The sequence below is a fragment of the Oxyura jamaicensis genome, chromosome 4 (genome assembly GCF_011077185.1).
Source record: "Oxyura jamaicensis isolate SHBP4307 breed ruddy duck chromosome 4, BPBGC_Ojam_1.0, whole genome shotgun sequence".
Lineage (NCBI taxonomy): Eukaryota > Metazoa > Chordata > Aves > Anseriformes > Anatidae > Oxyura > Oxyura jamaicensis.
The window spans coordinates 46817060-47037004 of record NC_048896.1 but is presented as its reverse complement, the minus strand read 5'-3'; the positions used below and the strand labels follow the sequence as shown (position 1 = coordinate 47037004).

Genomic DNA, 219945 nt, shown 5'->3' with positions numbered 1-219945 from the left:
TCTTTTCTTTTCTTTTCTTTTCTTTTCTTTTTTCTTTTTTTCTTTTTCTTTTTTTTTTCTGTCACATCAATATATTTCCAACCAAAATAAAATTTCCAACAGAATAAAAATAGTATTTGTAAACACAGGCAAGACTCCTGCCCTACCCTGTTTCATGCAAGATAAAGGGATGCATCTAATGCTTATGCCACTTTTCCAGGTCAATCATAACTTGTGTAACATTAAATAACCTCAATACTCCTTTAGATATGGGAACAGTAGCAGTATGTGTTTCTCAGGGCTTAGAAAAGTCAAAGATTGTGTGGGGCTCACGTGTTAGACAGGTGTGCACCATCTCGTTTTACAGCAGGGCAGTAATTATAGAAGTGTCAGTGGCCAAGGAATTCTTCATGCAGAGCATCTGAGTGCATTGGTCTTTCTGATGGGCTGTAGGCATCAAAGAGTCACATTGCATTAGGGAGAAGGGGGACTGCTAATTTTAGCACTTAAATTATTATAACAAAAGGAACAAGATTTCTGCACGATCTCTATATAGGTTTCTATACCTATTTCAAGAGAGACCGTAAAATACTGCTTCAAAGAACTCCACAACCCAGAGCTGCCTGACCACTTCTAGAGGCAGCAAATTTGCCACCACACCATAGGAAGGTGTCCATGAAGAGTTTCTTTGTCTTTAGGCCATTATAATCTCTCAGTATCAGAAGAGGGTCCAAAAGCGTGGGGAGGGAGGGCAGGGCCACCAGGCAGGGCAGGGCAGGGCATGGCAGCACAGCCTGCTCTTTGAACCCAGTGCAGCCAAAGGCCAGTAACACCAGTTGAGCTCGGAGTATTTGGTCGAATCTTAAGAGATACTGAGGGTGGACTTTGCCTACATTGCCCTCTCCAACTTGTGATTAACTGATTTCCTTGTTTCTTGGAAGACGGACGAGTATTAGAAGTAATCACATAATAACAGTGTCATATCAAGCCTTGAGCCCTTTCTTTTCCCTGCCTTTTAAACAGTGTTAAACACTTTGGGACAATCCTGTGGGCCATTTCAAACTCTAAGGATGTGAATTCCATGATCAGTTGAGATAAAAGATAGGGTAAGAAATGTCACGATTATGTACTTTCTCAACAAGTAATTTCATAGTAAACTAACATGATTTATTTTTATGTTCTTTTGACTATTAGTACATTACATAAGTGTAACAGCATCACTAATGACATTGGTATGCCTCACCAGTGTTCCAGAGTGTGCTGCAATTCCTCTGCTACTGCTTCAAGCCACTCAAGAACTTGATGCAAACATCCCGTTGAAAAAATAATTCATAAATCAAAGGCTGACCTCACAAGAGCCGCGCTTTGGTTCTGCTGATCCAGCTTAGAACGGTACGTTTTCAGTCAGACATAACCAAAACATGACTACTAAAAGTATTTTATTTGGGTTTCTAATATTACGTGCATAGATGCTTGGTTGTGGATAGGAAGAGCTCAGGGGAGAGCTCCAGGGACCAGAGCCCTGCTGTATTTTTTCACGATGACTTTGGCAGCTAAACACTGTGGAGAACCTGAGTATGTACCATGGAAAAGAAGCACGAGTGAGTGAGAGCGATGAGAGAAAAGACACTGGAAATTGTATCCCAAGGTTTCAGCTAATGAATTGCTTTATTCTGCCTGTGCTTCCTGCTCAATCAATACATCGTGTCGTCAGGCTGGGGCTTGGAAAGGACTTGGGTATGGTATTGATCCATCTTCGGCTGCTGCTTCGCGTTGCTGTAATCCAGCTGGTAACTAAGGGAGTGACTGTTCAGTCAAATCTGTGTTGAATCTGGTCCCGCGCCAGAGGAAATCGAGCTAAACTTTCAAATAGCCAGTGGAGTTAATTATGAGGAAAAATAATTGTGCCAGGGAAATCAAAATGAAGTCCTTTTGACTTTGTGCACAGTATTGTAAGCACTGGAATGAGAAATGCTGTGCATGTGTTGCATGGCCATTCACTGCCTTCTCTTCTGCCAGGGGCAAGTGTATTTCCTTGGGTTTTTGAAACTTGTAAAGTACTTTATGGGTTCTGGGGATGCAAGACACAGTATGGAAGTGAAATACCGGCAGCTTAATTGTCTAGCAAGTTACAGGCTTTGGCTAATCACACCAGGAACAGGTTGTACCCATGTAAACACTGGGACATGCTACTGTATGATCGGACCACCTACAATTTTCTGTATACTTTCAATGTGCTGTTTTACAACTGCATTCCCATATATTTTACTTGAAATTAAACTGTTTCACTCTTTCATATGGTAGACCTAAACTCTGTAACTAGACTCTTCTAGTGTGCGTGGAAGAGGTACATCGGGCCCAATTTATACTGAAAATGTGTGTTTCCAGTGAGTGTTAATGAAGAAGAAATCATGTATGGTTTGGGCAGCAAAGCAGAAAAATTGTGGCTATTCCAGGGATATTACAACATAAATAGGCAATATACAATAGCAGTATAAGTGAGGTTATTTATAGATGCATATTATGCCATGAAGATCTGCTGTGAGGAGACAGTAATAAAACAATTCCCCAGTTCTATGTGTTGGACCAGTTGCTCATGTTCTATATTTTCAAAGGAAAGCTTTCCTCTCCCTTTTTGAGCATGTACTTACTGGATTTCCTTTTGGATTAATATATACAGATCCACATCTTTTAATTTCACTAAAAATAAATACATGTATTAGGCTAGACAGCAATTTTTTCTGAGTAGAGTGCCTTCTGTTTCTACACCTGTTCTTCCTGGAGGATAGAGATTCTGAAACAAATCTGTAGAAGAAAAGAAAGCCCCTTCCAGATCCCAGGGCTGGTACAACACTAGTTTATGTTTCTGCATTCTTTTTATTTTATTTTATTTTATTTTATTTTATTTTATTTTATTTTATTTAACATTTATTCATAGAGCTTCTACTCTGATAACCTCTAATTTCACTGAGTGCAGTGCCACTAAATATGAACATTCAAAACATGAGAAAAAAGGTGCCTGCCAGCACAATGTTCGCTTAAAAATATGAGTTCTTAAAGTATGTTGGGTTTTTCTTTTCATATTCTTAGACTCACAGCCTTTTGGATTTATATTCTTAAGATGTCTCAAGCAACCATAATGAGCAGAAACATTTTGTTTTTCTCAATGAAAAAAAAAAAAAAGAGACTTCCAGCTAATTATACAGGTACAGGAATCCAGGAGACTTGTGGTAGAAATGCAAGTTTTGGGGAAAACAAAACAAAACAAAAAAGGTGCATGTTACAATGACTGGTTTGTTTCTGAGAACTGCAAAGCAGGGGACAAGGAACAAATAACTTGAAATACACATACACGTAATAGGGCATAGAAGACTGATGATGAGAAATGCATAAAATATATCTTTTAATATTCAGAATTGTTGATTCATGTCAGTGATGACAGAGTTATTGATGGAATCTCCAGATTTTTGGCACTGCAAGCAGTGAGAAGTGTTTTCATAAGTTTTTGTCCTATTTTGCTAGATATTCTTCTTGTTATTCAAGGGAGCACGTCCAGCCTCTTTTCAATGCAAGCTGGATAAAGTATCCTCTTGTTTTTTAGTGTGAATCTCTGTGAGAAGCAGCTGTACTTAGCTACCCAGAGATATTTTCATATCCTACAGGCAAGATGGCACATTAGTTCTGGTAGTGTTAGATGATCCTTGCTAAGAAAAGTTTCCTACGACAAATACAAATGAAAGCATGAACTTTTTTTAAAGACATGACACAATTCTTCATGTTGTAGAAATACTTCTCTTCTGGATGAGTTTTTTGTTTTGTTGTTTTGGGTTTTTCTTCTGTGTGTTTGTTTAGTCCCAGACTATTTTTGTGCGAAGAAACCACAGAAGGCTATGTAAAATCTGTTGCATTCATGGTGTCTGGTCTAAAAACATTTATCTAAAAATATCAGAGGATTATGGGTTACAGTAGGCAAGTTTCAGAGCTGCTTAAAGTTAAATAAACATTTCGCATTTGTTTTCTAAAATAACATAACAAACCAAACCGTATCAACTTTCCCGAAGTTATAGCCAATTCAAACCAACCTTTATATACATCTGGAACTGTTCGCGCTGTAATTGTGAGGGGGTATATTTTGTGCGGGGCTGGGATCTGATTGCATTTAATTCCACATAATTTTTAGACCCAGACACAGGGCTTTGGGTTGGAAAGTACTGGAGAACACCCGTGGGGATGGCCCAAGCAGCGGGGATGGAGGCAGCAGGTTGGCCATCAGAGCCCCTCCCGGCTGGCCATGAGGCGCCTGCACGAGCAGTGCACAGGGGTTTTATGCACATGGGCAGCTTTCGCAGATTATTTTACTTCAAAGACCATCTTTGCAACATTCAAGAGAAAACTGATTATTAAAATCTACTTCTTGGCCATGGTGAGAATGTCGTCATAGGGAAAACAGAAACCCAAGTGCTTAAGGGGTGACCAAGAACTGAAAGGATGAAAGGAAATTCTGAAATCCATAAGCCTGTAAGAAAAAACAATCTACTTGGGAGCTTTCAGGTTATTTACAATGACACTTTCCCAGACGTTTTGCCAATTTCTCTGGTAAAGGCCAAAGGATGATTTTCGTATCTTTTCTTTTCTAAATGGCTTTATTCTAGCAATTCTCTTGCCAGTTTCACCCATCCCCTCTCTCTCAGAAAGAGAAACAGAAACTTCAAAATTGCTTATACAGCCACAACCCTCCTGAATTATGAGCGGTATCTCTTTTTCTTTTTAATTAATCAAACCTTATCAGTTTGTTTGAATTAATTTCAGCTCCTGAGCACTTCCCTCTTAGGAGACTGGCCCTGTCCTCTGGTTTTTGTTCCAGCCTTATTCCCCAGACTGGGCATTATTTACGTTCACTGCAGGGATGACACATCCTCTTGTGTCCCCACTGGTTTCCTAACTCTTCTTCTTAGACTGTCACCTCACCCCAGTCTAACTGCAGAGGAGTACTGGACCTCCTATTTACCTTTTAAATATGTCAGACAATTTTCGTGGCTTCTTCCCAAGTATCACAAGTTAACATTTTCCAAATATTGCTAAAGCAAGCGTGCTTTTACAGAAAACGATAGAAGGGAAGTTAAAAGTAAGATGCCGGAACTGGTTTGAAACCACACACACACACGGAGGCACATATATTTATATCCCTTGTTACGTACGCATGTATGTATGCTACAAAATGAGTATTTTGCTGTGTTATCTTTATATATTTTTATGTTTGTGAAGATACTGCACTGTAGGAGGCATAAAATAGTAACTATGGCAAAAGGGATGGAGAAAAAAGGGTGAACCAACTAACAGACAAAAATAAACCAGCCAATGGAACAAAAAAATCTACTTTATTCCATCTTTTGTTGTTTCCCACTGCCTCCTTTCAAGGCACAGGTATGGGTCCGTTATCCTCATTAATAAATGTGTGAGGTTTACCTGCTCTCAGACGCAGACTTTTCATCAGCACTACTATGCACTTTAGGACTTGGTTTGACTCACACGCTCCTTCAGCTGGGGCTGAAGCCAGTGGTGTGCCCCATGGCAAGCTCCCTGCACAGCAGGTGGGATGGAAGCTGGGGTCTGGCATGCCTGCCCCGTGCCACCTGGTGTGGTGGGATCAAGCAGGGTGGCCCCAGCATTTTTTCGTCCCTCTCCACTTTCAAGCTCTATCTCTCGCATCAGCACAACGCATCATTTGCTGTGATGCTGCGGTCTCAAAGCTCCAGCGGGTGCTTGGGTGCCCAGATGCATGTTTGTCGTCAAGCTTTTTGTTGGGAGGAGGAAAAGATGACCTGCCAGCCCCTAGATAACTCTTCTGTAAAGCATGCCAGAGTTAGGTCCTTCTGTGTGTGCATTGCTTCCATTTGCCAAAGTCTACGGCTCACTGCCTCGTTTTACGAGCAAAGGGCATGGTGCTAAGGAACAGAGGCTCAGATGTTGAGAGCTTTCAGTTTACATGGAAGAGGGATATCTTCCAGCCAGAAACACAAAGCTTTGTAACTCTAACCTTGCTCTGTTAAAAAACACCAGCATTAATGGATACATAATGAGGAGAACCTGGTGGGAGCAGAAGGTTTGCATAACCCCTTCATTTGGCATTCCTGCTAGTGCTACGGGATGCTTATCTCCAGTTCTGGTATTGACAGCTCCAGGAGAAGAGTGAAAATGATGCAAGGCACATAGAGAAGAGCCATGAGAATGCTTAAAGGGTTGTGAAAAGTCCTGCATCAGTCCAAAACTAAAAGTTTAGCCCATTTAGCTTATAGTGGAAGAGAATAAATTTATCCTCTCTCTGTGAGTATTTCCATAAGGAGCAAAAGGTCCCTGGTATTCATGGACTGAGTGTGACTGTCTAAAAGGTGCAGATGGGCCGGTCTAGATGGGGAGCAAAGTGCTTTTTCTGTAAGCGAGGATGGCCAGGCACTGGGACAACTTGCCAAGAGCTGTGCTGAATTCTCCATGGTTGGCAGTTCTTGAAAAAGGAGCTGAGGCTTTCATAAAATCATGTTCTGTGCTAACAGCAATTATTCTGGGGAAGTTCTAAGACTTTGTTTTATAGAGGGAAGACAAACTGGAGTCTCAGTGACCACTTCTGATGTTGTCGTCATTGGATCTTGGCATTTACTTTGAGGAAACAACCAGATCTTTGCATGACTGCTTGTTTAGGTGCCTTCTGTGGATCAGGTCCTGCCTACTCACAGGTTTCCTATCTTTGGATGGCACCTCAACATTTAAAGAGAGAAGCGTTGCTGTAGAGTTGTCTGGAGGTTTTTCATGGTAGCTATTTGGGTCAACATAGAGAATACGCCCGGGGTTTTGATTATTGGTCCCATTTTTGCTGAAGAATTTTGCAAAGGCTAAAAATGCACATAGCATTGGTACATATAAGTCAATCTAGCTTACTAGTTAAATAAAATGTTACATTTTACAAAATGCTCCTGCAAGCATCTGTATTTCAGTATATACAGATAAGACACAATGATTGCAGTGTCTTACCCTGTAAGATTACAAAGGCTGAAAAAACAGTGCAGAAGGATAGCAGACACACAGTGTCAAAAAGCACCCCTCTTTTAGGCTTTCAGATTTCACTTTTCCTAAGGAAGAAATTTAAAAATTTTCTGCACTGTTATGTAGAATGACCAGCCTAGCAGTGGTAAGCTTTTTGTTATGTGATCACCTCCTAGAAGTGCTTAATGACTGATAAAATTACTTTTTGTAGCTTTTTAGGTTGGTGATTTCTATAGCAAACCATTTGCAGATAGCAAACTCTCCAACTGAGTCCCTCCCATTTAGTAAAGCTGTATCTGAATATATATTTGAATCAAAGCATACAGGCCACGTTTTAGTTTGTGCCATTAACCCATTTTCTATGAGCGTTTGACATTTGAAGATTCAAGAATAGCTTCTTGTGGTCAGAAATGTTGGCGTAAAAAGCCAAACTGAGTGGGAGGAGGGCTTCTTTCACCAGCCCCTCCTTTCTCCATAAGCCTAAGGGAGGACCCAGCAGAGTCCCCTGCAAACTCTTTCATGGGCGTACAACACCGAAAGCATCGCCTTGGAGTAGCCTTTGAATGCATGGGCCGTTGTTGTCCTCATTATGACACCAAGACACCGAGCATTTGAAGTCTCTTCCTTGCTGAAAGCTTTCTGAATTTTTTATGTGCGCTGCTATAACCGTCTTTTTAATGAAAAGAAACCTCTTGATAAAAGGCAGGAAAGCCAAAAAGAAAGCAGCAGCAAGCACGGGCTTCATTCAGTCACAGGAAACAGCTGGTAGCCAGCTTTTGTGAGAGCTGCCAGGAAAAGGTTGATTGCTGTACCTGGCAGCCAGGATCCCGTGCCTGACCTTGCCAAGCAGAGAGCAACGGGGCACAGGGGTTTCCAACAGGATGGGGCTGAAACTCAGCTGTAAAGCAATGATCCAAACGTACAAAGAGGCTCAGATTTGAGTGCTTCGGTTTGAGTTCGGAGGCAGATTAGAGCCCTGCCGGAGTCCAGTCTGAACTTCCAAAAAGTTGAAAGGCATTTGGGTATGGTGTTCATTTTCTTTTCAACAGAGATCTAGCTATTCATCTTCCCCGTTATCTTACAAACTGTGTAGACTTCCACTCAAAAGGAAATGGTGGAGGATCGCGTTACCCCTTATGGCTGGCGGGTACAAAAGAATGCACTGGACACCTGCAGGTATTAGAAAGGTCTTACTTACTGGAAAGCAAGCTGCAATTAACTCTTCTATGCTGGTCAGCAACTATTTAGTTTGCAGAGGGGTGACTTAAATGCTTTAAGCCTTTTCTCCTGGACACATTTGAATTTTCATGCCATTTTCAACCTAATACCTAATACCACTTGGTGTTTCCTCATATTTCACTAACCAAAAAAAGCTTGACACACTTGGTTCAGCTGAATTGAGACTATTGTTAAAATCCACCCAAGCTGCCTCTGGAGTTCAAGACTGATTAGTTGTTCAGCTTGGCAAGTCAGATCCAACCCTTTCCATGGCCAGCCAGAAATTGTCCCAAAGAACAAAAGAGACTGAACCACTGTCGTTCTGGTCGACCTGCTGCAATACCTGGTAGAGTAGGATCTTGCCAATGAAGTGGGCAGCAGAGATGTTGCCAAGAAATCTTTGCAGAGGAAATGTAAGTTAATTTTACATTACCCCAACCTTTTGCTGGGGACACAGAACATAACAGAATCCTACCGGTACAGAACAAGTTACATTCCTTAAAAAGGGCAAATAACTCAGTACCAAATTATCCCTTGGTCTTTACTTGCTCTCTTGTTAACCAAATTTTGCACAGATGCTTCTGTCCATCTGTATATATATCTCAGGACAAATGACCTTTGCAACAGGCTCAGATCATGTACATGTGCACATGAATCATCTCAGAGACGTGTCAGCCGCTATCGCTCGGGCCATGTCAGGAAGCATTGTACAACTTACACCCCTTGTATTGAATATCATCCTTAACGCAATTTTGTCCAAGGCTGAGGCACATGCAAGAAAGCATTCATTTGTGTCACCATGTCAGGCCACACAGGCTCTTCTCTTCAGGCAGAACTAATCCCACATAATATATATTTATACTAAAATGCAGAGATCCCACCAACTACGCAGGATAAGTTGTATATACAGTCACGGGCAGGAATTTCATAAAATCGCAGCATGTACTACCATCTGTTAAGATTTACCCATGGTTTCCACTGGCAGTCAACCTTGATTTTCAGAAATATAACTTTCTAGGCAGAAATTGCAGTTTCTAAGGTCAGGACTGAGTAAATTTGAACTTGATGAAATTAAAATTCCTTTGCTAAAGAAATACTCAATCAGATGCTAAGTAAAAAAAAAAAAAAAAGAAAAAAAGAAAAAAGAAAAAAAAAGCTTTAAAAGTAACTAAAGTAGGTTACTTTGATTTAAAGAATAAATCATTCTGTTTATATGAACAGATAAATGTCAAGTTTTCACTTCTCTAGTTATCTTGTTTCTGCATTCAAATCAGTAGCAACTGCAATTACTAAAAGCTTCATGTCCAAAGTCTGACACTCTTCTCATCTCTAAACAGGACTTCTCAGTGTTGGTGCAATTCTGAACCAGACGCTGATGCAAAAAATTACCAACATACTTGCTTAACATTGAGGGAAATTTAAATTCTTGAAAGGAAAAAGAAAACCACAGATCCGTATCACAGAAAATCTTATGTTACCAGGACTATATACATAAATAATTAAATGAGGAAGATCATTTCCCCTCATGCTGTATAAACATAACTTCATTCCCAACATCATATATAACATACACATACTGTCCAGAGTCTTGGAATCAAGACAGAGAAAACAAACAAAAAACCCCAAGCCAAGCCAACCCAGCAGAGCTTATTAAAACAACCTCTGGCTTTTGAATGAGGACTTTTTTGTTTGTTTGTTTATTTCAATAATTATCTTGCTTCTGGAATTCAGCTTCATAGCCCCTCTTTGAAGCCATTTTCTTTCTCCAGCTGAAAAGAAATAATGCTTTTCTTTAGCAAATTATTTGTGGTAAGAAGTGAGTGAAATGTGTCCTTCCCCAAAAGAGGAAAAATAAATACTTTAATATTTTCTTCATCCAGAATCCATAGATTTATATAGGAGAGCCACTTCTGACTCATTAGCAGTCAAAACTATAATAGAATGAAGAGAAATACTAACTTAGCTGTTAGAGATTAATTTCTAATGCTATCAACAAACTTTTCAAAGGAAGGTTAATTGAATTATTGCTTATGATCCTCAGAGCAGTTGTATCTGGAACAACTGATTTGGCTACAGAGATTGATCTAACAAGGAAGACAAATTCCTCTAATCCAATTACTGAGGGGTGAAAGAAGAAAACACTGGCAAATGTTTTGATATTCTTTCTACTGTAGTCTTTTTTTGTCAAGGACCAAAGGGTAGTATAAATTATCCTAGTCACGTGCTTCCTGTTAGAATTTTGTGTAGGACTCAGGAAAATAATGTGATTGTGAGAATTTTTAGAAGAATGAACTCCTAGAAGTTTCCTATCATTTGCTTCCTTGTGACACATATTTGGGCTGCTTTATCTAAGTGTCCAGTTTTTGGTGCCCGGGGTCAGTACCACAAAACACAAGGAATACCCAAAACAAGTAAGTCACAAACTTGCACTGAAAATTATTCACTTAGGCTGCTTGCATAGCACGGACAAATACTTCAGAATAATCAGGATCAATTTGCAAACAATTTGCCTCCCTAAATGGTGTTTTTGCTTTGTTTTGCTTTTTTACAATGTACATAGATCAACTAGTGTTGTCAACTACGCATGCTTTTCAGAGGCCTTAAAAAAAACCTGCAAAACTGACTTTTCCAAAAGGGAATCATAAGCTAGTGTGTGTACAGTCTAAGATCACATATTTTAATAAAGGCTAAAAATAAGATTGCAAAAAACAATGAAAATGAATTAGAATACACAGCCTCCCTGCTTTTATATTTTTCCTGCTGTGTGCAAGATCAACGTTTGCAGTGAAATTGGAATCCTTGCAATTTAGTTGAAAACCAACTTTATGATTTCACAGGAAACAGTACTTCCAAAAATAATGAAAGCCGATGAAGGTGAAGATCCTTGACAATTTTTTGTCTCGTAAATAAGGTAAAATGGTACCTGAGGTGTTGTTGGACTCATTCCAAGGACTAAAAAGTGGAAGGCTTTCTGTTGACCACAGTAAGCTAAGCGCATCTGCGACTTCATGGAGTATTTATGAATTGCGATGCTTAAAAAACTCGTACCAGTCCTTCTTGCAAAAGAAGGAAAGGTTTGAAGGACAGACAAGGGAATATAAAAAAAACAAAACAAAACAAAACAAAAAAACAAAACAAAACAAAAACAAACAAACAAACAAACAAACAAACAAAAAGCTTTGTACTTATAGTATGGTCCACAGAGTTGCATCTGATGGCATGGAGACAGTATTTGCTGCAGAGTCTTTGCTTGAATCTCTGCTAGAACTGTTCCTGGACCAGAAAGAAACAAATCAAATTGGGACAGGCTTCTGATACTGAGTTGGAAAGTATGAGTGTGAACTGCATTGACTAAAGATGCTTCTGCATGGGAAATCCCAGATGAGAAGAGCAGTGGGCCTTCTGTACACATGTTCTTATACAAACACACTGATGAAAACATTAACACAGACTCTAAGGTAGAGGAACAGAGAATTATTCAGGGTTTGTTCAGTATAGGTCAGGCTGAGAAGGACAATTACTCAGAAAGTAATGGTAGGGCTCCAACAATGGTATGAACACTGAGATGCCAGTTAAAGCAATTATAAATTTCAAGTATATTTTCAGAAGTTGGGTTCCTCTCTTTTTGCTGTCAATCTATTCATATTGTATCTGTGCTATCAGGCTTTATTATATTTGTCTACCTACTCCTACAAAGTTTATACAGGTTTCTTGGGTAAAACAGGATGGAAAATGAGCTCCAAAGTGTATGACCCTGTGTTTTTTGTTTGTTTGTTTGTTTGTTTGTTGTTTTGTTTTGTTTTCTGTTCCTAGTGGATAGAAAACCAGGGTATGAATTGGCAATACTGAAGAGTTGTCCCAGTTGTTTTACTGATGGGAATATTGCTTGTTTCTGAAAGAATGTGCTTTTTATTGCAGAAAATATGGGACAAAGTAAAAGAGGAGAGGAACCATTAAGCTGAGTACTAGTTCTAGACTACAGTAGCTTGATACAGAGATTCTAAAGCTCAAACTTTGTATTATAAGCACATATACATGTATATACCACAGTGTTCTTTCATTTGATGACTTGCTTTGCTGTATCTGAAATAGCATATGAAAATTACAAGTCACAGACTTTCTTCCATGGAGTATGCAGGCAGAAGCTTATAAAATAAGGAAGCAGCAGCTGGGGTAGTAGAGAAGAAGGCCACGGCACTGTGATTTTTGTGTAAGAGTCCAGGGAGTTGTTGACTTGGGAAATGACTGTACCATCTCACTTAGCACTGCTTAAGGACCATTTTCAGGGGAAGCTCGAACAAATCCGCACTCCCAAGAAGCTTTCCAACTTTGAGGTACTTGCTAATGCTTAAGAGGATGTCACTGCTCTGCTCATGTATAATCCAGGGTGGATGCGAGTAGGTTTGTACTGTGGCCTTCCCTTACTGAGAGTCACTTCTTCCCACAGAACAGCTGCTATTATAACCCTTGATGGCTATCAGGATGGCATAACTAGGCTTCAGAAATTTGAAAGCTCTTCGTTAATGCTTCTGTCTAGCCATGGAAATACACTCTTTAAAGCAGGGTGGGGAAATACTTTCTTTTACGAGAACCAAACAGGATTTTCAAGTACCTTTCTACAGACCAACAGTAGGGCTACCTCTCAGCTGTATTTCCCCATTCCTTGCAGTCCACCCTCCCAGTGGTCTTGCATGGCCCACAGCCCTGCTCTGCCCCCTCGCTCCAGCCTCCTGTCCTCACAGCTGTGCAGAGATAAGCAGCAAAGCTGCTGAATGGATCAGGAAACAAGAGTTATTAGGTGTGGCTGAGGGAACCGGGGTTGTTTAGTCTGGACAAGAGGAGGCTGAGGGGAGACCTCATTGCCCCCTACAACTACCTGAGAGGAGGTTGCAGCAAGGAGGTTGTCTGTCTCTTTTCTCAGGTGACAAGTGAGAGGACGTGAGGCAGCAACCTCAAGTTGCACCGGCAGAGGTTTAGACTGGATAGCAGGAAGGACTTCTTCATGGAGAGGGTGGTCAAGCCTTGGAACGGGCTGCCCAGGGAAGAGGTGGAGTCCTCAACCCTGGAGGTACTTAAAAGAGATGTGGGTGTGGCTCTGAGGGACATGGTTCAGGGATGGGACACAGTAGGTCAGGCTGATGGTTGGACTTTATGAACTGGAAGGTCTTTTCCAACCCAAGTGATTCTGTAAATTCAGCTAGCACACAGCACTGGCTCATACTCCCCACCAGGATGCTGCCTGGGTGTTACCATTGCACCAGGATCCTTCCACATCTCACAACAACAAGCAGACCCATCCCACCACCACACCACCACTGTTGATAGTACTGTTATATTCTCCATGCTCTGTGCAGTACTCCAGCCTTTTTTTTTTTTCTTTTTTCTTTTTTTTGCCATTTGCTATCTGAGTTTCACAACAGAATAGAGAATCAGGCCGGGCATAACTGACGCATGAAACTTGTATGTCTTCCAACATGGCTGATCAAACCAAGTCCACCACAATTCCAAACAGCAGAAGGTACCATTAAACTATCTATTAGATGTTTATAGTACGTACAGATGTGAGCAACATCTGGAATTATGTACCCTTAATTGTGAGATAATTCCTGTTAAACAAATACTGAATACAGTCGTGATATATTGTCCCTCTAAGCCTACGTGTAAGGAAAGTATGGACATCTGTTTGAATAAATCTCACTTTCCTCCTGACCTTTTCTCTACTGCAAGAGAAGTCAAGCCTGTTGGATGTTAATGTCTCTCAAACATGAACTCAGTTTATCAGAGGCAGAAGTAAATTTGGTGTTACAGAGATTATGTTTAGCTTTTCGATTCTGGTATTAATTCATTCTTACATCTAATCACAGGGTGACAGTTTTATTTTCTGATGAGGCTTGATCTCTTTTAAGCATACACAGTTACTTTATGAGTTGTTGCCTGAAGCTAAACTGTTGCCTTGGTAGCAAAAGATGAAGTACAGATGCCCTCTAGGCCAGAAAAACTAAAACTCTTAATAGTGCAGCATCCTGTGCACTTAAGTTTTGCTGATAAATGTTAACACATACAGTTCAAAGAAGAGAATAACAATCACTGACCTCCCCATTCAAGCGTTCAGTTTTAACATCTACGCCTCCAAAAGATTCAAGCTGCTAGCAGAAAGCTTAATGTGAAAAACAAGAGTATATGAAATCAACATGAAAGACGAGATCAAATACAAACCAAATAAAAGTGCAACACACATCATGGTGCTGTTTCTGAGTATTTATAGTTCAAAGGAGACTAAAAAACACAGCTTCTGTACCTGTGGCAAAGGATGTTTTCAGTTAGTGACCTCTGCTGTGAACACTGATACGCGCTGTGCCGTATACCCACATGGTGATGGAGAGCCCCATCCTTGGTGGTCTTGATTAATGCACAGTATTCAGAGGCTGTGTTTGCTGTTACACTAAAGCACACAGCAAAGCAACTGGAGGCAATCGTAAGCCATAACTAACGGCTGCGGTATGTATCAGCCTGCTCTCCATATAGCCACACTCTTGTGGACAGAAAACAAAACAAGTGAAGTTACTGTGGTCAAGCTTTATTGCACCACTTCTATATTTGGGGAGCTCACTGAGGTATATTGAGAGGTATTACACCGCTTACCATCAGGCACAGAACGCTTTCAGCCTCTGATATTTCTCTCCCTTTCTATGTCTCTCCCAAGACTCTGTCTACAGTCAGTGGAGAGAGGTGATCCTCCACAAGGTGAATCTGAACCTAAATTAAAAAAATGCAAACAGGACTCATCCCAAGCTGGCTTTGCGAAGCACTAGTTAAGGGATATACTTGACAGCCTCCAGGCAGAACATGTCATGTATCTATCTTGACTCTGATCCTGGATGCAGAAATCTTTTCAAAGTTTTCTTCTGTGGGCTAACAAGGTCAAAATCTTTGGCTGGAGAGATGGGGATATTTCTGGGACGCCATTTGCCTTTCACTTTACCAACATGTAATGCATCACATACACCGGCCCTTGGCATCAGTGTGATATCCAAATCAGCACATGGCAGAGGACATGGCCCTTTTCAATTTTTGGACACTAGTCCTGGATATTTCTTTGCACCATGTCACCGAAGAGCAAAACTCCACGGTATAGTAAGAGAGAGCATTTCCTAGTGTGTGGCCTGTATGTATGGCATCAGAGGTGTTACTGAACTGCAAACAACAAAAGCAATGCATTTATACGCAGACTATCACAGCCTTCCTGTTTGTACCAGTGGTGCCTCAGCTATTTTGCTCTTATTTTTGGATCTCAGCAAATTAAATAGTTGTCCTCATGTATGTATAGAGAAGTGCATTCATTTATGCTCAGTTCATCTTTGCATCTTAGACCAAATACACAGTGACCCAAATACACAAATTTACACCAGCTTTTGTAGAGATCACAGTATGATACACAACCCTAGGAAGCATTCACTCAATATATAAGAAAGATTTTCATTTAATCTACATTTGGAGGGAAAGAAGGGAGAGACACAGCGTGTCTCTTCCATACACTAAATTAAATTGCTGTTCATTGACTCAGGTTACCCTGCGCACGGCTCATTCTAATGAAGCCTTATTAAATTCAGAGAAGGCTGCTACAGTGAAGTCAGGGGTAAATGAAGCAGAGTTCAGATGCTACGCTGCACATACGTATTTCAGGTGCTGTCTTTGATGAATGACATGTAATGGAAACAATGCTTAGCTTGCTCTGAGACAGCATCTTAAAAAACTCTTCTGCTGTCTAATTACAGTAGCTCAAAGATATTTAAGCTAGAAAGGTCATTAACATTTTAAGCATACTTTACACCACAACTATTGCATATTTCCTGACATTCCTAACAACCGACTGCTCTTGGGAAAGTGATGGCTCAGGGGTTTGCTAATGAGTGAGAGACCCTTCGCTGCTTGATCACTGGTCTGAATTCTGTTTAATCCAGAAAAAGTGAAGAACTGTCAGTGGCTGGTGGTGTTTATGAATGAATTTGACAACTAGTCTTGGTTCAGACTGCAGCAGTCCCAATTTAAAAACCTTTTCTTACCTTTTTTGCTCCCTTATTCATAACAATCTCTAATGTGCCTGGACCAGGAGGACACAGAAAACTACAGACTCCTCTAAGAGACTGCACAGACAAAACACCAGTGGTCATATAGCTACATCACGGTTTTGTGAGGTGCCCATGTAGCTCACAGGGTATTCAAGGGATGCAGTACAGACCTACAGACTCTAGGTCCGATTACAAACTCTTCTTTCTTCCCAGGGATACTACTGTGTGCAGGGAAGAGAAGTTCTCCTGTACGAATTTGAGTAAGAATATGGGATTTGCTGTAAGGACTGCACTGGTTGTTTCAGGAAAACATGATGGCATTTCCCCCTCATTACCTCATTTACTTGTAATGAAGGTTTTTCCCAGCCTCCTCTATAACAAGTTTTTCGTAGAGTGGATTATAAAATCTGTTTTCTCATAATGAGGGTGTGCTGTGATGACCCAGACTAGAGACAAGCCCAGATTTCCATCCATTCCACATGCCAGGGTTCCCACCTAGTTCAAATGAAGGTGCCAAGTCGTGGAGAGATGAATGCATTATCCCCAATAGGGAGATGAATGTGGAGAGATGAATGAATTATCCTGATAGGCAGCTGGGTTGTGGCTATGTGGGATACACCACCTATATATATATGGTCTCCAAAAATGTAGTGCACGTGGGGTTTTTTGAGTTACTTTCTGATAACCAGGTAGAATTTTAAGTATAGAAGGAAATCCTGACTCCACTGGAGACTATGTTGAATGTCTCATTGACTTAAACAAGGATAGTACGTTAATTTGGTAACAGCACAGTTTAGCATCTCACTTTTCTATAAGTTCTTCTGATTCGTCTCTGATCTACAAGGAGGCCACAGTTTACACCACCCACAGCTCTGCAGTCCCCAGATCAAAATATTTTGCTTCTGTTTTCTGACATTATCTTACTGTAGTTAAGTCTAGCAGCTGCCTGCTCAGAGAGACAGAATGGGAATAAGTGTGATAGAATGCAAAACATTGCTAAGTCTATATGACAACTTCGGTGATATTTACTGCTTCTCACCTTTTCTTAATTACAGGATCAGTTGAGAGAATCATTCCTCACCTAATTTTCCTGGCCTTTCATTTGCCATATGCAATTGGTTACAAAAATCAACTCAGTATTATCTGTAGCCCAACATCAAGAGTAATTCCAGAGGGATCAGTTCCGAGGTTGGTATTAATGAGTAGTTTTAATTAATTTGGTACAGGATGGAGACTGTATTGAACAAACTTAAGCTGCTATAAGCTGCAAACAGATAACACATGATTTAAGGAGCAGATTAAAGTCTATCACAGAGGGAACCAGACACAATCAGTAGGACAAGTAATGGGTAGTAGCTGACATCACAACAGAGGATGGAGATGCCTGCTCAGCGGCACCAATTCCTTGGGTATAGTTCATGAGAAAACAGAGAAAGTCAGGTGTGTTTATAGTCTTCCTGGTGTCTAAAAATGTCTAAACTGTCTAATTAGCTAGATGCTGGTATTATGTCTGTAAAAGAGTAAAGAATGTCTAAACATGGCATGGACTTCAGCACTAGATCATGACCACATACACACAGTTCAATAGCTAGCATGCTGCCTTGCACAATCTGGTCCACACCAATTAGTGCTCCCCTAGACTATGACACTGTAGGGAGGAGCAGTAGCACAAGATCCATTTTCTGTAAGTAGCAAGGACAGATTATACCAGAAGGAGACCTTAGTCACACAATTATGAGCTCTCATATGCCTCTGCCAGAGAACAGCCCCTGGCATTAAAATGTTTATCAGCATAAAGAGATTCAGGCCATACGTTTGCATTGTGACATGCCTTTGTACAAAAACCACACAGGACAATAATCTTCCATTGCCCATCTTTTTTAAAATAAAGGGGTGCTGTGTCTTGGAAGGAGGGCCAGATATTGTACAGAAATAATGACAAACAAGTTGATTTTTGTTAGTTCAGACTATATAGACAATAGCCTCACTATACCATACTATATAGAAAGTAATTTCGCTATGTGTTTTGTGAGAACAGTAGAAACCAGGTCTGCAAAAACTAACTAGTGTATGAAGCAGTGTGGATGTTTCCCCAGCCAGGAAACATTATCCCAGACATAGATTTCTTTTCATATTTAATGATTCCTTACGAGCAATTATTTGTAGCTTCAACAGTAATGACAGAGCTGTCCCTGCTAGATATTCAAACAATGCATTGCTGAAGTCTTAACCAGAAAGACCAAGTCCCTCAGGTATGTATGCCAGCCCCAGTCATCCCTAGGCAGATGTGAAGCACCACAGTGAAAAGTGTGGGCAGCCCCAGGTTTAACTACAAGGTGGCCAGAATCTGGCACTCAGTGTGTTATCCCCAGCTGGGGATCAAGCCTCCTACCTGCCTGCCTCGTGTCCACAAAGCTGGGCTGCCGACCTTCCTGTCCAAGCTGGTGTCTTTCAGGTCTCTCTGGAGGCTGAGCTGTTTTGCTTGCTCTCTGAAGGAGAAGATATGAAATTTATTTTGAGATTTCGAGTTTTGGGAGAGATTCTGGTTGTAAGACATGCATTATAGGGGGGACAGAGCTACTTTTATAGTGCATGATATGTCTAGAATATGCAACGGGCAGGGTTTTTACGTTTCTTTTTATGCTAGTATGTTGAAAAGGTTGTATTTTTCCTGTCAAATTTAGCTATGCTTTCAAAAGCGCAAACACTTCTTGATAGGACAGCAGACATACTTGTAAGAAACTCCAAATTGTTTCCTTCGCCCACTCCCCATTTTAGATCATCTTTCACATGGGAACAGCTTCCCTCCTCCTCACTCACTTCCTCCTCCAAAAGATTTCTGACATCTGTTCCCCTACCTCTCTTGAAGCCACCCTCCCCTCATCATTTGCCTTTTATTTTATGATGCCCACTTGTGCACTTCAACTCCATGCTCTTTGGGGTACGAGCTGTTATGTTCCGTGCACTCCTAACCCTTTGTAAAGCATCTTAAATGTTACAGACATTTACAGCACAATATAAATGATAATGCAGTTAGTCTGGAAAGGCAATTCCCTCGTTAACACCTCCCACATGTGGTGATTAAGTACTAGGCTCATAAGCATACAGCAAACCCAGTGAAGACACATTTCTAGAAAGAGACTGCAAAGTCCTGTCTCCAGATGGACTGCAGTTGGTGAATAATTACTTAGATTGTTTGGTGCTTCACTAATCAGTCATGACAGCAACAAGGAGAAAAGGCATGTCTGGGTAAAGGAAAATGTCCTTTGGATAAACCCCAAGTTATCATCTTGTGCATTTGATCTATTCATCAAACATCAAACACCATCTTTTTTTTTTTTTTTTTTTCCTCCCCTCTTTTCTGGTCTTATGCTCAATTTAACTGCTTAAGAATAAATCCAGGAAAAAAAAAAGGGGGGGGGGGGGGGGGGTTTGTTTTTTTTTTTTTTTTTTTTTCTAGAAAAACAGGAGGGTAGGCTGAAAACATCAGCATGACTAAAAAGCTGCACTGTATTTCACGGACTGCAAAAATTATAAATGGCCAGAGAATTAATCTCCAGCATTAGGTCCTGGAAACCATGAAGCCTCTCCAACTATTTCTGTCATATCAGCACAAAGCCTGCTACTTAAAATGTACCAAATGAAGTCTGGGAGGGAGGATGCCAATCTCCAACTCCTTTCCTTGCAGCATGAAAACCTAGTTTGTATTAAAGAAAAATAACAATAATGATCTAAACCATACCTCAGGCAATGCATATGGAGTCAGCATTACCTGAAACATATAAAAGAAGGTCCAACACTACCTTGATTCCATGCGGAGTAGTTTAATTCGATCTCTCTGTGCATCAAAAGGAGTGAAACAGTATAATCAAATACATGCAAGAGAGAATGGGTGGGTGGAGAGACTGCAGCGGTCAGAAACTAGACAGGTGGTTTGGGGGTTTTATTTTTGAACAACAACAACAAAACAGGGCTAGAAGTCCAGATATCCTACAGAATCGCTTGTTCTGAGTTCAGAGATCTTTGTGGCTACTTGCACTTATGTAGAGCATTTTGGAAGTTCATATTTGCAAGTGGCACATTAGATAATCTACGTTTTCTTCTGAAATAATAAGTCTTGAAGGAAAAGAACTGGATGGCAGTAGATATAATAAAATGTAATGGGCATGATAAACTGCATGGCTGTTGTTCAAAGTTTGGACCTAAGAGCAGAGGCACAATGTGCTGTATTTCAAGCTGCCTAGTTTTTCCACCAAATAAGTGAAGCTAGTTTTCAATTACTGTAGGTATGACTCAGAAAAATACAAGTGAGCAATATAGAAAGGCTGTGAAAGCAGTGAGGTAAAAAACACAGCACAACTGGATTCCAAAGATCTAAAATCACAGGATTTTTCCACATTAAGGCTAACTACTGTTTGTCTCCCAGTACTACATTAATCATGTAGTACAGAACTGAACTTAGGCATGACACTTGCCAAAAGGTGGATACTGCACGCTGCTGACATTAATACCTCCTTCCAGTATCAGCCTAGGTAATTTGGAATGAGATCTACAGAGATGATGTGCAGATGCTGCTGGTGGCAATGCTTTTGCTGATGTTCCAGAAGATATGCCTGGAACACAGGCTAAACTAACAAAGTATTTATCCTTGTGCAAAGGGAAGAAAATTAGGTGAAGAACAAACTTGTATTTGTGTTCTTTTCTTCATTAACTTGGACTTAAAATGTGTATATGTATTCACTGGTTTACAGACCACTATATGGTCCATATTACCAAATTTCTTCCTCAGAGTCATCAGTAAAAAGCAGTTTTTAAGGTAGTATTTAAAGTAAGCCACTGAGGGGCCTTACAAGGAATACGTGAGAATTCAGGATGGGTCAAAAAAAAAAAAAAAAAAAAAAAAAAGGATTTGGCTGGAAACATTTCTGACAGACTTTTTCAGAAGCCTTCTTTAGAGACTGCAGTGCAGAGTAGTGCACAGTACTCCCCATCTTTCTGTATCACCCTAGTTGTTCATCTGGTACAAAGCACAGCCATTCCCTCCTTTGTACATCTCTCATTCTCTCTTCTTGTGTCTTAAGCACCAACAAACCTTAGTTGCTCCCACTGATTTCTTACAAAAGATGACTTTTAACTTTCAGTATTTCTAACAAGCTTTTCAATTATTCTCTATCTATAATACGCCTGAAGACTAGTTCTCGCATCTCACCATTCTTCCTGTGACCAGGCTTAGTTTGTTTCTACAAGCCAGTATGTAAAAAAAAATAAGCTTTTCACGGGTTGAACGTTTTTTACATTTCTAAATGTTTCTAGGGTTTCTTGTGCTTTTCTCTGCAAGAAGGTACAGCTGAATTCTGCCTTCACTTCCCTCACAGTACCTCTGCGGTTGGATATAAAGGTTTCCAGATAACTGAATTTATCTATCGCTTCTGCAGTTGATCACTAGGTGATGTTCGCTTGCATCCTATCTGTGGTAACTGAGTCAGTGTACAGGCATTTCATTCCCTCCCACATGAAGGTCCTTACTGTCGTTTTCACTCACTCCAGCATTTGCTGCCTATTATCTGTGCCTGCAGCTCTCCTTGTTATCTCAGCTCCCCACCTGACTTGTTTCCCAGGCAGGGGGGCAGGGTGTCTAGGGACCTTCCATTCCTTTTTGGTTCAAAAACCAAAGAATTTACCAGAGTAAATTCTCTCTAACCACTGAAAAATTCTGGGCAGCCCACGTTACTGTTTCACACACTGTTTAATGAAAAAAGGATATATATATCAAAAAAAAAAAAAGTCAGGGTTGCCTGTTGAGAGATGCTGGGAGCCCAGTACTGCGTTACCAGGATGTGTTCATTGGTACCTTGCACTTGGCAGTTTTATTCCGTAAGCCCATTTGGGCTCACTGTCTGTCTCTCCATACCAATACCACAAACCTCTTTTGGATAGACATCCCATAGATTTTTCTGCTTCTGGTCAAGAAGTGGTAGACTGCTGAATATCTGTCTTGAAGTTCTAAAAGCCAACAATTGATCTTTTGACTCAATATGTTCATCCTTCAGTATCGCTTGGCTCTGAGTCATCATGTCAAACCCATTTGTATAAATATCTTGGACATTCAATTTTGAACTTAAATGAAGAACGGAAGAACACAAAAGCAGCAAAGTTCAACCAACTGCCTCTTTCATTCAGTAAACCCAGATGAGTAGTCATTTCCCATTACTTCTTTTGGAGAGCTTATGTATCCGACAGTCAAACTTCCACAGTTAGGCCCCTAGTTGCAGGGGTGATAGCTTTGCCTCATTTTTAATGAATGTCTCTTCAAGCTGTTGATAGAACTCATCAACTGCATCTTTGTCATCTGCTATCGTAGGAGTGTTAATCTGTTTGATCGACATATTGACTGGATTTGCTTGAAAAAGAACTGTAATGATTTTATTGCTCGCTGGATTACATCCAAGCATATACTTTGATCTCTGCTTGGATATGACAAACACAATGCAAGCTTCTTTTAATTTTTCTGATCTTAAGCAGCACCCTGAGTAGCTATTCATCATCCCAGATTGACACCTATTATTCCACCACAGCACTGAGGCTATATTTATCTACTTCAGATTTTTCCAATTCTTTTGTCATAACAATGAGCTTTTTTTTTTCCATGCATTTCTTGTTCCTACATTAATGCTTGGTCTGCAAAGGATTGGTGGTATTATCAACAGGGAGAATATTCCTGGATGCTTGGTAGAGCCACAAATACTCCGTGTGACCAGAATTTCTTCTGAAATATAGCGTCTTCCATTCCATCATGTGAGAAAGACGAGAGGACAGATCGGCTGGTCATTCCTCTGCCACCTTATTTTCCTAATCCAGCACCCTCTCCAGTCATCACCTACCCACTCATGTGCACATCTGGAAGTTTTTCAGTTACCTGAGCCATGGTCAGCATTTGGAGTTTGCATATGCTACCGATCCTACCAGTAATGAACTCCTCGTCTGTCAAAAGCCAGATGACTTGGTGACTTTGATCCACAAAAAAAAAGCAATGAAAAGTACAAAAGAGATGAAAATATGGGTTTGGGAACTGATGGAATGGGTCACAGCATTTGGAGGAACTACAGAGCATTTGAAAACTAAAGGGAGAGTTTGAATTTTGAACAAGTTACTCAAAGGAACACATGTAGTAAATGTTGCTTAGCTGTAAGGAGTGGGTAAGCACTGCGAAACCTCCAAAATGTGCAGATCTGCTCGAGGTATCTAAGGTTAATCTTCTTTTGCATCTCAAATTTTTAGATTTAATCTGGAAACACAGCAAATGTCAAATTATTTTAAATCAGAACCCTAGTAAAGCTGGAGCTATGACTCAAGTTCACTTTAAAACTGATGCCATGCTTGTTGGAGCATGTTCCTCTTTTGAAGGTATTCCTTTGCTACAGAGCACAAAATGGCAACTTAAGGGAAAAAAAAATCTTCCTATTCTTTCTTGAATGCTTACATAGTATTTCAAATGTGTTTCCTCTGTGTTGAAATAAATTTTAGTTCTAAGGACAAACCTGCCACTCACGTTTCCACTAAATCAATTTTTGGGATACAAATCAAAGCAGAACTGGGGATATTTCTGTGTTCTCTTCTTACTTTTGCACTGTATTTCTCATTATAATAGCTTCATCTTCAGCACTTCTCTCATATTCATCTTTTTAACTCAATTTCTTCTTCATTTAGATACCTGTCCATATGACCTTGCAGAAAAACCATGCTGTCAATACTTTCAGTCCATTTTGTATTTTTTTTCTTCACTGTGGAAAAACAAACAAATAAACAGACAAATGAATGGCAGGGTCAAAAGCTGCATTTTATTGATCATTATGAGATGTCATTAGGACAGATGGTCCTGTTTGTTCTGTTTACCTGAACACATTAGATTTTCTCTCTTAAAGACTTGTGAACTCCACAGTGTGACGCAGGTACTTTAGGAAAATACGTATCACCAGGAAAAGACTCTGCTGACTGAGCCCACCCACTGGTGTCTCTGTCACACATCTCAGGTTCAGCAGCTGCCTAGAGGCTCTCCATGTGATCGCAGACACCTTTAGATGATGACAAAACTATTACAACATGAAGTTGGACCTGGTGTCGGCACTCAAAGTAATATTTGTTTAGTCTATGTTCCTCGGGTTCTTCAGGAACCTCTCTCCAGGGCAATCCAGTACTTCAGGAAGTCCCATTTTTTTACACAGATTCTTTTACTTGGAAGGAGTGCACATTAGATTTGAAAAGTAAAACATTTTTACAACTAATCTTCTCTCAGAAGAATTTAATGGCTTTATACAGCCACATGTTTAAACTGCTTAGAATGATATCCTGGTACTCTGGAGAAATGTTTTCAATATGTACAACATAAATCCATAATCTTTACTTATGACTTACAAAATGTAGAGAAGGAACTATTTTTTCCCTTCTGTTTTTTGCATTTTAGAAGGCAATTATGATCTTCTACAGACAGATATTCACCCACAGTTACAATAAATCATTATAATTTTAATACCAACAATTAAAATTTAAAAAAAAAAAAATGAATTTAATTTCAAATGCACTTTATTCTTCTCAGGGTCTGCATGCTTGCACTTGCAGTACTATAAAAATCAATATTAAGTAAATAGAAATGCAAAAATATGAATGAGGATCAGTGAAAAACTCATATCAACCCCCTGGCTGGATCCTATCTTCGGAAAGTTTGAGTGTAGCTGCAGCACAGTCAAATCTCACAGAACTAAGTTTGTACAGACACATTATTATGTGCTTTGAGAAGAGTCCACTAGCAAAAAGTCAGGATAACCATTTTATTAAAAATCTAAAGTGGTGGTTTTCTTGATGTTGTTTTTTGTTGTTGTTTTGTTTTGTTTTGTTTTGTTTTTTAGTTTTAGGATGATTTAGCTGTAAACGTAGCAGCATTTGGTGCAGAAAGTGCAGTTCCCTGCTTTGCCACACAGCTCCGGTGTGACTTGGAGCAGTGATGGAATTACAGAGCTTACTTAGGCCTAGGAAAGAGCCCATGAGGTCATGAAGTCCATCTACCTGCCCAGAGGCAGGATCAGCTGTATCTCTGCCAAGGTTTGTCTAACTGCTCTCAAAAAACTTTCAATGACTCGGGCTCTAAAACCTCTAGGCAGTCTATTTCTGTGATTAATTCATCCTTATCATCAGGAAGGGTTGTGGGTTTTTTTCTTCTGCTGCCCAGTTTAAACCTCTTCTACAGTTTGAGCCTGTTACTTTTGTCTTATCCACTGTGGGCATGGAAATATTTTCTTTTTGCATAAAGTTATTAAGCATTTGAAAAATGCAAGTGAGTCTCCACTCATCTCAAGTGTAAGCAGTATGTAAACAGGTTAGGTGTGTAAACGCACGCTTCAGACATGACTGCTGGGTGGTATACTGCACACATCCCTGGGCCAAAGGGAGTGTTCAGACCTACAAAGCCATTGTTAATAACAGACATTGTACCTCTAGGAACAGGACTGTTGCAATTGCCAGCTTCCACCAACAGTCTTTCGGCAGGCTTTTCATTAACAGCTCAAGCTAGAACACAACGTTTTTGCATGCAAAAGTCAGCCAGCTCAGCTGCTTACCACTGATATGCAACAGGGACACATGGCCATGTGCCAAAAGGACCATTTAAATGGGAGATTATCGCTATAAGATTTACCTAAGCAACAAAATTGCAGGGAAAAAAAATCATATCCAGAAACTCCTAAATATTGGTTTGTGGAAGCCCTTCAGCAAATCTGCGTGCTGAAGTATTTTAAGAAACACGAAGAGCTTGTGGGGGAGCAAGTCCAGAACAAGGCTTCTCTATATTCAAGTGGGCTGGAGAGTAAGAAAATTGAAACATGCCTACTGCTTTCTAAATACTGACAAATGAGATTTATTCTAATGGATTTACCAATGAACAATCTCAGAGCTTTTACCCAGAATTTTCCTAGCACCCAGTTTCCAAATTTCAAAGAGATCCCCACAGAAGGGATAAGAATTGCCATGTGCAACACACACTTGTGCACATAAAACACACCCTATGTCAGGAGGATACAACGAGTTAACAGGCCCAATGCAATGCACAAATAGAGGCACTGATAACCTGAAGGCTGCCTGTTAAGTCAGTGGAGTTGCGCTCCTCCGTGCTTTCTGTGAGTAAGGATCCTTCCCCTCTCGATCTCCGGGGACAGCCAAGTGTTCGTCCAAGAAGTTAATTCTGAATAATAAAAAATGTATGCTATTAGAAGTGATGGGAGGAGCACAAGAGGGAAATGATTCATTACCACAACTGAAGTGGAAGAATAACCCATTCATAATATGCAAGGTCATCTGTTGTTCTGTGTCATTGTGCTAATGATTCACCGCCTGTTTATACACGGGGAGTAGCACCTTACCAGCACAGAGAGGAAACAGAGACTATTTGCAGCAGGGATTATGCCAGTAATTTTAGTGAAACCTTCTAATCCCAAAACACCTGGCAGAAGAAAGGGCTGTATTCATACCTAAACCTGGAGAGGCTTCCCCACTTCTCTGGCCTGTGTGAGACTTGAACATATTTTTCTTGGTGCCAGATCTGTGGCCATCTGATCTGAAGCAGAATCTGACAGCGCAGACACTGATATATTGCAAACTGCCAAAAGCACGAACAAGGGAGCACAATGTTTGTGCTCCTTCTGTAGCTGGACTGTTCATTAGTGGTTTAGAGGAGAAGAGAAACGGAAAGGCTCTGCTCAGTGACAAGGAGTAACTTCACCAGCAAGGCGACTAATTTATGCTTTAATTTTCCATCTAAAGGTCTTAAGAAATAAGTTACCTCAGCTATGAGCCATCTATTCCAATAACTCTTAATTTGGGCATTTGGGCATTTTTAGTATATTAAAATATTGCCATAAGAATCTGAACAGAGAAAGTCGCTTAGGTTAAATTCCTGAGGGGCTCCCTCTTGGTTTGACTACGCTATTTCAAGGGGCTGCTCTGAAGAGGATTGGTTGAAGTTGTTTTGTGGATAAAAAAATCTAAAGGCCACACAAAACCCTACAATTTGACAAGTGCTGAATTCCCGTTAAAGCCTAGGTGACCAAGGAAAAATCAATAAAGTTTATGAATATTTTTCTGATAAGAACTATTTCTCTTCATCAACATTTCACAAGTTTTATTCATGCCTCCTCCCGCCCTTGATTCACATGAGTTAAGAATTGCTCTGGGCCAAGTTGCAAGGTTGGGATGCCATTTTCTGAGCTGAGCACATTCTTGAGAATCACTGTGGGATCAGGATGCAACCTGTCTTGGATGAGCTGGTTGCCATGTTGAATCATAACCATCAAAGGCCAGATTTCGTCACCCTTCCTCAGCTCGGCACTCTTGCATAAGTACCCAGTGGGGTTGGGACTATATGCATAAATGTGGCAGGACTTCAACTTTTGCTTCAGGAACCCATTTGTAATCGTTGTGAAATGTATTTGGGAACCCCTTGTCTAAAATGATACAATGGCATCCTTTACGGTCTTGACATTTCTGACATTCTCAGTTTCTTGGAGCATTTAAAGACAACAACAAATGTATGATTTAAAAACTTTTTTTTTCTTTTTTCTTTTTCTTTTTTTTTTGAGATTTGGAATGAAAAGCCTTCTTTACTAATTTGATAGAACAACCCCATCTCCATATATAAGTTACAGAAACTCCAGATGTTGGAAAGATTAATAATTACACATTTAAAGGAGATCTGCAATTGATGGCATTGCAAAATGCCTTTTCTTCCCACTCTGTCTCAGGTGCCCACTACATGGATGCTTATCCTAAACATCTGTCAGACAGATCTGGCAATAATAGGAGGCTGGAATCGATCAGAAACTTTCATGTACGTCCTCTAATGACTGTTTAAATACCATGAGATGGATGAGGAGTATGTACACAGTATTTTTAACAATTGTTCTGAAACCTGCGTGGGGTCATTTACATGCCTCATGCAGCACATAGCTGTGCTGCATGTATTTCACTTCCTCACACACAGAAATAATGTGAGGTTCAACTGTTCATTCCTTCAGAACTCTGCTGGTTTTCAGAGACAGAAAAGGGCCAGGAAACAACAACTGTACAGATTCTCACAGCCTTGTGAAAACCAGATAACACAGGTGGTACTGAAATACCTCAGCTTTCAATGCCAGATCTATGAGCAAAGGGCAAATACATGTACTGAAAGGAACAGAGTAGAGATGGCAGAGACAGATACTTCATTTGCTTCTCTACAGAACCATGTATTTCTGAAAAAGCCTGGCACTGTCCATCTGTCTGTACCTGAAGAATGTACAGTATCCCTTCAGACCTGCTAGTTATACAAGGGAGCAAGCTTATGTTCCTGCCCTGTGAGCTGTAAGCCCTAGATTTGCTTCATTATTCCTTCCTATAAATCTCTGAGAAATGAGAAAAGAGAGAACTCCGAGGCTACTGGTGATTAAGTCAAGCATCCCATTATAGGAAAAAGCATGGAAGACACTGTACCCAATTAAAGATACGAAACATCCAAGCAACAAAAAATAACGGCATCCAGAATTGATACCTAGCACAAGTTTTAGACATATCGGTACATCCATAAAACTACAGTTCTTGTTATGAGGGAAAAATATATATATATATATGGTTTAGGGTATGCTAGAAACAGAGATAATGAGGAAGCTGGAACAGATGAAAAACATTTTAATGTTAACTTCCTGGGCAAAACTGAACAGAATTTATAATATTTCCACAGTAGGCAAATGGTCAAATTATTACTATTAGACCCTTTTTCTTGTAAATTTATCCAAAGAGAATAACATTTGTGTTTACTTTTTTCCCTAAAATTTTAGGGAAAGTTACTTGGTATGCACTTTGCAAACAAATAAAAGACTTGTAGCTGTGTTTGTTGCCTAAGGAATTAATGGTTAAATATAATAACTACTTCATATTTTTATAAACTTACTTACAGAGTTTCACCTAATTTTAAACAACTGCTTTACTTTTTTATAGCTGTGGACTAATAAATTTTACAAATAGCTCAAAGAAGATTGCACTCTTTTTTTTTTTTTTTATTTGCTTGTTTCTCTGTTAGACTGTCTATCCTATAAGACTGCAAAAATCAATTCAGAATGTGAAGGAGGAAACCCACTATCTTTATCTTCTGACTGATGGAAAGAAGGGGAAGGAAATAGAAAAGACAGCATAACACAAATGACCTTACCTGGATAAAAAAATATTGAGTTATTGATAAAGATTTGGAACAACTTGGCTAAGTGTAGTTGCACCTTAACTTTTCAGATTAACTAGCTGTTATACTGCATATGCTGTACACACTAAAACAGTTCATCAAGTCAGCCCAACAGGTTAATCAAAAAAGACAAAGAAGAATGAGAATGAGTTGGGGATGCATCTTCCCCCGACTCTCTGAGGCATCCCATAAACTGGTTTCTTTGGGGGAACAATTCCATAATCTTCCTGTCAGGCCAGTGAGCAAGTTACCAAATTAGGTCTATGATAATGAACTAAGCAGTGCTTAGTATGAGTATGTTATCAAGCTTGGCACTCTCTTGTCTCTATGTTTGAGTTACTAAAACTGCCCCTGGCGTGGATTTGGCCTGCACAAGCTTACATTATTCTAAGCATATCCAGGGATGTTTAAGGTGCTAACACAGCCCCAGAGCCATTTCCAGTGAGAATTTAGATGGAATGCCAAATAAAAATATGGCCTGTAATGGGCATATACACCACTATCCCCTTGATGGTCATCTTCACACTACAGGCACATGCAGCTAGCAAACCATGTATTGCCACAAACACGAAATGACCCATCCTATATCCCATCATATATCAGGCCACAGATAGCTAAGCAGTAATTACTGACATTAATTTCTCTTGGCCATTCTTGCAGAACTCCATGGGTGTATGTAATATCCATTTCCATAAAGATGTTCCACTTTTCCTTGACGTGTGTGATGCGAGACAGTTATTAGGACATGTATGCAAGTTTTATAAAGGAATAACAGTTCACTGAACAAAAATCTACCATTAAGTGTCCTAGAGTAACATACATCTGAAAGTCACTGAACTGCAAGATAATAATGCTTACTAGGGCAGCGAAGCATAAACACATGCAGTGTTAAAATTAGTTTCTTTTAAATGGGACAAATAAATATGCAGTTCTTATAAAGAACTCGCCTACTGATTTGCAGAAAAAGATCTGTTCAAATGTAACTTGATTGAAAGGGGTTATCTTGAATTTCAGTGTATTACAGAGAAATTCTATTAAAGAGTTGAATTCCTCATTTTTTCCCTCACTAGGGATGTTAATCAGTTCCTTCATGTGATATTAGTTGCATTTAACCTGAAAGGAGATGGATTCAGTCATGCATACATGACTAACTCTGTTAAAACATCAACAACAGAACAGAAAACCTATCATCTAGGTTGTAACTGGACTACACAACTAACAAGGGCTAGTCTTGTAGATTCAGAGCCACAAAAGGTCAATAATTGTGCTAAGGCTGTAACGAACAAAAAACAGTAAATACAAAGAATGACACTCTCAGTGTATGCATAATCAAAAGGGAAAGAAAATAATAGCTACACCCTTCATAGAATTACGCTTTAGCCTGTACTGCAAAGGTTTTCAGAGACACAGCTGTCTGTTCTATGCAAATCAAGTGGCATTTAAACAACTTTATATAATCAGAGCCCTGAACATTTCACAAATTAACAGACGTTAATTTTACCAAGCAGTTTACTCCTTACTACAGAATTACACTTTGGAATTAGACCTGTCTTAGAAAAGGCCTTGACATAAGGGAGAATGAGAAGGGGTTATCTGTACACCAATGTATTGGAGATTCCAAGGACAACTCTGATTTCTCTGACTTACAGACATGAGTTTATAGCTCTGAGGGCTATAGCAAAGTCAGTCCCACCATTCCTTTCCACCCTGCTGTCTTCTTGATTGAACCGAGCACAAAATGTTTTCCAAAGGAAGCAGAGCAGAGCACATTTCTCAGGGAGGTCCAGTATTTCCCATGTACTTCTGACTTATATTCCCCAACTGGAAAGAGTTTCAGAAATTAGCATCTGCAGAGTGTGACACTATCTTTGAGAATTTTGCCACTCCTCATTCTAACAAATAGTCAAGGAGTGGAAAGGCCATTAGCACTTCCAAAGAACCAGTTTTTCCCGGAAGCTCTGGAAATACAATTTGTTAATGCTAACTCTAAATAAATAAATACATACATACATACATATTGGGAAGTGGGAGGGCACTGGAAAAACATATTACACAAAATAAGTAACAAACAATTCTATGCTCATGAATTCAGTTGATTTAGTCAAACTTCCGAATCAATAGAGTGAGATTTAAGGATCTGTATAAAGATAGCTTTTACAGTAGACACTGTAGGATATCCATTCCCCCTAGGATCTGGCTGTCATTTTAGAAAGGCCCAGAGCCCTTGTAGGGATTGCAACAGAATGGTCACCTACCCAGATGTATAAAATGGCAGTGGCTGCCTTGGTCTGAGCATCTGCACATACAGGGGTTAAACTTGGAGGTATTTGAAGTGCTTTCCTGTGGTGGAGAACTGGATTTGTTAGAATCAGATCAAATTAGGTGTACCACCCTGGGACTCTTCCCTTTTTCAGTGATGAATAGGTAGCTGAACCAGAACATTTTCCACAAGAGTTCTTCCTTTTCCTCTGTCTTCAGTACAGCTCATGGTCACAAGAAGGTTTTTACAGAGGCCAAGCCTTGGCCCTGGAGGCAGTACAGAAGGCTATGACGTCCTTTGCAGAAACCACCGCGATACACACACATCCCTGTTTCACTCCATCGGTTAGTTTTGTGCTTCCTTATGTCATGGCTACAGGAAGCTTAGGGCAGCCTGGGCACAGACAATTTAAATAAGTAACATCAATAGTGAGATTTTAGATTTCGTTGTCTGCCACTATGCTGGGAACCAGAACTCCAGATTAGCAGGCCTGGCAAACTGCTTGGTGATAAATAATCAATCTGCTGCCTGTCACATGCATTACTGAGGTTTGATAGTTTTGCTGGTATGATAGTACAGTCATATGACTAGAAAACAGTGCTCTCGCCTAGGAATTAAAGATGCATTGATCAGACTGTGTTTGGAAGAACTACCTTAACAGATTGAAGATGCTTTTATTTGCTGTTACCAATAGGTCCTTACCAACTCTGTGCATCCAAGGTCACAAACTCTGAAAAAGCAGCTCCTCACCTGACTAGTTGAGCAGCATGACATACCTGCAATCTGTTTACAGTAGCCTGCCCTTAGTCAATTTACAATGACAGAGCATGTAGTTTCTTTCATTCTCATTTAACACTTTAATCTGGAAATATACCCGGTCTGTAAATTCAGACAATTCTGCCTGGGCTGCTAACTCAGTAGCCTAAATCAATACACTAACAGAGGGGAAATCTCTCTATTATTTCTATAATCCTCAATTCTCTCTCTCTCTCTCTATCTGGCTTAGCAGATATTCAGTGTTTCAGTGTACAGTCACGTTTACCCCAAATACTTAACTCAAAATGTAAATGCTTTAGGGTTTCTATCTCCTAGATTGTATCACGGTGCTACTGTTTGAGAGCTTCCCCAGTTAAAGCAAGCCACTAAGGCTGACTCACAGTGCTATAGAAGAAAACACTTCATCAGGGCCTCATCTTGAACTCTGACCATGGTGCTTGGTGAACTGGGCCCTTTGGAGCATCAAGAGCTGTGCTCCCTCTCTGAGGCCTGAAGGAGATGGACAATCTGTCCTTCCTGGCTCATGCTCTTTGGTTCAGGCAGTCGGCTTGCACAACCTGAGCTGAGCTGGAATGAATGCTTCCAACAGGACTTTTGGGTTTGCCTCCTGAATTCACACAGCTGCTCACACCAACAGGACGCCCGCTGGAGAGCACTAGGAAGCTTTCCTACCCATTATATCATTTGGTTGTATACAGTGAAATACACAAGCATGGGAACAATCCAAAACCTTTCACGGAGGCACAGTTGCTGGGGAAACCATCTTTTCGCTGTACTCAGTACTTCAATATCCCTTTAGCTCCAGTAAAATAAACAAATAAACCATGGTCGATTTGCCGAGGAGTGTGCACAGTGTTGATGCCAGCTTTTTATCTTTATCCGCCAAGGAAACCGCCTTTCCTTCAAAGGTTGTACATGCTGATATATCTATTTTCTACCTGTCATCGCATCCCCACGCTTACCTTTGGCCACAGACATAAAACAAACATATACAGCCCAATGCCACCTGTCCGTGAGCTCAGGACAGGTAAGCTGTGGGGTTTTCTAAGCCGTGCCAACAGAACAGGCCTGGGTGAAGTGAGGGAGGGAGTAGAAGGACAAGCAGGAGTAAGAAATGGAAATGGCTTCCCTGGGAAACCTTTTGCAGCCTGACTGCCACTGGCTTGTAGGTCTGCTTTTTACTCTTGGTCTCAGCATCTCTGGAGATGCTCTCATTTAAGAAACACTAACCTTTCCTCTAGCCTCAGCCAGCCTCGACTGCTTTAAATTGCAGAGATTGAAGCATTCAAGCCTGCAAGAAACTCTCACATTTTTGACAATTCTTAAGAGGTCCCCATGCTTACTTCTCTAAGGCTGTTTGGCCTGGCTGAATCCTTGGCAACATCATGGCTCTGCTTTGTATCTCCTTGCTTCATGAGCTTAATTGTAGCTTTGGACATGTCTAAATTTTATCTGCACATTATAATAGAATTGGAATATCTATCTGAAATGATCTCTCACTCTTTAATATTGCATAAGCAATACTATGTCTATTTACAGCTGCTATTGTTATTAGCTTCTTGAAAGCCCCAGAACATAAAAAGAAAAATATCTTCCTAATATTACAGATTTTGAGTAACCTCTGTCAGCAAACATCCTGACCTCAGAGCAGGATGTATCTGTAAAGTCATGGATGTATCTATAAAGTCTTAAGAATTCCTGTCCTTGTTTTGCAAACTGCAATCACTGCTCAGCTTAAATGCACGTGAATTTCTCCTTTAGGTTTAGCAACAATACTTTGTAACTGTAAGCAGTTGGGGTTCTTGTTTCGTGTCCTCCCCTGATCTGACCTTTTGGAAATCACTTTGGAAAAAAAAAAAACGAAAACATCTTCCGCCCATCAAGAACAAAAGGTGTGCAAGCTGAAATAATTTGATTTACAGTACTAACAGAGTGCAGCTACCTGCTACTTGTTTTAACTACAAATCATTATACAGAACAACCATTAGTTATGCAACTTGATATGAAACCCATTTTTCCTTATCTATAAAACAGACATAAATGACCAAAATGTATGATGAGTTTGTTAATTAAAACAGTGGCAGAATTCCAGTAGGATTACTTTATGAAGTTTATTATAATAAAAGTTGTTCTGCAGCCTAATAATGAGTGGTAAATTACCACATCATTTTACCAGTTTGCAGAAAGAATGCTTTTTAATTTTTCCTTTTTAATAACTGAACATGAAAAAGTTCTCCCCAGTTCAATTTAGTCTTCATTTCTTTCCTCTCTTTTTGTGAGCCATTAACCAAGATATTTAAAACTATATATAAGGAACTGTTCTCCGTTTCTTTACAGGATGAAACCGTGCATCGCATGCTAATCTATCTAAAATGATGCAAGAGTGTGTGGTAGGATCCTGCAGTGCATGGGCGAGTACAGAGACAGAGCCCCATGGGCTGCTTCTATACATTTTGTGTGTGCTGCTGTGAAGGCTCAGTGCCTGCAGCCAGCCAGGATCTGCCCAAGTGCACAAAAAGCAAAGGACATTTACCTTGTTTGGAACTAATTAGTATCGCTAATCTCTTGTGCCAAAGAAAGCTGGAAGATATGGGAACCTAGACCTAGCTAGGCTAGTTTTAATTACCTTCCCAAACCTGGAAATACAACCACTAATTCTGACCAAAGAACTGTCCTGAGTGAATAACTATAATGAATGGGATTATTCTTTCATCACCTGCACCCTTCATAATGTTTCTGCCTACCCCACAGGCTGCTCTTTGTACAAATGCTTGGGAAATGGTAGGAATGCCTCCGTGCCATCCAGCAGGGTGCGAACTCCCACTCTCCGTATCCTTAAAGCCAGGGGAGGACCTGTCCCATGCTCCATCTAACAGGGGAAGGGCATCTCTCCACAACCCTCTGCACCATGCACCTTCCAGCTTGCAGCGTTACCTCCTTAATGTAGCTTGAACCAAAACTCTTCACTAGAGTCTGGGTTACAGTTAAAAAAAAACAAAAAACAAAAAACAACAACAACAACAACAAAAAACCACTGGAGCCTTCCAAAGACTTGAGCTAACACAAGTATTTCATTCTCTGCTCTAAAGCATTTCCAGCACGAGCCCAAGGAGAAGTCTCCATAGCTAATCCTGCCCCAGCCAAACAAGAGGTAAGAGAAGGCTGTCATTGGGAAGCAACACTTAGACACCCAGGCTTACAAACCTGCAGCAGGCAGCAGCAATTCTCCTCCTTACTGCTTCCAGATTCATGAGGGGGTTGGGCACACCCAGGAAGGCATCCTTTCCACAGAAAGGCTTCTTTTTCTTGCTAGCTCATGCTCTTGCATATGTTGCGAGCAGTCTCACAAATTTATGCATCAGCCTGAGGTGTTGTCAGATCTCTGGGTTTATTTCTTCATAAGAAAACTATTCTATACCACTTCAGAAACCCTGTTTTGTCCTTACCTCCTCATTCCTCTGGAGGAAAGTCTGCTCCCTGTGGGATTATTCCTTTGATGCAACTTATTTGGCCTCCAAAGCGAGCATATTCCATATGGTACACCTTGCAGACTAAGACACCTTTAGTACTTTGCCTAAAAGCCACATAAAGGCACCATTTCACCTTGTTTTCCTCCTAATCCAAGGCTCCTCTAAGGGTTTTCTTAATCCTTTTAAATACTCTTGCTAAATTGCTTGTGCTAATCAAGTGATCTAATTGCTGACAGAGAACGAAGTGGTCTCCAGGCTAGCTTACCGATGCTGATCTTGCACATATACTACAACTTCTAACTGGGAGCCAAGATGTCTGCTGACAGGTGGTAACTCTCCTTGAGGGATCTGCTCTCCTGTGACCTCTTGACTTGTTTTCTCAGCTTATTCATTTATTTCCTAAAGAGAGAAACTGGATCCTTCATAACTTTTGCATGTTAAGCCTGGCTCACGCGTTCTCTGTGGCTTTGGCCAGGAACCATGTGGTTGGAGGATTTATATAAAGTGAAAAGGTTGTGATTCTAGTAAGAAATCCACATGATCCGTGAGCTGTGATTTACGGGTCCCTGCAACGACCTAAGAATATGTTGAATGGTTGTATTATTTCAGCCAGTGCTTGGCATTTGAAAACAGCAGTTTTTCAGCTGATGCAGAAATGTCTTCACATCAGGGCAGTGGGATAAAGATCTTCAATGATTATTAATTTCTGTACGAAGTGCACTGTAAGGCTATTATGATGCGTCTTGAAAAAGTACCATCTGCCTGATGCTTCTGCTCAAATTTCCAGGCTTTTATTGACATTAATTCAAGTCCATTGCCTTAAACTCCCAGGACACGTCATTCAAAAAATTAAACTACCTACTGTGGGCATAGAGATGCCAGAATCAGAAAGCTTCTATGTTAACATTCCTTCGTGACTACCTGGCTAGTTACTGTCCCTGCTGCCATGCCTGTGTGTTTTCCAGGGAGTAAGCAAGCAATGTCTCTTTCAGCATGGAAGGAGAGGGTAGACATTGCAGGAAACCAAAGGAGAGAAAGTGTTGTATACCAAATGAAAGAGATTTAGTTGCGTAAGGTGCCTATAAACAGAATTTAGGAGCATATAGCTAAAGCCACAGGCCTGAAACCTAGCTGTCTGTCAACAAGCTCCAGAGCCTTTGACCTTTCAGTGCTGTCAGTGCCAAAAGCTCTCCTTCATGAAAATGCCAAAGCCCATCATCACTGAATGGTACACACCTCTTCAGCTTTCTCTCCCACCTTTGTGTGCGTGGGAAATTTAGCGATTGTCTTCTACATTATTTTGACACAAGTGCTGCTGAATGTGCCTGAAATGTTTGTCAGATGTCCCCATCTCCTAAGAGTGCCCTGACTATCATGCTACTGTCAGCTCCTGGCACTTGTGCTGTCAACTGCTTTCTGCGTGGTGCCACATCTCCAAAATACAGAAAGGGAACATAGACCAAATGCAATCCCACAGCAGTTCCAGGCCCACTCCATGCTGAAAAGACCATTTTTTGCAGTTTTCTATACAACAGCTATTAGATAATACAGAATTCTGGGCAGAGGGACAAGAGCCCTGGTCCCTCCTTTCCCTATAATAAAGGGGACCAATAATAAAGGAGCCTCCCTTCCCTGTAATAAACATTGCCCTGCCTCATAGGTGACACCTCTTCCTTCCTGTCATACAATGTTCATTCAGGGAAGGATGAAGTCCTGGCTATAGGAAAAAGCAGAGCAAACAAGCAGTATATCACCCCGAGAGCAATTATTTTTGGTAAACAATGTATGTCTGGAGTTTCCATACATCAGCTCAGTACCTCCACAGAAATACTCTCAACCAAAAGCTGCTCAACCAAGTGTTCTGCACCAGTGCAGAGACTGTGCAGCACCCAGAGGTGCTTCTCCACATGCCACTAACAGCCGGCTGATGCTCTTATGGTACACTGACTGAGAAAATACTACTGGGCCAGTACAGCATAGCATTTATATCCCTTTCTCATCCCTGCTCTTATATTCCCAAACAGCCCATATTCCTAACCGATCACAAAAGTAGTCAGAAAAATCATCTTTCATGACACCGCCTAAAATGCAATATCGAATGTTCTAATGTTCTAATAAAAATATATTAAAATCTACTTTCTCTTGCTCTTCTGTTAATAAAGTCTGCACACCAAAAAAAAAAAAAAAAGGAATGTTCATCTATTTCACCTCCAGTACAGCAGCTGAATTCATGAAGCAATGTGAGTGTTCTGTCTTCCAGATTCACAGTGCATAACATGGACTTTTCAAAAGATCAAAGCAATTAAAAAAGAAATGAGTGTACAAAACTAGCTTCAAAAACTGCCTCAGTTCTCCTGCTGTTCCTGATGCTTTTGATGTGACTTCCCCTGCTTTCTTCTTCCTACATCTCTGCTCGCAGAGCGAACAACTATGGCCACACACAGGGTTTCCTTAAGAAAGGTTTTTATATAGTCTAGATAAGAAGAGAGATATCCTTCTGTATAAATTGTGTATAGGTTTTCTAATCTCCACTGAGAACTACGTTTATATTAGATTATCAGAGAAGACATTCCCACTCTACCTGGACTCTGATTTGAATTTGATGTGCGTTGCAAGAGAGATAAGTTACCGCACCTCGCTGAGCTGGAACTGATAGCATTCACTCTCATAAACAGTACGAATTAGACAAAATCCTTCACTGTGATCTCTTTTTCCTGTCAGCATGTGGAAGAGACTTTCAAGTTTACTGGGTATGTTCACTTCTGACTTGGTTAAGATCTGTGAACCATATTCAAATTCCAATAGTTTGGCTTTGGCAAACAGCTCGTTTTCCTATGAGATGAAATTTTGTGGACCTAGGAGCTACAAACAGAATACAGGTGGTCCTTAGCTCAATAGTTTTCCAGAGTTCATAGCCTGTTTCTTTGAACCTTTTGCAAATTAAGTAAATATATTAGATTATACTTTTCCCGATAGACTATTGAAAGCCTGGGGATCTGTCACTGTGAAAATGTAAATCCCATTGAGGAAATTGAGGATCTATCCGAAAGCTGCTGAAATAATTGGAAGAAGTCACCTGAATGATTTAGACATGTGGATCAGACTTCCCATGGGTATAGGAACATGTTAATGAATGTCAAAGATGGTCCTTTGCCACAAAGAGTAGTTGCCTCCTTTGTTTTAAGGGAAGTTTTTCATTCATTCTCGACATGGCTGGACACAATGGAGCCTGAATGGCTTCATAGAGTCTTCTCTTCTCAAAGTAGTCAGGGAACTGACCTTTTAACATGCTCGGAAACAACAAAAAAATCCCAGTCAACATATGCTAAGATCTTTAGCAATGTTATTGCATCCTTGTAAACCAAAAAATTATTTCCCATGCTGAAGTAAGAATCAGAATTTTAAGAACAATATAGTTCTAGGTCTGCCTGCTTAATTCTCCCTGCTTAATTCAAAAGGAGTCTGAGAGCTAAGCAGAATTTTCATAAGGAATATCTAGACACATTGCAGAAACAGTACAGCATGTACATACTCAAAGAAAATGTCAGACATATTCTGTCAATTATTTTTTTCCTGGGATTTCTTTTCAAGAATACTTCAGAAAACCTCAGAATTGCTCAGTCTGGCTTATGATCAGTTCTTAGCTCAGTTTGATTAACCACAGTCAGAATTTTGGCATCATTTCACCAATGAACTTGGTGAAGTATCAGTGTACACCAAGGCAAAATGTGCTTTCAGATCACTTGTGTAATGCAATGTAAGAAATTAAGGATTTTATGCCCTATACTAGATAATTGCAAAGAGGCAATTGGCACTTTTTTTTTTGTCTTTCACTTTTCTAGATGACGGGTGTAGTGTCTCCCTCAATCCTATCTCTTGCTGAAGGGGCACAGTGACCAAAACCAGTGGGATTATGTGTACAGTCAGCTGAATTTGCCTTCCCAAACAGTGTGCACTGTTCCCTGAAGTTGAAAGGCCAACTTTTCTTCTGGTGGTAGGGCCAAGTTGTGTCAAATCCACAGAGAGGTACTTCAGATGTTCTTGTCTGCCAATTATATTCCTGAGAAGGGGATGCAGCACGGAAGAAATCTTTCTACCTTCATGCATCCAAGTCCTAAGTCCCTGACCATCTAAATAAACAATGACCTAGTTCCTGAGTTGTTGCAGTGATTCTCCCTGCTTGACCCCAGCTGTCTCCCAGCGTGCAGAGAGGACACACAAGACCCCTTATTTCCTTCTCAGGAAGGCTTCACAAGGTGGCGGGTGGCTCTGACTGTTCTTCAGCTGCCTCAGAATGAAGTGTGGTATTGCAGCCCTGCTCAGCTCTGCATTAGCCAATGACAGGTATACACCAGCAAAATAATGGCAAATGGCTAGAGCTTGTGTGTCCTATTTGGCAGTACATGCTTGCAGCTGTGGCCACAGTGGTTTTGATCGAACGGCCTGCTTCTGAAGATGCTGCAACATGGTTTGCAACACCCAGTAGACAGGGAGAGTAGGGTGAAGAGCACGGCTCTTGGCTTGAAACTGGGATATTTTGTAAAGAGCATCTAGCTGGGTTTCTTCTGCCATCCAGTCCCTACAGACTTGTTTCCATGGCTGAGCCATGAGTGGTGTTATTCCACTGAGGACCCATCAAACACATCTTTTCTGTGCGAAGGTTTGTTTTGAGGTGCACTCAGCCAACTCAGGCCATGAAGGGAGGTGATTTTTTATCTTTTATGTTCTGAATGCAAGTAAATTAAGAGCAAGATTTACCTCTGATGAAGTCCATGGCTTTCACTGATTTTAGTTGGCACTGGATTAGCCTAAAAAAATAACCAAAGACATGCTTCACAGTTCACATTCTGTCTTTGAACTGTGCCGTTAAAACTTAGAGAACACAAGATAAAAATAACAAAATATTGAAAGATGCCTTAGAGAAATAAAAGCATTCAAGATGTGCCTTATTATTATTATTATTATTATTAAACAAAGCCTGATATCTTTATCAGGAAAATGGGCAACACAGCTATGCTTGGCTTTATGTTGTGAGTCTTATATGTACTGCAAACTGCCCCTCCAAGAAGGGAAGAGAAAAAAGGTTTGCATGTGATCCACATAGCTGCAATATCGAGGGAGTGCCAAAAGCTCAAACCTGCTGATATGAAGGCTAAATGACCAAACTCTCTAAATATTCCAGCCTTGGAGGACTAAATCACAAATGGAAAAGAAGTGAGAACAGTATCTGGAAAGATGGAAATATGAAACGGGGGCAAGATGATCGTTTCTTATTCAGCCCTGATATCATTGCCTGGTGATAAATTCTGCTAAAAGGAACTTTCCTTATCTTGCAGTCTTTGAAAGGAAGAAACAGTGCTTGGTTTGCACGTTAGCAACTAAGATACCAAAATATTTGTAAACGAAATAGTAGTCTTTACTTAGAAGACTATCATGGCAAATTTAGTTTCATACTTCTATGTTTATGTGTACTTATTACTTAATCCAACTATATTTCTGTGTTTATATTAATGTACACAGTTAATGATAATCCACATAAATAAAGAGCAAAATGTAAGAATTAATCTCCCTATTAAACTCCTACAATCTACCTCCCCGTTACTGAAAATATTTCTAAGCTTCCAGTGGCAGTTGACCACCAGAGGGAGCCTGCACAGCTTCAAAAATCGCAGAAAGCCTGTAAGATTGACAAAGGAAAAAATGGCTATGCTATTTATACAGGGACTAAAGGGGATAAGTGAAGTCTTTATAAGATCTCACTGAAACATTTCACATAGAAACCAGGCTTAATGTGACATTAGTTTGATGCTTTCCTGTTGAAAAGATGGGAAGATATTAAAAGTGAATGAAGACATTGAAAAAGGTTGCAGTAATAATATGGGAAAGGGGACAGTAAATACCTAACTAGTTGTTAAGATTTATATAAAACGAGTAAAATAGGAAAACAATAATTTATAATATTTCTTCCATTATATTCCTGTTTCTGTTCTGTCTGTGTGGGACCTAATCTGCTTACAGCAGAAGTCATTTCAGAAAAGGAATTCTCTCACTTTGTGTTTGCACAAATATAGACAATGCGGCCATAATTAATATGAAATAAAGCAACAGACCTTCTGTACTCGTGCTTCTCCAAATATTTGATATTGCTTCAACAAATGTCTTTATGAACGACAACAAATACTTCTGATTATTCTAACGGTAAGAGAACTGAACATGCCCTGAGAACAAATTTGTAACTTTCAGCAGCCACTGCTTGGATTTGTTCCTCTGAAGATTGCTGTCCTTTCTGATACCTTGTGTTTGTAGTGGTAGCATTCGAAATGTATTCAGTGATCTCTTAAACAAGACTGTAAAAGGCCAAGTTGAAGTTCATGAAAGTGGCGAGATGTGTGGAACACCCCTTCAGCACAAATTAGAAGTTTTCTGCATTGACTTTATTGGAAAAAAGATCAAAGACACATCTCTCTAATAATATTGATGTTGTTATGGTGGTAACTGTGTATTTTCCTGCAAGACCTGCAAATTAAAAAAGATCAAAAGGGAAGTGGGGAAGATGGGCAAGAGATGAAGGATGGAAGGGAAAGAGAAGCAAATGGCAGGGGGTCAGGAACAGACTCCAGGTAATCAGACTGATCAGAAACTAAGTGCAGTGGTGAAAAAAAAAAAACAGTGTGGATAATGTGTATGTGAGATGTCTGCATCTTGAATTCAACAGTTGCACAGCTTCTGCTGGTGAAATTATTGGTGGGTTCTGACACCTCACCAGAGAGGCCTGCTGGCTTCTCGAACTACAGCTTCGGTGCCAATAGGGTTATGCTTCCTGACTGCAACAGATGCAATATGAACATAGGGCCATGTGCTGTCTCCCTGCTTTCCAGAGAGGACAATTAAGCTGTAATGAGCCCTACAGCCAGGCTATGGTCTCTGCTCAGTCCGACAGCCGTTGTACATGTGGCAGGAGTCAAAAGATGTTGATCTTGGGCCTGACAATTAGTGGGGATGAAAGTACTGGGGCATTTTAAAGTCAAGTGTCTTCACTTACACCTTTGACTCCAGCTACTGGTAGGCTGCCATAAAACTGTGCTTGCTTGCACTATTTTGATAAGTGCTCATGTCCTTTTTGTATCTTTCCCAATGTCATCCTGCACTATTACTGTCTCACATAATTGGAAAAATTGCCACAGGTCATAAAAAATTGAAAGGTTTGGTTTCTCATTCCTACACTTTTGAAGAAATAGCTGCTGTGAATGGGCAAGTTTGCCAGTTATGAGTTTCTATCTGTTAGGAAATGGTAATTTCAAGCATAATTCTTCCTTTTCTCACCACCTACAACAGCACAGATTGTTATAAAGAGTAGTGCAGAGAGCTAAGATTCTTCTATTACAAAATAAATAAATAAATAAAAATAAAAACAAAAAAGCCCTATATTACCTCATATTAGCTATAGGACATCCCTTGTGCAGTGCCTAGGACAGCCTCTCTTTATCTGCAACTTAGCCAATTCACTGTGTTATTGGAAAATCTCATAGTATTTGATATTTTTTCTTGTGGTTCAGGCACTGCAGTCAGTACATTCAGTGAGAATCTCAGTTCTCATTTCTAAAGAAACAGAAGTTCCTGACTTTTCTGATGGACATTTCAAGTGTCCCAGTCACAAATGGAGGAAAAGCACTCAAAAACTTCACAGAAAACAAAAGAATGCAGGTAGGGGGCTTTGCACTGAGCATTTCCCTTGCTCCATCAGAAGACCTTTTATTGTTCAGTCAGACAAAAGACTTGATTCAGAGAAGTCTGTGGTAACTTCAGCTCTTAACTGTCCTAATCCTTGTAATGAAAGTACTCAGAAAAACGTGATGATGAAAGGAGGTATTTTAAGGGCCCTAAATCACCTGAGTACAAGCCCACGCCTTTTGGAGCAGGCATCATGGCTACTTTGCAGTGAGGCGTCTTCACCCAGACGCTGCTTTACAAGTTTACCATGTGTTACAAGGTCTTTTTGTCCTCTGCCCTGCACTAAATAAGGCACTGAAATGTCATCTCACATTGTCCAACCTACCCTATAACATAGGTCAGGATCTGTACCCATCTGCCTTGCTGGGGCCGTGCAACTCATTTAAATAAAAAGCAATGCTGCTCAAATAGGAAAAAAAAAAAAAAAAAAAAAAAAAACAGCAAGAAGTTAATTGAAAAATGTATTAACTTGGAGCTTTGATTTCATATTCTTTGGTACCTGCTCCGTCTGAATAATCAGATCATCTCCCGAGGCCTGCAGTAGGTTCACGTTACAAATTGTGTCGGTGGCTCAGGACTCAGGCTGGAGTTTCTGTAGGAGTTTCTGACTCCTCTGACAAGATAAAACCTTTGCACCACCTGCAGACTAAATAGTTCAATGTGTTATGTTTTCATCTCAAATGGTAGTATGCGTATGTATCGAATGTATTTTTGGTGTTCATACAAGAATGTCCAAGTGAGCTGCTATGTTCTGTTGGCAGAACATCTGCTGGGCTCCATCGCAGCATCCTGATAATGGGAACAGGCCTGCTCTATTTAAAAAATACAGGAGTTTTTCCCTGCAGTTTAATCAGCATGGACGGTTGCGAGACTACTGTCTTCACTGAACAAGGAGGTAACTCAGCAAAGGAAACGCATGCGTGTGCTGCATAAAGGTATCACTTTTCTTTCCAAATATAAAGTGGCAGCTTTGGATGTGGGAAGGAGTGCTATGTCTGTTCACTTCAAAATATGGCCAATATTTATAGCTTTCCTGCAATCTCATTTTTAGATCTCTGCTTAAACACAATCGTCTACCATATACATAATTCTAACCGCTTAACCCAAAACCACTTTCCTCTTCAATTTTTCGGGAATAAACAGGAGAGAGACATACAACCAGTATGCGTAATAAAATCCTGTGTGTAGTATCCACAGACACATACATACATCTACGTACATGGTGTCAACTTTCTACACCAACAGTGGACTAACTAAATATATAAACTTCCTTAGATTGAGTCGATTAAAGTAAAATGAACAAAGAAAAAGCCACCACCACCAACAAAAACAACCTCTAATGAATTTCAAATCTGAGCTGCCCAGATTTTAGTTAATCAAAGGCACAGGAGGAAAACACCTTGTTAGAAGGCTCTACAATACACTCAAGGTATACCCACCTGAATATCTGTGACCTGGATACGAAATAGGTAGCTTATGTGGTGTGACACGGGGTTAGTTGCCAAGAAAGGTACCAAATTACTCACAAACAGCACTGCAATAAAAGCATAATAAACGTCTGCCATGAAATCCACTGTCCTGCAATAAGCATTCACTCTACACGATTCTTTCAGAAATATTTTAAGGAAGTTTATATGCATATATGTATGTATATGTATATATTGCTTGGCTTTTGAAGCTAAACCTTCCGTTTCTAGTTGCTTTCATTAAATACTAGGAAACAGACATTGCACCATGGCTTTCACCTAGGCTGTCTGCCTTGACACTATTCTTCCTCTTAAAGCAGCCCTCACCACAACCAGAGATAAAAATACACGACTAAACGGTTGCTCCGTGTGCACCATAATTCTCATTTTGGTGACAACAACCTGGCTATACCTTTAAGGATTTCAAACATACATTATTGTACACAGTTGCTGGGCACCACTGCTCATCTTCCCTGTTCTGTACAATGTGACGGGTGACAAGGCTCGGAGGAACAAGTGTTGGTTTTCTGCACCGTGGAAGTCAGAGAGTATCTGCCTTTACTTTGCAGCTTTTATTGCATTGCTTGCTTGGTGCTTGATAAGCCCTGCGAGCCATGGTGCCGGAGTTCCACATCTGAGCCACTTTCACACAGCCCACACACCACTCAGCATCCTGCTGCCACAATAGCTATTTCCAAAAACCTGCTTTGAAGCAGTATATTCTAAAGGCAAGCCCCACAGAACTGCAGTGTGCTAACAAAAACCACAACAATTTATTCTGAGGCGTGGGAACATGATGGGAATGTCAGCAATGCCTGAATCCTTTCATTTCATATCTGTACATGCATCATAAAACTCTGCACATGAGACTTGTGAGAAAAATCTCAAATAATTTTCTTCAGACAGGATCTTCTGTGAAGCTATTTTATTCGTGATTGCAATGGCGGGCGTCCTGTCAATCAGGAGCGCATTTTAGTAAACAACTCATAACCTTTTATTCCCTATTACCCGATGCCTGATCACCTCCCATTCCCTCATTGGCTGAGTACTACAGGTTCACAAGCTACTCGATGCTCCTCTATACCATATATGTACATTTTTTCTTTTTTCCAACCCTTTAATTTCTCCTTTCTTGTGTTTTGAGAACTGGTGAACATTGTTTTACTGTTCTCACACTGCTCATCCTCTTTTTCTCAAGCTTCTCCCTTATTTGGGAGCAGTGAGGCCTTCTACTGTCCACTTCTCTACTTAGCATTTCTCCTTATGATGACTACACAGCTACCTTGGAATAAAGAAAAATAATTCTCTACTGCAAAAACACAACTTTGTTTCTCACTGACTGAAAATAGAATAATCTGTTTGCTTATAAGATACTAAAGTAGGTGGGTGAGAGCTATGTATCCAGTGCTCTCACACGCAGGAGTACTCGTGTGCATTCCTGCATATATGAAGTGATGGAAGAAGGTATGATTTGTGACTGACTGGTAGAGGAGGAAAGCTAACTTCTGTTCTCCCCTGGAGCACAGGGAAGCAGGAAAGAAAGGCACTGTAATTTTGAATTTGATTTTTTCAACATCCAGGCCAGAATAGTGTCCCTGACGGCATCAGAGGTTCAAAATAAAGGTGAAAGGTACCTTCCATCCTCTGTATCTGAGGTCTTGTCCTAAACTCAATGTCCCAGATTCAATCTCATTTCCAAACTTCTTGCTTCTAAGTACTGGAACTTCAGATATGTTTCCATTAATCTTTGGATCAGCATAATTTTTGACCTTGCTGCCATCCTGCTTAGCTAGAAAATGCACGAGAAGTATTTCGTGAAAGTCACTTTCGATGAACTATGACTCAGTGCTGTGGCTCTGAATCACTGTGCCCCTGAGGGTTCCTCACAGGGTACGAGAACAGCTTCTGGTGGTGTGGGCTTCCCAGAGCGTGGAAACAGAAAAAGGGTCAGTACCTTTCGATCCCCTACAATGCCACATCCTTTTTCACCTTGGCACAGCCCACCCCTTGCCCTCTTCCCTGTGGCTGGTATGGGAGGCGGGGAAGGAGGCTGCAGCGAAGGAGGTGATGCAGAAGGGAGAAGAGCCTCGAGGGATGGAGGCAGCCACTGTGCTTGGGCTGTGTGGTGAGACAGGCCTCAGAAACCTGCTTTTTTGACCCTTCTGTTCCAACAGCTGCCAACTGGCCAAATGCATGGATGCAGTGTTAGGCAACCTACAAGTCCCAGCAGCCGTCCCCCCGCAGGCTGACAGAGCATCATGCCCCAAATCCCTCCTTCTGCTTTCATTCATCTCTGCAAGGGATGCAGAGGATTATTCAGCAGGAAAAAAAAAGAAAAACTCATTCATATATTCACTTGAGGGCTGTTTGCCACCTGGACTCCAGTTCAAAACAAGATGCTTGCATATAAGGAGGAGCTCAGGAAGGCAGCTGCTTCCAAGAAAGACAATGGGGGAAATGTTCTTTGACTGGGTCACTAGCACATGGCACTTACCTGCTCATCTCTAAAAGGAAACAAGTGGATGGTACTCTCACTGCCCCAGACCAGTTCCCTAGGTGAAATCCTTAAAGACATCAAGGTGCACTGAGGATGCAGGCTTACATTTATAAGCTGTACTGCAAGATTACTGATGATTTTTATTTTGCTAATGCATAACTTTCCCTTTTCTTTTTTAGATTGACTTTTGAAAACCTTTATCACGAAGTTCAGTTGTCAGAAACACTGCAGAAAGATCTTTTCCCTCTGTTCTGTAAGTTGATTGAAAAACTCTGTCATTGTCCTTAAATTAAATTCGGGTATTTCTACAGTGCTGTGAAATCCCTTAAAGAAAATCCTTTAATTAACGTAAACTTTTCATACACAAGAAATAATGATTGAACCTGCCAGCCCTCACACTGAATCTTCTTCCAATTTTTATTTTAATTTAACATGTGTGCACTTGAGGGAGTTACGCCTGGCTGTGATAATTCCCCTGGAGTCTTTGGAAATTTTGCTTAAGGAGGCTGTGACAAGATCTGGTTCGTGAGACAATAAGCACCTCAGATCTGTACAGGTTATGAAGGAGGTCCACTCCTCAGGGAATTTCTGTTTCCACTGCAAGAGCTACAGGTTGCGTGAAGCTCTCATTCTAGGCTGTGTTTTGTAGCTTGCATTTATCTTTATTTGTGTTCTGTTCCTTTTGTATGAGATTCGTGCCTCTTCTATGTAATGGTCCCAGCATGAACAATTCTGCCAGCAAAAGTGAAAAACCACAAAAACATACATTACTGTAGAATTTATCACTGCTTCATACAACGTAAACAAACATACAACTGTCTGTAGGTCTCCATGCAAAACAAGTTAAAAAAATGTTTTCAAGTATCATGCAGACTTGGGCAGACATTCTGATAGCTGTTAAATTTGAGACTGTAGACATGCTGGATAACAGCTTTTATTGTATTTTGCCTTACATGATGAATTTGAAACTATTTGTCAATTATAGCACATCCTCTTCGGGTTACAAGAAACCCCCCAAGCACTGAACATTCCCTAAGCACATTCTTTACTATGAATCTGTAATCACTAGCCAACATTTTAGTCATCTAAGACAGGCTGTTTGTGTTCTAACGTAAAAGGAGTCGCCACATACTGTGGCTTGCTGGGATTACGTGATTTCTTATCTCTTTGATTTTACTTCAGAGGCTCAGCTATTAGGAATATCAGACAATTTTGATTGTCTTCACCATTTACTCTGTAAGCCTCCAAGTGAGAAAAAATCTAACAGCACCCATCAAGTAACATTAAAATCTATCGTAAAGAGGGGGTGGGAAGAGAGAGAGGGAGGGAAAGGGAGAGAGAAAGAGATCTCCTGGAGCACACCGTGCCTTGTGGGAAATTATATAATCTAGGCATGATATAAATATTTCTTTCTTTATTACTATTTTAAAGAAAATATAACATCAGTTCATTCTTGTTCATGCCTCCTCTTCATAAAGCAAAAGCTCTGCTGGCCACTCCAGTAGGAAAAGGTTCTGGGCAATTTGTGTACTGAACCACTTCCCATAAATGACAAAAAGGCAGCATTTTATTGCATTCTGCCTGGGCTACATAGTTGGCAACACTGCAATACATTCTCCAGTGGCCTAAATATCAGGGTGTAACTTGGGTGTAGATGAAGATCTTTAGTTTTTAATTAATAATACATAGTGCGGAATCTGAAAGGCTATCTATAATTTATGTATCAGTGTCTCAAAAGCAGTCATTCATACATTATATATTCAGACAGAAAATTCTCTCCCTTTTATTTTCCAACAGAAAGTATATTAAGATGTTATTACGTACCCTACAAAATGGATCAGTGCTACCCAGAGCTTCACAGCTCTCGAAAACGTCAGGTTCCGCGGGGTTCCACCTGCCAGAAGAGGCTGAATGTGCAAAAGCATTCCTGACTGAGCATCTCTCTCTAGTTCTCCCTCCCTCCTGAAGGGCTTTTAAAAATGACGGGACCATTTCTTGGCTATGTGTGAATTTACCCACAGAGAGGCAGGAGATGTGAGAAAAAGAAGTCTATAAAAAGGGAAGGAAATGATTTAACAATAAGGGGTTTCCAAACTGTACTTAACTGAAACCAATCATGGTAATATATCACAAGACTCTTGCAAAATAAAGGAAGAAAAAAAAAAAAAAAAAAGTAATTTTTCAAATTCAACTTTATGCAAAGCTATTACCTAATACGTTTAATATTAACAGTCATTCTCATCACGCTGTCCTATTTTCAAAGCATCCGCCTACATATGGGCGCTTAAAAAACTAAAACTAAAAATACAAAATGTATGCTGAACAAGCAACTCTTTAAAGTTGCCTTCAGTGCTGTATTTTCTTCGCCTTTCTCCCCAGTCACATCGCCGCCCGCACCCCTGTAGCTCTGCCCCAGCAGATGCAGCACTAACCCAGGTACCAGCTGTGGCTTCTTCTGACCTGCCCCTCTTCCACGTTCTGTGCACCTAAATCAGCTTTATTTATTTATTTTCCCCCAGAATACTGAGATAATCCAGCTGCTGCAACAGAGATAAAGAATGTTTTCCAACTCCAGATGGGCATCACCTAATTAATACCTGGGATGCAGCAGGAGGTGCGATGATTTGTGTGTAGGGAGGCACCGAGGTCGGAGATTGGCAAGCCAACCTTCAGGAAAGTTGCCATTTGAGTTTTATTTTTTGGAGAAAACAAAGCAAAACAGTTCCACGCGACCTATAGGCAAACAATCAAGAAGAGAAGCAATATTCCTTCAGATTCCAATTCTTCCCTTTATGAGCATAGCCAAGCATTAAGCTGCTCCCACAGGTTTGTTGGGGGGTGGAAATATAGACTGGTCACAAATATTTCTGGGCTGAACCTACCTCTCCTATTCCACAAAATACCTATTATTACCTCTCAGCACTGCAATTTGAGGATGGAAGGGCTTTTGAGGGACATTATTAGCAGCAGACTGAGGTGTTATCAGACAGAACATTTGGCATGGCCAGTCTCAAATCATGGCATATCTTCCCTTCACAATTTGTAGTTCAATAACTAGGAACTGACTCGTGGCAGTTATTTTGAGGATTACAGTAATTACACCTCAATGAATTTCTGCATAATCATCTGTGTCTCGGTTTGATGAAATTTTAGCATATTACAGTATATGTCTAGCAGGGACAGAACTTTGAAATGCAGCAACCCAAATTCACCTCTCCTTGAGTTTTGAAATATTATTCCTTAATTGTGCAAACCATCCACTTGTAGGAGTTAATAGGTTTTGATTATTTCTATCACTGCTACCAACCTTTTGTTTCTGTTCTGTAAATTTGCACCGCTAACTAGTTTAAATAATCTCATATGTTTTCCTTCACGGGACTCTAATGTCAGTTCTTTGCTGGGTGGCTGATGCTACGAACTTGTTTTTCTCTGATATGAAATCAGTGAGAGTAAAAAGAGACGGGGGAGGACAGGACACAACAATAACAACAACAATTACTCAACAACAGCCATTCTAAAAAAAGCTCGAGAAAAGCCCTGCAAATATCTCAGGCAGAGGCAAATATGAAATCTCTCTTTGTAAGTAGTTACCTGCAGGTAAATGGCAATGTGATGTATGCCTAAACTGCTTCTGCAACAGGAACTGCTAGATTTTCTCATTAGTTGAAAAGTAAAATATTGGCAAATTAGACTATAATTTTAGCAAAAAAAACTCTTAGGTCGCATGGTCTATTTCTTCTGTTCTGACAGGACTGAGCTGTTCATTTTGAAGTGTTTTGTACAACCTGGTTTTGAGTAGCTCCAATTAAAAAGTGAATAAGATCATTCCGGTGAAAGGTGCTTTATAATTCCTTTGCCACCTGACAAGTTGTCTTTGAAAAGTGTACCACGAAGTGCTTAAACTTCATGTTATTAGAAAAGACTCCTTAATAGGCACATTATTGGTTTCCTCTGCTTGAGTTGTATCTGAAAAGGATTCTTTTTACTTGAAGAATACCGACCATAATCTGGACTAGATAAACTCTGTGCTTATTACTAAATTAACAGCAGGAGGCTGCAAACCATCACTGTTTTAAGAAGCCATTACAGTACAGTAAGTGTGCTTTGAATGACTACATATAGTCCCCAACTAATCAAATGCCAGGACTGCATCATGTTACATGGCTACTGAGATGAAAACGATGCCACCCCATTCTCCCAGGCACATTCAGTCAAAGAGAAGTGGCTGCTGGCTGTTGGTTAGGGACATACATCACTTTCATGCTCGTTTCATTACAAACTTGGATATCTCCTGGTGCAACCCCAAACATTGAGGTAAATAGATTCATTAGTTCTAAATCACCAGATGCTGCCACAATCCTACAAAGTTGTCTTAAATTTGTTGTTCCCTGTTCCCTGCAACACGTACATTCACTGTTTTTCAAGAACACGGCTCAAGTATCCCCTTCCTTTATCTTCCAGACCATTCTTAATAAATGTTTTTTTATAAAGGACCCAATCATGACTTCAATGTGCTTCAAGCAGTCACTACTTTGCTAGACATACTGACAGACATTCTGACACTTTGAAAAGAACATATTATATCATACAAAGGAAAAAAGAGTAATATATTTATATATATATATATATCAAGGTATGTCCACAGACTTTGAGGAGAGTGAAGAAGGGATAAACTTGACTTTCATCAGCCAAGAATACAGCCCAAAGACAGTGAGTAACCTAGGTGTACCAAAACCAGCACATCTGCATCCAGTGAGGCTTTCGGTGAAGGGAATCAAAGGCAGTATTCTGCTCTTGGGGGTCTGAACTGGCTCAAACAACTTTTTGTCTTTCTGGTCATCACTTTGCTTGTGGGTTGCAGATGAGGAATACAAACCAGCAGTTCATTTATGACCAAGCTTTTCTTATAATCCATCAGCCACTGCTTTGTCTATTTAATGGGATTTGAGTTGAAATCAATTCAATCTAATTTTTTCTAAGAACATCCTGTTGGGCATTGCATCAAATGATTTATTAGCAGTGTACTTCTTCAAGACAGATTTTCAAATAAAGGCATAAAACAACCATGATGGCAGCATTAAAAATTCATATTTACCAGCAATTACCGTAAGACGCAAACAAGACACATCAGGTATTACCTTTACAAGTATGTAAAAGTAGCCTGCTGCATGGCATTACATTGTGGTGTTGACTTTCTTATGCTATAAACTGCATTTGCACTTGTTTCTAATCACACCATGATAAATTCAGTTTGTTGCTACAAGACTTAAATGTCAAGCAACTTGTAGAATTTTAAGCAAAATGTTCAGGTTTAATGTTTCCTGCACGTGCATGCTAAAAGCTAAATCACAATAATAAAAACAGTATTGCATAGATGAGGAAAAAAGAAAAAAAAAATCATTCTTGCTCAGTTATATCCATTCAGTGACTTTTTTTTTTTTTTTTTTTAAATCTACATGGGTGTTATAGTGTAGCTGAAGTTTCTTCAAAACTATATAAAACTCTTCTGTGACCACCAAGAACACTCTGGGAGGAAACAGACTTTTTTAATATAACAATGAAATGAAAGATTGTTACAAATCATTCTTGTGACATACTGGCAGTGCTTTTATGTTTCAGGCCACCTATATTTATATTCACTTATATTTCATCTCTGTCATTAACCAATTTAATCATAATGGTACTAGAGGAAGAAGCTATTAGATTTGCCTCACATGACCTGTTTTTCTCCTTAACTGACAGACATTGTGTACACCAACTTTTTCCTTTGGACTCACATGTTTCCTCCTACATTTGCTTTAATATTTTAGTAAGTATGAACTTAAGTAACAAACGGATGTTCCCCAGAACTATTTTCTTGCTTCCTTGAAAGCTATCATACAAACTGATTAACACTTTCCTAATTCTTTGATATCTCTTCATAAGATTTAACCAATATTTAGAAATAAATTATGCACTTAGTTTCTCCTTTTCTCCACTAAACAAGAAGAATGGACACTCATCTAAATCCATTTTAATTCCTAAGTAATATCTGATATCAAAATGAAATATTAATGTGAACAGTTAGAAACACTAACATAACTACAATAGGAATCTAAAAAACACTTAAATACAAGCTCCTAAGATGCATAAACAAACTGCATCAGATGAAATGCAATACTCCCAACTGCTTACACCAGCTACTAGAGCAATACTGTCCATACTGTAGGACACCCAAACAGCATTATCAGTGAAATTTACAGTGAAAGCTGTGAGTAAATGAAGTGTTAATAATGAACTGTGAATAAATCTTTCAAGAGCACTTCAAGCTCTTTAACAGCTGAAAAGTTGTTCAAACCTTAACAGACCTGTAGGAAACAAACACAGAATATATGCAGCAAGATACACAGGCAATGGACTGAACATCAATTATATCCAAACAAGAAGCCACTATTCCAACAATAGCAGTATATTCACAAAGGGAAAAACAAAAACTGTATTAGGAAGAAATTAGCTGTAAGAAGATTACTGAGTAAGTAAAGCTAAAAAGCATTACAGAAACATAAAATTATCCCCAAATGAGTGTTATAAATCTAGGATGTTTTGAGGGAAGCTTACACTTGAAGTAAATTTAATGAAATTGAAGTTCAAAATTCATATTGAGGGCACCCAGGCAACCTGAACACAACACTTGACATCATGCCAGTGGAATGCTTTTCATGTTTCAGCATGGATTTTTTTTTTTTTTTTTTTGGGGGGGGGGGGGTTGTTTTCCCTCTAAGATAGCTCTGCTTCATGAAAAGTGCTAAACTTACTTAATAATTTAACTAGGTTTTCCTTGCTTAGAAATAGTGACTATTCATACATCTCCAGCATGAATGATAAATTCCTTCACGTTATGATATATACAAAGCATGGCCATTACCAAGTCAAAGAACTGGGGAAATCCAATTCATCTTCTAGACTTGTAGAGAGGTCCACAGGCTTCATAGCAAACTTCACTTGCCAGCAGGAGTCTCAGCTAGAACTGGCATTGGCAGGAATATCCAGTTATATGCACACAGTACCTCTCACCAGAGATAATCTTCATGACTGGGCTGTCTAGAGTTGCAATGAGTCAGAGGCCAGCACCACGCTCCATGTTATCCCCGTTGAGTACATAGTTGTCCTAGGCAGGCCAGAACCATGGTCTCAAAAACTGTGATGGCAGCAACATGGCTCAGAAAAACTCAGCATTCAGACAACACCAACTCGGCACAGTGGCAAAGGCTCAAGCAGGTTTTAAAAGCATAGCCCCAACGTACTCTGTCTATCACCAAGCAGGGGTTAAGGCACCCATTCCCTGCCAAATGGTCTGAATTACACCAAGCAGCCCCTCTGAGAGCTGTACAGTTCTCACAGAAGGCAACTTCTGCATTATGTTCCCTCTCTAACTTCATTTTCTCAGCAACCTTTCCTGGTTGGACTGCTTCCAGCCTTACCCTGATCACCCTACACTTAGCACCATCCTTCTTGTTTCACCCCAGTTGAAACCCCACCTTCCACCCATACCATCACCAGTCTTCACACGTGCAGCCTGCATTGAGTCCAGCGAGGCCTCCACGTGGAGCAGAGCTTCTTGCTTTGGGACTCAGTTGAGGTACTAGTTCTACCTTTCTACAACTAGGTACTAGCTGTACCTTTCTACAACTAGTAAAAGCCTGCCTGTTTTTTGGGTTAAACTCTGAGTACAGCAACTCCTTCCTTTTAGGACTAATTTCCACTGTGCAGGCTTATTTTTTCCTCTCAAAATGGAAATAACTGTACTATTGTAATTCCCTCAGCATTATGTACCCAGTTTTTTAGACTCCCATTGTAGTCATGTTAGTGTATCTACCTATGCACACAAATACTTCATTTCGATATCAGGTATTACTGTAGGAATTAAAACGGGTTTAATCAAGTGTCCATTTTTAATTTTGTTGTTGTTGTTGTTTCATTTTTTATGGTAATGACAGAGTGCCAAGTTCTTCAGTTATTTTTATATTTAAATATACTCACACTTTTTTTTTTTTTTTTTTTAAGAAGTTTTCTTTCTACTGTGATGATCATGGTCACGGCTCAGACTGCTAATATATCCCAACCACATCCACCCTCATCGTCTAACCCACATTTTAGGAGCAGCAAGCAGTGCTGCCTTGGCAAAACACTCAGATACGACATTTCTAAAGGTTTGATCTTTGACATATCTCTTCCTCCATTATCAGATATCTCCTTCCTATTCTTTCTTTTCCCAACTCAAGAGCACTGACACTCTAGTGTTGTATGTCCATAAATACAGTGCTGGAATGCAGTATTACCTAGACACCTGTCACTTAAATTAAACCTGAAGTGAAAAATGAGCAGAAAAGTACAACGGGAAGTATTCCAGGCTCATCCTGATGTACATCTAGCCTGACAGGCCTGAAGTCTGGATTTTTGTTTTGTAAATGTAGCTAGAGGTTTCCTCTATGTGGTAGGCCAGGACAGGCCAGAAGTTCACTGGAAGCATCCACTTGTTATCAAAAGCACACAATGGGAAACAAACAAAATCCGCCAACCAATAATAATAATAAAAAAATCCTACCTGTGTGATGACAGAAACAGCTCACGATGATTCAGTTTTTCAGGTATTTCAGGTAGACCTGGGGACTGCAGCATGCAAAGGCTTTAAAGAAATAGTTCTTAAAGTCCAGCCTCCTGCAGATTTGTGGTTTGTGGTTGATTGCAAACTGTGAAGGTTTTGCTGTGCTGAGGCATCTATAAAGACTGTTCATGGATGTGAATTTTTCTTTCTCTAACTGCTTGAATTCACTCTGCTGTATTTCCTTCAGTTTGGGCTGTGCTGAGCATTTATCTCCTATACTTTGGCCACCCGCATTCCTGAAACCAATACCAAGTAACTTCACCTTTGAAGATCTTTAAAACCTTTGATGAATTTCTCTGAGATCAGCCACTAGGTGTTACAGTTCTGGTGGGGCAGGGGAACGCAGAGGTTCAGATGGGTGAGAAGGACATACCCATGGGTGAAGCGCAGTCGAAGCTTTGCTTTCTTGGAAAAACAATTTTTGTTTGTTTGTTTGTTTTCCTTCCTTTCAGCTTTCCTGTAATCTCATTTTAGAAGCAACTCCTGGTGGGTCTAGCCTTCATTTTAAACTTGAAAGATGCCGTGTTGATCAGTGGTTCCTGACTGAGTCTGAAGGACAGCTCTCTCACAAACTGTTTGTCTCACTTTAGTAATTTTTGATTTTCAAACATCAAAAAGTTAATGTCGTTAATTCAAAGGAGGCGTTCAACCACCCTGGGCCAGAACATCTTCCTAGGGATGGAAAATCTCCATCCTCAGGGCAGTTTCCACGCAAGGTGCTGTCTCCCTAGGGTGACAGAGAGCAGGGGAAGGAGGGAGGTTTCAGCGAGGGTTCCCCTCACGCTCCGGCCGCCGGGGCGGGCTGCGGAGCCCCGCGGTCGGGTGGAGCCTGGGGCGGCCCCACGCTTCCGGGCCGCCGCCGGCGACCTCGGCGGTGGGGGCAGCGCTTTGTGCCCTGAGGGAAAGCGACGGAGCCAGCTAGCCAGCCAGGGAGGGAGCAGAGGCGGCGACGGCGCCATGCGGCCCGCAGGTCGGGGCAGAGACGGCTGGGGTCAGCGCCTGGCGACGGGAGGGCTCGGGGGGCACGAGGCTGCCCCACTGCAGCCGCCATCTTGTGGCCGGGGGGCAAGGGGGGCAGCGTGGGGCTGCCGGGTGAAGCCGCGGGCGTGGGGGGAGAGGGAAGTTGTTTCTTTTTCTGTTCTTTTTCTGTTCTTTTTCTTTTTCTTTTTTCTTTTATTTCACCCGTGCAAAGGAGGGTTTAGCTGTGGGTTTCTCCCAGCATCGTCTGTGAGGGTGTGGGCAGCTGTTGGCAGGGTGTGAAGGTGGCGGCTGTGGTGAGGTTTCTGTGGTACAAGGTGCCGCTCTCCTGGAGGTGCTTGGTGTCTTCGTTTTCCATGTTGTGTTGGCAAGTGGAGAGTCATCCCTGATCTTTCTTGATAAAAGTGGGTGCATAATTGGTACATACCCTGTTAATATGGCTAGTCCCCACCATTTATTTCCCCCTTTGAATATTTCTAGTTATTGATGCTAATTCTATGCACTTTTCCTGACAATTTATTTATTTATTTATTTATTTATTTTGAGGAGGCTGCTCTTAGCACCTCAAGATGATTTTAGATAACTTTTCCTTGAAAATAGTCCTCAGCGCGCCCATTATTGTCTTGCAGTACGTAATGTAGCTTCTCTGAAGAGCGGGAAGTCTAGCACCAAGAAGTTAGGAGATGACAGAATAAATGTTGTATGGGCAACCCTTATTCTGTCCTACATGTATGGCCATGCTGGGATAGAGTCTTAATTAGCTAACAGCATGCTACGTTATTAATTAAAAATTGATTACCCTTTTTCAATCTCTCAGCAGTCACTATAGTACCTAACCTTATAAAGCTGTATGGCAAATACCTGGTATGCCTTACACAGAAATATTAATTTCCTTATTTATGTTTTCAGTGGTTTGTCACATTATCTTTGTGCCTCAAAACTGCTAGCATATATTTTGTCACTCCCTTGGTAGATGGCAGTGTGTTATCATTCCATTTACAAGTGGAAAAAGCTGATAAAAAGATCAAATGATTTACAAATGCCACATGTAAACCAGTGGCAGGCCTGAACAGGAATTAGGAGCCCCTGGCTCCCAGTTCCTGTGTTTGTTCTTCCCAGTCATGTTTCCTTATTCACAGAAATGCTGTGTGCTTACTGCTCCCACTTTCTTCAGATAAATTTGCGAGGCTCAGCAACACTTAAATCAAACCAGCGACAGCAAAGCTGGGCTCTCAGAGGGGAAATGAAAGATGTGTAGCCAGATGCCAGAAGTTTGGCTCAGTTGACTTGCTTGTGGCAGGGAGTTCGGCTTCATCTTTGACTATATTTTATCCTAATTTTATGAATGAGGAATCAAGAAAGAGATCTGAAGGCCTGACTCTGCAAAAGTGACTCAATACTTTGGTTTACCATTCTGGCTCACCTTTTTAAATGAGTGCTTTAAATGTCAAGACAGTTTTTTCAGAGTACCTTATATTTTGTATCATAATATCAAAGTAACCCTATTATTTATCAAGTGCAACGTACAAGTGATATTAGCAGTGCAAGCTGTTGCTACCTAATATGCTTATTATACAGATGAAAACACTAGGGAAGAAAAGTGAAGTGACTTTCCAACCTGTTGTATAATAAGTCAGTTGTAGATAAAAATCAAAATTCAGGACTGCTTTGATTCATACTCAAAGCTGGCTGTAAAATGGATATAGTTGTTTTACTAGGATCTGGCCTTTGATAAATAGGATTTTCTATCTAGACTCTACTTGCAGCATTGCAAGCTTATTTTAAAGAAAAAAGTAGCATGCATGAGCAAAAATACATCTTTAATAGCATTTCTAAATACGCATTTTACTGTCCTAGTTATTAGGCAGTTATTTCCGGGTGGTAATGATCAGTTATATTCTGATAATCACACACACTTTCTTAGTGGTCGCTCTATATAAATGACACTGTAGAATTGTGCATGACCTGGGGATATACAGTTTAAGGTTTGGCTTTTGATGAATAAAGGCAGTCAGATCCTAGGTATGCATGTGAAATTGCTGCAATAATTGCTGAGCAAATACATCAGAACACCACAGAGGCATGGCAGGTTTCCCAGCTGCTTGTAGCCAGTTCCACACATCGACATTGGCCGGGAAACAAGTAGCTGTAGGCTCAGCCAGCAGTGGATATGGTGGACTTCTACTCTGCTGTCATTTGTCTCTTGTTTTTTCATGTATTGCCCTGCACAAGCCTTATTCTCCACCTGGGACCGCCATACATAGACCTCTCTGTTGCAGCTTTATGACAGCACCAAAGCTTTCTTACCACACTGAAAAGACATCTTTTGTTTTTTTCCTGATGGACTTACTGGCTGTGAGGTACAAGTTGCTTTGAGTGGATTGCCCGGGGCTTAGTCCCACTTGAATCTGAAAACTCTTTGGAGTGCACTGTGGATGAGACAGTCTTGTTGCTTGTCAATATTTTGTAGGAAACCCTAGTCTAGATGAACTTCTTCATACAAATTCAGTTGAACATGCTGTACCTACTAGGTACAGGTAAAACATCCGTAATGCCTGATCCTTGATGACACCTGTCTTCACTTGAGATGAGAGGTACTGACAGGATAACTTGCTAGTGGCTGTGTCATGTTTGAGTTACCACTCCCTCCATACTCATGAAAGTGAGTTTCACCACTGAGATCTGCCATTGTGCACTCTTTTTGTACCCTGTATGCATTTCTGTGCCTCCAGCTGTTTCTGGGACAATATTTACATGACAGGTGTTCTGCAAGGGAATCTGGATGGTGAATAAATGCAAATAATATTTGATTTTTGTTTTTCTCAAGAATTAGGAATGGCCTCATTTGTAGTAGCCTTAAAGTTTAAAGGACCTGAACTTTTAGGAACAAAATAGTCCTCAGGCTATGACTTCATTCAAAAATAAAAGGGGTCTAGTGGCAGAGTTTTGAAGGAGATTTAGCAATAATAATGTGAATTATTAACACTAATAATGTCTACATACCCTGTTATTGGCTTGTAGGCAGTAAAGAACATTTTACTTCCTCTAGAAAGCAATAATCACGAGTGCCACAATGCAAACAGCAGCCATAGTTTGTGATGTATATTCCTGGGAGGTCCAGTCATTTCTGGCTATCATGAAGAAAATTAAGTTTCCCTGACCTCTTGTGTAAATTAAAATCAGGCAATTAAAATATGATCTGTAATAAACAGCTAGGTTTTACTAAATGTAAACAGAAGTTGTAGTAGGTTCAAAATAATATTTTAAATATCTGGGTGTGCTGAAACTGCCTTGAAAGCAAGACAGCAATCACAAATATAATCTGAACTTTAAACTGGGGTCTATGGCATGCAATAATTATTGATTATTATTTACTGTCCATTGGCTCCCTGCATAGTAAGAAAGCAAGGCTTTGTGTTAACTCCACAGAGTATAATTAATCTATCACAGGGCTGACACTTAAGTAAACAGGTCTTAAGTACTCCCATTATTACGCTGTTTTTCAGTGTTTCTGTGTGTACAATTAAATTAAGATTTATGTGTTTGATATAGTTCAAGCAGAGGTATAGCTGAGTTTGAGAAGCATGCTTTTGCTTTCACATCAGATGCTTAACAGATGTAAATAACGCGAAACTTTATCCAGATAAAGTAGCTACAGTTTGTGGTTGTGGTTCTCTGCTTCTTGTCTTTGCTCAGCACCCCAAGCTTACATTTTATACAACCCATTGCCAACTGATAACTATTTGTTGTTGCCAAATATTAATTACAACAAATCTACAATAGTATGTACAACTTACTTTAGCAGCATCTTGAAATCACATTTAGAGGTCTTTTGTGAGTTTTCATTTATCATAAGAACTACTCAGAGTTTTTGCCTAACTAGAGCCTGTTTTGCCTGACACCCTTGAGTGATACCCAGCTAGATACTTTCATCAGAGACCAGTCACCCAGGTGTGCTGACTGAGCATTGAGAGAGCATTCAAAACCTGAAGAACACAGTAATGTGTGCTGTGAATAGAACAGGAAAGCAAACTTCATTTTCCTTTCTTCTTGCTCATGAAGACAGTATCAGCATATATGGGAACCATGAGTAAATGGCAAGTATTAAACAAAATGCTATGTTTTTTCAAAAGCTCACAGTGCCAGGTAGTTGCCATTACTTTGGGGAGGTAGGCTTTGTTTGAAAATCTGGGATGGACTGTTCACAGATTTTTTTTAAAATGTCTATGTTTTTAAAGATCCTATTTGTTTGCCTTGCTTGAAATCCTTGATTTCTTTCAAAATGCTTAGGAATTGCTGTCATGCTTTAACTTGGGTGGATTTGTGAGTACTCAGTCTTCTTGAAGTCAGGTGTTGGATGGGTGATGTGGTTACTGAAAATGTGCAGGTCTGCAGTCATCCTAAATGTTAATCGATCATCAGCATGGGAGCTTTTAGGGCAGTATCTATCAACTTGGAGGGAAACAAAGCATTAAACCATAATATATTAATTTCTGTATTGCTATGAGTTGCTTCTGCTGCCTGTTTATGAAATTGACGTGAACTTGGTCCTTAGTGGTATCTTATTTATAAGAGAAATGCTGGAAAATTATTGTTAATGTTCAGGGAGATGCAGAAAATGCATCTGACTTCTGTCGAATCAGACAAAAATTTGTACAAATAAACCTAAGTACAGGTCTCAAACTGTGTCAAGCAAATATAATGCAATTCCGAGAAGGGCAGAAAAAGTCAAGTATTCAGGGTGCTGTAATAATGTGAAAAAAAAGCAGAGGGTATGTCTTTATAGACTGATTCTTTGCTGTGCAGATAGACCCAACCTAAATCTAGAGAAAGAACATGGTAGTTCTAGCAACAGGAGTTCCCTTGGGTGGGATGCTGCACAGGCTTGTGTTTTTTTTTTCTGTGGTTATGGTAGCTCACTCAAACTTACTGTGGGATCTTGATGTTGAATGACTCATTTTAAGACTATGATAATATAAAAATAAAGGGAGTACGATGTCCTAAAATAAATAGCTTGTCTGAGATCACACAGAAGACTAGGAAGGATGTCCAGAATATGAGTGCCTTAATGTTACAAACTCCAAACTCTCACCTCTAAATAAGAAAAAATAGGATAAAGGTGTTGTAATAGCAGTAATAGATTGCTTTTAACTGCAAAATCATTTCAAAGCCTATCCAAGTTTCTGCAGTCTTTTTGAGCATCTGTGCAGAACTGGGCATGGGGCTGGCGTGTAGCATGTGATGCAGGGCTTAGCTTTCCTCTCCAGAGATGCTCTGTGAGGATGCTGAGGTCAGTGGAGATGGCTCCACGAGCACACATTCTAACTTCCCTGGGGCTGACGCAGCAGCATCTTTCTCAAAACAGATCTTAAGAGCAGTGTTTTTTTCTTGGAAAGTGTCTTGAGCGTATCCAGCTCTGTTGCTGTGCTACCCCATGATTTTATTTCTACAGTTCAGATCCGTGTTTATATCGAGTACTGATTCATACAGCAATGTTTCAATGTGGTTATTGATAAGTACAATGTTATTGTTGGGAGGCAAAAACAGAACAAAAAAGTGAGTGAAATAAAATGGGTAAATTGGTAAATTTTCACTGGTTATGTGAATTTTAAATACTCCTTTTGCATTTTAAATACTCCTTTGCATCTGGAAAGTGTGATGTGCATGTATTTGTGCAAAAGTGTGCTTATACTTAAGTGCATCCTTCAGAAAAATGGAATAGGGATTTTTAAGCGTGTATTTAAGGTCTAGGGACAATTTGTGTAAGGCTATGAAGTTGAAATGCAATACCTTTGTCAAATTCCTTATTTTATACCCTTTTCTCTACTGGGAAACTACTGGGAACTGCTTCCAGTGAGTTCCTGAATTTTGTGGATTTTCCAAGCTGAAAAAAGAATCGTAAGTATTTTCTGCTTTTCCATTTGAATGTCTTAGTAGAAGTTGATATTTCTTAATTCCTATAGTTCATAAGAAAACTTCTGCTGCCTTTGAAGTCCATAGCTCCTGGATACGTCTTGCTTTTTTCTTTGCTGTTGTGAAACATGCTCTAGCAGTCTCCAGGTTTTGCACATGACTTCAGGGTAAGGAATTTGGAAGGAGACTATTTTTAGGTCTAAGGTTCTCCATCTTAGTCTATTTAGCAAAAATTCTTAAAATCACTAGGAAAGCATGCATGTCATCAGCTAAGAGACTTTTATGGCTGTCTTGTCTTTCTGCTGAAGTCCTACTGCAGCTTCTGTTCAGTTCACATTCTTGGTGGTTTTGGTTTGGTTTTGGTTTGTTTTCGTTGCTTGGTTGGTTTTTGTTTTCCTTCCCTGGACAATATCAGAGGTGGAAAGGGAAAGAGATGTTCATGGCTGCCCAAGTGTTGCCTTGGTACCAAGTTAAGATGCCACTAGATGATAGTGTAGTCAGACCTAGGAGTGAAGACCTCATCCTAAATCCCGTTTTAGACATATTATATTCACCAGATAAGAGTCTTCTTATAAGAAATAAACATAGCATCCCACTAAAAGATAACACCACCTCCTTTTGCCCCCCAGCCTGACTGAGATGCTGTCAAGGCTCCAACGCATTCAAGTCTCTGTGAGAATACACACAGAGCACTTGGTGCCTTCCTGTACTTCAAGTTTCTCAGTGTGGAAATGTGCCTGTGTTCAGTCTCTTGAACAAAGCAAGCTATTTTCCTGTCAAAATGTAATGAAGTAATGATATTTTCACTTGCCATTGATCATTATACTTTCTTCCAAATAATAAAAACACTGAACAGTACTTTTTTTAAGTTGTTGTCCACAGCACAGGGGGAATGTTAACACATGAGGAATGAATAACTGGAGGTTTTTTTTGTTTGTTTGTTTGTTTGTTTTTTACTGTATTCACTGAAAAGGGTTTTTGTGTGTGTGTGTTTTCTTTCTTTTCTTTAATATAAGATGAGAGGTATGATTGAAATAATGTTATTTATTTTCTAATGGCAGCCTTTGGAAAAACACAGAAAGATGTATTGAATGGTGTTTACAAATTGAACTTCTAAGAAATAGAACAATATATATGTTAAACATATTTTCATATGGTACACCCTCTTATTATTCATCCTTTTCATTTATTCATGAAACATTTACAATTTAAATAACTGAAGTGAAAAACTAATCGTCTGCCTGGAGTGAATCAAACAAGAACAATTTAGAGCAATTTGAGGACGGAAAATAAGAGCCCCCCTCTTAAGTAAAGCTAGTGTATTGGTGAGGGGCTGGGGGGAAGGCTAAATACAGCACAGGCTTCAAAGCAGTTTAATGCTGGAGTGATAGCAGGCAGTAAAAGAAAGCAAGCAGTACTTTTGTCAGAAGCCACATCTGTGCTTCTGGTCCTTGGATTTTAAGATTTGTAATTCAGAAGTCATTGTAGTCGCTTGCTCCTTGATAAGCTGTAAGTTGTGTGAGTGACAGAAATCTGTTTTAATTAACAAACAATATGAACAGCAGAACAGGTATCTTCTGGTTTTGATTAGCTTCCTTTTAACATATGATATATAATGAGAAACTGGTAGATATGCTGTATAAAATCCTTTGTGTAAGTGTCTTATCTAAGGTTTTGTTACTAAGAATTTTTCAAAGTGTGTGCAATAGCATCCAAATCAGCTCTGACTGCTAAGCCTGTAACAGCAGCCAGGAGTATGTGCTTGAGCTACATGTATGGAAAATCCTCAGCGGGTGGCCAATGCAGCTAGCAGCCAAACCCCCCTAGAGCAGTTTGTCCCTTTACAAACTCAGTTTTGCTGAACAATTAAACAAACAACAACAAAAAAAAGGAAAAAAAAAATAAAGGTCCTCTGAGAAATAGCTGATTGATCATCATCATTTTTAAAATACTGTTTCCTTGTTCAAGGGAACTGAAATAAACAACACATGTGATTTGAACCGAGACCTGCATTTACTTCAAAGCGAGTCGCTTAGGCCTTTAAGGAAACCAAATAGACCACACGAGTTTTTTATGAGTTCCTAAATGGTTTTAGCTATGTCCAGAACATCATTTCTAGCAACTTAATCTTAATTTTTAATGCCTGAAGATAATTTACATTTCAAATTTATCTGACTCTTAAATAGTGATTTTAAAAGGTAGAGCTACATGAACAAAACTTAATAAAGATCAAATCAAATAACAAAAAAAGTCTTGATTGGAAAAGATGTTTAATAGTATCTACAAAATCTAATAAAATGCATGAAATTCAATACCCGCCCCCCCCCCCCTTTTTTTTTTTACCTTCTAGTCTGCTACTAGAGCATTTCAGGGACTCTCCAGTTTCTGTAGACCTCTTCCGTGTAAGAATGTAAGGCCAATGCCCAGCTAGTGCATGGCACAGTAGCTCCATTTAATCAGTGAAGCCTTTTTGATACACCCCACAGGAGGGAATTTTTCCAATGATTTTTGATCACAACTGGTTTTAAGGTTATCATACTTGCATTCTGTTTTTGTAACTTTGTAATCTTATCATCAAAACTTCCAGATTTGTTTCCCTCCTTTGCCTTTGTTAATTTTGTTCCCTGTTCAAGATTAACCATTTTAGAGGAGGCCAAATCTAATTTGGGCTTGAATGCATGAAACAGATTCTGCAGTAACTGAATCAGGGGAAAAATGCTGTACGTGAAAGTTTAAGGCAGATCCTACATTTTTCATTTTGGAAAGAAGTGTCGTCTGCTTACAGGGTACATTCAGGACAGATGCATTTTAATTTTCTTGTAGCACTCTTGCCAAATTAGTGTCAGGTGGTTTTCTACAAAAGCTTAAAAACAGCTGTTTCATCGGCAAACTAGCAGCCTATATTTCAATACTGAAGAAGTTTAGAGAATTCATTAAAAAGGCAATCCACATTCCTGGATTTTAGCTTGCAAACAGATCACGTGTACCATAAATTTTGTACTCCCACATGCTACTAAGTCCATACTGTTCATTGTGGATGACGTGTAATCATCATTATTAAATTTGTACACAGTCTCTTCTTTAAATCATGCCTTAACAACAACCTAAAAAGGCAGAACAGTACTCTAAAGCTGTGACAGCAAACTCATTGGATTTAATGTTTCAGAGCCTTAAATGAAAAGCTGATCCTTTTTTATTGGAAATAAAGGGTTGAACGCTAACCATATTTAAGATATTGTAGAAGTAAATTGTACTATTTTATCTCTCATCACAATTGCATCACATATGGCCATTGCAAAATTTAAATTGTATGAAAAAATACACAAACTCTCTTCCAAACAGTTGGTTTTGCTTAGTTATACTGACAAGAGCAAAATTTTAACACCCTAGTAGTTAATATAGTGGTACCGATGATAGTTATGAATCTAAGTCTTTATTAAAGAAGTAGGATTCTTTAGATGAGTGTTTATAAACTTGAATTCCTCTCTTTTAAAAGCCCTATGTTTCCTCAGATTAATATCAAGTTAATGAAAAGTTTCACAAGAGATTTAAAGGATGGTCCTTGTTTTGAAAATTACTCTTGGACACGTTTTCTTCCTGGATAATTCCATTCTTAGTGTACTTTGAAAGCCCTATTCGCTGAATTTTCATGTCATAATAAGCATTTTGTTCTGTCTTTCGTTTGTTTGTAGTCCTAGATAGGCAACTTGGATACCTGCAAGTGAGTCAGATACTGCCCCAGCCAGCTGTCTGTACCAGCTACGACTTCAGTGGAAGTGGCTGTGTTCACAAGCATTGCTTGAGTCGCCTGCTTTGGTACAAGTGTGGGAGTGAGAGCTCAGATGCATGCTCTGCAGCTGCAGGTTTAGCGCTGAGTGGCAGCAACCAAACCAGTGGGCACTCTCAGGCTGTACTGTTGCAGATATCCGTGGTGGTAAGTAGTGCTCCTGACAGAAAGGGAGTTGTAGAGGCCAGTGGTGGGTATTAGGAACCCGAGAGCCACACAGCTTACATTGACAGCAGACTTATTTTGGACTCACTCTAGCCTAGTCCTGTGGCATTAGCAGATAGAGCACATTGGGTGTGATCCTGAAGCATGTGTTCTGCTTTAGGTTAATCTGAGAGGTTTTTGTGCTCCTAGGCCAGTTGGTGAGATGAAGCAAAGCATGGTACGTGATGATAAATCCTAACATAAACTCACTCTAAGCCATAGCTGTTGCTGCAAGTAGCAGTCATCCCTTCACCTTAACTTCAGAGGCTTGGGTTTATCCCATGCTTCATTCTCCTTTGTGTCAACAGACGTGTTTAGGCAACTGTAAGGCAAAGCAGGCTGGGGAATTGATCAGAGTGGTGAATAAGTTGCTGCAATGTGTATAAATAGCTGTGTGGTAGAGATGTGAAGGGCTGCTGCTTTTGGTAGCTGTAAAATTTTGGTGTTCCTTTCTGCAGTTACAGAAGTTATCTGCAGTAAGTGGGAGGTGAAGGATGGTCAGTATAAAATTCAGAGGAGGGAATGTAAGACTGCATGCTTTTTCACATCTGTATTAAGCGTGCAGCCAGGTATTGCTGAACAGCTGGCATGGGAGGTGTGTTAAACTGTTATATTGAGTATTAGATTAGATGATAATGCAGTATCTGTACAAAGAGTGATAGATCTATAACAGCATCAAACTGTTTTAAGATTTTTTTCTAGATATTGAAGAGAAATGTAAAAAATTGGTTATATAGGTAGGTTTTGTATATATAGATTTTACAAAACCATAAGAGGCTCGGTCTTCATAATTGCTTGGTCCTGTCCTGTCCTATCCCTCTCAGCCTTCTGAGTTTTATTATATTTGAACAACACAGACTCTCTGACTGTAATGAGTTATGGTTTAATTTGATCTCAGAAATGGTTCAAGAAGGATTTGTTTTCTCTTCTGTACCTTCTAACTAGGCATGAAAGATAGTGGGCTTGAAAAGCTAAAACTACCAGTGAGGTACTTTTCTACTTTTCTTCCAATTTATGTAATGATGTAGGCAGTTTGCTTGTTTCTATCCAACACTGAGCATGCATGTCAGTGACAGTGAAGTAAGGTGTGCATGTAAGGTATGCAAAATCCACTTACAAGAACCTGAACATGCAGAACTTCCAACTGGTTCGCTTCCAGGAGGCAGCCCACTTGGTCAAAGGCAGCAGTAGATGTGTTAAGTATTGCTGTGAAGGTTGTCCTTTTTTGGGGAGGACCCAAAATCAAGAACTTCCCAACTGGGTCTTATTTTATGACCAGTAAAAATTGAGAACTTGTATTTTGCAAGGGGAAAACACAATTGCATGTGTTAAACATACACTGAGAAGATAAGCTTGCTGGAAAATGTCTTTAGAATCACAAGTAAGCTTTACCAGTACTTGGCATTGCAGTTAATTTTGCTGTACTGTGGAGGAATTGTGCAAAGGCAGGCTTGCACTCATGTGACTGATTCAATTTCATTCTGTCTGATGGGCAGAAATAAAAGTGCTTTGTTATATATCTGGTGTCTAGAATTTTTGTCTTAAGGCAATAGAGGGGAAGCTGAGGGAGGTTTAATATAGAGAAGTCTGCTTTCTATTGAGGTTGTTGCTGAACATATCAGAAGTTGTTTAATTTATCTTGGTCTAACTCACTGTTAGTTTTGTCGGTGCTCATTCTATGAAGCTACTCATTTATGGAATTAATTTCAATTTCACTTCCTTCTGTGTGCATCATTACTATGAATGCTGTTTAAAAGGCCAATAGAAAAGTGTAAAGTGTTTGTCCAACATCAATCAGACATTTGTCTTGGCTTGTGGGTGGTTTGGGGTTGTTTATTAGTTTGTTTGCTTTGTTGCTTGGTGACTGTCCCATTTGTCAGAAAGGGACAAAAGAAATGAGCTGAACCCAGGGGACATTCTCAACTACGGCTCGAAAGCTTAAACATGTTATACATTTAATAGAAACTGCTTCTCACAGCTTATCTAATTTCTGGATGAACACTTACCTAAATGAGATGTGTAAAAATAGATTTAAAACCTGTCTGCAAAAACAGAAGATCAAGCTGTTTGATTTATGGGGTCTTAGGACCCCTCCCTGGATTCTCTGCTGACTTGTGGCAAAGGAAACATGAAGTCTTAGAAACCTAAAGCAATGTGGGCTTTGAGTGCTCTGAGAGAGGTTTTTACCAAGCAGATTTCCTGTGGCAGTGTTAATCTGTGACTTAGGAACTGTTGGGCTAATCTTTGGCTAATTCAATGAATTAGAAAATTCCCCTTTTCTTATTTGGAACTAATTAGAGACAAGGATTTGAAAGAAACAATGGAATCAAGGTGGCAGAGGGAAAAAAAGCAACAGAGGGCAGAAGAAAAAGCAAAGAAATTTAATTTGAATGAGGAGAGTTTAAATGTGACCATTAATCCAAAAATCAGTTGGCGAAGCCAAGGTAGGAACATCTAGAGAGATAAAAGCAATACTGGCAATGGTCAAGAATTAAAATGAATGAAAGGACAACTCTTGGTAGTGGTGGTTGTTTCTGGTAGCAATAGCATCAGTTAAAGCAAACCTGATGCAGCTTGTCCAGCTTTTCATCTAGCCTTAAAGACTTGCTTCACAGCCCCAGAAAAAAGTAGTGCATTAGTTCAGCTCTTTGTACTGCATTATGGTGTATTTTTCTCTTCGTGATTTGTTACTGTCTAAAGCAGTTCTGAGTTACCTGATTACGTTCTGCTAAAACCTACAAATGGTGTGATTTGCTCTCAATGAAGTGCCTATAATGACACAAAATTTTGCCTCAGTGGGACGGTAACAGCGGAGAAGATGTACATTGAAGCAGAGGATTGAGCTCTGCCTTCTACAGCCCACATTCCTGTTAAGTCTCATTCCCTAGAAATGAGAGCACCTGTCCCTCAGGAGATATTCAGCTGTGGATGGACAAGGCTCCCACAGGGGAGGATAAAGCGATAGCCGTTATCCTCACATTCATATTCCCAAGGCATCAGGAGCCTGCCTGGCTCCATGTTCCCACTGCCACTGCAGGGAAGGTCAGAGGAATTTCTTTAGAGAGAAAGCCTGCAAGATCAAGCCAAAGTTTATCCCTTTCAATTTGTAGGAACCATGTTTGCTGTCTTGAGTTTCATTTTACCTACTCCAGGACTCACTGAGCTTAATGAGGAGAGTGATGAAGACAAGAGGCCTGATGTTGTACTGATAGAGCAAGTAGTTGTTCTCACAAACAACTTAGCAATTAGCAGTGGAAGGTGCATAAATGATGGAAACGTTCTTATTGCGCTCTAGTTAAATGGGCATTTGAGAATAGACATGCAGCCACTCTGCTGGCTGATGCAGTGACAGCAGGAGTGTCCCATGCTTTAAGATAATTGCTTTAATTGAAGCAGGTGTGCCACAATACTGCAGCAATTTAGCTATTTTGTGATCTCACTCTAAAGTTTACAAGCAGGCTTTTATAATTTTCATTTCCATTAGTGGAAAGTCTCTGAGAAGCAACATGACTTACTTGAAAACATTTTCCATTATCTGCAAGTATTTCTAAAGTGCTCTGCGCTGTCCTTCCCACGATGGATCCATTTTGGCTTGCTGCAGGGGATTTGCCCTGCAGAATTCCAGCAACCCAGAGCTCAAGGTGCATTCTGAGATGCATTTACTGGATTTGTGTCAGGTGTGCTGACTGGGAAAATCAATGTGTTCAGGATGGGTGAGGGGCAGCTCATTATGCCAAGGCTGCCGATTAGCACTGAATTAAATGGTCTTAGTCTGCTTCCAAACGTTGAATTGCAGGAGTCATTTAGAGTGCTAGGCAAAGTGTTCTTCTGTATTTCCTTATATCGTTTTAAGTGATCAGAGCAAGAGGCATGAAGAGATGAATGGATGCATCTTGGTGAAAAGATTGCATGGAAGCCAAGAGACTAAAGATCTTTTGCTTCTGGAGTCTCATTTGAGCTAGAGCTACTTAGTAGGTATGCTCCTCGTTCCCACCCTATGTGCAGCCCAAATGGAAGTGAGTATTCCTGGGATTCCAAGAAATGTTTTATAAATCACTCTGCAAATCTGGGAGTCTGGACCTCTTATGCTCTTGCTTGTCGTGCTGTATTTTTGTCATTGTGTATGACCCTTGACTATACCCATAGTTTTAGCCTGCATTTTGAAAGGAATGGAGTGGGGAGAGGAGGGGAATCAGAGGAGATGCCTTGGAAGGGGGAAACAAAACTCCTAGGGTTTGAAAAGTGTCTGAAAACCATGGGCTTTAGGCTCTGCAGATGACAAGGGCAAGGTTCCCTGGAATGGGACCTCATGGGAGAGTGTTATGCATTTGCTGTGGGCAACACTCAATTTTGACAGGGAAACTAAAAGCTTGAGAAGCATACAAATCTAGTCAGATAAGTGTGATTGGTATCGAGGCTCTTAAATTTCCCTACCTGGGCCCTTCCTGCCTTTTAAAAAAATGGTCCTTTTTGTGGAAGTTTTTAGTATGGGAAGGGACTCACGGTAATCCTGGGGTGTATAGTGTGCAATTCACAAAGGAATTAAGGATGTCACAGGTGTATTGTTTATGTTGCCCTAATTCTTAATCAATGAAGAAAAGTCAGAATTTTCTCTCTGTGCTATTCTGCTTCCCTTTTGAGGTACAGAGCTCTTCTACATATTTTAACGAGTTTTTACTAATGGACTCATTACGTACTGACAGAAATCATGCACTTCTTTCTCAAATTTCTGTAAGACTGCCATTTAGAAAAAACAGCAACAAACTAAAAAAAGGAACAAAAAACACCTCCCTGTCCCCAGGTGAGGACATCTACTCCAGGAAGAGATAAAAAGGATGAATTTTATTCTTTCTCTAGCAATGGATCCCCTCTTTTCTCAAAATAGTGGTTGAGAATGGGTTCACTTAGATATCAAAAGCTGATGTGGTTGAGGCAAGCGTTGCAGACAGACTTGAATTACTCTTTTGATCAGGTTGACTGTGGTGAACTGCTTGTGTGGTTTTGTGAATTCCTGGCAAGCTGTCTGAACAACCGGGTATGGCTTTCACCAGTACTGCAACTGGAGAGTGTTGTGCTTGGTCTGAGAGCTGTGGGGATGCAACTTTCAGTCAAAGCTTGGGTACGAGTCAATGATCGAGTGACAGTTCCTCTTACCAAAGTATCCTGAGGCAGTAGAGCCAATCTGGGGCTCTAGTGGCTTGTAGAGACAATTTTTAAACCCCAGACTTACTTTTCTGAATCTTGCTCAGTTCTAAGCAAACAGAATCTCTTTCACAAGATTGCAAGACTTTCTTTAGGTTCATACACTGAGGTAGATGTGTAAAAGTAGCCATGAGCTCCAAATCTTTGCTTCCTTTCCTTTGCCTTCCTAACATGTTTAATTCATGGCAAAATTCCATAGGTTTCCTTTCACTTTCCAACTATACTTGCCTTTTTTTTTCCTCACAGAATCTTCCAGGTTGGAAGAAACCTCCAAGATCACCTAGTCCAACCTCTGACCTAACACAAACAAGTCCTCCACTAAACCATATCCCTAAGCTCTACATCTAAACATCTTTTAAAGACCTCCAGGGATGGTGACTCAACCACTTCCCTGGGCAGCCTGTTCCAGTGACTAACAACCCGCTCAGTAAAGAAGTTCTTCCTAATATCCAACCTAAACCTCCCCTGGCGCAACTTTAGCCCATTCCCCCTCGTTCTGTCACCAGGCATGTGGGAGAATAGCCCTCCCCCCTCCCCCCCTCCATGATGTATCTTTCAATTGTTGTTATGAAAAAGCCCTTTTTCTTCCTTGCATGTGTGCAAGTTCTGGATGCCTTTGGTTGCACTAGTCTGCAAAGACACTCTCATCTCTTTTGGTTCTCCTAAAATTCAGCAGGTCTTTTCCAAGAAAGCTGCAGATAGCATGTTTCATGAGATGTGAGGTTTTTGGTCAGCCACACATCAGTAACTAGAGAACAGTTTTGCTTGTCAGAAGAACCTTTTCATGTTATGGATGACTGCATAAAGTCTCTTACTGTTTCTCATTGCTGAACTAATAATACACTTTATTTCTACCTTTGAGTCAGTTTCCAAGTAGGAGTAGTTGAAGCATGGCTTAATTTTGTCAGGATATGATAGTTTCCATTACATTAAGTTGCAAGGGAACAAAATTCATCTCAACTTGCATTATATTCCAAGTGCAGTAGCTTCAAAGAAATATTCAGTGAGAGATGAAAATAATGAAGGGGAAAAACTCTGGTTGAAAAGTTAAGCAGTGTTACTGCGTATTCAGTACAGGGTAGTGCTGCATTAAGGCTAGATTTCAGCTTTTGTTGTTGCACATAAAAATGATAGTGCTTTGAGGATGGAGTTTTGGGTGGGCTGTGATTTTCAGGTAAGTAATATTCAAGCATTTACATTTTAGGAACATTTCTAAAGGCAAAACACTGTGTAATGGGAAAGTTTAAGGCATGTGGAGTAGATTTTAGGTAGGGAACTTTGTAACCATTCTTAGGGTAAGCTCTGACTACATTTAAAATCATGGTAGCATTTTAAAATAGTGATATTTTGCTTTTTTAATACGATTTTGGGGGAGTAGCCTGTAGTTCTTGCATTCCTTAGTATCAAAGGTTGCTCTCAATCTCAAAAGATACCTTGGATAATAACAGGTCAGTGGCCAGAAAAATATTCATGCATATAATTCAAAACAAGCCCTCATTCGGTTTGCTAGGGGAAATTTAATAGCACTAGTTGCAGTTCTCAGACCAATAAGCTTTGTGCCAAACTGCAGGAAAAAATGCCTTGTATGAAGCTTTCCTCAGCAGTATGACTCTTCCCTTTATATAGGTAGAAAAGACAAATGAAATATGGCAGCTGTATTAAAGTTTTATGAGATGTTGTAGAGCCTTTCTTCCATCAAGTGTGGTATTAGATATATTTCACTCTCTTTTATACAAATAAAGCATTCTTTCTCATTTCTCATATAAAAATCAATATTGGTTAAAAGAAGTGCAATTGAGCCTTCAGTAAACATCTTAAAAATCCTTTCTCATTCACACTTAGCTAAGATCAAAGCTGCGGGCTCAGGTGCAGATACAGAATATGGAAAAAGAATTACTTCATCCACTTTTATCATTTCGATGCAACTTCCTCACTTTTATCTTTAGAGTTTCTTGCGTACTCTAGCCCTGTACCATCCATTTGCACAAGGGTGAACTTGATACCTTGGGTGTACTTTCATTATGATTACTATATAATGCCAGCTCTTTACAAATATTTCTGCCCGAGGAGCTGCTCCTCTGCACCCAGCACACAGGGAGCTCTGCAGCTGGGCCTGAAAGCTTGGCTCCAGGAATTCTCTCCTGATCCAGGATCTGGCAGTGCCATTTGGGTGCTCCCAGTCTGCGTGGGGATGTGGTGCAGTCGGGCACCATTCCTCTCATAGGAATACACGGAGAGGACGCAGCCTCTGGGCCCAGGCGGTGCTGTGGCAGATGCCAACAGATGCCACTTCTGCGCAAGCAGGACACTGCGATTCTGGAAGCAATAAAAAAGTTTTTTTTTTTACCCTTTAGCTGGCACATGCTTTCAGCACCCAAGCTTTCTTTTCCCTCCCTGCAATTCCACTTAGCTTTGTCCTTACCCAAGCCCATTATAATAGGAAAATGTAGCTGAGCATGAACTTAAAATGAGACCTTTTAATTTAAAGACTGATCTGCATAACCAAGGTAGTCTCAAGTGAGATTAATGTTTTATTCTCCCCATGTACTATATGAAAGAACTCCAAGCCTGTAATGCAGTTTTGGGTTCCTCAAAAAGCGTTTTGAAAAGCCAGAAGAGTTCACAAAAGTGCAGAAAGAGAGGTCGGAGTTCTACAACGTCCCCTTTTGTAGGGGGAAGTATAATAAGCCCAGTTTGACCTGTAACTAAGGCAAGGCTAAGAGTCTGAAAACCTTAGGGAGAGATTTCTGAGGGCAGATAGCTCTTCAAACTTGCAAGGGGAAAAAAAAAAAAAAAAAAAGATATTCTGTGTTTGTAAGATGCAACTAAGCAAATTTAAATGCAGCATAAGTAGCAAATTCATAAGTCTTCTTCATGGATTAAGCATCCTCCTTAAAGGACCACTACAGTTCTCTTAGAAATTAAGGTCTGAAAATAGAAGTTGGTTGGTGGTTCTACTTCCTGTGGTATCACAGAGTCTGGCCAGACTGAAAGAGCTTTGACTCTGTGAATGTTGTTTCTTCTTCTCAAGCTGGGTAGCAAGCTCCAGAGCTCTTGGCTTTTGCTGCAAGAGTTGAAGAAAACCAAATGAGATTCTGATAACAAATACATTTGCAGCTAAGTGCGGTAAAATCACAAGTCAGTTTCTTATCCTGGTGTCATAAAACACACAATTTTGCTCCAAGTTAGTTGAAGAATACACTAATAGTTATTTCTACCATTAAGTTTTAGCATTTAAGCAGAAAGGGGCATTTTTACCATTGAAAATATAACAGTCACCTTTCTAAATATATTTTGACAAATTTTACACTCAAGTTCAGTCATCCTGGAATGTCATCTGTCCCCATACTGAGCACAGCCGTCTGATTTCCTGGGACAGAAAACTTTTGAAAGGATGAGTATTGACAGGTCTTTAGCAGAGGGTAGCTGCCCTCCAAGCAGTTTCAAGACATAGTGAATGCAGGATGCTTGCTGTGGCATCCCTGGTGTACAAGATCACTGTGAAAGATCACTAACAACTGTCCTAATACTGTGCTGCTAAAATATCCTAAATGGCCCTGTTTCTACTGAAGTCAGATCGATTCTTTACTGCTGCCCATTAAAAGCTAGCCGTTGCATTTTGAATAGCATCACCTGTTCATCAAAAATCCGAGCGAGCTGAGTATGTGAATGCATTCTGCTTTCTACACTCAAATTTCAGTATTTATTCTGAAATACTAGTTGAATCTATTCTAAATGTAAAATATTCTGAGCAGTTTTACTAGCATTTCTGTGGCCAATCTTTCTGCTGTGGTTTAGAAATAAGCAGAGGGTTGTCATTTCAAGCTGATGACCTGTCCTGTTTCTTGAGCATCACAAGTCCTTGGGGGTGGGATAGGAGGGAAATTAACATTCTGGCTTCGGATATTTATAATGGATTTGAAATGATTTTTTTTTTTTAATATTTTCTTCTCTAGAACATATGAAGGATATTCTTGTGATATACGAACAAGAAGCAGAAGAGTGGGCCGTGTATTTAAAATCTCTGTTTGGACACATACTGAATGAAGAAGGAGTCTTGCTCTACAATCTGGAGACTTTGTCTTTCAAGCACCTGGAGTCATTCTCTTTACCCTGCTATAAATGTAAACTGCTGATACTCTCATGTGGACTTCTTAAATGCCTAAATCAAGAGAGATGCTACTTCCTGGAGTATGTTCTTCAGCCTCCAGATAATGTGGTGATTCTCCTCTGTGGGGTGGAGAATTCAGAGGTTCTTTATGAGGTACTGACCTTAGGTGGAAGGAGCAGAGAGATCTCCACTGATCAGGAACCTGAGGAATATCTCTCGATTGTTACTGGAATTATTCAATCAGGTAATTTTAAAATTCAAACATTGTATGATTATTAAGAGTTTTCTATCTGCATCAATACCATTTGAAAGAGAGAAGAGCGAGCATTTGTGTTTTCTCTAGAAATGACGTATTGCAAAAATGTTTTGATGCATTGGTTGTTGAAGTCTTAGTGACTTAAATATTATTCCGTACTGATTTACAGGAGTACTGGCATACATTCAATACAGCTTCAGTTTCACAAGAAAGCAGCTTTGGAAGGCCCAAAATCTGCCAGTGGCACTTGTGAGCATCACTGCTTCATGGTTGAAGAGCTGGCATACACTTGCTTCACTGTTTCCTGGGTTTACAAATCTCAGAAATAGTACAAAACTATGGGCTTCTTTAATCTCTTTCAAAATGCTTTAACCTGATAATGTATGTATATCTCTTCAGGTAAACCTGACAGTGAAAAATGATTACAGGCTAAGACCCATTTACACGGATGGCACAATTTCCAGTGTGGCACACACAAGCTGTAAAAGCAGAAGTTCTCTTCCCCTTTTACAAACTCAAGTAACAAGTCTGTGCTGAAAGGTCTAAAATTGCTGAGTCCGTGTGTGTTTGCACATCCATAGAAGCAACGAAGACAATGTTAAAATTAGCACTTCTGGAATGTAAGAACAATTCTCTGGAGGGTTAGAGGTACTGAAATGGCAAAGTCTGTGTACATTAAGTTTAACCTCTTTGCGCCAGGCTGCACAAATGTTACCAAGCAATAGCTTTAGAAAGATGCATTGCTCACTTTGGAAGGACGATGTAGGCTGCGCATCAGTTTCAGGTACATGTCTGGGTGTTCTCTGTAGTCTATAGGTCTCCTGCCTTCTTTCAGTTCCTGCTGTTTGGGAGTTTTACGTTGAAATGAACCTGTCTCCAGCAGTATTTGTTCATGCAAATGAACAAATGACAATATTATTTTGAATACTGGGGTCGTGACCTATCTGGATGTCCCTGCTGTCTTGTGCTTGAGCAGATACATTTCAGGATGCTGTACAGCTTTCAAACCTGCCCTGAATGTCTCTGCACACACGTGCTGTGATGATATGGTCTGGCTAAACTAAATCTTAGGCTCCTCCTCCCCAACAATCTCTCATTCTAATATTTATTGCTGTTATTTTTTAACCTTGTCCTTGGTATATCTTCTGAGCATCTCTCAAACTTCAGGTTTTGGAGCTACTTACAGCTGCTTGCTATGGTCTCAGGAGGTAATGGTTGAAATTTTTGACTGTGCCTAATATTTAGCTTCAGAGAAGTTCCTTGGCATCTTCTCTGTGAAATGAAAACTGAATCTATACTATCTATGTGTGTGTATAGGAAGCAACTGTGCCCAGGGACAGCCAGTTGACTCATGCACAGGAAATTGCAAACTTTTTCTGAAAAGATAAACAGTTCACTAGAAGACAGATGACAGATCTTTACTTAGGTCTGTGTGTTCACAGAAATATTTATTGCATCTGCCCTCAGGATTTTACTTACTTTTACTTTTTACTTTGCTTACTGCAATGTCAGATGCCCAACAGGTGTTCAAATCACCATTCCTTTGGCAGTTGCCCAGTATCAGAAGCTTCAGATGCCAGTACAAAGAAGAAGTAGTGAGTAGTTGTCCAAGAGCTCTGCCGCAGTGTGTACGTCTCTAGCAGGGTTGCCCTGACAGACTGGGATCAGACAAGATCCGTTGCCTGAACTAGATCCAGGACTGGGAGCAGTGTTGCTGCCTGGTGCTTTGGGGTGTAAGCCCTCCTTCGTGCACACAGCTGAGAACTGCTCTGGCCCTGTTTTTTCTATCCTGGTGTGCCTCGGCCATCAGGCAGGCCAGCTCAGGTCACTGCTTGCTAGGAGAGCTAGGCACTGCTCTCTGGTGCACCGTGCAAGAGTTGTGAGTGTGAGATGCTGTCACCTGGGCTCCGAGGAATAAGGGTGTGCCTTGCTTATAATTTACCTTTGCTTAAAGATAATGGTGACTGCAATGTCCATATTTATGACATTCTTTTGTAGAACTGTATTAGCTCTTAGACTTCGATATCTCTGGCAGAGATTTTGAGAGGTTACACATTTGGGAAAGACATTTTTCCTTTGGGTTTAAAATGGCTTGCTAGGGGGTTATTAAGCATACTTGAATTGCTTCTCCTTTGAAGCTTTTTTTTTTTTTTTTTTAATGTTTTCTTCAGGATTGTGCAATCAGAAGATGACCCATATGGAGAGAGAAGGAAAGTCCTATCTCTTTTAATTGTTTTCAGTCCTTATCTCTTGTCCCTTATATTTCTGCTTTTAGAGATAGCAATGAAAACACGGTGTATGTTCTCCACGGTTTTCCCTTCCTTTTCCTTCTCAAACATCCATTAGTGTTAATTTGTTCGTCCATACACTTGTCGTCTTGTCTCCTCAGTATTAATAAAGAGCCATCGCTCTACCAAAATCTAAAAAATTTAGCGGTGTGCTCTGATGACAAGGATTGCATGGCACCACACCGTTGTTGACCACCACAGCTCAATTCTGTTCATCCCTAAGGACACTGGGCTGTTGAGGTGTTAGGTCTGACTGATTCTACGTTTCAGGGGTGGCTGGTAGTAGTTATAACCGCTGAATATGGATGCCAAATCAGGTTGTCACAGTTCTGAAGAGAATTAATAATGGTGTAGGTTAAGTGCTAGCCACCACCATCCTACTGCAGCTTTCTCCATGCTCTATCAACTTCCTAGGCAAGGTAAGTTCTCAGCTGTCCTTCCTGTCTTAGATGTCATCTCTTTGCACTGTTTGAACAGTGTGATATAGAAAGAGTACAAAATAAAGGTAATTTTGTATTCCCCTACCAATTATTTTGAAACATTCACCTACCAGACAGTGCCAATTTCATCCTGTTGGTGCAGGTAGTGTTAATCTTTTCCTGCCTCTCTACTAGTACGTGTACCAGAAATTGCAGGCAAACAACAACTAAAATGCTTGGTAAAACTAACTAAAATTCCAGGGGGTGGGTTGTTTTTTTTTTTTTTTTTTTTTTTTTTTTTTTTGTATCCAGTAGGGAGCTTGTTCCCCCTGCAGTGTAACTCAAAGGCAAAATCTGAAGGGTTTGTCATCCCTGTTGGAATGGAGCAAATGGAGAACATCTTGGGAGAGCTAATGGAGAACTGAGATATATGGAAACTGACCTTTCTGACATGCTTCCTGGCTGGTGAAAGATTTTATTCTATTCACCTTAGGCAGGAAGAAGAATGCTAATATTTTTGCTGCTGTCAAAAGATCCCTTTAACAGACTTGTTCACAAAATACTTCACAGCGATGCTATCTGACTCTCGTAGGTTCAGATTTAGTTGTTTTTGAATTTTCTGTGACTGTTGTCATTAAAAGATAAATCTCTGAGATCAGAACATTCAGAAATGTTGTTATTCTATGTTCTGTTATTCTAAGATGGCTCAGTGTGATCTAGTATTCGCACTTCTCTTTTCAACAGCTCTCTGTAATATTGCTGAAAGCAGGGTCAGCAGACACTTTCTTTGCATTTATCCTTTCCTTTCCCTTTTTCTATCATTTCCCCTTGGTCTGCTGAACAGTGTACCCCTTTTATATTAAATTGTTGTACTTTCAATGTATTAATCCAATACCCTGGTGTTTTTTTTAGCCTAGATATAGTTGTGGGTTGTTGTTTTGTTTTTTTTGTGTAGATCTGAAATACATGTATTTCAAGTTCAGGCTATTCATATGCTTGAGCAAATGATTTATAAATGGATAGTTGCAGCTAGAAGTAGTTAATTAGATCTCTAGATGTCCCAAATTCCTCCTGCAGTTATTTGTGCAGTTATTGATGATGCAGAAAGGAAGACAGGTCTTGTCTAATACAGATACCTTTCTGTGTCACCATTTCTAAAGTATGCTGACAATTTTATGAGATTTTTTTTTTTTTTTTGGTGGGACCTCTTCGTATAGCTCAGGAGTGTAAGGATCTACTATTCTGCTTGCATTTTTTAAATTTGATTTGATTGTTTACAGCTCAAAGAAAACTTAATGGCTCCTGTTATATCTAGCCTTCCCCCTAGCAAGTGGTTGGCTCTTTTCTGCCACATGAAGAGAATCTGCCACTATAAAAATGAGTAGTTGAGAACTGCTCAACAAACCTACATGTAGACATTCGTATCTGCTATTGTCTCAAAAAGTGGGAAGAGGTCATTAATTAGCACAACCCAAAAAAGCTGAGTTCAGAGTCTCTGACGGCCTGGGAAGGATTCTCAGGAGGAATACTTTCACCTGAGGCAGCAGCATGCCATTAATTTCTGGCTGTTAACAAATAAGTATTCAGTGCACCACCACACAGTTTTAATCACCAAGAAGAGTAACGTTAAGAAAATTGATTTTGCAACTAGAAGTAAAGTATAACTCTGGAGTAATGAGATACTAGCATTTCGTATTTGTCTCTAATTAGTTCATGCCTGACAAACAGGCTGGGAGCTTTAAAAAAGGTCTTAACATAGACAAATTTCTAGGCCACTTCAAATATGGGGGTAGTTTTCATTGTGTGGGTCATAGAAGAGAAACGAGCTTTTATGGCATCTGTCTCCTGTTTCATTTTATTGGAATTGTACCATGAGTTTGGGTATAATGTTTGAATACTGGAGTAATACTTCATATTTTGAGTCCAGTGCTTGGTGTTTCTCCCGTAAAATCCTATTCACATTAGTACTCGAATGTACTCGAATAGAAGTAACTAATGACAATGTGAATTTTCTTAGGCTGCCAGCAGAACTTGTGCTGATGGAGTAAACCCCTCATTTAAGTGGGAAGTTCTCCCCTTTGAAACAAATAGTATTTCACCTAGATTTCGACACTGACTTGGAGTCTACAAAAAAGCTAAACTAAGCATTAGCACGAAGCAGAGTTCAAGAGGAACCAAAATCCCTGATCTTTGGGTTTGTTTGTTTGTGAATAGTGAGTACAGTGTGATTTTGTACATGCAGGAGCTAAAGCCAGGGTTGTAAAGCTTCTTGCGTGGACACCCAAGATTGAGTAAATGGAGGTAAGAGGTGGTTCTGGCTTTGCATACTGCCAGAGGAGGCTGCAGGTGATGAGACCACACAGTTGTCCCTCTTTCCGCCTTCTCCAACATCTTCTTGAGGTGTGTTTCTCCACCGCCTTGCAGAATGACTGCTGGAGTGGCAGTGCAGTGATAGGGGCTTGGGAGCAGGACTGCTACAAAAAAAAAAAAAAAAAAAAAAAAAAAAAAAAAAAAAAAAAAAAAAACAGGTTTAATGTCACTAGCTCGTTTCATAAGGCACCTGGTCCTGGCTATCTCAAACCAGAAGAGGAACCTAAGTAACAGCCTGCTGTTGGCAGCCATGGATCTGCTCTGGAGGCTGCTACTTAAACTTCTTGATTTCTGTTTTCCTTCGTGTCTTACTCCTGCAAAATCCAAAGCAGGCTTTATTCATCATATCAGATTTCTCAGCAGCTCATTTTTTGATCTGTCTGGCTAATCGAGGTGACCCGTATGCTTGGATACTGAAGTGTGCATCGTGTACGTGATATTTTTCCTCTGTATTTTAATGCTAATTGGATGAAAACTGCTTACACCTGGGAAAGTGAATGTACAGATACCTTAAATAACATTAAAAGAAATTCACAGTAGGACAAATTCATGAAGCTTGTTTTTATTAATAAAGTCATATTAATAGAAAATAAGCATTGCTGCCACAGCATGTACTACTTTAAATTAATGTACTGTGATTTTACTGTTTATTTAGGTTATGCATTTTTTATTTTAAAAAGGAATTAATGGCTTTATCATCATTAGTCTGCTCTTTCAAGGTTGTTAGTGGACACCATCCACATTTTTGTTGTTTATTGCACGAGAATCTGTAGTCTTATATCCTTAAAATAACATATTATTGACTCCCCTCTAGTTTTTATACTATGGTTACCAGTCACTATTGTGGAAAAGTTATTATTGGAAGGCATCTAGGGAAGTCCTCTCGAAGTGCATTCTTTGTGTATTTTCTGGCATGCAGAGATTATTATAACAGAAGTGCTCTTTGTAGTTTCACCACAATGCATTTCTGTTATGTCGGTGTCAATTTCTTGAAAATAAGACAAAATAAGGGTTATGTTTTCCTCATTAAAAAATATATATAAAAAAATCACTGACAAAGTAGTATAGCACCTATATAAGTTTATGCTGAATAAAATTAATATTAGGATAGAAAAAAAAAAAAAAAAAAAACTTCTTGATATAAAATCAGGTTTCTGTCTTGGTAGGATTTCCCTGTAGTGACTCAAATGGCTTTGAGGACAGAGCTTGGGCCAAAAAATGTTGTTACAGTTACAATCTTAAGTATTCACAAGTCAGAATGCTGCAGATACAAAGTAGCCTATTAGATTTTAATTAGGCCCCTTGTTCATATGCACTGATTGCCTTTAATTACATAAGTGCATTCTTTTTTTCCCCCTCTCAAGAAGCTGGCCTCATTAGCACGCAGGATAAGTAGTACTCAGTTAATTAGCAGTTATTTGATACTTTGTTTTGTGTTTGAGTTTGTGGTTGCATTACTTATGCCATTTGAATGGCATTTGTACGCCATTTAAGTCCTGTTGAGGAAACAGAATTATCAATTTGCTAATGTGCTGTTCTGTAGAGCTCATTTCTGTATGATGAGTGCTATCCCAACAGTGGGTTTGGTCACCAGTTTACGTACCAGTATTTAGTAAGATTAAGGTGAAACATTTCTTCTGGTTCTGCTCAGACATCTGCAGGTCGTCTGTAAAGCCTTTCAAAGAAAAGAGGAATACAAAACTAATGAGAACTTCTCAAAAGCCTGTTTTAATAGGCTTGCTACCTTTTTTGACTTGAAACTCCAGGACTGGAACCGGAAATTATTTAAATTCTCTGGAGCAGGAGTCAGCAGATATCACTAGCCTTTTCCTCTCACTGGAGTCCCCTCCACAGTCACTGGACTCCTGTTATTAAAAGAATAACTGAATCAGAGTAAAGTAAACAGCACCATCTTTTAGTACAAAACCACCAGTCAGTGCCAGAGTAGGTCTGTCTTGTGCACTGCTCCCAGGACAGATAGGTTTAAAAGAAATAGAAGTATACCACAACGGAGAGAGACTGCTTTTGAGTGTTAGGTTTCATGCAATGTAAATAAAGTGAAAAGATCAGTCATGGGGTGGTTTGTGGAAAACACGTAAATACAATTTCATCCAGATCTATCTCCAGGCTTGTTCTTTCCACTCACTTCTGGATTTTTTTCTCCCTACTTGAAAAACTGTATCTTTAAGATAGCTTTATTATCCATTTAGAATAACACCCAAAATTTTATCTTACAAAAAAAAAAAATAATTCAAATAAATGTATTGACATTTCTTTTTTTTCTGAGGCTCTAAGTTGCTTGTCCATTTGTTAATTGTTTTCTTTTGCCAATGTTTTGATTGTTTTCTAATGCTAAGGTCTTCCTTAGGGCAAAATAAAGATTCAGTGAAACAATAAATTTGACAACAGTGTTGATTACTATCCTAAGTTGATGACAATTTAAAGATGTTTTGAAAGAGATACCCATTAAAGATTTATTCTCTTTCTTAGGTAAGCCACAGAATGAAAGTCCTGGAGCCTCTTTTTCTTACATATATGAAGCCGTTCTTGCAGATGGTGAGTTTGAATTCCCCTTGCATTTTCTGAAGAGTAGTGGCTCCATTCAAGTAAATGAAATTTGTTTCCTTGCATCTTGTCAGACATGAAAGGCAATAAACTGATCTTACCATAGCATACAGCTGTGTAGGGGAACATGCCTTGTTCTCAGACATCCACCCACACATCTATACCATGTGTTTTAGTGAGGAATGTAAAAAGAGGAAGAGATTCAACAGGGCCATTTCCCTTTTCCTTGAATCTCAGAGTAGAGAAAAAAGGAAGACCCTGAAAAGATTTTTTTTTTCTGTTCCCAAAATATGGAGTTTTGCTTGTGGAGAAAAGAGAGCTGATCTGAAATTTTGGATAGAGCAGTCCTACTCACGTTATACTTGCAGCATCAGTCACTGTCAGCCAACGGCTGGGAGAAGCCCTGCATCCAGACTTCAGCTCCTGTTGGCATCTGCCATTCTGGTTTATTTACATTTGTAAAAGCACATATAAAGTCTTACTGGGGAAAACAGAATGGTAAAATCTCCACTTAATCTTAGTAAAGAGCCGCATAATGTATTTCCTGTCCCCACATCTTACTTAAACAGCTTTATTTCTGGGTTGACGCTTTTGTGAAGTAATCGGCTCTACACCACCAGCATGCTGCCTGAAAAAGGCTTGTGAGGCCGAGAGTTATCGCAGAATTCCCGGTACAGGAGATCAGTGCTGCTGGACTCTGAGGTTCCTGTCCCAGTAGGTCTGTCTCCCTGGCAAGGTGTCAGGGCTGAAGGATGCTGCCAGCTCACTGGTTCTTCTTTACTGCCGTGAATTATATTTATATACGTCAGTGACCTATGGAGTTTAGCATTTTAGCTTCTTACGGTAATTTCAAAACATTCACGTTAACTTACGTGCTTTTAAATGCTTACCATGCTGTAGTTCACAATGCGGAACAGTCTTGGGGCACGTGTACTGGATACTTCTGAGATAAAACTAAAATGACAAGTGCACTCAATAAGCTCATTGGGCACACTTCAGACACTAACAGGTATGCATTTTACAGGTCCAGACTAGAGCTCGCTGGAAATAAGCCTCTTTGAAATGTGTGCAGTATGGAAGTGAGTCTTTAGCACCAAGCATTTCTTCCTCCTAAACCTCCTATTAGTCCCACCTCCCTTCCAACAAGGATTGTCTTGGCATTGCAGGTGTAGTGGTGTGATCTCAAGCAGCAAAGTGCTGTAAAGTGACACTGTCTATCCCTACAGCCCTATTGTCAAGGTGTCTAAGGATGTCTCTTTTGGTCCTGTGCTGAATGGACCATGGTGCACTGAAGTAGTTTGCTGGTATAAAGATGGCTTGTTGTCGTTACTGGCTCATCAGCAAGTTGCTCAATAAGCTGGCATCACTGTTCATTTGATTCACGTTTGTGATGCCCAAAAAGGGACAGTAAAAGAAGGAATGGTTAGGGAAAACAGAATTCTAAGAAAAGACAAGACTGAGGAGATGTTCCTCTAAGCTCTAAGTCCTCTTTTAAACCCTGACCCTTTTTTTCATGTGAATCCTTCTCTACTTTTATATGGAGCAGCTTTGAGTCCAAGTTTCCCATCAGCTGAGTGGTTGATGTTGTAATAAAATGAATTGAAGATTTTCCAGCTAAGGAAGGCTTGCATCAAAAGCAAAAAAATTTGCTTGAAATCTTTGCTGGAACAGTCTGGACTGCAGTTTTCAGTCAGCTTTTGGCAGCTACCTTGATAGCACTGATTGTATTGAAGCACTTAGGAAGGAGAGATCTGAAAACTTGTCATCTTCCATGGCAAACTTGCCTTCCTTCTCACCGCTTGGGAGATTCGTGTACCATGCCGTTAAAATCAGCATTACATTATTCTTCCCTTCTCACTGCACCCTCCTTCCTGCTCATGGCTGAGAAGTTCTGCAGGATCCCAAGTGGATGCCATGTAATCTCAGCTGTAGTATCTACTGGTTAATGATGTCTGGGTATTGCTAAGAGGACCAGATTGATTCTCTGCTGATGTGACGAGTGAAAGAGCTGACTAGAAAAAAGGGATTCCCAGTAATAGTATCATGTATATGTGGTTAAGACTGACTCCTGAATGACTACAAGGAGATGCCAGGTCAAGATTTCTTCTTGGTGGTGCAATGGGGAGCAGTTATGTGATGCTGCTGCAAAACTTCAAAGGGAAAAGTACCCCCAGAAGAGAAGTGATTGCAGTTTCCACGATTCAGCATGTCAGTCTTCTCAAAGCCAAGGAACTAAGGTGGCAGCTGCAAATGAAGCAGTGTTAGTGCCCTGCAGAAAGTATGTGAACCTTCAGGTGGCTGGGCAGAATTTGACTTTGGATGAGTTGTGAAAAACGCTTCTCTCTGGTAAGAAGTGAATGTATGCAGTTCCAAATTGTATGTATGGCACAAAACAAAAGCAGCAGTTTGTGGTGGTTTCACTCTGCTGGGCAGCTAAACCCCCCAACAACCATTCTCTTTCTATTCCTTCCACAAAGGAAGAGGGGTGAAAATACAGTGAGAAAGGGCCCAAGGGCTGAGAATAGGACAGGAGGATTGCTCAACCCATGGGCTGCAGGGGGACAGCCTGCTCCACCAGGGGCCTCTCCACAGGCCGCAGGGGAACTGCTGCTGCCTGCCTGGAGCACATCCTGCTGTACTCACCTTGGGGGTTGCAGGGCTGTTTTTCCTCTACATTTTCCTCGCTCCTGTCTCCCAGCTGCTGTTGTGCAATTTCTTCCTTTCTCCAATCTGCTGTCATAGAGGCCCAACCAACGTCACTCGCTGGCTCAGGTCCGGCCAGCAGCAGGGTCCCTTTTGGAGCCAGGTGGAGCTGGTTTGGATGGAACATGGGGCAGCTGCTGGGCTCTGCACACAGAAGCCACCCCTGCAGTCCTCCACAACTAAAACCTTGCTGCCTAAATTCAATACACAGGATCACGAGATAAATTATAAATCAAGAAATAATTTTTCCTGCAACACTTCATGTAGGGTGGGACTGGCATGCTCAAAGCTGAAATGTGTTTTTAGTGTACAGGCATTGCACAAAAGTAGGGACGGGCTGAGGGAAGCTGGAATTTAGACTTGAACTGGAATGAAAGTTGAACAGATCAGAAGTGTGACACCAAAAAAAGAAATCTTAAGCAACAAGGGTGGAAAGAGCAGTGAGTGGATGACAAGACACACACAAAAAAAAAGAAAACGAACAATATATCCAATAAAGCAAAGATAGATGGGGAATGAGCAAGCACTAACAATCAATAAGAAGTGATTGACTAAAGTGAATTGTGCAAGGCCTTGAGGAAAAAGGTCAGAGAGTACATTGGGAGATGGAAAAACAATATGATCACTGCGATCCTTTGGGGAAATATGAGCTACAAGCAGATGTGAAAACAATTGATTTGGTGGTACCTGCCAGTGATGGAAAAGATCCAGTTGTGGAATGCTAATCAGCATGTTACAAATTTATGAGGACTCATTCCTGTAGGTAATAGCTGAACAAGTCAGTTCCTTAGCCACTCACAAATGTTATGTATTTACTTTATTTCTGGTTTCTGTATAAGAAAAGTAGTCTTGTATTTATTACTAGAAAGCTGCATTTTGAGAGATTCCCTTGTGGTTCCTCGGGAAATTTTCTGCTCTCCAAAGACTCATTATTTATAATTTGTACTGAGGTTGGAGAAGTGAAGCAATCTTACTAGGATCAGGGTATGCAGTCTTGTAACCATATAGCTAAAAAATTTGAATGCCTTATTGTTGAGTTGCATTCATTAATTTATCTGCAAAGTACGACTAGCCTAAAATTTAAATACCCATTAGCTGATATTCACCTTCAGAAAGGCTGTTCCCTTCTGTGAAACAGCTTTGTCTTTCTTAACGTTTGCCTTTAAGTTTATATCCTGTACTATTTAACTGAATTAATTAGGGGTGGGCAGTCCGAGCACAGAAATATGATGTGAATATGTAATAGCTGTCTACCCACTAAGTTCATTAGCAGACATCCTTTGGTACTGCCCAGAGTTTTTTTCAAACTACCGTATGTGCATACTGTTAGCTATATCCTTAACCATACTGAACCGAAGAAAGGCCGGCACTTGGTAACAAAATAGATGGCATCCCTTCCAGAGGTAAAGGAGCTATCAGAGCACTTCTGCTCTGCTGTTAGTTCTTATGATGCTATCTGAAATCCTGTTTTAGTAGAATCTGTGTATTCTGGCACCTGGGTGTTGGATTCAAGGATGGTACCTTAAAAGGTAAAAGGCCTCAGTTTTACTTTCATATTCATAAACCTAACAAAAGGAAAATAATCAAGAGTTAGAAACCAAGCACACGTGTCTACAATACTGCTCTTTAGGGTGTTCCTGAGAAATCAGTGTGCTGTTTAGTCTACCTTAAGGGTCAATAGATTTTAGCTATTTCAAACCAGAGGTGGGAATAAATTGCAAAGCAGCCTGTCCCCTGGTGAGTTGGTCTAGCTGACAACTCACTTTTTTTTTCTTCTTCTTCTTCTTCTTTATTACCAAATGTGTCTGGTAGGAATCTTTCTGCTGACTGAAACTGTGGCAGCACGGCATTGGGAGACACATGGTCTCTTAGTCAGGCATATTCCCTATAACTTAGAGCTGTACAGGTCAAGAAAAGCATCATAAATTTCATTCAGGGATTGGTAAGAGCCCTGTAGAGGTATTGGAGCTCTGCTGTCAAACTCAGAGCAAGTTATGCTATTTGATAAATGAGTTGCTGCAGTCCAGGCTAGCTTTTGTTACCTGATTGATTTAAGGGATGCTGTGATGTGGAGCACATTGTCTTGTGTCAGTGTTATACACATCTTGTACTTTGAGTAGGTTGGAGGCTGAGGATGCCAGCTACCAGTGTCTCTCCCCACTACCTCTCCTAATGCAGTTGTTAAAGGACTATTCAGTTACGTCAGACTTAATGGCCTTTCTACCTTGTCATTGAATTTTGATGACTGTAAAGGATATTCTTCGTCAAAATAATAGCTTCTGACATGGTCAAAAGGGGAAAGTTTGGCTGCTCACTAGTAGTTCCTCGAGGATGGTGTTTGCAAAATCTTTAAGATTCAGCCTGAAATCTGAGCTTTTGGCCTGCCTGCCAGGTGTGCTTCCCTGAAGTATGAGTTAATTTGAAAATGCTCTCCTCTAGCTGTGTTCTTTTATATCTGTGTCATTCAGAACGTAACCACGTGCCACTTCTGTGTCCAAACACAGCATGCAGTTTGGACCAGGCCAAAAGTATAGGAGGCTTAGATTGTAATTTAGAAATAATAGGGCCACTAGGCAGCTGAAGGTAACCCCTTAAGAATAATAGCAAAGTTGCAGGTCCATCTTATGAGACAAACAGGTTTTGGAGGTCTACTCCCAACCCTGGAGGCCTCTGCTATCAGTCCTCTTGTCTCCAGTGCCAATTTGAGGCAGCAGCTGGAGAGTAACACATCTCTGTCGTTGTTGTAACTGTCTCAGATTTAGGGCTGTATCATCCTTTACTGAAGAAAAAAAAAAAATGTGTGTGCTGATACCACAGAGAAATGGAGCAAAAAGCCCATGTTCTTACTGTGGTAGAACTCGAGTAACCCTGAAGTAGCTAGATGGGTTCTTTAATAACATTAAAGAACTATTAATTAATTTAGTAACATTAGGCTTTAGTATCTGAGAACTGCTGGTGCTCACAGAGGGCCAGGCTTCAGTTTGCCTGTCCCAGGAGAAGACTCAGGAAGGAAGTACCTGCAATGTAGAAACTGGAAATAACAGGCTTGGGCTCCATCAGCAGTTCTGCTCCACACCTGAATGACCTCAGACAAGTAGTTATTATTTTGAAACTAATCGGCGTGCCTAATAGCTTAGGAACTTTGGGAAGTCTTTCTGTGTGTCTAAAGCTAAGCAGAGTGGTCATATTCTTAGTGCTACTGCTACAACTGATATCATGGATTTGATTGCAGTAAAAAGAAACACAAAATGTGATATACAGGGAGAAGGAGACTTACTCCCCAAAAACCTCTAATCTAAATGTATATGTTGGAACCAAAACACGGATTAATGAGTTCATCTAATCTTTTTTTTTTTCCAGGCCACAGACAAGCTGGGAGCTAGTTAGTTGTTGTAGCTTTGGACTGCCTCTGAATATACAGTTAAAGTCATATGAAAGTATGTGTAGGAACAAACACCTGCAATTTCATGCAAATTATTTCTTAAGTAAGAAGTATTGAGAAATTCACAGTAAATTGCTTTTTGCTGTTCTAGGTTTTTTTGAAGGCAAGATTTTTTTGTTTGTACCCCTCTTCCAATTTGGATACACATACAATGACTTTTACGTTGTTTAGATGCTTCTATGCTGGCTCCATTAGGCTACAACTATATCAGAGTGGTAGATTATGTACACAACCATACCTGATTAATACAAAAAAGGTGGGTACGCACCTTTACAGTCAAACCAGTCTTTGCCTGCATGTACATAGTGAAGCAGAAAACAAGAGATGTGGGGGGATTCCTATGCTGTGGGTGAGAAACAGGCGTGAATGAAAATTGCAGCACCATCCATTGCTAACATGAACATCAAGTCTGAATTCTCAGAAAAGCAAATGCTGTTCCTCATAGCTTTTAAGGAAGCTGTCAGTTTGATACTTATTTGCAAGAAAAAATGTTCGCTATAAATAAAGTAACAACCATTTTGGAGACATGGGCAAAATAGGCCAACTCACAGAAAGCTACTGTTTTTGACAGAAGAACTCAACCATGGAAGCAGAAATTGGGACTGAGAATGATTTTGAGAAAAACAAAGATAACTGCCAAAGTATTTTACAAAAGATAGATGATACAGCATAGAGAGAAATGTTATTTAGCACTTGTCCAGTAACGACTGCATTTACCTTGGTCTGGAATTTATACGTGGCAGAAAACAAATGGAAGAAATTAAGTCAGATGTTTGTATGTTTGAGCATGTTTAATCATTTTCTGTGATTTTAGAAACCTTTCAGTTCCCAAGGCCTCTCTCACCATCAGTAAAAGAAGACTTTTCAACAAAGTAGAAAATGAGATTTGCTTTGAAATTATATCTTAGCAAAGATTTATGGTAAAGATGAATAAATCCCAAGTTCATGCTGAGTAAGATGAATTCACTGAATGGCAAACCCAACATTGTGGATGTTTGCGGTGCCATGTTTCTTACAGCCTTTTTCAGGTCTTCTCTAGAGCAATCTTTGTGGTTAGAAGCTGGCTTTGATTGCCACTCTGCTGCAACTCTCTGCTGAGGTCATAGAGCATTTAGAAACAGCCACACTTTAAGAGGATTAACTTTCATGATCATCTATGCTAAACATATGGTGAGGTGCAGGAAGAATGTGATGTGCCTAAGTCTTTTTCCTGATTTTTCTACACTTAGGAGGTTGCCTTTTTGTGTGTGTGTTTGGCTCTACTTTCAGTCCTCATCTCTGATGATGCTCATGTGTGTTTGACTTCAAGCTAGTGAACTGAAAGGAAGCCAGTTTTACATGAGCCTCTCTCTTTACCTCACAGAACAAAGTGGGACGACCACTGCCCATACTTCACATCATGCTAGGGAGCCATCCCACTGTGATCATGCCTCAACAATTTGCTGAATCTGACCAAAATGCTCTTCCGTCATCTTCTTCGCTTTAATCTTTTGACACTGCAACACCCCATCTTTTCTTTTGCGTGGCAGGTTGGCCGTTTGTGCTTAATCACCTTTCCATTCCTTGTCATGTCTGAGCTGATATGCCCCTTATTTTCCCTCCTCTTACTTGTTTTCCCTCCTCTTATTTGTTGTGTGATTTAGGGATACGTGAGGACTTTTTTCAAGGCAGTTTATTTTCTTCAGCTGGCATTGCTTTAGCAAGACCTAAAGAAGGACTGAAAATCATACAGCTAGCAGGATTTTTGCTTTTGTAAAGCCAACTAAATTTTGGCTGTGAAACTCAATCCATGAGTAACCTTAGAAAACATATAAATCTTTTATAAGTTTGTTTTCTGCTATTTTTATTACCCCAAATCTGTCGCATACATTGTTGACTCAAAACATGTAGCAAGTAATCAAAGACAGACAATTTATAACCCACATGTAGACTGCAATAGGAAAAGCTAAAGAGGATATTTACAATTCTTTTTTTGGAGGAGGTCGGATGTGATGTGGAAGTTGTTCAGAAGCCTCGGCTAGGCATTAGTTGTTGAATGTACAAGAGACTAGAAGGGCTTCATGAAAATTGCAGTTCATGCAAAGGAAAGCAATTTCAAAGTCATTTAGTGAATTCAGATAAAAACGTGGAATTGAAAGCAATAATGCTATCCAAAACTTTTTTGTGTAAAATATACCAAATTGATGTTTTGAAGTTATGCGACTTAAGAGAAAAGATTGATGTAAAACTGAAAACATCAGCACCCTGCCCAATTAATTGAATAACTGTTGCAGTAATACGAGGTAAAATATTTGATTATTTAACTCCGATCTTCAAATTAAGATCAGTCTTTTCTGTGTGGAGATCAGTGATACTCGTCAAAAGCAAGCCAACAAAAACAGCCCGAAGGAGATGGAGCATTGCCCTCTATAAAAGATGCTAATTCCCAGCAGGAGTACCCCGAATAGTCAGTGAAGACTTTTGTAGGTTTTGCTTTCTTTTTAGCTTCTAGCTCATAGTGCTGTCTAAGCATCATTAGTTATTGTTAATAACTTCTTATATTTCGACCCTGCAAGAAAGGATCTGTTTTTAGTCGTCCATTATTTTAATCATTACTGCTACATTTTAAGAACCTCACAGATAGGTCACTAATGTAAAACGTTAAAAGAACACATTCACCCAGCTACACCTACCCTTTAATATATCCACTCTTTTAGATATTTCAGGATTATAATGACGTTCCTTTTATGTTTCTTTTAAGATAATCTTAGCCTCCAGTTCTAAATTCTTGTTAAATGATTTTTTTTCTTAAAGCCTTAACAATTGATGAGGCTCCCTAGCCATCACTTTCTGGTTAAATGCAAGACCATGAAGAGGATTAACATTGAAGGTGTCCAAAATTCAAATGTGCAAAAGACCTGTATAGCAAATAACACCTTCTACCCACAGTAAACACAAAAGATGTCTATACATATGCTCCATCTGTTTTAACAGAACATTATTACTGTGATACTAAACCCTTATGAACCATATTGCTTTAGCTACTGCCACCAGCCCATGGTTTGCTTAATTCATGGTGTATTGCTTGTTCAGCTTCTATAACTAACACTTTGCTTGGTTGTTCCGTGTTCCACGCCATTTTAGGATACGTAGTATGCAACTGCTGGTTGGAGTCTGAGTGCTGGAAATGGTGATTCTAGAGTTTGCTCACTAAATGCAGGGTAGTGATGATATAAATCCCTCTTATTCTTAGACTGCTGTGGATCACTTTCGTTGATACATATATAATACAGACCTGACATTTACTGGAAGAGGTCTTGCTTGATTGTTTTTAGCTAATAAATTGCTAACCACTTTTCACAGTCAACAGGGGAATCCGTCATTCTATGAAATATCAAAGTCTGTGATGTAAGAGCCACGTCTCTTAATAATTTGTGTAAACTCTAGAGCAATGCAGTCCTAATTCTGGCTGGGCTGGAGTCCTGATAATGTATGTCACTACGCATAATAAAAATATGAAGAGCAGTTAATGTAGGAGGAAAACATTATCCTAATTTGAATCAAATTGATAGCACTAGTATTGACCTCGCTAGATGAATTATGGCAGACGTTAAAAGGTGGAAGCGACGGCTATCACCTTTGATAAGTAGAGCTCAGGCTGTAGAAATACAGTTATCATGAACTTCACAAAGATTAGAATGTGTCCACACAATCCTTGAAGAATGATAAATGACAGGAAGCTGGCACCTATGAATCCAGTGCCTACCAGATTTATTATTCAGTCCTTTCATTCTGTCTGGCTGATAATGAAATGTTTCTTGTCTTTGCAAGGCTCCTTTGCATAAAGTGGCAGAAGATTTTTCAGAAGAAGCATGCACCTCATGAATTGCCTTCTGAAGCAAATTCTGTGTACTTAAGCATAAGATTTATGAGTGACTTAAAATCTGAACGTAGAATATTCCTGAAGTACATGTTGTGGGTATACAGTATCCTAGGCACAACAAAGTGAAAACTCTTCTCCCCTGCAAGGGTTCAGGCCTTTCCTTTCCTGAAAGGCACTGCTGAATAAAGTCTAGTCTTTACCATGATAATCAGAGAAATTAACTTACTTTTTCAGCTGGATTAGTTAAACTGCATGGATTCTCTTTCAGTATGGTCTTTACTCAGTTTAGTTTATTTGACTTTCAAAATAAACCAAAGCAAAGGGAATGAGAACTACTTCAATTCAGGAAAGAACGTCTACACATAGGCTCCGTGTAATTTTACCAATCTGCACTGAATTCATCACTTACATTGTGAATTAGTTTGCATTAAAGGCATGATGATATAAGCAGGAGTAGGCTGGGGAAATTTTAATAGCTGGTGATGAACACTGAACCGCCCACCATAGATGTTCGCAGAACCTTTAGCTTCCTCAACAAAATGTGGACAAATGATACTTTTTTTTTTTTTTTTTTTTTCTTCTGAGACCTCTTTAGAAATCAAAACACATCTCCAAAACACATTCTCCATCAATCAGGCACTGCATACCAAAGTTTCTGTACTACGTTCGCCAGTATAACTTTGCTTAGCGGTTGAATTTTTTATAGAAGAAATTTATTAAAATCCGTGCCTTCAGAAGCAAAGCAAGGTTGGTAAGGAGAGGGAACATTCTGTATCAGAGAGACTGATATATCTGGGGAAATAAAGGCAGGCAAGAACTGGGAAAACTAATTGTAAATTACCAGTACTGATGCTGAATGGAAAGAGTTCTGTGCTGCTCAGGAGTGCTGTGTGGTTTGTGTACCTCAGTGACTTGAGCACTTCTGGAAAGAAGTAAAAATGCCTTTGGTATTTGTTTGAGCAGAGGCAAATTGCTACTGTTCTGTATGCTGCCCATCACAAATTCATATTAATTCTACATCCATTTAAAAGGCAAAGATGTGCCTGAAAAGTTATTTGTGTCCCAGAATGTAATTGGCTGTGGATGTTCCATAATTTAGAGTAATACAAGATGCTGTTGATATCTCTCAGGATATTGTCTCACCAGCCAGTCAGGATTTTTAACTCTGAGCTGCTTGGGTTGTTGTCATTAATCTGACCAGGTGTCTGCAGTATGCCGGGTAATCTTGCGTGATGAAGAGCTGCTGCAGTCCTTTGAGGTGGGTGGCAAGAGTGTTTTGTACAGGGTAACAGAGTGTCTGGAGCCGAGCAGTAATGATACAGCTGAGAAGCAGCAGGTATGAGGAACAGCCTTGCTAAAACACAGGCTTAGTCAGAGCTCTGCAGATGCAGTTGTCAATTATTTTATATTTCCTCATTAAAACTCTGATTTGGTGAAGGATTCACTGTGGCTCTTGGGCCTTTCCTGGTATGGTGGAAACAGAAAAGAAATTGGTTACAAGCTGCCTGTATGATGGGTGTAGCACATCCAAACCCAGGCTATCCTACAGAAAAATGTAAGCCTTCGGGGCCATCTTTTTGTTCGTGAAGGAGGGCAAAGGCTATGGAGTCTCAGTGTCAAGGAAATGTGTGTCTGCTGTTGTGGTTACATGGTCCGTGCATCCCTGTCCTCACCAGTCCTTCCTGCAGACAGGTGGGCTGAGGTTCTAAGCATGTCCTTCTTTAAATACAAACAAAGCAGCAGTGGTAAAAATCACAGTTTCTCCCAGTGAATGCTAACAGCAAGAGAGTTTCTTTTACCGAGACAGCAAAATGGGCTCTTCTCTGCAACCTCAGGGGTCGCTGTGACTTTGGTCTGAAGGCCATGTCTGCTTTGACCCTAGTGAGATGAAGCATATGAGTGGAGCCTGTTCATGTAAATACAGGTTGCAGGACCAGAACTACAGAGGCAAGCTCTTTATCAGAGGGGAAAATCTCACCTTATTTAAATTAAAGGGAATTTTGCCAGGCTTTCAGGCAGTGCCTTTAATGTGACTCCAAATGCTGTGCAAGTTCTCTAGTATGTTTTAAACCGAATCATTGCCATGTTTATTGATCTGGAGTGATTAACAATGTCCTCATTTTGCCTTATTTATTTCAGATGACCAGACCAACTCTGATTTTAACTTACCAGATACCAGGAGAGCTCCAGAAAAAACAGATCTCAGTTTTGAACCAGAAGTACTGTCTGAGACATTAGAAGCTAATGAGCAGTCGGTATTGGTGCTTCCAGAAAGAGTATCATGTGAGGTAAGGTTTTTGGATGCTAAAATCTTCAGCATAACAGTCAATGTTCTTTTTTTCCTGCTGCAGTCTCATTCATACTGTATCAGTTTTGAAAACAAATCTCAGATAAGGGGCCAAAATGAGAGTGTATGAAGACTGCAATCGGATTTATTTTGTCTTTGTGTCACATCCATACTGCAGCCAGAAGATTTGCAAGTAAAATAGTTTTGAGACAGCCTCTGAGGGATTTTATTTCTATGAGAATTATTTGTCAGCTTGGGTAGAGATGTTACTGTCACAAGGACCTTGTAGTTCAGAGGGAGCATATAGTCAGCGACTTCTGGAGATACAGAGAGTCTCTTGGGAACAATCCATGATGGGCACATACGCATGTACCCATACCGCATGAGTTACACAATGAGCGATTGTGTGAGCATATGCCTTGCCTAATTTTAAATTGAAATCAGAAATATTTTTGTATACATATCTGCATACACGTCCAATGGACACAAATGTTCATGTGTGTTTGGTTTTGATCAGGGTTGCTGTGAGAAAATATGTGAAAATGTAAACGGAGGAAATACATTATCCAGTGCTGCATTCCTTCATGTAATTGGGTGGCTGTGGTCAGATATGGAGGTTGCAGTTGAAATGTCACATACTTTGCTGGCTGTGTTTCAGAGGGCTGGCCCACATAACATGCCCCTTGGGGGCAGATTACCAGCTGAATATCAAGTAATAAGAGATATGTTTTATTTTGATATGTACCATTTATGCCATATCCTATACATACGGTAACAACACTTCAGTGCAAGTCACTTCAGTTCAGGAGGCAGTAGAGGGCTGTTGTCTTGGGTTACTTGCTGCTTCTGTCTTACTTTACTGTCAGCTCATTGTAAGAGTTTAAATGAGTCTTAAGTATTGTAGGTTCTTGTTACATGGTTGAACGTTGTTTTTCTAGACTGTAGAGTAGAATAGCTGTAGAAGAAGTAGCACTACACCTACATATGCATTTAAAATACTGCTTTAGAATATTGGTAGGTAAGCTGAATTTTAAATACTACGTTAATTTTGTCATTTATTGTCTGTAAAATACTGAAGGATAACATTGAGATGGCATCATGTTTTGGTGTTGTGATGTTTTTTGTATGAACGTATTGGGAAAGGAACTTTCCTTCCAACTTATGTTTTAATTTGCATTTTATGCTTTCAGTATAATTTTATGAAAGACTGACTAATGGGAACATATTTTAATTTTATAGAACCCTGGTGAAATATTCATTTTGTTCAAAGATGAAATAGATGATGAAACTTTTGAAATTGAATTCATAGCAGATAATCAACGAATTAGGACACAGCCAGCCTCTTGGAATAAGAAGGTCAAGTATATGAAAGCCTTAGGTAAGAAAAAAAAATCTTTACCTTTAAGTAAAGAGAAAATTTTGGATTCCCTTCACTTTTTCTGATAAGTAGTTTCACTTCCCACTGCTTTGTAGGTGTTTCCTGTACATGGGTTTTGCATACAGAACATTTATTAATAATGCAGAGAAGCAAGGCCTTGTGATTTATGGGAAACTAGGCTCTATTAGATTGTTTTTGTGCGGTTAAATGGCATGTGGCAGTCTTAAAATGTCATTGATTAGTCACAGATTAACATTCTTCAAAAACACTGCCATAAAATGGAAAGGTAATATTCTTTTCTTATTACCCTATTACTAAAATGTTTCATTTTATATCTAATGCAGTAACTTTGGTTATACTCCTCTCTATAATTCTTACTGATATAGGAAGTATTTTTTCTTTGCTCTTTTTTTTAATATTCATGCCATTTCTCTGTGTCACTCAGATCTGCTGGTTTAACTGCTCCATACGTAATTTTACTTGCCATATTTTCCTGTTTTTAAAACATTTCTCTATAATCTTTGTTACAAAAACTGGAGAAGTTGAAGTTTGGGAATACCTTTTTATAATAAGGATCTAGCTGATCTAACATTATAAGAAAAACAGGGAAAACAGTTTGGGCAGCTTTCCATTTAAGTTAATGTTCTGTTCATTTAGTTTCTTTGGCCCTATTACTCTTCTCCATTTGCAGGGTTGCCCATTTTTATCGTTCTGTAGTGGGCAGAGTTAGAATTGTAAGAAAACTGTGCTAGTGCTGGTATGGTACAGCAGGATGCCTGGCACAATGAATACTAATGAATTATAAAATGAGCTCATAGAGAGGGCTCATGCTGCATACACAGAGCAAGTCATACTTAAGTAACAGACTGTACAAATGCCTCTTTCCTTTGCTTTTACTAGGTAAACAACTGGAATGGAAGTAATTATACTGCAATTTCTGCAGTCTAGTTCAAGTCCAATTTTGAGAACCTTGCCTGCAATTAAGAAAATGTTTCAAATGATGAACAGCAATTTGTAATAAATGAACTTTTCCTTAATTTGTAGACATAAGAGAGCTGATTATAGGTCATCAGTCCATCAAAGGAAGTTGGAAATTGGAAGTATAGTTTTCATCTCCTTTCTAACATGAAGCAATACAGTAGCTTTGTTTCATATGGATTTACAGATATGTATTTTCTTTTGTCAGCTTTTTAATGTTAGATTGAAAGACCTGCATACAGAACTGCCTACACTAAATCATCTGTGAAATGCAAATCCAATCAATTAATCATATCTTATGCATTTTCTGTGGTATTTTCCTCTGCTCTTTTACTCATTCCCTGAGATGTCTGGTTTGGGATTGCAAAATATTTTCAGCTACTGTTCCGATTTGTGTTTTTTAAGATTTTCCTGCTGGCCCTGTATATATAAATGTCTACTGTGGGGGAGTCATTAAGACCACAGCACAGATCGAGTATTATACGGCACTAGAAGAGATTGAGCGTGTGTTTCAGAAAGTGGCTGACCCAATAGCTTTTGCTTGTCAGGTAAGTTGACTTCTGCATTAAGTTAATGAAAAAAATAGAATGTAAGTGCCAATATGAGCTAAGAAAACATATGCCATGCTGTAAAGACTTTATTTTGATTGCGTAGTAATGAATAGTGGCTCAATAATAGGCTCAGGATTAAAGAGGCCCAGCTTCGAGATACCTAGTTGTGAGCAAGTCAGGCAAGTGAAAACAGTTTTTCTCTCCTTTTTTTTTTTTTTTTTGTTTTCATTTAGAGTGATACAAACATCCTTGGTGCTGTATATGCCCAGTGAACAACATTCTACATTACAGAGGATGAAAATAATAACAAATAGTAGCGATGTCTCTCTCTTTAAAGCCTTCCTTTGAGTATGTTCTAAAGCCGATAGAAACAAGTAATCTTAAGTCACATTGTATTTGGATGATTGTTATTCATTTACCAGTAAATGGGATTTTTTTTCTGGCATAGCCAGTACAGAAAAAGGCAGGTTGATATTCATGCAGAGTCCATTTACAGCTGCTGAATATCATTCATGTGGTTTGCTGGTTGCCATGTACATTCTTTGCATATATTTAGAAGAATTCAGATTTTGAGCTGGATTTCAAATCAGCACAGCAGACTGCAGTACTCTGCAACATCCTTTGCCGACGGCACATACAAAATAATAAGAAAAGAAAACATTTATTAAGGAAGGACAGAACCTCAAGTATCATTTGTTGAATGGTGGGTAGCCAGAGTAGACTTGTCATGATGTCTATATTGTAATTGCAAAGCCAGAACAAAAATAATAGTCTCTGTTTCCAGCGCAGACAGTCTCATTTTCCTGTGACAAATCTACCTTATCTACCACCTAAGGCATTATAAACATAAAAAAAAAAAAAGGATTAATAAAAAATGATGTATTGTGTTATTTGTATTCAGTTCAGGATGGGGGTAGATTGTTTCCAAATACATTTCACTTTTGTTCTAAGCAAACAAGCCATTGCACAAGAAAAAATAGTGTAACTTTAAATACAAGCGCATTCTTAAAATTTCTGTAATATCCATCATTAGAAGGACTTGGAAGTAAGTTTCTAACAGGTTTTATTTAAAATGTTATGGATAGGAAATGTATTATGATTAAAAAATACAACTAATGTCGTAACCTAGATAGCTATGATACACCTGCTATTTCTAATGGAGATCTCTTTGTGTTCTTCAGGAGTCTGACCTTTCATTTAACCAGCGTGCTTAATATTTAGTAAGATACATGCAATTCAAATTATATACAAATGCAAAAATATTTCTGTGCAGAGCAGTAGCACCAGGAAATACAGCTGCAGTGTTATGACTATCAGCTGTGTTTAACAGTTTGCTTGCCTTTACTCATCTGGGTAATAAGCAAGCTTTTAAATGAGTAGACACTCTATGCCGTGAACTTAATGTTACTGTGTTGGCAACTGGAAAACCAGTCACGAGAAAATTTTCATAATCAAGCAAGCTTTACAACCCATGCAATATGATGACTGCTGTATAAGAAAGCATACTGACGGTAACTCTTCTGTAAGTGTGCATGTGTTGGAAGATTTGTCGTTGCATTTAATGGTACCCACTGGGCCACGGAGTGAGGTATGTTAACTGGCTAGGTAGCTGAGCCATTTCCACAAATTTTTAAAATACTTTAAGCTTTCATGTGAACCTGATTTAATGGCAGTAAGACATATTGGAAAAATACAATTTACAGAATATTATTTAACTTAATCTAAAATGTGTTCACACGAAGAAAAAAAGAACAGCCTTGGTGCTAATTAGAATTCCCATCAAGTAGCAGGAGTAGTAGTAACTTTTATTTAACCAGGATAATTAAAACCTTTGAGACTATCAGCTTATTTGCAAAAGTATCCTGGGGCAACAGTGGTTTATCTATGCAAAGTAACAATCAAACACAATGGAAAACAAAATTAAAGTAAAATAGAAAAGCTTACAGCAATTATTGATCAAAGCAATATCATTCTGTGGTTCAAAGAAAAGTTCAAGATTTTCACAAATGCTTGCAGTCCTTATTAAAATTCTCTGATGAAAGGAAATGGCTACAGTAATGCATACCAAAGATCCAATGCTTTGGTAAAATGCTTTCATTATATTGTATATTGTGTTGATGGCCTTTGTGGCAACTTGGAGATGATATCAACACGAAGACTATTGTCCCCTTCTCTACTTTGTCCCCCAGCAAACCCAAACAGATAAACCAAACCCAACAAATAAATAGGCTTACAGCTATCCATTCCTTTCACTGATGGTCAGGTCAATTCATTTGCAATAATGGGAGGCCAGCAAAGTATTGGACTTCTGCACCTATAAATTCCTCTTTTTATTTTTAGAGAGGAATTAAAGATTAACACTAGCTAAATTTTAGATTAAATGCATTCTAATATTTTCACAAATCATGGTTTTGGATGAAATTCTTTGCTGCATCTCTTAGATCATTTTCTGTTCTGTATTTGTCTGCATTTCTAAAAGCATTTAGCCACATTAGCAAGACATTTTAAGAAACCAAGCAAATATTTACAGTGTAAGAAAATAGAGTAAAAACTAATTGAGTTTCTTTCCAAAAGTTTTGAAGGAATACAAATTTAAAAGTTTTTATAACGCACAAGTAAACTTTTTCATATATATATATATATATGTATATATATATATATTTTCACTTTTCATCAACTTTCCATTTCAACATTCCCCTGGATTTACATGCTGTATTGATTTTTCTCTCAGACTTTCTACCAAATGCAACTATTGATTCAATTTTTCGGTGTTGGGGTTTCTTGGTACACATTTCTTAGGATTTCAGAAAAATGGAAAGTAGGGTCATATCCTTATTACTGAAATCGATAGGTTCCTGTTAGTTTGAGTGACTTAGAGTATCCAGAGTCAAAAAGTTTTTGTGACAAACTTGGGTTGAATAATATGATTCTGAGGATTTTTGAGATGTTTTTGTATCATAGTCATCAAACAGAATTTCAGTTACAGAGTATATTGGAAAAAAAAAAAAAAAAGAATGAAAATAAACTGCAGCCTTTTCTGTGAAAACTTGTGAGAAATAGCTATATGCCTTATGGGGAGATATTATGTATGTGCCTTCACCTGATCTCCTAAGATACTTCCTTTGAAACTGTTTTTAATATTTCAATTTTCTAAGCCACATCAGCAACTCTTATTTTAGAAGTTTCCTTCTTTTCCCCTAAATGTGAAATCTCCATATTCCACCAGTGGCTAAAGTTGTAAGAAATGCCTACGTGATTTTTTTTTTTAACCCTCGCCCATACTGTGTGGCAGAAGTAATCTAGCAGTGGAAGTGCATATAAAGTAGCATCTGATACATAAAAACTACTGAAGTAGTTCATCTTTATGTAAATGTAACCTTGTTAGTACTGCTAAAGCCAGTGAGGAGTATGTTAATTTAGTGTCTGTATGCTGCTTCAGTGGCACACATTTTCAGGGCTTTGTTAGCAGTTATGAAAGAATGTAGGTCATCTCATTCACAAAAGGAGCAAAATATGTGCTTGGGCTTTTCCTTTTTATGAGTGTTATTGTTGTGATGCCCAGGTGTGATGGATAGCCTGCACTTGGGGCTTCTCTGTTGCTCACGTCTTTGTCCTGCTGCTCTGAAAAGGAGGCAGGGAGGGGAGATGGTGCCTATACCTGGGGAGGAGGTAGGGAACAAGGGCTTGCTTCTGGGGATGAGCTCTGGGGTAGTTTGTAAGGACTAAGACTGAAGGGGAGAGCAGAGTGGATGGAAAAGGATTGCCTGGTAGCTTACTGGCTTAATTCTGAATGGCTTCTGGAAAGAAGAACTTGCCTCCAGGGACACAGGCAGGAAGTCATGCTTTTACTTATTTTCTGTCAGGTTTTAGATCTTTTTTTCTCAGATAAAATGTGGGCTCTCACAAACTTCTCACTGGTTCAGCGTTTCCTTGAAGCGTGCTTAACTTTAAATACTGTCCTATTCCTGTTGGCTTTTCAGCATGAATTTGAGGTGTGTGGTGGTGGTGAGGTTTCTCAGGAAGTTCCCACAGGCCTATAGAGAGCTGTACAGGGGATGTCAGAATGCATACATGCAGTGTGCTTGTCTGAGAGCATTCTGCAACTGAAAGGTGAAGTAAAGTAAAGTAAAAGTCTCTAAAGTGAATTCCTTCCAGGAGGAGATCACCTTTGTGTTAGTATGGAGCTCTTTCCTGCTAGCTGGAGAGTGCAGACTGATCCTATTGCTGGTTCTGTGTCATTCTTATTTCGGCTTATATCTTCACGTAACTAGTGGAACAGGCTTTCCTGTGTATGAGCTGAAAGGCATTAACGTAGGTATTTTTTAATAGTTAAACTAGATTTTCGTAGCATGCCTTTGTTGTAGAGTAGTAGAGCAAAGCTAGTCATTAAGGTTTCATTTACAGGATCACTTGTTAAATTACGTGCTTGAGCCTTCAGGTTTCAGATACATGTAGAAAGAGGAGAAAAAATGAGGCAGAAAACTTGAAGCAAATCTCACTGTGATAACTGTATCAAAAGCACATTGTGCCTGCCTTCAAATTCCTAGGAATGGATGGGCTGGTCTTTGGAAGGCAGGCCTGTTAAATCATGACAAATCTAACTCTAATTCAATTTGCTCCCTTTGGGAGGTCAGACACTGAGACAGAAATTGGCCTGTCTTGTAAAAACTGACCTTTTGTTTTTACCTCTTGTAAAAACTAACCAGCTTGATGTGGTTAAGCATGCAACTGTTTGCGACCTTGAAAATTTTGCTGCAAGTTCACGGAATTGTGTGCCCTTCTCATTTCAAGAATTTGCTCCATCTCAGACTGAGAAATATTGCTATATCTCATGTCACTTTGGTTGTTTAAGTGCAAAGTAAGAGCTATACGTTCCCGAGGTACTCCTCCCCCAGATTTCTGCCTAAATGAAAAGGGGAAGGAAAGGTTCCTGCCTCTGTTCTTGTTTTTTCCAGAAGACCTTGGAAGGCCAGATTACCTCGAGTGCTTGCTGAAAGGAGCCTGTGGGGTATTTATTTGGCTTTTGTAGTACAAGACAGTCTGAACTGGTCTCTGTGAAACTGTTCCTCAGGTATTTCTCGACAGATAGTAAAAGACAGGTGTTGCTATGTTTTTTTTTTTGTTTTAATTTGTTTTTTCATTTTTATTTTGAACAGTGAGGGCTAGATAGGAAGCAAAGTGTGTATGGGATGTCCTTGCCACTGTAGAGGAAATTAAAATATAAAATATTAGTTCAGATCTAGTTCATTTAGCAGCCAGCCTACACATTTACTCTGTAGAGGGGAATTCCTGCTATACGGTTGTTTCAGTGAATACCAGTGGGTTTGAGCCTCTTTCATCGTGGCACAGCTTCTGCGTATGCACTCATTTGAGCTTGTTCCTAAGTCATTACTTATCACAGAATGGTCTGGGCTGGAAGATCATCTGTCACAGACCTCAGTGCCATGGGCAGGGACACCTCCCACTAGATCGGGTTCCCCAAAGCCCTATCCAACCTGGCTTTGAACACTTGCAGGATTATTTTTGTGTCAAGTGTAAACCAACTCCTGAGTGTTCTGCTGCTGTTGCTGAGTTTCGTTTGGTGCTCAGAGCAACACAGACTATCTTTATAGCGCTTAGTTAAAACATCCTTACCCATTCAAATCCCTGTAGTCATACCTCTCATCACACCAAGGAAAAAAGTACTTAATTATGGCTACCTTGAGAGTCGTTAGGAATGAATCTTGGCCTTTTGTCCACGCAGAATTAGGCAATCAAAAAATGATCTCGTAGAAGTCAATGAGGATTTCCCTTGTCTAAAGACTAAGTACTCGGTAGGAAGCTCATCTAACTGGTTGCTTGCTATCAGTTTCTTAATCTGGCAGCAGTGTCAGGCCAATGGCTGATGGAATTGATGCTGTTCCCTACCTAGCAAAGTGCACGATCTTAATGTAAAGCTTTCCAGTAGCAGTGCTACTGTATTCTTTAAACTCATCCTGAATTACTGCTCTAATGAGACCTTGGATTGGTTTGGTACCTGGCATCTGTTAGAACAGCTCCTGGTTATTAGATAACATTGTCATATCTAGATCAAGAATAGATAAATACAAATCTTCCTGTCCTTACCTGTCTTTCAGGAATTTTTAGTCACAGCTGAACTTTGTAAATTATAATATCTGTTTCTTTTCAATTGCATCATTTTATCCTGCTCCTTGTATATCATAATACCTCTTCTGTAACTTTCAGAAACTATGCTGGTCTTGCTGAGTTTGTAATAATGCTGCCTGAATAATTTGATTCACTAGCAACCTGAGGATAAAGTTAAAAATACATATGCAACACATGAGCTGACTTTATTTATTTGTCTTTTGAACAGGCTTTTAGATTTTCTTCTGTGGAGAAGCTGGACAGTGTTTTGACTTTGCTATTGGAAAGCAAAATAATTACTTCTGAATTCAACATATCCCAGAGTGAGGAGCAGCACCATCAACAAGCTAGTGAGTCCCTTCTTCTATGCATTCATTTTGTTGCTGCTGCTTTGGTCATTACTTATAAATGTTATTATGAAAATCTTTAAATATTTAAGACCACTGGTGAAATGCAGGAGTCCATGATAAGGACAGCATAACCAACAACAACGACAAGAAAAATCTGGAGGGAAAAAAAATCTGTAAAACATTACTTCTTGAGTCAGTATTTAGAGTTGTCTATCTGAATGTTCATAATCAGCTTTGGATTAAATTAACAACTTTTCAGCTCAGCAGATTTATACCTATGGAGAAAACACAATAAGAGACATATATGATGCCTGTACATTATCTGTGTATATTTGCATATACTTTTACTAATCGATCTTTTTGCAATACTCTCAAACTTCATGCTCTCCAAGTTTGAAATAACAAGAAAAAGGATCTACATTCATTTTAGTAACTCTGCTTAATGTTTTTCATTACTTTCTTCGTGTGTGTGTGTATATATATTTAACAGTATAATTACAGTGAGTTAAAATAGGATTTGTCTATGAAGTAGGGGCACTGTATGCGCAATCCAGTAGAGTACCAACAGAAGCCACCATTTAGTGGAAGGTCTTGTTTGAATTAGCCCCTCATTAAGGGTTCAGATTGTATTGCAGTAAATCAAGTTTGATTATTTGGTTTGTGTTTTGAAAATGTCATTATGATGTTATTCCAGATGTGTGTTGGACCTCAGCTTTACCAAGAAACTCTATGTTTCCCTTCTGAATTAGTTAAGAAAGAAGTGTTCAAGTTGTTGGCTGACTCGGGTTTTGTGTAACTGGACTGTGGTTTTGAGAGAAAATAAACTCACTGTGTTCAAGTGTAATGTAACACTTCTCATAACCAAAAAGAACAAATTTTCAAGGTAACCTCTACTGTGACCACTATCGTGCTTCCTTTCATTTTGAGTAAGGTTTCTTTTATGATGAAATTCATCCCTCTGTAGCAGATAAACATGATTTCTCTTCTTGTGCATTCTAAAAGTGAGCTTAAATGTGAGTCTGGACTGGTGGAAGCAACGAAGTAGGGTGTTAACTGAGCCACCTGTCCTTGACATGGTCCTGTGGAGGGCTGCGGGGGAAGGGATGTATAGGACATATTAGAGCATCATTCCCAATGTTAAGTGTTTCTTCTGAGGAACAAAAGATTTTTCTGCTTCTCCGGGAACTCATTAGATCTAGGCACATCTTTGAATATTGAGAATAATGCTTACCAACCTCTAATTGCTTGCCAAAAGGCCTGTGCAGCTCAAGAACAAGCTGACTGCTTGTAAGCTTGAGCCAATAGGGACCTTCCTAAAATGAACTGGTTTGATGTGTGGTGTAACAAAGTACGGAGCTGGATGCTTAGATCCTTGATAAAAGGAGGTTGTGGTTGCGGAGCTGGAAATACTCAGTGTAGGAGGCCTAGGGCTCTGATCCCCCCTTCTGCCTGAAAGCTATTTAAATGCATGTCTTTGATTTCCTGTGAGAGCATGCCAAGCAGGCATTAGACATGTTCATGTCTAGTAGAGGACTAGCATCTAATTTTTCTGCTGTTTTTTTTAATCTTTTTTTTCCCAAGTACCATTTTTTATGTTTATTTTTTCAGAGAGAAAAACTCAAAGAATGAAAACTAATTAAATACTTCTGCGGAGGAATTGAAGCTATTGACAGAAAGCTCTTCAGCACTGAGATAAATCATTCTTATCTCTCTGAACAGGCAGAAGAATTGGTTCTAATTTCATAATTGCTGTATTTTCAGCTTTTTCCCCTAGTGGTCAAAACAGGCTGGAATTCCAGTTGTCAATTTTCAGGGGAAAATTGAGACGTACTTGGTTGAATAGAGGCAAGTTGACACATCAGAATGCAAACACCAATACTTAACATCTCAGTGACTGTCTGTAAGTGATTCTTGTAGGGTTCTTGCTGACTTCCAGGCTTTGCTTCTGAAGGCTTCAAAGCCTGTTGAACTCAATAAGTAGAGCTTCTGATTAGATTTGGTATCAAACGCTTAGTTCATAAAGCTTTATGAACTATGTAATTTTCCTCCAAAAGCTTGTGACAGCTTTTTGTGAATCTGTCATCTGATGGACTGTACTTAATCTGACTTTCCTCTAGCTTAATAATAATGTAAGACCTCTAGCTTAATAATAATGCCTTTACCCAAAGATGCTCTGCTTGGAAGCTGGATGCTTTCAAAGTACAAATACATTCCTTTCAACCTTAAACACTATAACAAACATGCATTTTTTTAGCCATATCCTTAGGAGGCCATTTCATCTCTCCAGTTGTTGGTGTGAGTACAGTAGGCCAAACTTGCCCCATGAGGCACGAATATGAGAAGCCTTTTCCACTCTGGTTTTCCTTTGATGCTTTATTTTAACTTTAGAGATAGCACACTGTGATACAGCTGATAAATCGCTGTACTTGAGTGTTCTCAGTATGAACTCAGTGAACAACTAATGAAGATAACATGATTAGTTTTATTGGATAACTGAAGAATTGCTTGGTTTGACTTCTCACAAAGTGTACAGCTGCGTGATTAAAAAATTTAGGACTACAAAGCTACATATAAAATCCAATAGGAGAAGTGCATGTTTCTTTTGGGGATTCTTGGCTATGTTAATGATAGTTTAGAACATGAAATCAACAGATGGATGTTTGCTTACACAATTTTTCCAAGAACACTCCTTCCCCCCCTCCCCCTCCCCTTTTTTTTCCCAGAATGGCTGTTTAACAATTCTTTTTAGTATGATGAATGTCAGTACTTGTGGGAGCTTGGTGTCTAGGCTGGCAAGGTAAAGACGGACAGTAAGGGTGCAAAAGATGAACTCCTTCTCTATTTTATTTTCAGTACCTCTATTACAAATATCCTCTCAACTAAATAATCCTCTCAACTAAAAATCTTTTAGAATACACTCTAGAATTCGTTCTTCAAAGCATAGTTTCAAATTGCCGTACAACGACACAAATTTTTATTTTGTACAAAAGCTCTCCACGGAACATACAGCTTCATCCTTCCAGGTGATGAGAACTGAAGTATGTACATGATGTTACTGTAGCTCTTACTGCATATTTCCTATCATGTGCATACATTATTACATGTATAGAATTTCCTTCTTGCAAATTCTGAGGCTGCTTAATTGTCTTTCAGCTTCCATTTATTCAAATTAAGTTGGAGACTTAACCTCAGTTGGAGCACCTGATGAGAAGCCCTATGTGTAGTTCCTTGTTTAACATGATTTGTCAATGTATGTTATGTATCTTTAACGTATTAACATACATATTTCTACCATGTTATATCAAAGTAACATGTCTCACTAATGTGTATGATTACCTGTCTTTATAGTAACACACACATGCAAGCATGCCTGTAAATAAGACATGCTTAGGATAAAATCATCCTTTGTTATTTCCCTGGGGTAAACTCAACCAGAACATTTTTAGTATTCCTGTCTTTTTTGAAATACTAATCAAAAAGCAAGGTTTCATACTAAAATTGCTGTGTGACCATAATATCTAACAGAACAACTCCACCTCCTTAAGATAGGTATATCATGGGATATAATGATTTCTGATAAGGGAGATTTTTCAGATGACGTCATGGATCACAAATAAATATTCTAGAAACTTGAATTTCATGCCATCTAAGTAAAGAGAATTGTTTGAGCAACACATCATGCCTTATGGAGTCCCTTGTAATATGAAAACCTAGGGCCTGCAAGCACTTTAACTTGCACGTAATGATCTTCCTGTGTGGAAGCTGGCTTGCTGGATTACTTGCAGGAAGAAAATTGCATCTCAGCCTACATGGAGGCAATGACAACACTCTCTTTAGTTGTTGTTTGACCTGCTTTTAAGCTTGTCAGTATTATTAAAATCAAATTGATTTTTGAAAAATGGGAGGAGGGAATTCATGCTGTATATGGTGGTTTTGGTGTGTGTGTGTGTGTGTGTGTTTTTCTTTGTTTGTTTGTGGGTGGGTTTTTTTAACAGTCCAGGATCTCCAGTGATAACCCACGGATAAGATGGGTTTCAGTTGGTTGCTTTTGATGAAGCATCCTATTGTAATAGTTACTGTAGTATCCAAAAAGTAAAGCAGGAGTCTCTACCAGCAGAATATTGTTGGAACTGCTGTATGTGTAAAAGCTTGTCAGAAATGAAGTGCACATTTCAGACTTGACCTGTGCCTTTCTTGTTTTAATTTTTTGGTGTTGTTGCATATGTTTTGTTCAGCTGAAAAACATCTAAAGTTAAAAAGATAGATTGTACAACGTTCAAAAGAACATTGTCAAAACATATTTAGGATTATGCGTAGATATTACTTCCTAGCAGTATAGAAGAATTAAGAGTCTTTTTCAGCTTATCAAGGAGAAGAATGTTTTAAGAAAGAGTGATATTCAAAGAGATTATTCTGTAGTCCTCTGAAGGAGAATATCAGAAGCCCAGTCAGCTGAGAAAGCTAACAGCCTGAGCAGAAGCCACTGGAACAGCTTTGTGTTTAACATCACAACGTTAACTGAAAGACAGAGCCAAGGCATATGGGATTTTTTTGTGGTGGTGATGAGAACAATGAGGTACCTTGTCCTCCATCTCTTGTGGAAGCTGGAGGTACTGCCCTGAGTATTGCACATTGTGTGTTAAATTGCTTTCAGAGTACCTTGTATGTATGTTATTCCTCTGTAGTCTGGTAAAAGACTCCAGACAAAATATAGTAACTGATCAAAGCTCTTCTTGAGCTGGTGAAGCTCTGAATCTATTCTTGAATTCTCATTTTGGGAGTTCTTGATTTGTTGATTCCTGAGGTCAAAGAAGACAACTGAGGAAAACCTGTGTGTCATCTTCCTCTACTGGTGAATTTTATTTAAAAAAAATAATAATAATAATAATAAAAAATCATCTGTCACCATTGTTCTGATTAAACCCATATATTGAGGCTTATGAAAAATCCTGAATTACTTATTTTGTAGAAAATACTGTGTTTTTTTTTTTGTCACCTAACAGTGCTAGCAACATAACAAATTGTATCCTGATTTCTCTAATTCTTTCTTTCAAGCAGAAACATCAATCCCAAAAGAATGGGATTGGGTTTCCAGCTGCTAGTAAAATAACAGGAGGAAAGACAGACTGGGAGAGGGGAAACAAGAAGAGCTATAAGCACTTTTTTGTTTAATTGATATTGACACTGTAGAAATCATCCTAAATGTCTGTTTAAATTGCTAAAATAAGTAATGTCCTGTGTCAGTAATTTCAGAAATAAAAGAAGGATGCCTTAAAAAACCTGCAGAAATATAACTCTAGGTGTTCTGTTTGCTTGCTGCAATTTTATGAAAATTCCCGCAGGCTAAGACAGTGCTACACTGCAGCAATAATAGATTTTGTGCTCTGTTCTATAGCTGAGGTGTTGCCGAATGCCCTGCAGAGAAGAGTGGAGAAGGGATTTTGACAGGACAAGACAGCAACCCCCTCTTCACCTTGTGTGTGTCAGCTAAAGCTTTTAAGAGCAAGCACTGGTTTCAAAGTTAGTGGAAAGTTGAAGAAGTTGCCTTCGTGCACTTAAAAAAAAGCCACTTGGTCATAGTCTCTGTACTGTTTCCTTCCTGCTTATGATCACCAGCTATCTAGTTCCCAGGGTGGTTGCAAAACTACAGCAGCTTTTCTCCGTTAATGTTCTTCATCAAAAGACTGCTGCTGGTTACAAGCTGTTCACTTCTACTTACCCCGTCAACTACTAATTTCCTTCAGTTGTGTATATGTTTAACTGAAATATATCAGTTGTTCCAGTTTCACAGCTGATAAAAGTTCCAGTAATTTTCCCAAATTCGGTGTGATGAGCTTGCAAGTTCCTGCATGTTTTCCTGCTGAAGTCATGTGTCCTTTCACAAGGTTACAGCGTCTTGCTACTGTGTGTAATACAAAGCTTCAGGTAAAGGAGTTAAACACAGTGTGATAGAAATATATTTACAGAAGAACTTCTAATTTGTCTTAAGAGCTTGCTAAACTTTGAACTGGCAATTAAGTGAACAATTATAATTTAAAAAATAGATCTTGCAGTGGGTTATTCATAATTGGTTTTGACAATGGTACCCACAGTTGTCATTGCCTTTTGCTATAGTTGGTAAGAAAGAGATCACTTCACCTTTAGCAGGCGACTTGGGAGGCATTTAAATGGCCATTTGTGCCTCTTTAGAATGAGGGCAAAAAGAAAGATCAGGAGCTTTCACTCATTTCTTCTGAGGTCATTAACCTTACTATACTTTTGAGGTAAAGATGGGGCTTAGGGAAGGATTTTCTGAGAGATCAGGTCTAAAAATGTCTCCTTTGCTTCACAGATGGCAAAGCCATTAGCTTATACAGAGCAAAGATTGTCTGCTGGTACCACAGCTGCCTGCAGAAATGGACATTAAAGTGATGCAGAGGTGGCTAAAGGGAACAGCAGCCATGGGGACTGTTGGTAAAAGCATTTTCCAAGAGAGGGATCATATCAGGGCTGCCTAAAAAGACTTTGCAAAGCAGTGTGTTAAAAGCTGTTTGAAATCAGTGAAGTTCATTAAGTGTGTGAACCAGCTGTGGGAGGGAGCAGCCAGTGCAGTACGATGTCTGAAACCTCTCACGGCAGCCTGTAGTCGTGGTGGCTGTAAGCTTTAACCTCCTACATTGGTCCTCACTGAATCTCTAACTCTGTAACAGAAAGCAACTGGGTCAATCCCATGCAAAGTGTTAATCCGTTGAGGGCAAGGGAAAAGAAGTCTGAACAGAGCTTTTTCTGCTTCTCATACCAACTTCGTTAGTACCCAGCCTAGGCTGGAGGTGGAATGGCATCGTGCCCAGAAGGAAGCCCAAAGCAGAGACCTACCTTTGGTAGGTCTTGTGTGCAAGTGCTCTGCTAGGTTCAGACAGCTTTTTGCTTTTAATGCATCTGTACAGTAGCATGCCCCAGAAACCATGGTCGTCCTGCTCAGCTAATGTGCATTTTATCTAGAAAACATCCATACAGCCACCCTACTGTATGAGGCTTGTGTAGTTCAGACTTCTTGCACAAGAATTCATATAGTTATATTACTGGAGATGAACTGTGTTCAATTTCATGTGAAGTTCACGGCTGAAGAAGTCTGGTCATAGCACAAACTACATATTTAGCAATACAACATATTTCAGGCAGGCAATTTTACTCTTTATTAGGAGTATACTGATAGTGGTATAAATGCAAATTTTTCCAGAGCTGCAATTCCTGTTAAAATTGCCATTTGCTATCACTTTTTGCCCTGCTAAAAGACATTCAATTCCAGGGTGAGTTATTTGTTTGTTTAAAGATAGTAAAACCATGCTTGTTATAGACATTGATTTCGCCATAGCATTTAAATGTCTTTGTAACAGTAGATGTTCATTTTGTGAATGAAATCAGGAGATAAGTTACAGTAATTGTGCAATCACAATACAATGTATATTACTTGTTCTCTATAGGCTTGGGTCTTTTGATGGCAGTCTTGTCCGTTGTACCGGGTGTAAGCATGAAATGGAAATTCATACTCTGAAAGGAAGCAGTTTGAATTCCTCTGTAAACAGAAATTTCCTTTTATTCTGGTTTTTGAAGCAGTAAAGATAGAAAAGATGAAATTATTAATTATAACTGTTAGTAGATTTCTCAGGTTTCATTAACATGGAGTGGAAATTCTCCTTAGAGTATGCTTTTTATACTCTGGTAAGGCTCTTTTTGCTGACCCTATTTGACCTTTTAGAATCTGCTAACAGGATGCATGCTATTGGATAGAGTTCATGTTATTTGCTCTTTTTAAAAATTACTTTCCGACATTTATTTCATTGTGGACATCTCAAAAAAAAAAAAGGCAAAAGAATTAAGATATCTGACATGTGTGGATGTTTTTTGATAAAAAGCTTGCATTTGGACTTTTTTTTTAAGAGAATCCCGTGTAATATGCAACAGTACAGTTAGCTTGGATGTTGTTGTCCAAGCCTTAAAATCACTTCCATATTCACTTCCTGCTGGTGTGATGTCTCCTTAAGTCAGTGTATATGTACGATTGTTGTCACGTTTTGTTTTGTTTTCTTGAAGATGGTGAAGTAGAGACAAGAGTAAGAAGTCAAATGGCTGTACCTTAGGATAACATTCCTAATTCTTCTAGTGGCGTCAAGTCCAGTTTGTGGAGCATCAGTCAAAATGTTGAGCAGTCAGGATTGAAGACGTTGTGCAGCAAATATTTCACCGAAGAACCTTAGCTGCTCTAACAGTTTTAAGATTGCTGATTATAATTCTTTAACTTAGCAGGACAACTCAAAGTATTGTAAAGCATGCTGCAAATATGAACTAGTATAAGCTCAAACACATACCCCTGTTGATAAAAGCTCAGTCTGCCAAGACTCCTAAAATAAGCGACTTGATTTACACAAATGCTGTGCATTTACAGTTTCTTGGTTGCCTGATGGAAATAAAAGTCAGACAACACTCAATTTAAAAATCAATTTAGGTTTGTTAATGTGGCTTTCATCTAAAATGTGTTGTGTCAAAACAATATTGGTGTGGAGTAGTGATGGAATATTCTTCATCCAAAAAGCAGTCAAGAATTTGTCCTAACAATTTTTCTGTTCAGTCATAACTTCATTATGCCTACTGCAAGAACTGAATGCAAGTTCCTTGAATCCTTGTATCTAATGATGAGGTGGGATTGTACTTCTTTTGCACGCTAACAGGAGCAAAAAGGAGAGAGGCTGGGGAAAGGTAATGAAGTTCACCACTGCTGTGCCAAATTTTGATATGGGAAGTATGTAAAAATCAGAAGGTTTGTTTAAAACAAGATGAAGTGGCAACTAAGAGACTTCCAGAAGGAATCAGAACTATTATTAAATCTTCCTTCCAGCGCATGAAGGCCTGAAAATCTGCTGCATAATCTGGAGGACAACTGATAATGGGGATGTAAAGGAGAACTCAAGAAAAATAACTGAAAGTTAAAATAGAGAGAAATAAAATGAAATATTTGCATCAGTGTTTGCTTTAGAAGGATCTGTGTAGATTCTCAAGCTGTAGTCCTGGTTGGGAGACACGTAAAAAGGGACTGTCGAGTTGAAAGGGTCATGAAGTTGTAGCAAAAATGGGCAGGACTAGGAATGATCAGGGCTAACTAGTATTCATGAAGAGCTCTGAGGGAATTTAAGAATAAGGTAGTGGAATTTCTAACAGCAGTATGCAATATCTCAGTTCTGCAGTACTAAAAAGGTGTAAATACGTTGCCAAAACCCAATTTCTCTAGGCAGGGACATGACCTTGAGAACTGCAGGCAGGTTAATGGGTTATCTCCACCAGACAAATGAATAAGCTGTAATAAGATATTAAATCTGTAACGTGGAGTCTAACTAGGTTATTGGTAAGAATCATCAGGTCAGTAATTGTTTGAACTTAAACTTAGCTACTGGTACAAAGTATTCAGGGTAGCAGAGAAGAGGGCTGATTGGGAAATACCTGGGAAAGGCCTTACGGGATTTAGTAATTATGCAATACAATGACAGATGATATTTAGTGTAGGTAAAAACAAGTGATGCAAGTGGAAAAAAAGAGTCCTGTGTTGTCATACAAAATGAAAGGCTTTAGGCAGGCTGTTAGCACTCAGGAGTGAGACCACGCAGTTCCATGATAACGCCAACTTGTTGCTAGGCAGCAGATCAAAAAGCAAATGAAATTAGGAATTATTAGAAAACGAATAGTGAACAAAACAGAGGACGTAATTAGGACAATGCCTAAATTACATGGTTCAACTACAAGTTGAGTATGATGTGCAATTCTTCTCCCATCTTCTCAGAATAGTTATATGGAAGCTGGAAAAGGTTCAGAAAAGAGCAGTGAGGGTGATGGAGTTGATTTTCCATAAGGCACAATTAAGTAGACTGGAGCTCTTTAAGAACTAAATTCTGGGAATGAGTAAGTCATTAAAAGTGCAGACGGGGTAGATAGAGATGGAGAATAAAATTAATTGGGAAAAATTAATTGATAGCCCCCTTCCCGGAGGAGGGGGGCTATCAATTGAACCTAGCAGGAGCCAGGTGTAAAACAGAGCAGAGGATGCACTTCACACAGTGAGTATTAAAGACACTGCCAAAAGACCCTGAGGGTGCAAGAAGTTGATGGTGCCCTGGGGCAGTCTGGATGCATACTTGGAAAAGAGAGACGTGTGCTGATGTGTAGACAAATCAGAACACAACAAACCACAGGCGATTGGAAAGCAGAGTAAGAAGGCAGAGGGAAATGCTATTTATACTTGGTTTCTCATTTTTCTACATGTAACTTGCAATTATAATACAGGTCTAAGTGCTGGAATTATAATCTTACCTCTGTTTAGCTTGTAAAAAATACAACCTGTGATACAAATAAATATTGTGCTATTTCAGATAAATCCTAGAAACCTTTATCAGATGCATCTGTCTTTTAACACTGATTTTTCATTAAGGTGATAAGCAAAGTTTTGCAAGTCTTTGGCAGTCATGTAATTTTTCAGAAATGTAATATGAAAATATAGCATCATAAGCCTATGAATTTCAAATTTCTCAGATTAAAAATATTTCTAAAGCATTATATAATACACACCTATGTAAAAGCATGTCTTGGCTGTAGAATTTTCTTCCTTTTGCAAGGAAAGGTTTCTCAATAGAACTAAAGTGCTTTAAAATCCCTCTTAAAAAAAAAAGTGAGAGATTTCTTAGTTATGCTAAAAGGTCCTATATTAAAATATCTATGTGATTTGTAAAACTTTGGCTTGGAGGAATTGTTCTTTCAGGGACAGTTCTGTACTGGTAGCTTGATAACAGTGATTCAGTAGTGCTAATATTCAAAAGAGTTTTATTAAAATTTAAAAAAAAAAGGTAGGAGATACTTTATAAGAGCAGGACTGTCCTTTATGAAAACTTTGTTTCCTTATACAGGTAGCCATTTGGAAGAATTTCCCACTCTCCTTCACTGTGCAGCCAGATTTGGATTAAAGAACTTTGCAGCTCTTCTGCTCAAGTGTCCAGAGGCCACATGGGCTTGTAGGATAGCCAACACACACGGAGATGATCCAGCAAGTCTTGCTGAGAAGCATGGACACAAGGAACTAAGAAAATTAATCAAAGAATTGTCAGTAAGTTCATATGCTTTTTCATATGCCATCAATAACCAGGGCACCGTGGTGTTTTTACAACTGAGTAACATACCGTCTCCTCTTGTAAAGCCTAGTACATCACAGTCCTTCTGTCTTAAAATACTACTGTACTCTTGGTGTCTCAGAAAGAGGGGTCAAGATGGGGTTCCACCACTTTGTCTGCACTGTTTTAATGGAGATAAGCGTTTCTGTGTTGCTTGACTTTTAGGCATGTAATAGAAGGAGAAGAGTGAAAAAGAAATACCTCACATGGCCTGGCTAGGTCTGTGCTTTCAGCTCTTACAAGTGGTTATATTGTAAATGATCTACCTTAACCATCTAGAGTAGGAGATGAAGACTTAATCAGAAGTCACTTCAAAACTGATTTCTTGAACTCATCGTTGTCTTGCTTCAGCATTTGACAAAGAGAGTGCTTGCCCTGCCTTGACTGTCCACTCCATTGTGAAGGAAGATGAAGTTTTCCTACCCTTTGTTAGATGGACTAAACCTTTCTTCAGATGGATCTGCAGGAGGGGAGGTTGGGCAGTAGTTGCCCTTCCACATGAAAGATAATAATAGAGGAATGCTGTCCATTCTAGCAAGCAAGCTATTGCCAGTAAAATGTAATAGAATTGATGGTATAAAAAGTAATATAACATAGTGACACTGGAGAGCTTTAACCTATTTTAAGTCCTTGCTGTGCTAACTATAATATGAGGTGATAAGCCTTGCCCCAGAGGTTTTAAAGCCTAGAGCACAAATCAGGTAAACTGTATATCAGGACAGGATAGGAAAGGTGGCTATGTCGTGTAGGCATGGTGGGGTTTGCTGATGGTGTGATTATTTTTTTTGTGTTGGATTCCATGTTCATGGCCAAATGTTCACAACAGTCACTGAAGAGAAGAAATGGGAAGAGTGAGAAAGCCAGAAGGTTCATTTGTTCGTTATCAGTCATCTTGGTGTAACCATGGATAGACGTAAGACCAAAGATGGGTTTGAAGAAATACAAGATAACAACTATGTAGGTTATGTAGGGGAGGATTTTTAACACAAATGATGAAAAAAGTGCAAGAAAAGTAAGGACAATTTAAAACAGAAAAAGATATAGTAAAGAATGGAAACGCTGACTGACGTTAGTTATTAAAATAGTAGAGTAAGGACATAGGGGTTGATTCTTTTTTTTTTTTTTTTTACTTGATACAGCTGGCATCTAATGTAAAGTTTGAAGGAAAGGCATTGGGAAATCTGAATAAAAGTTTATTGTGGTCAGTGCTGAATCTTACAGGTGACCTTAGGAATGTGTTAAGAGCTGATCTTATTGAAATGAGTTCAGGGGAAAAAATTGCAGCCCGTACTGCCTGAAAATAAGACATTTTGGCAGTGGTCAAGATGCTGAATGAAAATGTTTTATTTACCTTCTTGTTGTTGTTAAACAGCTATTGATAAAGGCTTTAAAAAGGTGGGGGAGGGAAAATATCCACAAAGCAAGAAGTTCGTATCTAGTGGAGAATGTGATCTGGTGTCTTTTCAGAATTGACAGGGAATATTTGCCTTTGTTTACAGGGCAATGGATCTGATCTCAAAAGCACTGCAGAGCTTTTTCTGCTGGTAATGCAAAAGAGTATTGTACTACAGATGTGCTGCATTTAATTCCATTTTTGATACCATAGCTAAGATCAAATTCATCTAAAAAAAATGTGATCTTCCTTACCATCCAGCATAAAGCTGTCCATGAAGCCAGACAAAAACAGACAAAATTCATGGATTAACATGTTAGTCATTTTGCATTTAACAATTTCTAATTGCTGTAGTTGTCTGACAGTCAACCTTGCACTGGTCAGAGAGCCCCTGCAGGTAGCAGTGTGATGTACAAGGTCAGGCCCTCCAGGTTTTGGAGCTTACCAGTTTGCTTTGAAGAGAACAGAACTGCCAGATGTCCTCTTTCTAAGTTCATATGCCCCCAGTACATGCTGTATGTAAAGGATTAGTAAGACTAGGCAGAACACGAATACGTTGATACCTAACTCTCTGTGAGATACCGATGTTTCTTTGCTAAGGCGGTCATGGTGGTCCAAGAGTTGAGCACTGATAAATTAACCGTGGAAACCATGGTTAGCCATGGTTAATTAGTCATGGTTAATGATAATGGTTAATTCTGTAGGACATCTATTTTTTATGCTAAAATCGTAGAAATACTCCTTCCTGCATTTCAGACATGTGTCTTTGTTGTGCACCCCACACAGGACTGGAGGCTCCAAAAAATGAATCCTTTCCCTTTTCTCCTTAGAAATATACTCATATTTGACATAGTGGTATAGTTTGGGGTGACTGTAAGAGAAGATACAAGCACGTATGGTACAGACAGACTACAAGTGATACGCATTGAGAGATTGCATGGTGCTACGTGAGTCTTGTTGTATTTCAGTAGGTTTTGTCAGTGATGGAAGGCAGTGTTGGTGAGGGTGATAGATTTCATTCTAAAATTCTATTTTTTTCCTAGCAGGATATGTGAATATCTCAGATAAACTTTTCATTTTTAGTTGGGTAGTTAACTATCTTAATGATTTCTTGGTATAAAACTATCAATCTATAGCATGGATTTTTAATGGTAAATCTGATTTTATACGATGTAATCTTTCACTGAAGTGGTCTCTACATGGTATGTATCAGCTATTGCTTACATATAAATTGTTGATAATACTTCTTGGCTCATGAGGACTGCTTTCCCAAGTCTGAATACCTGTACCAGGACTGAACTATAACCAACTCTACTACCATAGGAAGAATGAGACATCTGGCTAGGATAAGTAGTGTACCTCCAATTTTCAGCTGAATCAAAGGGCATGGCTTACTAATGCAACACAAGTAAAAATTGGAGCATGCTTCAAGCCTGCCAAATGTGTAATATGGTATTTTAGAAATGTTAGCTCCAACCCCAGGAAGAAAAATGGCTTATTTGTGTCGCCTGTAATAGTGCACTTAAGAACAAAAACACTTACTGTACTTCTGTAATTGATGGGAATGTGGAAAAGAAATATTTGTGTGGCTCTGAGCCAAGCAGAATTTAGTTTAACCACAATCCAGGAACTTCCCGTTACAGTTGGAGCATTGAAATTGCTCATTATTACAACAGAAGTACTTTTGTACTTACCATACCTCTCACTGTTTTAAAATTGGTACCTGTGTTTTGCCTTTCCTTTAAGGAATAGCCTCAAAATATTCACAGTAATCCATCACTTCTATCTTAAAGAGCAATAGAGTTCCAGAAAAATGAGTGTATTAAATGCATGTTCAGTTTGTCCAAAAACCTGGAAAATGCCTTTCATATGCCTTTGTGCTGGGGAGCCCTTGGGGAATAAGAATTTCCTGAGGTGGTTAGGGAGAAGAGGCAGCAGAAGGAGAAGGGGCGACATCGTGGTTGCTATTTCTGCCTTCAAACCCAGGGCTTTGCTGTGCCCCCCTCTCTGGTGGGTGGTCAGCAGACGTGTGCCTGGGGCTCTTCTGGCCAAAGCAAGCTGTGGGACCTCATTTGCACGCTGGTTCATCTATGGCACAAGTGCCCTGTCATTTAAAGGAAAAGCCTCCTTTCTGGAGCTGGATACTAATGGCGTTGATGCGGGGAGTGTTACAGCCACAGAAGGCAGATCTCCACATTTGTGTGAAAACAAAGCACGAGGGAAGGCTCACATAGCAAAAAGCCTGCTTCTGTTGTTACAGCTGTATGGATGGGGGAGTTGGGAAGAGATTTTCACCTTTTAGTACCACTGTTATACGCAGGGCCATTAAATGCTAAAACATCACACCCTTTAATAAGTTGTATAAATGCATATTCCCACAACCAGAAGTGTCTGCCTTGTCTCTCAGACTCCTGCATTTCAAAAGCTCATTGAAAATATCTCCCTTGCGTGAAGGGAACTTTGCAAGGCACGATCCGTTTGTGTTAAAGGTACTAAACTGATGGAGCTAGCCGTGAAACAAGCTGTTTAATGCGGATTATGATAAAGCTGAGTTTCAGACATACCAGTAGTTTATTAAGCGCATTGTATTTTTCCTGCATTTTAGCACAAAGCCACTTAAATGGACACTCATTTCCAATTCCAAGGCATGTTTCATTTGCGTTTAGATGAAGTTCAATTCTCTCTTCTGTAATATAAAGGAGGAATATTGCTTAACATTCTGCGATAACATCCTGAGTTGTCACTTTGTCTTGTGATTTTCATCCTCCAAGGACTTGGATGTTTTCCGTAATTACTTTTAGGTTGAATCGCATAAATGAAGTGTGTGAATTTAAAACTAGCAAGAACCATTCAGTAGGAATGCTGGCAGGAGTCCTCATCTCAGAGTATCTGAAGAGGAGAAACGATGTACCTTTTGAGCTTAGTTGCTCCAGCCGATGGCTCAAACTCCACTAAGAATGGCTGAAGTACTTTTGCTTCCCGTTAGCCATAGGCTCAAAGCATGTCTGCAGTCAGGTGTTACGTACCTGTGACAGGTAAGTACCTTGTGAAGCCAGAGCAGTCTGCTCAGGTATTGGGGCCCTCCTCCAGATGTTTGCTGTGCATGCTCTGTCTCTGAAAGCCGTTTTGACACCAGGTTGCTGTTTGTGTTACCAGCTGTGGTCTTTTAAGCCTGCATAAAAGTTCTGCCTACAGAAAATAAGGAAATCTCTCAAACGAAGCTCTTATCCAGCACACAAAGGAAGACTTCAAAAAATAGAGAGAAAATTTCCAGGCATTAAGTGACTAATGAGGGGAGTATATTCAATTTGTGACCTAACTGCTTGAAACTGGAGGTCGCACTGATAGCCAGTCTAGGCATTTAAGCTTTGCAATGGGCGTAATTCTTTGTTCCAGCACTTGGGTGCTAATTTCTTCCTTCCTTTTCTGTGCTACTGAATGGGTCAGTCAGGAAGACTACTGTGTGCCACTTGTAGTATACATCACCATTTCTAAGAAAAATACAACTCAGAAAGCATTTTATCGCTTGTTACTGCAAATAACTTCTGATTGTTGGCTTTGGCCTTTAAAGCAGATTCCTAGGGGTGACATGAATGTTATTTAAATACAAAAATCAAAATAGTTGTTTCATGTTCCACCACGCAGTCAAGACAGCACAAACTCATTTTGAGTTTGAAAATACCTTTAAAATTTCTGAAGTGGTTGCCTAAAATTTGAAGCAGAAAATACAGGTTCATTTTTAACCTGCCGAAGACCTAACAGTCCAACTGTCAATGGCCAGGCCTGTGACAATCCGAATCTAAACAATGGGCAGGTGGAAAAGTCATTGTCTTGCCACTAACAAAACCCTGTCTGGGTTTCTTGTTTAATTTTCCATGTCTGCCTGTTTCAGGCACCTAAAAGGTGCCTGAAACCTCTTTTTGAAAATATTATAGGCATTTAATTCTGCAGATTTTAGTGAAATGCCTGTGAATTTAGGTAGATTGGGACTGTGCCTCAGAACCCATTTTATGGAAGAAGCGTTGTGTTGGGAAAATTCTTCCTGAAATGACAAGCTGTATTTTTATAAATCTTTGTGAGCTTAAAGGATGGGCAGGTGTGTAGGCTGGCAAATAATTCATCGATGTACATTTCACCCCTCTCACGCCTGTCTTTTTGAAGTAAATGGTTGGACCAGAATCCAGAATTTCTTCAAGTATCTTCAACTTGGTAAAATAGAAAATTATCTCCAAAAATGCTGTAGTGTGGAACTTCAGGGCAGTTTTTTCCTCAGCTGTTTTAGGCAAAACGAATCTTACCTGGCATCATAGCTGCCATCTCCAAATGGCAATGAGTCTTTAGACGGCAGGTATTCCTTCAACAAGGGTTCTCATACTTGATGTCATCATATCATACTGATACTTGATTCTAGCAGCTCATCAAGAATTAGCTTTTACAAACACAGAACTATAATTCTTACATCGGTGTTTGGCTTTGTGTTTCTGGAAACGGCTGACTGAAAAGGCAGAGCTCCCCAGCATGAAACTATTACGTTTTCAAATCTGGTTGCAATCTCTTCCTGAGCTATTAACGTTCTGCTGGGCAAGGACCACATGTAGAAAGATGAAGTGGATATATATTAAGGAACCTTAAACGAAATGAATCTGATTGCTATCAGCATTTGTTTAATTACTTTAAATGCTACAATAGTGTTGCACTGGGCCATTGCTCATTACTTTCAAATAGCTGGAAGAGGATGCAAGAGAGAAGGGGATTAATCTGGTTTCTAAAATTTGTGCTAATCCACTAGTGATTCCTCTGTGAAGCCTGCTGGGATAATATTCTTTCAATAGTATTTTAATGTTCAGAAATGTTGGTTACATGCATCCTTTGATATTCTGGAAGTTACTTAACCGAGTAGAATAACTGAATCTATTCTTTGACATGTTTTAGTGACTGGATATTCACAAACCCTTGGCAATGAAATCATATTCTTAAACTTTGTGAGGAATTTGAGCTGAGGAATCTATGAACTTCTGCCAGCTGATCGGCAGATGACATCCTATGATTTCAGTCAGATGTTTGTTCGTAGGGACCTCTTTTTTTTTTTTTTTCTCCTAAAATTGCTTGTGGAGAAGCTTTGTGTTATCAGTGCTTAGAGTCTCATGGGATTTGGTTGGGGGTATATTTGTATTTTACTAGCTGGCAAGGTTTCCTTTTCACATACTCTCAGAGGGACATGATCTCTGTAATAATAACTTACTGGCACACACTGCCTTCTGCGGTCAGAGTTGACAATTTGTGTTTTAGTGAAGAGGTAAGGTACTGACTGAACAAAGGAAAGCTTAACTTTAAGGAGAAAAAGCTCAATTTCTTCTTAAAAAAAATCAAAGATGTTAAACTACACATGTTTTTAAGGTTTCTGTGTAGACTTCCTTTCAGGCTAGAACCTTGCACCTTAACAGGGATCAAGTCTTCTGTCGTAACTGGAAAGAATGATAAATAGAGCTGCAGAGTTGGAAGCCTTCTATGTGAGATGCTTATTGAATTTTTTGTATAATTTAAAATGAACTAGGACAGTTTTTTGAAAGAATTATCTGGTATTTTGTCTAATCTTCTGATATTGGCAGTTATACCAGTGGCACAATGGAAGTTAGTTGTTTGCAATTCAGTGATTCAACAAGCCTTCACATTTTTTTAAGGGCAACTTGAATACTAATAGAATTACTAGGCAAAATGCTTATGAATTGGAAACAGGAAAAATGAAAAAGGGTTCGGTAACGACCCTTCTGTTCTTAAATGTATTTATGAATGCAAAACCAAGGGGTCGCCGGAGTCCTACTGATGGTTTTGTGACAGGGCAACATCAGCAAAGATGCTTAGCTAGAGGATTTTGTTATGTTGTTGTTTGGGGGGGTTTCACCCCAATCATTCATCTGCATTATTAGGCTCTGAATTTGCTTGAACATGTGAAAAAGTTTTAGACAAACTTGTTTATGTTAAAGAAAAATACAAATACCGTGTTTTACAGAAATGAGAGAAAACAAAACTGACCGTGTTATGTTGTCATAGAAATCAGTGGCATGCTATGCCAAATCTGTCCTCCGTATCTTTAAAGAATGGAAATAAATATGTTTTGGTAGAGACTCTGTACTAGCCTGAGGAGGTGTTAGAAGGTACATGGTAAAGATGCACAGAATAATGACTGTTTTCAAAGTAAACAAGCCACTTCTGCTTAACCTCTGTTGTAAGAGAACAAGCAAATTTGACGTGAAATGCTATTCACTGTGAGATGTAATTTCTCTGTTCAGCTGGTTAGGGTACTACTGAAGCCAAAAGCATAGGAAGGATTTAAAAGGCTGGATGTTTTAGTGGATGTTGAAAAGTTTTTGTCACTGTATGTAATGCTTTGTTTCCATTGTGAGAGTAAGAATCCTCTACCAGAGGTTTACAACATGTTGCAGGAGTTAAAGAAGAAACTTTCCCAGGAAGAAGCTACTCCATAGCTGTCCATTAGAACAGTTGTTCCTTGCACCTTTCCTGTGCTGCTCTAAAAACTGTATTATTATGTGAGCATGTTCTTTCTTCCTACTATTTCTTCTTCAGATACAGACATCTCAGACACTCTTACAATGCAAAGGAAAAGGTGAAATGATTTCAACTCATCTGCTAACTCCAGGTTTACTAAACAAGGAAGGAGTGCTGGGGCATACCAATGTAAAGACCAGAAGCAAGTTCAGGGTATTGCCTCTGTTGGGTGAAGTAATTTGAAGGTATATGTTTAGCTGTCAAAAAGCAAATCTACTTCGAAATAGTGTATGATCTCAGTGAGACTGTCTGGAGTATGCCCTCCGGCTGCCTCCCAGTGATCTGGGAAGGACTCAAACATCTGTCACATCTTACAAGTTGGTGAGCAGAAAGCAAGCATTTCAGTGTCACCTTTCTGCAGCCCCTCAGAAGGGGAAAACCAGAAACAAAGAGAATGTAAAGAGCGAAACTATAGTAAGGAGGATTTCAGTTTTGTGAAGGAAAAATAGAAGAGGAAGGGAGCTGGTAGTTATTGGGGTAATGTAGTCTGTGTGCCAGGAATACCTACCTTTTGGATGATATCGTGAGGTCTGAAAGGAGATTTTTGATCTCAAAATCCAAAGAAAAACTGGGGGGAGAAGGAAGAATTAATGCATAAAGTTAGGTATGAGACTTGTCATGTCCTTAGCAGTCTGAAGGTTCAGAGCTCTGCACAGCTCTAACAGTGACTTACGAGACTTCCCTACAGCTGTAATTTATTGCTTAATTAGAAAAATTGTCTTTAGGCTCTACATCAATAGAATGACCACTGGGGAAAGGCATTTCTCAAAGCTACCAAGCCCATTATATAAAACTGCTTTGAAAAATCCATTCCTGCCCTGCATATTGCTAGTTCTGTTTAACACAGCCATGCAAATCTCCATTTATAATTCTGAGGAGTCTGCACAGAAGGCACGCTCGTTGTTTTGCCTTCTCTTCCCACCCACATATATTGTTCTACAATAAATGATTCAGTATTTCATTACCAAGACTCTAGGGTACCTAGCAGTATTCATTTGCTTTTCTTCTGTTTGGTACAAACTTAAAACTGGTTTCTGGGTTCCCATACTCTACCAAACTCCAAAGAGGATGCAGCAATTGACATATATGTTTGCTTTCATGGTGAAAGTCAATATGTTAATAGATTTCTTTAATAATACATGCTTAATAACCATTGCAGTCATTATAATGCTGTCTGTAACAGGCATAGGCAGCCTTCCTCAACCCTATGAGCTACATGCCAAACTCTTTGTGGCTGGTAGCAGCAGTGTATGCACATCAGAGGTTTGGCAGTTTTTCCTCAGGCAGCAGAAGTTAACAGCTCTCTGCAGCTCCTCCTGCAAGCGTGAGGCATGTGACTGGATCTCAGGGCTCTCTGATGCTGCCAGTCATATGATATTACTTACTCCTGAGATTTTGGGTTATTTATCTGCTTCTGTATGGTCACAGGGGTGATCTGGGAATCATCTTTAAATATTAGAGAATTGCTTAAGACCTGTGGTAGGCCACCTGTGGCCTTCTGAATTCCAGCTGGGTACATCTGCTCTTAATAAATACCACTTCCCAGAAAGCCAGAAAGCCTCCTGCCCCGTGGAAGACGCTAGCAAGCTCCTTTCAGGTTACGTAGGAAAACACAGAAATCAGTATCTGTACCAGACACAGAAGTAATATAATTGTATGTGTGATTCCTAACAGGATCGCGTAAAAGATCTTTGAAAGTTTGATTTTAATGAGATATATTTTAAGGAACTGCTGCCAGTTGATAGCGTGTACTGTCTTATGTAAATGGGTCAAAGAATTGAACAATAGTTTCCATGGAGACTGTGTATAACTCCAAGGTGCTTTTCAAATTAATTAAAGCCTTGTTTTGCAAGGGAAAGAGGTTAAAGGTGACAAAATCTAGTGCTGGTATATAGATCTGCAGGAAACTCTGGCCAGCTTGTCCTCGGGATACCTATCATCATTGACAACATAGCCAGTAGAATTATAGCAGAAAAAAGTAGTGATTTGAATAGATTTCTTTGTTTCTCCAGAAAAGTTAAACGAGACAGACCTAGGTGTAGGCCTGAGCTAGCCATGAGCACACAGAACAAGAAGAAAACCTCCTGGAAATACCAAAAAAAAGATCAGAATTCTGAAAGCAAACATGATTGAGCTCGTTTGTGAGAACTACTCACCTCCTTCTTTTTCCAGATTATTAAATAAAGTATAGCTTGCTATTTTAATGTTCTTGTTCTCTGCACCCATTAAGTGCGCTCATGTAATGTAAGACAAAGGATGTTACTTCTCACTAGTTTTTTAGTAAATTAAATGACTAAGAAGTAAAAAGTGGTGAGCAAACATACACAGTTCTTTGGACTGCATTGTGTTTTGCTGTGGCTCGTGAAATACGATGTTTAGTTAAAACTCAGGTACTCCGAAACAGGCTTCGTTCAGATACATGACTGAATAATTACTGAAAAACAAATAATGCACAGGGCTAGAAGCAAAATGCAGCCCATTTTTCAGGCAACACAACCAGGAGGAGTAGTTAGAGGACTTATTATGGGTGAAATTCTTCAGAAAAGTGATCAAGATCTACATAGGGTTTTAGTAGAGACAAAGAAGCTAAAGATGATCACTGGAGTATCTGAAGTTCCGAGGTACTATGACTGACTATAAAACTGAGTTATACTTACTGTGTGGCACCATGCCCTCATAAACACACTGCAAAATTTGGCGCTTCTGACTTAAGAAATGTGACCACTAGCAAAAATGCCATTATACCAAGAAAATGAGGATTTAGTAGGATTTCTAAACTTTTAAAAGATTATTATCCTATTGAGAAGTTTTGTATTAAATGAAGTGCATCATACAGTGCTTTTCTACTGTTACCTAAGTCCATGAGGACTCAAGGGAAGGCTAGCAATAGGTTTGCTGTCTGAGCATTGTACATGGCAGTCAGGTTATAAAGGACAAATTGAAAAATATATATATTGGTTTTGGTGAGAGTGACCTTTGTGAACTGCTGCAAAAAGAGCTGCAGAGGGTTTGTGGAACATAACAATGACAATAGCACAGAACAACAGAGGTTGCATATTCCCAATTATTACTATGATGAAAAGAATTTCTGCTGTAAAGTTGGTATTTTTTCTGTTTCCTTTAACAAGATGAGACTGGAAACTTTGAAACTGTTTTGGGTGAATATATCACAAAGCAAAGATAGGAATGCGTTTAAGAACAGAAAAATCTATGGCGGGGGAGGCAGGAACATTTTATATTTGCTTTAAATGAACCATATGATTGGAGCCTCAGCTAAGGCTTTTCATACATGTCAGAAATATAGGCCAGGTCAAGAGAGAGAATTCACTGTTGAGAGCTCATGAAGAATTGGCTCCCTAGAGAAAAAGTAGGCACAGATTTGTTTATATTGCCGGGGGCAGGGGGAATCGTGTGTTTGGTATTTTTGTTCTCATTTCCCTAAGAGAGCTTCAAAAGATCTTTCAATAGCTCTCATAGAAAATGTAGATCAACTATATATATATTAGATATATATGTGTATATATATATATACACATGCAAAAAATATATACTATATCAAATTTGCTTTTGCTGAATAACAAAATACTTCACCTGATAACATCTGAAAATTTACCGTATTTATGTGGGCAAGAGTGACGTGCTTTGCAGTTAGATGCAGGTTTTAAAAACAAGTGCTGCTACTCATTATTTTCATTCTCAGAAGGCTAGTGAAAGAAATAATTTTAAACAGCAGGTATAGGCTGACGTGGTGGTAGGCTTATACTTGTATCTGTATTAAATCCTGTAAGTTGGCAGAATAATGCAAACGAATTAGGGAATGTCATCTGTAACCCAGAAAGTTGTGCTGTTGGTATCAGAGGATAGTTGCTGTAGAGGTGAAGGGCTACAGCAATAGGGAGCAGTCAGAACCCACCAGAATTTGTTGTCCAGCAGCTCTCTGCAAAACGATGCATTTAGTCTCAGTGATGGCAGGTATCAGTGTTTTCACAAAAAGTAGTGGCCTATTTTGCAGACTAGCAGGAGATTACCATGAAAAGCTGAGGCATCAACTGCAGGATCTGATCCATATAGAAGCAACGGGTTGTTGACACTTGACAGCGGTGATATTGGCATATTTTAGAAGACTTGGAAATCTACTGACATTTGCAGGGGATGACGTGGACTACTTGAATGCTACTAGGTTGTTTAGTTAATAAACTGATTGTAAGAATTTTAATTGCAAAGAACCCCAGCTTCATGATGCTCATTTCAAACATTTTCCCTGATATTTTGTGAGACTCGAATTCATCATAGCCTCAATAAGTTTGTGAGTCATTTATGATATTCAGAATTGTAATTTGACCTTTCTTTCGGATTTGTCTAGTTAACAGATATTTCCATTTCAAATACTTAATAGTTGGGAAATTTTATTGTGTTCATTATAATTCAGTTAGCAGTGAAATGCTAATCGAATACTGCTAGTTTGTTTAGATAATAGCTCTAGGTGAATTTGCAGGTATTTTCTGGTTGGAGGAAGTTTTGTGTTAGAGTGGTACACAAATGATGATAATGGTGTGATAGCTATTATTGATTTTTATCAGTACTGCATCGGGCTCATGGCATGCTAGTAGATAGATGGGAGAGGAACGTGGTTAAGAATTGTCCCTGAGTGGTTTGGGGAGTAAATGCTTCCATGGTTACTGACTTCTTCAATTTTGGGTCCCAGCATTGAGAGGAAATGTATATGAACGTCCCTATCTCTAAATTAGCGTCAACAGTGCGATTTAACAAACTGATTCTAGTCCTTGGCTCATAAAATTTGCAGTTATATGTTTTTAGTGAAATATTTTGCAATTTAAAAGCTGTTTTTGATTATATCCTTTAAGTATACCCTTTAAGCAATAGATGTAATGTGTATCAGTACAGCTTGTATATAAAAGTACAGGGTGATCTTTCCTAGAACCCAAACACACAAAACATCCTGTATTAACATGCATTATTATGAATAAAAACTAGGATTATCTACAATCACAAAATACTGCCAGTATTTGTTGGCCTATATATCAGCAACTAACTACCAAACTGTATTCTAAATTTCTGGTCCAGCTCCAAGATGTTGTAAGCATTGCATGCACAGAGTGTGCTCACTTTTTCCAAGAAGCTAAGCTTGAAGTTTCCTTGGTGGATGCATCTGTTATACAGATTAGACCCTTTCTGTTTCCATCATCTGGAATAAACTGCAAAAATGCCTGGAGGTTAAGTTTAGAAATCCCTACAGACTCATTGCCTCTGACCCATCAAGCTTGTATCCTGTATCTGAATAGGAATGAGGGACAGAGACAAATTATTTGAGTCACGGATTTTACACGTATTATTTCACATCTTAGCTGAGAGCAGAAATGGCATGCTGTATTTGTAAAATTGGGATTGTTAATCTCATAGAATCACAGAGGTGAAAGCCCCATCCAACCTGGACTTGAACACCTCCAGGGATGGGGCATCCACAGCTTCTCTAGGCCACCTGTTCCACTGCCTCAGCACCCTCAGAGAACTTCAGAACAGAACAGAGAATTTCTTTATATTTCATTTAAACCCTCTTTTAGTTTAAAGCCATTAATCCTTGACCTATTGCTACACTCAGTGATAAAGACCTTTTCCTGTTTTCCTGTAGGCCCCCTTTAGGTACTGAGGCCCCCTTTAGGTATCCCTTTGTTTGTTTTGTTTTCCTCGTACCAAAATTTCTAATACTTCATCCTGGAGTGGCTAATGTAATTGAGATGAATTTGTGGGCGTCTTCCCAATTCTTTGCAGCTATGGTAAGCGACAGTGCGACCAGTAGCTCTTGGCATGAGCTGACGTCTGTTGGACTGAGTTGGTGATGCTTTCCCAGGGAATTCAGGAGGTAAAGAATCAGCCCCTCAGTTGAATATGAATTTATGAAAGATAATTCTGATTTGTTTTTCCTGGTTGCATCTTGGGGAATTTGATTCCAGCCTTCATATGTAATTAATGGAGGCTTTGAATGTATCAGTTCTCCAAAGGAGCTATAGTCATGAAAAGCATGCTAAGGGTAGAAAAATCAAGTAATTAGCGAAAGCAGAGGCTCTTAAATTTTATTATTAATTTTGGCACACTTTATTAATCTCACATAATTTTTCCTTAAAATGGGATTTTGTATGCTTTGTCCTTTTTTTTTTTTTTAATGTGAGTGAAGGTATCTGGCTAATAGCTTATTCAGATGTTGCAGCTTTATTGATCAGATCTGATACTCACTAAATTTTCTGTAGGCAGAAGTGTTTCGAGAACTTGGTTGTCTTTGGCTTGGATGATTTTTTGAAATGCTTTTTATTATAGCTACCTTGAACCTTGGAATAATGTTGTTGCAAAATGCCTGTAACACCTTTCAGCGCATGTGGCTTTAACAGCTGTTGAATTTGACTTTCACAGCCTGTTGCAGTTTTTCATCTTTACAGATAAGGCCTTCGTATGACAGCATGAAGCCAGAATTTCTGAGCTGATGTTAAAAAAGGCATCACTTATAAGTCTGGAATTTTGCAAGCCAGAAAATTTGCAAGTATTGGGAAAAAAAAATCAACCTGTGGTCATTATTTTAATTTATGAGTCTGTTTTAAAGAGTCTGGGTATTATCCTTGAGAGATGTCCAAACCTCCCAATGAGACAGAAAAGATGTGACTTTCTGAACCTGTGTCTTCCATCAGATATAAAGCTTTCAGTGGCGCCAAGGCTGGTGATCCATTTATCTCCTTTATTTGTAGAATAAGTTTACAATGATTCATCTAAAACGATGTGTTTTCAGACCAATTAACAGGTGTGATTTATACAGTATCTTCACAATTATTCGAATCTAAATTGCAAGTGTTATTAGAAGCTATTCCGTGAAACAGCAATGCTGAAGTGTTATATTAGTGTAAGTGAATCATTTCTTGCTAGAACTGGTTGGTATTTTCATTGTAAACCATTTATTTGGTTATTTTTAATACCTACTCGGTTTATGGATTTATTCATAGCTGTTGCACTTTGCTTATGACTTTGTTCCATAGCTCTGTGTCCTGTGCAGGCGTGTTCAGGTGCTTTCACTGTCATTTCACCTCTTGCCTTGGTCAAAATTATGTTCCTTCTTCTATTGATCAGAGAAATACAAGACTCGTTAGGAAAAAGATGAATGCCATTGGGGTTGTCAGGTTTTATTTTTCACACGGCAGTAGGAGGAGGATGTTTTCTATGGTTAGAGAAAGATAAAGGGAAGAGAACTCAGGAAATTCTGTTGTATGTATCTGTGGGTTTTGTTGTTTGTTTTAATGCATATAGGCTTTTTGTTTAGTGCTGCCTAAATTATGTATGCTAATAAAATTATGGTGCTTGTATAATAGGCTTGTGGATTAATTATGCATGAGGTGATCTGTTAAGAGGGTGTAATGCTCTTCTAGTCTAGTGTTAATTTTCTCTTAGCTGGTAGGATGCTGACCAGCGGACCTGGAACATGATAGAGGAGTTGTTCAGCCTTATGTTCTTATTCCACATAGACCAGTTTTTTTCACCTTTACATCAGAAAAGTCTTTTTTATTTTAAGATATGGGTCTCTGACTTTTCTTTCCCTTTGTAATTCCATTTCTTGCCCTAAGTGGGGTATGTAAACGATGTACAGAGTACATGTAAATGGTGAAACCCATGTACAGTACCCCTAAATAGCTTCTAGGTCTGGAAGAAAGCCAGCAAGTCTGCCTCTTGAAAATTACAGGCCACCCTGTTCGATATTGCTTGTGCTGCTAATCAGCATGCAAAAAGAAGAAAGGAGAAAATGGCTGGAGCAAAGGTTTGAGCTTAGCTTTGTCTGGCATTTTCAGTGACAACATGCCACAGTGATCTCCTACACAAGAACAGCTACATTTTTGTCTCTTTTTGCATTTGGAGGAATATAAAACAGTCAAGATTTGATCTTTGGATCAGAAACAGAGACCTGATAGTTTGGGGAACCCAAGAGGCTCGACCTAGGCCATAATCTAATTGGAGAGTGGTGCAGGCTAGAGCATTAGTTCTGAAGAGAGAGGGAATTTGTCCGCTTGATGCCTGCCATGTCTGTCTTCCTGGGGAGAGAAGAGCAGAGAATGCTGCGGGAAAATAATGCAGCTTGCCTGGAAAAGAAGGAAGATTAGGGATCCTGAGGTTAATAGTGGACAACAGGTGAGATTAATAGCACAGAGAAGTTAAGAGCATTTTGCAGCAGCTTTATATGCCAGTGTGGGAGTTGGTGTGGGTTTTTTTTTTTTTTGCTTTGTTTGTTTGATTGTTTTCAAAAGCAGCTATGCATTCTCCAAGTCCTACAAGAAAATGACTGGCAAGATTAATGAACTTCATTTTAAAGAGAGAGATTCAATATTTAATTCAGTATTTTAATTTAGTATTTAAAGTCAACAGTAGTTATTTTCCTGTGTATTCACACCAAAAAAAAAAATAATCCTTTTTTGGAAGATTTTTGTTCCGTGTGGTATACAAACTTGCATTTCTTTGATCATACTGGTCTTGTGAGTGAAACTGATAGTGTTCTGGATGGTTACTAAGTGTTTCACGTTACAGATTTGCCAGTGAGGGCCTGTATCTTCACATCCTGAATTAGCTGAATAAACATAATATCCTCAATCATGTGATCACTTCCACTGCAGGTGAAAGTGCAAGGTATTCCTATGTGTGTACTCTTCCTTTAAAAAGTTTAAGTACTTAGTGACAAAGCAGAAAATGAATTGTAAGTACTTTAGATAAATCTGCAATACTAAAAGCTGGCAGACAAGGAAGAGTTTAAGGGTTTTTAAGTACTTTGAGATCTTAGTCCTGCTGTAAGGCTGCTAGTAGGCTGGAGATGAACAGCTGGAGATGAATTCAGGTAAAACATTTAGGTAAACCTCTGTCTGCAGATCAACTGTGTTATGAAAATGCATGTACAGATAGGCTCAGAGAGAAGGAGAGTTGCAAACTTCTAAGTGGGAAGTACTGAAGAAGTAAAATCTGTTTCAACAGAAGTAAAATTAATTTGGGATCTTAGAAAAAGTTTAGACAGACTTTTGGGTTTGCTTAGTGTGTTCGGCATGATGCGGATTCCCTGTGTGCTTTGCCCTGATGTCTGTGGACGTTTAAGTGGGTGAAGGACCTGTAGAAGGAGCTGCTGCTGCTGTGTATTGCAGTTCTAGTTCAAAAGCACTTTGTAGGTGGATTCAGCTGCTAAGTGTACAGTACTGAAATTGGCAACTGATTTAATAAAATCCAGTGACAACTAGGGTATGTTATCCCTCTGTTTCTATTTAGATGATTCATCGTATATTCTGGAATTGCCAAGTTGTTCTCTAGTAACCATGAATAGCTAGATTTAGGTGATGAAAAACAGCAGCAATCTATTGGGGGGGGGGGGGGGGGGGGGTCGAAAAAATCAGTCAGACAGCATATCAGAAGGAAACTCTTCAAGAGAAAATGAGTCCTGGAAGCGATACTTGACGTACTGTGGCATCAACATGACAAGGCTCCTGCTTGGTTTTTGTGCTGCCATCGCCAATAAAATGTACTCGGTAAAGAAGGTAGTGAAAGGCTTGTGCTTTTTTTGGCCTTTGAGTCATGTCCAAAATTGGCTCATGCATGTTATCTCACCTCTCGTTTTCGTAAGGAACTGCAGGCTGTTCTTCAAAAAGCTGGGGGAAGTGGACAGTGTGCCATGCCATGTACTTGCTGAGATGGCAAGGGCTTTCGTGAAGGCAGGCGGCATCCGAGGAGCTTGAGGAGAGATGGTGCATCTGCTATTGCTGCCCAATCTCCCTGGTACAGAAGAGTTGTACAGAGGGAAAACTGAAGGCAAAGGAAAGGAACTGCTTTCCCTGACGCTATTTTATCCATCTTCCCTCTCCTTTCTTCCTCTTCAGGGAGATTTTGGAGGATCCAGAAAGCAGCAGACTGTGTAAGTCTAGGGACAGTCTAGTCCTGTGCTTGCAGTTCCCAAAACTCGCAGTATTACCAACATGTTTTGATTGGGACTTTCTAAATGGTGTTTACTGTAGCTGATGATTCATCCCCAGCTGTTTCAGTAAGTGTTACTGTATCATTTTATACACTTCATACAAAACAGGCAAATTGAGTTTGGCAGGGACTCATGCAGTAGGAGTTGAAGATTTGTAAGGGATGCAGGAGTTGTCTTCTTGGTGAAACTATCAGATAAGGTCTTTCGGACATTAAGGGGTGTCTTCACTTCAAATTTCTGGTATTTTGGATCTGCCATGTCTCCAGTGAATGGAGCAATGGAGAGAAAAGTCTCCCTGTAATTTTCCTGCTCAAGTTTGAGGGGAGGAATGGCTTGCTGTTGGTCCATGCGGAGCTGCCCTACCCAGCTCCCTTTATGCTGTGGTGCACACTCACAACCTCCTTCTTGTTGTGGGGTCCCAGCAAAAGGCCTGCACACAACCATCGTGAGAAAATGAAGGGTGCCCGCAGACAAACCCATGGGATTTTTACCACCCTCTTCTGACACAGTAAATTGCACAACTCAAATTGTGACTTTTATACTGCAACAGTTTGGAAGAACTCACAGATTGATACTCAGGTTTTTTACTGAGGGTTTTGGAATGATAACGTGGAGCTTCTTAGTATCAGAAGTGCAGGAGGCATTTTCTGGCTTCATTTTTGCATGCTAGTATGTGTGTTTTAAATCCAGTTTTGAGACCACTGCCAGTCTGAATTTGTTAATCTCTATTTGGGATTTAGGATTCCCCACTCTGTTCTGTGTTACCCGTTCCCCCAAACAGAGAGGAGTCATGCTCTGCTTGTGAGTCTGTTGAGACACTTTTAGAGCTGGAAGGGGAACTAAATCGCACCGGAGGTTCTGCAGAGCTAGGTGGCACAGAGCGTGCTGCTGCTTGTCTCTAATTCAATTGCTTGGGGAAAAAATATGCACCACTTAATGGTTTGGAGTTGAAGAGGCTGAAGGAAAAAGAAGCCTTGACAAATGTGATTTTTAAATGCGAATTATTATTTTTTTTATTAGCCTAATGGTAAGAATTACCGAGTTTTAGTTCTTAACCCACAATAATTTTAACTGGTATAGCACCATATTAGGGCCAGTCATCGGTAATACGCTCTAACATTAGTGACGGTGATAACGCATTATCCTTCTGATCCGTTATTCATCAAATTAATCCCTTGGGTGCTTCTTTTAATTTCATTTGCCTTACTCCAGGAGTTAGTCTGTCTTTAGTCCACTGTATGCAGGAGGTAAGCACAGAGATTAGACTTCTCAGCAAAGAATTAGTATTTTCTGCTCTTCCAGTGAGGTCTATTTATTAGCAGAGAACTTCCTATTTAGAAGATACTTTTTGAGAGAGCTGAACTGTTAGACGTGACAACCTGATCGATAGACATTTTTAAAAACATACAAAACTGAAATCAATATTCACAAAAGGTTTTTACTGTGGTTCTTCATGAAGTGTTTTGTGTTTTCTCCTTTTTTATTTTTCCTTTTCTGTGAGTATTCCGGAAAATGCATAAACATCAGAAATAGCAGGGCTGGGATTCAAGCACGATAATACTTCCACAGTTATGGGAAAGCCACAAAGTGATGGGATCATCAGCATGATTTGCTATGGGACCTTCATGAGAGACCCTCATTTAGATCCATATGAAAGATTACAGCCAAGGCAAGCATGAGTAGCAGAAGTGTGTTCTCTGTAAAGCCCTCTTCTCACTTTGTATATTCTTTAACAGAATAGCCTTTCTCTGGAGACTAATAATTGCCATTCGTAGTTCAGAAACATCACTCCCCAGCCTTGTATGGTTGTTTAACTTTTGCATATTTATTTGCCTCAAGCTTTGAGGAAAACATTGTAGGGCTAAAATAAAACAAACGCAGAGATACAGGTGAGCTTGTGAGGAATAGACAAACTAGCAAAGAACTCAGGGATATTCAAATTTTAAAGCTATTTGACAGTTTTGAAATGCTCTTAATGATTTGAGCATAGTTTCTTATTTACAGTTCTGTGCCTTCGCGTACATGCCTAAAATGCTGTATTAGCCATGATTTTGAAGAAGACTTCAGCTAAAAATATTTGATGCTGACTGCCAAAATACTGCTGATGGACAGAGCCTGATTTTGCAGAACTTGATGATGTTTTCTAAGCAGATGTTTCCAGTTTTTATAATACTATTGATCTTAGTTCTAGCGGTGCAGTCTGAACCGGTGCAAATATGTTGATGACATATGTATGTGGGAAGCAGTTTTGTCACAATGTCTCCAGCATGATTGTTCTAGAGATGGGTATGACAGCAGGTCAGCATTTAGCCATCAGGATTCATGGCTGAAGTATATTTTAGAGCATAGATTTAATTTGACTTGACACGTGGCAGAAGACATCTGTCATCTGCTGTTTTTATCACTTCCCCCTACTTGTGTATTTTTAAAATAATAGAAAAATTGGGGAAAATGTATGTTAAAATTTGTCTGAGAAAATGTTGTCATTTTACCTTGTGTACATAATGCTGATTTCACAAAACTTTAAGCCCTTTTTCATTTTTATTTTTTATTTCATTATTATAATTTACTGAAAATAAGTGTTCCTTTTTGCAGCTCAGTTGTTGATTAGTTTGATGCTACTTTGTGGGATTAATGCTGATAATGCAGTTATTTTCATTCCATCAGACAAGCTAAGAGACTACCATTTTCTGCACTCATTTTTTATTATTGTTCTAGTAAAGCAGTGCCCTTATTACATTTCTCCTATTTTTAGAAATGAAAGAATGGCATAGGAACTTTCGACATTAGCTGAAGATATTTTTCATTTGGAGATGAGGAAGTTCCTGACCTGTGTCAGAATTTATCTGAGTAATAAGACAGTTTCCTCTAACCTCTGCCCAAGTTGCAGTATGGAAAAAAAAAACGTTCAGAATTCTAATACATACATAATACAATATTGGAATACAGATAGCATCTTACCCTCTTTACATCTCATCTGATTAAACTGGGTCCTCTTTCTATAGATGTATCTATGGTTTTACTATAAATATGCTGGAAACATGGCTGAGGAAGTAGGCATGCATCGTGTTTGCTCAGTATTTAGTATGGTACTTCTGTTTATAGCAATGCATACAGTTGGAGAGAGCCAAGTTGTACACCACTTTACATTCCCTTTCTGCTACAAGAATGCCAAAAAGTAAAGCCTAGAGATGGTCTGCCTCCAGAAAAAAATAGTTTGTTTGATGGCATTAGACCCAGGAGCAGGAGCTGTTTAGATAATCTAGGGAAGAGAGGATAGATATCCTTCACTATTTGGAATCAGATGCTAGGTAGGTTCAGACTCACACATCCATCGGGCTATAGCACAGTTCTTTTGAGCCTCTGTGTAAACACTAAGGCAGAAGTGGATGTGTAACTTCTGGCCATGGGCTGGTGGGCTATTCAGCCTAGTTCATGATGTTCTGCCTTCAGGAGTGTGTGGTTCATCTTCTGGTTTAGATGCCAATACTTCCCAGAAAACAGTGATTTAGGATCGCAGAATGGTTTGGGTTGGAAGGGACCATCCACCGTCCAGCTCCACCCTACTGCCATGGGCAGTGACACCTCCCAGTAGAGTATGTTGTCCAAAGACCCACGCAATCTGGCCTTGAACCGGTTTTAACCATCAGGGAAATGTATGCAATTTGCTGTAGAAAAGGAGGGGGCTGTTTAAAATTATTTTTCTTTCAGTGGATAGAAGTGTAATACAACATCCAGTTAATGCAGTAACTTCATGGCTTAAGTGGTAGAGGGTTTTATAGATATGACCATACAGCCCGAATTCACATTTGAAGGTCGGAAGAGATAGAGTTCATTATACAAGTAGCTGGCATTGTTTATACATCCTACATTAGTGCTGCTGTGCTGACCTTTTAGCTCTGCAAGTGATATGGCCCCTAGGGTTTAAGGCAATATACTTTCTCCAAATTCAATTGTGTTTAAAAAAAATATTTGCGCTAAGCCAGCGCTTCCCATAGAGCCTGTGGCTAATAGGAAGATCGAGGTTTTATGAAACTATGTACTTTTTCCCCTTCTCCTCTCCTGAGTCCCATAGAGACCTGATTAATTTCCAGCTGTGTCAGAAAGGAAATCATCTAAACTCAGAAGATGCAGAAGAATAAGAGTGGGGCACAAAGAGGCATCGTAGCCGCTTTGGAAATTTTCAGATTTCTTTCCTCTGAAATCTGAAAATGGATGCTGGCAGGAAGTTTCTCTTTCTCCTTCACTTTGGAGTTTGTAGGAGGAGAAGGAACAGATGATGGACAGCAGCAGCTCCAATCTCTGTGCTAGCTAAGCTATACAGCACAGTGCTGGGCATTCATCACCAGTGTTGACAGCAGCAGAGATGGGGGTGGACAAATGATTACTAGAATAGCACCTATCTCACCAGGAGGATGTAGTCCACCAAATGTGGGAGCTGTTCCTACTTTCTGAAAAGCTAACAAACTCCTTACTTTTAATAGAAATTGGCTGTGCGTTCCCCAAGGGGTTAAGCTGCTCTGTGTTCAAGCCATCCTTTTACCCTGTTACAGGAGAATATCTGCATTGCAAGGCATTTCATTTTCTTGCCTAATTAAACTAGAAGGAAAACAAGTGCTGTTGTACAAACAGCAAGTTCTTCAGCAATTTACTTCATGTTAAGTAAACTTGTGTGGAAATCCATCTTTGTTGTATGGAAACTAAGTGGTTCCTCTCTGCTGTGCTTTCTTCTAGATTAGCCATTCAGATCTTGCCCATATTAGCACAGATTGAAGTGTGGCAGCAACAAATTTATTTTAACTCTCGCCCTTTGCTTTACTTCTGTAGAATACTACCACCACCACAGTTACTTGACATCTTTGTTGAACAGTGGAAAGGCCGAAGCGCAGTCTCTTCGATGATGAACTTCCGAGGCAGAGTTTATAGGCAGAGCAGAGTGAGAAAACTGTACTGGTTCCCTCTCCTAGCTAAACAAACAAATAAATCAGTTTTCAGCTAGTAATTTACGATCTTAATGAGAAATACACTGATTTTTTTTTTTATTTTTTTTTTTTGGGGGGGGGGGGGCAGGGAGTAAAAAGAATAAAGCCTACAACTCTTTAATCTGATACTTAATTTTGATACCCATCAGAATATTTGAATAGATTACAAGCAAAGCTACACTGGGATGCTGTAATTATTCTTTTCCTCCAGAAAGCATAGAGCAGATTTGGTAGCACATTAAGTGCCTTGTAACTTGACTGAAAGAAAAAATGCAGTCGTATTACAGAATTGTTGGGAAATCTGAGAGGCAGCACTAAGCTGAAGAAATAACCCCATGTGGACCCATGGATTCCAGAGCAAAGAAATGCCTTAGTCTGTGTGATGGTGTGTGGAACGTTGAATTCTTGTCCAAGATGAGGGCTTTGCAGTAATGCATGTTAACAGTTTGATTTTTTGCTAGTTTTATTGAGATTCTTACTGTTCAGTCCCTAATGGATGGCAGAAAAGATCTTTCCTCCCATTTTGATTTTCTTGACTGGAAATTTCTTTAGTAGTTTGGAACATTTGTTTTCATAAAGATGATCCACAGTTGTATACACTCTTCTCCTTATAAATGGTCTTGAGATATACTCAATCAGTAGTAATATTTTTTTTAAAAAGTGTTTAACAGCCAAAACATGGGTTCATGTTTACAAAACAGGAAGTGAAAGTTTCATGTCATTGGTGGAGGGGTAAGAAGCAGCAGGTAAGGAGGTTTTATACCTATGGTTTTTTTTAAACACGTGCCAGAGGAGGGAGACTGATGCATCCCAAGAGACAATTATTGTTAATTTGGCAATCATGAAAAAAGGGATAGCGATGGCATCAAAATTTGGACTGACTGCCGTGCTCAGAGTGTGCTATTGTGAAGACCATAATTAGATGACTTCAATACAGAGTATAATTCTGTATGGGCAGATGGTCCTCATGAGTTATTCCAGTAGAAACCTTCATTTGAAGGGCCCCTCCCTGAAGAACCCCATGGGTGCTGACTGATACAACTGCACCCAAAAGGCACTCGTGTGCTTCTCTGTTCCCATCACCTCCAGGTGGAGGTGGTTAGGTGAACTGGCTCTAGCTGACACTGGTTGTAGTAAGACATGTTCAGAGCTTGCTTGGTGTTGTAAAGCAGTCAAAAGAAGACTAATATTGACACCATCCACTAGGTTAAGAAAAGAATATTGAACTGAAGTCTGTCAGAAACCAGCAGGCTTGGAACAATTTAAAGCATCAACTGACAAATAGGATAAGGGAACATGATCTGAGACCAAAGTTTGTTTAAAAACAGTTGCTTTTGGCATTGGGAATGAATGCAGCTTGCCGGAGTTGTCTTTTCTATTCCAGAATCCCCCCAACTACTGCTGCTTGACAAAATGACGATGATACAATGATCCCAGCATTTTATTGTGTCTAGCAAACTTTATATTAGTTATACTAGTGTGTTTTAACATAGCGAAACTAATGTTCTTCAAATGAGAAGGGCATGAGTCAGATTTCAGGATGATACATTTCAGTTAGATACCACTGGGATTTAAATGTCAGGCTTGTCTTTAATTTTCTCTTCCACATATTTGGAAGGCTTTGGGGCATTGATTTCATGCACAAGCACTGAAAATAAGTTGGCTGCTAGAAACTGGCTACTCCTATTGTTCTTGTTCACTGACCAACAAACTTTTTGTATGTCGTAGTTCTACACGCAGCATTGGGTTTGATTACATTGATTTAATATTTTTGGTTTTCTGTTGTCTTTAGTCTGTATTGTTTATGTCAGCTGAACTGGTAAACTGCTAATGGCAAAAATGTGAAGCTGACTGTGTGTAAACAAAGTGCTCTGGCAATCCCATTGGAGGCCAGTACTGGCTTTTTACTGTTGTCTCAAAGGTAACATGGAAAAAGAGTAAAAAAAGGGCTGGTAAAAAGAGAAATACTGAAAACAGGAAGCAAAGTTTGGATGGTTGATTAATAAAAAACATATATTCATAACAATAGTGTTTAGTATGCAGAACAACATAGATTTGGCTTTTGGGCTTGGACTTTTGCTCCCTTGCATCCTGTTCCTTTGTCTAGGACAATAATTACCTGTGTGATAGGTCAGAACAAGGTATGTTTTGTAAAGAGAAAGAAAATTGTATGAATATGTATGATATGAGTTCACCATTTGTCATCTACTTGTTCTTTTTTTTTTTAGATTCCTTCTGTGAGTTTGTTCTAACATAACAGGAAGCACTTTTAATTACCATAAAATGAATTAACCATAAATCTAAAATTTAACCATTCACAGAACACATGCTATCTTTTCTCAGAATCTGTGTTAAGGGCTCGTTCAAGAACATCCTGGAGACCACAGATCCATTTGGCTTGGACTTCTACAGTTTCTAGATAGTTCCTTTGACTTGTATGCAATAGCTAGCAGTAAGGGAGCTGCTAATGTAAGGAGGACGCTTCCTCCTAGATTTGTGTTTTGAACACCATGTTGTGGTTTGTATTTTTGTTTGTAGTCCTCTGAAAGGTGTGTTTGCTGAGTGTTGTTGAGGCAGGTGACCATATTTGATGAGCATAATCTGGCTGTCCTACATATCTCTAGTAGGAGAAGAGAAGGTAACTTTGAGATATTTGTCTATTGCTGAAACTGCATTCTTTGGGTTTTAACCTTTGCATGTTATCAATGAGTGATGGATCTTCTAAGATTTGAAGTCTACAATTTAGTTGGAGGCTGTGTGGAAAGCAACCCAACATGAAACCCACGTGTGTATCATTGACCCATCCTCCGTTTGCTCTGCTTAGTGGGTGATAGCAGCATCTCTGCTGCTGTTACCTTAACTGCACTGGTGTAAGGCCTTGACCTACCGACATATTTTAGGTGAGCCATACTTGAAAGATGTAAAAAAGATTTAAGCATTCGACATCTTTTTTCCCCATAAGTACAAATACCTGTTTGGTTTCACGTGGAGCTAGTTTCCCGTGTCAGGTGCTTAGTGCTTACAGAAGTAGCTCCGTGGCTTACTTGGAAACTGAAAGACGGAAGAATAAAGTTTTGGGAGGTTCAAACAAGTGTTTTTAATGACATGTTCCAAAGAATATGTATTGTACAAGAATAGCAAGCTTTCAGATCACAAGGAAAATAGGATCTATAGATGGATTTTCTTAGAACTGTTTTTTTGTGATTGTTATGTAGAAAGTCAAATCCTTAAGGTGTTTAACTTGTTTAAAAAGAAGTTCCCTGCTTCTCTGGTGTTATATAATCTAAAAAAGCTAGACTTTGTAACAAAATTACTACTTACAGGTTTTACATTTACTTCACAAGCAGTTCCGTTGTACAATTTTTAGGAAAAAAGAGCAATTCTATCTTGGCTTAGTATCACCAGAGCAAGTAAAAGATGATAGACCATCTTTAGGACTTGTGTAATGAAGCTATAAATGGAGAAACAACAATGGCCAGTGCAAAGGTTGTAATGTTAGCACTGCATCTGCCTTTCTAATATACCCGAAGTGTCAGCATTGTGAATTAATTTCTGACACGGTGCACAGAGTGGTAGTTTTCCATGTCAGAATAAATGGTGAAAACACTTGGAGACGAAGTCACTGCTGTGATGTGTCCCTTTGTGCCTAGCTGCTTGGAGGAGCATTGCGGTGCGCATAACCCGTTGTGACAGCAGAAAGCCAACATGACATGCGTTACTTGCCTCCGTAGCATGAGAAGGGTTTTCTCCGTTTATAAAAGGCAAAGCTGAAGAAGTGTGGAAAATGACTTGCAACTAAAACCGCTTGTACGTGCAGAGACTTGCATGTCACACTGTTATTGCACAATACCACCATATTCAAGACATTTGTTTAGAGAAAGTACTTCAAACAACCGAGCTATGCGATAGCTCAGGAAGTTGTGAAGCTTGCCCAGCAAGTACTTAGTGTCAGTTGTTGAGTTGAGTCACAATATCGTAAGGTAGTATCAGGGAATATGTATTTTAGGAATCTTACTGCAATCAGCTGGAAACAATAATGTATTAAAATATTTTCCGTTGCTGTACTATGTACGTTTCTTAAGGGTCTTCAGGATGTTCAGTATAAAGTCTTTTTTCCTGATTGTTCGCAATAGTTTCCATAGTTTTGTTAATCCCCCATAAATGCATAAGCATAATCTTTTCCACATGAGTTTTGCCATAACTGTAAAAATAAACCTAGGCTTAGGTTTTATAAACCGATTTGCAATTCACTAAGGGCAAAAGGCTTAGTATTGATATAAAGGAATTTAACTATCGTTGCCTTTTAAACATGTTTGCTTTCTGCAGATTTTGTAAGAAGAGATGACAAATACGAAGCAGATTGCCTTGGGGTTGAGCTCAGGGAGGAAAGCAGCCTGTGTGAGCTCATGCCCTGTTACTCAGTGCTCTCACAAGTTGTTACACACTGAAGCTGAGAAAACATTGCTTGAAGTTGGACCGTACCAGAAAGTGCTCTCCTGGTTCCAGATTTCTCTGGTTTCTGTGATGTGTGGCCAGTTCTATTGCAGGCTTGCTATTGGTGTGATAAGCAATGCCTTTAGGAGCAGAGAGCACAACTAAATCCGTTTCCACCAGTATGGCGGAGGTAGTCGTATGCAAATTTTCAGTGCAGCAAAATTTAGATGTGAAAGTAAGAGAAAACAAATGTTGGGGTAGGTCGGTGAATGGTTTGAGTTGTTAATTGGCTCTGAGTTGGCCAAAACCAATGCAACAGGAGGGCAATGTGACTAGAACTGATTTTGCGTTTAGCTTGCATGTGCAAAGGGAGTACCATAGGTGGGGAATCAGACTCCAGCTCTAAAGTGGGAAGTGAATGGGCGATACAAACATGGAGTTTGGTCACCAATACTGAAAGCCCAAAAATGCACAGGTGCAGCTCATCTCCTCTTTTCCTTCGTGCCCTCTGAACGTTGTCAGCTCAAGATTCCTCATCTCACACCTATTTTTCTACTTAGTTGCAGTCATTATTTATAGCAATTGTGAACTTAGCCCAGTTATTTTTAAAAAGTTTCTTTCACTAGACCTTGACCCTTCTGCAGAGTGGCTCAAATTAGGTGCATCTTCAAATCTAGGTAGTGAAATTACCATGCTTAAAAGCTAAGTTCATGTCAGAACCAGGGTGCAATTGTAATGCTTCTGAACTGATTTCCAATAGGGCCCAGGCAAATGAAACAAAGAATTGAAGAGTCAAACATTGACATCTCAAGGCAAAAGATTAATTCAGAGAGCAATATCTGTCAGGTGTTGTGATTGTGTTGACTATTTTCAGTCTGAAAAGGTATTTTTACCCTTAGTCTGTTAAGTCTATCAGAAAATTATGAAACAGATGGAAAAGCTTTGAACAGTTCACTCCCAGTTCTTACAGAGTCACTTTATCGATTTGATGTCCTGCAAAATAATGCAATGGGAATGGTTAATAGACCATCATGCATAATAATTAGGAATTAACATTCAGAATCACCACCACTTGAATGCAGTTAAGATTCTTTTCATTATACTCTTTTCCTGAGAATACGCTGCAGTCTGATGAGTGAAAAGCCACATGATCATTCCTTTTGCTTCAAAAGTGAAGGTCATTATCAAAGATTTTATCTATATATAATGTGTGTGTATATATATATATAATAATTCTAGGTGGGGGCTGGCTCTGAAAGCTCTTTGTCTTCCCACTCCTCACAATACTTGCTCTAGCTTCCTTTCTTGTGTTGATTTCTGACCTCAATGTATATCTGTCATAGTGCTCGGCTTCACTAAAAGGTAGCAGAACTCAGGGCGCTGCTTTTCTGGATTGAGGGAAGTCTCAGCCATGAAATCCATTTGCTGATTGTTCTGCTGTCCTGGGCCAAAATGTAAGAAATTTATTCTCTCTGGGTGTGATTTCACACTAAAATGTGAAATTAATGCAGCTCTCTATTCTTGTAGAATGATACTTAATACTGCTTTGTGTACTTCAGGAGAAAAATGAATTGGGAGTATGCTAGCACCAAAACGCAGCTGCATTGCCCACAGTATTTATTAATAATGGAGCTCACTTGCATTGTCTAAGGGTCACAGCAGGCCTTGGCGTGGCAGGTTTTTGATGAGGCAGATAACAAAAGTGTAGATGGTGCTATATGAGAAAATGAAAATATGATTGTGAGCTTTCACTGAGCTCATTTGCAACCTTTTGATTGTCAGGCATGTTTGAATTTCTTGCTCTCAAAACCTTGATTAGATACAGGAGGCAGCTGGTCAACTTAATGTTTCAGTTTTTATGATATTTGGAGCAAGGTAAATAGCGACCATTTAAATGAATTTATAGTACATTGGTGAGAACAATCTCAAATAATTTTCTTCAGACAGGATCTTCTGTGAAGCTATTTTATTTGCGATTGCAATGGCGGGCGTCCTGTCAATCAGGAGCGCATTTTAGTAAACAAATCATAACCTTTTATTTATTACCTGATGCCTGATCGCCTCCCATTCCCTCATTGGCTGAGTACTACAGGTTCACAAGCTACTCGACACTCCTCTATACCACATATGTACAATTTTTCTTTTTTTTCCAACCCTTTAATTTCTCCTTTCTTATGTTTTGAGAACTGGTGATCTTTGTTTTACTGTTCTCACACTGCTCATCCTCTTTTTCTCAAGCTTTTACCTTATTTTGGAGCAGTGAGGCCTTCTGCTGTCCACTTCTCTACTTAGCATTTCTCCTTATGATGACTACACAGCTACCTTGGAATAAAGAAAAATAATTCTCTACTGCAAAAACACAACTTTGTTTCTCACACATTGCTTACTGGTAGCTCTAAAAGGACTTCTTCCTGCAAAATGATGAACCCTGACTCAGCAGAGGGTCTCTCTCCCACGTTCACTGCAGCACAGACTGCTGGAATTTAACACATGTCATGCAAAATGCATAAACTCGTGCCTAGTTGAACACAGTGGATTCGTAAAAGCAACTGTGACTCTAACCATGCTAAGCTATTTTGATGGGATTTGAATACCTAAATTCTTGGGATGATAGTGTGTTTGAAAGGCTTTCCCCAACTGCATCACAATGGCTGATCTGTAACCTTATTCTTTTATCTGGTGGACTGCTGATAAGAATGAAATCTGAATCACTTTGCCTTCAAAATTAACTGAAGAAATTTAAGAGTTGAGTTAGAGGATTAGTCCATTGATTCTTACACATAATGATGGTGACTGTGATAGTGGTATTCCTGATTCCAGTTTTAATTCCTGGGGAAAACCAGGCCTAGAGAGTTTTCAACACGTTCTGGACTTTTGAAGGTGATGAAGCAGAAACCAATGCGATATGACAGCCCAGTGATGTGAATAGTTAGGGCCCGGCATTGATTTCATTACAACTCCTTGGTCTGCAGTGGAATTGCTTCTGATTTATCCAGTGTGTAAATCAGCCGCGAATCAGGCTGAAAAAAACACAGACAAGACAAAGCCACACGTTTTATCTATAATAATATAAGCAAGTGAAATCTGCAACGCATTAGTTGCAGAGGAACGTTGAAATGATGATTTGAGACCTGTGGATAATGGCAGGAGCATTTAAAAGGCTTTTCTTGTTTGAAACCTCAATTTCACTACTGCTGTGAAAACACCAAGATACAGATTCAAGGGAGGGGCTGCGAGGGCATGGCAACCAAAGTAATGGTGTTTTCGTTGTATTCCCCCATATCACCATGTTAAAATAAGACGTAGCATTTTCTCAGGAGTGCATGGCATGAAGTGACAGACAGTGCTGCGTGTTCGGAGACAATTTTCAGGAAGGTGAATGCTAGTGACCAAAGTCTGCCATGTTGAAAAAAGTGACTCTGTGATCTTATAACTGTTAATAATAATAATACTTCATAATCCTAGTCCCAGGAAACTATTGTATTAACTATCTTTTGAACAAGAATTTTCAACATGGATAGAACTGGAAAACACTGTTTGCGTTTTTGTATTTCCTAATTCAGAAACCGCCAGAAGGGTTCTTAAAACACAGTTTTGAAGTTCAGAAGGATAAAATACAACTTCTGTCAGGAACTTGACAATTCTGTTAAGAAGAAGTTGTAGCAGTAGAAGTATTTTTACAGATCCACGAGTTGCTTGGTGCAATATACTTGGGAAATGAGCAGCTCTCAGGGCAGGATGCTTGTATCAGCTAAATTGGTGATAGCTTGCTTTGGAAAAGGAGATGCTATTACATGAGCACTGAGACATCTTTTAAATAATGTTTAATCACAATAAAAACAGTGTCGGTAAAATTAGAATTCTTTGATCAGGCTTGGGCCCAAACTGATACAGATCTATCAGAATATAAGCTAATTGAAGAACCTATAAACCATGTTCTTCAGCAATGCTGAGTTGCTGGGGAAGGTGGGAAGCAGGGATAGAGGCATCTCGAGGGGCCGGGCATGGGGAGGTAGGTCTCCCCCTGCCAGCATCTCTTCTGGTGCGAGAGCCAGGCAACGCTGGGTGAAAGAAACTTGCAAGAGCTGAGTCCAAGACAGATTCTTTTCTGCAGAGCAGGCCATATATCCCTGGAAATCCTTGCCACAGGGTGTTGTGAATGCTCAGAGTTCAAAAGTGAATCCCTAAGGTCAAAGAGATGTGGGGTTAGCACTTGGAAGAGAAAATCATGGAGGGTTAGTAAATAGAGGGAAGACATACTTGGCTCAGGGAATCCCTTAAGCTGAGAATAGTCAATAATGAGAAAGTCAGAGGGATTTTTCCTCATGCCTGCTGCTGGAACTGGGTTGGCCGGACCATTGATTTGACCCAGAATATTTGTTTTAATTTTCTAATGGAATGAAATGTTGTGAGGCAGCTAGTTTGTTTGCCCCGGGAATCCGGGTGAGTTGGTAAGTAGTAGTAGTGGCTAATGTGGCAGTGCTCTCTGGTAGAGCAGCACTCACTTGCGGTGCTTTCCAATGGAGCAGGCTCGCTGATACGGCATGTTTCATGTGCTCAGACAGCAGAATTTGCCTGAGTAGTTTCACCTTCATAAAGGTGACCACTTGAGCCCCAAACTGAAAAGAAGGAGAGGGACTTAAGATTTAGATCGCCGAGTGAGTGCTGGTTGTGGAGTTTCACAGCCTGCTATGTTTATGGCCTCCCCTGGTTAATGTTTCTCACTGCTGGTTGGGGGCTCCGTCAGTTCTCCGACTGGACCTGTTTGCTCTCGGTTTTAAGGTCTGTGGCTTTTCTCATTTGCGTGCATACCAGCACAAGAAGTGAAAGATAACTTTATAGGCAGCCCATTTCTTGCTCAAGAAAAGTTGGTACAAGATTCCACTCACAGCATTACCTTTCTTTGAAAAACATTGTTTATTAGGTTACAATTCTTGTGATTATGACTGCCATTATTTCTTCTCGTCTGCTATTTTTTGAAACTGTCAGACACGCAGATTAAAAAGCCTACTTCAGCTAGAATCCTGCTATTCTTAATCTCCTTTTGCTCCTTGTTTTATCGGTTCTGTTAATTTCTCAGGGAATTTATTGCGTGAGATCAGAAAACTTAATTTAAGCTCACATCTTTTAGTCTTCCTTGGTAACTTTATATTGAAAATTATTCTCTCCTTAAGGAAATGAATGCATATAAATTATAAACATGAAAGCAATTAGAATAATTGCAGAAGTAGTTGTTATCAGTAGATGATAGAAGCTCTGTGCTTTTCCATTACTTGTAGAGAATTTCAGTTTGGGTCTCATTATGTCAAGGTAGAGATTTGCATTTTAATGGAGAAATCATGAAACCCGGGTCCAGTAACTGCTGAGCGGCTGGTTAACAAAGGGGCGTTGTAAGGGCATTGTTCAGAGCGTGGAGAGCTTTATTTTACAGAGCTGGTGGCAATGCAGTGTGGGTGCAGGGCTGCGCTTCCTGTCACCGCAAAATGTGTGTGTGTGTGTGTGTGTGTGTGTGTGTGTGCTTGACACATGCGGGTGTACCTCTTAAGATTTACTGTGTGTTTTTTTTCAACAGCTTTAGCAAACCTGTATTGGACTGTGGTGTGTTGAATACAAAGCACGTCAGCCCATGCAAGAGGTGGGAAACACAGCTCCCCTTTCACGTCAAAGTGGGCACGCAGGCAGGTGGGGCAGTCTGGAGAACTGCAATTTCCTCTCTCCTAAGCTCAAAATGACAGAAGAGCTTTTCCCCATTTCTTCTTTTAACAGTCCCCAAATTTTTCCCTGTAGGGCTTCAGTCTTTGAAGTTTGTCTACCCTTATCTGGATTTTAGCCTTCTTCAGACTGTAATCTGTTTAGGGAATAGAGGCAGCCCCGTTTGAGGGGGATGAGGCAAACCTCATCCTATATTTGCACAGCTTCGGGTGTGCTGTGTTAGTCTGGAACAGTGCACTAGGTGTGTGTTTTGGAGTGTGCTGTGTATGAGCCTCTACTGAGCTGATGTAGGTGCTTCTGTGCAGGAGTGGTACTTCTGTGCATGTATCTGGTTACTTTGCATTGATTTTGGTCCACAGCTAAGTGGTCTTAGTTGTGGACAAAGCAAGAACACAGTAATACCTTTTTTTATGTCACGTGGGAGATAACATTCAAAGAAACTGCAGATACCGAAAGGAAGAGCTAATATTGCCACTCTCGTGCTTCAGCTGGGATGCTGCTTTTCCTTCCGGTACGCTCGATGATTGCTTTTCTGAGAGGGGACTGTGTGTATGTATTATAGTTTGATACATAGGCTGAACGCAAAGAAAATCTGAGATGTGTATACATTCTTTTCTGGGCATTGAAGTGACTTTTGTTGTCAAAACCTATAGAAGTGGCTTGTAGAAACTAAACACGAGGCATGCACTTGACTACATACAGCTCTGAGACCTGCCTGAGAAGGTACACGTGGGCATCTCCTGGGGAAGGTACATTTGTTCTCTTTGTTTTCTCTAATAGAGAAGGTAACACAGGATAAAACTGTGTTTTTCTTGGGGAACAGAAAATCATAATGGCAATGGGAACATGATTCCGCTATGTCAGAATTAGCAGTCTGTGTGTGTATCAGGGGATTAATGTAACCAGCTGAGAAAATAATAATGTGTTGGAACGGGGGGTTATGCAGCTGCTGGTAGAAGTGGCATGCATACAGTGTAAGGGCAGTTAAAACGGCACACTGAACATGAATATAGTCCAATAAATTGCATGAATAATAAACGGACCTCTATCGGACCTCTGGTTTACAGAACTAAATAAGTAAATAAAATATTCTCAGATTAATCTAAGCTTCAGATTCTCACAAGGGAGCTCCCTAGCTGACAGAAATCGATTTCATGACTCCAAATCGCTGTCGGAGGATCTGTCCCAAGAACATAACACAGTCAAGGGTTGTGGGGTCAGTCACAAATACTCCAAATCCTTAAGCTGTAATTGTTGCTTAGAGGGAGCTTTCTATTTTAGGTTTATATAGCATCACTCCTTACCGTATTGCCTTCCTGCTTTCAATGAAAATTAAAGAAGAATTAATAGGAAGGTCCCTTGTGAAACCCATATTTTTTTTTTTCAGTGAAAATCTTGGTAATTCTTTTTCATGTTTTATTTCAATTTTGTTACTGTTTCACAATAATGATGAAAACAAGTGAGGTGGGGTGGAAGCCCAGCTACAACAGAGACAGACACAGATGTGTCAAATGCCCTAAGTGCAATATAAATACAAACAGGAATTTGGTTGGTTTTGGAAGGAGAGCGACCTTTGTACTAAGCATAACCTGATTTTCATGATTTGTTGCATCCTCCTGCCCTTTTTAACATAATCACTTTGATCTCTGAGTATGGCAGCAGCACTGCTGGGGAAGCACAAAGTAGCCTCGGGTTCCAGCCTGGCACGCGGCTCCCGCTCGCATCAGTGGCGGCAGGCCTGGGTGCATGCAGCACACCCTTTGCTTCTGGGCCATGGACCAACCTGCGGGCCTGATCCTCTTCTCCCTCTCTGAAGGCATCAACAATTTCCTGGCTAAGCTTGCTTGCTCTATGTGCTTCCAGCTTCCGGGCTATTTTAATTTGCTTTTGTGAATCTTTATCAGCTAGATGATTTTCTCCACTCTGGAAGGCAGAGCTTTCATGCCATTACTCACCGTCAGTGGTCCTTTATCTTGCAAGCACTTGCACTCTAAAATACAGAAACATAATGTTATCCGATGAAAATAAGGTTGTTGGAGATGGTTCACTCCTGCAGTGAACGTAACCCCATTGTCGAACCTTGCACTAACACTGTGGCTCAGCTGCCTGCTAAATTCATTTGCTTTTCCTGGTGTTTAAATTGAGGTTTTTTTGTAAGGCCCTGATGTTGTTATTTCTTCCCTAAATTGTCTCCAAAGCTCAGCTCCCAGTGCTGTAAGAGTGGCATCAAATTTCCGCTGAAGGCAGAGGAAGTCTTCCCCGTAACTTATTTGGTAGCTGGGGCCAGAAGCACGATTTTGCCATAAATCTCCATCAGTATGCCTCCCGCAAGTAGCCTCTGTCTGTCTTTCATAAGATTTCTGGGTGTGGAGCTGGAGAACACAAGGCAGAGACTTTGGAGGCATGTGCAGTGTGAGGGTGGTCTACCTGCGAGGTAAACCCCACCCTGTTACTGGCCAGTGCTGTTCTCATCGGGGAAAAAAAGTCAGGGAATGCAAAAACAAAGCAAGCCGATATTTTGTATGGCACTTACAAAATTCATGGCTGGAAGGAGCCATTTGGGGACGTAGGGAGGATTTGGAGAAGCGTTATATCCTGTTTTATAACCGCTAACAACCTCCCCAAGAACACGGGCTGAGACTGAGCCTGGTGCTAATCAGATCTCATGTTGCAGACAGACAGCTGTTTGCCTGCAGGAATTGAGGAGGGGAAAAACTTTTTCTCTCATTTTCACTTTGTCGATTCTCCCCTCATGGCTGCTTAGGGAATCTGGAATAATTCAGCCGAGGCTGGGGGAATTAGCGTGGCTTACAGCTAACTGACAGACACGGATCAGGCCTATAGCTGCAGATTTTGAGGGGGGAGAAAGAAAGAGATCTGAGGAGTTTTGTGAGTTGCTGTGTAAGAAAGCAGAATTGCAATGGCTTTGAGTTCTGATGGAAACAGCAGCACAAGTTCATACATCACCTAGCAGCACAGTGCTAGCATCTGGTAAGTGCATGTTAACTACAGCAGCCCAGAGCTGGCACAATTAGCTCGACGTAAAACAAAACCTAATATTTTGAGTGTGTTCTCCAGCTTTGTCAGATGCTATCAAAATGCTTTTTTTTATTTTTTTCTCTTCACTGTGGGCCATCAGTACTGGAAACTGAGTCTGCATCAAGCTGCAAGCCTCACTTAGGAAACAGAGCCTTGGCAGCCTCTGCCCCTGTATTGTTATAAAATGAACCAGGGAGAAGAAGGAGAGGTTTTGCAATGCCAGAAAGCAAAAATAACAGGTCATTTTAACCACAATTAACATGTATTTAAATAGTTATTTTACAGAAAGTTGGCTATTGCCCCAGACAGATCATTTTTTGAGTTGAAACACAGCAGAATAGTAACTAAGCAACAGAGCGGCTGGTGGGGCTCGGATCACCTAAGGAGGCTGATGGAGGAGTCCCCAGGTGAAGGCAAGGGGGATTTTAAAACAAAGGTGCTTGCAACAGCAAGCTTTGCAGAGGGGAAGAAAAGCCAGCAGGCTGCTTTACAAAGGGGAAGCTGGATCCCTTTTCTCAAGAAACACCAAGCGTTGAACCTCTGACCTAAACCCAAGGAGTGCTGAAATACAGCAAGGAGTTTGAAGTGGGGTGGGGCATGGGAGCGTCTGCTGTGTTACAGATATTCCTTCTGCTGCTGCTTAAGGTTAAGAGTCTGGGCCCCTTGAAAAATGTAGAGGCTGTCTTTGCTTAACTCTCCTCTGGGACTGTGCACAGGGTTGGAGCTCTGGACAAATGAACGCCGAAGGAACTGCAGGGTTTTAGGAGGCAGCGCTGCTCCTGTACCCCTCCTACTGCGCTCCCAGGAAGTCACAGTAACCAGCAAAAGCACTAGAGAAAGGAACAGGAGTTTTAGCAGAGATCTGAAGAAAAAATGCAAGCAAACAGTAGAAGTGCTGTAGAGCACCGAAGCAGAGATACAGGCGGTCAGTAGGCAGGATGTAATCAAGGCCATATAGCACCTTGTACAGATACCTGAGTTCTAGCTTCCAGAAAAGAAGTTTAATATGATTTCTGTTCTTAAAAGCATACATTTCCGCTTCTTTCTTTTTTTTTTTTTTTTTTTTTTTTTAGTCTTAAACTACAAGAGGTGTAGAAAAAGCCACTTTATGTCCATAATTCCCCATTTCCCAGAACCTTTTTCTACAGGTCTGCTATGACAAAAACACAGCAAGTTGTTCTGTATGCTGAGTCTGAGGAGAAGATAGCGGCGGTGCTTTTCTTTACCACTACAGAAGTTGTCCAGTGCTATTTGGTGGGTTTTAAGAAGGGTGTTTAAATGGCATTTGCGGTTGACAGAAGGTAAAAAATGTCATCAGTGCAATCAGATCCATTGAAGCCACTGTAAAACTTGTTTACTTAAATGAGCACTGGGTCATGGCTTGCACTTCTGGGTCTCAGCAGGAGGTTGCCTCCCGGCCTGTACACCACTGCACATTTTATTGGTCAAGAAAGACCAGTTACTACCCATCCTTTGCAGGCACAGTATTGTTCTTGTGCATCAAATTTGGTCAGTATATCAGTTTGGTTCCTCTTCTGCTCACTCAGTGGAGCTCCCAGAGGATCTTTTCATTCCTGTTGTTTCCAGGTGTTTTACAAGAGTAACTGCAGTAAATCTTATTTATTTTTATTTTTTATTTTTATTTTTTATTTTGAATCCCACGAAAGAAACAAAACCCTTGTCCTCAGATGGGTCTGCTGAGTGTTAAAGACTGGAGACCTTCATGCTGCTCCTCTGAGGGTAAAGGAATTGGGACATTTGTGAAGTACTGCAGGTAATCTAGCAGCTGGTCACCTTCAGCCACGAATCCAAAGTGGTATCTTAAGTATTGTGTGTACATACTAAACCGTCTTTTAATATGAAAGATATTAACTTATTGGCTGATTTTGAGTTACGAGAGTTGTCTCTTCTGCCTAAAGAGAGGAGGCGTAATACTCTGACTGGCTGGGAGACCAAGATAATACTTCATGCTTCGGTAATTTTACATCTAGCGAGTCTTTCCTTGGAGGCCAAGTGTGCTGTTTGAGTGGCAGCATTGTGTGGAGAAGGGGTATACTGATCAGGTATAGAACCATCATTTCTAATCTCTGTTTTACCTCCTTGATGGGTACAAAATACATTGCTTTAGAGATGCAGATTTTCTCCATTCTTGTACAAACACTTCCATTTCTTTAGGTGTCAATTACTCTGACCTCCAAACGGCAGCATTTGGCATTCATGGAATTTTAGTTAAAAAGAAAATGGCGTGGCATTTAAAACTGCAAGGTTCTCCCCTTTTCTTTATAAATGCAAAAGTGAATCTTGAAGGAGGGAGGGGAAGCCTTATTAAGGGTTTTTGAGGGAAAAAGCAAGTCCAGTTCTACATTACAAGCAGACTCTACCATTTTAACAAATCTGGGTATCTTACGCTTTTTCAGGTAATTCTGTCTTTTCTGTCTGATATAGCTTCACAAATCATTCCTTTACTATGATGTAAGTTAAAGGCATCCTTGGCAGGTTTTTATTTTTTCTAAATAGTTACATATGGATTATTTGTGCTTAATTTTTTTGGTTATGCTCACTTTTTTTGAAAATGCCTTAGAAGTACGGAATTCTGCACTTAAACATAGCAAGAACAGATAACAATGACACCTTCGCTACTGCAAATGGAAGAGAATTAGGCTGCTTCATTAATTTCTGCCTTGTAATTCAATGAAAGCCTATTTGCAAACATACCCTACAAAGATTTGGGTGTGACTCAGGTCTTCTCAAGGTGTTCCCATGTAGGTGAACTGCTGTAAATATGTTGCATTAGCACATGCCATCTGTTATTTCGGGGTATGTCTGAAGATGGACAGTATTTTAGACTGTAATATCCATATTCAGGTGGATTAATTTGACAGGAAAACTACAATGAAAATGGTTTGTACAAAGAATTTATCTGACCAGTATTTCTTTTGTGACTATATAGGGCATTGCCTAAAATCTAGCCTGGTAAATGATCTTCTGATCGGTTGATTAGATAGGTGACCTTCAGACTATTAAACATGAGAGAAGAGTGAGCTCACTCCCTAAAATTTCTTGCTGTTCTTCATAATAAGTTAATAGCTTTCTCCTAGTTACCTGCCTGGTTTTTAATCCATTGGGTGCATGGTGTGGGCATGAGTTTACCTTGCAAGGCAAGGACCCTGGTTGGTAGCTTGGGATCCGCAATCCTGTGCGGTGAGGACAAGTTCTCTAAGCTGTCTGGAGGCACAGGACTCTGCATGAGCCCTTCCTGTGCTAGTGGATTCTGCAGAGCTCTAGTTTTCATGGGTTTGTATTTGTTTTTCTTATATTAGTAATGTGGAGGCTGCACTTTTTTTTATCTGGAACAGTTGCATCTTAAACATTGACAGTCTTTTATTACGTGTGATGATCAAAAAGCTAAATTGGTGACAAAAAAGGAAATCTAAATGTCTGGAATGGCTAAACTAACAAACATGTTCAGTAAAACAAAGTGAAATGTTAAAAACATGCATGGAAGTTGTCCCTGAACCTTATAAATTGCCTGTTAGGCCAAATTAGGATGAAAAGTCTCAGTCCCTATTTCAGTATGTGGACATAGGCTCTGATGAAAAACACTGTAATATTTCCTTGAAATAATCTCTTCAGGTAACCTTTGCTTAAAATATGAGTTTTTTGTGTAAACTTTGGTAATTCCTTGGATCTGCTACAGTGTAAAAGTGGTATTACTTTAGGTGCTGAAACTTCCTCGCCCTAGAAACACCAATGCCTTGTCACAGAAATAAGGTTGTCATTCATCTATTAAGATTTTAATTGAGTCAATAAATAACCATACTGAGTTTCTACACTGGAGGACTGCTGAAACCTCAATGAAATGAAACCTCAATTTAGTCTCTTGTGTTTAATCATTTGTTATTAGACAGGGAGTTTGGTAGTGTGTTCATCTGTTCTCTCTGCCGTCTCTTAAGCATTTTATTGCCTCTTCTCTGCTCGCTCACTTGAAAGACAAATCTAGGGCACAGAGGGCCCCATGGTTTCCAAAACTGTGCACCTGAAGTACACGGCAGAGCGGATGATTTATTTATATTTTTTTAAAACTTCTTCCTACTTTGTCATCTTATGGGAAGGAAAAGTAATGCAAGGGGTGCATCCCTTGGGCTACAGACTCCAGTTCATGATTTGTTTTCTGGCAGCAAGTCAGGGAATTAGTAGTCTTGGATAGATCTTGGGAAGAAGATCCAAAGCAAGAGAATCTGCTTGTGTTTCATTTCTGTTTCCCTTCCTTCCAGATGTGCCAAACCACCATCATCATTAGTGAAATGTTTTCAGTGAAGTGTCAAAACTTTACTTGTCTTATCATTTTGCTGGAAAATGCAGGTAGCGCTCATATTCCTTTGGTACTGCCATTGCATCAGTCATGTAAAGCGCTTGTACGACTGCAGAAGCTGCTGTGCTGAGGGGAAGGCATCCCATCTGAATTGGTGGTAAAGAAATAATGAAATCAGCTGGGGTCTGCTCGGTACTGGTGAGCTGCCATTTATGAAACCTGAGCTCATCTAAGGTACAATAAACATGAGTGCGATAGTCCGTAACCACCCAGAGGTAGGAGGCGTTAACAGCAAGAAACCCACAGGACACTGCGGGCATGACCGAGTGTAAAAGCTTTGTATCCCCTGCATTGAGCAATACTTAATATCTGATGCTATCTGTTCCTGTGTGCTTTTTGCTGCTTGCTGTCTCATTGACAGTTAGCTAGAGCTTGGTGCTCCACAGTGTAGTAAGTTAATGAATTCATGACTCAGGCCCCCATTTCATCTTATCAATCTCTATCAGTCTACCCTATCAGCCTAGCTGCTTAAGTAGAGACAGGCTGGAAAAGGAACAAAATTGCAAGTATCATATTAATCTATCATGTGACTGCCTGTTTTTTTGGGAGTGCTTGGGTATTTTTAACCAGTTTGTTAAAGCTAGATGTTTGGTCATCCATCTCTCGTGCCTCAGGTATGCTGCTTGTTTGTTTTTTTTTTTGGTTATTTTTGGCCTCCAAACAGCACAACAGTTTGTCTGGCAGTCATGGGGAAATGAACCTGTCAAGGACAGCAGGCAGGAATGGAAATACCGATATGGAATACACTTGGGTAGTGGTGTTTTTCATACTCTTTACACCACAATTCCTCTGCAATAGCATTGTATTTTCTTTATGGTGTCTGCTAAAGCTTCTGAATTCAAGAATATATTGAATTTTAAGGTTTTCTATTAATCCATTTCTGCTAGATCAGCAGAGTTGTATCTCTTAATGCTCCACAACTGCCTGCTGTGACAATGAAATGGCCTCTCTTCAGTATTCAGGATTATTTGAAAATAGTTTTCACCCTCCACACTAAATCCCATTTCTAAATTTTCTCAGCATCGTGTGCTGCTGTGTCAAGTTACATGTATTGTGTGATTGTGCAGTGAAACACAAATGTCAAAGACAGCGCATCACAGAATTGTGTGTCAGAGCTTATATGCGTTACTAGATTTCCACAACAAGGAGTTCACACTGTAACAGAGAAACAAGAAGACGGGGCAAGGCTCTCAGCAATCCTTTGAAAACCAGTACCAGGGTGCTACGGGGAACAGTTCATGCAGTGCCACCTCTGTCCTGCTTTGTTACTGCTGCCTGCCACGATAACCACATTCAATAGGAGGTCACCTGTGACAAGTGACCTTGAAGTGGTAGCTGGTAGCACCAGTATAGTCCCTTTGTCTGCAACTTTTTTTTTATTCCCCCAGAGCAGCTTTTATAGGTGCGTTTTATAGACCTCTATGTTCAGATGTTCTTCTTACCCTGCTATATGTATTTAGACAAAAAGTAGGCTTGAGAGTTTCACATAAAACATTATAACTCCCCCGAGGCTGAGAGACACTTTACCGGACATGAAGATTTGCCCCAAGAGCATTATGCTGCATGCATGTGTTGCAGCAAAGTGTGTACGACATGGTTGGCAGAGGCCCCAGGGCAAAGACCAACGTGGGACTCCATTTCTAACTGGTTGTTACTGTTCTTCCTCTTCTTGCCATCTGCTCCGAGGTCCCTCTAGCTGCTGAGCTCCTGTGAAGGTACCCAGACTTTACACTTGATTGCTACTGACCTGTGTGGTGCTGGAGGAAAGGAGGAGGAGGATTGGAAAGAGTTAGTTTAAAAAATAATTTTTTATATATACATATATATATATCCTGTTAGGAAAAACAGTAATTCACTTCAAAAAATATATATAAAGTCAAAAAGGTTGAATCCAGCTGCTCTTAATGCTAGTATATCTGTTTGCTCATATTCTTTTTCTACTATGCGGTGTTATATTATTCATAGTAGAGGCTGCAAGGTGTCTGAGAAGGAGATGGAAGCAGGAAAAAACAATCCACTAATGTATTGCATCCCAGGTGCATTAGCAATTGTTTTACTCTAATGCAGCAGGTATGTCTGCCAAATGCAAAACTTGGCCCACTGCTCTAAATTATAAAGCTGAGTAACTATGCTTCTGCATCCTGACTGTGAAATGTAAGTGACAGCAAAGCTAATTGCAGTAGACTTAACACTACTGGTTTTAAATAAGGATGTGATGCTGGGGGAAGCCACATGCTGAGCGTCAGATGTAAGTTGCTTTCTCCTTTTTCTTTCTCTCTCTTTGTAGGCTCTGTCCTCCTCTGCTCTCCTTTTGTTCTTAGCTCCTTCTTTCTGGTCTTGAGAACTGAAAGTGCTCACTGAAAAGGTAACGTTGGAGATCCGTATTCATATCAAGTTCCAATCTAGTAGCAGCTGCCTTTAAAATGGCTGTCAAACACATTTTTGGTGAGCTGTGCTTGCTAAGCATTTTCTAGTGCTGATGTCATTAGCATAAAAGAAGGCTGATTACCCATGTGATCGGTTCTTCCCCCTTAAATTAAAAAGAAATATTAGATTTTTTTATAGAAATTACATATAACAGTGTCTTGAAGCTGTAATTTGTCTTCGCTTCTCTCTTGTCCTCCTGAAGTATAAATAGGCGTCAGCACATGTCATGCCATTAAATGTCATTTTTATGACTTCGAGCAGGTAGCCAGTTGCTTCCTGCAAGCAGCATCTAATTGTATTTCAGTCATCAGTCAGGGGTTATACTTATTTCACATTCATGCTAAACTATTATGTGTGTCTAACCTTTCTTCAGCTCTGTCAGATTTCATGGTATAGTGCAGACAATTCAATGCATTACACTGTTCAACCCCTATTTTTTCATAGGAAATTCAGAGGGATGCAGTAGTGCATGTAGCAGATGTATTTAAATGCTGATTGGTTTTATATGGAAAGGAGCATTTCAGTTGGCAGCAGGCTGTGGTAGAAGGAAAAACGGAGGAACTGCATCGCTGTAGATCAAGAAGGGTGCTCTTGTCTTGATGTGGAGACCACAGACCATGGCAGATTTTGCAATAGGTCACTAAGAGTCAAGCTACAAGTGGCCACTGGTACAAACCGCTGTGGTCTCCTCTCTGAAAAAAGCAGGATGGACGCCACGCTGCTGGTTTGTTGCTTTTCTTAGAACAAAGATAAGACAACTAGATATGTTCCTTAAGATATGGGAGCATGTCAGAGAGAAATAGCGTACCAAATTACGACAAATAAACCTGTACATCTTTCACTGGTATTTCAGACACCATATGGTGTTACTTGCTGTTCAAACATCAGAGTTCTTCTCCACAAAAACATTGGAGTGAAGTACTATGTTACTCTTACTTCACGTAGCAAATCATTGTAAAGAATTTGGGTTCGTTAAGTTACCTTCTTTAGAATCACAGAATCATTAAGGTTGGAGACCTCCAAGATCATCTGGTCCAACCAACCCCCTACCACCAATGTCACCCACTAAACCATGTCCCTAAGCACCAGGTCCAAGCTCTGTTGAACACCAGAGGGGTGGTGGGAGCCATGAAGATGAACTTCATACTGGTTGTGTACTGCATGCAAAACTGACCTGAGTTAGACAGGATTTTTTGCCCCTTTTGACCCAAAACTTGCTTACAGAGTGAGTAAATGATCGCCTCCATTTTACAAAAAGAAGAGACGAAGTCTCAAGCAGAGGCTGTCTCCTGTCTCCTGATTTGCTTTTTGTCGTTTTGACCACAGTGTCATTGCCCTTCAGTTTATGCATGAAGATATCCCTGAACTAAAAGAGTAACACAGAATCACCAGTGAATTAGCATTCTAAGAGTATGGTAATTCGGAAAGGCAATTATATGCACCAAGTTTGGATCCGTTCAGAGTTAAGCAAAAATAAGAGAGGACCTCAGGTGGCCTTTGAAAACTAAATTCTACAGAGGCTAATAATTTGTCTGATTGACTAGAGGTATAATTTGCATGATGCGTGTTTCGGAGGGAGAACTATGTTTTACCTTATTTCCTGCTTTTGTTTCTCATAAAGCGCCTAATTTTACCACATGCCGTACCAATGTTTTCCCCACAGAAGAAATGTTTCACTAGATAATTTTCGCTGGTGTGTACATGCTCGGGCTGGAAACGGTAGCTTTTTAATTGACACAGTCGAGCGCAGTACAGATAATAACTGCTATTTCAATGAGAGTTCTCGTTCTTCATCTTAGCTATTGTTGGGGAATGTAAAGATGATTTTAACCACCTGAATATAAACGCCTGTATCTGAAAACTCTGGCTATTGATAGCACATGTATGTGGAACATACTCTAGAAATACCATGGCATTTCACAGATTTGGGCCCTTTCTCCCACTCCTCTTAAATTCAGTGCTAAATATATATATATATATTGGCTAGACAGAGCAAAACTCCCGCTGCTTTCTGTGAGAGGAGAAAAATTTCCAGGCATGCAGCAGGATCAAGGGGAAAGAGCTGAATCTTAGAAACCATCAGAGAGCTTAGAAAATTCTTTTGCTTGAACGCAAAACAAAAGCAATACTGTGGCTTTTTCGGCCTCTGAAATGTAATTCTTCTGATTCAGCATCTGCTTAACACTGTAGAGTAACGCCCAGCATATATGTTTAGATTACAGGGCAGAAAATGAGGAATCATTTACCAGCACTGTAGAAGGGGGTTGAAGGGCTCACGGGATCTGTGCTTGATGCATCTGCTTCGTGCCCTCCCCAGCCCCATCATTTCCTTCCAGGTGGAGTCACTGGTCCACAGCCTTGCTAAATACCAGGTTGTTTCCCTTTTAAGCATTAAGCTCTTCAGTTGTACTACCCTTAAGGTTTCCACAAGTGTTGCTCTTCCACTGGCTGGTTGCCATTTCAGATACATTTCTATCTACTCGATATTTAGCTGCTGGACCCCTGTAGTACTTCGCACCCCTAGTTGATATGATGCTTTACAAAGCCCAGATTCTTATCTTTCCTTACTATTGTTGCAGAGGAGAATCAAGGAGCTCTTCAGAGCTGATGAGCTTTTCTTGCTTTGGAGATAAAAATAATAATGAAACCTATGCAATCTAGGTGAAAGCAGAAATAAAGAGATATGAGACCTAAAAGTCTGTCTTGCTCCTTGTCAGTCAGGCACTGCAAAAGCTCTCTGTCTCTTTAGCTTTAGAAAAACCTCCAGAGCAGGCATAGCTTTTTGTTCCATCATGGGGTTAGGTTTGGAGGTGGGAGAGGTCTGGATGCAGCTGTGCCAGAGCTGTGTTCAGCTGGGCAGCAGTTCTCTGAGAATTGTCATGAACCGATGGAAGGAAGCACTCACTGCATGGCGGCTGATACTAATATTGACATAGCCTGAAAAAGCTTTAGAGATGAAGACTGTGCCATGTGTGCCCCTTTTTAGAGGGGTATACTTAGCTAATGTGGTGGGTTGGCCGCAGCCAGCAGCTGAGCACCCACGCAGCCACTCACCCTGCTCTGCCCTGCCTCCAGTGGGATGAGGGAGAGCAAAAGTGAGAAAACCCGTGGGTCAAGATGCACGCAGCTCAGTAGGTGAAAGGAAGAGGGAAAAAATACAAGCAAAGCAAAGGAAATCGTTCACCACCTCCCACGGGCAGACCGATGCCCAGCCAGTCTCCAAACAGCAGCCACCTTGCAAGAAAGCCCACCCTTTTCTTCCTCCGTCCGTCTTTATTGCCGAGCATGACGTGATCTAAAACAAACCTAAACCACAGCACCGAGCTCTGAAGAAAGTTAACTCCATCCCAACCAGAGCCAGCACATTCACATTTGCACATCCCGATCAGATTTCCACATGGCAAGGGCCCGTCACCTCGCAGCGTACGTAACCCCTTGTAGTTAAGGAACCTCCTACCTCCTCCCTCTGCTGCCGGTTGGTCTGCTAAGGGAGCAGTAACGTAGCGACTACACTAAAAGTTCAAACAGCACGATTGTCATCAAGTAGAAGAGAAGCTCTTTGGAGAATGGTTATTATTTTGCCCAGGGAAGAAGAAGAAAAAAAAGGGGGGGGGGGGAATTCTTAAAATTCTTCTCCTGCTAGACTGAAAAATTAACCTGTTGGTGAGATGGGAATGCTTTTGTGGAGCTAGCGGTGATTACACAGCCTGTCAAACAGCAGTGGATATTTTGTTCAGCAGAATCAGTACTCTACAAGATTTGAAAGTCTTTCAGAGAGTCGTGTGGGTGTGTGAAAAGTGAAGTAACAAGAATTGTTGTTAAAGGAGAAATGAGCTAAAATGAGGCTGAGGAGGAATTTTATTTTTGAATGCTCAGAAGAAAAATCCCTTGGCACTCAGTAGTTAGATTAGAGAACAGCATAAATGCTTAGAAGAGAGAAATTGGGCACAAGTTCTTCACACGGAGAGTGCAGTGATTTGATTTTTAAAAGCATTTTTGTGTATAGCAGTAAATTAAGTTCAGCGATTAGAAGTCCCTTTTCCTTTCTCCTGCAGCAGTGTTTTTCTTTCAAATCCATACGCCTGAAGGCCTTATAACAATAACTAGGCATTTAAAACACTAAGAGGTGTGCAGTTAGAGGCATACACACCGACCTTTTACTTTGGTTTATTTTCTCTATCGGTTGTTTCTCCGTGGTGGTGAAGTTGTACAAAGGGAGGGCTTTCTTTTCCAGAAATCCAGTTAAAAGGAGGAACTAAAAAAAAAATGCAGAAAGTTTACTATGATTTGATAGACAGGCATACAAAAGTAAGGGTGAAGTTACACGGAATAATGATGCAAATAAGGATCAGTTTGGGGATGCTGGCTGGCTGATACGCAGTGCAATAAATCAGCTTGTAGTGAGGCTAAAGGCAGACATGCAAATGAAATGGTTTAGTGAGAGAGCCCAGAAGGCTATTACATAAGATTACAATGCATTATTTCAAATGAAGCAATTCTTTTTGCTCGCATTAAAATATCCGAGCCCGAAGTTGGGTATCCATTGATGTTTTTGTTAGGTTTATTTTCTTAATATCCTGCAAATCATCTGAGTCATACATTTCCTTCGAGCTGATCCCAAAACCATTAGATTTTGGCAGCGGAGTGTTTCATGTCTCATTTCTTTTATTCTATGTAATCGTGCATCTTTGACAGTCGTGTGCATTAATATACCTCCAGCACATTGACATGAGATTCTAACGCTTCATTATCTTTTAGGACTGCAGAAAATATGGTAGCTGTTGGGACTTCTGGCAAACTACATGCAGAAGGAATTTTACAAATTATTGCGAATGTCACAATATTATTTTTGTACTGACATTTTTACTGTCACTCTGTTTCCATACTTGCTTTTCTACCTAATTTAGTGTGTGTTGTTTTGTTCTTACTTGTTAGGATTAGTTTGGTCAGCACGTAAATATCCTTGCTCATTAGATCATGTGGTAGCCCTGATTTGAACTAACATGAGCAAAACAGAAAACTGGCCAGGTAAGCTGAAATCCACATAGATAAATAAATTATACACATGCGTGACCCAAAAAGAGAAATCTGGGCTCTGGGAAAGACAGTGCTGCAGTCTTACACAGCAGGATCGTGCCTCTGGTAGAAAATTGTGTGTACTGCTGAGGTAGGGGTCATATATTTAAGAAAGTGACAGCACTGCTGCATTTTTTTGGTGTCCAATCACCTGACAAAAGCCACGTGGTGTAAAGAGCTGTATGAGAAACTGGAAAGGCGTGATGGGGTTGCAATAAATGGTGATTGCTGCTCGGGGAAGTCGTTTTGAGAAATGGGGTAGTCACTGCCTTTTATTCATAGGATGAGCAGCTTTAATCAAAAATAGAGTTATTGGTCTTAAATACCGGGGCTTTTTGCTCTCTGACTTTCTGTGGCATGGGTCTGGGCTGGCCACATCTTGCTCAGGGTGCTACGGACACTGTGGATGCAGTTGTGCTGTACTGGTATCGCAGGGCCTTGAGAAGGCGTGGATAGCTGAAAGGAAACCACAGAAAACATAGCATCCGTTAGCATCGATGGAAAAAAATCCTTTCAGAAGGGGGCTGAGGGCCCGCCTTGCACAGCAGCACAGCGTGCATCAGGGCTGGCCCAGCCGTGCCCTCAGAGTCAGAGTTCCTGGCCTGCCGCACCGCTTGCTCCAGCAGGTGGGCAGCAGGCAGGAGAAGGCAGCAGCTTTGGCTGGAGGGATGATCTGTGCTGTCTTGGCTTTCTCTGAGGCAAGCCTCGCTGAGGCCAGGAGGCCAAGTTCAAGTGTTTCAAGGGTTGGATCCAACCCCCGGGCTACTCAGCCCACACTGCTGTAAAACCGCTCTCTGTTTCAGCGGTTCATGGCAGAGCATGCGCAGCAAAACTCCTCTCCGCCCCCTGTCTTCCCACCTGCCCAGCAAATCCAGGGCTTTAAAACCAGATTCATTCCCAAGGGGTTTTTGTCTTTGATTGTAGCACTGTGCTGAATGCGTTTCACTGAGCTCGTGAGTTAGAGAAACCTGTGTTATCTCATCATCTGTTGTTTTTCTGCAAGTGTGAGTTATCAGGCAAGGCAATAGAGCAGTGAGAGCGCTTAGCATTAATAAAGCTAATGAACAGCAGCGTTGGGTCCGTCCTCGTGCATGCAATCAATTTTATGAAGCTGGCTTCTTCAGTCATTTCTCCAGGTGCTCCTACAGGGCCCTGGGAAAAATAAGTAATAAATACTTAAACACTTCCAATGCTTTGATGAATATTTTACATTGTAGAATATGTGAATATTAGTAGCTTTAATGCAAACTTGAGAGTTAGAAAAATTTTTATAGCTGGAGTGGTTGGTCACTAGGCTACAGCTCGTGGATACAGGTGGAACTGAAGGAAGGAAAGTGTTTGCCAAACTGAATGCGTTTCAGGAGGTACCTATGGGGCAAATGGGAAAAAAAAATGGAAAATCCAGCTGCTGTGTTTTGTTCCAGTTTCTCCATCCTAAAAGCCAGAACAAACAAATTAGAAAGCAAGTCTGGTACATCCGTGACAGAGAGATGGAGGAAACATCCCCCTAAGAGGCAGCCAGCACCCTGCTGTGGCTGGAGGGCAGAGAGCACTTGGGTTTGGTAGGTTCACCTCCTGTGGGAGTAACTAACCCGCTGACTGTGTCACTCAGCTGCTGGTGCTGGAGGAAAGCAGCGCTTGGTGCAGTGTAGCAGTGACCAACCACTCTTGCACGCAGGCCAGGACAGCCCTGAGTTTTGAGAAGGGCTCTCCTCTCTGATCCTGGTACACTTCTCACTGGGAGGCAAGGCTGGCTTCACTGTCAAAAATGCTTGTCCCGAAATAACCCATAAAATTACCCCAAAATACTCCATTAAGTTAGCTTTAAAATCGTAATTCTAGTGGTGCTTAGATATCGGAATTTGGTCCTCTTTTTGCAGAACTTAGTCCTCTAAGTGAAACGTCACCTATCCAGAACCAGGTGACATTAAAATGCAGGCAAAGTTGGCTGTGTAGGAGGCACCTGGAAGCAGTGTAAGGGTAAGAAATATAATTAGGCTTTAAGGTTAGATAAAGAAGAGAACCGAGTTTTCAAATAAGCCCATTAGGGTCAAAACCAGTAAGTGATTCAGCAACGAAACACAAACTGATGGAATGGTGTAAGAATATTTTGGTGCTCCTGAGATCAGAACCACCGCCATGCCACCACAGGGCACTGAATGTGACATGCAGCAGTACTTTGAATATGTTTAATCTGTTTCTACATCTCTGCAGTTTGGGTCAGCATACACAAAAGTAGATTTTGTGGGAAGATCAGCTGAGCTTTTTCTACGGATTAACCGTTGGAAATTATCAGAGGCAATCATGGTTTTCAGTTGTGCCATTTGGGAAGAGATCAGTAAGGTTTCCGCTAGGTCAGGAAGCCACACAGGAGAAAAAATTATTGAAAAGTTGTGTCACTTAGGGAAACAGGTTCATAGTTTTCTCTTTAAATTATCTAGAAAAGAGTTTCTGGAAAAAAAAAAAAAAAAAAAAAAAAAAAAAGGAGTTGCTGTAGAGAGAATGTAGAATAGATGAAAACCATCCATTTTTCTATGGGAGTAGAGAACTTATGATCATATGGGAGCTTGTTTTTCTCAAAAATACGCCAAGACTTGGGTTTCTTATGCTATCTCCCTCTTCTAGAATCTCAAATAGCAGTCAGTAATGATCTGTATAGGTCTACAAGCTGGAAAGGCACAAGTTAATTTGCAGTTTCATTTAGAGAAATGAAACACAAAAAGGGGAAGAGAAAAAAAATGCCATTTGTGTACCAGGAATGCATAGGCTTGCTTTGAGGTCCAGATCATGGAGAGGGTCTGACAGACTTGCTGGGCATCCCTGGGTGCCACTGAAGTGGAAAAGCAGACTGTTGGTGTCCTGGGTTGTGTGCTGTAGAGACCATCAAACGTCTGGGAGGAGGACTGTGAGCAGCTAACTCACAGGGCCATCAAAAGCACAGGAGTTAGCTATCGTAATGATTTGGATAATACCAGCACCTGCCTGGAAAGGAACCCAGCAGGAGGCATTATCCAGCAAGGTATTAAATGCATTGGTGAGATTTGCTATTTAAGAGAAAGGAAGTAGAGGATTCTTTTCTTTGAAAACAAACAGAAGAAACTCACGGAGGGTGTCCAGACAGAAGGTAAAAATGAGAGGAGTCCAGGATGTGTTACACAGTTTTTATGATGGGAATGAGAAAGGAAATAATAGTGGTAGACTTCAAAAAAGTGCTAACTTACCTCTTTGTGGAGGAAAGAGTGGAAGTGGAGTAAGAGACAAACCCCAGATAGGAGAATGAGGTCCAAAGGAAGTGGAAACCCTATCAAGTAATGAAGGACAAGCAGAGAAGTGTAGCAGAGGCACTTTAAGGACATCCTGAGAAAGACCAAAGCACAAAATGAAACGCAGCTAGCAAGAGAAATCACAGGTAATAAAAAAAATGTTTTTATGAGGCAAGTTTTCAGCAATTCATTGTCAAAATGAATTGAGCACTTTCAGAAAAGCCGCTAAGCTAGTGGGGCAGGTTGACCTTCAGTCTTCGGAAACATTCAGGTTTTAAAGATGCCCATTAATCATATCTGTTCTGTTGGTTTTCTGTGAGTCAGCAGGTTTCCTCCAGCTGAGAAATAGCTGTATCAAGTGAGAAAATCAGAAAGTGCCATGTGTTTCCTCCACTTAGCAGAGATGGTCACCAAAACTAGTAAGGCTTAGAAGCAGCTCCACTCTTCGTCTCCCTTTTGACCTCATGTACTACTATATAAACACGCATGCTCTGTGTTTGCAAAGGTAGAAGTAAACACCTTGAAAGAATTTCTCTGATACAGTCTTCCACTGTAATAGTGGGAGAGATTAAATCTAGAGCTCTGCTTGCTTGACTTCTTCTGCACGGATCTTCAGTGTCACACAAGAAATACAGAACAAAACAGTTTCTCCCATTGTTTTCCCCTTTCATGCCATGATGTGAATCTGAGGCCTGGGACCTGTGTCCCTGGGATAGTGGCTGTAGCTGCCAGGAGTAGCAGGATCCTGGGAACAAACTTTTTGAGTGTCGGGCATGAGATGGTGAGAATCAGTGTCTGCACCATGTGGAAGGGTGCCACCAGTTGTCCCTCTTGACTCCTCTGTCTACTGATTTGCTTATAATTAACCTTGCAGCCTGGATGATATATGGAGCGTGCTGTTTCCCTACTTTCTTTTGGGGTGGTACACTCAGCCCCCCAGAGGTAACATTTTGTGGTTCAGAATTCCTGAATAATTACCAAGGACTCGACTGTGCCTATGCAGGTTGGTTTTGTATTGCACTCCCACAGGAGTCAAGGTACTGCTGGGTTCCTTGAAAAAAGATTTCAGTTATTGCTGAAAATCAGCAATTAACAAGTGGGGTTTGTGTATTTTAAGACAACAGAACTGTCTGTAGTTACAAATCTGCTCTTAGTGGCTGGGGCTGAGCACAAGTTTGTACTTCTGCTTGGAGAAACACAGTGGGAACATTTTAGAGAACCAATCATTCTGACCCTCCTAGACCTAGTTTTGAATAGCGCTGTGTGAATATAACAGCTTTCTGGAGGAACAAAAAACAATGCTTTGCCACATTTGGGCATTGAAGTGAAAATGCTAACGCGCTTTGCAGTCCTGGTTCTGATTTTTCAGTGCACATGTGGCTTTTGGTACCAAGCACTGGGACAGGGGAACTGCTTATAATGACTTCTCCAGAGATTTCTTGCACTTTGTGCGCCCTCAAGCTGTTCAGTAACATCCCGCATACTTTCTGTTTTTCTGCTACTGATCTTTCTCATTACCTTCGAGTGCTTCGTAGCTGGGAACAGAGGTGGGAGCTGTCTGAACAGCCCACTGCAGTGCTGAGCAGAGATGACTTAGCTTGAATCCTTTCTGTGCAAACTTGGTATCACTTCATGGCAGTACCTCGTGTCCTTCTTATGTACCCAGACACGTGCATTCCTTCTGTCGGTAGCAGGTACCTGTACCACTACATAGTTGTGAACGTATTACGTTTCCGTCTCTGATTTCCCCTTAGTAAAATGTTAAAAATTATATGAATAGCAGAGTGTGCAGGTAGGAAAGAAATCTCTGCAAAACACGCACAATTTTTGCACAGAACCGAAAGAAGAAAACGTGTCTGTTTCTCCTCCAGATAACCGTTTCCTCATTGACCTTGCCTGGCTTTGTTGGGGCATGACGTTACCAAAACCAATACCCTACTCTGTTTTTCTCTGTAGAATGAAGTGACAGATAATTTCACCCATCATGAGGAGGAAGCAAAAGATGACGACACTTACGTGGTTATGGTAGGCTTGGAAACTCAACCAGCCATGAGTAAGTCATGTTGTTTATCAGTGGCAAATCATAAACTGTGTTGTGTGGGATTATGGACAAACACAGGGGCCAAATTATTTTAATACTTCCAATTTCCACGTTACTGCAGCTTCCAAGGAGGCAGGTGTCCTAGGGGACAGGGGAAGGCAGGCAAGGAATTCAGTCATGATAACAAAGTCTTGCTCAGTAAGACAGACCATGGTGCAACCAGCGCTCCTGGTAGATTCTACAAAGTTGTGATCTCTGCTCCAGATCTCGAGGAGAGCCTTCATATAAGAGGAGACCCTGGCTACAGGTGTGGGCAGCTCCTGTGTGGAGGCACAGAGAGTAGACATTTTGCAGCTTGATCTTCACACATCTAAGCGTATATTAATCACAAGTTTGTTGCTGATCTGTGTGGTCAAATGCATTCCTCTTGACAACTGCAGAGCTGCCTGTTTGCAGTTACTGATGACAGTTTCTTTACTTACATATATTTTGCAGTATCATGAATTTATAAAGCTAAACTTTATCCTCTTTCAATCTTATCTGTTTGTTGACAATTCTGTCTTTTCCAACTGTCTCATATTCTGTATGAACATGATATTTCTTGTTTGCAATGTTTAAGCCTGCTGCTTTTTGGCACATCTAGGTATACAATAGACACTGTGAAAATGTGAGCTAGAAATCTGGTTAGCCGTGACACGCTTCCACTGTCTCTGTCACCTTTCCACTATATATGGAATATGTCGGGGTGGGCACATGGAGAAAGAATGTGAATCATAACAGATGGCTGTGGTAGTCACCTACATGCTCTAACCTCCCATTTTGATCTGTGGTGGAAGAAAGGGTAGCTCAGAATGGAAAGGGCTCTGTAGTACCAGCTCTGCATTGCCTGTAATTCTGCTGATGGACCTGTGTAGCTTTCTCTGTTATGTCACTTACATGCACCCCCCAAATCTTGATGCTGTACAGTGTTGAAAATTGATCATTTTACATACCTGTGGTCTGGGGCCCATTAAAAAACACCCAAAATTTCCACAGGAGTCCCGCCGTGTCTGCCAAGGACAATGTGCATTTTATTTTAGAGGGATTCAAATAAGCACCCAAAATCCCTTCTATAAAAACAAGTTACACAGTTGGGTGAGCTGGGGCTTTATTTTCCTAGTAGTGCACTGTGCTCCATTGAAGATCAGGTAACACGAATTACGGAGGCATGGTAAGTGTGTGTGATGGCATTCTGACAACAGCTCCAGAAAAGCTGAATGTACCGTGTGCACGAAGATGTTGTATATCAGAGTAGCAAGACATAATAAAAACTTCCACTGCTGATCTGGTAAATATTTTAAAAGCTGTTCACTGACAGCATGTATTTGACAGCCTTCCTCTACTGTATGAGTTCATAAAAGTTTTATTAGCCACTGCGTTGCTTCTGTGGGAATCCTTGAAATAGGAAATGTTTCCAGATGGCAAATTTTAAATGAAATAATGCATTCTTTACCATTAAAAGCCAAGCCGAACCTGGGAGATCAATATGGAATTGGATCAAAATGCCAACAAATAGCTGAGGTGGATGAGGAGGAGGAAGGTGATGTAGAAGACAGCAGAGAGGAAACCAAAGATGAAGATCAAGAAGGGGAAGATACCTACACCTTTGTCAACAGTCCTAACAATTTATATGCCAGCATACCTGATGATTCAGAAGAGACCAGGAGAGACTTATTTTTCTACAAGAGGCCACCTCCTCCTCCCCCTCGAAATCTGCCTGGCACCGTAAGGCAGGATGAGCTGCACAGTTTATCACAAGGTATGATCTTGGGAGGAAAAGAAGCCCAGATACAAACACACATGTAAACTCAGATTAGGTGCTGCTGCAGAGATTGTGTGTGCTCACTTCTAATAGTAGTAGCTAGACGGCATGGCCCTAATTCTGCACAGCAAACATGTGCCTGTGAACTTTGCTGCATGAAGGTCTTCACAACCAGGTGTATCAGCTAATATAGAGGTGTGGGCTGCTGGCTTATGGTTTCAGGTTTTTCTCACTCTGCCCATCTCAGAACGCTACCAACTAATACATAAGATACTTGTTTTACAAGCAAGGCCTGAAACAAAACACTAAGCTTGTATTTTGCTCAAGTCGATTTAAATATTTACATTTAAAAATATTAAATGCTATCTTGATTTAATATAATTTCACAGTTTATAATTTCACAGGTAGAATTAATACAAAAGTGGAGAGAAGTAACAGTATTTTATTACGTTTTAGCCAATGTTGTGGTTAGAAATAAAACACGATATTGTGTTACAAATAGAAAAGAGAGAGAGAGAGATTGTGACCTTTGATGAAATGCTTTTCTTTCTTTTTTTTTTAATATTTCAGCCCCAGAGTAAAAATCTAAAATTTAGTGTTGTAGTTGAGAAGTCCAAAATACCATTTGCATCTATTCAAAAGGGGTGACTATATTTATTTTTTTTTCTCATTGGGAAAAAGTAAATATGCAAAAGAATTCAAGCTTAAATACCAGTCTTAAAAATCATGTAGGAAAAAAAAACTTTTGTCGTGGACACCACTGATAAGCGTGTGCACAAATTGTCTGTGAGTTTGCTCCACAGCTTCTTACTGTTAACTCTCTTTTCAAATGTGGCATAACCTATTAGAGGCCTAAATTACCATCACCGTGCACTTTGATGTTCATGTAAGTGCACAGAAATAGCTGTTCAGCCTTACAGCCTACTTTAGTTAGGTTTTCTTCCTGTTTTCTGCTGTGCAAGAAAAAACTGGCTACGTACAGCAAGTCACAGATTCCAAAAGGAAGAGGGGCAAAATAAAACTACTATTGCAAATGCCATACTCAGTGTGGGTGGGGATACATGTACACAAATGAAGGGGCAGGTTTGGCGTACAGGATTTGTTAGCATAGGTCTGATATAAATGCCTGTATTGGGACAGCTCTCATGGCTACACCGTCAGGTAGCAATGTGTCCCTCTCTGCCAAATGCCAGTTACCTGTACATGGATCCCAGAAGAGGAAACTTCTCTGCTGTGTGGTGCTGCTAAGACCATTGCATGTAGAAATGCATCTGCGTGGTTCAGTCATTTAAGACATGCCGTGAATTTTCCTGAAGTCCTAAGCTTGGTTTCATTTCACTTTATTATGGGGATGGGGATATCAGAATTCCCTAAACTGGCATGGTATTTGCTTTCAAAGAGCTTTAATGAGTCACTGCTACGTGTTTTTAGTTAGCCACTTAGTTTAGCTATTGCTGTGGAAGACCTAAAAGGCAAGTCCCTTCTTCTTGAAGTCTTTCTTTTGGCAGTGGCATGAGAGTGCCCCCTGTGGGAGTTAGAAGAAAGAAAATCCTACAGAGAAAGAAACGAAACTTGTATAGTGGCATGGAAACAAAATACTTTTCATATTAAATATGGCAGCTGTATTAATCACACTTGTTGTTTTTTTTAAAAAAAAAGTTATATCTGAGCCAGAATACATATTGATAATATGTATTAATAATACAGCCCATTTATAAATGACACATCCCATTTACAAATGTATCAAAGATTGTAAAACTCCTCTGAACCCATAAACAGATACAACAATTATTTAATTTACTGTAAATAGCAGCCAAAGGACATAAAACTCCTGTAGTGACCAAAGCCTAGCTCAGTGAATGCACATTTACATGCAGTTCATTACAACATTAGGAAAATAGAGCTCAGTGCAGAACTGTGAACGGGGTCTACTGTCTGCCCAGGAAAGACGGGTAATCAGCAGATGGAACTTGTAGACATGGATGGGATCAGCAGCCTTGGTAACAGCTTCTAATTCTTAATAGTATGTGGGCTTTTTTAATACAAATAAGTCAAAACAAGCCCAGGTATTAGGAGACTCGGCAATTCCTTTTAAAGCTGTAAAATGTAAAAGCTAAAGGAAAGCAAGTTCTGATTAGATGTACTATGAAACATGGGGAGTGTAGAGACCCAGCAAAGTCATTTGGGTGTGGGATGTAGGATAGTCTCAGCATAGATAATAAGAGGTCATGAATTTCATTTATCCTTTAAGGGGCTTTTAATTTTTTTTCTACTTTTCCCTACAGTACATTGTAGTAAAATGCTCAGAAACAAATGGGACATTGAAGATGTTGGAAAGACAAACTCCAACATTTTCTAAAATAAGTTTAATTTCTTAAGTCATGTTGCAACAGCTAACAAATAGCCGGATTTGCCAAAATGCCAAGACTACAGGTACCACTTGCTTGGCTTCACCATTAAGGAATGTGTTCATATGACTCTTGTTGGAGCAACTGGGGTATGCGGCATTGCTTTTAAATAAGAGTATTTACTTTGGGCCAATATATTAGCATCTAATTTTGATAATCTGATGTGAAATCATGAGGAGGCCCTGAAGCTGAAATTACACCTTTAGGATATCCTCTCTGCTGACGCAGATGATCAGAAACCAATGAGAATCAAAATGTCTTAGGTTAGAACTGAAATCAGGTCTCCACTTTACATTAGGAAAATCTAAAGCCTAAAGTTAAGTCTTAATCTCCTTTCTTTACCCCACCTATGGAACACAATCGCTCGCTTTTTCAGAAAGGAATTTTGTGGAGGACAGAAGTGACAGAGAATATGGCGATGGGCTCCTAACAGCACGCTACGAAGACCAAGATACATGTGAGGAAGATGACAAGGAGGAGCACCCATACACTTTTGCGAAATTGGATGAATCTCTGTACGATTTGATACTGGCTGAGAAGGAGGAGGAGAACAGGAAAGAACGCAGGTCCTTTATCATGAACAGGCCTCCAGCCCCTGCCCCTCGTCCTGTATGTTCGCCCGTCAGAAATGAGAACACTCCCTACATAGTACAAGGTCAGTGCTTGCTTCTTTGCAAATACTTGCTGATAGAATGTGGACCTGTATTGGACGTGTTTGTTCCTTTTGATGAACAGTTCTGTTGTTTGTTTTTTTTTTTAAGACTAAGATCTTTGTTCAGTTACTTTCAAACCAACAAACCTGTTGATTCAGTTTACATATTCTCACTTTTCAAATGAGCTGAGAACATCTCTGACTAATAATTTTCAATTTGCATCTACGATAGCATCACTTGTTTTGGTTTAATTTTACAAAAAAAATATTACAATCTGATGGAAGATGAAGAATCACTGCGCTAGCTGTGAGTGCATTTATTTGAATGGTATGATACAGAATGTGCTATTTGAGTAGCTTTTTCTTTCAGTTTCTTTATCAAACTGTTTTTTCTTAATTCTGAGAGAGAGGTTTCAGCCATATTCTGTTTTCCTGATGAGAGCAGTAGGGAGAAATGCCTTTGTGAAGACTCCTCTTTCTAATCTCCTTTCTCTGATGCTAGAAATTGCCATCTGGGGAGGGGTTATATCCTTTTACCGTTTCTCTGAAAATTGATGGACCTTTTTGAGCTTATTCATGGAAATGTAATGCTGGAGGAGCTTCCAGGTATCTTTTAGACCAATTCATATTGAAGCCAAATTTCAGAATAACAAAAGGAATTCCTGTGAGCTTGGTGCAGGGATCTCTCGGCGTAAGCTCCAAAATGCATCCTGTCTGCATTTCCACTCTCCTCTACAAGAACCTGCTAATTGTATAAGAATGTGCATAAGAATAAATGGTAGAAAAACAAATTGAGAAGGACACCAGATTACTTACAGTAAAGATTACTTACTCCATCCTGTGTGTGCATTAAAACAGGACTATTATGACCCAAATCATCCTACCATGCAGAGAAGCACCTCCTTTGTCATGTCTATTTCAGTCAGTGATTTATTCTTCCTAGCTAGCTCCAGGCTGTATAACTCCAGGTGAGGGCCAGAGTGCGTGGGCTAATGTCTTCATCATTTAGTTGCTGTTTCTTCAGCATGCTCGGGCAGTGTAAGGATGAATAACTACAGTAGTTAGAGAATAAGGCAAGAAGGGATGGATATAGAGGGCCTGGTACAACTACAGAAGTCTTGAAATAGCTACTTTTACTGAGATCAGGCCTCTGCTTCCCCAGCGTTGTGCTAGTTCCAGGGCTGGGGTTTCTCACTCTCCTGTTTCGAGCAGACATCCCCAAGGTAGTGAGATTTTAGACAGGAGTGATTCAGCCAAAAGATTTCTCTTGCTACTTTTCTTGGCAATTTTTGTCCTCCACAGTGGTTAAAAATTATTCACCCACTCTAGCAATATCCCAGTTTCTGGTTTATTGTATTAAAATTTCTTATAATCAGAAAAGAAAAGATTATTTTATTTGCAAGAACCAGAAAAAATAATTCTAGCCCATCTTTAAAATCTGCATGTTGTTGCGTCCATTGCTTTATCACTTAATCTAATAGGCATAAAATAAAACCACTTTGGCTAGTGCATATAGACATTTTCCATTCCTCTAATAAATTTATGATAGGTTTTCTTTTCATATATTATGTTACAAAGAGCGTTACTGAGGACACAAAGTCAAATAATGAAAAAGTTAGAAATTAAGGGAGTTTTGCAGTTTTACTTCTTTCTTCCTGCCACAAGCATTGTGATACGATCCTTAATTGTATAACTGGGTGCCGCTATTTGTCCCAGCTGTTTTGTTTCATCTAGTTTATAAAGTAGGTGAGCATAAGACGCGAATCTCTTCAGTGTTGTTCAGTCCCGTTTTTGGTTAAAATGTGATTCCTGCCTGCCCTAGGTACAGTGTGTTGCTTCCGACCCCCTTGTGATACGCCCTCTGATTTGTTCTGTGTCCACTGAGGTCTTGGGTGCCCAGTATGAAGTATCTATAGGTGCTGTGCTTCAGGTGAAGAACATTACATAGCACGTTACTCGCTCAGAGCAGAGATCCCATTGTTTTCAGTGGCTGCTAGGAGTAGTTAGAACTTCAGATTCTTCACTGTGTCTAATAGCATCCTGATATCAGGGACTCTTGAGACTAACTGCTGGGTTAAACGACTTGTCTGGAGTTATACTGGGGCTTTATTGGAGGGAGAAATCCTGTTCCACAGAGCAACTTCGAGTTAGTCAACCAGAGGCATCCTTCCCCACTGTGCATTCACTGAATACCTTCTAAATTCTAAACCAAATAATATTTCTGTAAGAAACAGGTTCTGTTAAAGAATATTTCTGTAAGAATCGGGCTCTGAGTGAGCTGAAAGATGTAAAACATCAGTGTTCTAATAAGTTTGAGGTGGTTTCATTTATTCTGTTTTAAATTTTAATGAATGTGCAAATCACTGTAGTGGACACTGCTCAACAAACTGCGTCTTTAACAAACAGTGGGTGCATTTGTTGTTTAGACCACTGGAAGAATTTTGGTTTATGTAGAAAAGGCTCATCAACTGATGGAGCCGCACAGTGGTGCCAAATAGCTCACTGTCCAGATGGTGCACGCTCTTCACATGCTCCCTTTCCATTCCTTAAGTGCTCAGTATTGCTTTGTAGGTTATTTCAGGTAGGTTTTTTTTTTTTTTTTTTTTTTTTTTTTTTTTTTTTTCAGTGGTGTTCTGCCAAAACAGCTGTTAAATAAATGTATGAAGGTGTTGTGCTTTCGGTTTACGGTGAAGTTTAAATACTCCCTATCGATACCACATTGACTAGCTGGAAACCAAAGTCCCCAGTACGTTCTCAGAACAGAAGTGTGAGCATCTGTAACGCCTGGGGACCATTTCCAAAGCCTCGCCCATCAGGAGTACCCTATGGTGTGAGGGTTACATTACTGTCCTGGCTTGTTCTTTTACCTCTTGTCAGAGACCACCAGTACCAGAGGGGTTCTCCACAACGTGGACACCTGCCCTACAGCAGCAGAAATAAAATTTCATGTGCTATAGCCTTTGGTCCTTTACAAACCTGTCACAAATCCCTGCAGCAGCGCATTTCCCCTCTGCATGGAAAACATTTTACCACGTTAGCTGTCTGTGGGACTTCACACCTGGGTTAGAAGATGTGGAAAACGTGTTTCCCATTTACTGGTCCAGAAGAGAATACCGTTCTCATTGCTCAACAAAATCACTGGGCATGCACGAAGTAGCAGGCAGTGGATATTTTTAAGGAGGCAGACTATGTGCAGATTGGAACAACATAAACCAAAATGCAATGGAAAAAAAACTCCATTGCAGAATTGCTAGTGTCTTGGAAAGTTATCAGGCTGATTACTGGGAACAATAGCTATCACATCCTGAATTTAAAGTTCTTATTATGCAGATGGTTTAAATGCTCTGAAGCAGGGGTTCCCAAAGTGAAGCCTCAGGGCCCATGCAAACTGCAAAACCTTTATGTCCCACAGAGGGATTTTTTAGTACTTTCCTACAGTGAGGATAAAGTACTGCACTGCAGATGAATTTCATTATGTATCCCCAACTTAAGGGTGTTTTTCCGTGGAAAAAAAATACTAGGAACCACTGTTCAGCTATCTTAGAACACCTTAGACTTTAAAGATCTGTTTAGGAACTAGTATACGGGCTTCATCTGTCATGGTGATTCAATCAGATTTTTGGTATCTTTAATCCAGTAGATTATAGTGTGTCCTGAATAAAGCGCACAGAGGGAAAATATTTTCAGGATGCGCCTGGTTGAAAAGTGACCCGATCTGAATAGCATGGTTTTGGTCAAACCAGGTAGTCTCTCCCTTTTTGATCATCTCTGCTGAAGAAAAATGAGACTGCAGAGATATATTGATGTTTTATGTAGTGGAGTGGATATTCTTGAGTATATTGCTAGACTCCTTCCAGCTTCTGTAGTTCACTAAGCTGATGAGGAGAGCAAGAGCGGGAGCGTTCTCTTCACCATACGTGGGACAGCAAGAACACCGACCCCAAGTTCTGACCGCTGCCTTCATCTCGCTCACTCTTTTACCCTTTCCATAAAAAGGCTTTCACCATTACTTTGGTTGTCTCGCCTCAATGTAGGGGAACAGCTGCCTTTCCGTAGTCTCCTGAGGTCCCTCCTCGACCAAGGCTGCTGTGATCCGAGCAGCTTTGGGCTCGTGTTCAGCAGATTCACAATCTGACTGCAAACTGGGGAGAAAATTGCTGGTGAGCGTGATTATTTTTTATGTTACTTTCACATTGTCATTACATGGTGATTCTTTTTAAAGTCATTTTACGTTTGATCTGAGAAATTTGGTTTCTTGGTCCTGACTCCCTAATTGTGCGGCTGTGGAAGGCAGAGGCTGACAGCAAACAGCTGGTGTGTGAGCTGTGATGAGCGGATCTGGCGCTGCAACTGCAAAACTCAGGCAGCGTGCCTTGGGCCTGCAAATAATTCAGCAGCCTGGCAGTGTGGTATTTCCATGAGTGTTGTTGACGTTGCTTAGTCTGAGTTCTGGTGCAGGGACTGCTGTGTGCCCTTACAGATGTCATCACGATGTCAGACCATGTGATTAGAACAGATCAGAGCTTCTGTACAAGTTTATGTCCTGGTTTTCCCACCCCACTGCAGTTAAAAGTGTTTTCCCCTTGCCTCCTGATGGTGTAAGTGCATTTGGACACCTGTGCCCTCATAACAGGACAGCACCTGGGAGCTAAGCCCCCTTTGTTACCCTGCCCGGCACAGGTAACGCACTGCCCTTCTCCACGGCACGTGTTCCTGACTGGGCCGGTCATAAGGCATGCTGCCACGCTTCTGTTCGGTGCTCAGCTGCGCTGTCTCAGAAAAATACAAAAGGCCATACTACCTAGTGTCCTATCGCCTTAGCTGATTTCATGCCATGAATCACCAACGTTTTTTGTTTTAATCTTAAATATGTGAACTATTTTGGGTACATTTTAGGAGTGCTCCTTAATCATCTCAGTGTTGCGTCTTTAGGGCTCTTGCTGAGTGATGCTCCGTGTTAGCAAACAAAGCAGACAAAACAAAAGTGAGATCTAAAAGGATGTGAACCAACATCTGCATACTTCTCATCTCATGAATAATAAGCATCATTCTATTATATTCCTTCCATGGTATTCTCCATGTATTTGTCATCTCTCACTGCGCTACATCCAATTTACAATCTAACCTATACCAAATCTGTGAGTTTAATTTGTCTAGGTATTATGCACACACAGTTTAAATGTTAAAATGTTTAAAAAAATGGAGTGGGCAGAGATAGAGTCTCCCAGCAACATACCCCAGCTAGCAATTGTGCCCTCCTTTTTGAATTCTTCCCATGATCATGGCAGGTAGCTGCGTGGCAACTCTAAAATGAGAGAAGCAAGAACCTACTAAAGCTGGAAGCTTTACAAACTCACTGCAATTTGCAACTGAGTTGTGATCTGTTAATAAGTGCAACCCTAGTGTATTAATTAATTTGCCTTGTGTTTCTATGAAGATTTTGTTCCCCCTGGATTTTAATTTTGAATGTTTCCTAAACAAAACAGTCACGACAATAGATAATTCAGTTTGGAACACCAGCTGAATGAGGCTGATGAATAGTTGCATCTTGAATTTCCCGTAGCAAACTGAATTCAAATTAGTGATAGTTACTGGTTGTTTTGCTGTCTCTCTTCTCCGTTGCATTTGTTCTGCTGAAAGTGTTGAGGAAGTAGGATTAGGCTGATGGCATGCTAAGCTCAGCATTCTTCCAGAGGGAGTCGGTTCGTCAGCTTGGCTTTACGTGAATCGCCTGTGTAAGGTGCCAAACTGTTGTTTGGGTCTGGGAGGCAACGTTGCTAATTGGGAAACATCCTTCATAGTTCAGACAAGTAAAGTAAAATCTAAATTAGAAACTATATCTGTGCCTCTTACTGATAGGAGTTGCCTGCTCTCATAATGTAACTTTTTCCACATTTTGATTGCCTGTGTTTTTAATTATCGTATTTCTGACTGGCCTATCACCAAGCATTTTTTTAAACATCATTTTGCATCTATAGATTCTTATCATCACAGCTCTGTGTTAGGATCAATTAATTCTGAAAAACAAATTCCTGTTCTTTTTGCCTACCAGCGGCTATTGTAAAAATTTGCCTTCTCTCTTTCTAGGTGCTTTATACTCATCACTGTTTCTTGTACAGTTGTGTCATTATAAAATGTTCTTCTTGATACAGAGTTATGCACCAGAGGCTTGGATTTCAAATATTTCTAGTCCTTCTATTTGTGGGGATAACCATAAAAATATACATCACATTTCGAGCCTCACAGTGTTATTTACCTGCATGTGCGGACAGCCTGAATCAGCATCAGTAACCAGTCTCACTGGGATTTAAAAAAAAAAATGAACACTGTTTTCTGGTTTCATATCCTACTGGAAAATAGTGCAGTAGTTCCTTACTCATTTTGCTTTCCTGGAGAAATTGAGGTTGCATTACATTCCTAAAAAGTGTTCTTACTACCTAAGACATCAAAATGTATTTAGGGCATGCAGAGGACTTCATCTGTGTCCTGTAGCAACTAAAGGGGGAGATATCGAACTTGTAGGTTTTGATGTATAAACATATACAGGTATTTTGTCCAGTCACAACCTGATTAAAAATTTAAAAGGGGTCTTACAAATATTATCGAAGGTGCTTGCTTGGGTTTTTGTTTTTGGTTTGGTTTGTTTTTTTAAATAAAAAAGGCATAATAGCAGTACTGTGATTCTTTAATCAGATTTTCTATAGCAGAGGCTCTAAAATATAAATATATATATATGTTTGTTCGTTTGAAGGATTATGGCATTCTGCCACCTAAAAAACCTGCTATATTAATATGCTTTACTGAAGGAATAGTCACTCTTACCTTCCAGAAGAACAGAATGTGTCTCTGTACAAAACTTATCAATTTATTTCGTTCCACTTACTGTATTCCAGCAGCTTACAACTGACAGAAGAGAATGTGGGAATGAAGGAGTAAATTGCTGGAGTCTTCCCTAAACCCGTGGCGGTGGTACAGCAGCGTGTGCATACGCCAGGCATTCCAGAAACAGGAATAATTTGTTTTCATTTACTTCACCCACACTGAGTACTTGCTGCCAACTAAAAGCATTTCAGCAAGATGCAGCACGTAAAGTGGCTTTAACAATTTTACTTTGAACAACTGGAAGAGTAATTCCATTTCTGATTACTCTGACACTGCAAAACTCAGCAGAAATTTCAAAGACTATCAATTAAAGTACTTCCCAATCAGGGACATTGTTGAGTGTTTCCCTCCTCTTCCTTATGCAGACAAATTGAGGCTGCTGGCATCACCTCAGTGTACTTTGATTTCCTCTCTTACAAGAGGATACTATTTCAAGTGTAGAAGAAAACACTGTGGCCACATTTAGCAGGATTCTTTGGGAATTATAGAGAGAGCTAACATTATAAATGTTAACATCTATCAGTGTTAGGCTGAAACTAGGACCATAACATCGACAGATTGTGCTGCCTGTCTCGTTCTTTTACGCTATCCATTTAACCCATCTGATAACATTTTCAGGAACGTGAAGTCCCCAGCTGTTGTCATTCATCATCACCTCCTACTGCCTACTCGGGGTTGGCCTGAAGACTTCATTCTGCCATTTAGAAAACGCTTTCAGGAATTGTTCCTTCCCACCTCTCTGTGTAGCAAGCACAGAGTTTGAATGGCCTCGATCCTCCATTTCACAAGTTTCGTGAGAGAAACTAAAGAATTGTACATGGCAGCCTGAGCAGGCAGGCAAGGAGCAAACTGAGCTCCGCTGGGTTTCCTTGCTCTGCATGAGCAAGCAGCCGGGACAGCAGGGTGCGTGCAGAGCGTGCCGTGCACACGGCTCTGTTGGACCATGCCTTGGTCCCAGAACAAATACTTGCTGCACTGAACTGGCACGTTTGTCAGTAAGATGACTTCACTGCAAGGGGTTACTCTCATTATCAGTTTGTTGTTTTGTTTTGTTTTTTAGCTAAAATCAAAACTGAGACTTAAGAGGGCAAGGCATATATGACAATAGTTAAGTCAGTAATGAAGCAGTTCCAGCCATCTGGGTTTTACTTTCGTTGCCAGCAAAAGTTTGACAGCAGCAGATTTCAGGGCAAATCCAAGCTGTCTGTACTCGAGGCACCTGACAGCAGTGGAGTGGTGGGCGAGGGTAAGGGAGCAGGTAAGCAGGCCTTGCTGTTCTTGTTGCCTGTATGAGCAAGAGAAACACACGCGTGTATTCTTACTTATGCATTGTCGTTATTCTTGCCTGGTACTATTGTTTTTCCTGCCTTAGCTTTTTCCCTAAATAAGATATAGACTATAGTAGGTGTCCATACCATGTGAAGAACTCTAAAATTATGTGTTGTTTTGTTTTGTTTTTTCTAAACAAGTAATGTTATTGCAATTATTTTATTTTCTTCAAAGCTTCTTGTCATGATATCTTGTAATATCAATAATCCTGCCATTCTGTGCAACAGAACAATTTTTCAAGTAATTAACATTAGACTGACGAGTGGGTTGAGAAGTACTCCAAGGCTAGAATAAGAAATTTATTCCAGCCTGCTTTCATGAGCCTCCATCCTTCTTTCAGAATGTGTGATGTCTTCTTTAACAGTTTTGGTTAACTTCCTTGTGTTCTTAACTTCGTAGTGTTTCAGCAGAAGGCCACTCAGATGCCCAGTGACTACAACAAGATGTACTGCAATGTCCGGAAGCACGGTACTGAATTGAATTTAGCTCTTTAACTACCTTGACGTTTTTCTGTAGAACTAGTAGAGAATTGCTGTGACTTGATTTTGACTAATGTAGCATCTATTTTCCTGCACGTGATTTATATCCTTAATGCTACTGCAGCATGAAGAGATTAGATTAAATAAAGAAAAATAAAAGTTACAGTCTTCTGGGAAAGATTTGTACAGCTAGAGTTACTTTATGCCATTCTGTTTGCTTTCTCCATTGTGATTAAAAGCAAGAAAAGGAAGGACTGGAGGGCTCAGCTGCGCTCACTTAATTCGAGCTATGGAAAGGCAGCAGTGAGTGGAGCACAAGTTCTCTCCTGGGTGCCCCAAGATCTATGTAGAATGAATTACTGGTGGCAGCCTGGTTGTTATTTAGTTGTTGCACATCAAAACGTTGCTACCAAATTCCTTTAATGGTTCCCTAAAATAACTAACAATGTTACAGACAAAATGAATGAACACTGAGTGAATATTTTTCTTACCTCTTCTTCTAACAAGTAGCTGACGAGGATTAAAGCATGAAGAGCATCATGCAATCGCCTGTAAAGTCCTGCAAAAAGGGAACTGGAGTTTCCCATGCTATCGACATCACTTACCATGCACACCAAGCCACTGAGGAAAAGAGTGGAGGACCTTCTAGGTCTTACTGCATTTCTATAGTTTTTAGTATCGGAGTATAGGTAGCATACCTCAGCTAAAATTATATATATGTACATACAACAGAATAAAATTTATGGGTCTGAGGAGCCCCCCAGCAACTCCCATCATTTTGCTGGTAAGAAAGATGCATTTTACTTAAACTGGTCTGATCTCCAAATTACCATATCAGATGCAGATCATTGGGGTTATCATTCTGTCATATAGAAACAGATGGAGAAAAAATAGACTCATACCTAATTTGTCTAAGTATGGTATGTGATCAAAAGGAGGAAGTAGAAGTCACAGTAGCTGTTTTTTTTAATTTCCTTAATGTATTTTTCTTTGCCTGGTCCTTCTTCACTTAAAGATATCAGTGCATAACGCAGCAGAAAAACTGACCCAATTAATAACTGTGGTTTAAACTCGCAGCCTGGCTGTGCTCTCTGTGCAGTTTGAAACAAGTGCTTTATGTTACCTTTGCAACATCCTCATACAGAGGTGTGTGCTGTTGCAGCCATTTCGCATCAATGTCCTGGAGGTATGCATGGTGCTACGCCTCCCTGGCCCGAGCTGTGCATCTGATAATGCACCTCTCCATGACGTTTCCCTTCAGTTGTGCACCTGCATCATAATCTGTAGGAGGACTAGGTTGGAACAGCTTCTTGTCACTGCAGTGTATCTAATAATTATATTTGGGAAGAAAGAAAAAAAAAAAATCATGTGAAATTTCATGATGCTTTCCGACCAAATTTCAACCCCAGCGTTTGAGAAATGTAATGTTTGAAGCTGGGGAGGAAGGAGTGGGGGGCATTGTGGAAATGTCGTGTCTTAACGTGCCAATGATTTCCTTTAAAGTGTCTGGGCTATAGCTTTAGCACTGGAAGGTAATTCTTGTATGACTTGACGTTAATGGATCTGTGAATCAGGGCAATAGTAAGGAATGAAATGTTTAAGATGCTACTCTGCTGCCAAAGACTAATGGTAGATACCTCATTGATTCATTGTATTTCTCTCATTGCCAAAAAAAAAAAAAAAAAAAGAGGGAGAAAGAGAGAGAAAGGGGCAGGGAAAACCACCCTATAGATGGTGTGGTTTTAATTGATACCAGATTAGAAAGAATAGAAAGGAGTGAAATGAGTTACTAATATTTATGTTTTTACATTTTGTAGGAGCACACAGACGCCCCAGCGAGACAGTAGCTTATACCACTGTGAAACACAACATCCCTGCTGAACAGGAAGAACTTATCCATTTGCAGAAACAAGTGAAAAAGGGAGCAATTTCTGTGGACGAAGCCCTTGACAAATTTAAACGGTGGCAGAATGAAAACCAGAGACTACAGTCCCCTCTCCAGGTATGAATCTGAATGTTTAGGTTTCTGGATGGGAATCTTGATCGGTTTGGAAAACAATCTTAGGAATTTTGGCTCCTATATATGAGGTCAGAAATGGGGGTTGTGATTTCTGGTGTTATGAGTGACATGCCCATCAACTCCCAAGGCTCTTGTTGCTTATGCTTCTGAATCTTGGAGATACCTGTTTCCACTATTACTTTATTGTTTGAGAGGCTTCCTGGCATTATTTTGCCTAAATGTAGGTGCTGCTGCATTTGGTTAAAATCCCAAGTTAAGTCTGTTCTCCTAAGACTTTTATTTTATTCTGTTAAGTGATACGTAGGTCTATGCATCTTTTATGAAACCACCAACTTTCTGTAGCTGAACAAAACAAATGTGCTATTGAATAGTGTCAGCTAACAGAAACGTAACTACTTGAAACATACATTGCTAATACATATTAACTCCAGCACGCTTTATGCCTGTCTGAAAGTGTTGAATCTACCTGGTGAAATTCACAATTCTCAGAAATGCTCCTTTATATTCAATGTATGGAGTAAATGAAGGTGCACAAAAACAAGATTTGCAAAAGCCCACACGGTGAGTCACTGAGAGAATTCCATCAAAGCTAGACGCTATGCTTAAGGAGAAAGGCACAGTGAGGAGCTTTGTTAATTACTTCTAACAAGACAGCTGGAAGAAGAGGTTATGCCCCCATTTTATATGAGGCCATGCATTAACAAAAATATTTTCCTGTTGTCTTAAGTACATTAGTAGAAAGAGAAAAACCAAAGCTAGTCTGCTGCTCAGTGGAGTGGGAGAGCTATCAGACGCTGCTCGCAAGGAGAGATTAAATGCCCTTTTTGTTTGCATTTACTGAAGAGATCATACAAGCTTTGTCAGTGCCGTGGAACACTTAATAGCAAAAGTGCAGGGACCTGGAGCAGCTTAGGAGCGCAGTGCCCAGACTGCGCACCAGCAGCACAACACGAGCTGTTTGCTGGCAGTGCAAGGGTACGGGGGTGGCCCATTCTGGGGCTACCTGCGGCACTGCGCTGTCGGTCCAGGGGGTTACCTGGGGAGGTCTAATCTGTGCAAAGATTTATTTATTTTTTTTAACCTGAAGATGCCTGAGTTTGAAGGGAAGATTTACTTGGCTTGGTTTCACTGCTTAAGGGGAAAAGGGTGGTTTATACCCTCGGTTGCATGTCTGACTTTTAGTTTGTTTGGTACCATAGAAAACTCCTTCACCATTACCCAGTGTGAACATAATGACTTCACTTCATGCTAGCACTGTAGTTGTCTGATCTTCACTGGGATTTTAAGGGGAAAAAAAATCACTTGGCCAAAGCAAAAAATAGAAACCCAAACCTCTGTAATCTAACCCCAGAATCAATATAACTCACTGGTGGGAAAAAAAACTCCACAAGACCTCCTGGGAATAAATGCTAAAATTAACATCTACTTGTAGCACATAGTAGATATTTTTCTGCCTTTTAAAATGATTTTTCTGGAGAGAGAGGTTTGGTGTTCAGAATGTTAGAGCCCAGCTTTTTATAGTTATTCATTACTTCTGCAGCAAACTTCTGTTATTGATTTCTGCTGTTTGTTTTTTACTTAAAGGAAACAATGCGCCACCTTAGAGAGCCAGTATTGGAAACAGACTAGGAAAGGAAAACTTGTGTGCTAAGTTACACTTTCTTTTGGCTTTCAAAACACCAAAGACTTGAGCTGTTAATAAGTATACTGCAGAGGTCTGACCAAAGCACAGGCAGACTTTTGGATCAGCCATGGGATTTGTAATGAGCATATTCGGCATCTTTCCACATCTAAGTTATTTTAGTGTAATCGGTCCTTCAGCAGGGTCAAGCTTTCATCCCAAAGATGAGCTCAGTGAGAGTTAATGGGGCAGAAAATTTAACAAGTCTTTGTGGCTCAGCTTTTCTGTAGTTGCTGTTTCCTACTGCTTTGTTGTATTAGAGTAGATGATTTCTTTATGGCAATTTACTTGATGACTTCAATATTTTATTTGTAAATCAGCTATCAGTTTGCACTTGCACATTCTTGATGAGCTTTCTATTGCTACAGCAGTTCACAATTGTGACTCATTAGTAAAAGCTATGCCACTGGTCAGTTAAGTTATTTTTTTCTCCCCTTTGTGAGGCGCAGTATAAATCACCTGTATTTCCTGCAAATGATTTTCTCTTATTATTTTGAAATATTAGATGGTAATTGGCTTTAGGCCGTTGAATTCTATAACCTTTAATATGTGCAAGTTCTTGGAGGGGAAATGTAGTGTTTCTTTTTTTACGTTGGACTTAGCACAACCTTTCTATTTAAATAACCAGCTAAATATGTTATTTCCTTACTGCAAGAGCAAAAACTAACCCACAGTACGACTTGATAGTTGAGATACTGTAATTATGGGAAACTCTTGCTGGCCCAGTGGCAGAGTTGCAGTTCAGACTGTTTATATTTATTTCAGCTTTAATCCAAGTCCTCCGTGGGCTGCAGGGGCCCAGCATCATGAGTAGGCTGAGTCCATCAGCCATCACAAGGCACTCAGAGCCTCAGGACCTGGGACTGCCACATTTGTTCCTAAAAGCTGTTTTCTATAAGCAAAGCAAAGCTTGCCATGATACGAGGGCGATTGTTGGAAACCATTTGGCTGTAGGGTTTTATTTTAAGGCCACAGCAATCCTGTTGCTGTCCTCTCTCTCCGGAATCCAGTTAGTGAATCATACCAGCAGAAATGTAGTATCAACACCAGAATTTAAATTTTTCTGTAACAATAACGCTTGTATTATCCAGTAACTCAGATAATGATCACCATGTTCCCTTCTGATCCTAACCTCCCTGCCCTCTGTTATGCTGTTTTATTTCCTGTGATGAATATAAAGCAGAAATATAATATAAAGCAGAAATACAATGGGAAGAATAATTACATAGGCCCCTCTCCTGTCCAACAGTACATGTATTATCAAAGATTTAAATCCTTGAACTGAAGAACTTTTAACAGATGGAACTCTACAGCTGGAGGGATATTAATGACAAGAGTAAAGAAAGATCTCAGGAAAGCAATACCTAAGTCCAGACAAAAATAAATTGCCTGAAACAAAAATAACAATTGCATTCTTTTCTCTCCAATAATTCCTAAGGAAAGCAGACCTGAAAGCATTCATTGCAGAGACTTTTTGTACCGCATGCCATTTAATGGCACTGTATGCATGAATGCTAGCAAATTCTAGTTCTTACTTCTGTATACAGACTCCCCAGCTGTACCTTTAAAAACATGAGACTATCTCCAAGTTCCATGTTTGAAATCAGGATTTGGAGATCCATTTTTCTTGGCTGTTTTGAAGACTTGATTTAGCATTTAAACAGATCCTATCAGAAGCCTGTTAGAAAAGGAATTTGATTTTTATTTTAATGAGAGAAGAAAATTCCTGCTCTAAGTAAGGAATGTAATTTTTAGCTTCTTGATAAGTTTCATCTTGCTTCCACTGTAATGAAAGTTATTAATGAGAGGAGCAGTCATTTCAGTCTTCCATTCTAACATTTGATACTATCCTGAAGTCTCTATCTCATTTTGCAACAGTTTCATATAGGACTGCCTAACACACACATACAAAAAGACTGCAAAGCAAAAGGAAATTCTGTCACTCTTGGAGTGAAATATCTACCAAAAAAAAAGTCAACAATAACTATTTTAAGAACAACTATATAAGGACTCAGCATATAGAATGTTCATTTGTGGAAAAGTACAGACAGGCAATCATTTATCTCATTACTGTATAATAAATACATGGTCTGATCTATGGGCATTGATAATACCTTACCTCTTTTTTTTTTTCTTCCCAAAAAGAGATGTAAGCCAGCCAACAGAACAACAGCAACAACAAATCTTTAGTAAAATTTCATGGAAACACATAAATGATTTGGGGACCAAAGCTCCATTTTCAAATGTGAACAACTTAGATTTTTTTCAGGCATTTAAGGTTTCTCTTGGCACCTTTCCTGAAACCATTGTAGTGCTGAAGTTGTCTACTGCCTATGGGAAACTTTATCTGTAAGTTAGGCACGTACATGACTTGGAAAGCCACTTTTCCAACCATGAAATACCACGGGACAAGAAAGACGAGAGGGTAACAGGACTGAAACAGCTGAACTGATGATCTATGTCTCAGCATTTGAAGTCCTCATAGAGCTCCTGTGGCAGACAGGTTACCAAACCAAGACAGCCAGAAGGCTCTCACAGCATGGTGGATGCATCCTGCTGCTGCAGGGTCCCACAAGGGCAGGACGAGTGTCCAAACATGGTTAGACTTCAGCTTGCTCCGCAGTAAGTGATTCCTTGCCCTTAAGCATAAAGCGAAACTCTAGGTGCATGGGTTCGTGCTTGTCCCTGAACAGAACAAATGGCAGCAGCTTAAATAACATCTACATGAGGATGATGAGGCAAGTTTCTTTTAAAGGCCTAAAAGAGCATAGCTTTTACACGCATGCTGTCTCCATATTCGTAACACACATTTTAAACACACGTATTTTTAGAAAACCTACACAGTGCCTACCTGAATCTTTTAGACATTTGAATTACCTGTACAAATCTCACTTAGCTGATTCTGAAAGTGAAATTTAAAAATCTGCCTTCTAGTGCAGTTACGTTATGGCTCCTTATGTGCCACATCCCACAGATTTAGTCATCCAGCATCTAAAAATAAGTACAAAATTGCAGAAACTACATAAGATGCTTTGAATTGCCTGTACATAGTTATCCCCTCGTAGCTGATCTCTGTGGAACCTGGAACTAGGTATTGTTTTAGGGATACTGATTTGCATGGTGTAAGATTCCCCATCAAATTGGGAGTAACTGATAAGCTGCTTTCCACTCAGCACAGCAGCAAGAACTGCTTCACTGCTGGGTAATGAGCAAGGCAAAGGCCACAGAAGACAAACAACAACTCAGATGGACTTCAGAAAACCAATACTACTTTATGCAAATATTAAGCTCGGCCTTAAAAAAAAAAAAAAAAAAAAAAAGTAATCAGCAACTTAATAGTTTTAAACAAAGGCAGGCCTTGGGAGGCACGTCAGATGCATAGTCCTCCAGTGACAAATACACTGTTGGACAAACAGGCCATTCAGACTCTGCAGCTGTTCCAGTCTTGGGATCCTTGTCAAGACTGGCAGGGTAGCTGGTCTGCTGTGGAAGGCAAGGAGCTTTTTCCAATGAGGTTTTCACAGGGAACAGAAGTGAAACCAATTTATTTCATAGCTGAGCTGTTAGCTGTTGATCAGTAGGTACTTACACGCTTGGTCATTACTGGTGTCTTTCTGTCACTGAGAGTGGCCTTCATATCCAGAAGAACAACTTGACTGCCTGCTGCTGTGGACTGTTCAGTACAGAGCCGCTCCCATAACACACTGTGCACAGCCAGGTCATCCCCTGCCATAAAAGCAGCCTCCAACAGAACTTCTTCTTACAGATTCTGATACCCACATTTGTAGATGCCTATGACTGTAAAGCAGACAGTAAAATGTAATTACGTTTGCTCAACCAGCTGCCAAAGACCAAATCTCTTCCTCAGCCTCATCCAAAAACCACCCAGAAGAGCACTATGTAGCTTTCACAAACTGTCAGTCTATTATTGATCAGCTTCACTATCCCCCAACATCTGGCTTCATTCCTCAACCCCTCATCAGCACCTTGCTTTTAGTCCAAGTTGCTTGCAGAGTGCTTATTCATCAGTTGACACCGCTCCAGCTTGCAGGTGGCATCTGAGGATACACTTCCCCAAAGCAGCACTTAATCTGGAGCCTGGTGGCCAATAAATAGGAAGCTGAGTAATGACAGACCCTGATTGTGACATCTGGAGCCACGGGAACTCAAACTTCCTTACCGAACTCTGTTAGCCAGGTTGAAATAACTCAGCGTCCTCAAGCATATATTAACTTTTGTAATATGGCACTGGAGTGCGTGAAAGTCATAAAAAATGATTTATTTTTTTTATTTCATGACCTCAACAGGGCTGCCAGTCTTGTAAATATGTATTTGGTGTCAGTTTATGATGCTGTCCGTTGGACTTGTGAAGTGACATCTTTTGCCTGATTTATTTCCAGTTTCTAAAGTATTTTTTTAGCACATGATGCTCACAGTGTTTTGTGTGTTTTTGTTTTTTTTTTTAAATAGTTTCCTGCCCATTTGTCACCAAATCAGGCCTTCACCAGGCAAAGCCCACAGTCAAACCATTAGCTAAGGAATTCAGAAAGACAACTGGATATTCCGTGTACTTACTCCTCAGGCCTTGCTAATTTACTTCATCACAAATGCACATCTTTACACCACCAGCCGTGCTGTTAAAAGCCCACCTCTTGTCATTCTCCCACACAACACCCACCTATTTTTGTGGCTGCTCTATTACTCCTCTGCTCCCAGGGACGTGTGCTGTATTCATTCACATTTGAAGGAAAACCCATAACAGGCGTCTCACCCTAGGCATGTGTTTTGAGAATTATTCAACTTTGGAAGACGTTCTGTACTGGCCTAATTTACCACTGATATATACATGACTATTCATTAATTGCATCTCTTTCTTTTTAGTGTCCGATAAGGACCCCAACAGACAAGGAACAGATGCCTAATTAACAGAGGTAAGAGCATGTATACAAACACACACAGACATTATTCGTCATGGAAACTAATGCTTGTGGAAGTACTTTTCATCAGAGTGCATTCACATAACAGAATGGAAGAGCATCTCAATCAGAGAGAGGCCTGATTTCACAAGGTAAACATAACCAGCAGACATTCTGGTTTATTTTAGAACCTACTTTTGCCAGGCTTTAACCTATTCTTGTTACCGCAGGGCAACTTTGCAAGCAGTTAGACACTCGACTAAAAGGCTTAGAAATATATTAGAGCGTAGCCCTACGTACAGAACACACTAGCAGTATCAAACACACTGAATATTTAAATAAAGTTGTACAGATGCAAAGAAGCTATATAGATCTGTACAGAAACTCTCATTAACCCCGAGGCAGTGGTCATTTAAGTTCTTGAAAACTTACTGGTGGTGATACAGTCTCCATGAACTTCTTTATTGTTTGTATATTTTAATCAGTTCTGCTGTCAGCCTCTGTGCTGAGAACCAGGTTACCAGGAACTGAACTTAGATCACCAGCTGAGGTTACAGACCTCGTGAATTACCTTACATTCATTCTGAGCATTGGCAATAGTGAAATAATCACCTGGAAAATTTACCTTGATAATCCCTCTGAAAATGAAGAGAGCACACAAACTTTCTTTTGTATAGAAGGATGATTGCCATTAAGAGTTTAAGGCCAAGAACAAGGATGTCAGCATCCTGTTAGTGTATGTGCAAATCTTGTCCTTGAGATCTTCACCAAATTTATGATACCTTGAATAGTACCTCCGTAAGCACTGAATTTCTTCAGTTTGTTGATCTCTGCACGAATAGTCTGGACTGAGTAGTTCCTAAAGTCAGTTATATTTCTTCTTCGGTTTCCTTTCCTTTAGATGAGTTTAGGCCCTGATAGGGATACTGAAACTTTAAAAATGGAAATAGTAGCAGTGAGTAGTATTTTTGAATTTTTCATTATTAGAGTTACAAAAAGAACTAAATAGGATTTGTTCACAACAACAAAATGATACAACTTATCCCTGAAGGCAAATATAATAAAGGCTTTGTTAGCTAAGTTATTTTGATTCAATTTGCTTCTCCAGCTTTTCCAAGTCTGCAGAACAGCACGTTATACTGGTGTAGCATTATTTTTGTGGCACTGAAAACGACTAAGCTTCAGTGAGGTCTTTGCTGCCACGCTTCTCTCATGTAAGAGGGAAGGGCAATTTGTCCCTATGAGAACTGTATTCCCATGTCTCATCACTGGAGCCCGATGCTCTTCTGCTCACTGGAGTACAGTGCCTGCACCATAAAACAGGTACCTCCTGCTGCTTATCTTCTAAATCTGTTCAGGCCTCTCCAAAATTCTTACAAAACTGAAAAAAAGCTACTTCTCTGGCACGATCTGAAAATGAAAAAAAAAATTAAAAAAAAAAAAAGAAAAAAAAAATCTACTCCCTCCCTTTTCAAGAGGCAGCTCTGCTCCTACATGGGATTTCCTAACTGCTCTTTCCTTGAGTGGGGCTGAAGTCACCTACGCCAAATAGCTAAAAAAGCTCCGAAGGCTAACAGCCCTGAAGCTGGAAAGAACTGTTTTGATGAAAAACTTAGTAATAGCAGAGGTCTTATAAATTGCAGATTGCTAAAGTGAGATGAATCATTCGAGGGGGGAGGGGGAACTTACCCCTGGGGTTAGAATAGGTGATCTCTGTCGCTTTCAGAAAATCATCATGTGGGAGAGAAAAGGTGAATTAGATGTAGGAGAACTTGCAAAACACAATTTATCCAGCACATTCTATAAATTGCTTGTGAATTATCCACGCCAAATTCAGAGGATCTCCTCTTCTGCAAAATATGGCCTCTCTATAGCTTTCTTGCTGTTTTTTTTTTGTCTCCAGAATGGTTCAGAGGAGTTACAATAGCAATTACAATAGGAGTTACAAGCATTATAGATACTTTTGAAAAGCAAAGCCTTGTAGAGGCACCTGTGCCATAACTGTAAAGCAGCAGAATAGCCCTGGCAAGATTTAAAAAGCTTGGTAGTTTGGGGGTTATTTTTTTCCCTCCCTCTTTTAAACCACTTACAGAAATAGCGTATTAATAGAAAAAGAACAGGGTTTGAAAGGAAATTTTCATTTGCATACACCAAAAAAAATGCATTTAAGGTGAAACTCTAAAATTCTCTGAGAAACTGCATGTTTGAAATTCATGGTTTTAGTAGAAACCCTAACATTCTTTGACAAAGCAATGAAATACAATCTGTGTATGGAACTTATGAGGACTGGACATTTCCTGAACAGATAAAGATTTTAAAAAAAAAAAAAAAAAAAAGAGCCTGGTGACAGTCCAGTACAACAACTTCATACTGCTCTATTTCCTTACGAGAAGTTGTGCAGAAATTTTTGTGTTTGATTATTAAAAAAAAAAAAGGCAGATGAAACATGCAAATACTACATTTCTATCGGTAATATCATCATTCTGCAAACAATTCTAGCTCAGAACTTCTGGGCTATGTTGATTGCACCTCTCCACAGATCACCGTACTTTGTTGTGCAAGGAGAGAGGAGAATACCAGAGCTGATACTCAGCAGGTGGATCTAAAGAAGGAGACTCTTGTTGCAAGTCCTTCATGCTCATTTCAACAAATACTGTGTTTGATCTGTCTAACACACCACAAACAGCCCATTCAGTAACATTTCTCATTATTTCTTACAGTGCAAATCTCCAGTTTTCCTCTGTTTGGCAATCCCCACATCTCCAAGTGGTGTGCTCCGCAGAGAAGCTCAGCCTCCAGCAAGTAGCGCTGCACCCATCACACTTCCAGTGTCTTGGAATCACGCACCTGGGCCAACTCTGGAAGAAATCCAGTATCACAAGAGCAAATTAGTAAGACTCCTTGTAAAGTCACCACTAATTCAACACCTTTCTTTGCTGATTTTTCTCTCCAGATTGACAGCTGAGGATATATATGAAGATATATTGTGCTCTTTGGTTAATTGTTTATAAACTCATTTCAGTTTTTCAATAATGTTCAAGAGTTGTTTAAAAGGAGATTTTTATGTACAAAAGAGGAAGAACATGAAAAGTTACAAAGATTATGAAGTTATAATACGCAAAATTTAGTTTTTACTTTTCATTAATACATTTCTGTATAAACTTTGTATATAAATTTGTCTTTCATAATAATAATTGTACTCCATCGTGAGTTAAAATAATTATGTTCAAAGTGAAGCTAATTTCTAAAGTCAAACTGTATAAATTAAAAATGTAAATCAGTACTAATTATATACTACCGCATTAAAGTGATTACAAGAAGTATGTTTAAAGGAAACTGTGCTTTGTTTAATAAGATGCCTAAGATAAATGATACCCAGAACAGAACAAAAAAAAAAACCCTCTCTATTGCATTTACACATTATAAATAAAGGAATAAACTACTATTAATGGGTATGCATTCACACAGTGCTGTATGCCAACATTTAAGTGAACATGCGATGATACAAGAAGGCTTGCTTATACACAAAAAAGGAGAAAAAGATCACATATGCAACTTGCAGAGGGTAAAAGAATACTTTAAATTTCAGAGAAGTAGTAGCTTAAAGAGACATCTCCCCCTTCATTATCTGAGCTTTGTGAAAACAGTCTTAAAATACAGGTAAGCATAGTGTTGTCCAAAGAAGCCCCAGAGAAATCATAGTCTTTGCTAGTCCATTAGTAGCGTGTCATTCACTGACATCTTTAGGAACCTGAGCTGGTCATAGCGAGCCTCCCCTCGAGCTCTCAGTACTCTGGATCTCTGCTTCACGTGTACTAAGAGATGCTTGCACTTAGACTTCAGTTAGGAAAAACTGAAAACTCCTTTATAATCAGAAACCTTGAAAATATGCACAAATCTTGCTCCCTAACTACATGTTAATTTGGAAGGGGGCGGGGGGGGTGGATTTGATGTTCAGGCTTATGAGCACTGAGGGTCACATTTCCTCAATTTCAACAACTCATTGTGCCAAGACCCATTACAAATAAAAATAAGCCAGAGAGACAATATTGGGATTTTATAATAATGAGAGAACCTTGTAGAGGAGAGTTAGCGTCCACATATGGTTTTAGGCTAATTAAAATTCTACTTTAAATGGGCTGATTAAACATTTTCAGGAAATTATCTGTTCTCTGGGGAAACCTCCCATTTCTCTTAGAAACCCTCCCACAAATACTGCAGATGTATTGCTATGAAGTTATAAATATTCAGTGACTGCTGTATTAATGTGGCAACACGGCTTTGTATTCCATACAAAGGCTTCTCTTGAGCTATTTGAGCCAAATAGCAAAATCCTTGAAATGTATTTCTCCCAGATCTGGAAATAGAGTCGGTACCTGCAGACTGAGGGACTTGAGATTTTCTAGCTTTATAGGAGTGGAGCTCTGAGGTTTTAGACTTAACTGGCAACGTAGAAAAGGACTGGGCAAAATTATTTGAAAATCTAGATGTGTATAAGGCATTATTTTTTCTTTTAAGAAATTCCCCATCCTCCCACCCCCAAAAAAGCATATATTCTTGTAAACCGAGCTAGTCAGTGTGTCCCCTGGCAATCATTCCCAAGGAGGCCAAATATAAACTGAAGAAAATAATACAAATCACAAACAATTTCTTCAGCTGGGTACCTGGAGTTTGCTTTTGTAGTGAAGGAGGTGACGGGACCTTTCCAGGGTCAGTCCTCACAGACTTCCAGGCCGGATCCAGCTCCTCTCTGGGCTGCCAGGTGAGAGGCAGTGGCCCAGCAACTCATTTGCCTCTGTAAGAGGGCACCATGAAAATGCTGAGATTTCAAGTCAATAGTAAGAAACTAACAAAACCAGAACTTTCAAAACACAGAGCACAGAAACATCAAGGAAATGTTTCAGGCTTACTAAGGGTGTGTGCTGTTTCTGTCTGTAACAATTTAACAACTGTGCCAGATCCAAACTAGAAGCCATCAGCTCCCCCAGAGTTCTATGTACAAGTATTCTATGTAAAAGTGTTCTATGTACAAGTATTTAGATATGTGACGTGTGGTACACGATACTCCACAATCTTCAACCCAGGGTGGTTTAGGCTAACCCATAACAAAGCAACTTACGTTCTCTGTTTTTGCTGCTTCGCTCACGTGCCCAGGTGCACCAGGTACAGCAAGTATGACAGGTAGGTTCCTGTTCCAAGCCTGGCTTCAGCTCCAGTTAGGAATACAACCAGGGAATTCCCTTTTGCTAAAAGTTTAAGCACAGAAGAAATGATCATTACACGGTAATAAGAGAAAAGAAGTTTGTAGAAATATAAAGGCCAAAGTCAGCCCTCAAAAAAACAAGCACAAGCCCCAGCAACATCAGTGAGATTTAAAAAACAAAAAGCTTCAGGAATCCTTGAACAGGACAGACAGCAGAAGACAGTCAGAGCCCCCTCTTTTTTTCAATCAATGAAGCATTCTCTTAGTAGGGAATTTTCACAAGCAAGCTTTAGCCACTGAAGACACTGACAAATTTCAGGCTAGCCCTTCCAGCCAACACAAACTCTTTTCTTCTTTTTTAATCTCCCCACAGTTTCGTGAGGCTGTATCATTCTTTCAGGCAGCAAGTGCACACAGCGTTTGACAGGCACGATGTCTCACTGTTGCACAACAGAAGTATAATAACAGTAAATATTTAAAACAGCTAAAGCTGTCACTAGAACAACTTTAGTCTTGAGCCCTGATGTGCAAAAAGCAATAGTATTTCCAGCTTCTGCAGCTGGGACAGCTACTTTTGCCACTGTCACAGAAGTACTGCTATCCTACAGAGTGCAGTCTAGTCTCAAAAGGATCCAAGAAATCAATGGGGAAGACACGCAGTGCCACTTTAGTGAAGAAATAGTTGCTGCACCAGAGATTTGCTTGCCTTTATCGCTCTGATCTTCAACTGAGGGAGTATTTGACACAAATAGTCCAATGTCTCCTCTGACTGCTGGTATTTTAATGTAGGAAAAAAAAAAAAAAAAAAAAAACTCAGCATCTTTCAATTCCTATTATCTCAGATCAATTGGTGCTGGTGTACAAAATCTTTTTTTTTTTTTTCTTTTTTCTTAAATTGTATGTAATTCATTATAATGTGGCTTCTATGGTATGAAATTCCAAGCAACAAGTTGAAAAAAGGGCTTTTGTTCATTTGGGTTTTGTTTGAATTCCCCCCACCCCTGCTCTGAGGCAGACAGCTGAGGCCTGAGAGTGGGAATGAAGGGATGGGACAGATGCTTCCCCCACCTCCTTCAAAGAGAATTTCTGAATTTTGGTGTAGTTAAGTATGTGTAAGCTACATGTAAAATCATTGTACTTCTTCAAAAATAAAAGCATATGTTCCCCTCTCCTCTCTTGTGTTCACACTATTTGCTGCTGCAGGATTTCCATGCGTTTCCCCAAGGTGTGTCACAAAGCTTCAGACAAGTTTAAAAGCAGACATTCTGCAGAAAGTCCGCAAGTTTCGCTCACCACCACTTTACCCCTCCAGCTATCAGCACATACTCCATTGAATTCAACTGATAATCCATTCCAAATTGAGTACCTTAAACCCGCTAACATTGAAGAGAAAGCAAGCACCACGGGCAAGTTTAGTGACCACAGTTACCAGCAAGCCACAGCTCACGTTAGGCTGCTGACCTCAAAGGGGACACGGATGGTTCTGCCTGGGTGAGCCTCGTTACAGGGGAGGTTTCACAGAATTGTCAATGCTCAAATACTTTCCACTTTTTGCTGAGGCAACTCACGGTTCAGACGTAGCTGGTCATCCTTGAGGGTGCATATGCCCTTGCTGGATGCTATGAAAAAATTTGTAGTGCAACAACAATAACGTAATATACAGCAGAATAAGCATTAAACTGATGTTCTGCCTTCATGTTATTAAAGAACCTACAGTCCTTGCAGGAATTTAAGTGATGCGGGAGATTCATTTCAGTCCTGGTAGGAAATCGCTCCTGTGACAAGAGCAGGAGCCAAATGACAAAACCTACCCTGACAGTCCTTCGAGGGGGTGTTAAGGCAGGGAGGCAGGGCCATGCAGACCGACCGCTCGTCCCCTTCATTCACCGTGACCAACGCTGGGCCTGACAAGCTTCAGCATCACGGAAGCGACCCTGAAGTGAATCACTCCAGAAGCAGGCCCCAAGCCACCCAGAAGCGAGGCAGGGGGACGTGCTCTGTCTCGCTCCACTCTAGGCACATCAGGCTGGAGTAATTGAAACCAAGAACTGTATGAGAAGGGCAGGAAAGCGTTGAATGGAGACAGAAAATGGTCCCAGGGAAGTGGCAGTCACCTTGGGCTGGATTGCTAGGACAAGGGAGTGGAAAGCCTAATCCAGCATCGTTGCCAGCTCTCAACAGTGGTGACAAAAAGCTTGGACAAGCCTCTTACAGACAAAAATAAACAGGAACAGAGCACCCAGGTCTCAGTGCTCACCTCTGGAAAGACCCTGTAGCACACAGACAGCAGGTGTTTGACACGAGCAGCAAAACCACTGGAAGAGAGCACCAGAATTAAGAAGTAAAAAATGCATATATTCGCTGCAGTTGTTTGCAGATGCACGTTAAATAAGAAACATGCTCATACAGGATATCTAAGCCACATTAGTTGTCTCAACAGATAAAATCATGCATGGAGAACTTTTACCAGTAAAAAAATGTATTGTTGCTTTCTATACAGATTGCCTACCTGGTGATACACAAAGAAAAAGCCAAAAGGCGAAAAAAAAAAAAAAAAAAAAAAAAATGTGGCTGGGGTTTGTTTTGCTTTGTTTGTTTTTAAATATGCCAGTATTCACGTTCATAAATTACAACACCAAGGTGACTCTTCATGAACCAGCAGGCTCACTCCGGGCAGAAGGCAGGCCAGAACATTTCACGCCAGGGCACTGACCTGCGGAGCTGGACCCAAAATCAGCTCTGATCCTGGACACCCAAGGCACTCAGACAAGCTTGTGAAAGCTGTTGGAAATGGATACCTGAAAGTTTGGCATGTGGCACACAACACTGCAGTATCACAGCTTCTTTATACACATGGCAGTGCTTCAGGGCACCCTCCCTACCTCCCCTGTGCCACAGAGCTGTCCCGAAGCAAACTGCAATACAAATGGCAGGGCGCTCCAGCATGATAAAAATCAAGTACCGGTAGTTATGCCACGAATGCAAGCTGCAGCCCAGCCTGCTGTTCCCCACCTGTCTTTAACCAGAGAAGGAAATACCAGAAGCTGGCTAGCTACAGAATGGAGCCCACATTGGCTGTCATGGTCACAGCACATGAAGGCAGTGTGGAGACACACCCTGCTCTGGTGGAAGGAGATGGAGAATGAGAATGGCTAGGCAAGGGGTAAATTGCAGCACAAGCGCAAGGGGGGAGCCTCTGTCTGCCTTTGTCAAAGTGTGCCCTCAAAAAGCCCATCACAGCCAGTACAGCCACCAACCTATGTTAGTCTTAAGGTGGATTCAGTCAATCTGTGGTACCAAAGCTCTGGTAAGCAAGGCTAACCGAGAAGTGGCGAAACCAAAGAAACTTCCACCTCAGCTCTGCAAAGGGTCCTTCTCTCCTTGATCCATCTAACAGCTTTTACCTTGCCACTATGTCACACCTTAACTTGCCTCAATTTATTAAAACGAGGCTAAATCACACCAGCATAACTCACCTCTTGTGGTAAAACAACTGAGGTATTTTTCTTTTTCAGCATTAGATGCCTGGGGTAGGAGTAGAATGAAAGGGAAGAAGGAGGAGGCAACATTCTTCTGTTCCGATCATTTCTGTGTCATTTGAGCACTGTCACATCATTTCTTATTTTCTCCTGCCCACCTAAAGTAGAAGTTTACAAGATGTGAATATTGCAAGTCTTGGAAGAAAGATGCATAATAAAATTCCTCAGGCAGGGATATTTATTCTCTGGACACTTCTTGTTAGTATGCCCTGCTAAGTGAGGGTGAACACTGAACTCTCTTGCCATCACACAGTATGCACTACCTTGTTTTTATTATTATTTTCAGAAGTGTTATTAACAACATCCTGCATTCTGACAGTTGATCTGAACGCTGATCCTGTTTCTTTTACCAATTTCACATACTGGATGTCAGATTTGTGTCCAATTGTATGCCTTGCAAAAATACGTAATATAAACAAAACTGCACACTGGAGGCATTTCAGAGTGAAAGCACGTAGTGTTTGCAAAATTAAGCTGAGATCATGACTCTAACAAAACGAGCTCTCTAAAGTATGAGTTGGTTTCCCTGTATAGTCTCAGAGAAAGCTACACTTCTGCTTCTGCCATCCCTACGCCACCAAGCAACAGCTATTTTGAAATAGTAAGTAACACTTCCTACAGCCCAGTGCTGCAAAACACTGACTATTTTGCCTTGTAAGGACAACAAGGGTAGCATTATTTTATCAGACAAGGTCAGTCAGTCATTTGGTGGATGCAAAGCAGGCTTCCTTCCCCCTCCTGAATGACACAAAATGGCTTAACCACTGTGTGGGGCTCAGCACATAAATATCCCTTGTGCTGGGACCTTCCCTCCCAGTATTCCTTTTCCAGCTCCTCCAGAGCAGTGACTGAGTGGCCCTTAGTCCCCAGTTAGGAGCAGGGTTAACTGCATGAAGGTTGAAATACAGTGACAGATTTCTGATGTTTTAAGTGACAGGAAAAAGGTAGCTCCCTGTCTGCAACACAGATGAACTAAGATTTCAGACACAAGATTTGACTCTTCCAAATGCTACGGCCACAGCCACAGCAGTGATGGTGAGCTATCCAGGCCTGATAGTCATTACAACCCTGCAATTATTAATTGCACAGGGGAACTAGTCTGTAGCTCACCTTTGAATGAGACATACCTGACTTGCACCAAATAACCCAGATTAATAGTTAGGATTACAAAAGTTTGTAATTTCAAGTGTTTATGGTCCTTCTGAAGAAAAGCAGAAGTTTGACCTGCACAGCCCAGCTAGCCGCTGTCCAAATGAAATTGAAGCCAAGTCCAACCAAATTATGTACAGTTATGGCAGGCTCCACTTCTCTGAGCTAATTTAAGCAGCCCCCTTACATCTCAGCAAGGCAGCAGTACAAAATGCGATGGTGTGCCTGATGAGGCACATGGATTTTGTTGCTCACAGAAGAACATGTGCGTATTCCTCTGGTACCAGCAGCAGGTCGGAAAGAGGCTGCTTGGCCAAGGGCAGGGTGTTGCTGTAGCTCATTGTCCTGCCCAAAAACTCAAAGGCAACAAAGAAAGCCACAGCCAAGAGTACAAGGCTTTAGGGGGCTTGTTTTGTTCTTCCACTTCCCCACAAGCAGTGGACATTAGGCGGTTTGGTGTTTTCCACAAGACACCAAATTAGCATAAATGAAAACCAAAGCTAATGAGATCAGACAGGGCTAGTGCAAGTTCCACGGCCTCACCTACAGGAAAGCAGGTGAACCCCCCAGCCCCAGGAGAAGCCAGACAATAACACTTGTTCCTCTCCTGGTGTTCCTTGCTCTAACACTTACTGCATCCATGTGAACAGCTCGGCCTGCCACCCGCTCTTCCCTTGATTCCCCCCATCTCAGCTCGGTACATGCCTGGAGGAAGGAAAGCCAATAGATACCCTGCCCACGCACTTCCCTCCTGCTTGGTCGCCGACCCAGCAGGCCATAAAGGATGTGTTTTGCTCTGCAACGTGCCTGCTAACGCAGACATTGTGCATTTTTGTTCATATTGTTTTCATTCCTCCCTTGCTTTTCTACATAACCAGGTACAGCTGAACTACAAGACAAAAGCCATCTCAGTGATGGAAAGGTTCCCTTTTTCCACGAACAGGTCACAGATACCATCAAATTGAAAGGGCTAATGAAATGACTTCACGTCTGTTTTGCTTCACTGACCTAATCTGTTTGCTAAACACTTCAGGTTTTAGGATATCAGAAAATCCCCCAGTCAGTCAGTAGCACAATTTCACATAGCCGAGCTCTCCTTATCTAGCAGCTTTCCGTGGAGCAGTAACATAGGCGAGATTCCCTGTGCTCACAGGAGCTGCAGCCTACTGGTTCAGGAAATTCAAGCATGCTTTAAAGAGCGCTGGCACCCAAGGTATTTTCTCCACTTCTAAAGAGAGCATAGAAACAAAACTACACCCAAGACAAAACCAAATTGAATTCAAATGGCTGGGGGAGTAAGGACCTCTCGATACTCTCCTTGCTTGTACACATCATTGTAAAGAATATATTAAAATGGTGGGTGAGCCAGTTCCAAGCCTTCTCTTTCCACCCACAGCTTTTGTTGCATTTACCTCTGTTCAATCAGTCATTCATGCTCCCTCAGCCACTCGCCCACATCTATTCCTTGCTGACAGCCCAGCTGCACGTATGCATTCAGAACTACAGTAACTGCTTTTGTGATTCTGGTACTGAGAGAAGAAAAGCAGAGGAGAGAGCAGGCTCTGAAAGGCTGTGCAGCATGGGCCGCTGCAGGTTTACATCACACACTCATGTAATGTGCCAGTGCTCGAGCTAACTGATGCAAAGCCGCTGAAACAGCCCCCAGGGGCTCTTTGCAAGAGCAAGTACTTGCTAATTTTAGATCGGAGGCAGCCTCAGTAACCATCAAACATGGGAAGTGGGGTTTTCAAAGAAGCTGAAGGCAGCTGAAATTCAGTGAGAATTGGATGCCTGCTTCTTCTTGGCCTGCTTGAAGAGCCCTGCCTTAACAGCCACGGAAAAGGCAGCTCCCCAGTACAGCCTCCAGGCCAGAGGCAGCCCCACAATGCCTAGGAGCGCAGCTCACACTGTCCCTTGCAGGGCCAAACAGGTGCTGCGTGCCCAGCAGCAGGCCAACGCAGCTCGTGGCCTCAGCAGCAGCACACAGAGCATGAGCCTCTCGCTCCCAAGCCCAGCGACCCGTGCTGAGCAGCTTGTTCTTCTGCCAGCAGTGCCTCCACCCCAGCTGTGGGGATTGCTTTAACAGCGGGTCAGCTACAGGCCGAATGCATGAGCTAGGCTGTGCCAACTCTTCTTCTGCTGCGTGTTTTCTCTGTGATAGCCCACATCCCATCACCTGAGACAAAATGGCTCCTGAACCATGACACAGACCAAACCAGAGAGCTGACACTGCCACGCTTGATCAGATGAGGATGAGAGACATGAGTCGAGCATTGCCTCTTGTGTCACACTGTCCAGCTCTTCTCCGATCTGGAACAGATTTATCCACCTCTCCCTTTATTCAGAAGGAAAAAAATAAAAATAAAATAAAATAAAAAACTTACTAAAAAGAAGGAGGCCTGGACATTCCCCTCACCATGCACTCCACATCATAATAAAGGATCATTACTGAAGAAGTTCCATACAACACAGTTTTAGGAGACAAAGCAGTCACCTCCTACAGGCACGATCAGAAGTAGGACACCTGGGCACATCCCAACCCACTTTTTTCCTCACATTTTTCCAGAAGCATTTGTCCCTCTTCCCCCAGGGTTCAAGACAAGCTACCAGGCTACAGTTTTGCCTCACAAAGCAAAGAGCCCAGCATGGTCCAGCGGCGAGCTACACAAACAGTCCTGCAAGCAGTATTTCAGGCTCTCAGAAGCCCACTTGATGAACCTGGGTGTTACCAGCATGACATGATATATGCAATAGCAAAGGGAAGACGCAATGTGGCACAGACACAGAGCACAGTAGCAGAAACAGCATAATTCCCTCACTTTATCTTCATTATTTGACAGTTCACATTCTCTTCAGGATGAGACACACAATCTCTTATCAGCTGATGCGCTCAGCTGATTGCAGTGGCGCAGGCTGCAGTAAATTCTCCAGCAACCAGACTGTAACAACCCCCATTGCTACTGCAGATTGAAACTGCCATCTTAATCTATTTGGTTTTCGGGTAGGTATGGGTTGCTTATGAATCACTGTGTCTCAGTGGAGCAGACGGGCTGGGTTACAACTCGGCTAGATAACCAGCAGCAAACACAAAAGACTGTATAGCAACATGATATGCAAAGCAGAAAAAATAATCATCAAGGAAACGCTTTCAGCCCTGAACATAGGAAAACAAGCTTCTAAATGATACAGGCCATTAAATAAATATGCCAGTCTCAAATGTGGTGACTACCTGCTAGGGCTATATCACAGACTTCACTCTCATTTTAAAAGAAATGAGGAGGAAAGAGGGGGATGCTCTTGCTATTCGCCCACCAGCTGGGATTTAGGCTCATCATCCCAGCGCAGCAGTTACCACCACAGCTTAATTCCATGTTGCTGTTGTAAGCCACCAGCTGCACTTCTCCAGGGGCATCACCACCCTGCTGCAGCATGCACGTACCACCCAGGAAGATTTTGTCCTTGTGATTAGAGCTCCTGCAGGGGATGAGGGGGTTAAGCTCTGGGATTCACCCCAAATCTACTCATGGCACTTGGAGCCCAGAGGACAGGGCGGTCTGCTGCCTCCCTCGGGTGGTTTGACCACAGAGCAGCAACTCAGCCCCATTCTGGGGCACCAAACTCTGGAGGATCAAACACCCATTTGAAAGGAATTAGGGAGGCAACACCTAGAAGCTCCGTGCTGCGTCATAAAACCTGTGCTCATTCAGCCATCCAGCCTTCTCAGGTCTTCCTAGGAAATTAGCAGTTTTCACCTACCTTCAAAAACCATAAAGCTGATAACGTAGAAAGCATGCACTTCCAAGGCTAAGGTGTAAGACAGCATTACATCGCATGCTGGTGTCTCGTCCAGGACAGAGAATACAAGAGAGATTGAGCAAGGTGCCTGAAAGTTCCCTTTTGGGCTATTTTATCTGAAAATATTTACTTGTTGCCGAAATGTGTGGTGCTCTTTCAGCTCTACAGCTGGCTGCATTGCAGGGATGGATGAATTCATGTTCCTCTTAACTGCTGCAAGCCTCCTGGAGACTAACTTCACTGTGAAAAGCATCTAGCAAACATAAGACATTTATTAGTAGCAGCAGGGGAAGTAAATAATGGGGGAGCACTCTTCAGATGCTTTAAGATATTTAAATAAATGAGGCTTAAAAGACATTTATTTTGGAACCACTGTTGCCAATGATTAACACGTCCTAACAACTCAGCCTTGCGATAATCTTTTTGGGCAGACAAAGAAACATTACATTAACCTACACTCTTTCTTCTTAATTTCTAAACTGAATTTTCATTAAGTTACTCTAGGACACAGTAGCCTAGAGGTCCAACATAAATGGAATCTGTTTTTTTCAGATATCCACAACCTAGCGATGGCAGGCTTTAAATTAGTACCTTGCAATAAATGGTATGGCTTCTCATTGTACTCACCACCGAGTGGGATTTAACAGAGGAAAATCAGTAGCTCTGCTAGCAAATTATTTTGTAATTAATCATATTGTCAGAAACTCCCTCTGCTTTCTCTTCCCCATATTCAGGCAACTACATGGTAGTAAAACTGGCAGAGACTTGTGTCCTCATCATCATCTGTGCTGTTGAAGGACGTTTTAATGATTTTATCAGGAGATTTCAGACTGATGAAAGATTCAGGCACTTTCTTTGGTGTTTTTAGGGGTGGGTGTGGGGGTGTGGGGGTGTTGTTGTTGTTGTTGTTGTTGTTGTTGTTATGTCTCACTCATTTATTTTAAATTTACTAAGAAGTTGGGGAGTCAGTGCTCCAGTAGTCAGCAGTGGGGTGTGGGAGAAAGAGGATGGATAATACAAGAAGCCCTCCTTAGGTCTTTAGGTCTCTAAACTGAAGCCCAGAAAATACATTATGAAGAAATGAAGAAGGTTCAACTCAGCAAATAAAACTGCACTTGTCAGTCCCAACACTGCATGTGAAAGCATAATTTGTAATTAACATTTTAGCTGATACCTTCTTTGTTAGTCTTAGCATTCATCCAGAATCTGACTTCTGCTCTAATACATCCACCCAAAATCCTTTTTAAATTTTGGCAAATTGTTTTTGATCAATAGCATTCTTGCAAATAGCCAACTTCCTACTTGGCGTCATAGCGTACCTTCAGCTTCTTTTCAGATTTGTGCTGTGATGGAGAGCTCCTTCAGTTACAACTCTTCTTCAAAGTGCTTGCAATGCACGCCTAGAATGCAAAACCATGCTACAGACACTCCCTTGCCAGTCCAGGTCCCAGCTCAGGTAAGTGTGGCAAACCAAATACATTAAATGTAACATTCAACCTACATTAAACATGGGTAGGGTTAATTAAGACCATTTGGGGCAGTCTGCAAACACTGATTCCAGAGCTCCAATCAGCTCAGATAATATCTGAGCACCACTGAGGTGTGATGTGTTGATAAAGCAAACCTCTCAGTAAGCCTAGAAAAAAAAAAAAAAAATAATTGTGACAACCTTCAGGAGGGCTGAAGTCACAATGCGACGAGATCGCAGCCTGAGTTCACATTCTTGTATCAGGCACATTTTTCTTTCCAGTTGAAATAAAACATATATTCTGCAGGAGCCTGGATGAGAAACTTGGAAGAAGCATCTAGCAATCACTTTGATTAGTTCCATGAGAAATTCTGCTGAATCTGCAATGGTTGCTAAAGCGTCCACAGACGTCTATATTGAAGGAAGAAACTGATGGAGGATAAAGGTGAAAACACATTGCTGTTTCTAAAAATTTAGTTGTTTCCTCTTTAGATAACATGCTTTAAACTGCCTCCACCTACCCAATCTTCAAATCTGTTGTTCTTTTCCATGTTTTGCACTATCGGATAAGCGCGTTAAGACTAGGGAGCTTAAGATCAGAAAGCCAAGTAATAAAGGATAACACTGGAACATGTGTAAAAATACAGATAGAATAAAATTGAAAAGCCTATTAATTGTACCTTCATAATACAAAAGAGTGAACCCAAAAGGCAAGTTTAAGAAGCAATGGAAAGAAAATACCTATATGTTAGCCACTGAAAGTCTTGCCAAAAATATAGCTGAAGACGGGAATTCACCTATTTAAAAGGATATTTGACACACACAGTTAATTAGACTTACACATTCATAAAACATACCTCAGGACATGAGCTAGTCATTGGACTCAGGGAAAAACATCTGTAACAGATATTTTATACCTATTTCCATCACAATTCATATGTTCTTGCCTATTCTTTACAGCAAACGTGAGATTAGCCTCTGGTTCTCTTCCCGCCTCACACAGCATACTGACCCCCAGCTAATGGTACGACAACGCCACTCACCCTGTTACCACTACTGTTCTCTGCTCTCGCTTTATTCTAGAACCAGATGTAGCCAAGAAAACACTTAAACGTAAGGAATCCCAAACACTGTTTAAACTCATCCACAGTTTTATTTATGGTGTACATATTTCAGCCCCATTTCTTAAAGATAAGGGAAACACAGCATTTGTAGATTTAACTAAAAAAAAAAAAAAAAAAAAAAAAAAAAAAGATGCACTGTGAGCCATGGCAATGAACAGAAGTATTCATATGCCCTTTTGAAATCCATTGGAAAGTAAGAAGCAACATATGGCTTTGATACTGGTGCTGGGAGCGACATTTTAAAACCAGCAGGAGTTTAGGGCTGTAGGTCATCTCCTTCCTCCCGGTACAGCCCTAGCGTGAACAGCAAGCTGTCCCTGCTGAACGGGCACCATGGTGGCATTATTCCATGAAGGGCTGCACAGCACCCACCTCTGCACTTTGGAAGTAATGCACTGGGTACTAACCAAGAGCAAGCCAAAGAAAAGGCTTAGCAGAGCCCCACAAGCAGATCCCATTCAAAGCAAATCCAGATGTGCAGGTGGTCAGAAGACACGTATGTTGGGATTTCTTTGCCACCTAACATTTTGCCCCAGAAGCAAACAAAATCAACAAATTATTGCAGTGAAGCAAACTTGTTAAGAGCTACAAGGAGTAGTGCTAACTATTAAGGCTTCAGGTTCTTCCAAATTGACTTGAAGCATTTGTTAAGTGATGCAGTCTTACTCATCCCTCCCAACCTGTTCACCAGTAGTATACAACTTCGGGAATCTGTACCCATGCCACATCTCCCTCAGAATTAAGCAAGTTTGGAAAATGAATATTTACTAGGGGTAAAATTGCAATTGTGGTTGATACGTTCTGTTTGCTTTGATACTCTTCATCTAGATCCCACTTCCTCCATTAAAACAAAGGGAAACAAACAAAGGGAAACGTGTTATTGTTTTCATTTCAAGAACAGTAGATAGATCCAAATAGCTGTTCTTTATGACAAAACTGTTGTTTCCTTCTACTTCAACTGCTATTAGAGTTTTATTAAGTTTTGGGGGTATTTTTTTTTTTTTTTTTTTTTTTTTTATGATCATGGTTGAAGATGTATACACACACAGGAACATGACTGATCTTCTAAATAATTTATTATACATAGAATAGGCCACCAAATTAGTGCCATTTATTGTAGTGAGGAGGCACTGAAGAAATTCACTGTTTCACTCTACATCCCCACATTTTCTCAACATCAAGAGGCCTACAAAATCCTCGGTAGAAAGTCAGGTCAGGTCAGGTCCCTTACAGCACAGAATCTAGTTCTTTGTATACAAGAATGTGATGCTGTTTGTGTAAAGGTGCTTTCAGTAAAACCTGATGTAATTCATATTCATTTTGTCATCTTTTGATAGAGGGTTGTGGGTTTTTGTTTGTTTTTTAAATGATGCAATATACGTGTAGAAATGCATCATCCACCTGCTTTTATAGTCAAGTCCTGTTTGCTTCATTTTTGTCTTATAAAAATGTTTATCTATCTCACTCTCACATTTTCTTTTTGTTCCTTCCATTGAGCTTTTGCAACTAGATTATTTCTGGCATATCTGCAGTCCCTACCTTCTGAATTACCCTGACGTTACATTTATTATTTATGTCTTATGACAAAATAATATCACTCCTAGAAGACACATTGCAAGTATGTTTTCATTATAAAGGGCTCTGAAAGCACTAGCTGGTACATACATGAAAGCGTCTAAGTGGAACCTTACTTCTAATCCCCTGCATCCTGCGCTTTGGATAGTGATTCATAGTTGTGGAGCCTGGCAAAAAAAAAAATATTGCTGTGATTTTCTTTCTTTTTAGTGTTGCATATGAACAGTGAGGCAGTGGCATTTCATTTGCTTTTTAAACAAAGGCAACAAGCCAGAGGAATTTGACTAATTTTAGTGGTGATTATGAACTTCAGTATGAGGTTTGTAAAGGCATCGTATGGCAACATTTGACTTTGACAACAAGGAAATTCAAAAGAGCTCCAGGGACTACCGGGAGATGTTTTACACTACCTATAGCTGCTTGCTGGAAATGCAGCTCACAGCAAGAGGCTGCTGTGCTTCTCCTATTCCTAACTGCTGCTTGAACTGGTGAGAAATCAGGTCTCACCAAGTACAGAGACACTACTATAACCTCTGCCTGCTTCTCCTACAACCCCTTCCCAGCCCTCTTTTCCAATACTGAATTCCTTTTTCCCATTCACTCGCCTGTCAATTCAAAACGCGGTGTATTTTTGTAGGCACACTTTTCAAAACTTTTTGTGGAGAAGTAGGAGAAAAAAAGTCACCCTACCATTTAACACTATTAGCATTAAATGCTACCTGGATAAGAGGCTTCCACTCCAAAAGCACAGGCACATTCTGTTACTCTACCTCAGGGTTGCTTTGGAAATACGATATAACTAGTTTCACCAATTTCACTGAAAGCAATTGTACTGCTGCTATCATAAGTTATTATCTACAGAGAACAGCAATTTAACTTACCCTGAGAAGCAGGAATACCATGTGATAGGATGGAATATGGGCAATATTTATTTGAAATATTTTTATGAAATTGGGGAAAAAATATACAGGGTCGTAAAGGGGTTTGGTTGATTCCTTGCCATTGGAATTCCTGTCCTTCCTACCCCGTGGAGACATGCTTTAGGTGAGAAAGAAAGCATTTGGTTTCCTTACTTTCCTCTTATCTTCCTTTTCTTCTTCCATGCCCCAAAAATCAGCTCAGTGAATTGCCAGGGATTACAGAAAGGCAGTTAGGCTGGTTGCAAGAAGAGCTACAGTCCTCATTTTACAAACAGCTGGGATGTGTTTCTATAGGAAGACTGTACCTGCTACAGCTGTGCATGAACTGAGAAGCCATCTTATGCTTGTGTCCACTCCATAAAGAAAAAAAATATATATATTTTTCAGCATGTTCCAGTGTGCAAATCAGTGAACAAACATTTCCCATTATATCCTGTCATTACGGAAGACAAAAAATATCTTGAGGTTCCCTTTAGAAAAGCAAAACATTCAACGAGAGCAAAATCAGCCCTGTTGAAATGGTCCAGACCTCAAGTCCACCTTTTCCAGTCCAAAACCCAATCAGCTACTTGTCATTACTGTGTTAGTAAAGGACTCAGAGGGTTCTTCTGGAATAACCTGCCAGAGAGACAGACTTGTTTTCAATCCTCCTTTAGAAGTTGTTTTATGACCTTAACAAGTGACTAAAGTCTCAGCATCATTCTATAAGTGACATATTTGATACAAAAATAGTTATTTGTGCTACAGAAGTGTTAGTATTATGATCAGACTATACTAAACAAAGTCAGGGTCCAGACCACAGTTATCTGTGCCTAAAGCAGTTTGCAAGGGAGAAAGGCAGTTCTGTAGTCCCATAAGCTACCTTCAGGAAAAAAGGTGAGCTACATGAGAAAGCAAAGCACACCATTTATTTATATCATATAAGTAATAATCAGAACACAGACTATTTCAGCAAAAGTAGATAGGAACTCCCACAGTATGTTTTATGTTTACTTGGTTAGAGGCTTAACTTCATTTTTAATATGTATTTGATTTTGCAACCAGTTTGCCTTTTCTTTCACAATTTATTTCACACAGTAAGAAGCAAGGCCATGGTAGATTTAAAATCAAGCACACCTAATGTCCCATTAGGGGAACTGTCAATCTCTCTGCATAGGAAGCATAACCGATAGTAAATTTTATTCAGTATAAAGATCCCTGTCCAGAAACACAGGAAAATGCCTTTATCATATGGATGTGCCTCACTTGTTTGAGATTAGAGCTTTAAATGAAAGCAACCCGTTTGGAGGGGAATAAAGGATGTCAGGAACAAAACATATAGGTGAGACAACTCTCTTTGAATTGAACATTTGTATCTTTAAGGCATCTGCTGACTGCAAACCCTGGCACAGAGGTAGGCAGAGCACTCCTTGGTGCTATGTAGCCCAGGGTCGAACCATCTCCCATCGAGATTCAGAGCCCTTCAGCCAAAGCCATGGTACTTACTGTGCGCCAGCTCTTACCCAGCAGTAACCAAGAAACAAGCGATCTGTCATTTGCCAAGCAGTAAAACCCACACAGAATAATTACCGAGCAACAGCCAACGTGCTGCAAATCTCAGGTTGTTTCACAGCCATCCTCTCAACAGCAGGAGATTTGCTGGCTGTGTTTCATAGATCTGGACCAGCCTGGATCTGGAAGATGCCACGTCACAGTACAAGCACGGGTCTCAAAGAAAAGTTCTTCTCCCTGCTTGCTAGGCACCCCTGAGCAAAAGGGGAGTTGGAATGAAAGACTTGAAATCAAATTCCTCATAGTTCTCATTCACAGCATCTTTGCCTCTGTGTGTGTGACCTCATGGCACCATGACCACTGAAAACAGCACCACCACCCTAGTTTGCAGTCTAGGACTGGGTTGTCTACACCGCTCTGCTCAAAGGGAAAGGAATCCAACTCTGGTAAGGTTATCAGGGAGTAAACCTTGATAACCTTAACCTTGATTACTCTACAACCTGCTTCAAGCACCGTGAGCCACAGCATTTAGTATCCTTTCAAAAAGTAAGGCCATACAGTAGAAGACTGCTTTGAAAAGCTGTCTAAACTAGCTTGGATAAAGAATGACAGTAAGAATACTGTGAGAAAATAGCTGATTCCCCAGCAGCATAGCTCTTGACATAGCTCCAACAGGTTTGCTCACTGCTGTCCACATTTGTTCTGGGAAATACTATGGACCTGTCTGGGGTGACACTCAGCCCAGCCTTCCTCACACAGCCAAATAAGGGCACAAGACAGAAAAATAAGAGTACAGGATACCACAACTGGCTTTTAACAAGGACTTTACTGAAGACAGAGTCCCCATATCAAACTTTCTTGTCAAGAAAGGCGCTATACTTGATAAATGACTTTGAACACTTAGGAACTGGAAGGGGGAATTTCATACACTTTCATACACTAGTTTTGATTTAAAGTCATCCTATCGCCACTGGGTCTGAGTCATGCCAGACAGGGATGGGAACATGGTGACTGAATCTACTGCTGTAGGGATCAACAGGTCTAAATACCTCTGATGCAAACCACGTACAGGCCACAGCTGCCATAAAAAGCCAAATTAGTTCATTCAACAGCATATTGTTGCCTTATGTAAAGCTATAGGATGCAAAACTATTGCCTACTAGCAATCTCCCATCACCTCTTCCCCAACCTAATTACTTTCCTCCACATGAGAATTCTTCAGTCTGAATAGCTGTAAATTAAATACAACCATAACGGATGATAAACTGAAGTCTTCAATACCTTCACTGGGATTTTTATAGGGAATGTTTCACTTCAGTGTTCAAAAGTTCTCTGTGCCACAATTGCCAAGAAATTATTAGTTTTCAGAGCCAAATTAACCTTTAGTCTAATGAAACTGAATCCCACTGACATTGCTCATTGGTAAGCCAAATTATTCAAAAAAATCTGTCTGTAACAAGTGCTAACTTATGTCCCGTTACTACAAAACATGGACTAACTTGTGGCAGACATCACTCCCAAATTTACTCTAATTGAAGCCAGCTCAGGCTAAAAAATGTAGATTTGGGGTTGTACAGGCTCAGGGTGTTTGGACACTCAGCCCCGCTTGCAGCTCAGCACATCTAACACACACACAGAGTCATACTGGAGTTTTTAATCCACTGAAATTGAAAGGAGCGCTATTCCTGTCACTACTTGATTCACCAAATTTCTAGCAGCATATGAAAAAAGTCTTAAAAACTGTCCAGATTTAAGCAAAATGAATCAAAATGTTTTTGTTTTTAACCAGGACATACAACTGCTTGTGCATTAACACTGCTCCCACATTCCTCATACTGGTAAATTACAAGGTGCTTTCCTTGCTTTCCCAAGCCATTTCTTATTTTATCTCTTGATTTTTATCCTCTCTTCCACACTTTTCTCTCTCAATTACAACTTTAGACATTAGAGGGAAAAAAAAGTCACAATGAATCAGATGGTCGGTCCACGAGGTGCGATACTCTATTCAGTACTATGTCAGACTGGAACATCACTCGGACACAACGCTGCGTTGCAGACCAGCTGAAATGAAACCCGATTAAGCCTTTAGAACAGCCACTTCCTTGACTCCACGATGGATTTCACTGCCATACACCACAGGAAGGATGAAGAGACTGCCCGCAGTGATTGCTACATGTGTGTTGGGAATAGGGGGCATTTCTTTCTGGTGGCAGCAGCAGATGCTGCAGAAAACACAGTGCTCACTACAGCAATTGGTCTGTAGAAACTGTTTATACACAGAAGTCAGCTGGCCACCCAGGCAAGAAACTTCACCCATAGCATAACTCCTCATTAGGCTCAGGAAGAGACTAGAAAAATAGGTTAAGTTTATGCATTTGTCCTGGGAGAAAGTATTAATCCCTCAAGATTTACATTTGTACTACATTTGCAACTGACTGCTTCTCAAGCAACAAATTCTTCTAAATTTTCAGGGTGGTGAGCAGTTAAGCAACACAGTTAAGTTAACCTAAAAGTAGCAAGGTCTGCCTGAAGGCACGTGGAAGTGCCAGGTTCAATTTAATCTCAGGCTGAAAAAGTTTCCCTGATTTCACAGTTTACATGTTTCGACCCTTTCAGTAACTCTGGCCAGAAACTTCAGTTTAAAACAAGTGCAGTGTCACATAGTGCCAATAGCTTCCCTAGTTTCCTGACCAAGAATCACACAGCTAGATTTTTAATTTCAGATTCTTGCAGACACAGCCTGTGAATTAGCATTCACTGAAGTGAAAAGGCAAAGTTTGCTGGGAACGTTCATGGGATCACGCCAGTAACCTATGCCCATGGAAAGACTATGATGAGTTAGGAAGGCAGTTTCTCAAGCACTGGTCCAAGATGTGTTTCTTACAGAAGTGTAAAAGCAGGTTAGTTTTAGTAACTCTCTCTTTGATTTCCATGAAGTCAGAAACTGGGTATTCTGTATATTTTTTTGAGAGGTTAAAGGCATAGGTGAAAAACTTGAAATGATTATGGCATAAGGGAATGAAGACATGGATAAGAATTTCTGCACGTGTGCAGTTAAGGAAAATATTGAGTCTTATAGTTCATGATTCAGCAACCTTTTCTAAATATCCTGTTGTACATTCAGTGTGATCTCTCAAAATAGGTTTTAGATAAACTAGACCTTAGTGCGGCAGGAGAGTGTGCGCTTGCAATCTGTAAGAACCTTCCACTCACCTCTACAAGAGCAAAATGAATTTTGAATAAGCCTTCTTGTTTATCATACAGATGCATACTGTTTACTTATTTAGAAGTCTGTTCTCTCCCCTTCCTGACTAGATATGTACAAAGGAACTGCTGCACTCCTTTAATACAGTTGGAATATTTGAAGCACGAAGCAGATAATATTGCACATACTGTTTTGTTAGGTGCTTTATGATAGATTATACTCATTAAACCTGTGATTACTGTTTGCATTTATTGTGTTCCAAAGAAGGATTACAAAACAATTACCAATCCTACAGACCTGCTAGAAGGCTTAATTGCAGATTTGCTGTATTCGCACCACAAATTAAAAAGCAGCAAGTTACATTCTTTAGGCAAAATTAAGGTTTGCCCACACATACATGCAGATTTTTTTTACCGTACTTTATTATACAGTCCTGATATATAAAAGCACCTTTTTTTTTTTTTTCTATACTCTACACTATGCTTCAGGAATTAGAAAAGGAGAAATAAATGTAGCTGTACAAGAGTTTTAAATTATTTACTGTAGTAATAGTCATTGGTAGTGGTGCCTCCACTTATTTGAGCAATCTTCTTTAACTTACTGGAAGACTAAAGATCAAAGTCCATCCAAGTATTTCTGCTAAGTTTTCTAAGGCTTGCACAGAATGATTTGGCTACATGGCGTCCAATTAAAGAAGTCAAAACACTTATAATCATACAAAAAAAAAAGCTTAAAGACCATGGCAACATGGAGTCTGAAGAAAGGGATGAGAGAAGAAATTAACAAACATACACCTCCTTTTCTTCGGTAACTAAGAACACGTCTTCTACATGTCAGTAAAATTCAGGCATTGTCAGTTTTCTTCCTTATGAAGGTTGATGCTATTTATGCAGCACTTCAAAGGGTTTTTACTTCAATTCAGCCTCAAACTGTGATTTCCTCCCACCTAATTGGAGTAAAAATGCTTCAGATTTGCAAGAGCTTTCAAGCTTTTCCTCCCTAGCATAACGATCTTCCTGAAACATCTGTGTCATATGAAAAGTACAGACACAACCGAGCTAGCTAGGAACTCACGGGGCTCATTTGAAAGGTGCTGCTCAGCAAAGGCCTCGCAATGCTGTCACTTCTCCTACACTGACCAATCCAGCTCTAAAGCCGTGCTGCATGGGAATCTCTCTGAGTCATCGCAAGTGAGCACCCACCAGTAGCCCCGAAACCAATCCTCTGTTACAAACTGTGTGCACAAAGCAGGGATGTGCGGAAGGGAATTCTGGTAGGTCAGCATTGCGCTGCATGCGTGCGTTGGAAGAGCAAGCAGCATGAGCAGCCAGGCCTTGCTTTGCACCCTGAAACTCCCTCAGCATTTTTCCACTATGGTCCCCTGCAGTTAGCTTCTTTCAGTGTCTCAACAGTCTGCTGCCCTGGACCATGGGATAATTTTTTCCATTTAAGAAAGCATCTGGCCACTAGCAACTGGTTTGCTACCTCGCTATTCAAATGTGCAATTATACAAGCTATAAATAAGCAGGTTTTGTGCAACAGGAGCCAGATAACAGCAGTGCAGCTATGCTGAGACAGGAAGTGACACAGGTAACAACTGCTAAGTATCCGACAGCTCACGGACCTGGTTTTGCCTTCCAATAACCTAAAGCACCTTCCGAGTCCTGTAGTCTATCTCTTGCTATGAATTCTCTCACAATAGAGGGGAAGATCATTTCCAAACATCAGGAACAGCCAGCATGTATATGCACCCAATATCTGCAGTCTACCAAATGAAAAAACTATTTTCTCTGTCGTATCTAGCCATTGTTTTAATTGCTGGCAAATTCCCTGCTCAAATTCTGCAAGGTGGTGCAAATTACAACAACAAATCCATTTTCAGTTATTTCCAAAGGGTATTTTTCAAGAGCACCTTAACAGGAGCTCATCATACCTGTGAGGATAATGAGTTTGTTTCAGTATGTGATTTCCTTTAGAAGCGAGCAGGCAGTCATAACAGATGGAATTTGCCAAGGGAAGAAGGAAAGTGGCCTTTACCTCACAGCCCCGTGGAGACAGCAGTCAGACAAGAAGGATGAAGAACACTGCTCTGATCCACAAAATCCCTTAGCCTCAGTTTACAAAACACTTGTGACTAAGAACTGGGGTGATGCAGTTGAGAGGAAGGTGGTAGGTGTTTTCTCCATTACTGGCAGTATTTGTAGGAGGGACACCACAAAACTTCACAACAGCTTTGAGATTGAGGCTGTTTTAAGCCAACTGAGGAGCTCTCCTCCCCTCAGCCTGTATATTATGCACAGTTGTGTAATCAGCATTAGCTTTCTGTAAAATATCTCATATGGAAATCCAAAACAAGCAGACGTTGCAGACACTAACCAGGTATTTCAGTGGCAATTCTGCCATGAAATGCTGCCAGCAGCACTAAAGGCAATGAAAACACTAAGGAAATTACAAAAGCAACAGCTGATCTGTAACACAGACAAGCATTATTCTTTGTTAGTAGTAAAGACGGGAAAATTGCAAAGAGGAAGTTCAAGACCAAGAAACTCATTTCTCCAGCCGCTAATATCATCCAGGCAAGATCAGAAAGGCTTCAACCACAGTTGATAACAGCTCCTTGCCTCTTGACCTCTCTTGGAAACCACAACTGAATAGCCAACTATGGGGAAAAAAAAAGTCCATAGTATTGCGCTGCATTTCCTACTGAGCTGGAGACTGTCTCACAAACAGGGAATTTTCTCCTTGAGTTTATCAAAGGAAGACCAAGAGCTAAATGAATCAGTTTGCCATCATAAGCAAAACTTTCCTTGTTGTTACTGGGTTATAGGGAACATTAACACTGGACCTGCCTTTCAAAAACACACTTTGGTATTTGAGAAGAACATCTGGATGCTCCTATTCAGGAAGAGCATTAGGACAGACATCTCGAACAGAAAAAATCCCTAAAATGCTCCTGCCATTCCTCTCAATTACATTTGGGCTTCTGAAGACTCCATTATTTGCGTGCCCATACCACAGACAAGAATTTCACGCACTTCAGCTGGCACCAAGAAGTTACATCACATAGCACTGTTCCCTGACCTAAAAATTCATTCCCATGGTGGATTAAGTTTTTTAATCTTAATTTCAAGCAAAAAGTACATGGTTCAAATTTAAGAATAAACTGTTGGCTTCACCAAAACTTTTTGTACCAATGCTGAGATCAAACAGTTCCCACAGAGGGAACAAACCGATAGTGAACAAAAATATAGGTTGAATTTACCAAACGGGGAAGTGACATTAGCAGCTTAAGGGTACTAGAATGCAAAGTTACACTACATCTGTCCTCAGCAAGAGGTTGCCTGTTCCAGTTTTCTATGCTCCCAGTTATTTTGCAAGATTTCAGTACAGGTTTGGGAGCTCATAGGGAAAGAAAGGCAGTTTGCAATATTTTTGTTAGGCTTAAGTACCAAATTGATATGGCTGAGCTTCACCGTATCCTCAGTTCATTCTGTAGGAAAGCATGGTTGCAACCAGCTGGAAAAGAGGAAGAGTTGTCACTTCTTATGAATAGCCTCCCGGGGGGGGGGGGGGGGCGGGGGGGGGGGGGGGGGGGGCGGGGGCGGCCGCGGCGCGGGGCGCCGACGCGCGAAAAACAAAACC

General features: G+C 40.1%; 1 protein-coding gene and 1 long non-coding RNA gene across 7 annotated transcripts; one reads left to right on the top strand and one right to left on the bottom strand.

Moving 5' to 3' along the window:
- Positions 1-57229: 57229 nt before the first annotated feature.
- Positions 57230-196157, top strand: BANK1 (B cell scaffold protein with ankyrin repeats 1). Of its 6 annotated transcripts, none has more exons than XM_035325067.1 (15): positions 57230-57374; positions 76445-76843; positions 84423-84488; positions 96644-96792; positions 98031-98169; positions 99553-99695; positions 106054-106174; positions 117103-117299; positions 170582-170678; positions 172159-172464; positions 175252-175530; positions 184138-184206; positions 186035-186219; positions 192800-192849; positions 195555-196157. In XM_035325067.1, the coding sequence occupies exons 1-14, from the start codon at positions 57362-57364 to the stop codon at positions 192842-192844; spliced, it is 2208 nt and encodes a 735-aa protein (XP_035180958.1). In that variant the 5' UTR covers positions 57230-57361; the 3' UTR covers positions 192845-192849; positions 195555-196157. The 6 variants fall into 6 exon arrangements, with proteins under 6 accessions (XP_035180958.1, XP_035180961.1, XP_035180957.1 ...); XM_035325066.1 differs by having other exon boundaries at positions 57241-57395; positions 172168-172464; XM_035325065.1 differs by having other exon boundaries at positions 57241-57395.
- On the bottom strand, positions 181573-200145 carry LOC118166284. Its single transcript, XR_004750419.1, has 8 exons — positions 199499-200145; positions 197721-198080; positions 197499-197653; positions 195553-195692; positions 194524-194553; positions 192597-193766; positions 189454-191976; positions 181573-185544 (listed from the first exon to the last, which is right to left on the bottom strand). It is a non-coding gene; the product is annotated as an uncharacterized LOC118166284 (long non-coding RNA).
- Positions 200146-219945: the final 19800 nt, after the last annotated feature.

What these genes read in the sequence shown, in the direction of transcription:
- BANK1 (XM_035325065.1), top strand. Translation starts at nt 57,362, where the DNA reads ATGCGGCCCGCAGGTCGGGGCAGAGACGGCTGGG. An exon ending in GCAGCACCATCAACAAGCTA is followed by an intron (nt 106,175 to 117,102) that starts GTGAGTCCCTTC and finishes TTCCTTATACAG; the next exon opens with GTAGCCATTTGGAAGAATTT. An exon ending in AATTAATCAAAGAATTGTCA is followed by an intron (nt 117,300 to 170,581) that starts GTAAGTTCATAT and finishes TTTTCTCTGTAG; the next exon opens with AATGAAGTGACAGATAATTT.